Below are 234,478 nucleotides of genomic sequence, written 5' to 3'. Positions count from 1 at the left end.
AAATTCTGAGTGATTTCAAACCTCTGAAAAATGCTCCTCAAAGCGACTGATCCCTCTTTTATACTGCTCGACCACTCGAGTGCAACTGCTAGTTTATGGGAATCAGGCGTGGGTGTTCGTATTGTGCGTTGTTAGTGATATAGGAGCACAAAAGTAAAAATCACGGAATTGAGGCACACACGTCGGACAAAATTTAAATGTGTTACTGTATTAAAACCCAAGGACTTGCAATAAAGAAACTCATTTATATAGCTTTATTAACTATCCCTTGTTCTGTGAATGTGGGTTTCATAATGGGGAAGTTATTTTTTCAAAAGTTATGAAGCAAAAACGAGTAAATTCTGGAAACCGGACACTCCATTTTAGGCCAAATTTCGCCCGTTTTTGAACTTTCGGATTTTTTCAAGGCGAGATGTAAAACCTGGCGGTCTTCTAAATATGCTCTCCATCAAGTCAAGAGTCCTATAAATACGTGTGATTTTTTTCAAATCCGTACTTCAATTTTAAAGGTACTTTTTTCGCCCCAGTAGGTCGATCGGTCGTCCCCGTAGAAATGCCCAGTTGAATCACAGATCATTCAACGCCCTACTCGGACAAAAATTGGCACTTTAAACTTTAACATTTTGACGGAAACGGATCCCTAAATCGAAAAATGGTCTTAGAAACCCCTAAGCCATTTTAAAAGACCTATCCAACGATACCCTACATGATGGGGTAGAAGATAAAAAAAAAATTCATCCCCACTGTAAGGGAGCTACCAAAAATTTTTTTTTTATTTTTGAAAAATTTATTCTACCGTTTTATCGGCGTGATTAATATATATACCTCTACAAAATTACAGCTCCCTAGTGCCACTAGTTTCCAAGCAAAACCTCGGACAGACAGACAGACAGACATATCGAAACTATAAGGGTTCCTTGTCAGGACTACGGAACCCTTAAAACGGAAGGAAATAAAACTGCTTGATGTTTCGCACAGTGACTTCAATGCGCTAAATGTTGGATTCAGGTAGTCTGTACTGTATGTAAATGAAAATCGCTGACTCATTGATTGATTCACTATTCCACCTACTCGTACTTGTACTAAAAAGATTTAATTTTAGTTACTTTGCTCGCGCCGAAATGGAAGCTTAGAGCTTACTCGTAGTTTCATATCTTTTTTGACTACGGCGAAACCAAAAGGGAGAGTTATGATTTTAGCAGTCTATGTATGTGTTTATTTACGTTTCTAAGTAAACGTACTTACACTTAAATTTTGACGAATTTGGGTGAATTTAATCAATTCATTCAGGCGCTGGATGCAGGCCGCCACTAACCGGCCATTGTGGAAATCATTGGGGGAGGCCTATGTTCAGCAGTGGACGTTCCATGGCTGAAATGATGATTTATTTATTTTATTTATTTAATAACAATCTTAGCTCTAGCATTACAGGTTACCCCAGTGCGATAGAGTAGTTTAATTAGTACATATTTAACAATTAAAATTGCTGCTATGGCTATAACATAAAATAAATAATGTAACCTTTGTGAATTCAGTCAAAGAACAGCTGAATATGAATATGTTAATATGTCAAAGATGATGACGAATCGATTCATTACTATGGCTCGTAAACATAAGTTACATTTTAACAATAGAAACAACGTAAAAATTATAGAGAATTTCAACAGAAATAAATAAATATTGTATCAAAAGACTTGTTTTACTCAGACGATTATCATCATCTGATAATCTCAAGCAGCACCTAACTGGTTTCTTTAGTTGTTTTTCCGATCCTGATTAAACCGGGTCCAGACAAATGTAACGCGTAATGTAATGTAACACAGTGTAATAAACGTAATACATGAAATAGTATGGGCAGCATTGTAGTAGTACACACATGTAATGCTCGTAGTGCCGTCCACATGTAGAATTCGTGTTACATTACACGTAATTTTACTATTTTACATTACACGAAATCTTACATTACACGGTCTGGACCCGGCTTTACTCCTAGATTTCTAGTCGTGTTAATGGTAAAATTAGGAGAGGCATTAAACTACATATTATGTCCAGCGATAAATTTACATTTTTACATAAAAAAAGTTAATGCTCTACATTTTAATGCATTTGTGCTGTCATTCGTATAATTATCTTCCCAAGTAATAATGTAATATTAATTATTGTACTTATGTGCCAATCAAGGAGAAAATGAATATTATATTTTTATTGTTTTGTTTAAAAATCTAGTAGGTATGTACCCGGGGCTTAAAATACATGCTTACATCGAGTTGTGTTCGGAGAATGGCCTAGCTATAATTTACCCAAATAATAGATATTAAATATTAAAAAAACGATTTTAACAATGCCTAATAAAATCCCAAAGTAAAATTTCGACACCCATAAATTAAACCTTTCTCTTTATTTGTCGCATTGCCGAATGTACCTGTATGGAGCAAACGCATTACGTATATCGATATTGCACACTGAAATTTGCATAAATGATTTTAATTGCCGATTAATAGAATAAAGATAATATTATTGCCATTAACACGGGTGCAGATATAAAAGTCGAAGTTTTTTAAACATTTGTATCAGTTCACCTTTAGGCTTAACAACAATAACACAACAAAAATGTTCTCTAAGGTACACCTACCTACTCGTGTTTTCATTTTATACATCGGAATTTAAAGTTTAAGTTTTCTATGAACTACATAGACTAAATATTTAGTTATTTAGTTCTAAGATTTTATATAAAGTGATAATTTAGACATTCAAAATATTATACTAGACTTAGCAACTGAAGAATTAACCAAATATTTCTCAAACCAGGTGCTGTGCCTTGCTGCTCTAGTGGCTGTAGTGGCCGCTCAGTCCGACCACGACCACGGCCACCACCACGGTTACTCCTCGCAGCACATCTCGCGCCACGACGGCAAACCAGAAAAAGTCACTGTTCACGTAAAAGACAAACACGGACACGGTCATGAAATTCACGATTACTACGTAAGTAGATAATAAATAGTAAGCCTGTCTGATGAATATTGATATCGTTGTAACAATAATAAAGCAAAGTACCTAACAATTTTTTTTTTGTTAGGTACTTTGCGATGCCCACTTAGTTGTAGCACCTTTTGTAATTCATTGCTTTGTCCACCAGGCCCACCCTAAGTACGAGTTCGAGTACAAAGTGGAGGACAAGCACACTGGCGACCACAAGACCCAGCACGAGCACCGCGAAGGGGACGACGTGAAGGGCTTCTACTCCCTGCACGAGCCTGATGGTTCCGAAAGACACGTCGACTACCACAGCGACAAGCACACTGGGTAAGTATTCAACGAACGCAAAAGTCAACAGTTGATAGTGCAGCGGTGCTATAAATAATATCTCTAACTTCTATCACCGGGAACCAGAGCAGTTTTAGCTTAACATCCCTACATTGACGACATTCCACTCGCACTAGGCGTTTCGATAACTCTTTAATAATGCGAACAGCTAGGGACTGGAATTCTGCCTGCTGCTGTCTTTCTCGAACTCTACAATCCGGGGCATTTTAAGGCGAGAGTGAATAGGCACTTACAGGGCAGTTAAGTACCATGGGTGAATATCCCAAACACGTTTTTTACGCGGCGGAGCTGAGAATCGATGGGAGAAATGTAACTAGAGCGATGATTTTTTTTCTGTATATAGTTTATACAGCGTTTTACACGATAGCAAAGTCTTCAGGACAATAGGTAGTTATTTTATGTACTAAAAAAATTTTCAAAGACCCAAAATCTAATAGCGGTGGCGCGTCCTAACTCTATTTCTACTCATAAATTGTGTTATTCCTTCTTTCTCGGGGATTCTAGTAATTTAAAAATAGTATAGCCATAAAATACATTAAATAAGACTTCCAAATGATATGAAAGAAATGTGATATTTCATATTTTAAGTGTTTTAAATAGCCTTTCAAAACTGTCCCACGAAAAAAAGCAATTACAGTGGCTCAATTTCGACACTCTCTTACTTCTCCAAAGAAGCTTTGAGAGACGTAGAGTTCTTCTTCCCTGCATCACTCAACTGTGTCCTCCTGATCGGGCTATAAAGACTTGCGACTTGTGGTATTGTTTTTCCAGCAGACCCGTAAATATTTGTATCAGCGGCACAGGAATACAAAATTTTTCAATTTCGCTGGCAAGTGTATGAGTGAAAGCTACTTACTTAGATGCTAAACGATTCTTTAACATGATTAAAGTTTGGTGTTTTATTGTATCTGCATACAGAAATTATTGATCAGAATTATAGTTTTCTTTATAATTTGAATTTTGTAACAGTTTTTCAATTCCGGTGGCGCAATTTCGGTGGCTCCGGTGGCGAATCTATTGCCGGAATTGGTCTTATTGGCTCTGGAGCATTGTACCTAGGTCTACTAAGGTCTCAGTCATAACTACAATATCGTCAGTGAATCGAAGTTGTGTGATGTACTCGCCGTATCTTGATACTGAGCTCGGTCTAGCTCAGAAGCTTGAAAACCTCTAAGTGGGAGGTAGTGAAGACTTTAAGAGATTATGGTGTCTCCAACTCTGAACCCTCGCAGCAATCAGATAAGTTTCGAGTTCTGATCTTGGGGGAGGGCTGATATGATGAAGTTTTCATACAAATACTTCAGAAGTTGCATGTATCGACAGTCAATTTGACGCCATTAAAGAGACTGTAGCACAGCCCAGGTATTGACCGAATCGAAGAAGGTACAAAAAGGCCAATAATAATGACTGATTATAGTCCTCAGTCTTCTACATAATTTGACGCAGCATTAAATATGTACGTAGTATTACGAACGTCTTTTCGAAAATGAGGTTGTCTGGGAGACTGGATGTTGGATAGCGAGAGTGTCATGTTTCAGGAAAAAGCTGCCTCAGCTGACTCTGGACCATCGCCAACGTCCATTCCATTCCAGTCTCTAGCACCACCACCATGTCTTATTTTTTTGGTTTATCGACCAATAAACATGGTGGTATTTAAGAGAACTTTAGTACTAGCATTCCATCTGATTTCATAAGCTCAGTTGTGATTTCATTATCTCCTGGTACATACCTTGTTGTTTTTAATAGGGCATTCTAATCTCACTCAAGCTAAAGTCTAGGATATCTTCGCTAAAGTGTCGGAATAATCTCGATCTTCAGCCTAATTACTAGTAGTGCTTCTTAATCTCTCCTAGCAGCTTAGGCATTTACCAAAATGGTTCTGCTATCCTCGTTATTCATGTTGGTATATTCAATTTGGTCCTCGCAAATACATACTTTCGATTTATTACAAAAAATCGTCTCTATAATACACTTTGTATCAGCGTGAGGACTTGGATAGCTATTTATACATCGATACTAAGCAGAATCTTAAAAACAGATGAGAATAGTCCTGAAACAGCTAAAATTTCCCTAGTCTCGTAGGTTGCAATCTATTCTGCCACTCGAGATGAAAATTCGTGGGGCTTTGGAGCTGGATTGGCACTGGTCGTGGCTTAGGCTTCATCAGTCGACAGCTTTTGAGCATCTTTTATTCGGCATTCTTCTATTTCGGTGATGACTTCTTCTTCTTCCTCGGTCCCTCACTGATGAGGATCGCAACCGCAGATAGTGTTCCTTCATAGACTGCGGTCATAAGCTGTGTGGTGATCGGAGAATGCAAATGTGATTAAATTAATTGCCTGTTCGTCTAAAAATGATTACTACATTTTGATTTTTGCAGTACTATTAGGGTGCAGCTCAGTACGCTTTTACAGTTCTGGCATCTTTTGCTAGGCCTTCTCTCTCTATGAGGCTGGCTGGATTTAGTCCTCCGTTTCTTAATTGTACTACTTTCATCTAGCTCATTGTCGCTAGGTTTGCATAGTTTTCCGTTAAATTACCCTGTCACAAATATGTAATGTGTTAGTTCAGTAGCTGGTATAGATCTAGAAATATCTTCATACTTAATCTCCAGTTCGCATGGTCTTTAGCGAATAATTAGTTGCGTAATTCTGAGTATAGGATAGGTATGATACCATCATGAAAACTTGGCTAGCCTGGACCAATATTTTTACTTATGGAAGATAAACCTAACACCAACCTGGGGCAGTTGGTCGCCCTCCCGGGACTAGAGTTGGTTTCTGGGTTTGAGGGTCATGTATGATGTCTTTGTGATGACTCTAGAATAACGGGGCTGTTGGCGGCTAGAGCCAGAAAGTTTTGGATTTGTTCTCTATGGAGGGATTTTGCCGTTATCACCATGCTTAGCAGGCTGGTTGGTAGTTCCAGTATGGTAGTATAATACCCGGAAAGATGCTGCAGCCCACCCTCCAGTATTTTGATTCCTTAGTCGGCTATTACGACTCACGTGGGAAGATTTGATGCTTTTTTAGGGTCACAACACAGGCCTGAATATTGTTTTTAATTATAAACATCTTTACTGGATAATAATACTTAATTGATTACAAATAAATAAGTAATTTGAGACAATCATCCGTAACATTCCGAAGTCCGCTGTATAAATAAATTTCGGTGGATTGGTTCTTAATTCCGGTGGCTCAAATACAATTTCGGTGGCTCTTGATAATTTCAAATTGACATATCTCGAGAAGTATTAATAATATTTTGATCTCTACCATATCATTGAATAATACAAGTTATTTACTATTATTTCTGCCACAAAAAAGTTTTGGAAAGTGGAAATTAAAATTCGGCACCGGAATTAGGCAAAAAACGAGTTTGTTGATATTCACCCCCATCCTAGACTGCATCTCACCTAACATCGATGCGTTTGCGGTCAAATACCTGCCTTGTTCTAAAAAACCTTTTAAGTAACTCTCCGTTCAGCTTACGTTATTTCTAATGTGTTGCCTCATTCATTTCAGCTTCCACGCTACTGTAAAGCACAGCACTCACCACCTTGTTCCTGAGCACCACCATCATCACCATTGAGCCGTACCCGTACCCACCTATCAAAATGTTATTGTGTTACTTATTTATAAGATTCTGTTTGTGTGATAAATAAATGTTATTAATTGTAATTTAGGTACGTGTCATTTTTTCGTCAATCCTTGAACTTGGCCAACCATGGTCTAAATTAGGTAGTTGGGTAATGTACAAGTCCACCACCACCTATACCACAACTACATTTACATTTGTAACACAAAAATTTGAAACAATTGTAGACTAAATTCTTATTTTCATGATAATTAGCCACATATTGCTTAGGAAACAATCCATTCGAAAAGTTAAAAATAGATTCCTGGAAATTATTTATTTATTTCAAATCAAATATCAAATAATTTATTGTACTTATTCAGGTACTTAAATAGAATACCACCTAGTATTCATAGAAAATATAATATTAACATATGTACGTGAAGACCATTGTAGGCTTTACACATTCTGTAAACAGGATGATTTACTGATACGTTATTTGTAGCGAAGTTATTTTTTAACCACACTTTATGATCTTACACCTAATTTTAAATTAAAATATCACATGGGCATATAATGATTTGGGTAACTTATTGTGGAACCCCACTCTCGGGGGAAAACCAAAGGCATTAGATAGTAATATCTTAATAATAAATCCTACTACCACGATTACGAGCGATTAACGAGGACCAAGACAATTAATTATGAGAAAAACTCTTTTCTGTACGACATAGAAACTCGTAGTTCAATACTGGTAGCCAAACAAGATACTTTTTTTTATCCACAACGAGGAAGCTCTTGGTCTGCATCTCCCCTGATGGAAAGTAATGATCAGGCTGAAGGTGGAAGCGAGCTTCACAAAGAATCTTCAACCATAATATAAAGACTCTAGCTGTCTTACCTTACCCCCAACTGCCAGAACACAACAATACTGATATTGCACTGTTATGGTGACAGACTTAAATTAGAAAAGATGGTGGTAACTAGCCAGGCGGACTTAGAACAAGCCCTACCACCAACTAAACCGCTCTGAAAAATCTGCCCCCACTGAGAATCGAACCCCGAAACTCTGGGTCTGAAGCAGGTGGTCTAACCACTAGACCACAGATGCGGTTAGGTAGTAGTTACAAAAACATAACCCTCCTTCTGGCGCAGTCGCGAGTCGGGTAAAAATTAAACCGTATAATGGTGCCCTATTCTATTGACCCTATAGCAGCTTAGCAGTCGAGAATTTAATTAGAGTCCCAAGAATTTTATCAAGTTGATTGTACAGCAGGGGGCGTAGTGTGAGTTTACGTTTACTACGTTTACGTTACTTTACGTTTATTAGTCAAACGACGTTTTCGATGTCGACTGCGTAAAAAAGTGACATTAAGGCTGGGTTGCACCATTTTACTTTTACTTTGACAAACGTCAAAAATCTGTCAAACTCCATACAAAAAACACCGGTTATCGTCATAGTTAGGGCCAAAGTTAGGTAGTGCAAGTCAGCCTAAATGTATGACGGATTTTACAGCACCCCTAGCGGAAACTTTCGAGAACTAAAATCTTCTATATTTTTTAACGCGCTCGCTAGACGACGTTTGATGTAAACTCACACTAAGCCCTCAGGCCTACTCAATAACCCCGTTCACTTAGTTTCAGGCCTATCTGTCACTGTCAGTTAAATGCTGGCAACGCGCTTCGCTTAAGAGGGATGGAAACATTTTTTGAAACTTTGATTCGTCGTTTTGGGAATATGCTGGCAGAAACGGGTATGCCAACCCTTATAATATGGGCATAGTCTTATTCAACAAACCTACACAGTGTCAGCCCAAACTCCGCTACAAGAGTGACATAGTTTTAGTAGTACCTACCTACTCTCATTTTCATGGCAATATTTACTCGATTTGACTAGCTGCATAATAATATATCGAACACCAAAGCGCTTCAAAATATATTTATCAAACAAAAAATATATGTTCTGTAAGGTAACCTTCTAAGCTAAACGACTCACTTTCTAGGGTCTTTGAACAATCCAAATTAGTTAATAGGAAATGATTTTATTTATTTCGATTTTAACAAAAGAAGCACCTACCTAGGGGAAGAAGAATATTGCTACATGAACTGGACATCTTGATACTGTACCTATTGCAAGAAAGTTCCTACAACTTCAACTAAGCCCATAATTTTTTTGTTAAATAAAATATCTAAATGTTACCTAACAATCCAAATGAAATAATAATAAAATTATCAATTTTTAATTAACTTTACATTATAAATTTTTACACTGATTAAGAAAAATTGTCTTTATTTGTGTTATTGTCGAGTTTACATAAAGCACACTGGAGCAAACACCTTTGCAAAATTATTGCAGTGTCGCATATCCAAATTAGTAAGTGCATGCTTTCGATTGCAAATCACTATGATATTATATCGATAATGACCCCGATAGTGATATAAAAGTCGGAGACATTTAATTATTTTGTATCAGTCAACTACTGGGTTTGACAACAGTAACACAAGCAAAAAATGATCTCAAAGGTAAATATTACTGATTTTTTTATTTGTCAATGTCAAATTCAAACATTCTTGAGTCTCATAACTGTCACATAATGTTTTCTAATAGAGTTAATTACAGTAAACCTGCATTTTATACCATCTTTTTTTCAAATAGGTGCTTTGCTTAGCCGTTCTGGTGGCCGCAGTGGCCGCCCAGTCCGACCATGGCCACCACGAGCACCACCACGGCTACTCCTCGCAGCACATCTCGCGCCACGACGGCAAACCAGAGAAAGTCACTGTTCAAGTAAAAGACAAACACGGACACACGCATGAAATTCACGATTACTACGTAAGTAGATACGCTGTGACATAGAGTATCATTTGGAATGTGACTTACCGTAGCAACTATTGTTTTAAAACCTCTTTGGTTTGTCCACCAGGCCCACCCTAAGTACGAGTTCGAGTACAAAGTGGAGGATAAGCACACCGGCGATCTCAAGACCCAGCACGAGCACCGCGATGGAGACGCCGTGAAGGGCTTCTACTCCCTGCACGAGCCTGATGGTTCCGTCAGGGATGTCCACTACCACAGCGACAAGCACACCGGGTAAGTTTTTGAGTCAAAATGCTAAACTATCATTTGACTGTAAAGAAGGTATCAATAGATCAAACCAAAATTATGTCTATGTGTAGTCAATTAGTCATGTTTTATATTTATATTTTTTTCACAGTTTCCACGCCACTGTTAAGCACAACACCCACCACGTCGTCCCAGAGCATCACCATCATCACCACTAAATTGTTCGTTTTAGGTTATTTCGTTACTACGCTTCACTGTTATTTCGTTGAATAATAAATAAATGTTTGTTTAATATTGATTGTGTGATTTTATTGGTTAACTCAAGAATATAATTTATCGAATAATATTCTTATTATAGTCTCTCATACCCATTTTTAACAGTTCATCAAGCATTTTCCATTGGCTTGTGTGAACAAAGAGAGAATCGAATCTTTAGTTAGGTTAACTTTCAGAATGAAAAAAATATAACTAATTAACTATTGAGGTTCCTTACAATTCCAAAAAATTTGATGTAAGATGTACATTATTGTATTGTTTATAACAATACAATAGAGTAGGTACACTGGAGTCTCAGATCATAGAATTATATGATCTGAGACAGAGATGATACAGAGATGATACAGAGATTATTGCCGATGGCAGTTGAGTTTTTCATTTAAAGACTCAAGATTTCTTAATTTCAGGATAAGGGCAAAATAATATTCTACGCTTTAAGATCTTATTAGCATCTGTGGTCGTAGCTTTGCCTGCGCAGGCTTCAGTTTATTCAGTTAAATTCAATATTCTCAACATGAGGCATGATACAGCCCGTTACAACTTCTTATCACCTATTTTGCGATAAGAGACAGCCTATAATCCTTTTCCTATGTGAAATCCATCATTATTCATGACAGAGAGAAGAAGCAGTTTAGATGTTATATTTCTAAAATTATGTCTAAATTCATATTGGGTACATTTTGTACTTCTTTTACCAATATAATTTTAGATTTGTTCTGCTTCGAAATCATTCATGATTTAAAGGGGTGCGGTCTAGTTTTACGAAACCTGTCGAAGTTTTACGAAGTTCTGTCTCTAAATCAATAAGCAAAACTAACACATAATATCTACTGATTAGGGAAAGATTTTTGTCATCATTTCATCCTTAAAGACTTTAGACTTTTATTATTAGTGTACATGTTACAGGAAATGTATGAAATCCGTCATTGTATACAATTCCTAGGAATTGTGTATAAGTCCTAAAATCACCCGGAAATGTGTGATGTAAATTATATTAGACACATTTTCTAGGAAAATTACACATTTCCTAAACAGCAATCGGAAATGTAATTAAGATTTCAATGAATACGCGTGGACATGCGGTGCGAGGGGAGGATATTGCATCATCCGATACGCGGGGTCCCTATCGAATCGCCAAATTTTTTGTATGCCTAGTTGTCTATGGCACACATTTTTAATACGCTACTTTATTTTTCTCCGTAACTTTAATGGCGCTGCCGCGCCGCGGCAGCTGTGTATGTGTTAGGTCGCAAGTCTAACCTAAACTAACCGAGACATTGTTATCCAGCTACAGGAGTAGGTACTAAAACCTTCATGCCAATAATAGTTTAATAAAAGAGATGTTAAAATTAGGGATTTTCAATACTTCAGCGTAATATGCGTGATGCCGAAAGAAAGGTATGCCAATAAATTTTAGGCAAATATTTTTTTCGGCCAAAGTATAATAGTGCGAAAACAACTGTCATAATTGTGAGTTAAAAATATCTATCGGCCAATGTGGTTTGGCTAAATGAAATTTTAGGCGTACCGAGGGGCACCCGATCACGCGAACGTGCTTGTGCCGCTTAGTTTTATACATCTATCTATACTTATAATAAATCTGTAGAGAGGTCAATTCTGTACATGAAATATATTTTCAAAATAACTATCAGGGGGTCATTAGTGATCGATACTGATGCCAAAAATGCAATCAGTAAAATTTTTGTCTGTCTGTCTGTCTGTCTGTCTGTCTGTATGTTCCTTATAGAAACAAAAACTACTCGACGGATTTTAACGAAGCTTGGTACAATTATTCTTCATACTCCTGGGCAGGTTATAGGATACTTAGGAATTCCCACGGGAACGGGCATTAGCGGGAAAATCCTTTTGTATGAAAAATCTAAACCGCTTAAGTTAGACGCTTGAAATTTGTCATGTAGGTACCTTAGTAAACTTAGAGTTTAGTTACAAAAAGGAATTCCCGAAATTCTCACGGAAACGGGAATAAGAGGGAAAATCCTTTTGTATGAAAAATCTAAACCGCTTAAATTAGACGCTTGAAATTGAGCATGCAGGTACCTTAGTAAATTTAAAGCTTAGTTATAACAGGATATTGCAAAATTCCTACGGGAACGGGAGTTAGTGGGAAAAAACATTTGTATGCAAAAATCTAAGCCACGTAAGATAGATGAAGGGGGTAAAACGGGATCCACGCGTACGAAGTCGCGGGCGGCCGCTAGTTTCCTAATACAATATTGGAATTCTATAAAATTCCTAGGAAAAGTATACATTTCCTAGGATATGTGTGTATTAAAAAATCTCTGAAGCAATATTTTATACATTTCCTAAATAGCTTCGGAATTGTATACATTTCCTAGGAATAGTATACAATTCCTGGAATTCATACATTTCCTGTAACATACACAATAGAAAGGAAAAGAAGTACACATTATTTGACTAAGGTCAAGCTGGCAAGATATGTGTGCCTTTTTACTTTTTGATTATAGTGGCAGTAAAGATTAACAGATTTTCGTATTCTTATTGACTCGACCAAACTTTGAGCCTACTGAAAACAACACTGCAAGTCGTAATTTCGAGGCAGAACAAGTCTAAGAGAATAGAGGTCACAAGAGAAAAGAGGACAAAAGGGAATGAAATATAGTTTTTTAAACTTTCATGGTCATTATCATTGTCAGTAATAAAAATTAAGGAATAAAATATTTCCTCTTTGTAATATTAGTGTCGATGGTCATGATGAAATATTTAATTTCTTTAATCAAAGATGTAGATTTAAGGTATTTCTTGTCACAAAATAGGACATTAATTAATTATAACTAACTATACGATGAAAATCTTCGGTTGACTTCCTTCTCTTGTCTCATTCTTACCATTATGCTATGAAAATTTAAATTTATTTGTACCTACAGCTAGCTAGCTAGGATTTCGACACGAAGCCTAGGCGCAGACCACCGACTTTTAGGAGGCCGATCAAGGGTCCGATTCTAATTTGTATGAAGAATCGGCCGATACCAAATCGGTGTAATGTGCGCACTTCCATACATCTCCATACTGATCAACAGCCCGACCCAATTAACGGCCAACTAAAAATCGGTGATTTGCGCCTAGGCTAAATATTTTCTTTAAACAGACCGAAATCTGTGCACGAAAATCTACTGACAGGAACTCGTAAAAATATTATGATTTGGTCCTTTGTGTGTCAATGTTAGGACAATCTTCATCTTCTTCTTGTCGTGTCGACAACAAACCTACATGATAAGGGCAATTACTTTTAATATTTTGAAATCGATCTTCAGTGTTTCAACGAAATATTGCACAGTCGTTGCAATGATCTCTTTAGTTTATTCCATTTATTCAATAATCATAAAATCACAGCCTTTTACTATTTTAGTTCATAGATAAGTATTTTCTTTATGTCTGAAAAACTAGTATTCCGAAAGCTCTATCGTAATGGAGGTACATTACGATACTTTCTCATTTTGAATGAATTATTTATTTATACATTATGAACTGTTTCTTTATTTTATAACAAGTAACTAGGAAATACTTCTATTGATGAAATAAATACACTTGTCTATGGTAGTGGTAGTGTATCGAAGGGAAATGATAAATATTTATGAGTTGACAAATGAAATCACACAAATTATTAAAGTACAAATAACATTTATTTATTCAACGACATAACATTCAAGCGTAATAACGAAATAACCTAAAAGTAATGCTCGTAATAGTTTAGTGGTGATGATGGTGATGCTCTGGGACGACGTGATGGGTGTTGTGCTTAACAGTAGCGTGGAACCTGTGAAAAAAAAATAGAACATGACCAATTTGACCACACATAGATTTCATTTTAGTTTGATTTATCAGGACTTTCGTTACAGTGTAAACTTGCATTTTCAACCGACTTCAAAAAAGGAGGAGGTTCTCAATTCGACCCGTATGTTTTTTTTTTTCTATGTTTGTTACGCGATAACTCCGCCAATTATGAACCGATTTGAACAAATCTTTTTTCGGCGTATAGGTAATACCTCAAGGGTGGTCCCATTTAAATTTAATAATAGAAAAAACAACCCCCAAGGGTGGAAAATTGGGGATAAACTTTTTTATACGCAATATCTCCGCCGATTATAAATCAATTTGAACGATTATTTTTTTGTTGAATAGGTATTATCAAAAGGGTGGTTTCATGCGAATTTGAAGAAAATATTTCACCCCCAAGGGTGGAAAATTGGGGATGAACTTTTTTATACGCAATATTTTTAATTTTTAGTTTTTTTTTGTGTTCACGCATTTGAAGTCGGTTTTATTTTTAAAAAAAGTTAATTATGACTCAAAAACTTACCCAGTGTGCTTGTCGCTGTGGTAGTGGACGTCCCTGACGGAACCATCAGGCTCGTGCAGGGAGTAGAAGCCCTTCACGGCGTCTCCTTCGCGGTGCTCGTGCTGGGTCTTGTGGTCGCCGGTGTGCTTGTCCTCCACCTTGTACTCGAACTCGTACTTAGGGTGTGCCTGGTGGACAAACCAAACAGTTAGAATAGGTGCTACAAGTTAGTTGGCATCAAAAAGTAACTTCAATAGTTACAACGATATTAATTTCATCGGACAGAGACTTACAGTCTTCTTTATGGATAAAGCAAATTTTATACTAATGAGGATATTTTATTGATACTCTAAGTTATATCGTCTCTACTTACGTAGTAATCGTGAATTTCATGCGCGTGTCCGTGTTTGTCCTTTACTTGAACAGTGACTTTCTCTGGTTTGCCGTCGTGGCGCGAGATGTGCTGCGAGGAGTAGCCGTGGTGGTGCTCGTGGTGGCCGTGGCTGGACTGGGCGGCCACTGCGGCTACCAGAACGGCTAAGCAAAACACCTGATAAAAGTCAAAAGCGATTAAAATGATATTAAAACCCGTAAAAGGATTTAGTCATAGATTCTTTTTGCTATTTGAGAAACGTGAACGAGAAACTCTTTGTATTTTGTACCTTTGAGATCATTTTTGTTTTTGCTTGTGTTGTTGTTTTTAATTCCAGTGGTTAACTGATGTCAATTACTTTAAATCTGCGACTTTTATATCTGTATTGGAGTGTCGTGCTGTAATACTGATCCAATATCAATATTATATCAAATGATTGGCAATTAAAAGTATAAACGTATAAAAGTATTACGAGTTTGTAGGTCTCAATTTGGGTAATCAATACTGAAACAAATCTTGAAAACAGGTTTACCTACAGAATGTTTTACGCACATTTGCCGATGCAACAAATAATTATATTTATGTTCTTGTTATCTAAATTGGGGCCAAAATTCTGCTATATTTACGATAACAATAATGTAATTTTGGATTAGTGTGAAATGTACTCGTATCTTCGCTGGATTGAAAGTGCCTCTTTTTGTAAGAATTTAATGATTCATCATCGGCTTGAGTGAAGGATGTCTCTTTTTGTAAGAATTTAATTCAGAAAATGATACAGCTTCAGACGGAACGATGCTGTTCCGTTTGTCCTAAACCCTGAGTCATTAGCGGCTGTCCTAGTTCGATTAAGTCCTAGTATCCAGTAAGTATTAATCTATTTATCGTCGCTTTATTACAGTTCGCCTCCGATTCCTGTTCTACATCATTAGATGGTTCAGTATCTTTTGCTACCACGTATTTAAGTTGGGACTTCTTTGACTAAAATGAATGAGGGTTTTCGCGAATGAAAGATCCGCTAGATGGCGGGACGTGGATGTAGGGTCTGACTGCTGCGTGATTGGTGGATTTTGACATATCTGTCAATGTCATGTCAAAAATAACCAATCATGCAGCATTTGGACCTCGCGTCTACGTATTGCCATCTGGCGGATTTTTCATTCGCGAAAACCCTCATTAGATAAGTTCTAATAAATTAACAAAAACATAAAACAAACATTAATTAATCTATCATTAGGTATTTTTTGTGTAGCCAAATGTGCATAAAAGAGTCGAAGTAAACCTGTTCAAGATTGTTTCAGTATTGCATACCCAAATTGGAACCTACTTAACTGTGCCTATACTTTTAATTGCCTACATAATACTGGTACTGTACAAGTATTACAGCATGTTAATCCGATTCTGATATAAAAGTCTCAGATGCAAAGTTATTGGTATCAGTTGATCAGTGGATTTGAGAACAATAACACAAAAAAAACAAAATGTTCACAAAGGTACACAATAAAGCGTTTTGTTCATTCAGAATCGTCAGTGACTAAATCCTTTCAGTATTTGTATTTTTACAAGGATTAATAACAATATTTTTTAATCTGAATGTGTGTAATTAATTGCAACTAGCATGCAGCATAGTTTTAATAGATTTTGACTTCTTATCAGGTGTTGTGCTTCGCCGCTCTAGTGGCCGCAGTGGCCGCCCAGTCCGACCACGGCCACCACGGCCACCACCACGGCTACTCCTCGCAGCACATCTCGCGCCACGACGGCAAACCTGAGAAAGTCACTGTTCAAGTAAAAGACAAACACGGACACGCTCATGAAATTCACGATTACTACGTAAGTAGATAATAATATGCTCTAGAGAGTACCAATAAAATATCCTCATTTGTATAAAAAATAGCCTCATCCATTTAAAGAAGACTGTAAATCCCTGTCTAATGAATATTGCTATCATTGTATCAATAATAAAATTTACATCTCTTTCGGTACTTTGCGATCCCAACTTATTCTAGCACCTATTGTACCTCTTTGCTTTGTCCATCAGGCCCACCCTAAGTACGAGTTCGAGTACAAGGTGGAGGACAAGCACACCGGCGACCACAAGACCCAGCACGAGCACCGCGAAGGAGACGCCGTGAAGGGCTTCTACTCCCTGCACGAGCCTGATGGCTCTGAAAGACACGTCGACTACCACAGCGACAAGCACACTGGGTGAGTTCAAAACTTTATGAATGAATGTTTATATCAATGAAACTTAGTTCCACTTTGAATATTCCTTTATTAACTTTACCCCAATATTGAATCTTTTCCTTGGTAAGAGGCATCTGTTTACAAGTAATAAGACTAAAAATAGAAGATTACAGAATTTAATACCAATTTTTCTATTTTCTAACAGGTTCCACGCCACCGTGAAGCACAACACCCACCACCTCGTCCCAGAGCACCACCATCACCACTAAACTAGGACTTAGTTACTGTTAAAATGTTATTTTGTGATACTTTATATTTGTCTAGGAAATAAATGTTACTATTTTAATATTTGTGCCATTTGATTTCATTGTACGAGTATACACGATTATAACATACCATGGTGACTGATCACTCTCTTGATGATTTCACAGTCACATAATGAAGTGATCAAGATAAGTGATCATTATTATTCCAAAGTAAGTCCATCACATAAACATCATGTACCTACCTCCTTTTACTTATCATATATTATGATATCAATCCATATTCACATCTTTATCATTATGTGGGGTTTTGATATCATAATAATTGTATAAAAAATTGGCCAAGTGCCACGTGCAGTGTAGGGTTCCGTAGTTGTCCGTCGATAGTACAATATTATATTTCAGAAGCAAGCAATTACTTCGTCTAAAGTCACTTTTAATATTTTCTTATAAATATTTTTTACTAGTTTAGATATAATACATGAGTTAAATTACTATCTATTACTCTTAAACTAACTGATGTATCTTAACCGTTATAGTTTTCCTTGAAAGTTCATGAAAAGCAGTATTATTACGAATTTTTCCATATTTTTCAAGCCAACAGTTTAGTTTTTAGAGGGGGGGGGGGGACAACTCTACAAAATTACAGCTCTCTGGTGCCAATAGTTTACAAGCAAAACCTCGGACAGACAGACAGACAGACAGACATATCGAAACTATAAGGGTTCCTCGTCAGGACTACAGAACCCTAAAAAGGAAAACTGGTTAAAAACATTGCTCATTTCAGTTAAGTTGCTGACTGCAGTTTGCCCTTTTAGTAGGTATAAAACTTAATTTTCATAAATGTAATTCGTGTAGGTTTTTAGGGTTCCGTACCTCAAAAGGAAAAAACGGAACCCTTATAGGATCACTTTGTTGTCCGTCCGTCCGTCTGTCAAGACCCTTTATCTCAAGAACGCGTGAACGTATCAAGCTGAAATTCACATGAAATACTCAGGTCTATTGTCCCTTTAAGCTGTGAAAATATCAAACTTCTAAGCCAAGCCAATCAAAAGATACAGCCGATTATGTCGATATTTTCAACAAATTTTCGACACTCGCAAAGGAATCAAAACCTACAGGATACTTCCCGTAAACTCAGAATCTTGAAATTTGGCATAAAGCATTGTCATATAATGCAAATATAGGAAAAATTGCGAAAATTACATTTTTTTAGTTATATAATATAATAAAAATATTTTAATAAAATGAAACTTACTACCTTATTTCTCACGAACGAATAAAGGTATCAAATTGAAATTTATACCAAATACCTAGATCTATTGTCCCTTTAAGAAGTAAAAAAATCAAACTTCTAAGTTAACGCGATCAAAAGATACAGCAGTTTATACCGACACCTTAGACGAATTTCCGTCACACGCTAGGGAATCAAAACCTACAAGGTATGCCTGACCAGGAACATAAAAACCCTGGCATAGAGGCGCGTCAATTGCATTTGATAGTGCAACACTGGGTACAGTCGTACCTGTATTAAATTAATAGGCTAACTTTATGTATCAGGATTCAGGATTATAAGGCTAATTTAATATTTTCATAAATTAACAAAAAAATATTATATTATAGGTAAACTGGTTTAAATAAATTAAATGAAACCATCAATCGAGCAAGTAGGATTTTATTATTATTCATCAATAATCAAATTCTGAACTACAATGTCTGCTCATGAACGCTTCAAACTCGGTACTTCTTTCCCAATTCCATAAAATTCAATACTTACAAAGTGACAAAAAACTTTAAAATAGGTAGTTGAAACAAACCACAGCTAATTTTCATAGTTGACTGTACTATACGATAAACATGTCAGTCAATTTGACAACCTTTGTCGGAAACATTATTCAATGAAAATATTGTCCGAACCCTTAGTATTTCTCTTTGACAAATACTTTAACACATTGTGAACCACTTTTCTTTCACGACTATAAAAATATTTTAGCAATTTAATTCACAAAATCAATTGCGCACATTTAAAATAAAGTTTGTTTACACTTTGACAGCAATAGACTGACATTCAAGGTGACATGTCAATGAAGTTTTCAGTTACTGTTGCCATTAAAAGAAATTAGTACCATTAATTTTCCGCAACATGGCGAGGGTTTTTATGTTCCTGCCCCCCTAGACAAAACGCACTTTTTGATCGAATCGAAAATCGAATCCGTCAAATTCCATACAAAAAAGGGGCTTTTCGACCACTTTTCGACTGGTTTGCGATTATAATGGCACTTTGTCTAGACCCACTGGTCAGGCTATACTTCCTGTGAACTCAGAATCTTGAAATTCGGCACGAAGCAACGTTATATAGTACAGTGTACCTACCATGAGTTTACGTTAGGTGTGCTCGCTAGCGAAAACGTCAAAAATCTCTATGGAGATTTTGTTTCTTGAAAGTAGCCGCTAGGGGCGCTGCACAATATGTCATACAATTAATGTCATTTTTTTACGCAGTCGCTAGCGAGCACACGTAACGTAAACTCATGGTAAGCACACAGATAAAGGAAAAATTGCGAAAATGATAAATTTGAAGTTATATAAAATTTAAAACATTATTTTTGCTTACATGACATAAAATATTTTTTTAATAATTATTAACTTACTACCTACCCTTTTTCACATGAACGCGTAGAGATATTAAAGTTGAAATTCATATCAAACACTTCTTAAATCTAATTGCCTCTAAACTGTGAGAAATTCTAAATCAACGCAAAAATTCAAAACGCTGAGGTAGGTACCTACCTATAATGCAAATATAGGAAAAATAAATAAATAAAAAATAATCATACCGCATATTTTGAAATTCGCCACTACTCGCAACGGAATCAAGTAAGTAATTTGATTTAATACGTCATAAATTGTAAACCGCTACGTTTGTACGGCGGAACCCTCGGTGTGCGAGCCCGACTCGCACTTGGCCGGTTTTTTTGTATATTTTATATCTGAATTATTATCAGCCGCCTGCACCACAGAGACAAAACGATAGGAAAGTACCTTAGTTATTTTAAAAAAATATTAGGATAGTACCTTGAATCTTGATGGGTACAATCAATTTATATTACGATAAATGATCAATAAATATAATTTGTCCACAAGACGTTTACTTAATCTGGCCAAGTCAATAAGATGTGCATTGTGCATGTATGAATATGTTTTTAGTTTCATGAAATGGCTACAATAATTTCATGAATTGCATTGTCGGCCACATCATGAAGTGATCAATTTCAATAAGTATCTGGCCATGAGATAATATTAGGCTGTTTCATAAATACCAGATCAATGAATAGGCCAAAGTGTGACCATTCATAATCTTCAAAGGGCTATGATACTAAATGTATGAGAACATCGAAACTAATTTAAACTAGGACTGGGAGCACGGATATCAACATTAAAAGATATCATTCTGCTGGCCTATTTCCAACATACGTTTACTCGTAAATAGGTACTATGTCTAGTTTATATGGGAAATTTATGTTAGACAAAGTTTATGCACACCACAAGGTTTCCAAAGGCTAATTATACAGGGTTTATGAAGCACAGATAGGTGAATCAATCAACGCCCCGAACTCTAAAGTAATTATTGGTCTTTAATCATGCAAATTATCGATTGTTATTTATAAATTTGATTAAATAACATGTGATACTTTTACACTGACAGTTGAAACTGCAATCCAACTACGACAAGCAATCTTTTATTATACGACTAGTAGGTACTTCCAACAATTACTACATTTTATATTTTCTGAATAATACTAAATATTTATTAGTAACTCATTCCTTTAATCGTTGATTAATGTGCAAGACGTTGTGTCATCAAACGTTTTAACGAATGGCCAATGGGTTTAACTGACCATTAGAGATGAAATGCATTAGTGAACACTGAACAATTCCTAGATCTGGTCACAATAATAATAATATGTTAGAAAATGAAATCAAATGCCTCAAATATAGAAAAAGTAGTTAACATTTATTTACTACACCAACAACAACAAAACAAGCAAAATCAAAACAGAATATCACAAAATAGCATTTTAACAATGACTATGTCCTAGTTTAGTGGTGATGATGATGTTCTGGGACGATATGGTGGGTGTTGTGCTTCACGGTGGCGTGGAACCTGTTGGAAAAAGAAAAATAAGTTGGTATAATGTAATTGTATACCCACAGACTAGCATCATAGGCCTACATTCTTTCATTTATCAATATCAACATAAGTTATATTCTATTTTGAAACTTTCCACTACCTGAAATTTGAGGACAGTTGCTTCTTACTGTGTCATATAAAATTTTAGATACTTACAACTGATTCACGAATTAAAGACAGTATAAATAAACTATGCTAAGACTAGAATATTTTTTATAGAAGCTATATTTCCTAAGTATAATTAAGTAGCATGAAATTATAAATCAGGAGATTTTGAACTCACCCAGTGTGCTTGTCGCTATGGTAGTCGACTTTCCTTTCGGAACCATCAGGTTCGTGCAGGGAGTAGAAGCCCTTCACGACGTCTCCATCGCGGTGCTCGTGCTGGGTCTTGTGGTCGCCGGTGTGCTTGTCCTACACTTTGTACTCGAACTCATATTTAGGGTAGGCCTAGTGGACAAGTGATAGATTGATAGATAAATTAAAATTAAAGCTAAATATTTTCGGGATGACTGTGTTGTGGTATACACACACATAAATTAGTGGCTCCAGCTATACAACATTTGTAAAGGGATCGAGCTAATGAATTTGTAGAGTCAAGATTATAAGATGACTCAGATAGTTATCACGTTCATGATCATCGTGTCCCTTACAAAGGATTATTTATTGATACTCTATGTAAAAGCGTATCTACTTACTTTGTAGTCGTGAATTTCATGCACGTGTCCGTGTTTGTCTTTTACGTGAACAGTGACTTTCTCAGCTTTGCCGTCGTGGCGCGAGATGTGCTGTGAGGAGTAGCCGTGGTGGTGCTCATGGTGGCCGTGGTCGGACTGAGCAGCCACTAGGGCTACTAGAGCCGCGAAACACAGCACCTAACAAAGATTATAATTAGTATAAATCAAAAGTGATGCTGAGTTTCAAATGCTGAAAAATCTTGGTTTCACTTGAACTTTACACAAAATTGGACTGAATGATTTGAAATACTTAAAGAATCGTTTAATATTTTTACCTTTGAGAACATTTTTATTTTTTGTTGTTATTCTACTCGACTTCAGTAATCAACTGATGCCAATTACTTTTAATTTCCAACTTTTATATCAGCGTGGAGTGTAATGTTGTAATCCTGGCACAATATCAGTATTAAATGTATCAAATCATTGATAATAATTAAAAGTATATAGAGGTCCCAATTTGGGTATGCAATACTGAAAAAATTTTAAACAGGTTTGCTTCAGGTGTTTTACGATCATTGGGCCACGCAAAAAAATTTGTTTAGTAAATGTTTTGGTAGATGATAATAATACTGATATAAGCCACATGATAGACTGAAGCAAATAAAATAATAATAATAGCCATAAAGAAACTACTCGTACATACAAGTAGAACATAAAGTAAAGTAAGACTAGGTTAATTTATTTTTTCTTGCATTAATTCAAACACAGCTATGTATGTACTTAAATTATTAATTAAATTAAATAATACATTTTTGGTATTATTTCTAATGTGAAATCCTACATACAACATTAGAAAACACCTGTTTAAAATAAATTGTTGCAGTGTTGCATTTAATTGAAACTTGTAGTTGGTACTTTTCAATACAAGTATCTGTAATACTGCATGTGTGTAACTACGATTCAGATACCTATAAAAGACAGACAGACAGACAGACAGACATGACGAATCTATAAGGGTTCCGTTTACATTGACCCTGTGATTGTTCTTAATAGTCTTTTTGAAATAAGGCGTCTCAAAGTGTCTGCTTATAATTGTAACTAAGTTTAGGATTATAAATCTAGTTTAGAGCGTTGTTTCGTAATATGGGCCTTAATCTGTCATTTAACGGTATCACTGAAACCAAAAATAAAATTTTGACCGCAATAAATTGAGCCTTTCGCTACATTTTTTGCATTGCCAAACGTTCGTTAAGCAGCTTTTATTTGCCAATCATTTAGATAAACCGAACGAGTTAATTATAAAAGTCGCGAACTTTTTATCAGTTGTATCAGTTAACCACTGGACTCCACAACAATAACAATGTTCTCCAAGGTGATAATTACTCGAATTAAATGAAAAATACTTAATAACAGATTAGGGTTTACCAGGTAGACCATTTTGAGGCCTTACATAATTATAAAATAGTACAATTTATAGCTTATTCTTCAACAGGTGCTGTGCTTCGCCGCTCTGGTGGCTATAGTAGCCGCTCAGTCTGACCATGGTCACCATGAGCACCACCACGGCTACTCCTCGCAGCACATCTCGCGCCACGATGGCAAAGCTGAGAAAGTCAGCGTTAAAGGACACGATGGACATGAACACCACTATGATTACTATGTGAGTACACGACTACACGTACATCAACAACTTATCCCGTTCTTAGAAAGCAGATTGCGCAAAATTTCGTTCAAATAATACAGCGATTGGTTCAACTTTGTATTTTAATAAGGTTCTTGTTTTGTCCACCAGGCCTATCCTAAATACGATTTCGAATACAAAGTAGAGGACAAACACACCGGCGACCTCAAGACCCAGCACGAGACCCGCGACGGAGACGTCGTGAAGGGCTACTACTCCCTGCACGAGCCTGATGGTTCCGTCAGAGACGTCCACTACCACAGCGACAAGCACACCGGGTCAGTATTAGCTTCTAGCCTTAGCTACGTTTTTAACCGTAAAGATTTACTTTACATTATGAAAATTTTAAAATTATGAAAACATGGCTGTGGCTAAACAAGATAAGTTTAGTCTCCTGTCTCGTTCGTTCGTTCGTTTCAGCTGAATGACGTCCACTGCTGGACAAAGGCCTCCTGTCTCACTCATGGATCATCAGTGATAACAAACGTGCAAATGATTATCAGCAGATAAAACGATATCTTTTTAACTTTTTATTTTTCTCTCCAGTGGGCTAATTCAAATGCATTTGTCGAGAGTAGAAATCGTCTGTCAAATAATTTTCTAGTAATCAATTTTGAACTGATTGTCAAGGTAATACAGTTGAAAATTGAATATCAAAGCCAGACTACGCCTAATGTCAGATCAGCCGATGGTAGATGCCAAATTTCCAATATCGCGTACGAAGACGGAGAACTTTGTCAATATAGTGGTACATAAGGGTCATAATTAGTGGATGCCGACGATTTTCGCGCTGTCATCTCAACGACTGCCCACCCTTGTCGTTAGAGCAGTCGACTGGATAGAAAGCATGGAATTAACATGGTGATTGATTAACTAGGTGCAAATAAGCATAGGTATTTTATAACCACAGAATGCTTTTTGCTTAAATTTGAAAATAAAGGATATTGTTCTGCGTCCATACATCGTTCGCCCCAAGACCCCCAAGCAATGAAATAATGATTTTTATATGTGAAATTACTTAACGATTGGCACCTTATACTCCACTAGCTTTTCGCTCGCGGCTTCGCGCGCGTGGCCTACATTAGGTACCTACATATTTTACGGAACCCTATTATTTTCCAAAATAAAATTTAGCCTGTTACTCGTGGATAATGTAGCTTTCGAATGGTGAAAGAATTTAATAAAAACGGTCCAATAGTTTTTGAGTCTATTCATTACAACCAAACAAACAAAGTTTTCCTCTTTATAATATTAGTGTAGATACTTAAAGCACGGATAAGCGGAAGATTCGTTACAATAGGAAAAATGCTTCAGATTTCGAGGTTATTAGCATAACAGAAGTACATTTCCATTTTCTATCTTCTATAGGTACTTATAATAAATCTGTAGAGAGGTCAACTCTGTACATGAAATATATTTTCAAAATAACTATCAGGGGGTGATACTGATGCCAAAAATGCAATCAGTAAAATTTTTGTCTGTGTGTCTGTCTGTATGTTCCTTATAGAAACAAAAACTACTCGACGGATTTTAACGAAACTTGGTACAATTATTCTTCATACTCCTGGGCAGGTTATAGTATACTTAGGAATTCCCACGGGAACAGGAATTAGCGGGAAAATCCTTTTGTATGAAAAATCTAAACCGCTTAAGTTAGACGCTTTAAATTTCGCACGTAGGTACTTTAGTAAACTAATTCCCACGGGAACTGGAATTCGTGGGAAAATCCCTTTGTATGAAAAATCTAAACCGCTTTAGTTAGACGCTTGAAATTTGACATGTAGGTATCTTAATAAACTTAAAGCTTAGTTACAACAGGATATTGCAAAATTCCCACGTGAACGGGAAAAAACATTTGAACGAAAAAATCTAAACCGCGTAAGATAGATGAAGTAAAACGGGATCCACGCGTACGAAGTCGCGGGCGGCCGCTAGTTGCTAATAAAACTATTTATTGTCAAGAATTATATGTATAATAATGCGAATTCCCGTTCCCGTGGGAATTAGTTTACTAAAGTACCTACGTGCGAAATTTAAAGCGTCTAACTTAAGCGGTTTAGATTTTTCATACAAAAGGATTTTCCCGCTAATTCCTGTTCCCGTGAGAATTCCTAAGTATACTATAACCTGCCCAGGAGTATGAAGAATAATTGTACCAAGTTTCGTTAAAATCCGTCGAGTAGTTTTTGTTTCTATAAGGAACATACAGACGGACAGACAGACAGACAAAAATTTTACTGATTGCATTTTTGGCATCAGTATCACCCCCTGATAGTTATTTTGAAAATTATATTTCACTAGCTGACCCGGCGAACTTCGTACCGCCTTAGCGTAGAGATTTTCTTTATATTTTTTTCCGTAAAAACCTTGTACAGAGTATTAGAAAACTACAAAAAAAAAATCAGCCAAATCGGTCAAGCCGTTTTCATGTTATGTCGTGACAACGGAAAACGGGTTTCATTTTTATATATATAGATGTACAGAATTGACCTCTCTACAGATTTATTATAAGTAGGTATAGATATGTAGGAGAGACGTCTTAATTACACTTTAAATCGTAGATCGATAAAGAACCCCTTTGTCAAACCGTATGAATAGCAGCAAATAGAACTTTGCGTATTGGAAAAATAGGAATGCCTACGGAAAAGCCAAACATTTTTTAAAAAGAAGTTAATATATTTTACTTACATTTAAATCCAAAAATATCTTTATTCCGACCCAAGGGTAAGTAGGCAGTTATGTAGGTATAAATGAAAATACGTATGTAGGTACTTATTATTTATTAATGGTCATGTTCTACATTTTCTATTAAATATGGGCCCAATACATCAATGATGTCGCCATCACAACAAAGTACCATAAATGGTTTAACGAGATTCCGATATTTGTATAGGGAATAAGTTTTTTTTTTGGTATGCATAATTGCTACTTTTTTGCACATAAATGTATGTATGTACCATCCATGATGACAATAGCCTTTCTTTGTGGTAAATCGTTTCCTGGCTTCCCGAAAAGAGACTGGAACATAAAGGTTTCTTTGGGCTACTTCCTCTCTACTAATATGTTGTAACCCTAAATGTGCTGGTACGAAATGTTCCTCCATCATACTGCGTGCTTTCATTACATATTTTGTAAGAGTACTCCTTGAAATGCCAAGTAATGTAGCTATTCTGTCATCTGAATCACCGGTCCTCAGCTTCATTAAATAAGCACCAACTGTAGTAATTCGTGCTCTCTGATAGTATCTATGGCAAAGAAGATCTGAAGGACGAATCTGAAAATAAAATAAAACATCAGATTCACAGTTCAACAATAAGAAGAGCAATATTTATATAGGATTAACGACTTTTGTGTGTAACGGAATAGTAAGATGAGTGATGAAAGATAATTTATGATTTGAACGCTGAATGATGAGGAATGATTGGTCTATGGAGGAAACGAAAGGGATGAATGAGGAACGAGGATTGAGAGTGAGAATAGTGGTAGTTTAAAAGAGTAGTCTGTTGTTATGCAGGAAGTATAAATAAAACTTTACTGAGTTTATTTGGCTCAGGGAATTTTTAACTGGCTTTATAATAGTAAAAATTATGTTTAATATTATGTAAGTAATAATATTGCAATATTTTAATAATATAAGTCTATTTGTATTATACAGGGTGGAAACGATAAGTGATCTATAACACTTTTAATATTGTGTGGCTGGCATACATTTAGTATGGAGGCTGAAAACATTGAATTTTCGGATAGATCCAGTTAATTCTGTAACTATTTACTGATACCGTTAGAAAGAGCTCGTGAAGCACTTTCAGGATGAGTAACCAGTTTTTCGATATCTTGTGTAGTTTAGAAATAATCGAGTGAGATCACTTATCGTTTCCACCCTGTATAACCTGTATGGATGAGAGTAGTGGCAGATTGAAAGCAATGGAAGGAGTTGAAGGATGGGAAGGCTGATTCGGAAAAAACCTTTTTTATTATTATAATAAACCGGCATAATTATTTTTATGTATTATAAAACTGGCAGGGCTCTTACCTCTCTGGGTTGAATCCAATTTCGAACAATGTTTAATATATCTTGATTATTCTCTGTATCCAAACAATGACTTCAAGTTCGCAATAATGAACAACCACATCCAACACAAACTTGTTGGTGACCTACCGGGGCACCGGTTGGCATATCTGGAGAGTCTTGTGAAGTAGGTGTGGTATCTCTTTGCAATAATGAGTGACAAGCCCCACAGATGTAGTCATTTGCAGTAACCTGTTTAAAAATAATAATAATTAGAAATAAGTTTAAAAAAATTATCAGTTTTTTAATGTCCCGCACTTAAATTATTTTATTTTAGTATTAATTTACAGAAACCAATAACTTTACAAGAATTAGACTTATTGTATAGCCAATAACATTTTATTAAATAAGGACTTTAGCGTGCATTACCTCTAATGGAGTTAGTCGTTCCACAATTATGTTCCTGATGTTAATATGATGTTGAGTGTTAGTTCTCAGGGACATGAGCTGATGTGAACGTGTTCTAGGCTCTAGTGTTCTACTGCAAAGCACACATTTTCTGCTAAGATTTGAAGTAGATGCATTTGTGTTGTATCTTGGGCTTGGGTCCAACATGTTGTGCATATAAGATCATGAGCTGTAACCTGTAAAAATAAATAGATTCATTGCATGCCATGCCACACATACTCCTGTGCGTTGAATAAATTGAGCCGCAAACCATAAAAAAAATGATAATTCAATATTATGTGCTGTTAGTAGAATTTTGGGTCAGAGGGTAGGGTTAAACAGCTTTAGTAAATAAGCATTGTTGTTATAATAATTAATTATGACGTGTTACAAACTTAGTTACAAAAAATAATAATCTAGTAGTCTTAGTTCCAAAAAACAAAACAAAACAAGCTTTCATTGAGAGCAGGGAGATAGTGTCAAAGTAAATAATTCCTTAGATTTACACCAAAACCAGCTGGATTGTCAACATAATTGTTGTTTCGCTCATGCCTCCATTGCGCTGTACCATCGACTAGTTTCTTACAATCGAATCGGGCCTGGCTGTCCACACTGTCCAGGGTTGAACCACAGATAATAGCGGAACATTCATTTCAAGACAACCCGCCATGAGAATGGCAATTCAGAAGTTTGGCAAGGCTAGTACTTATTCATAAGATTGCAGAGCAAAATGTAGGTACTTACCGATCGAGGTGCTGCCCATTATTGTGTATAATTAAGTTGCTCATTTTCTAACACCATAGAACCACCAGCCGAGCCTTGGCCGAGCCACACAAAAACAGTAAATCCCAGGCTGAGTATGTCGTTATTGCAATCAATCAGAGTCCGTTTGAATAGCCAAGTTTGTAGTTAATAAAGTTCCGAAAATAAAAGCTAAAACACAAACGAATCACAAAGAAGGATCAAGCAAGACAGCAAGCAACACAGCAAGAGTGAGTGAGAGAGAAAAGGTGATGCGAGTGAATGACAATTTGACTAACAAATAGGGATGTCCATTTAGAATAGACATAATCGATTAAATTGATCGTTTTTGAAAAATTTTATTTTTAAACATTGTGTTGCTATAAATATTTATTTTATTTATTTAATAGGACAACCAACAAGACATACACTGGAAGACAATCAATATTTACAACGTATTTAACTTAATCTAAGTGCTGCCTTAATTATAGGTTGCCACGGCATGCAATAGTGGACTTATACATAAACAGTGTCTACACTTAAAGAAAAGAGTAAATATGTAAATGTAGGTAAATAAATGTGATTAAATATACATAAAATGCAATAATCCACTGAAGCGCTGCGGGCGCGGCGGATCTGCGCCCGTCTAAAGGTCTAATGATTAGACTCTAGTCTAATCGATCATACCATTATTTACTTAAATCGAATTAAAAAAGCGCATCTCTGTCTCTGCTCTGTCAATATGTCGGTGACTTTGATTTCGTTTAAATACTTTTAAAATATTTTTTCGAACTGCAACTTGTCCGATAGGTTTGGACACTTGCAAGTAAATAAATAAAATATACATAAAATTATGGTACATACTAAGTCTTTGAAAATCTTAGGGCGATTTTTATCAATGTCCTTTGTCTGCTCGATTGCATTGATGGTAAGGAGCAATGGTATTATCTATAATATCATTGGTAAGGAGGGACTGTTCTAAATACATATTATGATAGTTGAGATGGTTGAGAATATTTCCGGGTCGATCGCTTCCACCTTCGGCCTAGATAGTACCTACCTACCTACTTATACGCCAAACTATCTTATGATTGTTATGCATTGTTAAGTAGGGTTATAATACCTAATTATGATTGTTATGCATTGTAAGTAGGGTTATAAATAATTATAATTTACATAAGCAGCAGGTCGGTTATTTTTATTTAGGCAAATGTAATATTTTAAAAGACAATACGTACGATCAGATATTAAGATCAAAGATAAAGATTTCTGCTGTGAAAAAAAATATAAAACAGCTAACTTCTATATCAAGTTCCAACGTCGCTATACGTACCTACCTACTTAATGCTACTGGATTATACGTTCATAGCTCAGAAGTTTAGTCCTTTTTCAGCAGTGTTTAGTAAGAATATTATTACAAATGGGCTTTTAGGGATTTTGTTCACATGGAATAAACGACAAAGTTCTTAGTTACTTATCCAATAGGTAGTAGTAACATATATGTAGAAAACAGGAACTTAGATGCCAACGAAAGAAAATAGGCTATCAAATGTTGTTTTGGGGACTTACCTTTATAAAAATATCACATTTAAAAATTCATACCATTTGTTGTTATTTAAAAAACAATGTCAATTTTGACGATTAACTGAAAGTCTATTATCTATGAATATAGTAGCGATATATGGTATCCAGCGGCAATGGCAGTGCAAAATTTTGACAATGACTGTAGTTATCATACTTCGAGTTTGTCCATGGAGACGGCAAAAGTCCTTTAGTTGGCCATAAAGTAAACTTAACGGAAAATGTTACTTAATTGATACCGAGGCGCAACCTGGAAGCATTGCTAAGTGTGCTCCTCGTTACTGGTTCATCGTTCGTCATCGTCATTGTTCGTAAAAACCGGGTCGCGGCAGGCAAATAATAAAATTAGTCTTATGTCTTCTCCCTTATTAACTTCGATGGATAAATAGCTAAACCTCCTTGCGCGTAATTGACGTTTGTTGGAAAACCGATTTTTTCAGGCCATCGGATTTTAATTTCAAAAGTCATTGACCAATCCCAGTTCATATAATAACTATTATGACGTTTTCTATTGGCCAAAAGATTTAACTCTCTAAAAATCCGCGTGCAACCATATCCTGCTTAAATATTGTGCACTTTATTCAGCACAGATTAAACAAGCTAAATGACAAATAGAATATGTAGATTGAAATGACAGATTGCACTTGAATTACCCTAGGTTCCACGCCACCGTGAAGCACAACACCCACCACGTCGTCCCAGAGCATCACCATCACCATTAAACTGAGACCTAGTCATTAAATCGTTATTTTGTGATACTTTGTTTTGCCTGCTCGTTTGTTGTGTGTTTGAATAAGAAATAAATGTTATTTTATATTTACTTTTGGTATTTAATTTTATAATCCTTGAAAGCACTTGTTTGTATATATATATATATTTAGAATTTTTAGTAGAGCAGTTACTGTTAATGCTTGTGGATTGTTTTTAAGGAAAAAAAAATTGTAATACGATTGCTAAAAATCATCTGCTCTGTCGTGGGGATATTAAGTTAGTATTTTAAATAAATAAACAACTTAAAAAATTAAATCTATACTAATATTATTAAGCTGAAGAGTTTGTTTGTTTGTTTGTTTAGTTGAACGCGCTAATCTCAAGAACTACTGGTCCGATTTGAAAAATTATTTCAATGTTAGATATCCCACTTATTGAGGAAGGCTATAGGCTATACAACATCACGCTACGATCAATAGGAGCAGAGCAATAATGAAAAATGTTGCGAGAACGGGTTTTCACGCGGACGAAGTCGCGGGCACAGCTAGTTAAAACATACACGTGATACTGAAAACATGGGCGACTTAAGTAGCATAGAGTCGTAGCATTTCAGGAATGCCACGACCCTGGTCTTCCGTAGACTATACAATTTTCGACACATATTAATAGTATTATGTTAATAATACGTCATAATCTTAACCCTTTCAGCGCCAGAATATTTTGATGTTTGTTTATGCTGTATGCCGTACATATAAGCAGCTATACGAGATAAATCGTACTTGGCATAGTAGAAACATAAATTCATTCGACTATGCGGACTACGAGTATAGCCGTATGCAAATGGAAAGACAAACGCGATGTTCTAACCATTTCAAATATGCACAATTCTGAAATGATAAGTACTAGAAATCGCAGGAATCAACCTAAACTAAAACCTAATAACTGTTGTTGACTACAATAACGGAATGGGAGGAGTAGACCACTCTGACCAAATGATTTCCTATTAAACGTTCAAAATCCCACCTGACCTGTAACAGTAGTGCCAATAAATATTTTTTGTGTAAAAAAATCTACGAATATATTCGTAGTCGGCACCATGCCGAAATCCCGTACTACGAGTTATCTCGTAGCTGGCACGCAAAGGGTTAATTTGTGTAGGTTTTGACATTAAGACGTTCCCACTCCTTATGATTTGATGCTGCTGCTTTGAACGCTGCAACCTATGATTTGATGTTCATGTCAAAACCTCCTTAATCGTTTAGTGTCCTTAGAACTTAAAGACGACACACTTGGGCGATACTTGGGCTTTTACTAGTATTTACACAATCCTTGAAAGTAAACCTAATACAGGGACAGTCACAGGATAGACAAAGGTTACATCTAATATTTTTTATAATGCAAAACATGTAGGTATAATGGCAAATTTAAAAAAAAAACTAAAAAATCGTCGAGCTTTCATCCATGCATGCGTCTTTACATATTTTTCTTTATAAGGAGGAATACCTATAATTTGTTTCCTGCTTATGAATTACTTACATTATTAAGTATTTTCTCGAGCAATTTCTATGTAAAATAAAATAACGTGACGTTCTTACATTTTCGTAAGAACCATTTATTTTCGTTGTAAGTTTAAAGCACGTTTGGTTCGTGAAAGGGTGATTACTCTAGAACATGTCATAGAGCGGTTAAAAATTATGTAAGATGATATGAAAAAAAAAACACACAAACAGGCAAGTCCTAAGCACACACACCGGACGATATTGAAACAAGGGAGACCTACTTACTCTCAGTGTGTTTGGGATAGGGCTAACGATAATTTAAGGCGATGTTGTGATGTCAATTTTATCGACAAAAATGCCCCCATATGTGGGGGCCTCCTTTTGGAATGGGGGGGCTTAATTGTTTAAATTTATTTTTTATGTGACTACATAAAAAATATTTGTATTTCTTATGTGCCCGTCAAAACTGACTTGCTCGAAAAATAAATTGAAAATTGGACATCCCGATTACGCTACATTTGAGCCAACCGTGGCACCCTTAGGCCCGAAATCATTTTGAAGCATAAATGACATAAGAATATATTTTAAACAAAACAAATACCATGTCAATAAAATATATTTATACGTAGGTATTACATTTCAGTTTAAAGTAGTATACCTCTAAAAAAATATAAAATATTAGACGACTTCTTAGTACAGTGTCTAGTTTTCATACATTGTTGACTGAAAACCCCTATAGCAAAGACTTAAATTAATGATTTCAACGAGAGGTTAAACCGTCGGTCGACGGTCGAAGCAAGTCATATTAGATCTTTCAATTATTTCCTTCCAATTATTAAAACTGATCTGATGTTCATCATCATCATCATTTCAGCCACAAGAGGTCCACTGCTGAACATAGGCCTCCCCCAATGACTTCCACATCGCACGGTTGGTAGCGGCCTGCATCCAGCGCCTTCCTGCTACCTTTATCAGGTCGTCGGTCCACCTTGTGGGTGGACGTCACACGCTGCGTTTTCCGGTACGTGGCCTCCATTCCAGAACCTTGCTGCCCCATCGGCCGTCAGTTCTGCGTACTATGTGCCCTGCCCACTGCCACTTCAGCTTGCTGATCCGTCGGGCTGTCAGCGACTTTAGTTCGTTTACGGATCTCCTCATTGCGCGTGCTATGGAGAGGGCTATGCTCGGTGTCTCTTTACGAGTACGATCTGATGTTACATTTCGAAAAACACGACTTGGACTCCTGGGGTCACATTTTCCTCGCCCGTATTTTGTACATACTTAGATATTAGTATTGGTTACTTATGATTTTGATTACAAATTATTAATTAAAGTTATTCATGCAACAGGTTAAAAATGTATTTAGACATAGGTACAGTTACACACATGCTAAAAATAAAACTTTGCCGCCCAGTTACTGAACCTTTCGCCAAATTGTCACATTGCAAAATTTTGAAAAGCAGCTTTTTGTTTGCCAATCATTTAGATAAGCCGAATGCAGTTAATTATAAAAGCCGTGTACTTTCAATAATTTGTATCAGTTTGCCACTGGGATTGATAAGAATAACATAACAATTAAAATGTTTACCAAGGTATTAAGATGTGAATTAAAATTACTACTTATTTACTTTAACGCCGTTATTGATAAAAGTTACCCCCTAGTTGAACCAATTTAAGAAATAATTTGTCATTTAGTATGGAAACGTCATTGTGGTGGACAGCCGCTCGGGCGGGCAAAAGTAACTAAAAATTACCTTCGGTTAAAATAGAGGTTTATTTTTGCATAAAATGCCCATCTGGCTATCAAAAACAAACTTCAAACTCAAAAAACAAAAGGTATCAAAAATAATAAAAAAGTATAAAAACAGACAATAGTTATATCAAAAAAAGGTTGGTCGACTTATCGGTTTCCAACAGTCATTTAAATCCAGAGTTTATCCTAGGTATAACTTTTTCTTAATAAGTGGGTAAAAGTTAAGATTGCAAATTGAGCAAGTATTCATTGTAACTATGAGATAAGGATAAAACGCGTAATATTTCTTGCTCATCAATCGCAGTCTTTTTAAAGTTCTCCCATATATTTGATGTAACTTACACTTACCCATGATTTCAGGTTCTGTGCCTCGCTGCTCTACTGGCCGCAGTGGCCGCCCAGTCCGACCACGGCCACCACGGCCACCACCACGGCTACTCCTCGCAGCACATCTCGCGCCACGACGGCAAACCTGAGAAAGTCACTGTTCAAGTAAAAGACAAACACGGACATCATGAACTTCACTACGATTATTATGTAAGTACGCTTAAGTATACTCAAAGTATAATAAAATACCTAAAAAAGTATTTTTTGGTGAGTTTGCGATGCCGAGTTACTTGTAGCACCAATTTTACCTTTTTGGTTTGTCCACCAGGCCCACCCTAAGTACGAGTTCGAGTACAAAGTGGAGGACAAGCACACCGGAGACCTCAAGAGCCAGCACGAGACCCGCGACGGAGATGCTGTGAAGGGCTACTACGCCCTGCACGAGCCTGATGGTTCCGAAAGACACGTCGACTACCACAGCGACAAGCACACTGGGTAAGTTCAAAAATAAGCCCAACCCAACATCATATTTTTAAAAGTCCACGCAATCTTATACTTACCGAGTACCTAAATACCAGGTGAACTTCAAACACTGCTTAAAGAAATGCAAATATTTTTTAACCGAATACTTATTCTAATCTTTAAATCTAATTATTGTTAACAGGTTCCACGCCACCGTGAAGCACAACACCCACCACATCGTCCCAGAGCACCACCATCACCACTAAACAATGATATAATTTGTATTAGGTACTTACTAAGATACTGTTTTTGATGTGTTTGTAAATAAATTTGTTATTATTTGTCTACATTTTTGTATCATTTCATATCTGAACCAACTTAACGAATACATCACTGCACACGATAAGAGACTGATTAAAAATTCATAAGAACCTTAGCTTTGATTGCAATAATGGAAATAGGTATAAATAATTAAAGTTTATCATATTACGTCAAAGTTTTTGTTTTGCATCTTGCTCGAAAATAATTAGGAAAAACAATAGATAAAGAACGCTAATTAAAAAAAAGTTTCTTGCTGGCCAGACGCGCGGTCAAGAAATTTGGTCGTATGCGACCTTCACAATTTATTTCTCATTTATTAGGTCACAACCAAACCTCTTTGCAAAAAAATACTTCTTCTTATATTAGGGGCAGGCAGGCACAGTGCAACAATACATAATGCCATGCCCTTAAAATAGTCGCACCGCATACCTAGTTAGTAATTTTTATTTTTAATATAAACAGACACTTCAATTTCAACAACCGGCAATTTGAATCGAAAACAACATTTTTCAATGTATTCAAAATAATTGGGTATTATTTAACTGCAAGTCAAAAAATCTTCCTTTTTCATACTAAAAAAATTCGAATTCTAAGCAAAAATACTGATTGCACAGCAAAATAATTACCTGAAAATATTAAAATCTTAGCATCAATTAAGTTCGTGACGCATTGATATTTATTTAAAAAGTGAAGCTATTTTATGAATGCATAGCTAATAATATTAATAACTTGCGCATAGTAAATGTATTACATCATTTATTTAAAAAAATACTCTCAATTTTTATATCGTGCACTGCAGTTTATCTAAATGAAATATCATTTTATTTGTCATAATAATCGAACGTCCATGCTTGGGTTTTTGGCCAATAGGTATATTTTTGGCTTCTGCAGGCGATGTGACATACCTACTTGAGTCGAATCGCAAGCCCTATAAATGCTTGCATAATATACCTTATTTTAAATAACCTCCTCCTTTTTTGAAGTCGTTTAAAAAAGGTGACAGTTAGGTACATTTAACATTCATCCTGCATTTTTTTTTAATCCATCTCACTTATAGACAATACACCAAGTCCGGCGACTTGGTGTCGGCGGCCTTATTTCAGACGAATCTTGTCACCGTTTTTGTTTGTCGGCGAAAAGTCGCCGACTCATGTCGGTGGATCGTCAGGACTGCATTATTGAACGGCATAAAGTCTTAGTGTTAGAAAAGACGCAAAATAGAATTTCAGTTTAACTTTAAGAAATAATGCTATACAAAGAACATTATTTTGATTTTATTATTATTAAATTTACCGAACAAGTTCTCTGTAATTTTGAGACATTATTGTTGAGCATCTTTAAAAATGCATATTAGAAAACATGTTGCAAGAATAATTATATTAATATGAGTATGAGTATTACTGATGTACGTTCGGGTAAATTTGCTGTGCAATTAGTATATTTCATGAGAAAATAATATTTTTGCGCATCAAACAACATTTTTGTTGCGCGTTTGAGAAAAAATATAGTATACTTTTGATGGGTATTTTCGTATTATTTCTAGTACTAGTTTTGTTAAAAAAATTATTTATTTGCAATGAAATAATGTATTTGATGTAAAAGTTATTTAAATTGATGAAAATAAATTGATGTATGATAAGTATATAAGTTATTTGATGTGCGATTAATAATATCCCAAAATAATTCCACCTAGATGGATGGGAAAAAATCCGTATTAAATATTATATTGGCTAGGAAAAAAACGAACTGCTCAAATAAACCCTCAAAATGTTGTCGGCATATTAACATAGGTAATAAAATTTCATGTAATTTACATAACTCAGGTAGTACAGTTTTCATAAAGATTCCGAAATGAAAAAAATTTACACCTAGGCCCAGTTTTTTTTATTCTTAGTTAAAATAACTAAGTAATTGTTAAATTTTGCTACTAATGTTAAATATTAACAAAATGTAAACAAATAGTTAAAAAACATCTAAAATTCAAGCTAATCATTGTTCGAAAAACATTTTTTTCTGATATTTAACCACTTGTCATTTGACATCTATCAAGACCATTGGTTATTTTAACTACGAATCAAAAAACCGGGCCTAAATAGTTTCCAATTTTACTTTTATTTCATTAAGTCTGTATAGCGCATGGAATTTATTTCTCTTTTTTTCTGTTTGCGCTACAAGCTTTCGAAATTCTTTGAACCTAGCATACAATTATTTTTTTCGTTTTAGTACAACTGCATTTCAGGATAAAGCTTGTTTTAAAAAAGTTTTTTTTATTATAATTTTATTTTACACTTTTTAGTTGTGTCTCAATCTCTGGGCCCTGGTCATCATTTAGCACCAAAGTGCTCGGGAACGGGACTATTCCCACCTCTCGTTCCCACCACTGCAACTCCTGTGTAGCCAGCATCTACAGCTTGACCGCCACAAAAACCCAACCAATGAAGGTCAAGTTTGTCCCGGGGGAAAGTTAAACTGTTATTGGACCCGCAACGAAATTCATCAGAAGAACATAGGAGGAGTTCGAAAGTGCTCGGGAAGTAGAATCCAACGGACCCAAATTCGATAAGTTTCCGCCGTTTCGTTTAAGAGTTCCTATGGCCACCTTCTGACTCCATCATCAGGACCCTGGAAATCATCTAGCACTAAACTACTCGAAAAGACAAATCCAACGAACCCAAACTCGATGAGTTTCTGCCGTTTCGTTTAGGAGTTTCTATGGCCACGTCCCGAATCCATCATCAGGACCCTGGGCATCATTTAGCACTAAAGTGCTCAAAAAGACACATCCAAGGAACCCAAATTCGATAATATGCGATTCCGCCGTTTCGTTTAGGAGTTGCTATGGCCACCTCCTGACTCCATCATCAGACCAGCTTAATGGTACCATACCATTGCATTGTCATCGTACATAAGCATACCGAATTAATTTCAGCTCAATCGGTTGGGGAGAAGTGGTCTTAAATTCATTTGCAAGATTTGTCCCACACATACTAACAAGTGAAGTCAATATAAAGCTTGTAATAATAATAAAGCTTCTAAAAAGCTTGTAATAATAATAAAAAGAACTGTATTATTCATTAATAAAAAAAATCGATTAAATATTTTTCCTTCAAAATATTTAGTTAATCTTTTTTTTGCCATTGGAAACTTTTTGTTCTATTCAAGGAGCTTAATATGTTGAATAATACAAAGAAATACTAGAGAATATTCATTTATTATACTTATCAACATTCAACACTTAAACTAAGATGCAACATACAAAATAATCGTAACATTTGATACACATTAGTGGTGATGGTGGTGGGTGATGTGCTTGACGGCGGCTTCGAATCTGTAAAAAGAAAAACATGTTAGTATGTATTTGAATTCATTTTTTTTAGGTAATGCATAAAACAAGTCAAGAAATATAATTTTATATATAGCTAGCTAATTTTATATATAACAAGTCAAGAAATATAATTTTATATAGCACCGATACCAGAGAGTGCATTTTTAATCGAAAATCTAAATCTACGAACGGTTATTTTGACTTATCTAAGATCTAATTGATTAAGTTTGTTATAATTTGTAAACTCACCCGGTGTGCTTGTCGCTGTGGTAGTGCACGTCCCTGACGGAACCATCAGGCTCGTGCAGAGAGTAGTAGCCCTTCACGACATCTCCGTCGCGGGTCTCGTGCTGGCTCTTGAGGTCGCCGGTGTGCTTGTCCTCTACTTTGTACTCGAACTCGTACTTAGGGTGAGCCTGGTAGACCAAAAATATCAATCATTGTGTTGGATCGAAAAAATTACTCCGTAAAACATTGTTTTTCTTTTGCAAAGTTAACGTGTACGATTTTTGGCAGGGTGAGTAACATGCTCACATAATAATCATAGTGGTGTTCATGTTTCTCCTCTTGCATCTCCGTCAGCAGTAACCCTGCTGACGGAGATGCAAGACCGCCGTGACAACAGAGAGCCCCCGCTGAAAATCAGTTTCAAGACAAGCCCTGGCGGTCTTAATGTACGCTGAGCGGGTGCCTTTTTGTCAGAGGGGCACAAGCAGTTAATTGTCCACTTGTTTATTTATCTCTCTTTTAATCTATGTCTTGCCTGCTTGTATACCTTTCTTGCAAATAAAAAGTTTTCTATTCTATTATATTCATGTCCGCCGTGTCCTGTAACGTTGACTTTTTATTTTATACAAATAATAATATTTTATTGATACTCTATGTAAGGGCGTACTTACATAGTAATCGTAGTGAAGTTCATGATGCCCGTGTTTGTCTTTTACTTCAACAGTGACTTTCTCTGGTTTGCCGTCGTGGCGCGAGATGTGCTGGGCGGAGTATGCGTGGTAGTGCTCGTGGTGGCCGTGGTCGGACTGAGCAGCTACTGCGGCTACCAGAGCGGCGATGCAGAATAGCTGATAGAATAAAAAGCATTATTTTACCAGTGTCCAGTGGTAACAGATCTTGATGTCTCTGAACTAAAAATTGTTGGTTCGATTTCCATTTGGGACACACATGATAGTTAATGTAAAAACACTTGGTGTAGTTCCTTAGATTTATTTAATTATTTATTTATGGCTTACAAAACAAGTAACAGTCATATTTAGGCACAGATAATAATCCATAGATTAATCTAAACCGCAACTCTTAACATTATTAGTAGATTGATTAGTAGGATATCTATTTTTTTTTTTATAAATTAAGAACCTCTCCTCTTTTTTTTAAATCTGATAATAAAATAATTCCAATCTATTCGCTTACCTTAAAGAACATTGTTACTGTTATCCTTGTGAAGTACAGTGGTAAACTGATACTGATAATTAAAATTCGGCGATTTTTATAATCGCCTGAATTCGAGTTATCAAACCGTTTTGCAATAAAGAAATGCACTCGTATGTCGCTTCGCAGTGAAATGTGTTCACTATGTGCTGTACTTTTATTTGGCAAACCGGTATTAAGTTCAACATCTCAATATTGCTTATCGTTAATCATATTTTATCAATACAACCTTTTGCATCCCAAAACTGAACTTTGTTGGAATTTGTAGTTGTTGAGCATAATAACAACTGTAAAACTGGAAAATACAATACATCTATATCGCTCGCAGTAATACATAATACTACGACCCCATTAAACTAAAACAGCCTCACAACAAACAAAAACTCTTCAAGAGCTAAATTTAAGAAAATGTGTTTGAAATTACATGAAAATACTTACACCTATTGCTGTAACTTTCAAGTACCTACCTATCATCATAATAATTTTGGACAAAATGCTGCAAAAAGTGTCTCCTGCCAAGGATTTCTACAACGATCAGACCTGCGCTGTCTGCATCTGAATGCTTCTCGTGACCACCACCAGAAGATTCTATCAGAGGAATATTCTACAGCTATAGTTTTTGAAAACGTTAAAAACTTACCACAAACGTAACCCTAGTTAAGGCCACAACATGCAAATAAGGACTCGCGCGCACTGGTGACTTTTGTCACCGTGATAGGATGTTTTAGAACTCCATAGACAAAAATAATTACTAGGTACGTTGTCTCTCTTTTTTTCTTTATAAAAGTTTAAAATAGAAAGATAATTTGTCACTGTGACAAGAGTCATCCACGCGCACTGCGTGAGCCCTAAAAGATAATCACGTTATATCCACAGTAATCGACGACAGTTTACAGAACATAACTCAGAGATTATAACGCAAGCTCGCTTCAGTCAAAATACATCCATAAGTTTAAGTATTTAGGCGCCTTCATAACTTTGCCCGTGTCAAGGACACGTTTACACTCACGCACTTAATGAAACGGGTTTTACTACTGTTACGACTACTTTCTTAAGAAAACTGAACAGGTGCAAATTTTGTTATGGAGTATTTAAGAGATATGAATTAAATCAGCATTATCATTCAACTTACAACATTTGTAGGGTCAACAGCACCAAAAAATTAAACATGTACTCTAAGGTAACCAAAAAGTTATTGCCACTTAGAATTGACTTACTACTTTCTTAAGCTGTAATAATTATTCATTCTTTATTCAATATTAGTTGTCCAAAAAGTTGCAAAATAAAATAAAATATTAGTTTGTAGTTCTGATAAAGTACGTATTTCGTTTAGATCGTCATCGTTGCGGTAGCTCTTGCCGTGGCTGCGGCGCGGCCTCAGGGCGGGCACGAGCACGGGCACGCGTACTCGTCGCAGAGCATCGTGCTGCACCAGAGCCACGGCCACGAGGCGCAGAGCCACGGCCACCAGGTGCAGAGCCACGGCCACCAGGAACAGAGCCACGGCCACCAGGCACAGCAGAGCCACGGCCACGAGGAGCACCATCACACTGACTACTACGTAAGAGCTTGTCTAGATTATGATCGTAAGATACTAGAGAACTATACATCCACATGCATTTTCTCGTAAATCGCGTGCTAGTCGCGAGACCCCCGACTCGCGCGTTCTCAGTGTTTCAGTTCAGTCCAGTTATTAGGGACACAGTGGTTGAGTCCAGCCCGTGATATTAGAAAAAGAAGCGTGCAATGAGAGCTAGCGGGAGCGTCTGAGCTGTGTAAAATGTAATATTTTCTGTTACAGGCGGAGCCTCATTACTCGTACGAGTACAAAGTGCAGGACCCGCACACGCACGACAACAAGTACCACCACGAGTCCCGCAAAGGTGACCAGGTGAAGGGCGTTTACAGCCTGCATGAAGCTGACGGCTCCGTACGCATCGTTGAGTACACCGCCGACAAACACAATGGGTAAATTAAAAGTTTTGTTTTATTTCAATCGCAGTATTAGGTAATGGTCTACTCTCGGCTACTTACACTAGCACTTACCTAAATCCTGCAAATAATATTATTACATGACGTGATAATTTAATAAAATCGTTATTCTCTTACAGGTTCAACGCCATCGTGAAGCACGAAGGCCACGTCCAGCACATCGTCCCCGAGCACCACCACTCGCACCATTAAATAACTACCTCTAAGCTGTGATACTATCTGTTGACTCTTGATAATGTTATGTTAAGTTTTGTAAATATAGTAAATCCATTTCTAAAAACGATTCGTACTTTTAAATTCCCTGAACCTAACCACTCTGAGGCTGAGTTGCACCATCTACTTTAACTTTGACAAACGATAAGAATCTGATAAACTCCATAAAAAAAGCACCGGTTAAGCCTATGTTTGCAGAAACGAAGCTCATGCAAACAAACAATAAAATCTTTCTTCTTGGAAAGACACTAACAGTGGCTTATTTAAAATGAAGTTTTAAGGTTAAATCTAAAGTAGTAGAACAAACTGTCCCTGTCTCTTTTAATTTACATTGTTTGGGCATGATCATTTTTAGTTTTAATAACTTTTTTAGCCCATAGTTTATTTAGACTACGAGTTTATTATGGCACCCAAACCCAAATAAATTATGCTCTTATTATTACCTTTTTCAACTAAAAGTATAAAATCAATCACCTTTCACATTCATAAGCAAGCACCAGTTATTTATAAGTAATATCTTCTTTATTTATATACAATAAAAGTGAGACCGCTAGCCCATCGATTAGTATCACCATGTCTAATGAAAACAAAAGACAGTCAATAAAGAATTGTCAGTTTTGGGCAAAAATGTTTGTCGAAATTTTTGTGCCGCGCCCTGGTTCCTATACACTCGTCTGTTGGTCCTACGGGGGTGACTTACATTACCTTTTCGCCTTGGTTCGACATCCTCTAGCTAGATGATGGCAGTACCTATTATTTCGAAAATTTTAACATTTTTGTAAATCGTAAAATTTAAATCGCTTCTAGAGGCCAGAAGGTAGGTCCTAAGGGGATGAACTATGTAACTTTTTTTTCTCGGTTTGAGGTGTCCTACATGCAAGCATCAAAAGAGTTGTCAGTTTTGGGCAAAAATTTATTGTCGAAATTATTGTGCCGCGCTCCGATTCTTATACAGGCACGCTTTAGAACTTCACTCGTCTCTTAACGGGAGGGGGTTGGTCCTACGGGAATGGGCTACATGAACTTTTCGCCTTGGTTCGACATCCTCTAGGTAAGTTAGTTGAGTTCAGTAAAAAATAATCCCATAACACTCCATAATATTACGTTACGAAATTTTTTGTTTTGATTAATTTTACGGCAATTATCCCGTAAAGTACTATTAAGTACTTACCTATAATATTTTATGTAAAGAATTGTATTCCGTAAAAAATCGTTTTCATTTTCAACCGACTTCAAAAAAGGAGGAGGTTCTCAATTCGACCCGTATGTTTTTTTTCTATGTTTGTTACGCGATAACTCCGCCAATTATGAACCGATTTGAACAAATCTTTTTTCGGCGTATAGGTAATACCTCAAGGGTGGTTCCATTTAAATTTAATAATAGAAAAAACAACCCCCAAGTGTGGAAAATTGGGGATGAACTTTTTTATACGCAATATCTCCGCCGATTATAAATCAATTTGAACGATTATTTTTTTGTTGAACAGGTATTATCAAAAGGGTGGTTTCATGCGAATTTGAAGAAAATATTTCACCCCCAAGGGTGGAAAATTGGGGATGAACTTTTTTATACGCAATATTTTTAATTTTTAGTTTTTTTTTGTGTTCACGCATTTGAAGTCGGTTTTATTTTTTTTAAAAGTTAATTACGGAATTAAGTCAAGAAAAAAAATACAGCATAACTCGAATACCTCATAACTCGGGGATAAGAAGAGGCAAATAAAAACAACTCAAAATACAATAGCAGTGCATTTAATAAAATAAAAACGACTGAGCACAACGAAGCGGACGAGACGCGCGCTACGTACGACTGGCAGGTGACTGACGGACGACCGACGGGCGACCGACTGGCGACTGCCAGGCGACCGCGGCGACGCGTGATGTGATCACATCTTATAATAGTCCTAGTGGTTGAAAAGATATTTGACAAAAACACTTCCTGTAAAATTTACTTTATTAATTTAGGTTTAAAAATAGGTTGAGCTAGGAATGTTTTTGGGGTGAATGAGGAACTTATAACGAAATAATTGTTGTGGGTAAAGTAAGGAAAAAGTAATGAGTGGGTTGAGACGTCATAGGTTAAATACAGAATAACCCAATAAAAGAAATGAGATTTTTCTTATTTCACAATCAATTTATTATTCTTAAAATAAATAAACATTTAACAAGAATATCGGCGGCAGATAACAATGGGGTTGGTATTTTAATGGTGCTTGTGTTCCTCAACGTGCTTGGTGGTGTGCTTCACCTCGGCGTTGAATCTGAAATAAAACAAATGAGCATCAGATCAGGTAGAAGTAATGGGATCCAGTCAATTATTGCAAGCAGTTGCAATAGAAAGATACTGGCAGGTAACGCCTATGAGAAAGAAAGATGTTCTATTTACCCGGTTTTCTTGTCAGCGTGGTACTTGACGGTGCGGATGGAACCATCGTGCTCGTGCAGGCTGTAGACGCCCTCCACCTTGTAACCATCGCGGGACTCGTGGTGCTTCTTGATGTCGCCGGTGTGGGAGTCATGCACCTGGTACTCGAACTCGTACTTGGCAGGGCCCTAATTAACAGAAAATACATTTTTACTTATTCATCCAAATCGCGTTGAAAGCTTTTTCTGGTAAATTATTCTCAAGTCGTCATGAATAGGTGTATTTTTAAACAGCAAGATATTTAGATCTCATCAGAGGTGCAGGCTCGCAGAGTGATTTTCTACTATTTTCTGTTGTAAGTAATTGAGACTAGCATATTCAAAAAAAAAGTTGTGGGTGATAAAGTAAGTATACTTAGGGGCACGATACTCACGTCATACTTGTGGAAGTCCTTAGGGGGAGGAGCGGGCACGTCGTGGCGCTCGATGTGGTATGAGGAGATGGCGGGCTTGTGTTCCTTATGTTTATGTTCTTCATGCTTGTGTTCTACGTGCTTGTGTTCTTCGTGCTTGTGCTCCTCATGCTTGTGGCTCTCGACGTAGTGAGCGACGGGCACCACCTTCTCCACGACTTGCTTCTCCACCTTGACCTCGACCTTGGGCTCGTGGTGCTCGTGGTGCACGTGATGGTGCACGATGCTCTGCGATGAGTACGCGTGCTCCTCAGCCAAGCAGACGGCTGCGAGGGCCAACACTGCGACCACCTGGAGAAGAGACAAGCAATTAACACCCCTATACCTACATATTCATTCAGCTTTATGTAAAGTGAGAAATCAATATTAATTAATTATATTTTAATGCATAAATTATATTTCCTTACTTTAATAAACATATTGATAGGATATTACTGTCAGATTCTTGTGAATCAACTGATGCAGTTTCATAATTTACGGCCAATTTATATGGAAAGCTTTTGCTTTTGGATAGTGAGCTTAAAGCGATAAAAAGGCCAAGTATCAAAAAATATTTCGGTAAAGAAGGTCAGTGACTTTCATCGTGTCGTCAGGCAGATTTTGGATATTTTTAGCAGCCAAATGTGTTATATCATAATGCACAACATTTTTAAGAGCAACGGTGTTATTGTCTGTGTCAATTATTAGGCTTTCATTCACATCTTTCAAATAGCTTTTAGCTGAAAAATACTAGATTGTTGCAATAATCTAAATACTATTTGCAGTTTGCAATCTTACTTACAGAGAATTATTCAAATTAGATTTAGGGAAACAGACAGATTGGTGTCAATGTTAACAGGCCTTATGCGGATTATATGACATGCATTGAGGACAAGTTGCCCAAAACTTAAATAGTGCACCTAAAACATTGTCCTGAAACTGATATTATCATTTGTTTTCGAATAAATGCCGAAAATTCCTATGTTAACCCTCGATGTGCACTCATGCATGTTGTAACATAATATCAACTTAGTTATTGTTTCTGGCGTACCAATTCTACATATAAAAGATTACTAAACAAATTAGTACAAAATTACAGACCTTATTATTTTTTCTAATTTTAAATTTCACATAGAATTCATGACTGTTTGAAGCTACTAAAAAAATTTAAAACACTGTGGCGGTACCGGAAGCGTTCCGGCCGTGGAGGCGTGTCAGTGCATTCAGTAAATTCCTGCAGGGCCATTACTTGATCGCTTACGGCCTCAGTTTGTGTCAGCTTTAAAATGTAGGGAAAATCTTAATTTATCTGTAAAGAAATGCGCACTTTTTGTTTATGTTGCTATCGTCAACATAACATGTCAAAAGACACCTTTGGTATCTTTTGTCAATGCAATCAACCGATTCATTACGATTAACTTTTAGAATATTTTTAGGCAACAATACTTATTGCTTATCAATAGGTACTTACTCGTACCATTTACAAGCAAGGAAACGGTTTCAAATAGTTATGATAATTTTGTATGTCCACAATTTATAGTTTATTGTAGAGACGGATGATAAGTAAGAAACAGTTGTTTAAATCATCATAATTTATTAAAACTGTACATTATAAACTAAGCTTACATACAGTTTTCAAATATACTACTTTCTCATTTTTCAACATGGTGGGTGTGGACTTTCGTGTCACGATCGGATCGAGTTCAGAACTTGCGCAAATGATAAAGATACTGGTATAAAAGTTAATTTGCAATTCTGACATTAACATTAAACCACAAACTGTCTCACTGTGCGGTGGAAAAAGTTCACTAAACAAACAATAATAATGATCTCAAAAGTAAGTGAAATGCTCGTTAGTAAAAAAATTTAAAGGTGATCAAATAGGTGTGAGTGATCGAATATTAAAGTGTTATGCAGGAGTTTAGCACATTTAAACTATTTCACAGGCCACCTGCCTCGCCCTCGTCTTCGCCGTGGCTGCGACGCGGCCTCAGGGCGGGCACGAGCACGGGCACGCGTACTCGTCGCAGAGCATCGTGCTGCACCAGAGCCACGGCCACGAGGCGCAGAGCCACGGCCACCAGGTGCAGAGCCACGGCCACCAGGAGCAGAGCCACGGCCACCAGGCGCAGCAGAGCCACGGCCACGAGGAGCACCATCACACTGACTACTACGTAAGAGCTTATCCAGATGATGTTACGCGCGTAAATCGAGTACTAGGGAATAGTTGCCATGTATTGAAAAATAAGCATACACAGTACACACTACACACCCTTGCAAACTAGCAGGAATGTTTGTGGAGCGAAGTACAATATGACGTGTTCTTTCATAGGCGGAGCCCCATTACTCGTACGAGTACAAGGTGCAGGACCCGCACACGCACGACAACAAGTACCACCACGAGACCCGCAAGGGCGACCAGGTGAAGGGCGTCTACAGCCTGCACGAAGCCGACGGCTCCGTGCGCATCGTCGAGTACACCGCTGACAAACACAATGGGTAAGTTCAGAAGCTAACTTGGAATTGACTGTTTAATTTTCATATTTTGTAAATTTTTTCCAACTGAATAACACAATTTATTCTTTGTTTAACAGATTCAACGCTGTGGTGAAACACGAAGGTCACGTTAAGCACATCGTCCCCGAACACCACCACTCGCAACATTAAATCTGTGATCATAGCTGTTGAATATTGATATGTTTTTGTTAAGAGCCATTTCACAAAAATATTCCGCGCGAATTTAGGTAAAAGCTGTCAACGCAACGTCAAAAGAGTAAAAAGAACGCTGAAATGGACAAAAAAATCTTGAGCCGTGACCGTATTAAGACTTGATTTAAGTTATTAATTTTAAGGTAGAATGAGGTATTCAAACTTGATAAATTAATTTAAATTTTTAATAGAGTTTATTAAGTCTTTTATATTTCGATTCATAATGAAACACGAATAGGTATAATATGTAAAATATATATTAAGTACAAAATAAAGACAGTCACATAGTGAAAAAAAAAATCTGCCCCCTTACAGCTCCATCATCGGACCCTGGATACGAAATATTCGTCAAGGCGAATCACACAAGCCCAAACTCCATAGGGTTCTATTGTTTTGTTACGAAGGTGGCCATTGCATCTCCTCCAGATCCATTATCAGACAGAGCTAAGAAATAAATAAATAAATAAATATTATTATAAGTAAACAAATAACTAAAATAATTCATCTTACTATCTTACTTCTTACTAGTCTTACTAATATTATAAATACGAAAGTTTGTGTGGATGTCTGGATGTTTGTTACACTTTCACGCAAAAACTACTAAACAGATTTTGATGAAACTTTACAGTACAGTACAGCAGTACTAGGCAGTCTGTGTTCAACTATCACTTGGGTCGGACGTTCCTATCGCAAGACCTTTGGTTCACTCAGTTCCGATACGACACTAGTTCAGTGTATAATCATTTTCGTGAATACACTGAGTTTATTAATTTCTACGAGTGGATTTCATTTTGCCTGAGACCTACGCCATGAACCCTGAACCAGAAGACCCTGTCGCCAGCGACAGCGACGCTCATCCATCCCTGGCGTCGACCAGAATAACAATGTATAGGCTATAATTTATGACGATCTTTGACAAACTAAATTTCAAGCGGGTGAAGCCGCGGGAATTATACATATTTCATACTAGCTTTTTGCCCGCGACTTCTTCTGCGATTAAGTGGAAAATGGTTCTAATAGAATTAAAACATTCTAAGAAAATTAATTTTGTTAAATGATTATATTTTTTGATATAATTAAAATCTACAAATTATTATGTTTAAATATTTGAATACTTACAAAATTATGAGATCTTTCTAAAACAAAATTAAAACACCACACCTGCCGCAGATTTCTTTGTAAACAATGTTTTTTTGTTTTTCCTTCAGGTGCTAAAATCACCAGGCTATTGTGTGCGCATACTCTGGAGTATTCCACATACAACTGGTCGTCGGAGAAGCATAGATTTCCATTAAGTCTACTCCCGCTACCATATGGAACTCCGCTAAAACTCGTGAGGGCGCCAACACTTGCTTTTGTATCGAAAATTAGTATGAGCAGCTGCGCACGCGGTTGCCCGTTGCAGGCTCTATGCAACCACACTATTTTAAACCGTGGTCCCTAAGCATGAGATGGGAAACTGCACTCTCTTGAATTCTCTTGAATTTGATGGTGTTAGGGGAATCCTAGGAATGAATACAGACTTTCCAATGGAATCTCCTCATCAATATTGCGAAATTGAGAGTTGCAATGCAATGTTACGTTTTCACTTGTTATTTTATTGTAATCTGACCTTGATTTTTCAAACACGTGTCAAAATAAAAAATATAATTTAAATCAAAAGTACTAAGGAATATTTCATTGATATCAACTTAGAAACAAGCACAGATCACAGAAACTAAAGGGAAATGTGACAAGGGACAAATTGGAACATATTGCTTGTGAAAGCAATGATGACAGTAGCGACGTCATTATGTAAACAGTTTATATTGCTTGCATAGTACTAAAGATTATTCGAACGTTGAATACTGATACCGCAGTGGATAATGAGCACATAATTTGATTTCTTTGTGTGTGTGAATTTCTAATACGACACTGAGTTTCGAACTCAGCGCATTACTTAGCATCTCTCTATATTTCTATGGAACCAAGTTATCTCCAAAATAACATTCCACACCTTTTTAACCTAGTCAGGTAATAATTTTAATAAAATACGAAGCACGTCATATATTAATAGGATATATGTATATTTTAGAAGTTAATAAATTATGCATAAAATATAAACACCTTAGAAGTTTAGTTAAATCGTAGAATTTCTGAAAAACAAGTACTAAAATCGTACTGAAAAAAAAAGTATTAATAATATGTTATCTAATTTATTTATTAAACGTCGAATTTTATCAAAGATTTTGGACTAAAGTTTTTGAAAATATTTTATAGCCTACATAGAAAAAAAAATTAGGATTCTAAATGGTGAAAGAATTTTTTTTCGGAGCCTATTGCCTCCAAACAAACAAACAAACAATTAAATCTTTCCTCTTTTATTAGTATAGATTTAACAACAAAGCTTCCCTCTCGAAACAAAACGCTTCTTTTTCTTCTTCACGAAACAAAACTCAAAGCGGATAAATAAATAAACAAATCTTTGGACAATTTCACAGCGCCCATCTAGTCCAAAAGTAGGCAACCAATATGCTTGTGTTAAGGGTGCTAGCATAATGGATTATACTTTTTTATAATTTATTTATTAAATTAAATACATGGTACCTACATATTATACATAGTTACACCGAGATCCGGCAAAGAAATTAAAATTCATCATTTCAATTTCTGCTCGGCCGGCCGACTCGAAACAGCCTCTCGGCATAGTATCAAATGTATTTGGTCGCCGTACAAATCACCACTTCACGACACGAACGCACGTAAACGTCACGGCGGGAAAAATGACACAGGTCCTGCCTTGACGGGCGCTCGCGCCATACTAATCGATGTCGGCTTGCGCATTGTAATTTATACTGATATTCACATCAATATTTTGACAAAGTGGTTACTAATATTTAAACAATAACTGTAGAAATCAATTCTACAATGAATATTCTTTATTTTGGGATACTTTTATTGCAGTTATTGCTGTGTTTTTAAACCAAAAACCACGATCAAAATGTGACGTTAATCTTCAAATTTGCCTAATTATTTTTAGATTTTACTCAATAATGGTAATGAAATTCAAGAATCTATTTCATTAATGGACTACAAGAATATATGTCCGATGATTACTATATATTTTTAAGCTTATTATATGAGCATAAATAATAGATACAGGACTTTGAAAATGAGTCTGCGGCAATTTTTCCGTAAAATGGTTGTGGGAGATGGGGCACTGTGAATTAAGCAAAAGAGTTTTAGTAAATCCGTTTCATTAATGGTCAACACCAAGGATTGACCTATCTTTCGCAGTTATTAAATAATCTCTGGGTGTTGCTTAAGATAGTAATTCATGCTTCCAAAATCTTAGAAATTCGCACGAAAATGTAAAATGGCTCTTAAGTTTGTAAATATAGCAAATATCTCAATCTACTTTTTCTGTTTTACTTATTCCTCTAATGAATCTGTCAACGTGAAATTGTGAACTCTGTCAGTTTATAATATAACGCGTTAGATTGTAAACTAACAGTGGGTTAGGTTAGGTTAGATTGTAATTTAACTACGTCAGATTATAATCTGATGATATTCACAATTTTACGGTGACATATCCAAAGCAAGGAAACGCAAATAGGTACACGTCATTGTGAATATTCGTATTAGTGCGTATGATGTACGACAAATTAAGGACGATGTCTTATTACTTGATATCAAACATTAATAACAACAGAATTTCTTAGAACAATAATATGAGAGGTTATTCTATCGTAGCAAAGTTTTATCGTAATAATTTTCAAACTATCAAATCTCCCTACATGTATCATAGGCCAGGCTATAGGCACAATCTGATAGGACATCTTGAAAAACATTACATAAAAAGAGTACCTACAACTACATACTCGTAGTAACTGTAGTAAAGATTTAAAAACCAATATCCCAAAACTTAAAGACATTAACTCCATGAAAACCATTTCAACCAAGATGTATTCGAAGCTTACTTAAAAATAGCCTAGTCCAAATCAACAAGTTAACTATCTAAAATCGCAAAGCTTCGTTTGTTGTCTGTATGACTAGTTGGGGCTTTCTTACCCTATGCAACTTCAAAAACTTGTGCTCGCTAAGGACCTCTCGAAAATTTCGGGACTTTTTAGGGTTCTGTAGTCCTGACAAGGAGCCCTTATTTTATTTATTTTTGCTCCAATTCTCCCAAACTATGCATTTTTAGACAAATTAATTCAGAGGGCTTAGTGTGCGTTTACATCAAACAAATATTATTAAGTAAACAGTTCTTGACTAGGGGGTTGACTAGGCTAGGGGCGCTGTACAATCCGTCATATATTTTAATGTCACTTTTTTACGCAGTCGACATCGTTTGACGTAAATTCACACTACACCCACACTCCACAGTACCTATATACTTACCTATTTCTTTAAAGTACATCTTTGTAACAATTTGTAAACTTAGTGCAGCAGCCGCTAGATAAACAGACTGTAAATTTTTTGCTGGCAAATAAAATACTTTTACTTTTTTTTTTTTACTTTTTTTTTTATGGGGGGGTTCCTTCCTTTGGTACGTATGGTACTTTGAAGATGATTATTTTTTATAGAAGTACCTAAGATATAATAACTGTTCAGTCAGGATTTGTTGCCGACATAGTCGTCGTCGTTTCAGCTGAAAGACGTCCACTGCTGGAGAAAGAAGGCCTCCCCCAAGGATTTCCATAAAGACCGGTCCTGCGCCGCTCGCATCCAGGCAGGCCGACATAGTACCTCTAAGAATATCCATGCTACATGGGCAATGAGTCGATCGAAGTACCTACGTACGTAATGACAATTATTTAATAACTCAAAAATATTGTTTCGCGCTTATGTCGTTCGCACATATTAATATGAACCCACTCACAAGCATATTCAGCTTACCACGAGGGGTTAACGGGATTATGTTCGTCGATTCGTATTTACAAATTGCTAATATTCTTCAATGGGGCAGCAAGGTTCTGGAATGGAGGCCACGTACCGGAAAACGCAGCGTGGGACGTCCACCCACAAGGTGGACCGATGACCTGATAAAGGTAGCGGGAAGGATCTTTTTTAAGCACTCGCATTTTACTTTATTCTTAAAAAAAATAATTAAAAAGTTCAAGTTTTTCAATAAATTGTTAGGGTTACATTAAAGTGTTTGCGTAGATTATATAAGTATTCGTAAACCAGTGTTAAATAGGGTTTTCCTAAATGATGGAAGGAGTACTTGAAATAAGTACCATGATATAAAAACAATTAACATAAATTTTATTGCACCATAACTTAGTAACAAAACTTAATAGGCAGTGATCTAATATAACAATCGTAAGTAACAAAATCAGTGGTGGTGGTGGTGTTCAGGGATGACGTGCTTGGCGTGGCCCTCACGCCTCACAATAGCGTTGAATCTGTAATAAGGAAAAACATACTTATTACACAGTTTCAGGATAAGTAATATGACGCCAAAGGTTTTTCAATTCTTCCTATCATACTTAATTATCTTCTCATGAAAATTCCTCAAGAGTGGAAAGGGATAGAAAACTGAATAATTCTAATTCTCTATAGTCGAAAATGTAGAGTAAAATCAGTGTTTATTTACCCATTGTGTTTGTCGGCGGTGTACTCGACGATGCGCACGGTGCCGTCGGCTTCGTGCAGGCTGTAGACGCCCTTCACCTGGTCGCCCTTGCGGGTCTCGTGGTGGTACTTGTTGTCGTGCGTGTGCGGGTCCTGCACCTTGTACTCGTACGCGTAATGGGGCTCCGCCTGCAACAGAACACACATTAGACTTGACGCACGCTCCCGCTAGCTCGCGGCAACTGTAGGGCACGTATTAGACGTAACAAAGGTGTTCCTTACAAAACTTGGAACGTAACGAAATCAGGATAAGCTCTTACGTAGTAGTCAGTGTGGTGCTCCTCGTGGCCGTGGCTCTGCTGTGCCTGGTGGCCGTGGCTCTGTTCCTGGTGGCCGTGGCTCTGCACCTGGTGGCCGTGGCTCTGCGCCTCGTGGCCGTGACTCTGGTGCAGCACGATGCTCTGCGACGAGTACGCGTGCCCGTGCTCGTGGCCGCCCTGAGGCCGCGCCGCAGCCACGGCAAAGACGAGGGCGAGGCAGGTGGCCTGTGAAATAGTTTCAATGCTTAAGCTCCTGTATGTCACTTTGATATTCGATCACTGACACTTATTTGTTCACTGCAACTACTAAGAACATAGTTGGTAGGTACTTCACTTACTTTTGAGATCATTATTATTGTTTGTTTAGTGAACTTTTTACACCACACTGTGAGACTGTCTGTAGTTTTATGTTAATGTCAGATTTGCAAATTAACTTTTATACCAATATCTTTATCATTTGCGCAAGTTCTGAACTTGATCCGATCGTGACACGAAAGTCCACACCCACAATGTTGAAAAATGAGAAAGTAGTATTTTCTACAACTACATGAGCTGCATAGTAATAATAAATGACTTAAGATAGTTTAAAAGATTTATTCTCAATAAATTATGTACATTGTTCACTTAAAATGAGATAAATGTTACATAATTTGTCATTTTAGCGCAGCGCATTCTTGTTAATTTCAGGTTTATCAATGGGCGGGCAGACTCACTGCACGAAAACCGTGGTTGCTCGTGTGCGTTTCGCTCATAGTGTAATGTTACAGTACATAACCTACATGTGGAATGAAAACTAAGACTGAATATATTATTTGATATACAGGGTAGCCAAAACAGTGAGGTCTAAAAGAAAAATTTAGATTTCTTACATCAAGGTGTATCTAAATCACCCCCATGTATGTTCTACGATTTTGCTTAGTTTAGGAGATAGAGTTAATTTTGTCCTATTTTGAAATTTTATTACCTAGTAGGCTTTACATTTTTTTACACCTTGATGTAAGGAATCTAAATTTTTCTTTTAGACCTCACTGTTTTGGCCACCCTGTATTTGCACCATCACTGAACACCTCGGTTAACATTAAGTACCTATGATTTATGTAGCTTTTACTCTTAAAGTAAAAACAACTTTGGTCTACGAATACCGTAACACATTGAGGTTGATCTGTGACAACTAATACGGTGAAATAATTTAGAAATGAAAAAACTTTATTAAATCTGGGACTAGTTAGTGACATCATTCAGAACTTCACAAGGCTATCAAGGATGAATCTTATTGATGAAGATGTTAAAGTCTCTAGAGGTAGACATGGATTATACTTTAAAGTAATTTCATAAGGTACTACAGATTTTGCTGCTAAAAATAACCAAAATCTGCCTGACTACACAATGAAAGTCACTGACCTTCGTTACCGAAATACATTTTTGACAGATGGCCTTTTTGTCGCTTTAAGCTTACTGTCCAAAAGCAAAAGCTTTCCATATAAATTGGCCGTAAATTATGAAACTGCATCAGTTGATTCACAAGAATCTGACAGTAGTATCCTATCAATATGTTTATTAAAGTAAGGAAACATAATTTATGGATTAAAATATAATTAATTAATAGCGACGTTTTACCTGAAAATAAAACGTTTATTAAACATACTTACCTTATTCGAAGCCTTTATAATGAGAGTAGTGTCTGTCTTTTCCTGTTTGAGTACTAGTTTTGACGTATAATCTGCCCACGTGACTTCCGCTCCGGTCCCCCACCGCCTAAGCACGCCTCAATTAGCGACACTAGCGCCACCAACGGTAGCTCGAAACTAGGTTTCGATATTCTCGCCATTGTGTTTTATGACACCAGGTAGATTTAAAAAGTAGGCTTCGAATAAGGTAAGTATGTTTAATAAACGTTTTATTTTCAGGTAAAACGTCGCTATTAAACAGTACTGTACCGTTATTCGAAGCCTTTATAATGAGAGACGTGTCTATTATCTCCTGGTGGCGCTGTGTAATCGCCAATGTGATCAATTGAAGAATAAGACATTGATCAGTGAGAAATGTTATGAATTAGTTAGAACTTTAGCTTATCTGTCTACTGAGTGGTAATGTACTGTGTGTAGGTACATTATAATATTTTACAGAACGCAACCTGCATCTGCATCTCCGTAAATTCACGTCTAATGCATCGTTTATTAACAACTATGTAATAATGAACTATCGGTTACTTTACGTCATGTAAAAGGCGCAAAAGCTACGTCCACCCTCACTCACAGTATCAGACCGTTGGATGAATTTAATAAGCTTCGGTAGGAGTGAATAATTATTAGGTATGGATAAGAATATTCACTGGTACAGTTAAGGTCGCTTGCCGATAGCGGGCGTTTGATGATCTCCAACATTTCCCACATTTAGGTATCAGCTCAGATTTTAATATTTATAAACCTTTACAGGACCGTAGCCTAGGTGGACGGTGTAATGAATAGGTGACAATAGCTAGCCGGCTATGTATAGGTACGATACTTTTGTATTGCCTGAGTATTCCGCGTTATCGCTGTTCGCTAGGGATAGCGAAGTTTGAGTCGGAATTGATAAAATTTATAATAATACAGACTTTCCTAGTACAAACTTAGTAAACTTTGCGGTTTACAAACGTCGGTGCTGTGGTAAGACTGTGCGACCATTATCTTTAGGGCTAACAGTGATAACTTGTCAGCTAGATCAGCTTATTGACGGTTAGTCAACCAGCTTAATTCAGAAAAATCTTAATATGTAATTATGTATTATTGTAATTACAATTATGATAATAATGTTATAGGGCTGAACAAGAGTTTGTTTGCATCAACACAAAAACTATCTTTGTGTTGGAGTCCTTTAACCACGAATTCTATGTATAAAATCATAATAACATCATTCTACCACCAATAGTAGCGGAGCATCAATAAGAATGTTGCGAAAGCGAGAAAAGTTATGCAAACGAAGTCGCAAGCACAGCTAGAATTAAGTGATAGTTTCGTAGCCGATCTAAACCTTATCAGGTTTCATCAAGGCCCTTAGGGTGGGCATCGGATTTAATTTCGAATGATTTATTTTCATCACCCTGAATGCCGTTGGACGATCGCTCATTTGCACGATGTAATAATATTTATGTAAAAATATTTATGTAATGATGTTTGTGTAACACTAAGTTTTATATCATCGCCAATGTCACTCATGATTCATTGAAGTGTACATACCTAAGTTGCCAGTAGGTAGGTAAGTACTAATTTTTGTGACAATAGTCAGCAGAGACAAATTACTTTATTGACTTAGCGAGTCGGGTAGGTATTAGAATATTTCACGAGGCTGTTGTACTTAAAACAAGTTAACTCGTAAACAGTTGTGTGTGCCACAACATTTTGCTTGTGACTACCTTCGTTACAGTATAATAATTGATGGATTTAAATCACATCAAATACGAATTTTCAACCGACTTCAAAAAAGGAGGAGGTTCTCAATTCGACCCGTATGTTTTTTTTTTTTTTTTTTTCTATGTTTGTTACGCGATAACTCCGCCAATTATGAACCGATTTGAACAAATCTTTTTTCGGCGTATAGGTAATACCTCAAGGGTGGTCCCATTTAAATTTAATAATAAAAAAAGCAACCCCCAAGGGTGGAAAATTGGGGATGAACTTTTTTATACGCAATATCTCCGCCGATTATAAACCAATTTGAACGATTATTTTTTTGTTGAATAGGTATTATCAAAAGGGTGGTTTCATGCGAATTTGAAGAAAATATTTCACCCCCAAGGGTGGAAAATTGGGGATGAACTTTTTTATACGCAATATCTCCGCCGATTATGAACCAATTTTATTTGGTCTCAGTGTACTGCCTACCTTCAGTGGTAACATCAAGGTAATAATTAGTTAACTAAAAAGCAAGAAATAAGTAAAATTTTATAAAAAAAAATAAAACCGACTCCAAAAAACCTACACTAAAACGTAGAAAAATAATTACTAATTACCTACTTATTTATTAGGACGAATTATTAATATTTATGTAGGTATACCATGATTGATACTTTTGGAGTCGGTGCAGGCAAACTTTACATGTTTCATAATCTTGGCACCGACTCCAGAAGTATCAATCATGGTATACCTACATAAATATTAATAATTCGTCCTAATAAATAAGTAGGTAATTAGTAATTATTTTTCTACGTTTTAGTGTAGGTTTTTTGGAGTCGGTTTTATTTTTTTTTATAAAATTTTACTTATGTAAATTGTACTATGTAGGTAGGCGAAGGACTTTCGGCCCCAAGCAAAGAGCTTAAGAGTGCGGCACATTATCCAAAATTAATTCCAACCATGTTTATGTACTTCTGTGTGACCCTAAGGTCACAGTGATAATTGGAAAAATATAATTGGAAAAATCAGAGTTAAATTACTTTCTTGGACTGAAGGTTTTGATTTATTCCCTTTAACTCCTCGTAAAAGTCGTTCATATTCATACGACAATTTTTATTGAACCACAGAGGTGCACAAAAGGTCGAATTAACAATATGACATGGTGTCATATGACATTAATAATAAATTATATTTATTTACTTAAATTAAGTAGACAAGACGTAGTCATTGACACTATAATAGGGCACACGGAAAGTTCAGTTAAGAGACTGAAGACTTGTGTGACTTTTGGTATGCAATCTTTTCTCCAACGAATGTAATGGCTTGTATAAATGAGAAAATAACAAATTGTAGTATGTAAACCTACGCGGTTTAATATATATTTAGTAAGTACGGTTTACTAAAGTCACTGTTTTCGTTGTACAGTGAAATTCAATTGCGAAATGCGTTACCATGCAGCGTGCCCAATTTGTTTTAAGCTCAGATAAGCTTTATACTTTTGGTTATTGTGGATCATAAGTATTTGGTATTGGGTGCCATGAGCGCCTCAAGTTGGCGGTTAAAATGCTCTTTGCCTCACGCAAATCATGAATTGTAGTGTTATAACATGAGAAGAGCCAATGCTTTAGGATTTGTAACGTTACGTGACTTGATCTGTATGTTTTTGGTAACCGAGACTCGGTTAGGCCATTTTGTATTTATGGAGTTCACCTTTTACTGTTACTAGTTTGTAAGACTGTTATTATTTTGTTTATTTATTTTATACAGGTAAGGACCGACTTCATTGTGTTTATTATCCAGACTTGTGTGCTTTTATTACAATAGGGGCATGGGTTATATCTGACCCCGAAGCAAGGATGGGTCCTGAGTTACCCCAGAATGAAGTCGTCCAATAGGTAAGGGCGCGAATGTCGCGACTCTTTCTGTGCGAATCAATTGCCGTCAGAACATTTGCATGAGTCTGTCGGTGTACTATAGGTATGTATAGCAGACAAATACTTATTTTAGTATTCAGTACTTTGTGGTACCCGCCAAGCGTCTATGAATGTATACCTTATTTAAAAGACTATCAGGTCAATAGTTGTAACTTTACTATGCAGAGGCTGCATAAAGGCTTAAGTTTATTTAATTTCTCCAGGCGTTAACTGTTCGGTACCAAAAATTCAGGGCGCATAGCTGCGGCCCCGATTAATTAACATCCTTCAAGATTCTGAAGGTTTAGGGCGATGCCCTCGTATCATCTCGGCAGTAATGAAATAAGCCAAACTGACACGAATCGAGTAATTTTTGCGTAATCTCATGATCTCTGTCTCCACCTTTTACCCATGGCAGGTCTTAAATAGCTTACTTTTGTCATGAAATAAAGCATTTTAATTAGGGTTCCATAACCCTTGAAAATTATGAGGATTTGGGGCGATGCCCTTATGTCCTCCCGGCAACATTACTTTAATTTTGCCGTGCTAAATAGAATTTCAGACCCTTTTATAGTTATGCGGATTTAGGGCGAAGCCCTCATGTCTACTCGGCAACTTTACTTATTTTCGTTTGCCGTGGAATAAGGCGTTTGGGTTCTATAACTCTTCAAAAATTATGAGGATTTAGGACGATGCCCTCATGTCTTTGAACCGCAAATACAAACGAGCGAGGTTGCTTGGCTCGAAATGTAATGATTTGAGTCCGATTCTCCTTGGGTAATCTCCTATCCCAGAGGGATGAGGGATAACATGAGAGTTTAGAGCGATGCCCTAAGATCTCTCGACGTAAATAAAAATGAGCGAGGTTGCTCGGCTCGAAATGTAGTGATTTGAGTCCGGTTATCTTTGGGTAATCTCCTATCCCAGTGGGATGAGGGATAACATGAGGGTTTAGAGCGATGCCCTAAGACCTCTCGACGTAAATAAAAATGAGCGAGGTTGCTCGGCTCGAAATGTAATGATTTGAGTCCGGTTCTCTTTGGGTAATCTCCTATCCCAGTGGGATGAGGGATAACATGAGAGTTTAGAGCGATGCCCTAAAACTTCTCGACGTAAATAAAAATGAGCGAGGTTGCTCGGCTCGAAATGTAATGATTTGAGTCCGGTTCTCTTTGGGTAATCTCCTATCCCAGTGGGATGAGGGATAACAAGAGGGTTTGGACCAATGCCTTACTAAGACCTCTCGACGTAAATAAAAATGAGCGGCGTTGCCTGGCTCAATATGAGACTCCTTGAGTGTTTGAGTTTTCTCCTATCCCGGTGGGATGAGGGAGAAAATGTTCTGGCTCCTGGTTTTTCCCTGTTTGCTCCAAGAGAACTTACCCTCGCTACAGGATTATGCTGCTGCGTTTTGGTTACACTGCCATCTAGCTTGCCGAGTAGCCAGTTTGAGTTTTCCACTGTAGGTATTTAGTATAAGGCGAAATCTCAGATCGATCTGCGGAGCAGAGTTGCGATCGTATTGCTGCCGAAAAATTTTCCAGACGCCGCTAGCATCAAATAAACTGCGTATCAGGCTGAATAGACGATGTTCATCCTTCACCGTTTATTACACAGACTCACTGTTTATCTACACAGTAACAGCATAGCGTTTTCCTGAAATCATAGTTTAAGAAAACCACAAAGGTATTATTATACCTACGTACCGTATCCTAATAGGACAAACTGCACACTTCACTCTTGGGTTATAAGCCATGAGTTAGACTTCCATAATGGCGGTAGAATAGGTACGTCGGTACGCTACCCTACCTAGTGGAAGTTTTCATACTTTCCCCGGATGCATATTGATAAAGGTAGTTTACCGTTTATTTATTTTGTTGATTTATAAATCAACACAATCCGTCCGATGGAATTCGTATGTCTGAAATGGTATTGGTAAGTTGGTACTTACAGCTTATTGTAGCAAGCAATCACATCTTGCGACTATCACATTACACCACACCATCCTTTGATTTGACCTCTACGCCAACTCTTGCTCCTCTTCTGCACGTGGACATAATATTTCCTTTTGAAAATAAAGACATCTAACGGAAAACCCTTAGGAACAAACACAGCTAAAAAGGAGTGTTATACCGTTAGGAATGAACATTGCTAAAAAGGAATATTAGTTTTAAAACACATCTAACGAAAACCGTTAGGCACAAACATTGCTAAAAAGGAATGTTAGTTTTAAAACACATCTAACGGAACACGCCGTCAGGTACGAACATTGCTAAGAAGAAAAGTTAGCTTAAAAACATATCTAACGAAAAACCGTTAGAAACAAACATTGCTAAAAAGTAATGTTACTTTTGAAACACGTCTAACGGAATACCGTTAGGTACAAGTATTACTAGAGAAGAAAGAAAATTATTTAAAATTACACTGAGTTAGATTGAATGCAATCTACCCCCGAACGGTAACACCGTTGTAAAAATAAATTACACTGCGAAATAAGTAATCACAGTAATTTTTATAAGTTTTCAGCCAGTACATAATAATTTAAAGTACTTACATTATGATGGTAATATTTTACCTGAATCACGTCACGACTAGTACCCGTGAGATGGGTCGCGAACTAGCGGAGCTAATTCTACGACCGTCTCGAACGGGAACTAAAACACCAATGGCGAGAATATCGAAACCTAGTTTCGAGCTACCGTTGGTGGCGCTAGTGTCGCTAATTGAGGCGTGCTTAGGCGGTGGGGGACCGGAGCGGAAGTCACGTGGGCAGATTATACGTCAAAACTAGTACTCAAACAGGAAAAGACAGACACTACTCTCATTATAAAGGCTTCGAATAACGGTACAGTACTGTTTAATATTGATTTCTCACTTTACATATGAATATGTATAGGGGTGTTAATTGCTTGTCTCTTCTCCAGGTGGTCGCAGTGTTGGCCCTAGCAGCCGTCTGCTTGGCTGAGGAGCACGCGTACTCGTCGCAGAGCATCGTGCACCATCACGTGCACCACGAGCACCACGAGCCCAAGGTCGAGGTCAAGGTGGAGAAGCAAGTCGTGGAGAAGGTGGTGCCCGTCGCTCACTACGTCGAGAGCCACAAGCATGAGGAGCACAAGCACGAAGAACACAAGCACGTAGAACACAAGCATGAAGAACATAAACATGAGGAACACAAGCCCGCCATCTCCTCATACCACATCGAGCGCCACGACGTGCCCGCGCCTCCCCCTAAGGACTTCCACAAGTATGACGTAAGTATCGCGCCCGGTAATCTATTACCTTCAATTGTTTAAGAGAAGAATATCTTACCTTCAAATTGTTTTAGTTTTGTGTTGAAGGCATGCAGTTTAATAATCGTAAGGGCTTGAGACGAGTCTATCGAACGATAAATACAGCGCGTCGGATAAAATATAATATCGATGGGTGCCTGGAATAAAGCCGCAATAGCCATAGCAGCAGTTTTCCGATTAAGCGATTTTCGTAATCTGGGGGTCCCTATACACCTTGTGATTTTTTTTCAGAATTTTATCTTTGAAACTGGCTGATTTACCAAAAGCACTATGGATATTGAATCGTTATTCCCGGAAATTTGTTTACCAGAATAATCGTGGCATGTTCAATGTTAAAAGTTTTATCTCAAACTTCTACAAGTAACGGCCATTGCGGCTTTGTTCCCCGAAACAAACTATGTGTACCAAGTCACAATAAACATTACCTACTTGTACAATTTCTTTAAACTTTCTTAAGTAATAATACTTCATGGTGTTCTTCTATGCAATAAAAATATGTTGATTGGATTTACATTAAGCAATGCTGTGTACCTACCTGACAACTGCTGGAACACAGTAATGCTGTCAACATTATTGTTATGGCGACAGACTTAGGAAGATAATGGGGACTTAGGAAGAGAAGAAGGAGGGATATTTGGTTTATGTTCATTAAAGCTTATTTATAATAACAATATGTTTCGGCATTGGAGGTAGGAAGCCATAGTTTCTCTGTAGTTGAAGTTTCCTTCTACCTTGAGCCTGATCACAGTTTCCACCAGGTGTGATAAAGGGCAAAAGCTTCCTTGCTGAGAATAAAAACATGTTCTGTTCAGTTATTGTCTCTAAATCTGTTCTACGTAATGTAAACTTAGAAGATTGCCCATATTAATTCACTTTAAGAAAGTCAAAAACATTTAGCGACTTACCACTTTAGTGGAGCGATTACAAAAATAGTGGCCTATTAAGTACATGTTTTTTTTGTATTATTATGAATTTCCAGAAAACTGCGCAGTTTTTAAAATTATTTTAGACCTATGAAAGTTCTCATTTTTTATTATTTAAACATTTAAGTTGAAATTTTGAGAATGTTCTGCTAAAAGCATTTTTTTTATGTTTCTAGCAAAAATTTTGAATCTTGCATCAAAGATAGGAAGGTGAATATTTTTTTCAAACATTTGCAATTAATAGCGATATTGTCAAAATAAAGAAATCTGAGATAAGTCAACCCGAAATAAAGATAAGTTTTTTTAAAACCTACTAGGTCATGAAATTGAAAAAAAGTTACAAAATTATTGATAACTTCTAAACTACGAAAAAGCCGCGGGCAAAAGCGTGTAATATTATAATATTATCATTATGTACTAATGAATTCCACTACTTTATATGTATAAAGATATTAACGAAACACTCTAGATATTCAACTTTGTACTCATTTCGATACGGACCATATGAACATAATAGTACACAGCATTCACCAGTACATTTTCCAAGTCGATCATTAAATTCAAGCAAACCGCTATTACTGTATTCGCCATACATCCTTCAGATCAGCGCACAACGCTGCAATGCACTATTGCTGTATGATTACTTTTGCACTTTTTACCGGAATAAAACCACAATGGACTCTTACGGAACCGACTTTCAATGTATGAAGCGGCAATATGTATTTCTACCTTTTTTAAGGTATATTCTAAGCACTATAACCTTATGCACATTATATGTTACTCCAGAAAAAATAACGCATCGTTTGATATACAAACCATTTGGATACGCCTCGTAGTTTAGTTATTATTCAAAAATTTCACTAAATCTCTTCTCCTGTAAAATTGTGTTTTGTCGATTGCGGCTTTATTCCAGGCACCCATCGATATGTACTTTTTATTTCTTAGGGCCCTGCCAAGTACGAGTTCGAGTACCAGGTGCATGACGCACACACCGGCGACATCAAGAAGCACCACGAGTCCCGCGATGGTTACAAAGTGGAGGGCGTCTACAGCCTGCACGAGCACGATGGTTCCATCCGCACTGTCAAGTACCACGCTGACAAGAAATCCGGGTGAATAAAACTTCTTTCTCTCATTAGGCATGAATTCGACGTTACTCTCGACTAGTTAGATAAATGGTGTTCTATTTATCTGCTTAAAAGAATGAAATGACTCCCGGCACTTCTATCTGATTAACTAACCGATGTTCATTTGTTTTATTCCAGATTCAACGCCGAGGTGAAGCACACTACCAAGCACGTTGAGGAACACAAGCACCATTAAAATACCCAACCCCATTGTTATCTGCCGCCGAAGTTCTTGTTAAATGTTTATTTATTTTAGGAATAATAAATTGATTGTGTAGTAAAAATTACGTGTCATCTTATTCCTATCTACCTTGTGTGTGATACTCACATAAAAACTTTAAAATTATTCGAAAAATATTTATTGTCCTTAATTTAATTTTACTACCTACCCATAAATATACGATAGTTCTGGTTGCATCAGTCGTTTAATAACATTTTAAATTAATACTATGTCATTATTACATAGTAGCTTTTAGGATCGACTACTGAAATGTAACAACATCCACAAAGGAGAAGTTGCAACTATCATTGAAAATTGTGGGATAATTCGTCCGACAAATGAGAAAATATTTCAAAATAATATACAAAATAATATAGATTGGGTTTTAATAAATTTTATCCGATTATCATCCTTACATTAGGTACCTACTTCCTTTCATACTTAGAAATTGCTCCAAATATTCATTCAAACGTAGTAAAAGTATCAAAGAAAAACAAAATAAAATGGCTAGACAATCAAGTCTAGTCCAAGTATGGGTGCAAACAGCAGTAGTAATCAATGAGTAGACCAGACATTAACACCCATAATATTCACAAACGACACTTGCTTAAGTGAAGTATAAAATCGAACGCACAGCTTTGAATAGAGCTCTGTGATTGGTTCGTATGTGACCCTGTGCGTCCACGCACACTGTGAGACCTCATAGTAATGTTTATGAATACAGGCGTAAGTTACGCACTACACAGCAGGCTTGAGGACAAAAATAATTTGTTGCATAGACCTTCTAACTTCCAGCGAGTTCAAACCAATAAGGCACCCTGAATAAGAGTGACCTTTCGTTTATATTCACTACAGACTCAGTGGTGTCTCCTGAAATAAATAAAAGCGATGGCAGTGTCGAGCATCCTTTGCAAATTGTCAAATTCGCAAATTGTCAAGCGATCGCAATCTGCCAAATTCGCAAATTGTAAAATTCGCATATTCGCATAATGTCAAATGCGCAAATTGTCAACTTCGCTAAATGTCAAGTTTTCAAAATGTCCAGTTGTTTAGGTTTAATAATAAAAGTCAAGTAATTAATTGGCAGAACCTTTAATCATTAAAATGTTAAGTTTTTTTTAATATGAAACCATTATTGGACTGGATATTGCGGAAATGCGTTGCAAGAAGACAAGCCCGTCTGTTGCTGAGCAAATATTACAGCTGTGGACATCTTGATGTTGAAAATCTAATATAGTATAGTTGTTGCAATACACAAAGACGAGTGGGCTTTACATGTGTAGTGGCCCGCTACTGTTAGTTTTAATAGACATCACACTATCGTTATGTGCATGTACACGTACACACCACAACACACACAAGTAAAGCTCACTCGCCTTCGTGAGTTGCAAGAAGTATACTATTGACGTGGATAGGTTTGGTTGCATTCATACACAATAGTTCTATTTATTTTGTCATGTCTTCGAGGGATATCACTTAAATAGTTGCTGTATGACGGTATAATATTTCTCGTTTCCAAAGATGATGACAATGTAAATACCTAGATAAGGATAATTTTACTTAAGTAAACAAACTAAAGTTATCAGTGCAAGGGATAATAAGAAACAAGGGATATCCTGTTTAGCCTAAAGCAGCTTTAGGCTTTAGCTTCTTTCTTTAATCATTGGGTATTCTCTACCAGTTAAGCTGCTTAACTGGCAGAGAATACTCAATGATCCTACTTAATAATAATAATTATTATAAATGCGAAAGTTTGGATGTCAGGATGTCTGGATGTTTGTTACTCTTTCACGCAAAAACTACTGAACGGATTTTGTTGAAATTTTACAGTATTATTGTTTGTAACCCAGATTAACATAAAGGCTATAGATAATTTATGCCGATCTGTGACACTAAATTTCACGCGGATGAAGCCGCGGGCAAATGCTATTAAAGAATAAATAAATCACAATAGTTCCTAAGTGTTGAGCTTTTCTGAAATAAGTTATCATTTATTCTTAGGAAAATAGACAACGACACTTACATTTTCTTTTCAATTACATTTACACCTGAGTCACCGTTTCTGATTAATCATCTCTTATTGTTTGGATTCATCTTTGTAACTATCGAGAATGAATTCACAGGACTTAGGTTTGGACCTCTGCCATCTAGCTTGCCTATCTCTTCTAAGAATAGGTACGACACTCACTATCTGCTAGGTACGAAGTTCGCGGGGTCAACTAGTATTTCAATAAACTCAAATTATGCGCCGATGAAGCAATTAATTAAAACTTAGGCTTAGGATTTTCGATAACGGCCATTTTGCAATGGCTATAACTTGGTCGCATGGTTCAGTCAAGCTTTGCTAATTGATAATTTCATAAAAGCAAATATCGACTTTCATGAAACTTATATGCATAACTTAAAATTATGGTCGAACGAAAGTAAGTGACCTTCGTGTCCAAAATTTTGGGTAAAAGTAAATAATACCGGCTCCATAATATATTATTTTTACTTGACACTTTGGGATTAAGTTCTATAAATTGGGGACAAATCGCTTTGACAGTATCAGTTTAGGTACACTGTTCAGTCCAACAACTACTGCAAAAATGTATTTCGTTAAGGTACTAAATTATTTTATATTAATTTAGTTCAGATCACCATAAATAACCATTGTTTTCATTGTAGATTTATTAATGGTGCTTTATACGTTTCTAAACATCTTCCAGCTTTTCAGTTTTCAATAAATCTTCATTTCCATTGCAGGTCATTGCCGTGATCGCCTTTGTAGGTGTTTGCAACGCTGCCCACCATTACTCCACCCAAATAAAGCATGAAGTCAAGCACGAGTACAAACATGAAGCGCCCAAGCATGAAGAGCACAAACATGAAGAGTACAAGCATGAAGAACCCAAGCATGTGGAACACAAACACGAAGTGAAACACGAGGTGAAGCACGCAGTGAAGCACGAGGAACACAAACACGAAGCCGAACACAAGCACTCTCATAAACCAGCTGTCTCCTACACCCACATTGAGCGCCACGACGTGCCCTCTCATCCTCCTAAGGACTTCCACAAATATGATGTAAGTACCATACATAGCACAAACAGCCAATTGAAAAAAATATATTATACCTACTATCACGCGTAATTATTACCGTATTGGGAGATTATTAACAATATTATTTTACTATCACAGGGCCCCGCAAAGTACGAGTTCGACTACAAAGTGCACGACGCCCACACCGGCGACATCAAGCAGCACCACGAGTCCCGCGACGGGCACAAGGTGGAGGGCGCCTACAGCCTGCACGAGCACGACGGCTCCGTGCGCACCGTCAAATACCACGCCGACAAGAAGACCGGGTAAGACGACAATTCATCAATTTCAGGCGAACGCTTAAAAACAATGAAGCACTTTGAATATAATTCTTGTATTGATTGAATTTAAGGAAGTTGTCGAATCCTACCTATAACACACTAGACCTTGCCTACAATATTCAGATTAAGCAGTAAAAAGTTAGCCTAATCAATATTTCTTTTAATTCCAGATTCAACGCTGAAGTGAAGCACACCACCAAACACGTTGAAGAGAAACACCACCACTAAATTGAAAACAATGACGAGCATTTAAAATGATGTTGATGTTATTTGTAATATTTATTTTCGTTATTTAGTTTTGATGATAATAAAAAATATGACACTAATACACGCTTATTTTTATTAAAAGATAATACCATCATAGAAATTACAAAGAACCTGTCAGATCAGGATGAAAGTACTCTATAATTATAATCTAGTTCTTACAAATAAAAGACGAACGTTCTCTATGGTTATGGTTATGGTATGAAAAATGGTTAAATAGTCTTTATGAACTTATTTTACATACCTATCTTGTATTTAAAATAACTGTAGAATGCATAAGAAAAATCTGGTGTCAGACTTGATGAGATGGCTTACCCAAACGTTAATGTAGTTTCGTTTTCATTCGCATAGGGTTAATTTGAATCAAATGCGATAATGATACGTTGACTGACAACATTATCATATTTTTAATTTTATCAATTTAAATAACAATATTTTTTTAACTTAACGGATTAACGGATATACTACTTAATATACTTTTTTTAAATACATACATAAACATAGTTAACACCCAGTTACAGAAGAATTAAAATTCATCATTTCAATTCCTGCCCGGCCGGGAATCGAACCCGGGACCTCTCGGCATAGTAGTCCGTTCTGAACCACTACACCAAACGGCCGACAAACTAGTTAGGTAATTACAATACTTTGACTTACTTGACTTATGGTCCTATGTCCCCTAGATGGGGCAGAGGGCGTCCACAACAATATAATACTTTACGGATTGTATTTACGTATCTATGTAGCTAAGTAAACATGTGGGTCGCTCAAGTCTTAGTATAGAGCCTTACTTGATTTATTTGCAGTCATTAAAAGTTTTGATATCAACGTTTCACTAAGGGCTTGTTCCCACGGATCATTCCGTTTTTGCAAGAACTGTTTTTTGCAGGATCCCGTTTGACGTTCACTCGAACACCGGGATGTTCGAGTGAACGTCATTAACTCACTTGAATCGGTTTAGCGCTCACCAGTTAGAGCCACTGTAGAGTAAGGTCCTGTCACTTGCTAGTAACGAAGACAGTGGCGGCACCAACTTGTGAGCGCTAAAATGGTAGGAGGACTATCGCATTTGCACTCATCAAGATGGCACCACTGTAGAGTAAGGTCCTGTCAATCGCCAAGGGTGCCAACTGTTAAGTATAAAACGATAGCCTCATTGAATATGATTCGAATTTGAAACACAAAATGTGTTCACACAACAATCAAAGCAAAACTGAATCTCCGTGGGAACAAGCCCTTATATTATACCAATAAATTGTACTCGAAATAACGTAATTTATATTTTTTTTACTACACGTTATCTAATACAATTAATAGCTATACAATTTATAATTCTGTAGACGCCACTGTTTTGTTTTTACATTTGTAGTTCATTTTAAAATTGAGGTCTTTTAATTTCAAATACTTAATTATTTTGTAGTTATACTTAGTTTGTAATAATGTTTTATAATTTATCAAACTTTACAAATTAATTTTCATGAAACCGAGATAGATTTCGCTGACATTTAAGCATAGCAAGAATTCATTGATTCTGAGTCAAATTAGAATAGTACATAACACAGTTAACAAATAGTGGACACTATTAACTGAGAGATGATAAAGGGTAAGTTAAATTATGACGAAGTCAATTTCTTTAAGCCTACGACAGTTTATAGAGCTGACCACTTCCCGAATCCGTTGCTCTGTGGCTCTACACAATGCATAAAGTGGTCAGCTTACTAACTGTCAGTCATAAGTGCAGATAAATAGGCTTACTTCTATTACAACTCCTCTTTGTAACAGTTTTATTCTTATCCGTTGGATTGGAGATGATTTTGAGTACCTATTTTGAATAAATAATTAGTAGGAACATATTCATTTAAAACTTTTTATTGTCATTAGTAAAGACTACATAACAAAAATAAATAAGTTAAAACTACATCGACGTCCATCTAGGTAATTTTGTTCGATTTAGTGATGGTGCTTCTTCTCTTCAACGTGTTTGGTGGAGTGCTTCACTTCGGCGTTGAATCTGAAATTATAACAAAATCGTATTAGATTAATTACTAATACTAATTTTATTGAAGACTACAATATTTACTGTCTTTATGTCAGTGTAATCTTTTGAGGATGCTAGGTTAAATATACAGGATAAAAAAAAAATTCATTGTCATCAAAACATCCCACTACTAAAAAATCTAGTACAGTTACGAGAATACAATATTGTTTTCTTTCAGCTTTCGCCTGAGAGTCATGATTATTAGCTTATCGTCTTACCCGGTCTTCTTGTCGGCGTGGTACTTGACGGTGCGCACGGAGCCGTCGTGCTCGTGCAGGCTGTAGGCGCCCTCCACCTTGTGCCCGTCGCGGGACTCGTGGTGCTGCTTGATGTCGCCGGTGTGGGCGTCGTGCACCTTGTACTCGAACTCGTACTTCGCAGGGCCCTGTAATAGTAAAACATTGTTAATAATCTCCCATTTGACACCCAATATTATTATGGTATTTGAGCCATGATTGTATGTAATTTTTAATCATTCGGTTGTTTGTATTATTTAACAGAACTTACATCGTGTTTGTGGAAGTCCTTAGGGGGATGAGAGGGCACGTCGTGGCGCTCAATGTGGGTGTAAGAGATAGCTGGCTTATGAGAGTGCTTGTGCTCGGTTTCGTGTTTATGTTCCTCGTGCTTCACTGCGTGTTTCACTTCGTGCTTCACCTCGTGTTTCACTTCGTGTTTGTGTTCCACATGCTTGGGTTCTTCATACTTGTACTCTTCATGCTTGTGCTCTTCATGCTTGGGCGCTTCATGTTTGTACTCGTGCTTTACTTCGTGCTTGATCTGGGTGGAGTAATGATGAGCAGCATTGCAAACGCCTACAAAGGCGATCACGGCAAGGACCTGCATTGGAAAGGAAAACTTATAACAGGCATATTATTATTTTTTGTTTCTCAAAAGATAAAAATGACACTTGGTTAATTTTAATCGTGCTAAGTTCATAATGTAATAAACAATATTTTTTTAAATAATACCTCTAATTTGAAAATAATTTTTAATTACCTTAGTGAGATACATTTTAATTTTTTGTGTTGTTGGATTGAACAGCGTTCTTTAACTGATGCTGAAAATGAAATTTGTCCCCAATTTATACATCAGTGTCAATTAAAAATTAAATGTAAGTATAGTACGGAGCTGGTAAATACTTTTACCCAAAACTTTCAAGACGAAGGCCGCACACTCCCTTATTGGGCATGTGGTTGAAGTTTACATTAGATAGTAAAATATTATATTTTTTACTGCATTAGATGCCGTTTTTTCAACTAAAAGATGTTCAATAAGTACAGTTCTATGATGGCATTTGCGATTGTTAGCAAATATTTTAGATGTTTTATTTTATTATTTAACGTAAATGCGCCTATTACCGCCAGTTTAAGCTGACTTCGGATAAACGTTACAAAATTAGATATAAGACGTGGTGATAGAAAAGACACTTTAATTTATTTATAACAATGATGAAATAATCTTTGAATTCAAGTAGTAACAATGAGTATTCAATCACACAATAATTAATGAATAGCAATTTAATCTGAAAAAGCAGTTGTTTCTATTACCGACCTATAGACGAGGTGTGTTTCTATTAACGTTTTTTCTGTTTCTATTACCGACCGCTAAGAATATTGCTCTTCAATTGGGTATATTCCAAGAGGCACGGGTTCGATTCCCGCTCAGAGGCTCGGGAACCACTTGATTTTTTCAAGTTAAATTTGTTTTGTTATTAGTTTTAGTTAAATTTGTTTTTTTTTTTCAAGTTATTTTTTTTATATTTATTTTTTTATTATTAAAAGAGACAAGGCACCCTTCTCGAAAATAAATAAATAATCAAGAAGAAATAGTAGAATAATAAATTCCTCTATTATACTTGATTACACGGTACCCGGTGTTCTAGTGAGTAGTGGGTGTCATTATAATTTAAACTATATTTAAGTTTTAATAAAAAATAATTTTCATTTAATATTTTATTTTTAATTTGACTATAATTTTTAATTAGTTTTTGATTTTAATTGTGTGTATAGCCTGACCAGGAACATAAAAACCCTCGCCATGTTGCGGAAAACTAATGGTACTAATTTCTTTTAATGGCAACAGTAACTGAAAACTTCATTGACATGTCACCTTGCATGTCAGTCTATTGTTGTCAAAGTGTAAACAAACTTTATTTTAAATGTGTGCAATTGATTTTGTGAATTAAATTGCTAAAATATGTTTATAGTCGTGAAAGAAAAGTGGTTCACGGTGTGTTAATGTATTTGTCGAAGAGAAATACTAAGGGTTCGGACAATATTTTCATTGAATAATGTTTCCGACAATGGTTGTCAAATTGACTGACATGTTTATCGTATAGTACAGTCCACTATGAAAATTAGCTGTAGTCTGTTTCAACTACCCATTTTAAAGTTTTTTGTTACTTTCTAAGTTTTGAATTTTATGGAATTGGGAAAGAAGTACCGAGTTTGAAGCGTTCATGAGCAGACATTGCAGTTGAATATTCAAGTTCTGAATTTGATTATTGATGAATAATAAAATAAATCCTACTAGCTCGATTGATGGTTTCATTTAATTTATTTAAACCAGGTTACCTTTAATAATATTTTTCGTTCATTTATGAAAATATCAAATTAGCCCGTAATCCTGAATCCTGATACATAAATTTAGCCTATTAATTTAACACATGTACGACTGTACTCAGTGTTGCACTATCAAATGCAATTGAAGCGCCTCTATGCCAGGGTTTTTATGTTCCTGGTCAGGCTATAATTGTGTATTTTAATTTAAACTATGGACAATTGGACACTGTCTGTATAATTATTTTAAATTATTTATTTATTATTCAAAAGATCTTAAAAAGTTACATAGTAGTTGTGATAACGCATGATTGGTTTGGTGTCATGTCATAAATGTTAGTTATATCCAAAATACAGGCATAAAAGTCATTACAGGTGGCGTTATAGTTATGAGGCGGTAATAGAATTAACTATGAATATTACTTTATTCTATTACCGACCGTAAAAAAAAAACAGTAACCAGCTAAAATATATACTTTAATGAAGACGTGATCAGTGAAGTATCATTTTTATTAGGTTTTATTTTATATCAAATAGGTACTAATTAGAATATAACAGGTTTTTACAAAATCTATTGTCATACATTATTAGAGATATTCTTTAATGTTCATTGCAGATTTATGCCAAACCTATGACAATTAACGTATGGCGTTAATTGATTTACTTATGTGAAATATTCTTATGAATCGATTAAGACAACAAAATGGAGGTTAAATGCGTAATTAAACATATAAACACTAAAATAAAATACTTTATCAAAATTCTAACAACGCCATGGGTCGTTATTAGGAACCAAATTATGAAAAGTGTTTCTATTACCGCCCTTATTTAAAATTGTATTTAAGCCACAAAAATACAGCGAGAGGGCTATATTGAGGGTTTATTAAGGAAACTAAAGTACTGATTAATATTGTTATGCAAAAACATGTTGGTATACTTATTTTAAATGTGTTAAAATCGCTAATTAATAACAAGGTGCACCTTAAGTAGCTGGGAGCGTGTCAGTATGAAAAGTGCGTCCGTTGCGGGCACGTCGCATTTAATGTCAAATAACTCCGTTTACTGATTATTTACGAACACAAAGTTTAATCGTTTTGATAGTCAATAAACATATCTAGATATTTTTTAGGTAACGTGTTTTCGGCAACCTGTTATTATGTCTTTTATGAAAGAAAGAAAAATAGGGCGGTAATAGAATACAAATTTTGGGGGGTCGTTAATAGGCGCACTTACGTTATTTAGGTACAGCAACAGAATACAAATCAGTTTTCACAAATAATTTACATTACAAAAAGGTTCATCAAATAAAATTTTTGATCCAAGCTAAGCAAGATTAATCTAAGACCTAATGAAAAGCACTGAAATCAGTGGTCATCTTATCATGATTTCACGATTAGAAATGAGCAGACGCTCTTTCAATACTTTCCTATTGGTCAATTTTATTGTTATTCAATGTATCGTGTTGTACTTTTAATTTTCATTTTGGAGGGAAATATTATTACGAATTTAATTCACAGAATAAAGAATTGGTTTTCTGTTTGAAATAATTTATTGCATTAAATAAGTAAGATAACATTCAACAGTTGTACGCTTATAACATTGTCTAAAATTAGTCCTCCTTCATGGCCAAGCTTAGTGATGTTTGTGTTCTTCAATGTGGTGGTTGGTAGTGTGTTTCACTTCAGCGTTGAATCTGTAAACGAGAAAATCATTGCAAATCACCTTTTTAAAATAAAGATTTAAAGTATGGACTATGGAGATAAGATTTGAAAAATGCTTGACAAATTACATTTTTATGTGCTTAATGATTCCGTGCCGTTATAAACAACTCGATTATAACGGCACGGAATCATTACTTACAGTTATTATGTAATTAACACTTCTATGGCTACTATCTACAGGTGAAAGGTGCGAACTGTGGACAATGTGGACATAGTGTATACTTTTATCCGCCCGCGGCTTCACCCGCGTGGAATTTTTCGGTTTTTTTTATATAACCTATGACACTCAGCAATTTTGTGGCTTTCTATTGGTGAAATAACTTTTAAAATCGGTTCAGTAGATCCCGAGATTGCCCCTTGCAATTTAATAAATATACAAACACGCAAACTTTACCTCTTTATAATATTAGTATAGATTGTTTGTTTACTTATATGTCTATTTAATTCTACTTCTCACTTAAAACGCTAACTCAAGTAACATATTTAAGTAACATTTAACGTCATTTCAACGAGTCTGTTTTCATTGTTGTATTTAGACAGAGCGGTCTGATCCTAACACAAGTTGATAAAACTTAAAAGGATTAGATCCAAAACTTTGTTATGTGACTTGTTTTTATGAATAAAATATTTTGTATTTTTTTGTATTGTATTTTTTTTTGTATCGTCATAAGGTCATTTATTTAGTCTGTGATTCTCTACATAATATTTTGTAATATTAAGAAGAGAGCAAAATGAAAAACCGTATTTTTCTGCGTTTGTTTGGAAGGTGACGTCTTTATTCTTTTTTCTAATTTACTTTTAAATTCTGTCCTTGACAGTCTGAAAGAGCTCAACCTTTCTTATTCATCAGAGGCAAAAGGATGATTTAGAATAAAGGGTACTTTTCACGCTGGCCAGATGAGTCAAGTGGTGATGAGTCAAGATGGCCAAGTGAGATGAGTCTCGAGTTAGTGAAATAGTAGTTTTCAGTGAGCTTACATGAAATATTTTTACTGTTAATGATTTAATGACTATCTCCTTCTATGGTGTAGGTTTAACAATTGAAGGTTTCAAATGGTGTACTTGTACCATTTTTTCTTTCTTTCTTTCTTTTAATATTTGAGGACTAAATAAGGTTACCACATACCCAGCCTTCTTGTCGGCGTGGTACGTCACAGTGCGCACGGAGCCGTCGTGCTCGTGCAGGCTGTAGACGCCCTTAACCTCGTGCCCATCGCTGGTCTCGTGCTGTTCCTTGTAGTCGCCGGTATGGGGGTCGTGGACCTGGTACGCGAACTCGTACTTGGAGGGAGACTGTGAAGAAAATAATTGATGAGTTTTAAGTCGTGTCGCCCTCTATCGGTTCGAGGGATATTATAATATCAAATAGTACATAACTGGAACCTCTATTCGGCTACTTTCTTCAGTTTAATTAGTTTTATTTTGAATTCATTTTTGTTTCTGAAAATATGTGCAAGGTATAGTTTTGAAAAGCTAATTTGAAACTGGATAATGACGCTTCAATATTATCAAACCCTGGGTTTTGCTAAATCGGGTTATTTTAATTAATTTAATTTATTTAATAAACAGTCTTAATTTTCCATGACTGCTACAAGTACATATCCAAATTAATATTCTGCCACGACACCACTCTAGTTTTCCTAAAAATCACGACAGCATGAGCTATCTGATGTTTTGCGGTGACGACTCTTTAATTCAATAGGATTATTATTACTGTGCCGATACTTACGTCGTACTTATGGAAGTCCTTAGGGGGTTCCGCGGGCACATCATGTCGCTCGATGTGGTACGAAGAGAAGGCTGGCTTGTGCTCATCGTGCTTATGTTCTTCATGCTTGTACTCCACAATCTGAGGCTGTTCATGTTTGTATTCTACAATTTGGGGTTCTTCATGTTTGTATTCAACAATATGGGGTTCTTCGTGGTGTTCATCATGGTGGCTCTGTACCACGTAGTGAGCGACTGGAACCACTTTAGTGATCACGTGTTCTTCTTTGGTCTGAGGCTCGTGGTGCTCGTGGTGGATGTCGTGGCGCACGATGCTTTGGGAGGAGTATGCGTGATGCTCTTCAGCCAGGCAAGCGCCCAGGACCGCAAGGAGGGCTATGGTCTGTGCAAAAGAAGATTATTAGTTTTAACAGATTCTCTTCTCTATATCTAACAGCTTTTTGAAACTATGATATTGCTTTGTTAAGCAACTTAGTAATCGGGATACTTAGATGGTACTGAATGCCATATTATGCCACTGTCGCATACACAGTGTCTAGCTGTTTTCAGGGTGCACTTTTACATAGAAACACAATAATTGTAGATAAAACAATATTTACTCTATTTACCTTGACGGACATCTTTGTTGGTTCCAGATGTATGTGGATGAATGAATTGAACACATAAAGTGATACCATTGTAGAGCAAAAGCTCGGTTTTATACCCTTTAGCCCTGGCAATTTGTGATGATTAGTCATCTTTATTACCGGTTTGTTTTAACTTTACCCCAGTTTTCCCTAAAGGTCAGAAAAATCAGGGCATTTTTGCCAGTCTTACGACTTAATTAGCACTTAATGTACCTTTATTATGTCATTTTGCTTACATTGAGTGCATTTTTGTTTCTACTTTATGAATTGCATTAAAGGTACGTAATTTCTTAACTACTTGATTTATAGACTGCTAGATTTACTATAGTCTAGTAAAATAATTACTCTTTTGATTTTCTAATAACTAATTTAGTTAACATTAAATAAAACATGGAAGGTTTCTTACTTAAATTTCGATTTATTATACTGGCAAAAATGTTGAACATAAAAAAAAAACAAATCAATAAGAGTAAAAGTGTCGTAAAATTAAAACCGAAGAAACGTGGGTAAACTGGTACAACACCTGTTCCATGCAAGGTCGTACTTTCGTTCACGCAAAAAGTATATCACACATAAATTATAACCAGTTTCGGTTGTTTTACATTGTTATTGCAAAAATTTGGATTTCGAAGTTTTTACTGTATTCGTATAAAAAACAGCTAACGCATTGTAAAGGTATTAGTTTGATTCGAACATTGAAGTGGTCAATAATCAATTAAGAATTACTTTAGAGACCATTTTTAAACTCTGCCACAATGCTTTTCAAGGTAAGCGTTTTTAACTTGAATTGAAGTCATTTTCTCTTGATTATAGGTGCTTTTCAAATAGTGTTTTTTTATAATTAAAAACTTAAATCAATAGAATGTCTTTCTGCAAGTATTTCATTTAGATTAAATCGTAAGTGAAAGTTTACATTAAACTGTCTCAAACAAAATAATTTTACAATTCCAGTATTGGGAAATTACGAGACTATCTAACGCCGGTATTTACAAACGATGCTTGCATAAGTGAAGCAGCAAATCAAACGCACAGTGTTGAATAATATTGTATTCTGCTGACATTTTCTGTATGACTTAATTAACTTATAATTATTAATAATTGACTTGTATTTGAATTGTATCATTTATTGTGTCATAGATTTACTACCTATCAATTGTATCTTACCATTATTGTATGCCCATGCGGCGGAACACAGCTGATCTATCATACAAATTTAATGACCTGACTTATGTACCTGTGATTTCACAATAAACACAATTTGAATTTGAATAGAGCTCTGTGATTGGTTCGTGTGTCACCCTGTGCGCACTGTAAGACCTCATAGTAATGTTTGTGAATACGGGCGTCAGATAGAATGTAATCTTTACATTCTGTATCCAATTCTTTAATAATCTTGTAGATCTTCCTTGCCGCATCTCTCGCTGTCGCGATGGCGCGCCCACAAGAAGGCCACGGCCACGAACACGAGCACGGACACGACCACCACGTTGGCCATTATGTAAGAATCTCGTTTATTATTTTTATCTAATAAATCCATCGGTTTGTGTTAAAAGAAGAGACAACAATTAGCTAGTATGCAGAGTGAGGTATATACTTAAATCGATGAAATAAAAAAAAGACTCCAACTATTTCTGTGTAGCGTAAAGCAACAAGAGTTGTTTGTACCACTGAGAGTTAAAAAGTTACAGTGTAGATATTTTTTTAAGTTGGGGTCGTACGTTCATTTCTTAGTATTTACAGATTATAATTTGGTGTCACATTTATAAGTAACGGCAAAACTTTGCGAATAAAATTTTCAACGAAAAAAACATTTTCAGCTGCTCCATTAAGAACGCAGGAAATTAGATTAAACTTTTCCATCTTTTTGCTTTGTACCTTGCTCTATCAGTGTCTTACGTAGTTCTTTCCTTCACAGACGCATCCCAAGTACACATACGAGTACAAAGTGGTGGACCCTCACACGGGAGACAGCAAGTTCCAGCACGAGACCCGCGACGGAGACACCGTGAGTGGCGTCTACTACCTCCACGACGCCGACGGCAAAACTCGTATCGTTGAGTACACCGCCGACCCTCACAATGGGTAAGTATTAAAATGGTGCGTCCAGACGGGGCGCACCGCATGCGCACGCGCTCGTGTAAAAAAAATGTTGAATATGGTGTCTTACAAATAGGACAGTGGGGAGGAATGGGATAAAAGAGACTTAAAATGGAAAAGGAATAAAGGATTATATTCTACTTAAGTAATATTGACGGTTCTATGGAAGGTCAAAGGTTAAAGGTTCTACATTGGTGTCAGAAACTCTATCACTTTTCTTTATTTTTAATTTTTCTTTTCTTTTTACAGATTCAACGCCGTGGTCAAACGCGAAGAAGATCACCACTAGCCTAGTATTAGAACTATTGAATTGTGATTAAAATTAAGTATTTGTTAAGTTTGTAAATATACTAGTACCTAGCTAATATCTGTGTTATAATTGTATTTAATTTATATAAATAAATCATAAGAAAATACAAGCACTCATCGTTATTATTTAATATTAAAGGTAAAACACTCCTACGACATCCCAACTTAATATTTAAAATATAATTAGGTACCTAAAACGGTGCAGCTTTGTTCGAAGTAGGAATGTCACTATCATTACTATGATCTGATAAATACGAGTATAATTTGCTGAATTACTTTATATTCATCTAACGTCGACCATTACGAGTGTGTTTATTTATTTAAAAAATAAATAATAATAATTTCAAACACAAATACATAATCTAAATAAGGCACTATGCTTTATTTAATAATAAGTAATTATTCTTTTATGATTTTCTGCAGCACCGGTGTCTCAAATGAATAAAAAGGTTTTACAACACAATCGACGTGAACTGTAATTTTGCCCAACTTAGGTCACGCGAGCAGTTAACTTCGAAAGGGAACTTTACGAATGCCGCAGCTTCAGCCTTGCTATTGATCTCGCCGCCAAGGCCTCAAGTTTTTGATGAACGTTTTCAGCACAGCTATGTATTTCGTGACCAGAGGTGTAACTAAGTAGGTAAGTAAAACGACAGTAAAAATATTATGTCGTCATAAAATATAATTTTAGTGAAAAAAAAACTGATTTCTTACACAACTTTAGTTTTACCGAACCTTTAACAAACATCAAAAATCTGTCAAACCCCATACAAAAATCGCCGGCTATGGTTAGTTACTGTTCAAGTAAGATGATGCAACTCACCCTAGAATGTACTGGCAACCTTTAGTGGTAACAATAAAGTCTACTAAAATCAAGAAAAAATTATATTAAGATAAAATAAAACCAACTAAAATAAAGTTCAACTGAAGAGTTCGAGTCTTCAAAATGTTACAAATTGTTTTTTTAAAACCACATCTAAATCTGTTTAGCCAAACTTAGGTATAATAGACTAATAAATAGGCGTCAAACTGAGAACCTCCTTCTGTTCAAAAACTCTGGGGAATCAGCGAAAACAAATTAACCTTTTGTACTTCTTACATGCGAAAGTGAATGCGTCTTGTTTAGTTTTTTTGTATGGTTTTCTTTTTAAATTAGGTAGGTATATCAAGAGTTCTGCGTGAGGTTTCTGCATAGTGCCACATTTTTACTAAAACTCAAGGGTAGTGCGAAGATATGATCATCAATAAAGCTAAAGTTACTAGATAAGTAGGTACTTACAACAACAGATACTCTGGATTTAAGCGGCTTTTTATTTGTCAACCTTAAGGTCTACAATTATAAAGGTATTGAAAAGATGGCATCGAGTTATTAAATTTTTAGCGTTAAGAGTCGCATCTCATACTAATTTGAAAATTATAAATAACTTGAAAACTTCGACGGGTTCATCCAGTGTCTAAGTAGCTCAGTTGGAAGAGCAGTCGCCCGGCAAGCGGAAGGTCGTGGGTTCAATTCCCGCCTTAGGCAGTTCGATTTTTTCAAGTTATTTATAATTTTCAAAAAAGATGGCACCGACTCAGTCAGCTTTATTCAGTTACCCATTTTAACAAGGTTTAGATAATCGGCTACACTTTTAAGCACTCCTTGAAATCACGGGCCTCTTCTTCTGAACTTTGGCGCCCTTTACCTATCTCTTTCAATTTTCATTATTTTGAAAAAGTTGAAATACGAGTCGAGTATTTTTTGATATAACTTATCTGATGGACTAAGTCAAACTCTTGCTTTTTTTACCCAGGAAACATCCCTATTGCATTGGTAAAATGAAATTGTTAATTTAACCTTTTTTGAGACAAATAAATACTCTCTATCTATCTAAAGTGAAACGGGTAAAAGGATGTTTATCATAGCCGGGTCGTTGATTATTAGGCCAGTAGTATAAATTTTCAGGGTAACTTTGAACAGTAAAAAATTAATGCATAACGTAGGTAGGTACATTTAAAAATTTCAAAGTTACCCAAAGTTAACGTTATGATAATGATGTTTGTAAGGTAATACTTAAGTCAAAAGAGAGCTTACACTTGCAGCGATTAAGTATGTAACTTGATTTTCAAGGACATATTCACACTTACATGTCCACAAATCAGTCCATAAAACCGGTTTAACCTCTGTCAAACCACTTTCTTGTCTTAACAAATTTATTGGTAACGAATTTCGTTTTCGAACTTATAAAAGAAACGCAAATAAACAAATCATAATCATTTAGCTTACAGCTTTTGTTGAGTTAACAACACAAAGAAAAAAAACATGTACTCCAAGGTAATTAGCAATTAATAAGTGTATCTTTCTCAATTAGTTTAACTTACAAACTTACTGTACGGTTCTTTGTTTAAAAAATATAAACTAAACAGTTAACTTTCACGGAAAAATATCAGTTTTCAGCTTTTGACTCTTTAATAGGTACTTAAATATTGTAGATTTTAAAAAAGAAGTTTCAGCTAAAAATAAATGTAAGAACCTAGTGGCCTCAAAATTATGCTCTCAATCTGACAAGAAAAATATGTTTGTCGTAGATCGTCATCGTTGCGGCAGCCCTCGCCATCGCTGCGGCGCGGCCTCAGGGCGGGCACGAGCACGGGCACGCGTACTCCTCGCAGAGCATCGTGCTGCACCAGAGTCACGGCCACGAGGCGCAGAGCCATGGCCACCAGGTGCAGAGCCACGGCCACCAGGCGCAGAGCCACGGCCACCAGCAGCCCGCGCACCACGCTCACCAGGAAGAACACCACGCCGACTACTATGTAAGAGCTTGTCCAGATTTACACGCGTAGCTACACATACCTAGATACCTAAAGGCACATAAGTACTATACGTGCCATAATTTCCGCGAGTATAAGCAGTATAACGTATGTCCTGTTGCAGGCGGAGCCATGGCCACGAGGAGCACCACGTCGACTACTACGTAAGAGCTTTTCCAGATAAACACGCGATTGTCAAATACTAGAATCTCATACATTCCGTCCATATGGACATGCGCACTTTGCGATTCATGTGTAAAACGCTTGCTACTTTCGCCTCGACTCGCGCATTCGCTATTGCGTCCAGTATAACGTATGTCCTGTTGCAGGCGGAGCCCCACTACTCCTACGAGTACAAGGTGCAGGACCCGCACACGCACGACAACAAGTACCACCACGAGACCCGCAAGGGCGACCAGGTGAAGGGCGTCTACAGCCTGCACGAAGCCGACGGCACCGTGCGCATCGTCGAGTACACCGCTGACAAACACAATGGGTAAGTCTTTTACTCTGGAAGAGTTTTGTCATATCTGCAGGTATGAAGTCAGTTCTGTTAATGGATATTCTATGACCCTCTAAAATGCCAGTGTGATCTAATATTGTCGTTCCTTTACAGATTCAACGCCATCGTGAAGCACGAAGGCCACGCCCAACACATCGTCCCCGAGCACCACCACTCGCACCATTAAATAACTACCTCTAAGCTGTGATACTACCTGTTGACTCTTGATAATGTTATGTTAAGTTTTGTAAATATAGTAAATCAATTTCCATAACTGATAACTTTTAATTTCCTATCATTACCTCCATTAATCCTGTAAAATACTTAATAACAAGCCTACCTTCCAGTCTGTTCGATGGAATCTTAATGAGTGGAAGCTGCTAAAGACTGTTCTTTCTGAAAGCCAACACTTAAATTCATATCGTCAACGGTTACATTAATTCGTCTACCTTTATCCTGAAAATACAATGTTTCAATACGTAAAGTAGTTAATTAACTAACGAAATCGAAGTAAAGAGATTTGTAAACAAAGAAACGTTGTTAATGGCGATGGCATATTATAGCTCTTAGAACTGATGGCAGAAAGGCAGAAATATTTTCAAAAAGGGCCACGTAGGGGGGAATCGAAGTAAGTAGGATCGAAAGGGGCCAAGGCCACGTTCAACCACAAGGTGGACCGATAATCTCTTAAAAGTTGCAGAGGTTCGAACCCGCGTCAATCTGAAACTGAAAACTGAAAATAATGTTGACACATTTTTAATAAAAGTTATTGAATCCATCCGAGGAACGCGGGTTCGAACCCCGCTGCCGCTTGACTATTGTAGTGAAACCACTCGTTACGTAACACATGCATAATGTTTAGCTTAACACCATGGTGTTGTTCTTAATAAAAAAGGCTTTTATGAGTACCTACTTAGGCTCCGTCCCTCTCTTTTAAATTGAGATGTAGGGTAAACCGTATAGCTATTGCCCACTTAAGAATTTCAAACACATTGAGATGAAAAATTAAAGAAAGTATTTTAATTATCGACCATTTATGACTTTTTTCTTATAACTCAATAAACTGTTAAACAGAATATTAACAGTTTTTAGTTAAAACTTACGTAACTTAGAAAATATTGAAATAAATTTAAAATCCTCCAAAAAGTACAGTCATTGCCCATTACTTACACTAATTGCCCACATCAAAGCACAGTAATTGCCCAGTATCTTAAAACAAAATAATAAATTTTAAAATGACAAAATAGGCTTTAAATAAACAAAATAAACAAAACATTAAACTTAAATTCTAGTAGTACCTACCTACAGTCTTCAAAATTTCAAAATAAATTGCGTTTGGCCTTATTAACTATAATATCAAATATTTCTTGAGCTGATGTTGATGAGTCAGAATCGGTAGAGACAGAATCATCTACTTCAAAACATAGATGACGCAAAAATTTGAATTTTATATGTAAATTTTATATGTGTTTATTTTTTTATCTTTGATATCAGTTCAAATGGTTGCTCAGAATGTTCAATTAGCTGTTGGTTATTCTTCCCTAAAGTTGTATCTATTTCCTTACAATTAACATTTTCACTAGTAGATTTAGGATTTTCATTTTTTGTATTTGCGTTTGGATTTTTATCAATTTTTTCAAGCCAAACCATATTTATCAGCAATTTATCTTGTAAATAAATTGTTGGATACATCTTGTACAGCTTCGATCGCTTTTTGCAAATTTTCTATGCTATATTGAACTTTTGGATTCTTTGGGCCACTGAAAATGAAACATTAAAAGCCATTTCAATATTTATATGCCTGTAAATTGCAAAACAAGTCTAGCAATGAGCAACTTAAACACTGCTACTGCATGGTGGCAACACTCTAATAATAATTCCCCTGGGCAATAACTATACATTAACATATGGCAATAACTGAAATGATGGTGGGCAATAACTAAAAATATACAGATTTACGTGCAGTGATTACCCACCGTTAAAATGACCGTTAGAAATGAAATTTTATCAGTTATTTTCATTGATAATGGAGAAAACACTTATAATTTCATCATGACTATACACCATTAGTTGAATATTAAATAACTTGCAAAAAAAATTTAACCTCTAAGCAAGTAATTTCTTAGTAAAATTGTTAAAGTCTTTACCTGTTTGAATAACATTTTCACCCGTCTTGACAAAATCCGCCGTAACTGTTTTTATTTAGTGTTTCCTATTGTAAATTTTAAATCTACTGTACATTGATCTCGGAGCCATCTACTTAGTAAATTCAAATCTAACTAGAGTGATTCAAAGTCAGCACCTGACAATATTATTCTTAAAGCGGGCAATCACTACCAGTGGGCAATCACTCTCTGGTTTACCCTATCTAAATATAATGGAAATCTTTGCATTTAACGAACCTATTTAGACAGAAATTATAATTATAACGATTAGGTACCTAAGTAGGTAAATAAAGCACATAGCTCGCCGTTGGGGTAGAATTGTTTCAAGTGGGGACCAGACACTGAAAGACGATAAGTAGGTAGGACTACCTCTCGATGGACGACGAAATGATGAAGATGATTGCTGCAGTGAAGGACCCCATTGTGAATACGAATGAAAATAACTGCAACGCATGACTTATGAAAACTTATAAGATATTATCGACCTACTTCAGATTTACGTGGATGTTATGTATAATAAACCTTCCTCCTGAATCACTCTATCTATTGCTGAAAACTGCGATAAAATCTTTGCGAAGTTTAAAAGATCTAAGCAAAAAATCAGCGGAAAAATATGTGTAGGTACCTACGCTGTAAGAGCTACTTACCTAGACTACTTTAAAACTGCGGATTATCAAGACGCTTCTAACAATGACTTAATTTTACAAATTATGATTATTATAGTAGTTTAGATTAGAAGTAGAAGTGGGCATTGCGTGATTTATCGAGGGTTTTTTAAAACATAAATGTGAAAGGTTGTTAACTTCGCCGACCATAGAATTAGGATCTACCTACATGGGTGTCGAGATCAAGATTTCACTTGGCTATTTTTACGTACTCCTAAATGGGTAAAAAAGAATTGAAATCAGAAAGCCGAGTTTAAAAAAATGATTTTCTGAGATTATTCAGCTAAAAAGATGACTAAAAGAAGCCGTAATTAATCGACGCTTCATATTGAACTATTTTCTCAGTCTATCTCAGTGTTTCAGAACCAAACTATTATGCTCGAATTCGCAGATTCAATCCAACAATTGCGTTGTGTGTTATAATAACATTAGATGGATGTTTATAGTCTTAAGTCATGGTGACCATTTGTGCCTAGCACTGGATCATAAATATCGCATGTCGCGAAGGGACGACCCCAAATAAAATGGGAATGGGCCAGGCTAAGAAGACTGGATCATAAATATATAAATTTTGAAATTAAAACAATCGAACTGCCTAAGGCGGGAATCGAACCCACGATCTTTCGATAATCTAATATCTAATCCATGCAAGTAGAATAACAGAAATGTTACTTTGTTACAAATTACATAAACGAATTTTTAAATCCGTGTCAAGGACGCCGTTCGCAGCCACATACTCGAAACAGGTTTAACCACTGTCATGACCACTTTCTTATGAAAGCATATCAGTGGCAAATAATGTGTTTGTAGTATAAAAGAACATGAATTAAATCAGCATTATCATTCAACTTACAACTTCTGTTGTGTCAACAGCAAAAACTAAAGAAAACATGTACTCAAAGGTAGTTAGCAAAAAGTATTATAATTTAAAATAACTGAACTTTGAGAAGTTGAATTTGCGATTCTAATCAAATATGCGTTTTCTTTAGATCGTCATCGTAGCAGCAGCTCTTGCCGTGGCTGCGGCGCGGCCTCAGGGCGGGCACGAGCACGGGCACGCGTACTCCTCGCAGAGCATCGTGCTGCACCAGAGCCACGGCCACGAGGCGCAGAGCCACGGCCACCAGGTGCAGAGCCACGGCCACCAGGCGCAGAGCCACGGCCACCAGCAGCCCGCGCACCACGCTCACCAGGAAGAACACCACGCCGACTACTATGTAAGAGCTTGTCCAGATTTACACGCGTAGCTACACATACCTAGATACCTAAAGGCACATAAGTACTATACGTGCCATAATTTCCGCGAGTATAAGCAGTATAACGTATGTCCTGTTGCAGGCGGAGCCCCATTACTCTTACGAGTACAAAGTGCAGGACCCGCACACGCACGACAACAAGTACCACCACGAGACCCGCAAGGGCGACCAGGTGAAGGGCGTCTACAGCCTGCACGAAGCCGACGGCTCCGTGCGCATCGTCGAGTACACCGCCGACAAACACAATGGGTAAGTCTTTTACTCTGGAAGAGTTTTGTCATATCTGCAGGTGTGAAGTCAGTTCTGTTAATGGATATTTTATGACCCTCTAAAATGCCAGTGTGATCTAATATTGTCGTTCCTTTACAGATTCAACGCCATCGTAAAGCATGAAGGCCACGTCCAGCACATCGTCCCCGAGCACCACCACTCGCACCATTAAATAACTACCTCTTTGCTGTGATACTAGCTGTTGACTCTTGATAATGTTTTGTTAAGTTTTGTAAATATAGTAAAACAAATTCTATAAAATAATTATCCATACTTTTAATTTTCCTGACCCACAACTTCCTAACTATATGCACTCATTGCGTTTTGAACTTTAAACCTACATTTTTTAATTATCTCGTAACCTTACTTATTTTTGAAGAAAAGTTAAATAAATACGATTTTCCATTTTTCTGGACGAGTACGGGTTAAGATGCAGCATGAGGCAGAGGGATCTGACTTTACCGAAGGTTTTCAACTTGTACTAGAACAATATGATCACATCGTTGCCCTCTGCATCACGTGTGTCAGCTGAGTACGTTTGGTTTTTATCAACATCCTCTTTTGAGACAACATGGTGTTGGAGTGGGTATTGTCTCCAACGATGAGGGAACTCAGAAAAGTGAGGTGCCAAACTGCGGAAAATGGCGGAGGAAATACATGATTATGCATGAATTATATTTTGTGTTTCTATTATTATTCAGGCAGTTATAGTACTGCACAGTATTAATTGCACCACCGTTATATTATACATAGTTTATTGTCTTTACAATGCAAATGGGTGAAGAATACACACACATGCGTGCGTCAATGCTCGCTCGTGATTGTCCTGTCGATTAGATATCTCAAGAGTATAGTCGAGCGTGTTTTGTTTTCGATGCAAACTCGCGGAGATGAACAGTCCTGCTACAGGCAAATGTCTAGGTGAAGTACGCGAGCATCGTTCGAACTGAACCTTAACAAGAATATTGTACTATTTTTTTTGTCCCTAAAAAGGGTGCTTTCCTGTTGTGGGTGTCGACTTAAAAACATCAATTTTGATTCGTTTGATGTTTTCAGGACGATTTTTAGGGTTCCGTAGCCAAATGGCAAAAAACGGAACCCTTATAGATTCGTCATGTCTGTCTGTCCATTTGTCCGTCTGTCCGTCCGTATGTCACAGCCATTTTTTTCCGAAACTATAAGAGCTATACTGTTGAAACTTGGTAGGTAGATGTATTCTGTGACCCGCATTAAGATGTAGATGCAAAAATAAAAAATAATAATAAATATTGGGGGCTCCCCATACTTAGAAATGAAACTCAAAAAATTTTTTTTCATCAAACACATACAACATCTATGGATAGGTCTTCAAAAATGATAACGAGGTTTCTAAATTTTTTTTTTTCTGAACCGAATAGTTTGCGTGACAGAAGCTTCCAAATTGGAAAAAGTTGGTCCCCCCCCCCCCTCTAACTTCTAAAATAAGAAAATAAAAAATCTAAAAAAAACATGTGATGTACATAAGAACATTACTATAAAAACTACCAACGAAAATTGTTTTGAACGAGATCTAGTAAGTATTTTTTATTTAATACCTCGTAAATCGTAAACCGCTTATTACCGCGTAATCTTTCATACAAATAACTTAAATTAAAAAATAATAATTTCATAAATCAATGGTATGGAACCCTTTGTGCGTGAGTCCGACACGCACTTGGCCGGTTTTTTATTTTGGTAGAACGAAAAAATCTACTTTTAGTCAATTGTTGCGATTTAGATTTAGATAAAATTTGAATAAATAATTATTGAAATTCGTTTGTTTTAAATACATAATCTACAGCCCACGCATTCATTATTCTACATTTAAACTCTCTCTTCTCTTTAAGACTTGGAACCGTTAATTAAAGGTGTTAAAGGTTGGAGATATTGAAGCTTTAGAGCTTTTACATAATAACTAACTTTAAACAAATCTATCATATTTTATCCGTGGAAATATAACTAAATAAATCAAAATCTATAAAAAATTCTCCACTATTGGTCCACTTTAGCAAAACAGGAATTTTGTAATTTTATTTTTGAATAAAATCGCTGCAATCAATTTCTTGCAAGATCCTTCATCAAAAATACAATTTAGTAACCCTATTCGATAGTAAAATCTATTTTGTTTGATTGCTATTTTACATAAATTGAAGAACATAGACTAGGGTGGTTCGGGTCAGGGAAAAGAATGGATCAGTTATAGAATTTTATTTGCTATATCTACAAAACTTAACAAAAACATTATCAAGAGTCAACAGCTAGTATCACAGCTTAGAGGTAGTTATTTAATGGTGCGAGTGGTGGTGCTCGGGGACGATGTGCTGGACGTGGCCTTCGTGCTTCACGATGGCGTTGAATCTGTAAAGGAAGGACAATATTAGATCACACTGGCATTCTAGAGGGTCATAGAATATCCACTAACAGAACTGACTACACATCCACAAGTATAACAAAGCGAGCTTTGTTATATCTGTGTTATATCTTTTACTGTGGAAGACCACAGTAAAAGACTTACCCATTGTGCTTGTCGGCGGTGTACTCGACGATGCGCACGGAGCCGTCGGCTTCGTGCAGGCTGTAGACGCCCTTCACCTGGTCGCCCTTGCGGGTCTCGTGGTGGTACTTGTTGTCGTGCGTGTGTGGGTCCTGCACCTTGTACTCGTAGGAGTAGTGGGGCTCCGCCTGTAACAGGACATACGTTATACTCGCTAGCTCGCGGTGGCATGCGCGTTTTTTTTTTGTAGCTAATAGCTAATATCCTGAATGTTAATCCTGTTGTTCGAGTTCATGTGGACGAAATTAATGAGATTCTACTCGTAGTATCTCATAATCGCGTATTTTGACGTGTATTGTTCATCTAGATAAGCTCTTACGTAGTAGTCGACGTGGTGCTCCTCGTGGCCATGGCTCTGCTGCGCCTGGTGGCCGTGGCTCTGTGCCTGGTGGCCGTGGCTCTGCACCTGGTGGCCGTGGCTCTGCGCCTCGTGGCCGTGGCTCTGGTGCAGCACGATGCTCTGCGAGGAGTACGCGTGCCCGTGCTCGTGCCCGCCCTGAGGCCGCGCCGCAGCGATGGCGAGGGCTGCCGCAACGATGACGATCTACGACAAATATTTTATTTATATTGAGGACATAATAATAAGGCCACAAATTCATAGTTACGGTTTCTTGGACAAAACTTCTTTTTTAAAACAATTGTGTATAAAAACGTCAAAGGTGCAAACCCTTGCTGTCTAGTTTCCCAGGGAAAGTGAATTATTTAGTTAACTTTATTTAGTAAGTGAGAAACTAATGACAAAAGCCGTTCAAAGTTAGGTCTAAACAATTTATTTGCAATTCTACTCTATTTTCTAATTAATGAATAATTACCTTGGAAATCATTATTTACTAATTAAATAAATGTATTTTCCTATTGAATCAATAAGACACAGTGGTCACCGGTGGTATGATAAATTCCGAATTCAATATCAACTTTTATACAGAACTCGAAATGGTTTTCGCAAGATTTAAACCTGATTTTTAGTGCATGTGGAAGGTGACCTGTCACACCTACATACTCTCACTTGACTTGAGTTATTAAGCAGTAAGTAAATAAACAGTACCTACCTATCTACTTACCCAAAATATTTTTCATGATGATGCAGGTAAGTAGGTACTAATTCCAAATATGTAGTTTGAAAATGGTAACTTTCAGTCAGTGCAGTGCTTCTGCTGCATCTGCAAAACGTTATTTTTTGGAATTAATCCTACTAGTCCTACTATAATAGTATAAATGCGAAAGTTTGGATATCTGGATGTCTGAATGTCTGGATGTTTGTTACTCTTTCACGCAAAACTGCTGAACGGATTTTGATGAAACTTTACAGTATTATTGTTTATAACCCATATTAACATAAAGGCTATAATTTATGACGATCGGTGACAAACTAAATTTCACGCGGGTGAAGCCGCGGGCTAAAGCTAGTAATCTAAATATATAACAACGAATGACTGACTGACCGACATAGTTATCTATCAACGCACAGCCCAAACCACTGGACGGATCGGGCTGAAATTTGGCATGCAGGTAGGTAGATGTTATGAAAGATATTACGTACTCCACCCCTAAGGGGGTAAAACGGGATCTACGCGTACGAATCGCGGGCGGCCTATAATTTGATAAATAATATGTACTACTTTCAAAAAACTAATACATAGTAATTAATAATATTTCCATACATCACTTAGGTTTGCGAAATCTTATGTTTGCAATACACAAACGTGCAAGTAGAAAGTGACCGACCTTTTAATACCATATTTTGGGGTAAAAGTAAATACAGCTGGTTTCAATAAACTATGCAATGATAAAGATTATGTTTTTAAGAGTATAAATTCGGCAGCCAATTATAATAATTATCAGTTAGCTTCAGCACACTATACTAACTTGTAATCCAAGAAAACTCAAAAATGTTCATCAAAGTAAGATTTGAAAAAAAACTTAAATTAAAAAAGCTATCGCTATTAAATCAATTTTGAAAAAATGCTAAGCAACCGGATTGGATTATTACAAAATGCCAGCCACAAGCACTTTGTTATGCACTTTCTTTACAGAATCGCTATTAACATTTTAAAGACTAGGTACCTACTAGTCATTCTTGTACAAGTAAATTACCTACCTACCTACTACTAACCATGTTTAGTTTACCCCTCCAAGTAAGATAAACTAAAATAGAATGCTTAGTGGACGGGTAAAAATTGGTTGTCGGGAATCGAACTACCGTTGCTCGAATCTAAATTGAACAGTTTAATGCCGACACTGTTGGGCCTTGTTTAAATGGACTTAAGTATTTCTTCTTTTCAGATTGTAACCATGATCGCTGTCGTGGCAGTAGTGTGCCAGGCCGCTGAACACCACCACAAAGTGGCCATCTCGTCGCAGCACATCGAGCGCCACGATGTGCCCGCGCATCCCCCTAAGGACTTCCACCAATACGATGTATGTAATGTTTTAGTGTTGTTTTTTTCACTTGTTTCCATTTTGAACAGAAAATTACGATTTGTTGTTCACCTACTAGAGGACAATTAAAGTAGGTCACGTACGAGTATTTTAAAGCACTCTTAATTAGGTACTTAAATATTTTTTATTTAAATGACCAAACCTTATAACCAAATCAATAATCATCATAAATCAGCTCATTAATTCAAATGCAAGTTTTATTCTAAACAAATTCACTTAAGGTCAGAATTAAATGCTGTGGGAATCTGTAACGTATATAATGTGATCAACATTAGAAACCCATAAAGCTCCAAAACTTGTATGCTCCAATAATGTTAGTGTCAATTCTCGCCTAGCTGATTCTTGGCTATTTAAAACAATTTCCTACATATAATTAATACAAACATGTATATTTATTATGTTGATCCAATTAACCTTTTTGACTCAGGGTCACGCGAAGTACGAGTTCGAGTACAAGGTGCACGACGCCCACACCGGCGACATCAAGCAGCACCACGAGTCCCGCGACGGGCACAAGGTGGAGGGCGCCTACAGCCTGCACGAGCACGACGGCTCCGTGCGCACCGTCAAGTACCACGCCGACAAGAAGACCGGGTAAGAGATGATGCTCGTTTAGACTGAAATCAGAATTTGTGTATTTAGTTCTGAAAAGCTTGCAGCAGAATTAGACTAACGGGATCTTAGGGCCCTCGCCCACGGCGATTCGTAAACGCGCGACAACATCGCTACTAACGCGCGTTAGTCGCATTTGCAACGCACTACAGAAGTGATGCCAATGCGCTACTAACGCACTACAACAGCGCGACTACATCGCTACAAAAAGTCGCCGTGGGCGAGGGCCCTTAATAATGTCAAACAAAATATTGGCATTGCTATTGCGACCAAAGCAAGGGCTCTGCATCTAAGTAAAGAAGTCTCTAATTACATAAAATTTATATTAGAAAAGATCGTTACTAAACTTGATGATAATGTTGGCCTAAAATTTCCTAGACTACCGTAATAAAGTGTGTTCTCCACGCTAGACGTAGAACTCTACCAGTCAGTCAGGCAGTCCACAAACCAGATTCATCTTGTTACAGTATGGTGGGATCTCATTTATTTAGTTCCTAGCTTTCTGCCCGCGGCTTCGCCAGTGAAAAAAGAGCTTTTTTTAGGGTTTTCCCTAAAATTAATTCTTTTTCTCGCCGTAAAATCCATCCTTGAACTTCAACGAACATTTAAAAAAGAATTGTTAAAATTGGTTGAGGTGTTGAGTTATGCGCTACAAATACATTTTGCGATTCATTTTTATATTTATAGATTTATTGTCCTTTCCAGATTCCAAGCTGAAGTGAAACACACCACCAAGCACGTCGAGGAACACAAGCACCATTAAGAAATTCGTTGTTGAATCTACTTTTAAGGCGCCACAGTTTGTTGTTAAATTATGTTTTAATTAATATCGATAGAGACAAATAAAGTTAAATAGTCAAAGCTAAATCAAAGTTGTTTTCTTTTTCCACCTTATTTTAACCGTAACTATAACGATAACCAGTGTTTTTTGTATGGTGTTTCACAAATTTTAGACGTTTTTCAAAATTAAAGAAAAATGGTGCAGCTCAGCCTTAAACTTACAATTTTTTTCATGCTCTACTGTGTATACAGTTTAAGTATACAATGTTGTTGAATGATAGTATTATCATTCAACAATATTGTATACTTAAAAATCAATGTTACAAAATAGCACCTAAGTAGGTATTATAATACGAGATAATCACGATGTCACAGAGAGCTTTAGAAGCCTCAATTTTGATACGTATCTCTGATGCTCAAAAAAAACATTCGTAATCATGAACAACAAAAACAAAATAATTATAGGCTGGCTTCAATACCACTTTCGTTATTAAAAACAAAAGCATTCAATACCAAATTATAAGGTCAACCATCACTGCTTCCAAGTAATATTTCAATGTCAACACATGTTACCAAGGGGCTACTCTTACAGCGAGGTAAACGGATTACCTATTAATGTTAATGAATGACATATCGTTTTTTAATACAATCGACCAGATTTACTAATCTAAACTTATAATATAAATCCAGTTTTATCTAAGGTAGAAATTTTATAGGGACCCTGAGAGTCTAAATAAAGACTCCGTTAATTGAATAGGAAATCGATGACCAATACAATTTGAGTAAAATATTTTATAGAAAAGCATAGTAAATGACAGATTTACACATCGTAGAAAAAGATTGACATAGTTTTAATGCAAATTATACTTATTAAATGGCCTGACTCGTCGACCTTGTCACACCCAAAATTCACCTAGTATAAAAGCGCTTGTTACCGTACGTAATGCATCAGTTGTATCATAGTCATTACAACAATGTTCTCCAAAGTGAGTGTCTATCATTGGAATACAAATGTGGATTAATAAGTGAAGTGTGTGCAGGACTTTTATTGAAAGTGTGGTTTTATTCACAGATCGTAGCTTTGAGCGCCATCTTGGCCGTCTCCGCGGCTGGTCTCCTGCCGGAGCCGCACTACTCCTCCGCCGCGGCCGTGTCCTCCCAGAGCATCGTGCGCCACGACCAGCCCCAGACCTACGCCACCAAGCTGGTGGCCGCGCCCGTCGCCAAAGTGGCCGTAGCCGCCCCCGTGTACCACGCCGCCCCCGCCGTCGCCTACCACGCCGCCCCCGCCCACTACTCGTCCGCCGACGCCGTGTCCTCCCAGAGCATCGTGCGTCATGACCAGCAGCCCTCGGCCAAGCTCGTAGCCGCCGCCCCCGTGTACCACGCGCCCGCCCAGGTCGCCTACCACGCGCCCGCCCAGGTCGCCTACCACGCCGCCCCCGCCGCCGTGACCTACCACGCAGCCCCCGCCCCAGTCGCTTACCACGCTGCCCCCGCTGCCGTCGCCTACCACGCCGCCCCTGTCGCCAAGGTGATCGCCCCCGCCGCTAAGGTCCTGGTCGCCCACCACGAGGAGGAATACGTAAGTATACTGTCAACACAGAACACATGACTGCAATCTGTAAAGAGTGAAGTGCGTTCTAATCGTAGCTTTGTTTCCCAGGCTCACCCCAAATACGAGTACTCGTACTCCGTCGCCGACGGCCACTCCGGCGACAACAAGTCCCAGCACGAGAGCCGCGACGGCGACGCCGTGCACGGCGAGTACTCCCTGGTGGAGGCTGACGGCTCCATCCGCAAGGTCGAGTACTCCGCCGACGACCACAACGGCTTCAACGCGGTGGTCAGCCACTCCGCGCCCGCCCACCACGCCGCCCAAGCCCACGCGCCCGTCCTCCTCGCTCACCACTAAGTCAATTTAAACGAACGAAACATAGATGTAGCTGATAAGAAATGCATTGTAAATAGTGCTTATTTATTACACAAAATAAAGAGATCAAACTCTTAGTTTCGATTTTCATTTTGGTTAGTTTTACAATTCGTATTCTTAATTATTCTCGAAACAGTCCTCCTATTTATGAAGCAAATACCTTACTGCATTTGCTTTGCTGCCAAGCCTTATCTTGTAACAAGACAACATCTCAATTTCAATAGAAAATAAGTCTGTCTTTGTATGATGATTTGTTTTTTTTAAATGCCAGACTCAGTAGGTGTTCTATAAATTATCAAAATATCCTACTAATATCCGGTACCTACTTCAAGAAGACTCCCGTACTTACTGCATGAAAAATAATGAGAGCGTAATCGTTTAATCGTAGGTAATAGTCATGACAACGGATTGTTAAAAGCTTACGAAAAGCTCGAAAACGGTGATCATTAACAGTTTATTCGTGTAAATCAAGCGAGATAATATGCGTGACGATTCTCTCAATGTGTCATATTTTTTAAAATTTAAATAAGTAGCAGGACCTTACAATTTGAAATTTACTTATTTTGTGAAGAAATGAAATGTTAATAAAGTTGGTGAATACGCTTATCTCATGAACTTTTAGTATAATTATAGCCTATTTATATCATCACGCTAAGGGTGGATTAATAAGTAAGATAAGTGGCGGGCCACATGGAAAGCATTGGGGAGGCCTATGTTCAGCAGTGGACGTCCTATAATTGAGATGATAATAATGATGATGATAAGGGTGGATTCGACCAAACAAGAAAAAATATTAATCTCAGAATAAATCGTCAGTTATTCGACATTTTGACATATTTCCCATACTGAAACTGTCAATGTGCCAGTTATACCAGGAGTTATTCTCGGATAAAAGTTTGGTCGAATCGGGCCTAAATCAAGTAACTATTCCACGCGGACGAAGTCGTGAGCAGAAGCTAATCGGATTAATAAGCTCATTGCTAGCGAACTTGTTGCACCTGTATTTTTAACCGACTTCAAAAAAGGAGGAGGTTCTGAATTCGAGTGTATATTTTTTTTAATATTATTATTTTTTGAATTGTTATTTTATGTATGCTATACCCTACCCTACCAGCGCTTCGAGACCAACATTTGGCAAGTGCTGAGAAGAAGCGCCGCAATAAACTCAGTCGCCACTCGCCACTGTGTGCCGGTTCATCATCATCATCATTTCAGCCATAGGACGTCCACTGCTGAACATAGGCCTCCCCCAATGCTTTCCATGTTGATCGATTGGTAGCGGCCTGCGTCCAGCGCTTCCCTGCTACCTTTACGATGTCGTCGGTCCACCTTGTAGGTGGACGTCCCGTTGTGTGTGCCGGTTGATATGAATAAATAGAAATAGCAGTAGTAGGTACCTACATTATTGATTCAGGAGCAGTTCTCTGTATTTACCAGGCATTTTTGTATGTTGTATCTTACAAGATCTTATATAACTTAGTAATTTAAAAATAATAAGTTACATATTGGATAAATTAGGTATTAATATAAAATCCACGTTATGAAATTCAGTCTAATATGGTGATACTATTTTCAACCGACTTCAAAAAAAGAGGAGGTTCTCAATTCGACCCGTATGTTTTGTTTTTTTTTTTTTCTATGTTTGTTACGCGATAACTCCGCCATTTATGAACCGATTTGAACAAATCTTTTTTCAGCGTATAGGTAATACCTCAAGGGTGGTCCCATTTAAATTTAATAATAAAAAAAACAACCCCCAAGGGTGGAAAATTGGGGATGAACTTTTTATACGCAATATCTCCGCCGATTATAAACCAATTAGAACGATTACTTTTTTGTTGAATAGGTATTATCAAAAGGGTGGTTTCATGCGAATTTGAAGAAAATATTTCACCCCCAAGGGTGGAAAATTGGGGATGAACTTTTTTATAATATACATTAAGAATATGGTCTCAATGTACTGCCTACCTTCAGTGGTAACATCAAGGTAATAATTAGTTAACTAAAAAGCAAGAAATAAGTAAAATTTTATAAAAAAAAAAAAAAAAACCGACTCCAAAAAACCTACACTAAAAAGTAGAAAAATAATTACTAGTTACCTACTTATTTATTAGGACGAATTATTAATATTTATGTAGGTATACCATGATTGATACTTTTGGAGTCGGTGCAGGCAAACTTTACATGTTTCATAATCTTGGCACCGACTCCAGAAGTATCAATCATGGTATACCTACATAAATATTAATAATTCGTCCTAATAAATAAGTAGGTAACTAGTAATTATTTTTCTACTTTTTAGTGTAGGTTTTTTGGAGTCGGTTTTCCCATTCATTCTCACCACTGCGATTCGTGTTCAGTAAATAGACTACTTTACCGTCCCTGAATACTCAATCGACGAAGGTTTTTAAGCCATCGTTGCAGCTTCAGCAAAAAAATAATAGATGGTATTCGTAGCTAAGGTGGTATTATGCTTCAGTTCAAAGATGATGACAGAATGACTCTATAGTCATTCTGCTTGCGTGCGTCTCATACAGTCCGTGTCTATACACGGTATGAGACCCACACAAGTAGTTAGCTGATAGCTACCTATCAATAATATTTTTGGTATAAAAGTTGTAACGCAAAAAAAATTATCGCGGAAAAAACGGTAGGTATAATATAGCAGAACCATCAATCCCTAATTTTTAAATGACCCCTATGGTAACACATAACAGGAATTTTGTTTTCATAGGGGTCACTTAAAAATTAGGGATCGATGGTGAAAACGGGCATAAGTAGATTGAATTCACCTATTTTATCGGGCTTTAAATACAAATGTGTACCTATAATGTAATGTAGGTTTTTTTTAATTTTAGTAGATTTGCTGTGAAGACGTCTATTAATTATGAGAGTTTATTATGTAAGTATATTTAAATTTTAATACCAATAACAGTTTTTTTATGAAAAGGAAATTGGTGATTGATTAAAAATAGTGTAAATTTATATCACATTTGCTGTTTTATTTAATTAATAAATAATTACTATTAACACGTTTTGGTTCATAACACTATTTTTTGACTAGTGTTTTATTAGTGGTGAGCGAGGAGGACGGGCGCGTGGGCTTGGGCGGCGTGGTGGGCGGGCGCGGAGTGGCTGACCACCGCGTTGAAGCCGTTGTGGTCGTCGGCGGAGTACTCGACCTTGCGGATGGAGCCGTCAGCCTCCACCAGGGAGTACTCGCCGTGCACGGCGTCGCCGTCGCGGCTCTCGTGCTGGGACTTGTTGTCGCCGGAGTGGCCGTCGGCGACGGAGTACGAGTACTCGTATTTGGGGTGAGCCTGGGAAACAAAGCTACGATTAGAACGCACGTCACTCTTTACAGATTGCAGTTATGTGTTCTGTATTGACAGTATACTTACGTATTCCTCCTCGTGGTGGGCGACGAGGACCTTAGCGGCGGGGGCAGCGTGGTAGGCGACGGCAGCGGGGGCTGCGTGGTAAGCGACGGGGGCGGGAGCAGCGTGGTAGGTCACGGCAGCAGGAGCGGCGTGGTAGGCGACCTGGGCGGGCGCGTGGTAGGCGACCTGGGCGGGCGCGTGGTACACGGGGGCGGCGGCTACGAGCTTGGCCGAGGGCTGCTGGTCATGACGCACGATGCTCTGGGAGGACACGGCGTCGGCGGACGAGTAGTGGGCGGGGGCGGCGTGGTAGGCGACGGCGGGGGCGGCGTGGTACACGGGGGCGGCTACGGCCACTTTGGCGACGGGCGCGGCCACCAGCTTGGTGGCGTAGGTCTGGGGCTGGTCGTGGCGCACGATGCTCTGGGAGGACACGGCCGCGGCGGAGGAGTAGTGCGGCTCCGGCAGGAGACCTGCCGCGGAGACGGCCAAGATGGCGCTCAAAGCTACGATCTGAAATTTTTAAGTATTTATTAGTTATCTGTATTATAATAAAAAATATGTATCCTTATATTAATATACTTTTGCTTACTTTGGTGAACATTGTTGTGCTTGTCTGATACACGACTGATGCATTGAATGAGTAGAGGCGCGCTTTTATACTACATGATGTGTTTCGGGTGTCACAAGGTCAACGGGTCACAGAGCTGCTGCCTGTGTTTCAGACAGCTTTCTTTATAGATCACCTTAATAGATACTAGATTGTACTTTAACTCCATTTAATATGTTGTTAAAGGTAAATAAATAAAAAAGTTATTGATAGGTTACAGATTCAGAATACTTAAACGACCTTTACGAAATACATGTACACATAACATACTTGCCCCTTACATAGATATATAATAAAAGCTAAATAATTTCCTCAATTTTAGAAGCTCCTAGCTACAAGCGTTTACTCGTTTCAACAAAGAAGATGCGCATTAACGCGAGCTTTGACCTTACAACTTACGTTAATACAATTTTGCAGCTGTGATTCATCCATTCATAAAGTAAACACAGTGATTTTACTATATCCATTATGTCACGTCACGTTTAATGTTTTTCAAGCTTTTATTTGGCTCCCAGTAGGCCTAAGATGCGCGCCGTGATAACTTTTATCGACGTCAATTTGTATGGGCAAAATCGATAAAATAGCGTGATAACGGCCTATCACGGCGCGCATCTTAGGCCTACTGGTGTCTGTTAGTTTCAGATTAAATATAAGTTTTGAGCTCAAATTAATTTACAGTAAAGCCTATTAAAAACATATCGAACGACGATGCAATATTTTGGGTTCATACACGTGTTTGAATGATGAAAATGTTAACTGAATGGCTTTTTAATAATATTAAAATTAATGAAAAGCTATATCAAACTGCTTTTTTATTTTCGTGAAACTTATGTTTGTACCAAAGAAAGTTGTGTACGTTATTCTTATCTAACTTTAGTAACTTTAGTAGAACTCATTTCATAGGCAACTACTTCAATAATAATTTGTATAACAAGCAAAATCAATTTAGTAAACCAATAATTATGTGGTTGATTTTTCAGTATGAATATTGCATCCCATGAAAAGCTTCTCTACATGAAACGGAGTTTTCAAAAGGCTTTGAATTCAGCTTTGTCAAACGGTAAAGCCCCGCTGAAACCTGTTCAAAACGAAGCAGCTCCTGCACAATTTTTCGTTATTACGTAGCGCAGGGAAACTTGGAGGAGGCAATCATTAGGTGAGGTCGTTGATTGGATGTTACAATTCTACATAGTCGTGATGGTTACCTACATGTACATTTATAACGGTCTCAAATGAAATGATTTATCATTATTTTTCATTTTCGCATTTCTGTAGTATTCGTCTTAAGAAGAATACGTTGCTTGTTGCGTACTTAAATATAACTTTAATTATCATATTATGTAAAATAATTCAATAAGGCAAACATTCTGTTTTCTTTAGGACGAACTTTCTTTTTTCACTACACTACCCTCGATCCTTATTCCTTTGCGAGGTCATGGCAGGTCATTTTTAGGGTTCCGTAGCCAAATGGCAAAAAACGGAACCCTTATAGATTCGTCATGTCTGTCTGTCCGTCCGTCCGTCTGTAAGTAAGTAGATGTATTCTGTGAACCGCATTAAGATTTTGATGCAAAAATAAAAAAATTATAATAAATATTGGGGCTCCCCATACTTAGAACTGAAACTCAAAATTTTTTTTTTCATCAAACATGTACGTGTGGGGTATCTATGGATATGGATTCATGAGTCCTATGTTTGTTCGAAAGTTGTGTATGTTTAGATTTTACATAAGTAAGTAGTGTAAAAGTTTCATTACGAGTAATTTCTTAGGCAACTAACTACTTCAATAAGCATAATTCATAATCGTGCAGTAGGTATAATAGGTCAAAAATATCCTACGGAAATAATAAGTCCACATTTTTAATACATAAGTATCGAGTAAAAATTAAAATGTAAAGCAAGGTCAATGACAAAATAATACATAATTATACACGTGTGGCATTTAGGTACAAAAAGACTAAAGTTTTGGCCTAGTTTTAAGGTCATGGATAGCAAGCATGTACGATCACGTCAGAAGGCATTACGCACTTCATGTGTTACACATTAATACATTTAAAAAAAAAAGTTCAAAATTGTGAGACTCAAATGATAAGATAAACTTAAAAGAACAGTCGTTTTACCAATTAAAGGAAGTGGTTTACTATGTAATAAATTCTGTGTCGTTTCGGATCCTTTATAAGTGATAATTTCCGCTCCAATAGCGATTAATGCCGTTTTCACCATCAATCCCTAATTTTTAAGTGACCCCAGCACAGTGGGATCACATAACAAGAATTTTGTTTTCATAGGGGTCACTTAAAAATTAAGGATTAATGGTCAAAACGGGCATAAGTCTCCCAGCTGACTTGGATATTGTTTTATGTACGTACTTATCATTTCTCGACAAAATCTATTACAGAAGCCCAACACCATAATATTATTGAAGTCTCGCACTACGAGTAGGTACGACCGTCCTGATTCCTTGAAAATAGTCAGGTACGGTGTAGTCTTAGAAATATTTGTATGCTAGTTTTCGCACTATGTAGACCCGATTTCCGTCATTTAATTTCTCTAATTAGTTTTCTAGATCCATAATTATTATCCATATTATTAGGATAATCATAATGAACTCGAAACCTTCTGTGATTATAATTTTGTAGACTGACAACCAAACTACGTGTATATTTTCCCTTGGAGAGTTACGGATAACGTCAAATATGTACAGTAACGTATTGAAATATATTATTTTTCAAATTCCAAAAGATGGGAAAAGATATTCAGATTAACTGTACATTATCAGTATTTACATTTATTGCGCAGATGCATACGTAATCAAGCCGCATGCATCTGCGCCGAAATATCGAACATTCATCAATAGCAATATCTACCTACAAGGTCTAAATATCATTGTTTTGGTTATCACGTTCATTATGACATTTTTGTTATTCTACTGCCCCTTAAATTCCTAAGCTGCATCTATTGGTTGGTTATACTTATTTGCATGCATGCATACATTCTCAATGCTTTCCTTTCTCTCTCAAATCAATGAGGGAGTAACTTTCAGCATTAATGTATTGTGCAGTGGTGGTTTAGTAAAAATACATACGTTTTAACAATCGTTTTTTATTTATAAATAATTGACTATTTACAACATTTACTCTTTCTCAGAGTAATAATAATCACATTCTGTCAGTCAGTATTGCTTAGTGGTCCAACGTTTAGTGGTGAGCGAGGAGGACGGGCGCGTGGGCTTGGGCGGCGTGGTGGGCGGGCGCGGAGTGGCTGACCACCGCGTTGAAGCCGTTGTGGTCGTCGGCGGAGTACTCGACCTTGCGGATGGAGCCGTCAGCCTCCACCAGGGAGTACTCGCCGTGCACGGCGTCGCCGTCGCGGCTCTCGTGCTGGGACTTGTTGTCGCCGGAGTGGCCGTCGGCGACGGAGTACGAGTACTCGTATTTGGGGTGAGCCTGGGAAACAAAGCTACGATTAGAACGCACTTCACTCTTTACAGATTGCAGTTATGTGGTTGTGTATTGACAGTATACTTACGTATTCCTCCTCGTGGTGGGCGACCAGGACCTTAGCGGCGGGAGCGATCACCTTGGCGACAGGGGCGGCGTGGTAGGCGACGGCAGCGGGGGCAGCATGGTAAGCGACTGGGGCGGGGGCAGCGTGGTAGGTCACGGCGGCGGGGGCGGCGTGGTAGGCGACATGGGCGGGGGCGGCGTGGTAGGCGACTTGAGCGGGGGCGGCGTGGTAGACAGGGGCGGCTACGGCCAGCTTGGCAGACGGCTGGTCATGACGCACGATGCTCTGGGAGGACACGGCCGCGGCGGAGGAGTAGTGTGGCTCAGGCAGAAGGCCAGCCGCGGAGACGGCCAAGATGGCGCTCAAAGCTACGATCTGAAATTTAAAAATATTTATTAGTTAAATGAATAGCTAATTAAATTAATGAATTATTATTTTAATTTTCTCTTAACTTACTTTGGAGAACATTGTTGTGCTTGTCTGATACACGACTGATGCATTGAATGAGTAGAGGAGCGCTTTTATACTACAAGATGTATTTCGGGCGTGACAAGGTCGACGGGTCACGAAGCTGCTGCTAGTGTTTCGGACCAGAGCTTTCTTTGGAGATCATATAGATAAAAACTAGATTTAAAATAGACTCTCTGAAGCTGCAAGTATGAATTCATAACTAAAATACTTTGAAAAATCCCTAATTTGGCTATTGATGAATAAGTAGATAATGTTATTAGTATTATCTTAACAACCTGTCACAAAAAAATGTACATCCAATCCAATCTAAATTAATAACAAATTCATTTGCAAGCTGCATTAATTGATGATGCGCATGCTTAACGCGAGCTTTGACCTCAAAGATTATGTAGGTAATTGAATGGTGATGATTCATCCATTCACAAGTCGTTGATAAATAAAACGAAGATGATCTTGTAATACTACAGACGAGACGAGACCGGTCTGTCTGCCGAGTCACATTTGCCATTTAAATGTGAATTTCACTGGCATTGTATGCTCATAAATAGATAAGTTACTTATTTACTGCCTAGTCATTTGATTCGATTTGTATTTTTGTTGAACTTTAAACATGATTTTTTTTTTACTCAGAAAAGTTTTTGAACAAGATGAGAATCGTTTCAGCCAAATGACGTCCACTGTTGGACAAAGGCCTTCCCCAAGGCTTTCCATAAGATGAACCATGATTCCAAGGCTTTTCTTAAACATAAGAATATGGTAAAGAAATGGAAGCGAATTCCCGACCTTGCGCTTGGCAAGTGACTACTCGAATTACCGACCTTCATTGACCAAAAAGTAAAACATTGGTATCAAAATTTTGAAGCCATTTTATGCCGCGAATATTATCTGTATTTTATTACTTTGCTCGCATTTCCAACGGAAATAAAAATCACATTACCGTATACCGGTTAAAAAGTAGAGTATAAAGCAAAGTTCAATAACAATATCAGTTAATTATTACAGTATGGCATTTCGGTACAGAGTTACAGGCACAAAGTTAAAGTTCTGACCTAGTTTTAAGGTCATGGATAACCACATAGCCGGTGAGTTCGCGTCAAAAAGTATTACACACTGCATGCATTATATTTTATTCATAACAAAGATCATGTGTGAGGCCCAAGCGTTAAAATACAGCGGTGAAAACTTTTTCCTGTTTCGTATTATCTGGTTTACATGTTTTTTCACTTTTAGGTGGTGATTTCGTTCAGTAATATTATGTCATTTGTTAAGTATTCCTAATGGACTGAGATAAATAAGTCTCATTGAACATAAATGATAAATTCTTACTTTTAAGTAACCTAAATTATAAATAATGAACTGCCTAAAACGGGAATCGAACCCACGCACCTTTCGCTTGCCGGGCGACTGCACTTCCATCTGAGCTACTTAGAACCTTGACGATAACGATTCCTTGACGATAGCGGTTCGATTTTTTTCAAGTCACTCTGAGTAGCAACTCTAAATACTAAGAAATTTTGATAACTACTTTTACTAAGAAAGGGATTTTGTTTTTCGCTTAGATTGTAAAAATGACACGACTCTTTTAACTTGCACCAAACACGAAATGCCTGAGGCAATGGCCCACACTCAATCATGTGTCAACAACTTATCTTCCATTTGTAGATAAACTATACACAAATACTTGAACCACTTATTTAGAATAGATTTCTTACTTAATTCCAATCAATTTGAATGACATGTTTTTTTAAATACATTGTCCTACTATTTATCGAGCTTCTACGAGTAGACTCAATGTTACATTTTTAAAATGTCAACATTCGTTTTTGTAAGAGATTTTTGAAAATATACCAGTCAGTTTAGTTAGAATTTACATTATCTTTTGTTTACAAGTAGATCAGTCAACCACAACCTATTATTATCAAAATTATTATTTTGATGATGTAAAAGATGATCAAAATATTCTGTGTAGTTAGACTCAACTGACCTAGAAAAAAATATGCCGTTCTCGTGTGTATATTTGATCCAGTTCCGTTAGGCTAGGGAAAACATCTCTATTGTTATTAACGTGAGCTGATAATGCCTATACGATGACACAATCCTGTTCTTCATACACCAGCAAACAATAGTCCTAAAGCGATATAATAGTTCAACGTTGACATCACAGCTTAGCAAATGAAAACATCTTTTTACACAAGGGCTCTGCCCGTGTACAGACACGGTCGCCATTCAAGCATAGAAACGTTTAAAATAGAGCATCAGAAACAAGAAAAAAAGGTGAAAGGTCTGACCAATAGGCTTTGTTAAGGACCCACGTGCCGGAAGCCAACAAACAATAATTACTCTACATACTTTGTAGCTATCATAATATTTGTTATATAACAAGTGATTTCTCTTTATGATTAGTCTTCATATATAAGTGAAGCAATTTGCATCCGAGCTCAAATACTTCCGACGTTCGACAGCCATCGATACTTCGGGAAAATGTTACTCAAAGTGAGATGTTTTTTCTGTGAAGTGTGTGCTAAAAACGTGGTTTAAAGACAAAATTAAAGTGTGTGTTTGTGTTGCAGGTCATAACAGTGATATCACTTCTAAAAGTGTGCACCGGAGATGTCCCAGAGCATCATCAACCACAATCGAACCAAGCGATCTCATCTCAGAGTTTCGTGCGGCATGATGTACCGTTATCCTACAAGTTTAGTTCGGTTCATATCTATACTTCACCAAAGCCAGATCAATACAGACACAAGCCAGTCGTCCCAGCACAATTTGTGATCAGAGAGCCACCTCAAATACAGTACGCACCAATTCATAATGGTCAGAATCAATACCAATCAATACCTAGCCCTAGCCATATCAATTTAGCGCCTGAACGTAATTTGGAACCCAAACCATCTGATGATTTACCAAGTATAATCGGTCAGCCAGAACATTTGTCGTATGTGCCGGGGTATAATGTCGAGGTTCTTCAGTCTGTCAACAGGTATCCTGGGCATAATGCTGTGTACAGGAGCTATCCTAACATGTCTCCTAGCGACAAGCTAAACAAGGTAAAACATTAACTTATCGTAAGAACTGAGTAGAGCGACTACACTATAACGCTTTTGTAATGATTACAATCTTTTTTCCAGATTAATTTCCTAAATCAATATGTTCTTTATCAAAAGCAAAACGAGGAGTTTATAACATCAACTCAGGCACCAAAGCAGCATGAAGTCACTATCACAGCGCCGACGCCTGCGCGTCCGAAACAGACAATAGCGTTTGTGAAAAAAGAATACAACAAACAAAAACCACAACCGTAAGTAAATATTTTTGATGACACATACAAAATGTATAGTTTATTTGTACATCTACATCCTTATATTTCTCTGATACACCAATGTTGCCTATTTAAGAGTTCTGTTGGTATAAATAACTTTGCACAAGAAATTACCTAAAAATGATGACTAAAATCTACTGAGTTTTATTGATTGACTGAGTTGCACCATCTTACTTTAACTTTTGTTATAGTTACGGTCAATTTGATGCAACTCAGCCTAAGAATTAGATCTTCTCCCATCATATTACACTATAATGTGTAATCTATAAATGTAGAGTTTTCATAACAATCAGTTGTTATCCTATTGCAGTTGAATGTCTATTATATCTTCAATTGTCACATTCCAGGTTCCACGGCGGCAATCCACTGAGTGTACAAGCTCTACCTCGACTGAATGTACAAGCTATACCTGTATCTCAAGCAATTATGAGCGTGGAAGAGTATTTGCCGCACCCCAAAGCCCACAGAATGCTTTTGAACATAGCGCGCACGTACAACATTGCTCGCGGACAACTGAAGGCGCAACACGCTGGACTCACTTTCAACAACCCTACACACACCCAAGCATTTATTCAAATAAAAAACCCTTTAGAAGCTGACAAAAGCACCTTGCTCTCAGTCCAGAACAAAAACTTGTATTCGCCGGTGCATAAAAACCCGTAAATAGCTATGTAATTGTCATAACGAAGGTTTATTCCTTAGTGGTTATTTATGCAATGATATACACATCAACATAATGAAATGTTAGTAGGCACAAAATAAAACCAATGATTTATGATACACTGTTATGATATTGGAATAAACATCCTGAAATTGTTTGTAAATAGGGCGTAGAGTGAATATTTGTAGTTATATTTTTGTAAAAGCTATTAACACTTTAAATTCTTAAATAAATTATGTAATTTAATTTCTATTTGTTATCATATTTTTAAGTATAATTTATTAGGAACTGTTAATTTATTACATCTTACAAACTTTTACACGTGTTTTATTACAAGAAAACATCGATCTAACTACTTGTTGCATTGACCTATGATAGTCAACTATACTTAGTACTAAGCATGCCACTGGGGTTAGGTAATATTTTTGACACATAAAATTATGATAAGATCTAAGGACGAAATTCTCAATTGTGAAAGTTATCTTGTGACTGGGTACTAGATTTGTCAAAACATAACCCGAGGCAAGGTTGTTTGGTTTAGTTGTGAGTTGCCTTAAGCCTACTATGCCGAAAGAGTTACTATAAAATAGGCGGTCGAATACTATAGGCTATAGTCATTTGTTACTCATAACAAAATACAAACATGTTCTCCAAAGTGAGTAAAAGTTTTTATTTAAAAAATGCCCGTGAAATGAAAGTGATGGTGATAAATGAAAGTGATTTAAGTAGTGTTCAAGTGATGTTAATGGATTATTTTGTATTATAGGTGGTAGCTCTCTGCGCCTTCGTGGCTGTGGCCCAGGCTGGCCTCCTGGCCGCGCCCGCCCACTACTCCTCTGCCGCGGCGGTCTCTTCCCAGAGCATCGTGCGCCACGACCAGCCCGCCCCCGTCGCCAAGCTCGCCGTGGCCGCCCCCGTGTACCACGCCGCCCCCGCCCCCGTCGCCTACCACGCCGCCCCCGCCGCCGTCACCTACCACGCCGCCCCCGCCCCCGTGGCCTACCACGCCGCCCCTGCCGTCGCCTACCACGCCGCTCCCGTCGCCAAGGTTCTGGCTCACGAGGAAATCGTACGTACCGTTTTATTATTAACTGCAATATTTTAAATCAATTCTTGCTATAAAGTTATAAACACTGGATAGGATTCTTAAACAGATATTTTTCTTTCTTCCAGGCGCACCCCAAATACGAGTACACCTACTCCGTCGCTGACGGCCACACCGGCGACAACAAGTCCCAGCAAGAGTCCCGCGACGGCGATGTGGTGAAGGGCTCTTACTCCTTCCACGAGGCTGACGGCTCCATCAGGACCGTGGAGTACACCGCCGACGACCACAACGGCTTCAACGCGGTCGTGCACAACACCGCCCCCACCGCCGCCCCTGTCGTGGTTAAGGCCGCCCCTGTTGTGTACAAGGCCGCCCCCGTTGTGTACAAAGCCGCCCCCGCTCTCCAGTACTACCACCACTAATTTCTTAGGCACCATTCTTTAAGAAATGGACTGATCAATTATTTATTGAAATACACGAATAAGTTCGAATAAATCAATTTCCGTTTTAATTACCTTTAGCTTTATGAATATAGTAAGTAGGTACGTTCCAAACCCAAAAGCAAGATTTTTCTCACAGTCAATATTGTAGGCTCCAACCAACTTAATTTTCCATGCATGTCGGCCCTTAGTTCAACAAGCTATTGACTTCTTATGAAGGGTTATAAAGAAGTCTCGTCCTCGTTTGTTACTACAAGTGTCGTCAAAGGGAAGACCCCAAACCCAATATCAGCAACCGGGGCTATGGAATTATGGTGCCTATAGCATCTCTAATTTCAAAGCATACAAACTGATAATTTATTAACTGAACTAGCCTATCCTAGACAATTATTCGAATCAAGTTCTTTAAGTAGTAGTTTTAAAAAAAAACATAATATGAAAAATAATGGTTTCTGTAAAGAAATGCTGATTTCATTTTTTTCTTGGCTTTTGCAGTTTGCGTTTAGCCACAACGGTATTTAGATGTTTGTTTTACACAAATATTCATAGCTCCCTCTTCATGCTTGCAGCTCCGAGTTTTTCCAACAATTTTTTCCTGATGTCAACCGGAGGAGGGAAAACTGTGGGGGACAACGGGAATACACTGGTACTGGTAGTGAGGCCCAATGAGCACTATAAATAAATATCGTAACTGGTAGTTGAGCAAAACTAATTTGTTTATAAATACCTACACGAAGTTTGGTCGCTCAGATATGGTAGATACAGAAAAGTTGCAAAGTAAAATTGATGTAACTTTTGGATACAAAAAAGTAATTAAGATACCTGTAGTTATCTGGTAAACAAATGAATCTATTTATTTTACATACAGGAATATAGATAGATGCATTTAGTGCAAAAAGAAATAAAAATCTACGAAGAAAAGTAAAAAAAAAATACCTTTATTTACATTGGACTGTGTGCCTCGCGCGACTGGATCGTGGTTGATTATCCCAGCTTTTATCATAATATTTTTGAATAAACAATTTAAAAAATATCGAATCGTAATTTATTTCCCTTTTTCCTCATTGCGTAATCATTATAGGAGAGGCATAACTAGCATGCTTTTACATGGATGACTTGTAAATGACGACGGCATCGGCAGCATAGAGCAGCAGACAGTTCAAGAATTGGCTAGACACGAGCTAGTTAGGCTAGTTTCAAGCGTCACACGTAATGCAAAACTTCATCAAAATTTAAAAGTCAATAATAAGCAAAAGCATGCACATGATGTCGTGCCCTGTGTACCCAAACAACTGCACGCAGGAAGATTTACCTAATGAAGGCTACTGACAACGCCACTCTTGTGGCGGAGTTTTGGGCTGAAACTCTGTAAGGTTTGTTGTCGACACGACAAGAAGAAGAATACCCAAAAGATGTTTTTAGGAGGCTTTTGCTTGGGTATTGTTGGCTCCGTAACCCAGCATGCAGCTCGTGACAGTTCGCCGGGAAATCGTAATCAATACTAGGCTGAAGAACAGCAATAAGTATAGTAGGCGGCTTCTGCAAAAATTACCTGTTGCACCAGTAAACCGCGAGAACATAAGAACGATCTAAGTAACAGTTGATGTATCAGAAGGGGCGACTACATGAACGCCTCCTCGATGATGGAGCGTAGAGGCGCCCTCTCCTTCAATATGGCAATATGTTACAAAAAAATATAAAAAATATACCAAACATAAGTTCATAACATGCCCTTATATTATCACGCCAAGCGCCATCTACAACGATGTCTACAGTAAGGTAGATATTTTTACTCTCTCTGTGATGCCACGTAATCCCTCGCCAAGTTTAATTTTTAAGCAGGAACAGAACCAGCCCACTCAGAAACATACACGTATAAATACACAATTTCTTTTGCATACCTAGCAACGGCTAGGTATGCAAAGTAGTCAAGAAAGTAACGACTTTCTTGATAAAACAAATAAATAAAAAAATACATAACCTGCAAAGATAATAATCTTTCCCAGACAAAAAATAATTAAAGAAAGAAGAATTAATTCTACCAATACCGGTAAAAAATGTTGCTTATTGATTAAAAATCAATTATTTTAATTCGACATCTTATAACTTACATTATAAAGCTTCTTTGAGTGAATATGATTAATCGACTGAAGATTACAATCTTAAATCCAATGAATGAAAATAATCGTGACAGTGCCCCACAGCCTGTAGCAAGGTCACTATCTCGATTGACAACTTCTCCTAACAGCACTACGTTCAATGATATTCGAATTGCCTATGCAAATTTTTATGCAGTATATAAACGAGTTCACTCAAAAAAGTTATCAGTATTCGCTTAGTATTCACTCCAATAACAATGTTCTCTAAAGTAAGTTTGAGTTTAGGGATAATGATATAATATCTATTGTCATTTTCTCCTGAACTTCCTTAATTTTCTTATAAATTAATTAACAGGTCGTAGCTCTCTGCGCCTTCGTGGCTGTGGCCCAGGCTGGCCTCCTGGCCGCGCCCGCCCACTACTCCTCCGCCGCGGCGGTCTCTTCCCAGAGCATCGTGCGCCACGACCAGCCCGCCCCCGTCGCCAAGCTCGCCGTGGCCGCCCCCGTGTACCACGCCGCCCCCGCCCCCGTCGCCTACCACGCCGCCCCCGCCGCCGTCACCTACCACGCCGCCCCCGCCCCCGTGGCCTACCACGCCGCCCCTGCCGTCGCCTACCACGCCGCTCCCGTCGCCAAGGTCCTGGCTCACGAAGAAATCGTACGTACCGTTTTATTATTTACTGCAATATAATAAATCATTCCTTGCTATAAAGTTATAAACATTGGATAGGATTCTTAAACATATATTTTTAATTCTTTCAGGCTCACCCCAAATACGAGTACACCTACTCCGTCGCTGACGGCCACACCGGCGACAACAAGTCCCAGCAGGAGTCCCGCGATGGCGATGTGGTGAAGGGCTCTTACTCCTTCCACGAGGCTGACGGCTCCATCAGGACCGTGGAGTACACCGCCGACGACCACAACGGCTTCAACGCGGTCGTGCACAACACCGCCCCCACCGCCGCCCCTGTCGTGGTTAAGGCCGCTCCTGTTGTGTACAAGGCCGCCCCTGTTGTATACAAAGCCGCCCCCGCCCTCCAGTACTACCACCACTAATGTAGAATGAATTCGGAACTATTTATTTATTAAAATATTGTTTTAGAAAGAAATGTGTTATATTTTATTGTCCAGTTTTTGTTGAGAAACCTTATGAAATATGATTTTAGTTCTATAGATGAATATTAAACCTATTGAAAAAAATGTTGAATATAGGTAATATACGATTTTATCATCAATCACCATTCATACAAACAAGAAAAGTTAACGCCAACGCTACTAAATAAGTAAAACACAGTCGTTAAAATATGTATATCCGATTTAAATTAATAATTTACATCAATCTAATCTCAGACAAATAAGAAAACTGGCTTCAGTCCGCTATACTCTCACAAGAATAGAAAAATTAACGCCCGTGTTTCCCACTCAGTTCAATCCAGGATAAAAACAGCCTATATTTTATCTGGATCTCAAACTATGTCTATAGATTCTTTCATCAGAATACGCCGAGTGGTTTAGGCAAGAAAAGGTAATATGGAGACAGACGAGATTACTCTCGCATTAAAACATTATGTCCGGATTAGTTATTTTATTTTGTTGTTAGGAAAACAAACAGCAATTTATAACACACATAGAATTACTAAACAAACTTTTTAATAAAATTCTTGATAACATGTTACAAGTTCTCTAAAGTTGTCTAATTGTTTGATACGACAGTATGAAAATTAAACAATTATTAACATTTACGGAACATCAGCATCTTGAAATAAATAAATTTAATTTAATTAGGGAATCATTGTAACAAACGCGTTTGTGGCTGCTTGTTAAGTACTCCATTCGCATGGATTTCAAAAAATATCAACAACAAAGGGAAACAACAACAAATAACATCTATCCTCAAAAACTTGCGTTCATGTCCATGGGGGAGTGGAGTATTGTACTCCATTCCATACTTAGTCTTGATAGACAGGCAAAGTGTATAGGTACCGGTCAAATAAACTAACCTTACTATTAAAAACAACTAACCAAATTGTTCAATGTGATAATATTATTTTTCCGCCACAATGCCACATGCGAAGGCGTAGGTATGTGCCCTGAAAAGGGCATGGGACAACAATACCGATAAACAATTTGAATAATAACAATATGCGCCCACTTTGGTCCTTTGGCCTCTGACATCTAAACTGTTAATTAAAGATTGAACCATTTTAACTTTTTTATTATTTTCGAATAATTCCGTCAGTATAAAAAGGTTGGAAGGCGCTGAATGCAGGCCGCTACCAACCGGCCATTATGGAGATCATTGGGGGAGGCATTATGTTCAGCAGTGGATGTCCTATTTCTGAAATTATGATGATGATGATAGTGATGATTTATTTCCGAAGCACAAAGATATTTATGATAAACTCTACTTTATCTGCTCAGAATGGTTATGGCGTATAAATGCGTGAGTAGGTGCCGGCTTTCATACGTTTCAAAATCTTGGCACCGACTCCAAAGGTATCAATCATGGCATATTATTAATTCGTCCTAATAAATAAATAATTAGTAATTTATTTTTCAATTTTTTACTGCACGTTTTTCGGAGTCGGTTTTATTTTTAATAGAATTGTACATCAAGTATGGCATTGTAGACAATGTATTTCTGTTTCTAATATCATAGATTATTTTTTGTGTCAGGTAGTACCTAACATTTATTTTAGTAATTTTATGTCTACTGTACAACATAATGAAATTAATTAAGAAGAGTAAATTTTCATAAAGTATTCCTAATTTAAGCTTTATTAGTATACTCGTACTACGAGTACTACATGAAGCAAAAAATTGAACTATAAAAATATATACCTATGTATGAGTTAATAATTAAATAAATTATGTTAAAATTAGTTGTTTAGTAATTAGTTGCCGTGGCTGGGAGGAGCAGCGCCGTGTCCTCACTGCGGTCGTGGGCCAGGACCTTTCGCTTCCGAGCCTGGTCAACGCCTTTCTGGGAAGTGAAAGATGCTGGAAAGCGGTCGCCTCCTTCTGCGAGAAGGTCATCCTTCAGAAGGAGGCAGCGGAGCGCGAGCGGGAGAACGATCCTCTCGCCACATCGCTCCGCAGGCGGAGACGGAGGTGGAGACGGCGGTTGTACGACCGTTCTACTTTCCCCCTAGGTGGCGGCCAGCAGGCCGGGGGTGCGGGGGCACCCTTGTCACCTCCGTCTGACGGAAATGGCTTGGCGTTTCGGGCCATTCCCGTGGGCCCCCCACAATAGGGTCCGCCGTGTAGGCGGGCTGTCGCCGGGGGTGTCGCGGAAGTCTAAGGCTACGGCCGGATACTCGCGACACCCCCACTCGGGCGATGACGGAACGCCGCGGAGGTTTTAGTGGGTATACCTCGTCCTTTTCAAGACGAAGCAGCGCCCTTCACAGGGCACCGGGAGTCCCACTCACCACCCTGTCCCCCGGCAGTGGTGACGGTGCGCAAAGCATTTCCTCCGCGACAAAAAAAAATATTAGTTGCTGTAAATAGGTATTATCTTAATATTGTTACGGTACCTATATTTTTTGTTATGTGAGTATTTAATCATTAAAAAAATATTCAGACTTAATTTATTTTTTTAATTTTATTTAAACAATAAAATTTATCGTTAAGAACAAAAATCATTTATCATGAAGAATTTCTAATTTTATAATGTATGAAAATTATCGAAAGAGTGCTCAAAAGCCTGTAGCAAGGTCAAGATCTTGTTTTACAACTTGTCTTATCACTCTGTACGGTACTTGAACTGTCTTTGCCTGTGCTGTGATGCAGTATATAAACGAGTTCACTTGCAAAAGTAATCAGTATACATTTGCTAATCACCCATTTAACAATGTTCACTAAAGTAAGTGTGGGCACAAAAAAATGTCGATGATAAAATAATATTATGATACATTAGTGATTAATAAAAGTGACGTTGAAAATAAAAGTGATTCAAGTAGTGTTCAAGTGATGTTAAAAGTTTTTTTTTTTTTTATTATTATAGGTAGTAGCTCTCTGCGCCTTCGTGGCTGTGGCCCAGGCTGGCCTCCTGGCCGCGCCCGCCCACTACTCCTCCGCCGCGGCGGTCTCTTCCCAGAGCATCGTGCGCCACGACCAGCCCGCCCCCGTCGCCAAGCTCGCCGTGGCCGCCCCCGTGTACCACGCCGCCCCCGCCCCCGTCGCCTACCACGCCGCCCCCGCCGCCGTCACCTACCACGCCGCCCCCGCCCCCGTGGCCTACCACGCCGCCCCTGCCGTCGCCTACCACGCCGCTCCCGTCGCCAAGGTCCTGGCTCACGAAGAAATCGTACGTACCGTTTTATTATTTACTGCAATATAATAAATAATTTCTTGCTATAAAGTTATAAACATTGGATAGGATTCTTAAACATATATTTTTAATTCTTTCAGGCTCACCCCAAATACGAGTACACCTACTCCGTCGCTGACGGCCACACCGGCGACAACAAGTCCCAGCAGGAGTCCCGCGACGGCGATGTGGTGAAGGGCTCTTACTCCTTCCACGAGGCTGACGGCTCCATCAGGACCGTGGAGTACACCGCCGACGACCACAACGGCTTCAACGCGGTCGTGCACAACACCGCCCCCACCGCCGCCCCTGTCGTGGTTAAGGCCGCTCCTGTTGTGTACAAGGCCGCCCCCGCCCTCCAATACTACCACCACTAAATAATGAACATAACCAAAATTAGGACTGATAAATTATTTATTGCAAGATAGAAGAATAAATGTTGAAATAAACATTTACTTAAAAAAATTATACCTACTATATTATTTCCTTTTTACCCTATTTTAAGTGAAACAATAGTATAAACTTTTTAAAATACACAGAGCTCAGGCTAACGTTTTATGGAACATTAATTAAAAATACTTTATAGGTCTCATGAAAGATCTATTGTTATTTTCTTTTACCGATTGAAATAGAGCGAAGTAAAATTATGTTCAATACAATAATTAGGGTCTCGGCAAATGCACATGCGATGCTGCAAGTCATAAAAATTTTCATTATAAGTATCACAATTTTATTCATCTTAATAAATTCAAATTTTACGTATAAGTTGCAGGTTGATTAACTCATGGTATTTAATGTGCTTTACATATTTATTTTTTGAAACTACACACTACTTATTTAATGGGCTTCTGGCTGTGTGGCTTATGTATCGAACTACAATGCAAATAGGATTGGGGATTCGAACCTCGTAATGTTACGTGATGTGATGAATATGATTGGCAAGTACTACTGCGTCCCAAAAGAACCCGGGATAAAATACAAGGAGTAATTTCAATTATCAGTTCCCTTGACAGTAACTTCTATTAGAGGCAAAACACTTACGACAGCGCTTCTACCATTCCTCGAAACACTTTTCATACGCCTAAATTGGAATGTCTTTCAACGCCTTCGTCGTATTTTCTTTTGCCACCTCTATTGTCTACATGTGTATATTGTAGGTATACCCAGAGTCTTTTACGTATAACATTTTCCAGTAGGCCTAAGATGCGCGCATCGACAATGACATGATATGATAAGACAATTTTCGATCACGTAGATAATTTTATCATTTTCCCTAACATGGGACCATCGATAGAAAAGTCTATCGACCGCTATCGCGTGATAACCGAATTGTTGCCATATTAAGAAAAAATTGCGTTATTATGTTGGCCAACCTTGAAATATTTTAGCTCATTCGTTCAATCTCGTTCATTTCTGCTACTAATTCGGCTAAAAACACATATCTTAAAGCAGTGAGAACGTCATTAAAAAAAAGTTATGTCAATTTTGTTGACATTACATGACTGCTTGATTGTATTTGTTTGTGTTTTTAAAATTGTATTTTTATGTTTCCAGTCTTATTTTTAATATTTCTAAAGTACGGAAAATATCAAACGAAGAGATAACCAAGTTAAAGAAAAACAATGAAGAATTCCTAATCATACCGATAGTATTAAAGAATGAAGTCTTCAAAATTAACAGAATAACCGAACTCCACTACCTACCCCATAATGCGAGGTTTACAGTAATTATTCAACTTACATGAAGCAGTCAGAAAGTTTATTGAGATTTGAGAAATAAAGTTACACTCATAAGTAGCAAAGTAAGTACCTAAAGTCTAAAATATTAGCTATACTCCGCAGATCTTGATTTTCATAAGTAACAGCACCGGAGAAAAGGAAAAATATCTTTATTCCTACAAATAAGCTTTCACCTTCTTTCCTATATTTATTTCACATAGTTCTTTCACCGTGTAATAATACTGTGATCAATATTTTGTATGTAAACTTAAAATACAAATAGGATTAAGTAAATGTTTCTATTTATGAACTGTTTATGTAATTGTAATATTTATAATTGTGTTTAAATAATATTCTTTCTTTTTTTCAGACAGTGGATGAAGAAGTGTGGGATTATGAGTGATTATTTCATTCTAAAGCAGACATAATCAAGTCTTGCTCACTATCATGAAAATTTACAATAACAATCAGCAAGAAAAACTTCAAGGGTACTGGCTAGGCTAACCAATTCATGGAATTCTGTTTGTATTTGAAATTATAAATAGCTATTGTAAAACAAAAGTTTTCCAAATAAAGATTTTGTAAATAATGGTTGAATTATTTTGAAATTACACTGCAATAATGAATTTATTGCCTGCGTCCAGCGCCTTTCTGCTACCATTATGATGTCGTCCGTCCACCTTGTGGGTGGACGTCCCACGCTGCGTATTCCGGTACCCGGCCTCCACCCCAGAACCTTGCTGCCCCATCGGGCAACATGGAAAGCATTGGGGGAGGCCTAAGTTCAGCAGTGGACGTCCTATGGCTGAGATGATGATGAATTTATTATAATGGAATAAATTGTACAAGATTATCATCCTGTCACATTAAAGCCCTTAAAAAAGACCACATGGAGGAATTAGATTGATAGTAATGTAGAATGTATGTATGGTATCACCATCAAGTTATAAAATTAGTAAAATTCATTTATTCTCATTGTTATTATAGCAAGTTTGATTACACATCCCACCCAATGCTAATTTCTGACAATGACCAGCTCGGTCACCACATTCCGCCCCATTTTCAATAATTTTACAAGATTATGTACAGATGACAGTAGGTACTTAAATCAAGCTAAACACTGTGGGGTATCTCACGACATTAGCAACTTAATATGTATTGTCTGATGTACTGTTGACTGCCTACCTAAGTAGGTAAGTAATGGTTATTTTACAAGGTAGGTAATGTAATAATTAATATGTGGGTGGGACTGTGGGAGCACTAAGATTTTGCAGCTAGCGATTATAAACTGTCGCAAGATTCGCCTCACACTGATAAACTCTTGAACTAGAACTCAATCTAAGCCTAGAAGTAAAAGTATCACAAAGGTGCTAGATTCCTTTCTTTGAATTTTACTAGCCTCAAATTAGTCGTAAAATGTCATTTACCATTATAAATGATAAATAAATAGAGTTAAAGTAGCTTGCAAAAAAGTTAATCTCCTATCGTCTTGCTATCGTGGGCAAGGATCGAGGACGATAAAAACACCACATCCTATCCTATCGTGATGTCAAAATATGATATAGTTAGCGCTTCATGTTAGGGCTTGCCAGGTTTATCACAAAAAAAAAAACCAAATCTATCACTATCACATTTTGACAGATGACATGATAATTTTCGGGGTGCCATGTTAGCGCCGGTAGATAAAACGATATAGTGACGTCAAAATCGATATAACGCCGCGATAGCAGTTTATCACGGCGCGCATCTTAGCCCTGCAGACATCTTAAATGTGACAAATAAATTAAAGTAAAGCGTGCATTTCTTTCTACTAGGTAATTCGTATAATAATTGGATCTTTATAAGGCCGGCAACGCACCTGTAACGCCCCTGGGTCTGCGGGTGTCTATGGGCGACGGTAATCACTTACCATCAGGTGATCCGTCTGCTCGTTTGCCTCCTATCACATTAAAAAAAAAAAAATACCTAATCATTATTTTCAAAATGTAGGAATTTATGTTTTTATTTATAAGATCAAGATTCATAATAAAAAATGATCATTAGAAATCTAATTAACGATACCTTAGAAAATAAAACTACACCCGTTTTTCTACTAATCAAATTCGTGAGCTTATGATGTGACGTGAGGCATGAACTAAGTTAAATAAAAAGGTAATCGATAAACTAATACTAATACTTACATGAACAGGCGTAATGAGGTTGCGAAAATTCATTTAATACTAGCGGCCGCCCTCGACTTTGTACGCGTGGACCCCGTTTTACCCCCTTAGGAGTTGAATTTTGGAAATCTCGCCGTAAAAACCACCCTTGGACTTCAACGAACATTAAAAAAAGAATTGGTAAAATTGGTCCAGGCGTTGTTGAGCTATGTCCTTACCAATACATGTTTTTGGAGTCGGTTTTAATTTTTGTTAAAATTATGAAATAACAATTTTACACTAGTAGTCAAATATTGGCAAGCTTTTGTTCATATTCCTGAAGGAAATTACATGGTTTAAGGATAGGGCTGAGTTACACCGCCTAACTTTAACAGTAACTAAAGTCTATAACGATAACCCCTGCTTTTTGTATGGAGTTTGACAGATTTTTGACGTTTGTTAATGCTAAAGTAAGATGGTGCAATTCAACCTAGGTAGACAGTGTTTACTTACCGTGTATGATTATCATGACTTAAGTTCATCGATCATGCTTGGTGAACGTATAAAAACTTGCGATAATGGATAAAATTATGAATTTTACAATACAAGATAAAAAAAACGTTCCGTTTTAATTTTCAGTCCTGTTGTAGTTGCACGATTAGGGCAGTCTTATCGCTAAGAAATTAACCCATTTCTTGATTCCAGGCAACTATTATTTTATCTCTTTAACGATCTTTACTTCAGTATTACCATTCATGGTTAACAGTATAAAATAATAACGGATGTTAAGATCGAATTGATTTTAATATTGATTTAGTTTGTTCTTCTTATAAAAACGCATAAAAAGAATGTAAACCGTTTAAAAACCGTAGTTAAGTTTTTAAAGTTAATCTCAATAATTGGCCGTATCTTATTACTCTCATTATAATGAATGAAAATAATCGTGACACTGTCCCATAGCCAGAAGCAAGGTCACTATCTCGATTTACAACTTCACCTATTACTATCACGTTCTTCAATATTAATACCGTTAATACAAAATGTATGCAGTAGGTATATAAACGAGTTCACTTGATAAAACTTATCAGTATCAATTTGTTAATCACTCCTGTAACAATGTTTTCTAAAGTAAGTCCGAACGTAAATTAATAAAATATCGGACCAATGAAGATATTATATTTAAAACAAATTTTAATATTATAATTTTGTTTTACAGGTGGTAGCTCTCTGCGCCTTCGTGGCTGTGGCCCAGGCTGGCCTCCTGGCCGCGCCCGCCCACTACTCCTCTGCCGCGGCGGTCTCTTCCCAGAGCATCGTGCGCCACGACCAGCCCGCCCCCGTCGCCAAGCTCGCCGTGGCCGCCCCCGTGTACCACGCCGCCCCCGCCCCCGTCGCCTACCACGCCGCCCCCGCCGCCGTCACCTACCACGCCGCCCCCGCCCCCGTGGCCTACCACGCCGCCCCTGCCGTCGCCTACCACGCCGCTGCCGTCGCCTACCACGCCGCTCCCGTCGCCAAGGTCCTGGCTCACGAAGAAATCGTATGTACCGTTTTATTATTTACTGCAATATAATAAATCATTTCTTACTATAAAGTTATAAACATTGGATAGGATTCTTAAACATATGTTTTTCATTCTTTCAGGCTCACCCCAAATACGAGTACACCTACTCCGTCGCTGACGGCCACACTGGCGACAACAAGTCCCAGCAGGAGTCCCGCGACGGCGATGTGGTGAAGGGCTCTTACTCCTTCCACGAGGCTGACGGCTCCATCAGGACCGTGGAGTACACCGCCGACGACCACAACGGCTTCAACGCGGTCGTGCACAACACCGCCCCCACCGCCGCCCCTGTCGTGGTTAAGGCCGCCCCTGTTGTGTACAAGGCCGCCCCTGTTGTATACAAAGCCGCCCCCGCCTTCCAGTACTACCACCACTAATGTAGAATGAAATCGGAACTATTTATTTATTAAAATATTGTTTTAGAAAGAATTGTGTTATATTTTATTGTCCAGTTTTTGTTGAGAAACCTTATGAAATATGATTTTAGTTAGATGAATATTAAACCTATTGAAATAAAACGTAAAAAAAATGTTGAATATAGGTAATATACGATTTTATCATCAATCACCATTCATACAAACAAGAAAAGTTAACGCCAACGCTACTAAATAAGTAAAACACAGTCGTTAAAATATATCCGATTTAAATTAATAATTTACATCAATCTAATCTAAGACAAATAAGAAAACTGGCTTCAGTCCGCTATACTCTCACAAGAATAGAAAAATTAACGCCCGTGTTTCCCACTCAGTTCAATCCAGGATAAAAACAGCCTATATTTTATCTGGATCTCAAACTGTGTCTATAGATTCTTTCATCAGAATACGCCGAGTGGTTTAGGCAAGAAAAGGTAATATGGAGACAGACGAGATTACTCTCGCATTAAAACATTATGTCCTGATTAGTTATTTTATTTTGTTGTTAGGAAAACAAACAGCAATTTATAACACACATAGAATTACTAAATAAACTTTTTAATAAATTTCTGGATAACATGTTACAAGTTCTCGAAAGTTGTCTAATTGTTTGAGTAGGATACGACAGTATGAAAATTAAACAATTATTAACATTTACGGAACAACAGCATCTTGAAATAAATAAATAAAAAAAAAAAAAAAAAAAAAATGCTTTATTTCCTCACCACAACAATCATTACAATATTTTTAACCTTTAACCGACGACGTGATTTTTTTGTCACGCCGTCTGCGACGTGCGGTCTGTGGGACCGCTATACTGTTTACTCAAAAAGTAATAATTTTTTGCATAAAAGTGTATTGTTTTCATATTTTTTGAGAACATTATAGTATTACAAATAAACATACGTATAATTTGCGAGGAATCAATGTATATTTTTATTTAAATATGGCTAAAACTTTTTTGACCCTTAATTTCATTGAAATTACACTAGAGCTCAATAATACCTATATAACTTGTAAATTTTAATAAAAGCAAGAACAACTACACTGCTTCCTAAATAAAGTGAACATAATGAATAAAATAAAAATAAATGACACGTACATTACATGCATAAAAAAAAATTGACGTAGGGTAAACATTAGGCACAATCAGGACATTTTTTTTACCGCATGCCAAGCATTTTCGGTATGCATAGGTAACACCTGTAAGATAATTTCGTTTTCAATTTAGGTGGACTAAAATGTACGTCTTTTTTGCAGCTGGTGCAATAACATCAGGCTGATTTGGCATGTCAGAGCCTAGAATACATGTCACTGTTTGCGTTTCGCGGTATTTTTTTACAGACTACCATCTTTTACATAATATTATGTTCAAATATCAATATAATTAGGAAATGTCTTTTCCTAGGTTGTGGTGGCCCAGGATCCATCATTTTTACGAAAAATGTGTGGTTTAAAACAAAAACGCAATTTTCAGTATGGTACAAAAATGTCACGTAGTCTGCGACGTGCGGTCCCACAGACCGCTGTTGAACTTTAAATCGAATTATCTTATTAAAACTGCCCTCGTCGATGTATCCACTACCTGTAATGGCGTTTGGGCAACTAAACTCGAAGGTACTGAGACGCTCGGGACACGGGAGTAAGTAGAACATTGCAATCCAGAAATTACAAAAACCGGAGCGGTCTGTGAGACCGCACGTCGTCGGTTAAAGGTTAATACAATTTAGACTTATAGTAGAATTCGAATATTGTGGGAGACTGATGCCTAAACTAAGCTAAAAGAAGCTTGTATTTCAGGTAATAAATTTAATTTAATTAGGGAATCATTGTAACAAACGCGTTTGTGGCTGCTTGTTAAGTACTCCATTCGCATGGATTTAAAAAAATATCAACAACAAAGGGAAACAACAACAAATAACATCTATCCTCAAAAACTTGCGTTCATGTCCATGGGGGGAGTGGAGTATTATACTCCATTCCATACTTAGTCTTGATAGACAGGCAAAGTGTATAGGTACCGGTCAAATAAACTAACCTTACTATTAAAAACAACTAACCAAACTGTTCAATGTGATAAAATTATTTTTCCGCCACAATGCCACATGCGAAGGCGTAGGTATGTGCCCTGAAAAGGGCATGGGACAACAATACCGATAAACAATTTGAATAATAACAATATGCGCCCACTTTGGTCCTTTGGCCTCTGACATCTAAACTGTTAATTAAAGATTGAACCATTTTAACTTTTTTATTATTTTCGAATAATTCCGTCACTATAAAAAGGTTGGAAGGCGCTGAATGCAGGCCGCTACCAACCGGCCATTATGGAGATCATTGGGGGAGGCATTATGTTCAGCAGTGGATGTCCTATTTCTGAAATTATGATGATGATGATAGTGATGATTTATTTCCGAAGCACAAAGATATTTGTGATAAACTCTACTTTATCTGCTCAGAATGGTTATGGCTTATAAATGCGTGAGTAGGTGCCGGCTTTCATACGTTTCAAAATCTTGGCACCGACTCCAAAGGTATCAATCATGGCATATTATTAATTCGTCCTAATAAATAAATAATTAGTTATTTATTTTTCAATTTTTTACTGCACGTTTTTCGGAGTCGGTTTTACCTATCTATACTAATATTATAAAGCTGAAGAGTTTGTTTGTTTGTTTGTTTGTTTGTTTGTTTGTTTGTTTGGTTGAACGCGCTAATCTCAGGAACTACTGGACCGATTTGAAAAATTCTTTTTGTGTTGGATAGCCCGTTAGTTCCTGAAGGCTTTAGGCTATTTATCATCACGCTAAGACCAATAGGAGCGGAGCACCAATCAAGAATATTTCAAATCAGTGAATTTTTTCCTTTTGAGAGCTAACGCTGCGTAAACGGTTAAAGTTTCGCAAAAATCATGTATGACAGGATTGTTCCCCTTTAAAAGTTCTTTAAAAAAGTCCGCGGTAGCATATGTCTATCTTTTAAGGTTGGCTCATAGTAACCATTTTTATGCAAAAAAAATCTGTTTTAAAATAATGCATTATTTGCGAAGGTGTTTTTATAAACATGATATTAATCCTTATCCAAATAAATAAATTATTCACCACAAGTATTTAATTTTAAACATTCTTGCCCTTTACACCATTCGATTTCAATAAATATCTTAGGAGATATCGCAGTTTTAAAATCACATCGCAGCAAAATAATGATCAAGTACTACGCGCGCTACTGATGGATCAATGCACAGCCTAAACCGCTGATCGTAAAGACCTGAAACTTGGACGGTGTGTTCTTTGTATGACGTAAGCATCTGATAAGAAAGGATTTTCCAAAATTCTACCCCTAAGGAGGTAAAAAGGGGGGGCAAAGTTTGTATGAAATAACGAGATTCCTTTGTCCAATCTACTTAAAATTTTGCATAAGCATTCTATAACAGAATTAATGGAAGACGTGTTTCGTATTTTAGTGAAATGCACCCCCTAACTATGTTAAAAAGGGGTAGAAAGTTATTTTAGTGGTGATTTGCTTCAAAGTTGATATTAATTACTCATTAGTGCATTTTTTTACAATCATGACGTCATGTTAACGACTACCATACTCTAGGGGCCTCCACTTAACCTCGGAGTGGGTGCCCGCTGCGTGCGCTCGCCCAACAATGCATAGTAATGCATGAAAGTCATGCCGCGGGCACCTGCTTGCGCTGTATACATAAACTCATTTTCGCGCGAGAGTTTTGGCGGAGGCCCTTGAGGTAGTGGGAGTAGTCTTGAGGAAAAGCTCCTTCTCCCACGGCCAGTGGCATGCTGGAAGCTTGGTGATTCTAGCACCCGTAGGAAAATATAAAAAAATGTTTACCAATAATACTGCGGTAGGTGTAGTTTTCGATTTCGTTGTAAAAAAATAATACCACCGAGTAACTTTCACCGGATCAAAGGCCGAGCTGCATATTCATAAAATATAAGAAAAAAATATTTTCATGTTTATTTAACCTGATTTTTATATTTTAAAAGTATTCAAACATTTAGATAATAACGTTAAAACATTTAAAAATAATCGTATGAGAACGTTTTCGACTTCTCCACGGACGAAGTCGCGGGCAAAAGCTATTTGTAAAATAATTAGACTAAATTATTAAAAGTGCCTACCCAAAGTCATTATTCCACGCGGACGAAGTCGCGGGCACAGCTAGTTTTTAATAGAATTGTACATCAAGTATGGCATTGTAGACAATGTATTTCTGTTTCTAATATTATAGATTATTTGTGTCAGGTAGTACCTAACATTTATTTTATAAATTTTATGTCTACTGTACAACATAATGAAATAATAAAGAAGAGTAAATTTTCGTAAAGTATTCCTAATTTAAGCTTTATTAGTATACTCGTACTACGAGTACTACATGAAGCAAAAAATTGAACTATAAAAATTTATACCTATGTATGAGTTAATAATTAAATAAATTATGTTAAAATTAGTTGTTTAGTAATTAGTTGCCGTGGCTGGGAGGAGCAGCGCCGTGTCCTCACTGCGGTCGTGGGCCAGGACCTTTCGCTTCCGAGCCTGGTCAACGCCTTTCTGGGAAGTGAAAGATGCTGGAAAGCGGTCGCCTCCTTCTGCGAGAAGGTCATCCTTCAGAAGGAGGCAGCGGAGCGCGAGCAGGAGAACGATCCTCTCGCCACATCGCTCCGCAGGCGAAGACGGGGGTGGAGACGGCGGTTGTACGACCGTTCTACTTTCCCCCTAGGTGGTGGCCAGCAGGTCGGGGGTGCGGGGGCACCCTTGCCACCTCCGTCTGACGGGAATGGCTTGGCGTTTCGGGCCATTCCCGTGGGCCCTCCACAATAGGGTCCGCCGTGTAGGCGGGCTGTCGCCGGGGGTGTCGCGGAAGTCTAAGGCTACGGCCGGATACTCGCGACACCCCCACTCGGGCGATGACGGAACGCCGCGGAGGTTTTAGTGGGTATACCTCGTCCTTTTCAGGACGAAGCAGCGCCCTTCACAGGGCACCGGGAGTCCCACACACCACCCTGTCCCCCGGCAGTGGTGACGGTGCGCAAAGCATTTCCTCCGCGACAAAAAAAAGTTATTAGTTGCTGTAAATAGGTATTATCTTAATATTGTTACGGTACCTATAATTTTTGTTATGTGAGTATTTAATCATTAAAAAAATATTCAGACTTAATTTATTTTTTTAATTTTATTTAAACAATAAAATTTATCGTTAAGAACAAAAATCATTTATCATGAAGAATTTCTAATTTTATAGGGGAGAGTTCGGTATATTGTACCGCCGGGTAAATTGTGCCACCCTCATATTTCGTAAAGTATTTATTGAATGTCAATAATTGCAACACTCAGCGATACACAACAAAATTCAATTAATATCGGCCATATGGGTTTTGCCGAAACAATTAACACGTGTGTTTTATTTTGAAAAGTTTTTTTTCATTGTTTTCAAGTAACTTTTGACAATGCATGTTTAGTTTGTAATTTTGTTAAATTTAGTCACACAGTGTTTCTAATTTATTATTTAGAAGCGTAAATTAGTGTGGATTACAATTATTTGAAACATTTTTCGGTATTTATAAGCTATATTTTTTATCGATTTTTTAAACGCACTATCACCTAGTCGGCTAAATTGTACCACATCAAGTTGTATGGAATTTTACCAAAGGATTTTGAAAAAGTTTTAGTAAATCATATTTTGAAGTTATAATAGCATAGTTATGTTTGACTTAACAATAAATGAAAGCAAAAGACTGGCAAAGTAGCTTAGGTACAAGTGTGCGTTACGATAATTGGAATTACAAGACTTGTACTCAAAATCGTGATAACGTGTAAAACAATATCGGTTGTCTATATTATTAACTACTGTTCCTTTTCGTTACCTAATTTGTTAAGAATATACCGTATAATATTTTGCCATAGTTTTTTTATAGGCTTGAAATTTATTGAAATCCAATTTAGTAACCCTGTGGTACAAATTATCGAACCGGTTGGCTAAATTGGACCGATGCTCTGAACTCGCATTTTGTTGATTTGTGCTAAATATACAACAATCATGTTGATTAATACCTATGAAATAGTAAATTGAATAATTTCTCTTTTATTATATACCATGGCCATTAGCAAAAACAAAACAAAACTATGTGTAAAATGGGATTGAAAAAAACTGGTCCAAATTACCGGACTCTCCCTTAATGTATGAAAATTATCGAAAGAGTGCTCAAAAGCCTGTAGCAAGGTCAAGATCTTGTTTTACAACTTGTCTTATCACTCTGTACGGTACTTGAACTGTCTTTGCCTGTGCTGTACTGCTGTGATGCAGTATATAAACGAGTTCACTTGCAAAAGTAATCAGTATACATTTGCTAATCACCCATTTAACAATGTTCACTAAAGTAAGTGTGAGCACAAAAAAATGTCGATGATAAAATAATATTATGATACATTAGTGATTAATAAAAGTGACGTTGAAAATAAAAGTGATTCAAGTAGTGTTCAAGTGATGTTAAAAGTTTTTTTTTTTTATTATAGGTAGTAGCTCTCTGCGCCTTCGTGGCTGTGGCCCAGGCTGGCCTCCTGGCCGCGCCCGCCCACTACTCCTCCGCCGCGGCGGTCTCTTCCCAGAGCATCGTGCGCCACGACCAGCCCGCCCCCGTCGCCAAGCTCGCCGTGGCCGCCCCCGTGTACCACGCCGCCCCCGCCCCCGTCGCCTACCACGCCGCCCCCGCCGCCGTCACCTACCACGCCGCCCCCGCCCCCGTGGCCTACCACGCCGCCCCTGCCGTCGCCTACCACGCCGCTCCCGTCGCCAAGGTCCTGGCTCACGAGGAAATCGTACGTACCGTTTTATTATTAACTGCAATATTTTAAATCAATTCTTGCTATAAAGTTATAAACACTGGATAGGATTCTTAAACAGATATTTTTCATTCTTCCAGGCGCATCCCAAATACGAGTACACCTACTCCGTCGCTGACGGCCACACCGGAGACAACAAGTCCCAGCAGGAGTCCCGCGACGGCGATGTGGTGAAGGGCTCTTACTCCTTCCACGAGGCTGACGGCTCCATCAGGACCGTGGAGTACACCGCCGACGACCACAACGGCTTCAACGCGGTCGTGCACAACACCGCCCCCACCGCCGCCCCTGTCGTGGTTAAGGCCGCCCCTGTTGTGTACAAGGCCGCCCCCGCCCTCCAGTACTACCACCACTAAATGATATTAAAACTATTTAATTTATTAAAGCATAGTATCTAAATTATGTATGCATTTTCTATTTTTTCCTGAAATAAGTTCTTGGGGTTCTTAAAACTTTAGATATTCCTTGACTGTCTACGTTTTTAATGAAAAATAATTTGTAATGTTACCTTATTTCTAAAGCACGAATTCAAAGTACATATTTATCTTTTACATTGTTCATTTGTGACTGTCATCATCTCATCTCGTTCTGATGAAGAAATACCATCGGTAGATAATATAAATCATCATATAACATCCCCAAATGTGAAATCGATCAGCCAAGTAGTTTTTTTGTAGACTCAAAAAACCGGTTCCAAAACTTCAAAACGCTCTCCTGGAAACTTAACATTTTGCAGATGCGTCGTTGTTTGACGACGCCGACGACCTGTTTCGAGACAAAGATATTTAGAAAATTCTAAATAATATGTAAATAAATATTCTATTCAAAACCATTTGTCATACCGATAATGTAGGACAAAATTAGTTACAACTACTGTTGCACAATATGCATATTGCAGACTACTTAGTAACAGAAATTATACTTAGTCTGATGTGCTGGCGACTTTACATACAAGTGTTCAGCCAAAGGTCATCTTACTTAATATTATAAATGCGAAATTTTGTATGGATGTCTGGATGTTTGTTACTCCTTCACGCAAAAACTACTGAACGGATTTTGATGAAACTTTACATTATTATTGTTTATAACTCAGAATAACATATAGGCTATAATTTATGACGATCTGTGACAAACTAAATTTCACGCGGGTGAAGCCGCGGGAAAAAGCTAGTAAATAATGAAATCAACGACAAAATTATTTACTTCTTTCCAATTCCCTCGAAGTTGGACAAGTGCATCTACTGCACTGGACGCGTTATATAATGTTGAAAGTAGACCTTTTCCAAGTTTTTACTTACTGAACTTTTACGTCTATCATTCAGAATATGAATGTCATAAAAGGTTAACAATAACACCGGTAAGAGTGGAAGTATCGCAATGAGAAGTTCTCTCTTGTTTGCTTTTTTATAGTTACTTTTGTGAAGCCTCAATGTAACCTTGTTGGTGTTCAAATAAATAAATAAATAAATAAATGAGGAAAACTTACGGAAAGCTCTATAACAAACTTAACTAAAACTGCTTATTTTTTTGGCGGGTAAAAAAGAAATTATGAAAAGTTTATGCCCAAAGGGCCGAGTAGAGTACCTACTTAAAGTTAATAAGCACTATGATGGATACATCAGCGGTATAAATATAACTCTCACACAAATTTTATTGATCTCCCAGTACCCCAGAGCAATGACACTAGTCACTTTAGAAGGGTAGAGTTAAATAAATCCGCCGAAGAATCTAATCTGGGAACATCCAACACTCATTAGGTTCCTTAATCCACTGAAACTAATTAGGTATTCCGCCTACACTCTTTGTTGTGATTGCAAAATTTCTATTTGTTGACCCAATTTTCGACTGGTAAAAATATGTTATTAACTTTACTTTGTCATGATTATTTAAAATATTAAATAAATATGTATAATATGATAACCAGTGCTAAGCATCAGCCACGTTTACCGTTATTTACTTGCAAAACCAGCAATCAATCAATGGTCAATCGTCACACAGGGTGACTTTGCAATCAGTGTCCAAATTAGGAGCGACTCAGTACTTCACTTCGTTCATAGAAATATACTTACAGATAGTTAACTTCAAAGCTCAATAGACATAATGGTGCGCTAAAATAAACCTCATCTTTTAAAACTTAAGATATGGGAGACCCGCATATTTTTTTTTTTTTTTTGCGACAACTACCACGATTAAAAATAATTAAGACAAAGTTGTATTATTAATTGTTCTATAGAGCTTATTAAAAAAATTCAGATACTGATTGCAAATTCACCCTGTATATTATCGTGTCTTCATGAGAACGAAAATGGCTGTCGGAAATAACGAAGACGCAACATCCGACCCGAAACCAATACAATAAATCTTGATGCTTTAGTAATACCTACCTTGATTACAATTACTAACCAAATAGGTAATTTATTGAAATTTTATAATGTACTTCCATATAATCTTAAAATACCTTTGATACGAGTATAATGTCATATTCTCTAATATGTATAACATTCGAATAACTGCACCACCCAGTCTGTAAGTGTAAGCTGATAAAGGATACCTTGACGTTACGTAATAGTATTGTTTCATAAGATTTTTTGAGACATATTCAGTGAATGGATCGCCTGCGACACTATCTTGACCCAGAGCAAGGTCGGGGCATAAAGCTAGTTTGACAGCTTCCACTACCTGTGATCGGGCTAATCTTGCTTAAAGTTTCGAGTATAAAACTGGACCCTTGGTTATGTAGGCATCATTATCAGTCCGACTTCGGATAAAAACACAATATGTTCTCAAAAGTAAGTGCAGTGATATCGATGTGAATTGAATTGGAAAACAGTGAATTGTGAGTGAACAGCGATATTAACCAGTGATGTATTTTCAGTTGGTAGCCCTGTGCGCGTTGGTGGCGGTATCCCAGGCCGGTCTCCTGCCTGCGGCGCCCGTGCACTACTCTCCTGCTGAAGCTGTGTCTTCGCAGAGCATCGTCCGCCACGAACAACCCCAGGCCTACTCCACCAAGCTCGTGGCTGCTCCCGTCGCCTACCACTCAGCCCCTGTTGCCTACCACTCCGCCCCCGCCCACTACTCGTCTGCTGAATCCGTCAGCTCCCAAAGCATTGTTCGCCACGAGCAGCCCGCTAAGCTGGTAGCCGCCCCCGTGTACCACGCTGCGCCCGCCCCTGTCGCCTACCACGCCGCCCCCGCCCCTGTCACCTACCACGCCGCTGCCGCCCCGGTGTACCACGCCGCTCCCGTCACCAAAGTTGTAGCTGAGGAAAGCGTAAGTGTTTGTCGTAATATCTGTTAAAAATAAATCGTTTAATATGATAACTTTAAAACTAACTAACGCATTGTTATCTTCAACAGCACTACCCTAAATACGAGTACACTTACTCCATCGCTGATGGCCACACCGGCGACAACAAGTCCCACCAGGAGATCCGCGATGGTGACGCTGTGAAGGGATCTTACTCCTTCCACGAGGCTGACGGCTCCATCAGGACCGTGGAGTACACCGCCGACGACCACAACGGCTTCAACGCGGTCGTGCACAACACCGCCCCCACCGCCGCCCCTGTCGTGGTTAAGGCTGCCCCCGTCCAATACTACCACCACTAAGTGTTCATGTGCCATCCCCAAAAAAAGGACTGATTAATTATTTATTGACTGTTTTAATGAATAAGCTCGAATAAATCTTTACTGAAAAATATTTATTTACTTTTATTGAAACCTTGTAGCCAACCCAAATATTTTAAGAAACTAACAGTAACACACAGAATTAGGAAAACCCATATATGCCCAGAGGTACATAAATGAACTCTTGAACATTTATATCATTGGGTCGTTTTCGCAAGAGCGATGCCTATAAAAAAACTTTAAATTATTCCAAATTAGATACATAAAAATCTGAGACCTAAATAGTTCTGGGCATATTATTGTATGGTTTAAAGAAAATACAAAAGGGAAAAGTAATTCAATAGGAGGTAGTACGTTCGTAGTACTATATCGGTTAGATCCTGAAAAAAGTAATTAATAAATGCTACGTAGAGTCACTGATAAATGGTATGGTAGCTTTACCAAAATTAAACTTTAATCTGAAAACATTGATTCTTCTTGGGTATGCAATATCTGCATTTAACCAAAAATAACATGATCCTATGACTTCCATGAATGTGCTAGGCTACAAGTACCTTATACACATACTCGTACATAATTATACAAGTCAACTCAAGAGGTTTCTATCTATTTATTTTATTTATTTATTTCTATTCTATCTACTACATATTTTTCGCTTAATTACGTTCAAATACGTTTTTGGGTAAGAAAAGAAAAGAGGACTATTAATTAAGGCAGACACCAGTGTATGGAGTTAAATGTTTAGGTTGATGATTATTTTACATTGAGTAGCATTAAACAGTTTTAAAATCAAAGACATAATGTTATTATAGAACATCTATCACGCTCACTGGACATGTATAGAGAGATAAAAGAAGACTGAAATTTTAAAGCAAATTAGTTGAAAGGCGCTTGTTTAACAATGATTTGTGAACAAAAACTTTAATAAAATGTATATCCTTATTTAATCACTCACATACTACACTGTCTGATAACTACAAGTTATTATGTAGATTTAAAAATAAAAAATACAAGAATAATTTTAACTTATCGCGACACTCATTAGTAATTGTTTGTTGTATCTTGCATTGGTGCCTTTTACTAGTACTTATTATTAAAAAAATAAAAACCTACCAACCTCCTATTGATCATTTTAAAATATAACAAACAGTAAATCCAAAGACTGGAAAATCACTTTTGTTGACTGTATAAAAGGATAGTTTCTCTCGTACTAACGTATCTAAGCACTTTTTATTTCACAGAACAATACCACATAAAACTTTTTCATAACTAGCAAATGCCATCCGTTCTGTTGAACAATGAATTCATCGAGTCTATTAAATTTTACCGATGCCTTACATGATAACAAGGCGAATCCACTCTCTTTTGTGAAATTAACAAAACCGAGAAGGATGTTGGGGAACAGTGGACATAACATCACACAATCATGAATTTCACTAAGTTTCTATCTTGTCTTGAATAATTTTACGACCTAGAGCTTGTTTAAATAATTGCAAAATTATGGTTACAGGCTTTTATATAGGTACAATTATTTTACATTTATATTCATGACAGTAATATTAGCGTATTTTATTAGTTTTGGTAAGTTAACAAAAATACACACATGTTATAGAAACTCGCTGCCATGGAAAACGTGTTAATACAAATTAGTTAATGCAAACACAATTATGATAATACAAGATAAGGACACGATATTAACATGATTGTAAGATTACTTTATACTTCTCAGCACTGGCCCATTTATTGTCCTGAAGCAGTGGTAGGGTTAATACTGGGACGTGTAAAAGTGCTTTTTATAAGCCTACTTGCATAAATAAATGAGTTTTATGAGTTTTTTATAAAAATGTTTACTATAGTATGTATCTTATTGTTGAAAGATCCCCATCTTCCCCATATCTATATCTTTAACAGAAAAATTGACTCAATGCCTCCATTGAGTTTTAGATGGTGGCGATCCGATAAGAGATCGCAGTTCCGGGCTAGGCTAATGTGGATAAGATATTGTATCCATATTCTAACAATATAAAACTACGCTAAATATTACTGGATTGGACCCTTATTATTGGCGTGGGTCCAATAAACAAATGTGTGCTCATAAATATCATGAAGTATGCATGAACATTATCTGTTTCTCCTGTTCTCTGTTCGGGTATTAAATTCATAAATGTATTGGTTTGGAAACTTGATTTATATCTGGTGTTAAGTACCATAGCTTTACTTAATTTGGACCACATTAAGGGACTGAGTAGAATATCCAAAGATGTATTTCTGTATCAATATAATTTAATTTGATGCCTAATTACCTAACTGACATGAAACATAACATTGGGTACATAACATAATCGCAATAAATGAATATTAGATACTAATCTCGCGTATAAAAGGTAAATGGGAGTAAAAATGAAAATACTAAATCATAAAATTTAAGATATCAATACGAATAAATGTACTATCAATAACAAGATCAACCATTCATTACATCGATGTTATGATGACCGAGTTAGGCTCACAAATCCTTCCTATTCTTTCGTATTACCTGCAAAATTACCAGAATATAAGATATTTAACAATTTTATATAATACAAAATCGAAAAGTATAAAACGGTTTAAAGTGAATCATTTCATCAACAGTCCGCTAGTTCGTTTGTTTGGCGACGGTTCCCCTAAGTAAACCATGATGTCTAGAAACGTAAGTAAAATTAATTTACTCATAAATAACCTTAATAATTATTTAAGGTTTATTACAAACTTAAAAATAATATTGATAGTGTTTTAATTACTAAGAAAAGTCTAAATCGAAGGACTCTTATTCCAAATGTTAGTCTTTTAAGTACATACTTAAATTTTGTTTTACTGATATCAGTAAAACAAAATTTAATATGAGTTTGAAGAAATTCACACAGGAAATCTAGCTTCCTGTTTATATTATTAAATTCACACTCTTAAAATCATTCTTTTACAGATTTTACTTCTTATTTGCTCCGTGGCAGTCAGTCAAGCAGTCGTAATAGAGACAAGTTCAAAGAATGACGATGAGAACTCAAGTAGATGGCAAATGGTAAAAATGTTCCATTCATCGAGTCCTCGGCTGTTCCACCATTATGACTACTATGTAAGTAATTTCAATTGAAGTTTATACAGTGCTAATACAGGTCTATATAAGTCCATATGACTTAACCCTGCATTTTTAACTAAACATATTGAAACCAATTAATACGAAAGCTTTAATAAAATCATGAAAAATGTGCCACCCAAGTAAAATGCTGTGGTAATGAGTCCATCCATGGACTTCAGTCTCACTGGAATGTCCACTAATAATCAAAACAATGTTAAGAATAACATCTTTACTTGACGATTTTGTAAGAAACCTTGACTAATTTTGGAACTGGTTCATCAATGGCATATCAATGGTAGAGGACACAGTTCCGTTATTGCTTAAGTCTATTTATAAACACATTAAACCACTGCATACATTACAGGCTTACCCTAAATACGAGTTTGAATACGCTGTGTCGGACAAGAAAACTGGAGACCACAAGCGCCACCATGAGACCAGAGATGGGGACAAGGTGCGAGGAGAGTACAGTCTGGTGGAACCTGATGGATCCATGAGGAAAGTGCAGTACGACGCTGATGACCATAATGGGTATGAATTCTTTTTGGATATTCCTAAAAAAGTTGTCTTTTCAGTTATTGTAAACTCCTCCCGGATTTGTCGTGGTATTTTTTTCATATGACACGTAATCGAATGTCCATCTTTAATTAAGCTAATTGGGTCACTGAAAATCCAAAGTATTACTTGCAGCCTTCTCACTTTTTATCGCTAGTAAGCTCTAACGCATGTCTAATATGCAAAGCACGAGATAATGTGCATTGATTAGAGCGCATCTTTTTAAATATTCCTTTTCAGTATGTGCAATACGTATTTTTCCTACAGCTAAAACTTGAAAACAAACCTTTAAACTTTCGTCACCAAACATCGCACAACCGAATACCGAACTGTTACACAAAAAATATTAAACATGTTTATAATTGCGTTGCAGGTTCAATGCCGTTGTCAGCAAGACCGTCAACAAGCATGGCGATCATGCCTACTCAGTATTTGGTGAAACGAAACATTTTGGTCAAGGCGTCAAAATTAACCACTACTTCCCCGGCAAGGACTATTATTACCAAGAACAAGTGACAACCGAAAGTGCGCCGATCGAAATGGAAAACAAACCAGTTCAGCCTAAACCTGTTAAAGAGGTCGGGACGGAATCTAATGATAGTGAAAACAAAATGATACTGATTGAAGCTGGGAACAAAATGATGTTATTAAAGCCCGTTGAAATTGTCACTCAGCCACCAGTTGCAAAACCTGAATCAGTACCTGAACCAGTTGTCAAAGTTGAAGCGGTAGAGGCTGCTACAGTCAAAAGCATGCCTGAAGTAGTTTCAATGATGATAGCCAATTCGGGATCTTTGGATACAATTAATACCGTAGTGGCTGAGAAGACTGAACAAACTGCTCCTGAAACTGAAAATAAAGAACCAAAGGAGACTCCAAAACAAATAAAAGAAGAAACGGCATCAGATTCCGACGTTGCATCATCATACTATCGCCACTCAAGGATTTACTACGTAGGATTTTAAGAGCAAGAACCTATTTTTATTACTATTTTCTGTTATGTAGTTTTAAAATTTAAAGTCATAGAGGTAAACAATGTGAGCAGTAGCAAGTATTATTGAATATTATTCAAGGTTTAGAACGGCTAGACTGACTACATGAATTAAATAAAAAATTAAAACATAATGTTTTATTAATCTTATTTTTTAGAACCCTTCTACTCCCAAAATTAATATTGATCTTACTTTTTAGTGCGTTCTTAAAACGTAAGATGGCAGTTTTGGTCACTTTCACTGAAACTTAATAGTTCAAGTTATTTCAAGTAGGTGGCGCTAAACGATTTTTCCATCTACGCTGTTTCGACTGAGAGAAAATTCAGCAAAATTAGTAATTTCCTTTTTAAAACTAAACGAACTCTATGTATACAACCAATTCATAGACAAATGTGTAATTTAAGAAATTTTATTTTATTACAACATATATTTTGTGGTAGATACCTATCTACTGATTGTAATAAAACACTACTAACTCCATGTTACTAGAAACAACAGTTCTCAGCTTAGAGTTTCGACTCTATTGCATTGCTTTAGAACAAGTTAAGTCTGAAATGATTAGGTATTATAAGAAATCGTGACTGTACTTTATTGTATGTCCCTCACATCGCACCGCGTGATTATCGCGGTTATTAACCGTAATTAATAATTACTGTGAATTTAATCGATCACGTGTGTCCGAAATTTTAATTGAACCCTTAATTGATGCTTAACCTTCACCCAAAATAATTAAAATAACAATGCACACCTTAAAACTATTGGGATAAGTGTTAAATTGTCGCTTTTAAGGATACTGAAATTACTGCGGCAGTCAACCGCTTAAATATTAATTAATATTTCAAATATTTAATAATATAAATTGATAAGTTTAAGTAAAGCTAAGTTTTTGCTTCAAAAACGCGTTAGTTTATACCTCTTTTATAACAAACGAAGAGGCAAAATGAGATACTAATTAAGCTATACATTTATTAAGGTGACTGATGAAATTTATTACAATTTTAAATGCTTATTAAGCTAGGTGCACTTGTAGTAATGATAATTGTGCAAATAAAAGCAATTTGAAATACGCAATGGTCTACGTAACCGGCTGTAACGTTTCATACTATTTTCATTATCGTTTAGCTTCTGTTTTACTGCAAAATAATCAACGATTTAATAGAAATACAATTAGGTGTAAAAGTTATGAAGGTGATATCTAATAGTTTTGAAGATGCAATCCCATAATGACCAGGGTTTGATAAAAAAGTATCTTTTTGGATTACTCTAAAAAGTTTAATGTAGGATGACTACCTGCTCTATAGCAGGTCGAGCAGATCCAGCCTTCTGTCTCAATATTTATATTCTTTTTTTATGCTGAACGATTCGAAAATATACTCCTAATTGTATATTAACTTGGACATCACTCGCTCGATTGAACACAATAATCTTAATTATAATTATTACTAACATCATTAACGAGTCAAAGCACCCAAATCGATTTGCAAATCACTATCACTTCATAGAATAGGTAAATAGCTTACGATCTGAAGACTATTCTACTAACCTAATTGTCAGTATTATGCAGCTCCCTGCGCTCGTAAAAACAGCCGTTCCAAATATGTCAAATGCTGAGCGTAATGTATATTTGAATAACTCGCTTTATCTTACCATAATTAATAGGTAAAATGAAACCGGAGCGCTACAAGGAACAGCACTTTCGCTCGCACTAGTAGCCCTTAGCCTGCATAATGGATACTTTACACATTACACCAACAAACTAAACCTAAGCTTATTTTATTTAAGCTTGACCTAATTTCAAAGATGTGACATTGAACTAGATTGAGGTTGCAAAATGAAATAAGACAATAGAAGACAATCAGCGTCAAATTCTTTTGCTGGTTAATGAACTTTGGTTTGTGTGGTGATAAAACTAACTTTTGAGAGTCATTTATAGAATCTTTAAAAAAAAACGAATTTGTATTGTCTTTAACATACCCTATTAATGTAGATGTATTGATATGAGTGATTTAATGTGTAATTTACTCTTTGCTCTCCCTACAAAGTTAATTAAATAACTAGATAAAACAATGAAAGAACTGAAACATCACTTCATCATAAATAATATTGACAGCGATTAATATAACCTAACATTGTTATTGGACGACAAAATTTACAAGTGTATGTCAATAATGTGCTTTAGATTACTCTCGTTTTATTCACGAAAAACGTTACCGACGCAGCTCTGCGCTGAACGAATTGCTAGACTTATTGCATGCGCTCCAACTCAAGTATTACACTAGATATGACATAGATAATTTAATACACTTATTAATCTACGCGAATGTCGGAGGTACGCGAACGAGCATAAAAACTCTGATTGGATCTACGTTGCCGACGCCTGCACAGCGAAATTACTGGCATGATCAAATTTTAATGCTTCTTAGATTACACTTTTGCAATTATCTTGTAATCTAAGTCCTGTTGCAATACATGAACCATCTTGAAGAACTTTAAATATGTGGTCAAATCATGCATGAAAAAATGTTTTCTTCGAAATATCGTGTAAAGGCCCCGTAATAGAACAAGGTAATAAATTCCGATTGCTCTCATAACATAGCTGTTAAAAGCACGGTAGTGTCAATATCGGAGAGGATGAGGACCAGCGCATGTAACAGTTAAGAAGGAAGTTTGTAACATGCGAGAATATCTTGCATATCCTTCAACAATTCTGTAGATCTTGTCGATGTGTAATGGTTTCCTTCCTTCACAACCAGCTTTACGCAAAACTAGAAGACTAAAAAACATTAAATCCATTGAAGAGATTCTATTAAATATCAATATAAAAGATGAGTATTAGTACAGTTACATGTCATGGTCATTAATAGAAAATCCATTTGTCTGTTCTGTTCATGGAAGGCATGTAATGGGAAATGACTCGAAAATAGAGCTGAGGGAAAATGCTTCTAACCTAACGGTACTTATTGAAAATATTTTTCAAAAAAGCGTAACGACCTATTTGATAGGATATTTACGAGTAGGTACTTACTGTAAAGAAACCATTTTATAACTTTATAGAAACCATGAGATAAGATTTGTGTAAAAAGTTTAATCTTCGCGTCCTGAATTCGATTGAAGATAACAATAACAAAATTGTATTGTCTCAATTGCATAGGTAGCTCGGCCTTGTGGAGCGATCCCATAAAAGATGAGACGAACCGTTTACAAAAACTGTAACAATATCGACCTCTCACTTTAAAATGGTCAATTTTCTCTACACATTGTAGCCATATCGGGTTGCGACACCCGATAAAGTGAGCAGATTGCCAATGCGGCAATTACCTACTGTGATCCGATCGGATATCGTCTGGAATAGACTCCCCTCCACAAACAGCGCTTATGTTTTGTTTGTTATATAAAAAGAGTGCACTATCACAGCGATACCAGTCGTCAAGGCATTTGTCTGCAAAGCAAAATGTTCTCCAAAGTAAGCCTACGTTTGAATTATAAAAATTACGCAACAAACAAGAGTAGGACAATTGCAGCGTAATCTAAATTACTTAGTCGAAATTAGCTTTGAGCTTTTGTAATGAGAGTACTGCAACTGTAAACAGTGGCCTTGTGATGAGGTCAACGATTCCAGGATCTAAAAATAGTTTTTTTTTACAGATTTTAGTGGCTTGCGCTATGGTGGCCGCGTGCCAAGCAGGTCTCCTGCATCACGCTCCGGCGGTGTCATCTCAGAACATCGTCCGCCACGACCAGACCGTGCACCACGAGGTGCCGGTGCACTACGAGGCCCATGCTGCCCAGGTGTCCCACGCCGCCCCGGCTCACGAGTACCACACCGTTCACGCCGCCCCAGTCCAAATCGCCCACGCCGCCCCAGTCGTCCATGCTGCCCCCATCCATGCTGCCCCCGTCCACGCTATCCATGCTGCCCCCGTCCACGCCATCCACGCCGCTCCCGCCCATCATGAAGACCACTACGTCGATGAATACGTAAGTAGATACTATTTTAATTTTTAGTTTATAGATGGATCCTGTGAACTTAGAGCTTTGGAAGACCTTTAAGCTACGTTGATAGAAGAGCTAAGGAATGCCATCCCTGAAAAATTAAAACAAGGGTTGAAAAAAGTTTTTAGGAACCCGAAATTGCCAGTTTGGAATCAGTTTGGATTTATGGCCTAAATTAATCGCATACTTTATTGCTCCTTCTTCCAGGCTCATCCCAAATACGGCTACTCCTACTCCGTTGAGGACCCCCACACCGGCGACCACAAGTCCCAGCACGAGGAGCGCGACGGCGATGTGGTGAAGGGCGAGTACTCCCTGCTGCAGCCTGATGGCTCCTTCCGCAAGGTCACCTACACCGCTGACCACCACAATGGGTAAGATATAAAAACCAGGCATAGAGTTCAAAATGTGAAGATTAGATTTGATTTCAATATTCTTTTTCTAAGCTCGTTAACCCCTCGTGACAAAATTATGCTTGTGTTACGAGTGGTATCACCACAATAGCTCAGCGAAGATGTGCTTCGAACCCGAATTCCTCGGATCTCGAATAAGTCAGTCCTTCCCTAAGCGTTGGACTATTGTCGTTTCATTAGACTTTAACATTAAAAAAATAATTTGTGATTTGTACACGACTCTACATGTTTCGGTCTCTCATTTGAAAAATATTCAAACAATAGCCTTCCAATCAAAATACGCTTTCCAGCAACAATGAAAGCGTTAAGTGTGTGGACAAACTATTTGAATAACTTGTATCGCGAATTCACACACATGTCGCCACACAAATCCGTGGTGAATTGTAAAATGGACGCTGAAATCTTAGTTTCTTTATTGCAGTGTAATGTTCATTGTCTCGTATGCAGCTTAGGAACGAGTATTTCGTTTTAGTCTCACGTGCATTATGTATTGTTTCCCCACAGATTCAACGCCGTGGTTCACAACTCGCCGCCCGTCATCCATCATCATTAGAAGTTTGCCCAATCTGTGATATTAGCCGTAGAATTCTAGCCAACAAATGGAGAACAATGTTACCATTGCCTTAAGTGCATGAAATACCTGTTGTACATATTAGACAATTAAATCATTTCTATGTACACGACTATTTAGTGAATAAAGTAGATAAAATTATTACATGGATGAATATTATTTTTCCTACTCCCTACAAAAATGTTGAGAATTAAAACAATACTATTCTTAAAAGACATGACCTTCCTGCCACATTATAAATTAGGTAAATAAATATTAATAAAAAATGTACTGGTACATCAAACGAGACGTTTCTGATGCATTACTGCACCCTGTTCCATATTATTTTCCTTTTGCTTTGCCCTACTGCCTGCATTGCCTTCTCTATAAAGGTCATCAATATACTTTTAAGTTTTTATAATGTTTATATTGAGACTTCTTGATCCAATCTAATATAACTTATGAGAAGCAATCTCATTTGCGCAATTCCACATTAACACTGGGTAGATTTTAGACTATTGTTTGTTTAATTTGTTATACAAATGTAACTATGTAGGTATTTGGTCGGTTACAAAAGCACGCATGCTAACTGAAGTCCATTCATGCGTCTAATTAGGCAGTAGGTAGTTGCAATATCTTTACAATTAGAGCTCGCGGGTTAATTGTTGGGATTCTGGAACGTGGGACCACTATCCTGTGCCGAATTGCACAGTGTGTACAATGTGCCAAAATATAGAGCTTTGTAACTCAATTCATGTACGAGCCATAATTAACCCTTAACGAACCTTTCGTACACTTTATTTATTACACTACACACACTTTATTAATTACACACACTTTATTAATTAATCAAAGATTCTACATTCTGATTGTAAACGAAAAATTAGATTGAAGTAAAATATAGGTAATAGCTCCTTTTGTAAGAATAAAAATAACGAATATTAAAATTTGTTTGCAACTATTTAAATCCGACCAATAAATAATCCCGATTATGTCAATTGCATGTACTTATTTTTAAGTTTTATACCTATTTATTTTATAGTAATCAATAAAATCCTTCAAAATGATTCATTATTTAAATGCGGTTACTAGTTAATAGTGTTAAATACAATACATGTAACGGACAACAAGCGTACTTCAAAATTGAACAAAAATTATAATCAGTAATATCAAAGTGGGTACGATAAGACACAATTCTTCATCGAACGGGTTGAGTGAAATCCTTAGATATTTAATATTCAATTTAGCAATAGAGATCAGCGATACCGCGACATGACTTCACAAGACGCGGTCCAGGCTGCGGTACTAATAAGTGAGATACAGTTACATTGAAACCTTACACAGGAATTGGCAACACGCAAATGAGATTCGGTTGCGTCCGCGCCGGACGGGGACTAGTGATATTAATGATGCGAGTAAGCGTTGTGATCATAGGGTGCTAACCAACTAACTGTCAATATCCGCTGTAGACGCCGGTGTAAGCTAGTGGCTACTTTGTAATTAGAATACCTAATTCTGGAAATGCATTCAGGGACTGGGTAGTCAATGCGAAAAAACGCTCAACGGTTGGAATGCGCAGGTGTCAAAATGTCCATACGGACCGGTTGTTAGTGTGGCAGAAAGTATGAACGTCAAAAAGTCCCAGTGCCAAAATGTACATTGTTACCATGGTTACAATGGTTTAGTGACAAATGGTACACATCACAAAATACAAGTACAACAAAAGGTGTGATAGATAAAATGATCAACTGATATATTGTGCTCATGAATAAATTAATAAAATTAAATGTCAAAATGTTCAATGTTCTCATGGACTTGTTGTTGTGGACGCCCTCTGCCCCATCTAGGGGACATAGGACCATAAGTCAAGTCAATGTTCTTGTAGTCTAGTCAACAAAGTTTTTTGGACATTTTTACCTTGATGCATTTAAACACGTGTTCACGTTAGCTATTATACAATAAGACGCTTGTTCAAATAAACCCGAAGACATTTTAACTTCAGATCATTTTAACCATTGCTCATTTCGACGTTCATACTTTTTGCCACACTAACAGCCGGTCCGTATGGACATTTTGACACCTGCACATTCCAACCGTTGAGCGTTTTTTCGCATTGACTACCCAGTCCCAGAATGTGGAAATGCAACTGGGTTAAATCTTCACAATGCTAGTAGAGACTAAATAGAAACTTCTACTTCCTTCTTCTTCTTTCATATGGGCTGTAAAAAGTTAAGGCCAAGACCTCATTTATTTTCAAGTGATTTAATAAATAACTATTTGTGTTCGATCTAGGAATCGGACCTCGATTACTGATCCTCAAAATCTGGGCTTCCAACTCTCATTATAACGTTATAGGATTACAGTTTTTGGTTTTGCAAAGCCGTTTTGCTATTAGTGATGGGTTAACGTTTGATTTCTGTCGCAGATTCTTGGTTTAGCTTTTTCCCACCAACATATTACAATATCGAAACACTAATCAGGGTATTAGTGGGTCATATTGGTAACACAGTTAATAACGATTTAATGTCAAAGGTCTAAGTATCATCGGAAAAAGTGACATAAAACGCTGATGCGATCAAACGCATCTGGCAAGTTTGTCACCCTAATTACGTATCATTTTTCAATTACCATTAATTGATGGTGATCCTCAAAATGAAATATTGTCTCTCAGCATCGGACTGGTCATAAATTTTAATAACATTTTGATTAAAACTTGTTGCGCAACTGCGACCTTTTTATTCTCAATGCATCAAGGCGGTGTTGCAAGCCCCATGCATTTATGCATCCTTTTCGGGCGCTGCGTGAACTTTAGCAGATCCATATGACTGAAGACTTGTCAATAAAGTTATGAACGCAACATTTTCAGAATGTTTAAGATTTTGGACAACATCATAAAGTTGAAATATCTCATTTTAAAATGTTTATATTTCAGTCGGCGCGTCTTTTATGCGAAGTTTGAATTATGTCTTTTACCAAGGCAATGTTAAATTATTGTAATTTACATAATAATATCTTTACCACGAACTTTTTCTTGTAGTATTAATGTGCCAATAGTAGGTACACGCTTGTGGATAATATCACTCATATCTCGCTTTCAATAAGAAGCTTAATTTTGTCTTTGTCAAGAGTCACTTCTGTAAGACTTTACTAGCTGCCATAACCGTCCGTCAACCACATTGCTCATGTACTACCAGAAGCAGTCACCAGGATCGACGATTAAACGCCTACTCTCTGTATTACGGATTCATATTTCTTGAAGCCTTATAATTTCTTAATAGACATGGAGCTAAAAATATAATCATTACTTGAGAAGTTGACTAAATATCAGCACTCGACCAAAAAATAGTTATAAAACCATTAAATAATTTACTTGGCATTGTGAAGCTTTTGATTTTAAAGCTTTGCCTTGATAGAGTGCTAAAACAATTGCCAGCTAATCGTAGCAACACACGAAGTGACATTGGGACGAGATAGTGTTGCAACGTCATCGATAGATTGTCCAATGAAGAATGTTCACTAATTTTGTTTTTTAGCTTTCTGTATTCTCTGTTAAAAATAAAAAATACACGTGAAAGAATTATTTCGATACGTCAATTAGTTTCCAAGATATTGAATTTTAAAAGTGCGGGCGGAGGCCGGCCCGCCATTTTATGCGCGTGACGTCATATTACAGTGACTGGCTCATATTTGTATGGGTGGAATCTTGCAAGCTGAATTAAGACCCACTTCCAGGCAACCGATTAAGCTGAAATTTCGCAAACACATGTGATTTGGATGACCATGCAATATTATGATGACATGGAGCTGATCTGATGATGGAGTTGGAAGGTGGCCATAGGAACTCTATAATAAAACGACTTAAATCCATCGAGTTTGGGCTCGTTCGTTTTGTATTGATGAGTACTTTAATTCTATATAGTAATCAGGGTCTAATGATGGAGCTGGAAGGTAATTCGCAATAAAACGACACAATCGCATCAAGTTTGGGTTTGGTTCAATTTTAATTTCTGTGATGGGTCTGGGTGTTAATATGTATAATAAGTTTGTATTTACAAAAAAAAAAATGTATTTAAGTATGTTTATATCCGTTTTCTAGTGAGCGGACACTGTGAATGTACGTCACGCGGGGGTCACGTGACCGTCGGCGGGACTCAATATTTATGCGAACTTTGAATGCCTATAAAATCATAACTACTGGGTATTTTTGAATGAAATAAAAACTAATGTATTTGTAAATGTAAAAGCCTAACTGTAACATAGGTTTCAAGTGATTTTGCATACCTAGTAACATTCTCAATTGTTAAAAAAGATATTGTACAGACAACGGCACATCAAGATAAACATTGCGGTATCTTACGTGGTTGTGATAGGGGTGAGTTTGCAACAAAAATGTGTAGTCTGATGTGCTATCGTCTGTACAAAAATAGTCACGTTAGTAATATAAACACATTAGCAATAGTGAAATAATAAAGTGACCAATTATAATGAAACTTAAAGTGCTAATGAAATTCTTGTCGGTATGTAGGTACTAGTTTAGTATTGTTAGTTAGATTTCTAGAACATGCTAAGTTTGTTCAATCAGTTTGCAATCTCATAGTAGAGGTAACTCAATAGACTCGCTGATGCGTCTTTCCGTTCTATACATGGCCAGAACGCACCCATAGGAAACTGCTCGTGTATATTTTGGAGTGTCTCTTTGTAAGTCGGTCACTACAAACTATACACGAATTTTGCGTACTGATCGTGTATAGTTTGTGTCGTGGATGGATTCCGTCTTCGCTCCAAACTATACTACACCACTTACAGTTGACTAGAGTGTGTTTAGTTTATTTGATTTAATAAAATATGGAATTATATTTAAAATTATTACATTTATTAGATATTATGCTCGTGCTTTGTCCTCGAGATTAGAAATAAGAACTACCTATGTAGATCACGTACGGTGATGCCATTTTTAAATTCATTAATTTTTACATAAAATATTATTATTTTACTGAATCTACATATTATTATAATAAATCTAGATTTATAACACTAATGTAAGTGGTTTCTGAAATTAAATTGATTAGGTAGATTTCAAATTAAATAACAATTATTTATTAGTGAGAGTGAATGAAGAAAGTTAAACGTGCATTATTAACTAAAATTGTCGACCGTTCGGTGTAGTGGTTCGAAACAGATAACTGTTCCGGAGGTAGCGGGTTCGATTCCCGCACAGTACAAACATTAATTTGTGTGCATGAACATATTTTGATATTTGTTTGTATTGGACTGGGTGTCTTCTATGTATAATAAGTATGTATTTACAAAAAAAGTATTTAAGTATGTTTATATCCGTTATCTAGTACCCATAGTACAAGCTTTGCTTAGTTTGGGACTAGAAGCGCAGTGTAAAATGTCCAGGGATATTCATTTTTATTTATAAGCTTTTATCTCAAGAACAAAAATCATTTTCACATACATAATTCTTAATTTCAGAGTTATTCAGCCCCAAAACAAATATATTTTCTATGGCAGAATATGAAACACCAAAAAGCTCTTTATCAAAACAATGGCACGTGTCGAAATTGATTCAATGTTTAAAGTAGACACGCAGTTATGAATATTAATATGTAATAGAAAGAGAGGTAAATAAGTCAAAATGACGAGCATGCAACTAAGTACTCGCGTATACATTATAATCGCGAACTTATTACAATACATACATGATTAGTCCGTATGCGTACTGACGATGTATATTTTGGAGTAAGATAATTGACCTAAGTCACTACAAAGTATACGCGAGCAGTACGCAGCGTATGCGTACTGGTCGTGTATAGTTTGGAGGAGCTTAGTAAAAAAAGTCACATCCAAACTATACTCGATTAGTTTCACACCCTTGCGTTCTGGCTATGTATAGAATGGAAAGACGCCTCGCTGATATGTCGAATTTTCTTCTTTTTTTTTCAAAACATTCTAAAATATACTCGAACCATTAAATAAACTCTATCATTTTTCATTTTAGTTAATTTATTTCTTCTCTTAAAACATCAAATCAGGGACACACTTATAAACAATAAAAGTTATGTAGGTATTTAAAATATTTTCCCTCGATATCAGCCTCATCGATATTGCAATAAACACCACTAAGCTTGCATGACTGCGTGCGCGTGCGCCTGCTTGGAAGCATTGATAATATTTGATACCAATCCGTTACGGTGATCTGAGCCAAGGTCATTGCTCTCTGTTTGTGAAGTTCAACAATCAGTTACTATTTGATACAGTTTATTAATAAATTAATTGTTTAGTAAAAAATACTGCTTAACAATTCATCAGTGAATAAGTTTGACAAATAATTATTATTTTTATTAAAAGTATAATAAACTTTTATTTTTTATAAAGAGGAAAAATAAAACAATCATTTATCCAATACACAAAATCTCAACGGAAAAATACTGATACCCATAACTTAACCCCTTGCTAAAATAAAGTTTAAAAGCGCCGTGCCTACGTTAAATACGATGACGTTTTAATCGTTTTATCGCGCTTTAAGTTAACATTTATTAATCCGTGTTCACCCGATAAAATTATACAGACACATTGATGATTTTAAAGCCCAAAATCCCGTGTTTCCGAACGCTTTCCCCGTCACACCTAGATACTCCGATATGCCGAATGCGATGACGCCGAATTAAAGTAATTATACGAATGTGTACCTTTTGCAACGATGCCGTGATGATTCTCGAAAAATTTACGATTACCACTACCAAAATAAATGAGGATAAACGGCGGCTGTCATTGAGGGAATTCATTAAAGGCCGGTTTCCCAACGTGACCTTCGCGGAAGCGCATGCGAAGATATTGAGGCATGCGCTCGCGACCGACGACCGGAGGAAGTGTATGTGGCCAGCTGCAGTGGGGTAAGTATGTGAGTACACTGGGTGCACGCGATCGAGTTTAAAGTCTTGAATTTAATTTGAATAATCTTTTGAAACCCTTTTTCAAAGAGTTCTATGGATTTTAATAGTGAAACGGGATATTAGGTATAGTATGTAAAAAAAACCTCCGATTTGATATTAAATTCGTTCTGGGTCTTAATAAATAGTTAGGTATCCTTACAATAAGACATGGATGATTGGTCAAAATGATTCTGGAAAATTCATATATTTTTTAAACTTTTTTGCTAATCCAATACAACTAGTAGGTATAAGCAGGCCTGTTCATCTCCGCGAGTTTACATCGAAAACAAAACACGCACGATGGCCCACCTACAGGATACTATTCGACAAGGCCTCACATACGAGCGAACATTGACTCACGCACGCGTATTCTTGTGTAGGTATGATGGAAGAAAATAAAGAAAATGGTGTACTAAATACTGTGCAGTATTTAACTGCCTAAATAATAATAAAAACGCAGAATGTACTTTTTTAAGTTGCCTTAAGACACTGAAAGAAAGAAAGAAAGAAAGAAAAATATTTATTCGATGCAAGTAGGTACACAGCAAGATAATAACTAAAACTAGACAACAGAACGTCTACAAGCACCAAAATGGCATCAGCTCAGTATACGCCGTGACGGCAGAGAGCGCATCACGACCACTGGTATTCTGCGGATGCCAGTTGAGGTAAAGGGCGCAGCTCGCCCAGGAACAATCGGTTAACGTAACAAGTAATTTTAAACATAGATAGCCTAGACAGATTATTTAATTACATTACTTATGTATAGCTAAGATTCTAATAATAATAAATATAAATTAATAACTACAACCATGAACAAACAACTCATGCACAGAAATTAGTTCTTACGATTTTCTTTTTATGATATGAATGGTATTTCTATAATGCTATTATGTGTGCTTTTGAAGGTTTAAAAGATACTTTTTGTAATTTAATTTAAAAGAATTTAACGTGTGACAATTTTTAAAAGGCGGTGGTATATTATTCCAGCATTTCGTGGCAGAGTAACGGAAACTACCACGAAATGCTGCGGTACTGTGGCTTGGACATCCAAGGCGTGAAGCAAGCCTCACACTCCGATGGGAAAATAAAAGTTTCTCATATAAATATGGCGGACTTTTAGTACGCACAACCCCAAACAGTAAACACGCGTAATGGAGTGCACGCCTAGATTTCATGTTAAGCAGGTTTCCTTGATTGAGAAACGGCGAGACATGGGCTCTACGCGGGATATTGAAACAGAATCGGGCGCAGGAATTCTGCACCCGCTGTATGACCTTTTTAGTGTAACCATAGATACAGTCGCCTATGACGGTATCGGCGTAGTTAAGCTTGGACAGAACTAAAGATTCACAGAGCTTAACTCTCAAGTCCACATCTAAGTAATTTCGTACATGGTATAGTACTTTGAGCCTATAATAGCAGTTCTTAACCGTCTCCAATACGTGACTGTGAAACTTAAGCCTGTCGTCCATAAGGACTCCAAGGTTACGAGCTTCAGTTACCTGTTGGATAACCTCATTATTAATTGAGATATTAGGGTTGAAGTTGTTAATATTATTTATTTGTATGTTGGAACCAAGAACAAGAAATTTGGATTTTAGTGGATTCAAAACTAAACAATTTTTATTAGCCCAAGCACTAATCCTATGAAGGTCTTCATTGATTTTCCCCACCGCGCCGAGAGTTTCATGAGGCTTGAAAGACAAATAAATTTGCAAATCGTCTGCGTAGATGTGATAATTACAATGTATGATATTACTAGTCAAGTCAGCACTATACAAAATAAAAAGAATTGGACCTAATATGGAACCCTGCGGTACACCTCGCCTCAATAAGGTAGATTGTGAAAGTGATGGTATTCCACTTTCATCACTGACCTCCACGCGCTGTGATCTACAATGAAGGTAACTATAGAACCACCTTAATGCACCAGAATCAAAACCGTAGTAGGACATTTTAGATAGCAGAAGGTTATGGTTTAATGTGTCAAATGCACGAGAGAAGTCGAGAAGAGCAAGAATAGACCCACATCCCACATCCTGCCCCGCCAGTATATCGTCAACCACATCCAAAAGAGCAGTGGCTGTGCTGCGACCAGTTCGAAATCCAGATTGCTTTTGTGGTAAAATATTGTTAGCAGTAAGAAACTCTGTTAGTTGTTGAGAAATAGCTTTTTCTATGATTTTCGACAAGAAAGGCAGAATGCTAATGGGTCTGAGGTCGTTTAGCTCGTTAGGATTGCCTTTTTTTGGGATTGGTTTAACAAGAGCCTCCTTCCAGACATCGGGGAAGATGCCAGACTGGATTGAGATATTGACAATTGCCGTTATTACTTTGAGTGTTCGTGGTAAAGTTAACATAATCATGTCACGGGAGATTCCGTCTACACCTATGGCATTGGACGTAAAATTCATAATGATTTTCAAAATGGAATCTTCATCGACAGTTTTGAGACCAAATGTTGATGAATTGAAACGGTTGTATTCATAATACGTGAGGTCTGAAATAGTAACACTATTGCTTCCGGGAAGGCTAAGAAAATGATTATTAATGAGATCTGGGTTATTAATATGAGGGGGAACTGGATTATGCTTACTTTTAAAATCAACTACGTTTCTTTTGATATTTTTCCACAATTCCTTAGAGTTTTTACTATTCTTATTAATATTTTGCTGAAAAAATGCTGCTTTTTCAGCATACATTGCTTTGTTTACTATTGACTTTAATTCTTTGTAATAATTCTTATCTGAATCCTGTTTTGTAAGACGACTTTTGGCATGGGCTTTATCCCGTAGCTTCATCATTTCCCTAACTGTCGGTGTTATCCAGGGGTAACTTTGATGTTTAACACAGGAGCGTATGTATGGAGCGTGAATGTTATAGATATGTGTTATGTAGGCATTGAAAGATGACACAGCTTCATTTACATCATTACTAAGCAACTTTTCCCAGGGGATTGCATCTACAAAAGTGTTAAATTCTATTGGGTTAATGTCTTTAATTGGTCTGTAATGTATCCACTTAGGAGATATTTTAGGTTTAGTATGTCGTAATCTACATGAAATAAAAGCATGATTAGATAGATCAGGGATGGACTCAACAGAAACATCAATAATTTTAGAAGAACTACAAATAAGGTCTATCAAAGTTTCGGAATGATCTGTAAAATGTGTCGGTTGCGTAACGAATTGCTCAAGGTTAGAATACTGAAGGAAAGCTGTCAATTTCTTTGTATTGGAGTCGTGAGGAGCAAGTAGGTTTATATTGAAATCCCCCATAAGAATAACGTGATCAAACATGGAAAAAGAGCTAACTGACTCAGTGAGTGCATCAATAAAAGTATCAACGTTAAGCCACGGGGGTCGGTATGCAGTTCCGATCGCAAACTTGAGGCCGCTTAGAGTAACACTCAGCCACATTTGTTCTACTGAATTAATATTTGGTGGTTTGATTTGTCGGGCATAGACACCTTTACGAATGTAGAAACCAACGCCCCCGCCGCGCGCTCGAACGCTAGGCGGGCGCGGGATGTGCCGGAGCCTGTAGCCTGGTGGTGCAGGAGCCCGCTTCTCCTCACCGTCCCTGAGCCAAGTCTCATTTATGGCCATGATGTCAACCGAATGTCTCTCCAGTGCAACTAAAAAATTCCTCGTGTCGAGTACCAAGAGATCCAGGATTAAGAAACCCCAATGTCAAGAATTTATTTTTGATGAATTGGAAAACAAAAGAACAAGAAATCAGTATTAATTTTGAGTTATTAAGATATTTCTTAACCATTGTTAGATGACGTATATTAAGAAAGACGAACAAAATTAAAAGACATTTATGGCGAGTCATTGAACACGGGTATAAACAACACTCTTGGAAATATATAAGTTTATCACGGTTCATAATAGGACTAAAGAGTTGCATGTTCATGGCAGTATCCATATGAGGTAGAACCAAAAATAGTACATTTAAGGTAAGAAAACGTAATGTCTTACACACAACGTAAATAACACATCCAGTAGAGTATGTGTAACACATAGCAACAGCGTCATTAATTATGTAATAAACACACAAATACTTTTCACGAATAAAAGTTATAACCATGCATACATTTTGAAAAAATAATAATAATAGTAATCGGCTTAATACAACGGAGGTAAACCACCTCTTATCACACCTATTATACATTCCAACACACAAGGCAGGTATGACTCTAATAGTATTCTTACATATAGAAACCAGCACATACATATAAACAACACATAGCATAATTAACTTAAATAAAATATATAATTGCAACCAAAATAAACAACTCTCTAAAAATAAACTTATTTCAAACAAGAAACAATGAAAATATAAAGTATTTCTCCATGTTAGAATAATAATTTTAAAAAACAAAATAAAATGAAATGCAGAAACATAATAAAATGTTGTCCTATATTTGTTTAAAAACAATGTGAAGCGTGTAACAGGCCGCAAAATTGGGCTATTAGCATTATTATTATTGCATGTTAGACTGAGCATCACTAACAGCGTTAGCCCCAAAAACACGGGGGAGGTCAGCCTCAGTGCGAAGTCGATGACGCGCCTTCCCATTTTCCTGGCGGGCAAATATTTTGCCATCTCGCGTCCACACGTATTTCCATTGCAATCGTTTCGCAACTTCTCTAGATTTCAGGAACAGCAGTCTATGATTACGGGTGAGCCGCTCGTTGACAAAGAAAGGACGAGGGGTATTGGGGGCTCCCGAGATGTCTAAGTCGGCAGTGGTAAGACGGCGGCGAACTCGCGCGGCATGCAGAAGCGCATCGCGCTGCGAGCGGCGCGCCAAGCGCACGGCAATAGGCCGCGGTCGCGCTGCGACGCCGTCGCCGGCCGTCGGGACCCGCGGGCCCCCCACACGCTGCGCACTCACCACGTCGCTCTCCTCAAGCTCCACGCCCAGTTTTTTCGCTACTGTGAGCATGACATGGATGGAGTTTTCGTTTTGGGTCTCTGGGAAGCTGGCAATCTCGATGTCATTGGCCAACGACTCCTGCTCTCTTTCTTCGATGTCTAGTTTAAGTTGCGTAATTGTTTGTTCTAACTTAGCAACTACTGAGTTATCATGCTCCTCGGCCTGTCTGACTTCGAGAACATCCACTCTGCTTTCAAGAGAATCCAGGCGCGAGTTTAGGGATTTGATTGTCGACGTTAGATCTGAGATCGCCGAACGAAACATGCTCATTTCAGTACGCATTGCTCGCATTTCTTTTACGAACATCTTCATATCCGATGGAGATACAACCTCGTCCGTCAGCTCGTCCGATTCCTCGTTCATATCGCCAGTACAGTCCTCCGTGGTTGTTGACTTCGCCCGTCGAAGGGTAATATTACAAGCTGGCTCAGGTGATTTGATAGGTCGCGCTGGGGTAAGGGGGATGTTTTTAGTAACTTTGTCACATTTGGGGCATTTCCAACTATCGCGTCGCTTCTTATCCAGCTTGTAGAACGAATAGTAGCGTTGAGTACTTAGATTAATACAGTCAAGGTCATAACCAGCTTTACATATAGAGCATCGCATGAATTCACTCTTAGGTAGCGACTTTCCACAGCTGGCGCAGTCGGAGGAAGCAGACGTTGGTTTAGACATTTTTTGTGTAGTAATTTATTTCCAAATATTAATATATACAGGGCAGATCCCTCTGTTGCAAGTTATCAAAACTATAACAAGTCCAACCGAAAGCAGTCAAAAAGGTGCACAAGTTAGTTTAGGGAAACGCTCATAGATGGCGCTGCTTCATATAATAGCAGAATGAAGATGTTAATATTATTTTGATTAAGGTTATGTAGTTTTCAAGATGACTTATTTCAACACAATCACTTTCCCAATGTCACAGAGGTAGTTCCCTTGTCTTATCTTCAGTTCACGTACTTTAACAACACCAGATGGAACGTCTTTCATCACTTTCGACCGGAGGCCATGAGTTACTTATTTGCCGGTTTAAAGCTTATAATATCGAGTTTCTATCAGAAATAACACTGTCACAGTTAGTTCACATAAATCACTGTTTGTAAACAACCAACATTAATTGATTCACACTCATTTTGTATTTTTACTAATAAAATAACACGGGTCCGATGTTAACCTGCCGGGCAGCGCCCTCTACTTTTACTCACTGAGAGGTAAATAAGTAGTTAATATTATTCATGATAATTCATGCTAAATCATGTATTTCCTCCGCCATTTTCCGTAGTTTGGCACCCCACGTCACATCATTTTACCGAAGTCAGCCCTATACCTTCGGCGCAGTGCCGATCACTGACGTTTGTCAACAAAATGGTGCTTGACTCTTGAGACAGGCTAAATTACACCATAGTGTTAATGACATTGAGCATATTTTTTTTTAAATACCTTCGCGAAGTAAAACTTCTGTACGTAGTACTTATTATTATTCTGTGGTATAAGTTACAAGCAGAACACCAAATACAAACGCATGTTTTACATCAGTAAATCAATTAATAATACAAAACAGTCATCTACTTGACAGAATTAGTTCGTACTCTACTCATTATGTCATGATTATTCAACGAAATGTATGAAGGTACTTCGAGCTACTATAAATTTAATTATAAAACCTTACATCAGATTATTTAATTAGATTTAATAGATGATAACGAAGAACAACAATTAGGTGCTATTACACCTTACATGAGTTTGTTATAGTCTCGTTATGTAACATTACATAAAATATACATTTATTATAACAAAGGGCATCGTAAATGTTTGCGTCGTTACGCTTTCATTGTGGCATTAGGCCTATTAATATTTTAATTAAAATGGTTCTCTCAGTGTGGCCAGGGACTAATCTTGCATCATAGTTTAGTGGAGCACTGAGTGCAACCCAAAGCGCTACTTTCTTGGCAACGACTCGTTCACACTGGAAACTCCAGTTTTACTACGGAACCGTATGAAACTAGCTTTGTTGTATGTTATAATAGGCGTTTGTTATGCAAACTCGGCCGATGTTTACGTTTTAATCATGTCATTTGTCATGCGTGATGCTGAATTTATGGGTCAGCCCTTAGATATTTATGGGAGCTGATTTCTTGATTCTTAATTATTATTATAGGAAGGATCAAACACATTGCATTATTCGTAAAAAATATTGATAGACGTAACATGACGTCTAAGATATTTTATACTTCCGCTATATTTATCTCCAAAAGTTTTCACACCTTCAATAAACAGTATTTTGCCATCACGACAACCATGGCGATATTATAGTCTAAGATCATGTTATGGTATGCTTGAGTTAAAGCCAAACTGTGTTATGCTTCCTTGTTGCCTTTAAAGGTAAGAACCTAAAAGCGAATGTCGAGATAGATCTGAATCATTGAACTGGTGTTACCTTATTCACTTATTTACATCTCTTGCCACCTTGCGGTCGAATCCGAACACTTACACTTGTTTGTGGCTTACCGGTATTTAGGCCGTTTGAATTATTTACACTTTGGAGTCAGATATATCAAATTTCGGTTTAGAAGATGCTTTATTCTGATGGTTACAAAAACATGAATGACGGTTAGAATAAGTAAGTAGGATGTAGGTAGAGCTGAAGACTGTTGAACATTAATTCTTTAGATTTGACCAATAAGGACCTTAACAAAGTATTTTACTGAAAAGATACCATAAGAAAGTATCGTAGTAAGAGGGTACCGTACGATGTTAAAGTAATAATTTTGTTTATCTGTGGAAAATCTTACTACTTACAAAGTTAGTAATATATTTTAGTGCCTACTCTACATACTCGAATCCAGCGTAAATTATCTAGAAAAACTGTAACCTTATAAAGACGGATGCATCTTCTGAAGAAGCCCTAAACTTAACCTTGAATTGGAAATTTAAAAAATTGTAAATGCAGTTACATCAGGCTAAAGGCGATCATGTGAGGCGGTGTCCGATGTCGGCCCTACACCGGTTTTGCGGTATCGGATGACATATGTTGCGGCGTCCCCCAAGTATAAAAACTACCACCTTATTGGAAGTCCAGCACATTTGGTCTGCCATCCAATGAACTGCAACATGTACTCCAAAGTAAGATTTCGGATTAATAAAAAGTAGTATTCGTAAAATATATTTTTTCGGAAATTTCTCCTTTTCGGAAACCAGTTCAAGTAAATCATCGGGCCATTAATGGAACATCGTGTTGTGTGATAACATTAATCACACCTTTCTTTCGAGTGACCTTTTGCAAATTGATGTTTCTGGTTCTTTAAAGATTTATCGGAAAGTTTAAGTTTTTACATAGTCATGGAGAAACTTTATGGGTTAAGTGCGTTTGTACTAATGATTTGACATATTCCCAGATCGTCATCCTGAGCGTTTTGGTGGCGGTCTGCCATGCCGGCATCATCGTTGACGACGGCAGAACGCACGCCATCTCTTCCCAGAGCCTTCACCAACACGACCAGCCGACCCACCACGTGACCGCGCACTTCACCCCCGTCGTTCAACACCAGAACATCTTGGAGCATGCCCCTACGCTGCTTCATCAGACCTCGTTCTTAGATCACGGGCCAGTGGTGCATGCGACGCCTCTGGTCCACCACGTGACTCCAGTCGTGCAACACGTTGCCCAGCCTGTTGTTCAACATGTGGCGCCGGCTGTCCACGCTCCGTTGGTGCAACATGTGTCTCCAGTCGCCGTCGCTGTCGGCCGCGCTGATCAGGAGGAGCATGTAAGTTTTGAATTTAATCCTTAATCTTCTCGCTTCTTCTTCTAACATGTGTAACAAGCCAATCGTCATAACATAAGAGCTCGCTTATTGATAGTAGGTAAACCACAGGTTTTCTAAAATTAAAACGATATAGGCAGTCAAACATCGATAAGAGAAATTTTGACAGTCTTAGGTTGGGTTGCAATATCTTACTTTATCTTTAACAAACGTCAAAAATCTATCAAACTCCACACAAAAAACATCGTTAAAGTTACGGTCAATATTAGGTGGTGCAACTCAAACTTACAATGTAAACGTATATAATAACTTCAAGTAGGTATTGTTAAAAAATACAGAGAGAAATGTAAAATTACGTTTATGCTAACTCGACCGGTCCATTAAATAATGCAAACCATTACGACGATAATCCCTTGCAGCACACCACAGTCCACATTAAATTACTGAGCATTGATATTAAATGTAACAAGCTATACTTCTTGGTTCATATAAAATTGATCCGAAAATTGCGGAACGAGCGGACCTATTTGTCTCACATTATGATATCGTCAGTTGCAGGTTCACTTGGGGTAACTGACAAAATACAGTTTTTCAGTAGAGCCGTTTAAAGTTTTTTTTCGTCTTAAATCGGACATAACTTTTTTCCTATTTAACCTTTTTTGGATCTGTTTTTACAGAAATGCTTAGAATTCTACGCGGTTTTAGATTAAATAAAAAGAATTATCTAATATGTCTTAGTTAAGGAAATAAATTGCAGTTACACCAATGTATTTTTGTACTTTTGACAGTTACACTAATTTTACACCATACTTTTGGAAAAAACATAGGTCAAATTGGTGTAAGTACTGCCCAAATTAAAATAATTTGATGTTTTTTCTGGGTTTTGTTTACTTAGTTGCTGTATAATTTATGTAAAAGTATTAAAAAATAAGAGAATTCATGAAAAAAATAACATTTTGTCGTTTTCTTTGCTTTTTTTTTAATTTTATTAGAAGTAACTTTTATTTTATTCATTAAAAAATGTTAAAAAAGCCATGGGAATCAAGAAAATATGTGTATTTAATTTTTTTAAGACAGAAATATTTAAATAACCAAAGTATTACTGTGAAACTAAGTAATTTCAATATTTTTTTAAGCTTTGACTTACCAATACCGTATTTAGCTCTACGGGGCAACTTAAACTGAAAACCAAATGGATTTAATTTCCCACCTCTTTATAGCAATGTTGAATTAAGGTCATGAGTACTACAACAGTAAAAGTAACAGAGTAACAACAGGTTAATGTTAGCAACGCGCAGTGACGCCTAGTTGGCTGGATAGTTGCTCAATTTGATTTTTTTTTTGTTGAGCTAACTTTAACTTCTTTAACTGATACTGCTGGTATAATAATAATGTAATATGCCTTAAAACTTTCTAAATTCCTGTTTTATTTCATGTTATAAACCTTAGCAAATCAGTGTAATTGCAAAGTTTTGTAGCAAAATTTTTACATTATTACAGATACACCAATTCAACCTGGTAAAATTATTACAATGTCAGTTACACCAAAATTGTGAAGGAAATCTGAAAAGTTCATACCTGAAAATGTCCGTGTAATTGTAATTTTTTTAAAGCTAGAATTTTTTTACGTATACCATTCGAAAGAGCAGAAAAAACTAAGAAAAACTGTATATTTAACTCAAAAACCGTATTTTGTCAGTTACCCCAAGTGAACCTGCAACTGACGATATTACATACATAATTTAGTAACTATTTCAACTACTTGCGCATGCGGCTACACGCACACAGCAAACAAAGAAAGTGAAAGGCTATCAGTACTATTATGATTAAAAATGGGATCAGTTAATATAACCTAATTAAATGTTTATTGTGTAAGCACCCTGTCGTTAGTTCGCGGCGTGTCGCAAGGCGGAGTAGGCGGCGATCTATCACGCAGCGATTTAGATTATCGACTATTTATCATAGGAATCATCAAACGATAGCACCGTTTACACGCAAGATGATGTAGCACTGTGAGCCCAAACCGAAATCACTCGTCATCACTTCAAATTAATTATGAAAATATTCTAAAATTCGAAAACTAGTCTAACACCAACTAACGATACGAAATAATGTAGAGTGTCATGCATACTGCACTCTATTTTTATTTTATTTTTGCTCTATTAACATACAGTCAATTTTCTGTCAGTTTATTCTACATACATGCCGAATATACATACAATAGTACGAAATAAATTAATGTTAGACAATAAATCAAACTTCTTTATACCAGTCATTAAACTAGTAGCATTATTATTCAAATTACCCTATAATACATTTTAAAAATCTATTGACATGATAAGTTATCAATGTTTAGCTTCAGACTAAAATAAAACTGCGATAGCTCATCAAATTCTCGCGAATAAATTACCACCTCTGCTCTCAAATAAATCAAGAAGTGATATAACATTAATTAAGTGAGTAATTTGAACTGCACTCTAGTAATGTCAAACATAAAATAAGGCAATTTCCTCTAATATTAACTATTTACTAGCAAATAAACAAATATTTTAGATATTATGAAACTTTTACTCAAACCATTATAATAGATACTTACTCGTAATAGCATATTTATTCTCGTAATAGGAATTCCCAGCTATTGAAGTATATGATAAAATCAATCAAGAGCCAAAGAAACTTGTTTAGGAAAACGCATATCCAAATGAAAATCTTCTGTGGATTTTCTGATACCCAAGACGACTTTTCATTCACATCAACATTTTCCTTTTGTACACACAAATATCAGCCGTAAAATGAGAAACGCAAGTTTCAATATCGATAGCCTTCTTTTCTTCAGATCGTGTATTTAATTCTTACAAAATTCCAGGCCCCCGTAAAGTATGAGTTCTCATACTCCGTGGAGGACCCTACCACCGGCGACCACAAGTCACACCGCGAGAGCCGCGACGGTGACCTAGTGAGAGGCGAGTACTCTCTTCTGCAGCCTGATGGCTCCATCCGCAAGGTCGAATACACTGCTGACGATCACTCTGGGTAAGATATACTACTTCTAATATCATGTAGGTACCTAAGGTAATTTAGCTCATATACCTACAACTACATACATACGATAGATACCATAATAAAGTTTTTAAAATAATTAATTTAAGAAGAAAGTCATGCCACCAAAACATTTTCATATAAAATGCTGGTTGTTGTTCTTGTTGATCTCATGTAGAGCCAAGTTTAGCCCTTACTTCACAAACTCTACACCTTATTAAAAATAAGTATGTCATGTATGACATGGCCGTTTTTAGTTTATCGCATTTACAATCAAACGAAAGTTTGTATCGTACGATTTAACCATGTCTTTGAAAAGGTTAGCATTACTCAAGTCAGTAATAAGGTTACTTATCACAATATTATAATCTTCTTACTCAACCTTTGTATTTATGCCATTAAAGGGTCGATAATGTCGTTATAAAAATAGCTATTAAAATTTGCCCAATAACAACAGTCAGATTTTGAGCAACATCTCGTTAAATCCATAAATTATAATAATTAAAACTGTAAAAACAACTGCACTAAATCGGCAATGAGGAAACGCGTAAAATTAAAAGTCATGACTCACACTTGATCTTGGAGCGTTCAATCAACGCGAAAGTGGATCATTTTCATTCATACTCACTTGTTCATCAGTTGCGTAATTACAATATCCATCGATGTTAAGGCCGACCCACGCGTTGCCTCAGATCTGGCGAGACTAATAGCTTTTGTGGTACTGCAATGATCCAAAGTTTTATCTTAGCGTAGTGTTGTTCCAGACGATAACGTAGATAAGATCGCCGCTCGTATATCCAGTAAGGTAACGAACGAGGTCTATCCTCTCTCGTAACGCTCGTTATACAACGGAAAATTGCATGTCAACAATAATTGTTTGAACCGGGCGACCGCAATGCGATACACATCCACGCAAGGCGAATAACTGTGTTCATGCTTGTTTCCTTTGAAAACTACTTCCATATAATGTCAAATTAGTTGCTTCTTCTTTGTTACTAACAACTACATATTATATGTCATTGATGATTAAAAAATAATAATGGAAACCAAAGTTTGAGACTCGAATTAGATAAATTAAATGAATGCAGATAATTTCGTCAATCTTAAAATTATTATTATTTTTAATTTTCAATCCCCCGTAAAAGGAATTATTTTAACATATGCACTAAAAATGTATCTTCAATTGTAACGTATTTGGGTATTACGTAAATGCGAATCCACACAAAATACACCATATAAAGATGTTAACGAAAGCACGAAACGGAAAAGTTACGCACGATTGCAACATTCGCGAAACGCATATCTTAATCTTCGTCAGAAGTGGTAACAATGAAGTCATAATTTAAACCTTTAAAGAGCTCTGCATTACCATCATAATTTAAGCTTTTTTCACTTATAATAAGGTCGAAAAGTAATAAAAATGTTAACTTTTTTGCAGCTTCAACGCCGTCGTGAGCAACTCTGCGCCCACGCACGCTGCGCAGGAGGCGCACGCGCCGGTTCACGCAACGCCATACCACCATTAAAAACCCCATGTAGAGCCATAGATAACCATACGACCATTGCATTTTAGTGTATTATAATTATATTGTTATTATTTATAGCTATCTTGTCGTTTCAATCACTGCCCTGATTATTACGTACCTAAATTACGAAAAGCTAAGCTTAACTAAATTTTCCCAGAAGCCCCTAAATGGAAGCTCCTCGCTTGTCTTTTATTATTTTCGTTATACGTATTTTATTCTTATTCTATCCTATCAACAACAACAGGTAGGTAGGTAAAAATAGAAAATAATTACTTACAAAAAAACTAGTGCTAGAGTCCAAGAAGACAGCAAGTCAAAACACAGTGTTGCGGCAACTGCTATTAATAAAGTTAAATAATTATTTAACAATTTTTTCGCTCTATTAACTTAGACCTGCATATTCTTTAATATGCTTAATGCAATATTTTTAAAACAGGTTCTAGAAAAAATAATAATTATTTATATCTTTTTACTAATAATAATCGCAAAGTACCTATCTAACAAACAGTTTTTAGTCAATAAAGGCTTTTAGTATGACTTGATACAAAATGTGATCATAACAACACACGTAAAATATGTAAACTCGTAGAGAGACTTACACAACAAAAACACTACTTGAACTGTGGGAAAAATTACTACAACAAAGTAAAGTTATTATTCATTAGTCCAAATCGACTATTTTCTACGCACAGTTGAATAGAGTTAATAAAAAATGGACTCGCTCAGTCACCTTCTAGGAAACAGCTCTTCGGAAGGTGTTTGAAGTTAAACCACAGGTTTCCAATCTAGTGGATATAACTTCATGTCTTTATTAATTTGAACAATGGTACATTCGCAGTACACAAGGCTGCAATTTAGTTGTAAAATAGCACTTTTACAGCTGTATAAGATGGTACAGTTTAGAGGAAGTGTCATTGTCTGTACCTAAATGTGCCTTTTTAAGTTATCTGAGAATTATATCAGTAAATAATACAGAGTTTCATGTCAAGAATCAATGTTTAATAACTTCAAGTGGACCACTTTTCATGCATTTGTCAATTAGCACTTCCACCTATTCTCTCATAAATGGTTTTCTGTCATAATCACACCCAACCAGTACCTGCTATGGTGAATATTTGACTAAAATCCAACATTCGAAGTTTGGGAACAGCTGATCTTCATTATCGTATGATTCATGCAATCAAATGTGTAAGTTAAGTAACCGCTAATTGTTCCACATAACAGCGAAAAACTGAATATAATCAAACCGGCCCTTGCTCGTAACAGCTATTGGGGCTGATGAAAATCTTTACTTACCTAATTTAAACGCTTACGTGATAACTCAATATTGAATTATACTTTATTATTAACCTCCTGGGGCCCGGGAATTATTTTTATCGTGAATTCATAAGAAAACTATCCAAATAGTATTAATAATTGATATAATTATCTTAAAAAATAAAATAAAAAAATTTATCTGGAAAACGGCAATTTTCTCAATGTCATATATTTACGACATCGGTTCCCAATGTCAACGACTTTTTTATTTCATGTATAGGATGTCCCGTAATAAATTGCACAAAAGTAATTCCTAGTTAAGTTTCTTGACTATCTACAACGAATTTGAATCGATTTTTGAAATATATTGAGATGCCAAAATTTTTTTTCACATATTTTAAATTTTTTTCTGCCTGTACTTACTTTTTTCTATGCAGTGGATGCAAATACTGATATTTTTTAAGTACCTTTTCGTTAAAATGTAGCTAGATAGATTCTTTATCAAGTTTTATGTCATTTTTGGGCAATAACATTGCATCTCTATTTTTTTTTTAATAGTATTTCAAAATTTTATTGCATTTCATATGGATGACTCAAATTAAAAAATCCTCGTGATAAAAAAATGCATCACACCAATGTGTAATTAATATTAAGTGATGTAGATAAGGTCAAAAGCAATAAAAAAAATTATAAAACAATTTGATTAAGTGCTTAATGAAATTATTTTAATTTCATAAAAAAAATCAAAGTGACTTGAGGTGTTGATAATACTTCTGGGCAGACTTTACCAGTAAAATCGAGTTTTGAGTGTTCTAATATGTTATATTCGCATATATCTACCTAAACAAATAAGAAAATAATATCAGATTGTATGCTATTTAATAGAAAATGTATAATGTCATACAGGTATTACACTGGGCTCTGTCAGTTTACACTAGTAATTGGGACCTCATGTAATACCTGTATGACATTCAGATTTCACCATGGTTTTCGTAGTTTTCATACATATTTCCACAATCAGTGATACTCAGATAATAAAACAGTTCAAATCCCAAAACGAATAATAACAAAGGCTTATAGAAATCGTTCATATTTTAGTAAAAATTTCATTATTACTAACCACTTGTTCCCGGTTGCGGCGCCGTCGCTAGTTCAATTAAAGATAAAAAAATATAAATGTCACTTCACTAGCCAATTACTGCTAAGAATGATGGACAGATGCACCATCTAACTAACTAACGTAAAAGTTCTGGTAAATTTCAACAGATAGTGTTGATTTATATTTTGTTGTTTTATGTAATAAATATATGACGCCAGGCCCCAGGAGGATAAAGCTTATTATGTAGATAAATCAACAAAAATATCGATTATGTTGTAGTTATTGCAGCTAATAACGTATTATATGTCTAGCTTGTTTATGAAAATGCAACAAATTTATTCATTAAATTTATAAACCATTATCGTAGTTTAAATAACTTAATTGATTGACTAAAGTTATCATAGTACTGTTATTTCTGTGGTATATATGTATATGTTACCTACATCTTATATTATGTAGTTTTATAGGTTTATTTACAAAGATTTTAACACGTTGTATACTCAATTTCCTCCATGCTAATTAATAGAGGTAATTGTATGTTTCGTCACCAGTTTAATTCCCTACACTTATACTAACACAGAAACAGTAAAACAATAGAAATTCACCGTTAGTTCCCTAGTTTATTATAAAGGCAATTCCATAAACATATCGCACGCCTTTAAAGACTTAAACAAAGCGGTGAATATTTCGAGAAATTTTCGCTTTATGAAACTGTCTTACGTCAAAACGTTTATCTCATGACGGAAGCTGCAAGGTACAACGTAACTTACGATTTACCCGTGATAAGTTAAGGTTACCTATATAATCACACCACGGAAAATCTATGTCACGAATATATAAAGAGATGGCTGCAATAAATTGGCGGTACAATTTGGTAACTGCTCGATGATGTTGCCGAGCGATTATCACGTGGGCAGAATGTAGAGCAAAGATTAAATATTATTTTTTAATTTACACTGCACTACTGGTCGGTTATATTTTAGACCATTAATAGTACTGTTCCTACCTGTTGACAAGGCTTTATTCTTCCACGTAAAAATTAGGAATGACGCCGAAAAATGTGTCTTAAAACTTATGGTAATGTAATCTTAAGTATGCTTAAAAAGTATAGGTATGTATAAGTCACATCTATTGCACTGAAATAATCCTAGATATCCATAGTTAAATATGGTTCTCGGAAATAAATATCTTTCAAACCAATTGAATGTGGTCGTCCAGCACGCGTTACTTTATCGTGGTCTGTTTTAAGTGCATGCGCATTCATTTTAACGCACTAGCATTGGTCAAAATGAGCGTTAGAAGAGAACACTAGTGACGAAATCTCATTATTGTCTTTAATAATCACGAATGACAAGGTCGTGGCGCAATTATTTTGTCTTTTGGATTACTCGCGATCTTTGAAATGCTCTACTTCTCCACGCATGCGTAACTGCATACTCATGCTAACAACTACGTCGAGAGGTGATAAATCCACTCGTAATTATTGTGCTCAAATATAAAGACAGGCTCATTAATTAAAATGCAATCACTATGAAACTTCTAGCCCCATGCTACTCGGTCGAGTAGATCAGTTTACAAGTCAATCAACTTTTTGCTGATTCTTTAGTTTGTTTTTCAGCTGAAACAATGTATTATATTGATTTGAAACATACATTCAGTAATTTACGTTAAGTAGGTACGGAAGAAAGAAATACTATTTATTTTAACTAATTTAATTAACTAAACATAAATTAGGAACGCAATTAAAATAAAAAGTACAAGTGTGGACGCATTGTTTGTTTAAAATTATGTATTCAAGAGCTGTTAAAAAGCAAAGTCGTAGCTTCATAGCAAAAAATCGTAGCTTTTGCAACATATTTTAATCATCAGTTTTTTCATTTAGGAGTGCACCATAATTTTGTAGCACAAAAATCATGAAGATATTCTTAGTAAATACAGACCAGACACCTTCCTGTTACAAATCTAATCGATACTCAGTATTTATGAAGCAGTAGCAATATCAATTAAATAACAGCCTATTAGTCGAGAATTGTAAGTAATAGTACTAAATGCGATTTCTGAGTAACTTCTCTCTAAAAAGCACACGCAATAATCCCTATTTAGTACTTGCGAGCATTAAATAGAAGTACAGAGAAAGTGTATTTGCTACAGAGTAATAGATAATACTGTACTGAATACTGCGTAATCCCAACGATACTGTTTCGCTATAAATAAATCACCGGCTTTTAACATAATCAATTTTGTTCAGTGGATCACTTTCTGTCGATAATATTATGCAGATTAAAGCTGTGATATAATACTTACAAGGGTAAATGATCTTGTATAACAAGGACGTAAACGACGCTTAATAGTGCAGTTTAATTTCAAATATAACTTAATAAATAAATACAATTAAATTCAAAAGCTAAAATACTAAATTGTAACGTTAATAACCGACTATTAATAAAATAAAACAAAAATTAGGCATTTGAGTCAAGATGCGATCTAAGATAAATCGAATAATCAAGTTGGTACCTATGTATATTATAGTTAAGTTCACTAGCAAAAATTTCCTCTATGGTGACGGTTACCTACGTGAGTGCGACAAACGTTACATCGAATTTTGTTTCTTAGAAAACCTTTCTGCGAAGTTACTATACTGCGACGCCTTGTTATATCGATGCCTTGTTACTGCGATGTTACGTTACATCGAAAAACTTTACTGCGAACGATTTTATAGTCGTATTTTAAAATTTATTTATATTTATGTTTCTATTCTTATGTTATTTAATCAAAGATGTAACTGTTAAATATATGTAATAAGTAAATAAAATGTAATGTATTTATAATCTTATTTCATCTATAATTTTGTATCGCCCACTTTATTCTATGTATGTATGTATGTAATTTCATTTTTTTATCTATCTGCTAAGTCAAATAAAGAAGGCTTCGCAGTAAAATCGTTCGCAGTAAAGTTTTTCAATGTAACGTAACATCGCAGTAACAAGGCATCGATATAACAAGGCGTCGCAGTATAATAACTTCGCAGAAAGGTTTTCGAAGAAACAAAATTCGATGTAACGTTTGTCGCACTCACGTAGGTAACCCATGGTTATAGTTACCAAGATAAATGGCATTTCGATTTTAGGTTCACAAGTCGCAAAATTGGGTCAAACATAAAAAAATCGTAAAAAATACTGAAGAAAGGTTAAACTTGCCGTGTAAAATAAAAGCAAAAAACACGCTATCAATAGGTATTCGATACGCGAACCGAACAACACGCGCTCTTAGTAACTTTACAGCTCACAAGACCTTTACAAAATAATGATACGGCATTTTTTCTCGTTTATTCATATTAATGGATGCATCTGCAAAGAGCAACATAAGCATAATATTACGAAATGTTCAACCTTGAGTGCTTAAAAATTACCTAAAAGTGGTTTAATTAATTTTATTACTCATTTAACTCGTTACGGTCTTATTTTAAGTAGGTATTTTAATTTGCAATAGAGATAGTCAATCTTCTCATTTAGCTAGCAGACAGAGCTATAGCGGGCTGTCCTAATCACATTGCAACAATTAACGCCGACACTAATGTCCGGTGTCTGAATGAAGTTTTTTAGCTTATACTATAACTCGTACATGCTCATAATATCATTCACAAGCAAGTAGTTACGTATTTTTATATAAGTTATACCTACTTAGCTTAAATCTACTCAGGGTGGATTCGACCAAACAAGAGTAAATATAATCTCAGAATAAATCATCAGTTATTCGACATTTTGACATATTTCCCATATTTATACTGTCAATGTGCCAGTTATACCAGGAATTATTCTGGGATAAAAGTTTGGTCGAATCGGGCCTGAGTAGTTTAAACCGTAAACCACAGTCTCCTAGCTCATACTAAGCGTGTTCAAACTCTACTAGCCTAAATAAAAAAAACACACACTATTTTATATCAATGCACACACGAAAGTCTCCTATGAAGACATTCAAATAATACACAGGTTTTGTTCAAATCTAATCTTAAATTAAACTAACAAATCAAATGTTTCCCAATAGTGTCTCAGATTAATTACATACCTACTCGTATTCACTAATGAAATATTTTCTCACGACAGATCATTACGGATATTAAATAGCACCTGCCTGGTCTAAATTTAATGAGGTCAACTGAAAAGCAATCCTTGCATATTTTCATACCGAGATAGTGTTTTATTGGGGAAATTATCTTATCAAATTATCAATTGATAGGCCCGATGACAATTCATCAATCTATCATACTTTTTGATCTATAAAATTTTCGATTTCTTTTTAGTGCTCTAATGTAGACTTCGTCATATGTTGTATAACATAAATGTTATAAAAATTGGATGTTGAAACACGATGACATACTCATACTCATCTACCAGTCCGTAATATTTAATTTTAGATACATCCTTTAATTAAACCGTATCAATCCTGAAATTGACAATGGTGCAATTTATAGATCAAGCAACAATTTAACAAGGAGTCTTTCTATTTTTGATAAGCACCTTTTTCGCTGATGATTTAATTCTTTTAGCACAAAGCTTGTTCACACCATTACGAGTATTGTGTAGAAAACCGACTGTAAAACCATGTCCCAGCACGTAAGCGGTGAATTACTTCCTCACGAAGCAAAACATCTCAATGATCTACTTTCTTCACACCAATTGTCATTTCAATTTCTCACCTTGAACCAGGCAAAACACTACATAATTTTACGTAATTGCTAAATCATTATCAAACTACCGTATTCTTGCGTACACTGCGCGTACGCGTCGCATCTCGCCGGTTAACTAATATAAAAGTCGAGTGCTTCGCTCTTCGGCAACAGTTGTGTGTGGTCGGTGGGACGAAGCAAACCTTATTCAAACACAAAATGATCGCCAAAGTAAGTGGATTCCGCGACTCGCAATCCCGTTGCGAAGTAGTGAAAGGACCAAAATAGCAGTGATATGGATCGAAACGCAAGGACCTACCAAACGCGGCGTGCTCCAAATTCAAATTTCTCACAAGCGGGAACTTACATTGGATTTTTTTGGGAATTTTGCAGGAATACTCAATTTTCCTGATAGCTCAACTTTACTGTTTTTCTGACAAACGACTTGAACCTGCGTGTTCCTTGTCACGATCGCACAGCGCACGCTAAGTGGATTGCTTAACAATTTAGATCTTATCTTCTTTATTGTACATGCACTTTCCATCATTAGAAAAGTCTGAATGTAGATTTTCTCTTTGTGATTATATTTCAAGTTTGTATGTTGCACTTTAACCCTACTTCTAAACAAATACACCGACTAACTTTACACCTAATTAAAAACAGACATTTCAGACAAATGCACGCAGTTTTCGTGGTAAAAGAAAAACACTTCTCAAAAGAAAATAATAACCTCTTTATCCCAACACACGCATGTCAACTAACATCGTATTATTTTTAAAGTTTACTTTAACTCTCTTCTTTTGTATTTCTCACAACCCCATTTCATATTCATTCATCTTCGGATTTCTGCTTTTGATTAAACCGTTCCTAGGATTTGGTCCTTCGAAAACTCTATCTAACAATAGTTTCATCCCCAGGCCGCAGTTATCCTGTCCGTAGTGGCGCTAGCGTCCGCCGGCGTGCTTCAGCTGGGCGGCTACCACGGCGGCGAGGCGTACGGCCACGAAGCGGTTGCGTACGCGCCGGTCGCGCACTACGGCGGGCATGAGGACACACATGTCGACTATCACGTGAGTAACATAGCTTAGACTTCTGTAAATCTTGCTGAGATCTATTCGGTACACGTGTACCTGTTAGATCGACTACTTCATGAAAGAATAAGCTTGCGTCGAAAAAAGACTCTTTCACACCACTGCAACTCTTGTATAGCCAAGATGAACAATTAGGACCCAACAAGAGTAGGTTCAATAGTCTCGGGGCATAGTTACTTATTGTAATGGAACATTTAAAATATTTTGTCCAATTCCATCCATTGCAATACTGAAGGTATTGAACCTTTTTATGATGTTTCCATCATTTTTTCCATCTAGATATCTCTATCACTTATTATTATTGATATGATATTGGATAACTTACATTTGATACAGAATAAATAAAATATGCAATGATTTTTTTCTAGTTCAAGTGTATAATCACTGTAGCGTGTAACTCGAGTAATTCTTAAAGAAAAATAGTCCTAAAGCACGTAAAGTATTAAATACTAGGCTGTAAAATTATAACATTTCAAATAAATTACAATAAATATATCAATCATACGAATATTTGCAGTCAATTAATTAGCACTTGAAATCTAATTGAATAAAAACAAACCATTTCCTTATTTTTAAATAAACATTACGATATCAAAATCAATCGTGTTTATAATTCAAGTTGCAATATATTAAAAGCGCATTCGTCCATTACAAAATTATAATTCGCTGATGAACGCAGCACGTAACTGAAGCCGTTTGTCGTGGTTATGTATAACAAAGATATTATTAACGCTTTACATTTTGAGTAGCCTTCAACGTAAGTAATAAGAACATACATCTGCGGTAATAGTCGCAAAACTCATTATTACAACACTGTCGCACGAAATGTTCACACACTAAAAATTATAAAGAATTTGGTCAAGGACGAATCAAAAATCCACCCAAATCAAAGTTACATATCGCAATTTTCTTCTAATTAACAGTTACGTTTAGCAAATACTCGTCATATCTCAAACTAGAGTAGTCGAGCTTGCTTTGTTACCCTAGCTAAGTGTAATGACGTAATACAATAGCAAGTAACTAATTGATAGCTTGCATAAACTCGCGTGTACGATACAACACAATCAAAGCTGTTTCCGGGATACGATACCTATCTGTAGGCTCACAATCCCTCGTTGCCAGTGTTACGTCACCGTTCTCTATTGTTGAGACCTAAGATGTATTCGCTGGTAATTATTCTTTATGTCTGCTAATTTTGTCGTCATTAAAGATACGTCGTGAATCAATGGAGAGCAAAATAAAGGCAGTGCAAATAAACATATCAACAAAATTAGTGTTAGGTGCTAACTTATAAAATTACTGTTTTGTATGGAGAATTAGAAGAAATATAACTTAGAGCTAGTAACATTATGACTGTCTTATCAGCTATCAATAAACGTAGGAAATATTTAGAAGACCAATTTTCAAAAGATTCAATAAATAGAAAAAGTTTCAACAAAGAAAAACATAGAAATGAAATAAATACAAGTAGGTTCACAGGAACTATGAACTCATGAATCTGCAAGAAATTTTCGATTTCATAGGTAATCTAACTAATGGATGGGTTTTGACCGTTTCGGTACAATGAAAACCTAGCAATCTATTCGGCAAACCTACGATCAAGTTATGCGACCACTCGGCACGTCTATTGCTGCATACAAGGAATTATTGTCCGACCAATAGTCAGACATTTGTCGAAGGACTTAAATCGCCCACAAATCGTCCTACTTCGAAAATTAAAGAGCGAGCCGTGTAATTTATGAGACCGTTGTCTTTATGATTTTGTCATAAATCGAGCCGCCAGCGATTCGGACCGATTGCATAACGTGATCCTAGTCGTGACTGTGCGGCGATAACACGAGTTCCCAGGGTGTTGCGCCACGCCAGGGACATAATGACTGTCATGAAACCTGGCAAAACGAACTGTTTGCATAAACCAGCATGCACTCACGACCGCTTTAATAGTAGATGTGTATTAGCGATGTCGACCCAAATGCAGAAGGTTTGCGCAATACTATTGACAGATTTAAATAATCCAAAGTGGAGCGATTCGAAAGTGCTGGAATGTTGGACCTTCACTCTGATTGATGGGATCGCAATTGCCTATTCGATATTCAAACTGTTTTGGTTTGACTGAATTCAAATTCAGTGTTACCTAATCTGACTGAGATTCATAATCCGGCGGCAGTGCTTCAATTATTACCGTATTTATCTTTAAGTTATTTCAAAATCTGCTACATGTGTGTCAGTGGTTGCAATTGTTTTCTTTTTTTATATTAGCACAATAGCGATTGTTATCGTTCGTAATTATTGCAATGTTACCAAAATGATTTACTTGTGAGATTCAAAATACTTTTATTTGTTTCAAAACAACCTAATAACTTCATTAGTACGTCATTTACTTTTCTTTATCAAATACGCAATTAAAACACAATTTATCTAGCTGAATTAGCATTTTTATTTATGAGTAGGTACCACAATTTCATACTGAACATCAAAAATACCATGTCGACTTATAGCTAAAACTAATCAGTAATGCGCAATTTAATTTGTAATACCTTTGACATTAAAATCGTAACATGTGTCTCGTCCCTCTCAAAAGCCATTTCAACGTCTTCCGAATTCAAAACTCATGTATCATCATGTTGATTCCAGGCACACCCCAAATATGACTACTCATACTCCGTGTCGGACCCTCACACCGGAGACCACAAGACCCAGCACGAGGCCAGAGACGGCGACGTGGTGAAGGGCGAGTACTCCCTGCTGCAGCCTGATGGCTCCTTCCGCAAGGTCACCTACACCGCTGATGATCACAATGGGTAAGCACGTCATCCCTCTATGAAATTTTAAGACGACTAGGTATTACTCATAGCGGTCACAGGTCAGTAACCCTGCTCTTCGATCTTTTGTTCTCTTCTAATGCGAAGAACTTAACTACTATGCAAGCTAACTCTGTCCCTTCCACATCCACTATCACAGTCACTCTCAATTCTTAGTGTACACAATAAGCTTAAAATGACGTCTTGTACTCAATCTCATATTGTTTGATGCAGATTTTCTTACATGTGATTGTAGAAATAATATAATGGATGCAGGTCTTGCCATGCATTCATTAGATGTATTTAACAGAAATGTAGGTATGACTTTTTTAAATGGCACAGTTGCACTTGATCATTGTGAACCTTTAATCGTGACATTTTGAATGAATAGAATTCGATGTGTGCGTATTGAATGGTAGAGCAAATGTAAAGTTCAGCACATTATCGCATTGTGCTTCCAATGTGACCTATATCGTATGCATTATGTCTCATATCCACGTTTGAAGATTTAGTTGAATGATTTAATCGAGTGACTGGCGCTCGTAACTATTAACCCCTGAAGCAAATGCCATACGCGAACATTTACGTTGGGTCACGAATGTTCATACTATGTATTTTACTAACATACTAAATGTATTGTGTGGTGTGTAGTGTCCATACTGTTCCCTTGGATATGGTAAGAGAATATGCGAACATGACTAGCGTGTGTTAGGATATTTATATGTACATACCTGATTTATATTAATATTCCATGGTAAATATGTATAATTGGTACACTATTTAACTTGTTAAACACTACACACACAAAACATTGCACAGCCGCCATTTTAACTGACAGATTATTAATATAAATCAACAGTACATATAAATATCCTAACACGTGCAAGTGTGCTAAATACTCTATTTGCCTCTAATAGATCGGTGAGGATCTGACCTGCAGTGAAGACTAACGCCCGTATTCACAAATATGCTTGCTTAAGTAAAGCAGCAAATCGAATGCACAGCGTTGATTCTTCGAGCTCTGTGATTGGTTTGTGTGTGACCCTCTGCGTTCACGCGCACTGTAAGACCTCATAGTAGGATGTTCGTTAATATGGGCGTAAAAGACCTTTAGATAAATAGTAAGAATGTAATGAAAATGGATAGTAAGGAAATTAACTGAATATAATGTTTCTTGTTCACAGATTCAACGCGGTAGTCCACAACACCGCGCCCCAGCACCCCGAGTACCACTAAGCCCTAGTGCGGGCTCTTGCCACTGCCAACCATGTGATATTATTCCTTTAAAACTTATGTATAGATAGTCTTTAGTCGACATCCATTTTTTATAAGACTGCGGCGAAATAAACTGTTCGAAAAACATTTATTTTGTAATTTATTTTCTATTTTCTGACTTCCTTCTCTACCTTCCTTTCAATTGCAGTACCTACCATCAAACTAACAATCGCTTCAATATTTTTAAAAATATAATACCTTAAACTAAATAAGAAATCTCTATTTGGATAACACAAATATACTACCTACCTATTCACTGAGAATGAGAAAAAAATTAAGAAAAAATATTTTTAACCGCACGTAACAAATGGTTTTACATTATGCTGCATTTTAAAGACCATAAAGAACGTACTCACCAAGTGGAACCCTTAGCATAGTTATAAAGATTGTTTGTTTAAGCTGCGTATCAACGACACGGTTAGCAGCCTTTGTGTTAACTCGCACACCGTACTTACCTAAAGATTGTTATGAAATACATAGTTTCTTTGCTTTCGGTAACTTTAATGTAAGTAGATCAAAATATGGATCAGATTAAATCTGTTACTTGCCTGTAGATATACCTAGTTTCAAACATCCTATCTCTCATCTAGAAGAAGAAAGAGGCAGAACATATAGCGATTTTATTAATCAAAGAAAAATATTGAATTAATTTAATAATACTACATTTATTGGTTGAAAGAGCATGTAACATAACCAGCCGACTATAAAAGATACATATGTCCGTACTTGATAATCATCATCATCATCTCAGCCATAGGACGACCACTGCTGAAAGTAGGCCTCCCCCAATGTTACCCGGTTGGTAGCGGCCTGCGTCCAGCGCTTTCCTACTACCTTTATGATGTCGTCGGTCCACCTTGTGGGTGGACGTCCTACGCTGCGTTTTCCGGTACGCGGCCTCCACTCCAGAACCTTATTGCTGCCCCTTCGGCCGTCACGGCTCAGTACTTGCTAATACATATGTAATATAAATGCGAAAGAAACTTTCCGTTTAACTGTTACCTTTTCAAGCTTAAACCAATGAACCGATTTAGATGAAATTGGTAGAGAGATAGTTCAGGACCCAGGGGAAAACATACGATAGTTTTGTCCCGTTTTTTTCGGTGTCAGACCGGCGACGCTGCAAGAAAAAACTAGTAATTGCGTCACAAACCAAAATTAAGCTTTTTCATGCCCAAATGCCATTACTTAATTCAAACGAGGTCCAATGTTGTTCAAAAAGTAATAAGAATGGGATATTTATAGCCATTACAAAAATCTGAAAAAAATTGGGTAGGCAGGTAGCTTAATTCTTCACTAATGAAACTGGTAAAAAAATCACTTAAGTTCACCGTAGCGTTAAAAAACTACATTCACCTGAACACGACCAGCAGCCATAGGTCCACTGCTGAATATAGGAATCCCTCGATTATTTTCAGATTAACACTATCTTTACTATACTTATAGTCCAGTCAAATTAGACATGACCCCTGCATTAATTCGCATACAGCTGAAAATTGGTACGAATGTTCGGAGCACCATTATGAATTAACTGTGAAAAGTCCCCATCGATCCGACATGTGCTAAAAAAAAAATTCAAGGTCAAACTTAAAAAATACGGGTTTTTGATATTTTCAGCTAAACGGTAAGTTTTATCACAAAAATATGTATGACAAGGTTTAAGACCATACAATTATCTATCAAAATTGTCTATACACTTTCTCCTAAGAGTCAGCGTTTCTGAGATTCGATGATCCAAAGAGTCAAAAAAGTGTTTTTTTCATAACGGTCTTACACATAAATCCAATGTGATATCGCCTCGTGTCACGACTCAGCATTGTATCATGATGTGTTGTCGACGTCAAATATAAAATGATCAACCTCAATGTCGTCTGTCATCTTTAATTATCGAAAAATGGGTGCAACTTTGACGAAGGACTGCGCCATGAGTTTCTAAGATACGAAGTTTTCGTGTTTATTATGTTTAAGAGCTCTTATATGCACACGTTACTACTCTACTTGTAACTCTATGGTCACTCTTTTAGCCCGACCAAGTTAGACAGTCCAGGTTATAATAATTCGCATAGAGCTGAAAATTTGTGTGAAAGTTGAGAACACCATCATAAATGAAATGTCAAAAGTCCCCGACGATCCGTCATTTTAAAAAAAAGTTTTCGACGTCCCAAGTTTTTTGCATTTTTTGGCCAAGTAGTAAACTTATCATAAAAATAGATAAAAAATAATAGTAGATCATAAAATTATCTATTAAAATTGTCTTTGCCCCTTTTTCCTAAGAGTCACCGATTATGAGGTAGAACGAATCAAAAAGTTAGTAAAGATGTTCTCGTTAAATGCACATGTTTCCACAACACCTATGATGGTTATTTGGCGCATTTTTTTACCAGGTTTCCCCAGTAGGCCTTTTTTAGGATGTATTTGTTATCCTGTTCAATTCAAAACTATTTTAATAGAGTTGAAGTTGTGGACTTGTGGAGTAGTTAACAGAATGCGAATTCTTCAACTTTTTGCATCGTTACCACATTAACGGTGACTCTTAGGAAAAAGGGGCAAAGACAATTTTAATAGATAATTTTATGATCTACTACTATTTCTTGTCATTTCTTATGATAAGTTTACTGTTTGGCGGAAAAATGCAAAAAACTTGGACTTCGTAAATTTTTTTTTCAAATGACGGATCGTTGGGGACTTTTGACATTTCATTAAGGATGGTGTTCTCAACATTCACACAAATTTTCAGCTCTATGCAAATTATTATAACCTGGATTTTCTGACTTGACTGGGCTAAAAGAGTGACCATAGAGTTACAAGTAGAGTAGTGACGTGTGCATATAAGAGCTCTTAAACGTAATAGACACGAAAACTTCGTATCTTAGAAACTCACGGTGCAGTCCTTCGTCAAAGTTGCACCCATTTTTCGATAATTAAAGATGACAGACGACATTGAGGTTGATCATTTTATATTTGACGTTGACAACACATCATGATACAATGCTGAGTCGTGACACGAGGCGATATCACATTGGATTTATGTGTAAGACCGTTATGAAGAAAACACTTTTTTGACTCTTCGGATCATCGAATCTCAGAAACGCTGACACTTAGGAGAAAGTGTATAGACAATTTTGATAGATAATTGTATGGTCTTAAACCTTGTCATACATATTTTTGTGATAAAACTTACCGTTTGGCTGAAAATCTCAAAAACCCGTATTTTTTAACTTTGACATAGAATTTTTTTTTTAGCACATGTCGGATCGATGGGGACTTTTCACAGTTAATTCATAATGGTGCTCCGAACATTCGTACCAATTTTCAGCTGTATGCGAATTAATGCAGGGGTCACGTCTAATTTGACTGGACTATTAAGTTTGTCACGATAAATAAAAGTCTCATAAAAAATAGCGTCACATAATTAACAATTAATGTACCTAATTTATACGATACAAATAAGAAGCTTAGTGCAATTTAAAACAACAAGCAGAAAAAAAGATTAACAGTATCTTCATTAGGTAATCGTTACAGTAAGTAATTAGTAATAACACTCACAACAGTCTTGAGACAGCATCGGAGAAATATTGCAGGAAGTAAGTATATTTCAAGGATGCCAACACCTCATCTAAGATAATTTAAATTTGAAAGAGACACCTTGTCACGTAGCTCTTGTTTATTTTACATACCTACTCTGAAAAAATAATAATTGCGTAAAATCTTGTCGCTCAAAAAGTATTTTATTATAATTATACTAGCGACCCGCCCTGACTTCGGACGGGTGCTAAGTATACTTAAAAAAACCTTTCTCTTGAATCACTTTTCCTATTGGAAAAAAACGCTAACAAATTATTGTAGAAAAAATATGCTTGTTTGTAAGTAATTACATAAATACTTTCCACACCTACTGAACCAATCCAAATATCAATATTAATTCACAATTATTTAATACCTTCTACCTAGTACACAAAGTGAGAATTATACACCTATCTGCTCGATGGATGGTATATAGAGATCTTCCTAGTCTAGCTAACAGCAGCTGGGTAAAAAAGCGGAAAGCGAGCTTTGTGAAACTTCGTAGATATGTACGTCTAGCAGTGCCATTGCCTGAAAGAATACTCATACTAGTCGAAACATTTAACAAAGTTCACTCCATGGTGAATAGGTATAAAGTATTGTAAGTAGAGTTACGGTAAAATACTAAGTTTGTTGCATGTTTTAAAAAACAAAGCAAAATTCTCGTGCGATATTAAACTTCGTACTTCGTCTTCGTAACTTCACTTGAATCGAATGAATTAATGGATAACAATGACATTATGAATTTTGTACATTAAAAGTACTATACTAAAGTATTAAATTTTTATTTTTCCTCATAGTAGTACAAAACACTGAACTGAACAATAGCTTATTATTTTTTTCGCAGCACAATCAGTAAAACGAAAGTCGTTGCTAACAGATTTTGTGTAGGCATCCCCCAAAATTAATTTACCAAAAACTGAAGCGAATAAATAGGCACTTTATTGATTGTAAGTTAATAGCATGAAAAACTTACAATATAGGTCGGTACATAATAATTCAATACAAATCCTATATGTCCGTAAATTTTGTAACAAATAGTATCTACCTAAATAGGAAATTTACACCTCATTTATTTAGCGTAAGTTAAGTAAAGCGTAAGGTAAGCATAGAATAAGTTTCTATGTACAGTAGCTTAAAGGTCTATTATATTACTCGTGTTTACTGTGAACACCTACTCAGAATCGCACAGGCACAATAAAGTAAAACGATTACGTCAAAGATTTCCTGGTAGACCAACCGCGTCTCACTCACTGCAAAGGATAAAGGAATAGATAAATATTTCCCAGTGTCGTTGCACAAGTTACGCACTGAGCGGACTACTGAAACAAAACCTAATGTCACACCGAATTAACAGCTTTTTGTAACAACCGAGTTCTGAATAGGATAGAGAAACGGAGCCTGTGTTAAATCTTCATTAACATTTTAATTGTTCACCTCTATTCATCTACTCAACGACATTGGTGGTTTGTTTCGGTATTACCGAACAGCATATTTTAAGATAAACAAAGCACCTTTTATAAGAGGGGACATTCACAAAAATATCAGTAATCTTCCACAGATCACCAGGAAAGATGATCCTCAAAGTAAGTAGGCATCCTAACCCAATAAAACTTGTGAGAGTTCATAATTTCAATGTAAATATTTTTCTTTCAGATCGCAGCCATCGGGTTGGTCACGGCTCTTGTATGGTTACAAGGTGCTAATGGAGCTTCCTACTCGAAAGTTTACGTCCAGTCTGGTGGCCCAGATGTAGTTCCATTGGAATATTATAATTATGGTGCTCCGCCCGTGATCTCAGATCCCCAAATAGCTCGCTTATCAGCAGCGCCTATTGGATCAATCGTACCTGTTCAAACGGTATCCAATGTAATACCGCCTTGCGTCTCGCCGTGTGTGGTCTCTGGTCCTAGCATTGCCCCAGTTGCTCCAGTCCCCAGTGCTAAGATTGTTTCCTACAACTCTCCACAAATTCCTGTTGTGGTTGCGGCAAACAAGGACGTATGTATTATTTTGTATTTAATTACTTTAAATACATAAAAGGATATTAATGCATTATTCATTCTCATTTCAGCATGGTTATGAATATTCTTACGTAGTATACGATGAAAATACTGGCGATAGAAAAGCCCAACGTGAACTAAGTGATGGCGCTGTAGTCCGTGGAGAGTACTCATTTTTGCAACCCGACGGGTACGTTCGGGAAGTGCAATATACAGCTGACGATTTGACGGGGTAATGTCTTAAATATTAATGTATGGAAGCTCATGCAATTATACAAATAAATCGCCAGTAATACATTTCTTACCTATGTTTTTTTTATAGATTCAATGTCGTCGTGAAAAGCATTTTGCCCGAGACTGTTAAAAAACCCGAAAAAGGTGAGCAAGCTCCGTGTCCTATTGTGAAACATGAAGATTTAAAAGTAAACGTATCAACTGATGCTCCATCTCATGATGATCATGGGCATGAAGGGCATGACCATGGACCTGAAGGTCACGACCATGGACACGAAGGTCATGACCATGGGCCTGAAGGACACGACCACGGGCACGAAGGTCATGATCATGGACCTGAAGGACACGACCACGGACACGAAGGCCATGACCATGGACCTGAGGGACACGATCATGGACACGAAGGTCATGACCACGGACCCGAAGGTCATGACCACGTGCACGTTGAATTAGTAGAAGTCAAGGAACCCACACATGAAGCAGTCGTTGTAGAGCACACAGAGCCTGAACATGAAGCTGTTCAAGAACACGAGCTTGTTCACGAGCCAGAACCTGAACAAGCGCATGTTGAACAAATCCCCATAACAGAGCATGCTCCCGAACCAGAGCACGAGCATCCCCATGCTCCTGTGCCAGCCGTGGAACAAGTTGAAGTACATTCCGAAATCCCAGCGGTCACGCACGAAGCAGTGGTAGAAGTAGTTGACGTGCCACACCAGGATCCATCCCCCAATGTGTTAGTACCTTATGATGAGGTACTCCGATGCTTACAAGCCAAATCTCAATCACAAAAGGGATTGAGCTTTTCTCCACTAACTTACATTATTTTGCCAGCTTCTCAACGCCCATGTTAAATAAATCTCACAGATCTAGTCTCTATTACCAATTATTTTGTCACAACTATGAGTTTGATTCGATGCATTAATTTCAATGGCTGTTTTGTTTAAGTTTATGAATAAAATGTATGTTAAATTTTTGTTTCTTTTTTTAATGTACTTAAAAATCACGCACACATCCCAATCTCATTTAAATGCATTTTAATCAAAAATATTACACACAATGAAAATAACGCTGTATAAAAAAATTCGTTAAAGAAGTGAGTTTATTATTTCACTGGCTACTTACTATATCTATTACTAAACATAATAGAGTAGCGCCAAAATAGAAATATAATTGACAACACTACCACTTTGATAGCCTATCGATCAAAATCAACCTTGGAACTTTTAACTCGGCCTAATGTTGATCGATAAAGTCCTCTCATTATAATTTGTTTACGAATATATTCTAGCATTGTAATAAGTATCGATTGATGAAAAAAACTTAATATCGTTTTTAAATATGAAGTATCAATTAATATTAAGTCATTAGTGGTCACATGATTTAAAAAAAAGTAGAGTTATTAGGGCGATGTCCGTATTTTATTTTCATCTGAGAGCATGAATCTAATAAAGCAAGAAATACATATCTCTATAATAAAATAACTTATTTCAGTACATTACGTTAATAAGCTGTCTACGTACATAGACAAGTAGCGGTTGCTTAAAAAAATAACATGCATAAATTTAGTTTCTAAACAACTTATTAAAAAATTTAATAACGTTTTCGCAGTCTTAAAAAATTAGGGCAGGCAATACTTAACTTCCACGTCCAAACTAACGCAAGAAACTAAATAGTTAACACTCACGACCAAGGTAAGCAGAATAGTTTAGAGTTTCAAAACTACTATATTTTCTCAAGCGAAAACATTAAAAACAACGTTTAGGCGTGTTAAGTCCGTAATAAATAAACAACCATTTGCAATATTTCTAATACTACGAATTAGGTACTTAAGAAACTGCGTCGACATTAAACAAAATAAATAGTTTATTGCGACTCTTTTTGGCCATCTTACTCAATACTAAGGGTCATGCTATGATCATTATCCATTATCTAGTATGACACACTTACATTAACTTTCTGGAACATTCCAGAATGCCTTTATACACGCTACTTGACATACCTTCTCTACTATACTTTCAACGCCTCTACAATGTATTCATTATTAGTTGGGCAAAGTCTTTTCGTACAGCCTATGAGCAAAGGATTTATGCAACTTACTAGTGTAGAGCAAGCTATACGACATTCACTCGAGCGAGTTAAATGTTCAATTTGCTAATTAAATACCTAACGTAAAGGAAGTAAAAATGCGATTTACTTAGATATTTTTGAAACCTTAATCTTTAAATCATAGTATGAATCACAAGGTATACTACCAAAATGTTAATGATTCGAAATGCAGCAAGCACATAAAAAACTTTGCTGTTGCCATATTAAAATTTATCAATTCTAAAAGGGAATAATTTTTAAATCAAGTAAGATCTATATTAAATAAATGTATACCCTATAGATAACGCACAATTGGTTATTATAGTGTCACCTGGACTTAATTAAACACATTTGCATGCTAATTAAACTTCAATCTTGTTTTTTGTACATTAACCTAAATCAATTAATGTAGGGTTTATTTTAAGAGCCAGTAAGGCCAGCAAGGCAAATAACCTACGGATACAAACATAACATTCTTTTCTTTCAATGCTAATTTGTCGCCACGCTAATTTTACTTCGAATGCTTGCCCCTGAACGCCTATAAAAAGTCACTTCAAATAACTATCGGAATCAACAACCAAAAATAAACCGCGCAGCTTAAAACGGTCAATGTCCCGTTTCCATTATTGGTACCTTTAGTAAGGATCTTTAATTGTATTCTCATCATCATTTCAGGATAAGGTCGACGGTCCACCAGGTGGACGTCACACGCTGCGTTTTCCGGTACGTGGCCTCCACTCCAGAACCTTGTTGCCCATCGGCCGTCAGTTCTGCGTACCTACTATGTGCCCTGCCCATAATTGTAGCTTCCATTCATATTAACTAGATCCTGTTAACGTCAATAAAATATTACGGATAATCAATATCCGCATTATGTTTTCCGCCTGCACAGTCATTCTCGTATCCGACCCCTAGGGTTACAGCTATAACAATGGTAATTACACTATCTCAAAAACGATATCGCATAACGCGAGCTCGCGTGAACCGTCGAATAGACAGTGATTAACGGGTCCGTATTAATATCGGAACAATGTGCGACCTTGGAGGTGTCAAAGTTAAGTCAAGGCGCCGCGCATTTCTCCGCCCCACCGGCCGCGCACGCGTCGGCTGCGTTCTATAAAACCATTCTGCAGGACCGTTGACATCAATCAACTCTAGGTTGTTATACACTAAACACAAAATGTTCAGCAAAGTAAGTTAATAATAATATTAAAATTATTAATAATATAAAAATATATTTGATAAAAAGTATAATTAAAATTAAAACAAATCGAATTTTCTATTATTGGAATTTGATCAAAATCAAAATAAGATCTACATGGTTTGGAATAGGCCCAATTATATCAAAATAAAGCTGATATTCATAAATTACCTTTACTTCCAGATCGTAGCTTTCAGCGCCCTCTTGGCCGCGGCCAACGCTGGTCTCTTCGGGCACGCCACCTCGCACCAGAGCATCGTCCGCCACGACGAGCACCACGCGCCGGCCCACTACGCCGCGCCTGTGGTCCACGCCGCCCCAGTGGCTCACTACGCCGCCCCAGTCGTCCACGCCGCCCCAGTCGCTCACTACGCCCCGGTCGCTTACGCCGCCCCTGCTGCTCACTACGCGCATGACGAATACGTAAGTACTAGTACACATAATGTACCAAACTTCTAGATATTAATATTCATCGTGAATTCATTCATTTACAGCTCTATTACCCATTTGTTAAGCGAAATGAGCCTTTAACATTATTTTATTTATCACGCTTCACCACTCTGATTTTCCTGATTAAGACCAAGTTCTGAATTATATCGCGTACTTATTATCTATTTATTATTATTTTAGTAATTCAGATGCTTCAGTAATTTTCAATTTTTTAAACACTTTTCTGACTGGCCTCACACGAAACAAAACTTGAACAATGGCATACATTGTGAACACGCATAATTTGCTCATTACCTACACTAATATTTGCCTCCCAGCATTGATTATGCTACAATATCTATGAAATTGCTATCCAACTGATGGCCACCGATTGCTTTCACAGGCTCACCCTAAATACGACTACGAATACTCAGTGGCCGACCCCCACACCGGCGACCACAAGTCCCAGCACGAGTCCCGCGACGGCGACTCCGTCCATGGTTACTACTCCCTGGTCCAGCCTGACGGCTCCGTCCGCAAGGTCGAGTACACCGCTGACGCACACAACGGGTAAGATATCAAAACTTAAAAAGACTCAACAATCTTCATAATTCAATTTTAAAAAATATACCTACATAAAGCTGCATACAAAGTTGTAGTTTCAACAAAAAGACAAACACAAACGATAAACATCAAGCTATTGAAGACCATAAAAAACTAAGCCTGACGAAAAAATCAATTTTCTTTTTTATAGAGAGAGCTTTGTCTTCAGACTTTGTGAAAACATACTCACTCAGACATAAACATCTGACCTACCAGTGACGTGATAACTTTTATCGGCGTCAAAATGTATGGGCAAAATCGATAAAATGACGCGATATCGCTTATCGCGGCGCGCATCCTAGGCCTACTAACTTTGACACCACATTTTTGTATCTCAAATTAAGCGCCATGAAAATGCGACAAATATACAATTTATTAGTAAAATAAAATTAACCTACACCACATTTTATTTACGACTTTTAACCCAATCTTTTCTTGTTTCAGTTTCAACGCCGTAGTCCACAACACCGCCCCCATCGTCCACGCCGCCCCTGCGCACGACTACCACCATTACTAAGCTAAATAATTACATTTTGCCCTGATTCATGTGTGACTGAGCGATCTATTTATACTTTTGTATACTGTGTGCTAGGAAAAGCTGATTGTTCTGTAAATAAAGTATGGTTGAGCTTTTTTCATAAAACATTATTTTTATTATAACCCATCCTATACAAGAGTTATGTCATTCGTTTATCCCAACATTATATTATACAGCTTTATTAAAAAAACATTACACATATTTAGTTAACTGACAGTTTTCTCATTTTCTGACATAGCTTAAAAGCAAGATATCGATATTCCAAAGACTATGAGAGCTATATGCGATTTTCCTGATACATCTGAATAAATCTGTAGATTTATTACATAAACATAAGTTTAGTTAGATGATAAGTGGAGACCATAACTAAACCAAAAAAAAAATGTTTACTCAAACCTAGAAGAGCTCTTAATTCTGAAAACAAAGGTTTTTGTCAATCTTTGTTACGAGAAAAAGATCCTACATCGAACTGTACTTCTACTCCACCATAAAAACCAATGATACAGAGTAGGTACAGAGTAAAATATATTTAGGAGAAAGAAATGAAAACAAAACATTGATCACATCAGTTTTTCAGTTGGCAAAACGAGCTTTAATTTTACTCTATCATGTGGGATGCAACCACTGAGGCCATTATCCGGGTATCGACATTAAAAACTGCCATAGGCTGCTTATTGCATAGCTTAATTTGACCACAGAATAATAATAAGTTGATTTGACCAACAGCTTAACATTTAATCACAGAGTAGTTATTTCCCGACAATTAGGTTGATTACAATCTGCAGTCTCCTGACCAATGCGATACGATTACTTACCTAATTTTTCAAATCAAATCAAATCATTTATTCAATTTTTATTTCCGCTTTTGGATACTATATCTAACGACCCCCGGATTAGGTCAAATTCCAGAAATACTATAACAACTTATATCTTAATAACAAAATATTAAATAAAGGCTAATATTGTGAAATATTATAAGAGCAAACCTGAGAAAAATCTCTCTCTAAGCGACTTCATACCTTAGTAACTTCAAAGAATTCGTAACACTTTACAGCATACAGAAGTTTGTAATAAACAATGACTTATTCCTTGTCGTCGAATTCTTAAAATTATAATTATAGAACAATGCTGAACCAAAAATTATCAGACTGTAACAATAAACACGTTTTCAATGACTAACTATTATACAATTCTTTATCTCCCTTTTTGTAAAGAAGCTTTTATATTCAGTGTGATTTTACAGATTTGTAAACTGTTATTATAATTTAACATATTTATGTATTCAATAAGTTGATTATTGAAGCGTTGATGTCTGATCTAGGAAAAGTTACACAGTTATCTAGTTCCATAAGTAAAATATATTTTTTACTTAAAATCATCATCATCATCTCAACCATAGGACATCCACTGCTGAACATAGGCTTCCCCCAATGCTTTCCATGTTGCCCGGTTGGTAGCGGCCTGCGTCCAGCGCCTTCCTGCTACCTTTAAGATGTCGTCGATCCACCTTGTGGGTGGACGTCCCACGCTGCGTTACTTAAAATCACCTAGCATTAATTTTAGGTTCAAATCATAATATCGAAACAAAACCGATGACACACTAAGGCGAGGTTGCACCTCGTAAGACCGAAGAGCAAATTTTGTCGACTTCTAAGTATCGCCGAATGTGCTTTCAGAAGAACGAACAATTTGAAGTCGTAAACGCCGAGCACTTCGAGTAAAAAATTTTCTATGTTAGAGATTTTCTTTTGCACCCATATTTTCAGGGACCCTATATAATAGTGCATAGAGCTTATTTTAGGTAAAAAATAATAAAAAAATGTTTTCTCTTAAAAGAACATTCGGTATTACAGACTTTAAAAAGAAAAAGTAAATAAATTGTATTTTATACTTTAAATTAAGACATAAATGTAACCTCCTTAATAAATTAATACTACATAAAGATACAATAATGATATAAATAAATGTAACTGAAAAGGCACAAGTATTTTAATTTTATTTAATGTTTCATTATTAGTACTTTTAAAAGTACTATCGGCTTTATAACATACAATAATGATAGGTTAGAATGTATAAGAAGTAAAGTGAATATTCATGTTAATTATAATATTTATTAAACTAAAAATCAGAACGTTCTCATTGTAAATTTTCTCAATCATATCATAATTTTAATAGTCCAATATTCAATCCATCTCAATAGAAAAAATATACAAAAATAAAACTTTCACCATCAAGACCGAATGTTCCTTGCAAAGAACTATTATTTTCAAACGAAAAAAAAATCTTACAAAACTTCTTCGAATTGGTAAAAATATTTTTTTTGCTTGTTAAGCAGTATTTTAACTTAAATTATACTGGTTAGTTTTTCAATTAAACTACGTTTACGTGAAGAAAAAAAATTAATCGTACATCACGTCCTCTCGGAAGAACCACCTTGTCAAAGAAAAATGATAATTTGACAGTGACATTTTGTTTTTTTTACATTAATAAGTTCGGATACCTGATTTTGAATACTTTAAGCCATAGACTATCACTCTTTTTATTCAATAGGCTCGAATTTTTTAACTTAAAATTATCGCTAAAGTTTTAGTTCCTCTGAGGGCACATCCGGCGATACTTACAATTCACCTCCGAAAATGTCTCGGCGTTACTGACTACAAAGTTTCAGTTCCTTCTGAGGCACATCCGGGCTTACGAGGTTAACCACAGCATACATAATAGTAGCTCTTTAACTTTGACAAACGACAAAAATCTGTCAAACTCCATACAAAAACACCGGTTATCGTTATAGTTACGGTCCAAGTTAGGTGGTGCAACTCAGCCTTAAATTAATTACTAAACTGTTAATTAGCTTAGGTTCAACTAATTAATAGTTCTAGTACTCGTATATTAGGTGTTGAAATGGGTAAATGTTTAGATTGAATGATAACGAAATATCATGTAGGTATTTTATTTCCTAAGCGTGAGGGTTACAGTAAGTGCTGCGAAATATTTGACATTATTAGCACTTTAACCGGAACAGTATATTGCTGGAAAGAGTTTGAAATCATTAGAAACATTTTCATAGTAACATACGTTCGTTCGTTAGTTCGTTTCGGCCGAAAGACGTCCACAGCTGGACAAAGGCCTCCTCCAAGGATTTCCACAAACACCGGTCCTGCGCCGCTCGCATCCAGGCACCTCCCGCGACCTTCACCAGACCTTCGGTCCACCTAGTGGGAGGCCTGCCCACGCCAAGTCTTCCGGTTCGTGGTCGCCACTCAAGAACTTTCCTGCCCCAGCAGCCATCAGCTCTACGAACTATGTGTAAAAATTTGACACTATTAACACTTAAACCGGAACAGTATATTGCTGGAAAGAGTTTGAAATCATTAGAAACATGTGCCTAGTAACAAAATACAAATATTATAAAATAACGTAGTTTGTATAGATGATTAACTTAATGAATGGTGATCAAGAGATTATATTAACACATTTTTACAGTTTTAGAATGTTTATAAATTAAATGCTGTTGAAAGATTCTATCGATTCATGAAGGACTCTCAGATTGGTCTGTTTTTCAGGATGTTAGATTTATACCACACTTTAATAATATTGCTGAAATTTTGACTCATAATTTTATGTTATTATAGTTCTTGCAACTCACGAAGGCGAGTGAGCTTTACTTGTGTACATAACGATAGTGTAATGTCTATCAAAACTTTTGAAAAACTAACAATAGCGAGCCACCACACATGTAAAGCTCACTCGCCTTCGTGAATTTCAACAACTATACTATAGACATACTATAGTTTGAGTCATTTATTGTTTATTTTGTATAAAGGTTTTAATGAGGGCTATCGTTTTTATACTTATCAGTTGGCACCCCTGGCGATTGACAGGACCTTACTCTACAGTGGCGCCATCTTGATGAGTGCAAATGCGATAGTCCTTCTACCACTTTAGCGCTCACCAGTTGGTGCCACTGTCTTCGCTACTAGCAAGTGACAGGACCTTACTCTACAGTGGCGCTAACTGGTGAGCGCTAAAACGATAGCCCTCATTGTATCATTTGACACGGCCCAATTGCACCGATTTAAGACGCCCTTCAAAATACGAAATACTAATGTCTATATTACAGTGGGCAGCACACTAAGCTTTACAGTTTTGTTGCAAAATATCACTTATTACAACGAACTAAGACTTCATAATCATTAGCTTGATGTGCTCTCATCTGTATACGCAAACGCCATTCACGTAGTAATCTATTCTGAACGGACCTCCGTCAACTAACTTAAAATTATCGCCGAGATCCGCAAGCCGCATTATGTTCATATTCGTCACGACCCATTTACGTAGGCTGGCGCGTGGACAATGGGGGCAATTGGTAATGCTAATCGGTAATCGGTAAAACACTGTATTATTGAGAACAAACGCAAATAGATGGACTTTAATAAGGCTCAGAAAATTAGATGTTAGATATTTCTTCACTGCAAACAATAATAAATAATTAATTAGCTATTAAGTTTTGTTGTTGTCAAAGTGTAGGAATTAGTTTGTGCACTCGTACAATTATTTACTAAGGCTGAGTTGCACCATCTAACTTTAAGCGTAACTGCATATAACGATAACCGGTGTTTTTGTATGGAGTTTGACAGATTTTTGACGTTTGTTAATGTAAAAGTAAGGTGCAACCCATCCAAAAAAATATAGTTTGGATTAACAAAATTAGCGTGGGAAATTATAAGTAGAGGTATAAAATGAAAACGTAATAATGCTCTTGTTTGCAAGCCTATCATTTATAATGATTTAATGATACTTATTACTGGAACTACGCTAAACCTACGCATTTTTTACGCGCTAACTACTCCAGCGTGACCGTCCACGCACAATTTGAGCGCTTTGCATGGCTACCAGCAATCGATATCGATACCATGACACATATTTGCGCCAATTATATGATCGGTTTTTAGTTCGACCTTATGCTATTGTCATTGTCGCCCGAGGTCCGCATGCTGCCTGTAACCCCACTTGTTCTTGTTATAGCATATAAAAAGCAGTGGGCGGTGGCTGTTGACATCAATCACAAGCCGACTTTGAAACTACAAGCAAAATGTTCAGCAAAGTGAGGAAACTTAATTGTGTATTTTGGTGCTTTTGAGTGAATTTTTAAAAATAAAATATGTGGTCCTTTAAGTGTGAAAAGGATATGTGTGATAATCATCATCAGGTCATTTAGACTCCACTACAGGAGCACATTGTGATCAGGAGATCATTGTGGAAAACCTTGGGGGAGGCCTTTGTCCAGCAGTGGACGTCATTTGGCTGAAACGAACGAACAGGAGCACAACCTTCTCTATGGCATGAAGGATTTGGCCTACACTCCCTACTCAGGCCAAACGGATTGGGGTCTGATTTTCGAGTCCATTAGTTGCCTTTTGTGATTTCTGCGAAAAGAGTGGGAGTGACCCTATTCTACTCTTCTGGGAACCAAACGTAATAGGCCGGCAGTAAAATAGTGTTTAAAGTAACAAGTGTTTAAAAATAAACGTTGTTCCAGATTGTAGCCTTCGGTGCCCTCTTGGCTGCGGCCAACGCAGGCTACCACGGTCACGCGGTGTCTTCCCAGAGCATCGTCCGCCACGACGAGGGTGGCCACGCTCCGTTGGGCTATTACGCTGCGCCCGCGCACTACGCCGCTCCCTTGGTGCACGCCGCTCCCCTGGCCCATTATGGCGCTCCCCTGGCCCATTATGGCGCTCCCCTGGCCTACGCTGGCCACTACGAAGGTCATGATGACTATGTAAGTACCTGGAATATTCTCTGGACACTGACCACCTACGGTAGATGTTATTGTTTTTGGTATATGCTCGAGAATCTATGTAAGCAGTTTCTAAGACTACAAATTATTAAACTAATAGAAATGCTTCAATTGAAACTGAATATTAAAGTATGAAAAATCTGTTTAAAGTGATCAGTTTGGTTAACATACTTTGGTTAAGGTACTGTCTTTGATTTAAATTGGTGATAGCATATAACTACGAAGCCGTTGGTCACTGCTCCTGTTCTACAGTTAGACTGACTCTCACCATCTGTATTCCTCCTGATTTAAAACAAATTCTGAAACGTTAATAAAGGTTGACATTGGCTGTTGATCATGATTGTATAATACCTCAATTTTACTTTCAGGCCCATGCTCACCCCAAATACGACTTCGCGTACTCCGTGGCTGACCCGCACACCGGCGACCACAAGTCCCAGCACGAGTCCCGCGACGGTGACGCTGTCCACGGCTACTACTCCCTGGTCCAGCCTGACGGCTCCGTCCGCAAGGTCGAGTACACCGCTGATGACCACAATGGGTAAATACTACTTATTTATTTCTCATGAGCTCCTTAAACACTAATCTAATATCACTTAATGGCATCTTATTAATTACAAAGCAGTGCAGACACTGCAGATGCTACCTACTCGTACAATATGGTCGAGCTTCAAAAGCTTAACTATACCTGACTATTCTCATAAAATACCTACTTTTAAGGGCTTTTTCCGCCTGAGTATTAAGTCATTACTTGTCGCCAATCTTGCTAGCATCAAGTAATGAATAATTACAAGCCATAGTTATGCACGTCAATCTTAATTAAATAAATTGATGGAAATACCTAGGACAAAAATGATTCTATTATAATTTCTGATGAATAATCTATTTTACTAATTGAACTGTTGCTGTCGTCAATCTTACTTTACCTTACCTATATGTTATTTATTCGATTTTTTTTTTTAATTCTTTCATTTAATCTTTCAGCTTCAACGCGGTGGTCCACAACTCCGCCCCGTCCATCCACCCCGAGCCCGCCTACCACCACTACTGAACAAAGACTTGTATTCTTGAAGCCATGAACCAAACTTTGTACTTAATTTATTAAAATTTTAAATATTTAATTCTATGTTTTATTTTACTTACTAATGTTAATGTTACAAATGTTTTGTATACCTACCTAATAAAATAAATTAAATTAAATAATAGGTTTATATGACGAAAAAGTTATTGTTTAGGTATTGTGTGGGTTGAGTCAGTTAAACGACCATAAAAATGGAACCAATACTTACTTAATTACAATAACTTACTTAAAATAAATCTAACTCGAACCAATCAAATCAACATAGACAGTCTAGTATAATAAGCTGTCAAATAACATAACAATATAACAACTTTGAACTTGATATTTTTTCGCAGAGGAATGTGTCTATTGTTTTTCATCAACCTTTATGAGAAAACGATTTTATTTGACACTATTGCATCAAACTTGGCCCTCAAAGAGGGTCATACTAAATTATAGAGCAACGCTGCCATAGCCGACAATTATCGCATAGAACCTTTACCTGCAATCCATTTTCGGTGTGCCCCCGAGTGTCAATTGAGTATTATCTAAATCACTTGTCACCGAAACTAATAATAAAGGTGGAGTGCGTAGATAAATGACTGTTATCCTACAAAATATCTAAACTGCAGTGAAATAATTCGGCTTTGTTGGCTGTTTTACAAGGTGTCTAATAGGCCATTTAAGTCCGAGCAATAAAGACATCAAGCGCTGTATTTTCGTGTAACCGCACCACGCGGGCGTGACTGAATGAACTTGATTTATACACCTTTATTACGAGGTGTGTATTTCGGTGCTACTAGATTTAATATGACACTTCGTAATTCTGTAATTTACAAATAATAGCTGTAAACAATGGCTAAATAGAACAATGCATTATAGGTACTAGGACGTAATTTCACGCGTCAATTCACATTATTGAACTTATTGAACGAACTTGTATTCCCAGATGCTCATGGTAAGCGAAGTAATGCTTCCTTAAATCCAGGCTGATTTCAAATCGTATTATAACTTGTAATAGTAAAGCAGTTTCATTTTCGTTTTAAGTCCACGTCCATCCTCTTCTGAACTTAGGCATCTCATAGTGAGTCCATTTCACGAAATGTTCAAATCAAATGTTTGTTTTCGGGCTTACGAAAGCAGTGTACCTATTACAAAAAGTAAAACCACGAAAATGTTATTTTGATAATTGAAATAAAATCCGCAACAAAATTAACATACCGCGCATGTATTACCCGAACACACGTAGGCGTAAAACAGTTAAGTAAAATCACCGAGTAATCTTTGTTTGGCAAGAATAGCTCGGTAATAAGACGCACAACGGATACCGGATTCAGTAAGCTCATTTTCCCGTTACTACAATAACACAAAGCAATATTTGAGCATTCTGAAAAGCTCCCATTCCCATTCTGATAAGCTACCTATGTGATTTTTATCTTAGTTTCATTCTATAATGTCTCATCTAAAATAGTTACGGTATATTAACGGCCTCTTTAATTGACTTCAACTTATAACGCATCTAAAATTTCACCAGAACGAGTCGTGTACTGATTAGGCCAGACGTCATCCTACGCTTGGGCGGGACCGTTTTGACTGTATACTGCGTGGTACATAGTGAAGCTACTGTATACATTTCTGTTACCATCAACTGCTGACCGGCGATGGCGCTCTGATTACCGCCTGCACAACCTGCCCTTGATGGTTCGTGCTTGTTAAACCACACAATGTCTTTAGAGACAAATTATCAGTTAGCTACTGCAATTTCAAAAATTTAATCAAACTCTAGTTATCTTTGAAGAAAATCGATGAATTCAAGAAGAAAAAAGGAAAAATTTACGTCTAGCTGTAAACTGCCATTGACATAATGATGATAATATGAAATAAAGTAAACCATTATATATGAGAAATCTCCGCATAAAAACAACTGTAGGTAAGCTGAAAATTTCAAAAAATCCTTTTCTAAATTGGTGACAGCTGGATTAGAGCTTTAAATATAAACCTCTTCCATGGCATACCTTCGCTGCTTAATTGTGTAAGCACAGATTTAAAATTGAAAAGGCATTCTAGCCCGATAGTTTAAAATTGAAAATACATATCTGGAAATTAACAATAATAGGTACCCATTTAAATTATATTAGGTCTGAGATATTAATTGAACAAGTAAGTTTCTTTTATCAATGTACTGAATAGGAAATCATGTCTAAATCTACCGAATCGGTTTTTTAAAAAGATTATAAAGACAGTTGATTGTCAGTTATTAAATACTTATAAAAATAATTGGTAGGTAGGTACAATAACAGCTTTAAATGCTTATATGTACACAATCAGATATTTCAATTAAAATATTAAAATAACAAATTCATAGAAGGAATTAAGAAATCCTCTCATTCCTTTTATTTCGTTTTCTGAAAACAATAGTTACAGTAGACCGTATTTTAAGTATCGATCCGTACTTCCCGAATCTATATTAAGATATGAAATACCAGTTACATGAATTGATTGTACGCATATAACCCAGTTGCGTATTATGTAATTGCTAAGTGTCAAAATAATATTGATTTACGTATCCCTCGCCCATATATTGTCATTATTATGAGCAAGACTTCCCGATAGGACTGCTATTAACAATAACGGGATTTCATAATATATTTCAATGAGCTTTGCATTTCAAAATTGTGAATGAAGCTAGCATGAATAACCAAATAGGTAAATAACGTTCCTCATAGTTTAACATTATTTTGATGAAAAACACATCTGGACGAAAGGAAGAACGTTAGTGGTATGGAAAAATGATATTTTTTCGTAATAAAAACATTTAATGGATTCAAAGTAAGAGACAAACGCAAACAGTACAAAAAATCTTTTCAGAGCATCCAGCTAGGCTCAAAACACAATTTTTCCTTTTCTGCCTTTCTCTGTAGTGCATTGTTGTATGCCTATTTTGTGTAGCATGGTTCCTATCATACAACTTGCTTCATTCGACTTGCTTCTATCTCTACTCTACTCGTACATAAGTACCAAGGTAGGTAGTACCTATATCTCGCAACTGACAAAGTTTTTGTTGCAGGAAAACAAAAGCTAGAGCTCGTTTCTTGTTTTACGTTCGTTTTGTTGTACTCGAATCGTAGATATCACACACGGAACATGAGAAACGATTATCGCTTTAATCGTTATTTATATTTTAGCCATACAATAAAATATTTGCCATACTTTACGTAACATACCTAGTTAAGTGATTGAACTAAGCATTTTTACTACCCGATTTAGAAACATTCCGCTGCAAACCTAATTGCAGACACCCACTACAGTTACGCCTTACAAGTTCATTAAAACTTTATTTATAGTTCATTTAATTTGATTATTGGCTATTTCACTGAAATTGTTATTCTTGTTAATTTAACTAATAAAATCAGCGTTAACTTAAAATAGTTTTAAATGCTACACAATCGAAATATTAATAAATGATTCCGAAATTTATTTCAAATTAGAGAACTCCTCATAAGAAATAAAGTTTATTTGAATAAGCCAAAATTAGGTAACACGATTTTCCATTAAAACATGAATTGACTACTTTTATTGTTTTGGTTACAAAATAAAATCTAAATAACACAAACAAAAGTTAATGCAAAATACTCAAAGCTCACATTTACTCACGACAAGACAACATAATGGCGGAGTACCTACGTTAATTCATAAGTTTTTCTCATACAAACGTGCGCAGTAAAACGTACACAAACACAATCTTATCACGGCCCACGCTGGCCTAGTATCATGTGTATAATATAAGGTTCACATAGTATTTTTGTTAAGTAACGATCATTTGGCCGTAATGAACACAATGTAATAAGTTTCAGTGGGCGAGTTATGCCGATAAAATTGTATGTGTGAGTGTCCTAAGGTTCGTATGGAAAAGCCTGATGTGAGAAGTTGTCTACATTTTTGCCAGTCCACAAAATCAGTGGCCCTCGTAAGTGATTCGTATGAGTATTTGGCATCATTGCGTTGCGTGGCGCGCTGTACATTGCGGGCTGCGGAATATTGTATTTTTTTTAATCATAAAAATAAAAAATATTTCCCACCAATAATATTTTGTAATATTACTTGGTTGGGTGTACAGAATGCGTAGTTTCAGTCTTCGTGATAGGTTTTTTTACACCCTGTATTTTGCTAAGTTTGTAACTGTAGCGTTTATTTTATGCATTTGCTAGCACCAAAAAGTTACAACCCAAAAATATATATAGCTTTCATGGGGATAAATAAGTCATATGATAAAGAAACCTCGACTACATTGTAGAGAGCAGTTGCTTTTTATAATAGCTTGCAAATGGTTCTACAGGAGGAATTTACTTCTACCTGTTTCTCATCATCACTCATACTTCGCTTACTTTGTATACCCATGAGAGCTTCATGTGAAGGGGTATTTGCACACCTCTCTGCACTGTGTCGAGAATGTGCAAGACAAAGCAACGCGACCTTGCAGGCGCGGGGACGACCGCGGAGCCCGCGCCCCACCGGACAACTCCAATTCTTATAAAACCCACCGCGGGATACCAGATGTATGTCAGTCACGCACTACGATCCCACACAAAAAATGTTTGCCAAAGTAAGTGAGAAAGTGAAGTGATAAAGATATCCAGGATAACAACAGCTTTAGATTGCTCTATTTTGATCATCACACCAAGATCTCTAAAAAGTTTTTTTGAGAATCTCCAACACAGGAGCAAAAACCCTTCACAGGATTTTCAGCTCTCTTTCGAAGTATAAACACCAACTAAAGTCTCATTTTCTATGCAGATTCTTGCCCTCGGAGCCGTAGTGGCTGCTGCCCAGGCTGGTCTGCTCGGCCATGGCCACGGATACTCCGTGTCTTCGCAGCACAACGTAGTGCACCACGACACCCACTACGACAACCATTACGCCCCTGTGGTCCACGCTGCCCCTCTTGTCCACGCCGCCCCTGTGGCCCACCTCGGATACGCTGACCATGGTCATGAGGACTACTACGTACGTAGCTTCCTATGTAGAATATGCTTAAATATTTACCAGTTTAATACTCGAACAGGAATCTATTCTAATTATATCTATTGATTTCAAATAATCTAACCGCTTTTGATTAGAGACTGAAAGGCGTTTCAATGCCTATTAAAATGACATAATTTCTGATGGCTGATAGCTAAACAAATATTGGCCAACTTGATTAATTTGTAAGGTTTTGCAAATAAATCAATATTGACTAGGAAGTCGATCTAGTATTTTGTCAGACCTATAATTATAGTTGTGGCAACTAGACGAGCGCCTCTTATTTTATCAACAATTATCAGCGAAAGGAAAACTGGATATCCCAGATATGCAAACTAGAGTTGTCCTAAGTAGGGCAGTTGGTGTCGTAACTGTTTCTACTTTCATTCATGTAAATGGTTTTCCGCAGTCTCACCCCAAATACCACTACTCGTACTCCGTGGAGGACCCTCACACCGGCGACCACAAGTCCCAGCACGAGAGCCGCGACGGAGACGTCGTGAAGGGCGAATACTCTCTGCTCCAGCCCGATGGCTCCTTCCGCAAGGTCGAGTACTCCGCTGATGACCACAATGGGTAAGCAAACTCCAATAAAATTTTCTTCGAATATTATCTACTCGTAGTTAAAAGAAACTTTGAGAGACTTCTCAAATAAACAAAACACTGCCAAAGCGTTTATTTATCTCAGGATTTAGCAACAATCTTCAATATATTTTCTGGACCTTTCGCACTGTCACGCACGTTATGTGCTTATGTTCTTAACTTAAAATAACACGCTGTACGGCCTGTGTACTAAGAAATTAAATTGAACCACCGCGTACAAGTTATTGCAAGAACGTTTACAAATCTCAGATTAAGGTGTCGAGTTACGCACTTTTTCACGAGGATCTTTAAGTTTTCCACACTTTTTGCCTTATCACGCTACTTATCTACTTAACATAAAAATTACATAAATTAGAGAGCATTTATTTAACGTGCGATGTAATACCTACCTTGCTGATGATTTGCAACTTTCCCCGAATTGTGCAAAACAGGCCCGAATACTGCACATATTTGCTTTAAGGAAATATGCGCGTAACCATGTGACTTAGAATCAATGTTTACATCCAATCATATGGTCGTCAAACCGGTACCGGGCATATATGCAGGTAATGACCTCTCTCGACCCGCGCTTGCTACTGTCTGTCAACGAACGGGCAGGTGGCAAAGCAAGTGTCGACAAACAAGTTTCAAAACGGGGTCTCTTGTCATGTTTACGTTTTGAACAATAGTTCTAATCTGATCGACGTCAGTTCCTGCAACATTTCCGCTATCGCTCTCTAATTGGAAATAAAAAACAAGGAAAGCAAGTGACGCATGTGAAAGACAGGATTTCTAAACATTTGTTTGTTTACAGCTTCAACGCCGTCGTCCACAACTCCGGCCCCAGCCACCATGTGTACCACTCCCAGCACCACCATTACTAGATCTCTAAAAGCATTAGCTGTATCAACCATGTCTATTTATTCTCGCTGTGATCTTCATGTACATAATGTACTATCGATTTAATTAGTCATTAAAATAGTACAAACAACGCTGTTTCTTATTTTACAACACCTAGACTGTAATTAAGTGATTTCACGAAACCAAATGTTTAAATGATATGCTCTAATAACTACACAATTACAAGCAGAAATAAAATGTACCCTTGTTAAACTAACATTACAAATTATAAACATAGAAAACTGGTTCATCCACAACAATTTATCATGTTACGAAAATAATTATCTCAAATATGCGTCAGTCTGTTGAAAGCACTTCAAACGTTCAACATTTATCACCTACTACAGGTCGTTAGAGTGATCTGCATAGTAATTGTGGCAGGTTACTCAAATAGCCAACAAGTTCTGCAATAAAACCAATACTTTCTTGAAATATTGGTAAGCAAAGATATTAGCTACTTTTTAGAGGTCTTCTGGAGTAATTTTTGGTAATAATAGAGCCTCTACATTCAGTAGTGACCTTAAATTGTAACTTACCCACGCTTTCAAGGGCAAAAATAAAAAACCGCAACGAAACACACTCGTAACGTAGATGGTGTGATATTTGTTTGACGAAATAATGCAACGTAGAAGTAACGACACCTGTACATTCAGATTTTATCAAATACTATGAAGTAATTTAGAACTGGAACGATATCCTGGTATAGACAACTTACTGCTTACTGTAATTCACATAATAAGCTCACTCAGTACCTCTAGTAGGAAAAACTTTCGAGTTCGTTTCGTTGCGTATTCAAAGTGTCATCGAAAAATTTTGTATGAAAAATTAAACAGCGCCCCCTAGGGCGGCTATAATATAGGGGGCGCTGTTTAATTTTTCATACAAAATTTTTCGATGACACTTTGAATACGCAACGAAACGAACTCGAAAGTTTTTCCTACTAGAGGTACAGAAGCTGATTAAACGCAAATTCGAATAAATATTTCTAATAATATTGTAACATAATTTATATCAAATACCTCAATCATTTCTGGCGCTGTATGCAATAGCTTATTAGTCTATCTAGCAAGCTTTTGAACTACACCGCAAGTAATCAGATGCAAAATAATAATATAGAAATTACTTTAGTTGAAGTTAAGTCAGTTGTATAACAGTCTTATTGCAGTTCACAATCCCATCTATGGGTGGATCTGAAATTACTCCACCACAGCCACAACGATTAGTGGAAGGGTGTGATACCCTTAAGTAGACCACCTTACAATCAGATGGTATTAAACCTTCCTAGAACCTCTGACCAGGCTTAACCACTATTGAGTATTGAATATTGAGTATTGAATAACCTCTGAAGCCAAGCATCTCTCACAAAATATGATGATGATTTACTTTACATAACATGGCATCAGAGGAAAAACGTAATCAATTTCGAATTAAGTTTTTGCTGTATTTGATACTACATACTTATTTACTTCAGGTTACTCCAGTATTACTCATAATTTACAAAACCTAGCAAAAAGTGGTTAATTACTTTCAAGTGTAATTACCGACGCAATTAACGATTCAAACGTGTATCAAGTTACACGATAGTAATAAACATGTAAAATACATTTTTTGTTTAAGATATACATGAAAGCACAAAGGAAGGAGGATTATATTCTGAAAGTACCTACTGATCAGAGTATTTATGTTTCTTTTTTCACTGTAGTCTCATGTGTATAGAGGAGTATGAAAGAACATTATCAGTTTCCAGTGGATCCACAAACTAAGATACATGCAAGTGGATCCACGCGAAAAGTCTACATAAGTAAAATCAACCAGTTCGCACTTTCCTTTTGATATACTTCAGTGATAATTGTGAACTAAAAACCTTATTCCTAGATTTTTTTCAAGTTGCATCTACCTTATTATACGCACGAATGCGCAGGTTTTTGACAGGAAAAATAATAATAACAAATATTTTATGTATTGATGGGGCTGCAGCGGAGTCGGCTGAGTTAGCCAAACGAAATATGAGTCACTTTCTAATAATTACATATTTGCGCCTTTTGGTGTCGAGACCTTCGGACCTTGGGGACCGAATGCCAAATAACTGTTTCGGACTATTTCCCCTAAATTAATTAAAATTTCGGAAAATTTAAATGCTGGCTCTTTCCTTGCACGAAGGCTTAGTATGCTATTCAGCGAGGAAATGCAGCCAGCATCCTCGCCTCTTTGCCTCACGGACACACTTTTATTTTTGAGTAATTTTTATTTTGTTTAGAGTTAAGTTTGCCTTAGTTATAAAAATAAAGTTCTACTTATTTGTAGAAGTATTTTTTGTAAATAACTTAAACGAAGCCTAATTTTATTATTTTTGAAACCAGGTGTTTTCAGAAGAAACCGTAGGACAAGACTAACTTTAGAATAACAATATTTTCTAATAGTACTTTTTAAAAGGTTATTACAGAAAAACAATATTGTATAGAAAATTTTATAATTTCAGACTACTCACGTACGCGTATAAAGTCGAGGGCACAATTTGTTAATAATAAACATAAGGTGTGTGCATTAATGTAGGTAAGTAGTTATACTTACCTACATTAATGCACACACCTTATGTTTGTTAACAGAATAATAAGCCAAACTGATAGAGTGATTACGACGACGGGCTTTTAGTAAATATACGAAGATAAAATCAAAAACGTCATATAAAAATAATAATTTGTCACGTTTATCAACAGAATTTATCTTCGAGTGTCCATTTGTCCAAGCCTCGGCGTAATTCACCTTGACTTAGCTGTCATTTCGAAGCAAACTTACCATTTCACAATGCACATTTAGATAAAATTCCTAGGCCTGCGATAAAATTAAGATTTAATTAGGTTAATCAGTAAGGTCACTTATCTTATAATGTAAGTATCCTCCAGATCATTGCTTTGTGAGGCAACTACTCTGTAGTTGGACAGGATTTCAATTTAAAATTATTATTCAATTCTCTGTTGACAAAATAACATCTAACAGAGTACAGTAACGTGGGGAAGCCCCTCCACTCAAAAGGTTAGGGTTCTATTCCTGTTTGGAATCTGCACCTGCGTCTTTCTAACCAACCAAACGGAATTTCAGCACCTAACAAAAAACATTTTGAGTAACTTGTTAGTCACTTAGAACTTATTATGTAAATATAGTCCTGTTTCTTTTAGACTGAATAAACAATAAGATACGTGATACAATATTAATCAAAATATAATAGGCGTTGCTGATAAACACATTTATTTCAATCAAAGCAATGACAAGGTTAGCACCATACATTTTTCACCGCAACGAAAACAATTAGCTAACGCCACATATCGTGTGCTCAATGAACAGGCTTTATGCTATAACGATATGCTCTAATAACAAAATCAAGGAGCTGTCAACACTTGATGAATTGGTGGAGTCACGGTCAGCGCGGGTGAGTGACCTCTGAACCGCAGAATTACACCTTTCAATCAAAGTGCGCCCGCGCCTGACCTTGTAAACAACAAAGCTCGCGTTTTCCGATCAGAAAAGGTAAGGCTTCCGTAAGCACAATTTTTATGCTGCAGCCAGAAATACATTTTGACTTTTTGTTACGATACGTAAGTTAGGTATGTCAATATAAGTGCAGGTGGAACGTATAGCATTCCATGCATTTCGCCCGCGTTCCTAAGCTGTCGCATACTACTTTTATGACTGAAAATTCCTATACAATTGTGCTTTAAGAATATAGTGATGCAGCGCATTTTCTATCTGAAATTTATTTAACACTAACTACTAAATAACAATCACGATTTACGATAAATGATAAACATCATGATCTATTTAGTAGTCAAGTATTCGTATTTAGTTGTGTTCTTAAAGTTTACAACTTTATTCAATCATACAATTCTTACCTGTCGAATAGAGAAAACATATTTTCAGCAAGTAATTTGCTTGAACGATTGAAAAACTGTAAGTCGTTCTGAAAATAACCTAATTTCAACCAGATACTGCGGCAATTAAACCTATCTTGGCCGGCTCTACATCGAATAAAGCGCAGCGCCGTGGGCGTGTAAACACAATCGCCAGAAAATCGATTTAACGTAATCGATATGCAATAATCGTACATAATTAAAGTCTTAGGTGCTCTTGAAGAGTATTATTTTTATTGGGCATTGCAAGAGTTTCGGATTGATTGAAATTATTTCCTTTGTTTCATATATTCATTACGACTCATTGCAAATTCTTATGAAACTATGTTGTTATCATCTAAGTATGAGGATTGTAAACAAGAAAAAAATATTTGTGTTAACAGAAAACTAAGTTACTAGGGACTATTAAAGAACTTATTACTTCAGTTCATTTTCCTTATTTGACTCAATTTGTTATTAGCCAGTTTCAAAAACTACAATTACCTAAACTTGAAAGATTTGGCGGGATTAATAACGGTTTTTGTCTACTTTATTGATCTTTAAGAACAAAGTTGTTGCTAAATGCTCAAGATTTAATTAGTTTTATAGCTTAAACTTAACTTTTATTAGGGCCTTAATGAATGCAATGATCGTGCGAAACCTCGCCCGTTAAGCTAAACAATTGTGACAAATGTATACCGATTTCATTAACAAATTCGTGCTTCGATCGTAGATATGAATCTCAATTTCTTATCGTTAATGGCTAAGGGCTAACTGTTATTATAGTAATTTGATTCAGCGTGCAATCTATTGCGCCTTTAAATATCACTGGTCTTTGTCCATGGCTTTGCTCGTGTTAATTTGGATCTGACGCAGATCTTAACTTCAGTCTCATAATTTAGGGAATGTACTATGTATCATGAGTAGAGTCTTAGTTTTAAAGGATGCCAACGATTTCAATGTCACCCTGTATATCCCATTACCTAGTTTGACCTTTACAAACTGTTTTTACGATGAAAGATAAAGTTTGTTTGACATAGGTACCAGCTTATTTTAATCTCCAAAAATCAAAATTAGTTTTAATGAAAATGCAACAAACAAACAGTGTAGAATATTAGTGGGTACAATTTAGTGCTACAGGTCATTCTTATGTTTAATTCATTAATTTCAGTTCTATATTCATAACGACCGATCACTGTAAAACCACGTACCAAAAATATTTTTTAATTTTTCTTTCACAACAACTAAGGTTTGTAAACTTAGTAGAACTGCTAGTTTATGACAAACAGATAAGGTAGGTAGTACATCTTATTTTAATAATTTATTTCTTATTCATATTCTTCTTATTATCATTTCATTTTAGGGTTATTCTATCCACATTTTGTTACAGTATTTAAATACAAACTTGCACTTCTGATTTCTGTACCTCAATTTTATCGACTGTCTATCAACCAACCCAGTTACAGACATCGGCTACTTTGATAATTGCAGTAAAGGTACGAACGCCTTGGGCGATATTGGTACTTAAATTATCGATAATAAACAATGAAATTTCGTTAGGCACTCATGTGTAAGGTTGTCTTTTGCAACAATTAATTTATGATACCAAACCGTTGTGATCGCGTTACATCGCGTAGCACAAAAAGAAGCGCTTACACAATTTTCCTGAAACACCAAAACTGAATTTCTTTTTCTTTAGTACTTATTGTTAGTTAGGTAAATGAGTAAGATACATCATGTAGAGTTAGTTTATGGAGATGTCATCATTACACAACAAAATACATTTACTATATAAAAGGACATTGTCAGAAACGGCCTTAGATTCCTGGACACAGCAGTAAAGTATCAAAATTAATCTCTTACTTTTTGAATACATAAATATTAATTAGATTGTAACGGACACTTGAGGATTAGAAAATGAAATAATAAAAGTATTTTATATGTATTCCATAATACTATGACGACATCCGGACATTTTAGGGCGTGGCCTGCTCCATATCCTATGAAGTTCCATAATTTGTGTCGATAAAATCTATGTAAAATCGGCACAAGGCAATGCCCTACTTCATTGTTAGGAATCCACGTAATAGTGATGTTGACTGCGGTCATCATAGACAATAAGATACAGATCTTGTAAATAAAATAAATCGTCCAAATTGCTACAGTATGACTAGATTTTAATTAAAAGTTAAAAATGTATTGCACGATACTACAAGAAGCTATCTAATGTGTCCAACTGGTTATGAATAAAATAAAAAGAATTGTGATCATAACACTGATATTGACAATGACAACAATATGGGATCATCTTTAATATATCTGTAACAGTTTCAAAATCCGATGAAAAATCCAATGCCGCTTAAAGTGAGAGAAATGTCTAAAGTTCTAATAGAATTGAAAGTTTTATTCGCTCAAAATGCTTATAACAATAATTGGTAATACATTTCAAATATTAAGCACCTTTATAATGTATCGATAGAGCCAAAATGATGTCCTCTCAGCTTGGAAAGGAAATACCCAGGATTGGGGGAGCGCTCCAGGCAATTTTCAGAACATTTCATAGGTGGTAGTAAATAATATTTATTTTATTATTAAAATTGAATATTTTGATATTGATAAAATTGAATATACCTTTCGATTCAAATACTGAATATTTTTCAATCGATAATAATTATCGAGAATTGTTAATAATATTCAATTAAAAGTTGTTCAATACCTAGTCATGCATAGACTAAGACGGTAACCATGGAGATAGTTTGGCAAGTCACGTGTTAAATGTCAAGAGTGGAAAGTAAACATAGGATTCATGTTATTTATTTACGTGCAAAATGTAAGTAAGTAAATCATAAAAGTGGAACGCCGAGCTATTTCCAAAACCCGTCCAATATTATAATACAATTTGGCTGCGACAACTACAGTACAGTACATCACATACATCCCAAATCGATGTGCATACAATAATATAATACAATACTAGTAAGTAAGAGGTTATGATAATAATATTGCTATCAATAAGTTTATAGAATTGGTCCGCCAGGAATAATTGTTCTTACATAAAGATTTGTGTCATTTAGAACCTAGAAAGTATTTTTTCGGCACTGTTGCTCTAAAGGCGAACAATGTATGGAGATCGAACATTGTCCTTTTCGTGTCACAGTGTTTGACAAAACTCCTCCGTAACGGCTTCGCCGATTCTTATGAGTAAGTTTGAGAAGAGGACGTAAGACTATTTTTCATGACCCTACGTGCAAAACGACGTTTGTTGGGTTAGCTAATATTATTTAAGTATTCTTATACGATTTTGAACTTCTGGTTCATATACCATGCCCTTCACCTAATTTTTGCACATGGGCTGGCTGTCCAACTTTAGCTTCGAAAGAAATTGAATACTATCAAGCATAGGCTTTATACGCAAGTGACCACTGCGGTTTGAGTCGGAGTGCATTTGATATAACTTTTGCAATCCCAATAATGTATGGCGATGTATTTCGCGAGCGTTCACACGTCAATTGTCATGTTTAAGGCCGGGTAGCAGAGAAAATGGCGAAAATGAGGTTTTCATTTTTCATTTTTGAGGTACTAAACAGTAAAATTAAAGGCTAAGATTTTTATTGGGCATAGTTGAGGATATTTTCTAGGGCTATTAACGGATGGAAACACGATTTGATGAAGTTGACTCGATAGAATAAATTCCCAAAGTTACCTCTATTCGTTTTCTATTTATGGTTTTATTTTTAAAATAAGCGATTTGAGATTCTAAATCTTTTACTAAACTAAAGTTCAGAAATAACTTGAGGGCTTTTAACGGATGAATTTTTTATATTGCGTCTTATTTTGTTACTATGTTTAAAAATGTGGAAAAAATCGTCCATGACGGCTTGGACAATCTCAATCAGTCGCGCGGTGGCGCTTACGGAGGACGGACGCGTGTCAGTTTTTTGGCCGTGACAGTTCGCGATTTGTCAATATTTTTGACAATGATGACTTTGATGAGTCACAGCATAATAATATCAGTGTTACTGGAGAGAGCTTAAATTTTTGATAATTAAAAATTATCAATTTTGTCTACCTATTGAAATTTAAATCCTTCGCATCCTTTTAAACGAAGACTCTACTCATGATACACAGTACATTCCTCAAATATGAGACAAAACCAATGAGTTAAAATAACATTTTCATAGTACCTACATACAATCGTCTTACACTCTTTAGAAGAGCACACTGACACAAATAAATAACAAAAAATACTGTCTAAGGTCTGTAGCTAAAGGTCTAAGCTGTAAGATAGAAGAATCTTCTAGCCAAAAAGATGGCAGATGCAGCAGATGTCAACGGATTTAAAACTGGAGTTCATATGACTTCTTGTAGACTTGAGTCTCCAGAGCGTCCCTTCCTCCACCATGCGTAAGAATTTTCACAAAAATACTGTCTTAAGGTCTGTAGCTAAAGGGCTAAGCTGCAAGATAGAAGAATCTTATAGCCAAAAACATGGCAGATGCAGCAGATATCAACGGATTTAAAACTGGAGTTCATGTGTATCCTTGTCGTTTTGAGTTTCTAGAGCAGCGGTTCTTAACCTTCAAGTCATGAGGGACCATTTTACCAAATTTCTGTCTTGTCAGGGACCACCTCATAATCGGTCAAAACCAGTTTGACTGCAAAAATCAGTTAAAAGTGGTTTTGACCAAGGTGTGCAAGTGCACATCGTGGACCACTTGGAATGCCTCCAGGGACCACCAGTGGTCCGCGGACCACCGGTTAAGAACCACTGCTCTAGAGCGTCCCTTCCTCCACCATGCGTAAGAATGTTTCAAAAATACTGTCTAAGGTCTGTAGCTAAAGGTCTAAGCTGCAAGACAGAAGAATCTTCTAGCCAAAAAGATGGCAGATGCAGCAGACGTCAACGGATTTAAAACTTGGAGTTCATGTGACTCCTTCTAGACTTGAGTCTCTAGAGCGTCCCTTCCTCCACCATGCGTAAAAGTTTTCCAAAAATACTGTCTGAGGTCTGTAATAAAAGTCTAAACTGCAAGATAGAAGAATCTTTTAGCCAAAAACATGGCAGATGCAGCATATATCAACGGATTTAAGACTGGACTGGCACCACCTTGCAATGTCATCCTCTCATTGTTATCTGTAATGTAAATTATTTTTAAAATGTATTTAAAAAATAAAATGTTCGTTTTATTATTTCAATAATCGGACCTTTCAACTCAACTACACTACACAAACACCTTTGTTCGCAACTGTACTGACGAAACCTCGATATTATACCGTTCATTTAAGATGGCAAGCTTTTTGCTGCGGTAATGCACTCCAGGTAACCGTGTGTGATGCTTATTGCTCATAGTGATTTTCGATACAGAGCCCCGTACATACGTTATACATAAATTATGGAAAGAAAACACCCAGACCAATACAAACAAATATGTATGCAATTTTAGTATGATATTTTTATTTATTAATAAACAAAAAGACTGAACAAAATTGATGCGTGTACTGATTAATGTAATTAACCACATGCAAAGCTTTGTGAATTGCAACAACTATAATTTATTATCCAAGCTCTAAATAATCGCTACTACGAGTAACTGATCATAAAATGTTTTTCCAATCGCTCAAGCTCCCGAGGATCTACCGATAGGTCGGGTGACGTAATCTTGAAATAAATAAATAAATAAATAATAAATAAATCTTTGGACAATTTCACACAGCGCCAGCTAGCCCCAAAGTAAGCAACTTAATGCTTGTGTTATGGGTGCTAGCTTAACGGATATACTACTTATATACTTTTTTTTTAAATACATAAATATTATACATAGTCACACCCAGACCCGTCACAGAAATTAAAATTCATCATTTCAATTTCTGCCCGGCCGGGAATCGAACCCGGGACCTCTCAGCATAGTAGTCCGTTCTGAACCACTACACCAAACGGCCGACAAAATTCTATTAGCCGGCGCGGAACTTCCGGAAGGTCGGGTGACGCCACGCCTCTTTGAACCGTGTTTACTTTGGCAGTTATATTCTATATTTATTCGATTCTAAAATATATTCCCAAAAATTTTGAAAGTTGTTTTAATTTGTACCACTTGGATATGATTTGTATTAGAAAGTGCTGTGAATGTGATACTTGAACGGAAGGAAGTCAACCTAACCTAACCAACTGCGTATTTCTATACTGTGTAGCCGCGAGAGCTCTTTGGCGCGCTGTCTTCGGCGAAGTATTGCGCGCGCAGATTTTGACAGCGCGAAATACCTACTTTAGCAGAAATACCAAGCCTTAATTAAAATTAGCAAGTGACCAACAAACAAACACTGACCTCATTCTGACAAATGTGACACGATTTGAAGCAAATTAGTTATTGTATCTTTAAATAGCATAACTATTATACTAAATAGGTTCATTCACACATTGCCTAAACAAATTAATAACAAACAGTCATTTGTTTTTTTATTTGTTATAGTATACTCGTACCTACGAGTAAGTTCATTGTAAAATGATTTCGACATTTTACCCACATTATTAATTTGGTCCTCATGAGAATAGCTCTTTAATTTTGATTGAATTGAGCAATTGCTTAAGTATGTGATTGAATGCAAAAAAAAAAACTTTTTTTTCTTTGTTCATTCCTTTAATAAAACACGTCCCGAATGTAGCTTGCTCTACCATCACTTCGGTACAACATACATAAAAGCTACATAATATTTGGATTTCGACTGATTTTTTTTCATATTCTGGACATTTTATCATAACGGGCATAAGGTGAGCAATAACTATTAATGAATCAAGCAAATATTGTTACTAAACCTGCTAATTTCCTGGGCAATTCATTTTCAATCTAAATGAATGGGGTACAATCAACTAACCACATGGAACTCAAAATCAATTAAACTAGTGCCTAGAGCTGATACTGAGCTGTGGTTAGAGTTACTGTAGAAATAAGAAAAAACTAGTTAACCAGCAAGTAAAAATTTTACGCAAGCTGCAAAGGTTTATTGGGAAAAATTCCAGTTTATTTTCTTTACCGAATTTCTAAGCTTTTATCATTATTTACTCAAAAATGTGCCTGTTCTAAATAAAATGCTTATTTAGTAGGAAAATCAACATCAAAATGTGATGATTGTGTCACCCAAACCATTTCTCTAGTCCAAAATCTGTTTTAATTAAAACAATTATTATGAATCCTTCATTCGCCTAAAACAGCTCTAGTTTAGGTTGTAACATACTGCATGCAACTAAACGTAAAAAAACTTGATACGATGAAAAATTTATGTATTCCGATTTTTAATATTATCTTTCCTAGATCGCAATTATTTGAAGTGCTGGAGGGTGTAGTACATTGGAGAAGGGCAGGGACCTGTCGTGAGTTACGGCTAGGGTTGCCAGGTCCAAAAATACAGAAGCCGGACTCGGTGCTTAATTTGGCCGGACATTTTACCCTAAAAGCCGGACACGCCTTTTTTTGCCATGTCATGGGGGGTGCAATTATTAGTATCATAGCTCATGAGTGAATACTATCAACTATCATCTTCGAATCGGTAGCCCAACATCCTGATACGCGCTTGTGTGCTTTCGACTGGCGCGATAAAAAGCCTAACAAAAGCCGGACAGGCCGGACAAGAGAATTTTTGGCCGGACAAGTCCCTAAAAAGCCAAACATGTCCGGCTAAAGCCGGACACCTGGCAACCCTAATTACGGCGCAGTTATGCGCGACCTCGTGGTGTCAAACTTACGGAACTGCGGTGACCGCCCCACCACGCTGCCAGGACTACGAGTCCGTTTTGCTTTTCATATAAAAGTCACACCAGCCCGATAATAGTATCAGTCACCTGCTCTGATTAACAACAAAATGTTCACTAAAGTAAGTTCGCTGTCGTCCTGACAGCGATTGATTGGTCAGTTCGGAATAGTTGCTCACTGTTGATATACGCTGGAAAAACAACGAAAAATTAGTCGGATACAGTAAAATAAATTCAGATTTAATTTAACGCCCTATTCGAGCATTTCCCGAGAATAATAATTTATTATATTTTCTATGATTTCGTTATAATATCTTTCCCCAAATTACCTACTAATCCTATTCAAACCAAACACGGTAATGGATACCGCTCTATTTGAGTCAGTCCCCAAAATATTCCTATTTTCAATAATTTTAATTATATTCCACTACCTACATATTTAAGCAGATCCGATTCAGTTGTAGCAATTCATTCAATTTGGATATGAAAAAATGACAACCACGAAGTTTCGCATATTTTAGTTCATAACTCCTTATTTTCCAGGTGTTCGCCATCAGCGCTGTCCTAGCGGCCGCCAACGCGGGTCTGCTGCCAGTGCACCACGCCGCGGTGTCCTCCCAGAGCATAGTGCGCCATGACGCTCCCGTGCACTACGCCGCGCACTACGCGCCGGCGCACATCGCCACCGCGCACTACGTCCACGCCGCGCCCGTCGTCCACGCCGCCCCCCTCGTCCATGCTGCCCCCATCGCTCATGAATACGTAAGTAATAAAAAAACTTAATAATTGTGAGATATTATGTACTTTGTACAATTTGTTTCGCTTCAGAAAACTTGTCAGTTAAAAATCTAGAAATGAGTACCGTATTTGCGGGGTACTTTAGCTCTAGCTAGGGGACAACTAAAGTTATAGTATCAAAGGATAACTTTGACTGAAATCGTGCGGGAAATGATGTCTACGATTTAAGTACATTGCTTTCGAGCAACTTAGTACATCGAAAATAACTTATATCGTTTGAAATAAACTTAAACTTTGGAGCAACCTTTATGAATGAGTAGGTAAAAATGGTAGAATTAAAGTCGCTTATTCTCATGGTTACAAACATGTTTGTGTGTATTGTGGACTTTAAGTAGCTACAAAACTGAACAGCTCTACCGGGCACTACGCAACTTGCCGTAGTTCCACGCCCCTAATGACTTAGTTTCCCCCCACACATTGATTAAATGTTACGTAAATACTCTGTTGTAAGACAGGTCACAACGACATAGTATGAATTATTGCATTCCTATAACCCTACGTTTGTCACTCTTTCAAACTAGATGCCGAAAGTGATTCATACCGGTCAAATTGGGTATCCTAAACCGAGAATTCTAAGGCACAAATTATCTAAAGAACATTGCTATAGTCCTGAAAACACTTTACTTCTCAAGTTAGTTTTAAATTAGATTTTAAGTTGCTTTTATAACCCTAGTTCATCAATTTCAAAGTTCATATGACAAAATTGATCTGTTGTATCATACCCAGGTCTAGTGCTTAACTCAGTCTTTATCTGAGGTACTCGTTTGGGAGCGGCATGGGAGAGGTGATTTTGACATATTATGACGTGACCGAGAGAGCATACTTGAAGTCACGCTGACATTTGACGTAACAAAAAACAAAAGGACTTATGAACAGATACTTATAACTTAAAGAAAATCCGTATTCTAAAAGCTTCCTTTCTCCACAGTCCCACCCCAAATACGACTACTCGTACTCCGTGGCTGACCCGCACACCGGCGACCACAAGTCCCAGCACGAGTCCCGCGACGGCGGCGCCGTGCATGGCAGCTACTCCCTCGTCGAGCCCGACGGCTCCGTCCGCAAGGTCGAGTACACCGCTGACGACCACCATGGGTAAATATTAACTGATTATTATCCTTTTATTAGAAAGATAGAAAGGAAATAAATGTTTGATTGACACAAAAACAAAAAGGCTAAGTTGCACCGGCAGTAGTTTAACTATATCAAACGTCAAAAGTCTGGCAAACTCCATACAAATAACACCGGCTGTGGTTATAGTTACTGTTAAAGTAAGATGGCAACTCAGCCTAACATTAGCAAAACCAATATGAAACTGAAAAGACGTGAGTCAACAACATCCACTCAACATCTTGACGAGGTGTCGCAAAATACACTAACATAGTGGTCTTACCAAGAGCTAGAGGTATTTCATTAATGCTGTGTGCGATTTATGTATGACATTTGGGATCAAATTAACCTGCAACATATTTCGCTACGAAAAAGCAAAGCAATTCGCACAGCAAATTAATTCCAAAGCGACCTTTTGCTTGCCAGGCCAATGCTCTTGTATAAAATTAGTTTTTCAACTACCTACTGAGCTTCTGATGTTGACATCTCTCAAAGTACATTGCTTTACTTCATCAACCATTGCAAAAACTATTAACTTTAACTTATAGTCTATTCACCATAACAGCTAGGCATTTGACCTGTAAGTTGTCACTCAACAATCGACTTTTGCATTATCTACATACCACTCAACAATCGACCTTCACTAATTAGCAACTCGGTTTATATTCCAGTTTCAACGCCGTAGTCCACAAGACCGCCGGCCACCACCCCGCGCCCGTTGCGCACGCGGCGCACTACGTCGCGCTCGCGCCCGCCCATGGGCATCATGGCCTCCACTACTAGACTATAATGCGCGCGTGCTATGACTGATGAATGTGATATTTAAGTGTACATATGATGATGAATATACTCATGTAAATAAATACTCAGCTGCTGAATATTTCTGTATTTTATTAAATCCTATACTAATCTCAAACATCGAATGAAAATTCTTGTCACCCTAGCTAGGTACAAATGTAAATCTTGTATAGACCAAGTTTAAATGGCATTTTCCTACAAAAAGTAATAGATTTATATGTGCTTTAGTTTTTTACTGTATTAAATAAATCTTACTTGTTAATGTTTTCAGCAAATCAAACACTTTCAAAACAACATAACAACCAGAGTAATAAATATGACAAAGTTTAGACAAACTTAGACCATATTAACTAGCTAATAAACATGTTATGTATTTACATTATAATGCGAATACAATAACTCAAAAAGAGTTATTAGCCAGTTTCAGCACGTTATTATTTGCTACGCGACTCACCGATGTACCTACACCGAACAATAAAATGTCTATTGAGTCTAGAGTCTAGGCAGTTAACGACTTATTTATTTATCAAACTTTATAGTAATGTATCTGTTATACGATATAAAGAATAGATTCCCAGGAATCTTGGTCAATTTGTCAATATCCAAGGAGTCAGTCAATCAATACTCATACACGAGCAATTCATTTAACTCTACCCTTGAGTGGTGAGGTTAGTAGACAGTAGCCAGAACTAATTAAAGTCGGTTTACACCTGACGATACGTTGCGAGAATAGCACTTATAAAACATTAAGAATTAGATAGTACCATAATATTGTATTTGGACAAAATAAAGTTCTGGAAGTGTAAAATAAGATTGTTACAAAAATTATGTTTTAAGTTTCTTTTGTCCAAGTCACTGTAAGTTTTCTAAAAAATGTTAAGGTATGTACAAACAAATGCATTAATTAATGCAATTAGGTAAAAGTTATGTAGAGTTAAAACTCTAAAGCCAAGTTGCACCATCTTACTTTAACTTTGATAAACGTCAAAAATCTGTCAAACTCCATACAAAAAACACCGGTTATCGTTACACTCGTAGTTTCGGTCAAAGTTAGGTGGTGCAACTCAGCCTAAACGTAGCTAAGCTTCTCGCTCTCTAAGCGTAAAGCTCGCATACACCATCGAACTGATCATCACGTGTGATACAAGACAACTTCTCCGTAGCAGTTCAAAAAATTTGTAGTTTTTACATCAAATTTTTGGGCTGTTTTTTATCACTTTTCGTTTAATATATCTATGTAATACATATTTTAAGTTTTACCTACCTACCAAATTTTTCTTGCACGTCGTATTACTCAGCAGATATAAATCGTCCCTAAGGTGCGTAGACGCGTGGTTGCGTGCGTACAAGGCGCCCGCGCATACCGCAGCCATTTCGGCGGTAATTACCCGCATTGTATGAGGAATTACGCAAATTATTGTTACCTACGACGCGACGGCCTAGAAAAACTGACAATAAATAGACTGACATCGCACCAGTGAGTTTAATCGTGTCTTCGAAATTAATTAAGTAGTACTTCAAAGAGACGCAACTACAGTATATCGATCGGATTCGATCGTACGAGTTTAAGTTTACACTACACGTAACTCTACATTTTCTGACAGTTCCAGATCATTTTATTTTCTACTAAGCCCAATGGCCGATTTGTAAAGAATTTCATACTTACTTCTTAATACCTACATGTAATTACGAATTCATAATAATATGTTATGTACATACGTACGCACATATTTTATGCATAAGTGAAGTTTTTACATTCAGTAAAAAATTAACATGGTTAACTATTACATATATTTAGATGCACCTACATCCTAGATTATTCCTGATCCTTGACAGATATCAATGCTCGCGCCAAAAAATTGTTGCAAATAAAATAATTATAGGTAGTTAAGATTCAACATAATCCATAATAATATATTTTCATAAAAATAAGCTGTCTTTGACTGTGCTATGAAAACGCACAATTACCAGTAGATAAAGTAGGCCTACTTGTAAGTACATAGCAATCACCTTATTTGTCTCCATTCACACTTCCTTTGTATTAGTGTAATTTGTACAATAAACAACGTCAATTTAAACGCAATCACTGTAACGACTTGGAATTGCGAGCTTACAAACAAATAGGGACATTATGTGTAAATAGGTACATTATAAATTACACCATTGCCATATGGTAGCATGTAGCGATTGCCAAACCTCATTGTCCGGTGATCGATCACGATAATGTTATATTGTCTAATGCAAAAACTAACAGAATATCATTATGTATCATCGATAATTTACGATATGCCGATCAACTCTTTTTGTTTACCAATTGGCCCATAACTTACCGCTTACTTACATGATAAACATTAAACACAGTCAATGATAATAAAATCCCAATTAAATTAAAAATTAATAATACAGTCAGGGTCAGATAACAAAATAATAAACTTAAGTAGTTTGACCATATCGATATCATTTATTACTCTTGTATTTCTATATTTTAACTAAATTCGTTCGGCGCAACCTTTATCAAGGTGTTTGGAACTTGCCAAGGCCCATCAGGCTCTACAAATGGCAATAAATGCATAACACTAAAAACAATAAAAAGCATGTCAAGTGGAGTTTAAGAAGTCTTTAAGAATAAAAGAAAACCGTTGCTTGAAAGTTTATATGAAAAATAATAACTTAACACAATACAGTGTGAGTCACGTTAAAGTGTACATATGAAAATAAATGAAACTAGACCTATTTTTATCGACAAAAAAGAGGTCAAAAATTTTTTGAGATTTTTTTTAAATTTTTTATAGAATTTTTTTTCTTCCAATTACTTATTGTAAAGAAAACGTAATAACTTTTAAACTAAGCGGTATATCCTGATAAAATAAAAACAGTAATAATGCTAACTAACAGGCAATACTAAAAAAATACATAAAATACACAAAAAGGCCAAAAAATAATAAAAAAATTATACTTTAAACTATTATGTTGCATTTTTTACTATAAAATTATCACTTCACGGACTGACTGTACCACTGACGAAAATATTGTGCAAATGCGGGTGGGTGAAGAAAACTCATCGCGCCGGAGCAGACGACGCCGCATCTCTTCAGTCTGCCCGCGACCATGACTCGTGCAACCGAGCCGAAACGTCGGGAGGGTAAATATTATTTACCGTTAAAATAGATATTGTTGCAATAAATCCCGTGAAGTGATAATTTTAAAAATTATACTTTTTGAAAAAAATCTGCTTTTAAATTCGTGTTTTTTTTTGGTTATTTGATAAATTTCTTCAAAAAATGCCCCTATAACAGGTGGTTATTATTACTATGCATTATTCTCTATCGTATTATCTTTGTAAAACCAAAAATCGCATGTCTCTATCCCTATCACAACATTTGCTATGATCGTTTGAACAAAGGCCTACCACAACATTATTCTCCGCTACAGGTAGAGACAATTTTAATTTTAACTAAAATGCTTATTTTACTTCGAAATCTTTTGTTTTTATTGGAAATCTAACTTTTCTTTATCAAAATTACAAATCTAGAGCCATTTTCAGTTTCGTTGTTAACGAAGCGTTGAATGGCGCGGCCGGAGAGGCTTAGTTCAAACGATCATTGCAAACGTTGTGATAGGGATAGAGACATGCGATTTTTGGTTTTACGAAGGTAATACGATAGAGAATAATACAAAGTAATAAAAACTACCGGTTATAGGGACATTTTTTGGAGAAATTTATCAAATAACCAAAAAAAACACGAATTTAAAAGCAGATTTTTTCCAAAAAGTATCATTTTTTATTATTTGTTGGCCTTTTTTGTGTATTTTATGTATTTGTTTAGTATCGCCTGTTATTTAGCATTATTATTGTTTTTATTTTATCTGGATATACCGCTTAGTTTAAAAGTTATTACGTTTTCTTTACAATAAGTAATTGGGAGAAAAAAAAATCTATAATTTTTTTTTAAAAAATCTCTAAATTTTTTTGACCTCATTTTTGTCGATAAAAATAGGTCTAGTTTCATTTATTTTCATATGTACACTTTAACGTGACTCACACTGTATATAACTCTACATAACAAATAAAGATTTGACACATAAGGTTCTAAAATGCTATAAGGAAGTTATCAGTAAGTCTTCAAAAAATTAAAACGCTTTTGAAAACACGTTCCTTCAATTTGGTTTTATTAATTCAACAGTGACTGTTTATCGTAAGTATTGGTACGACGTTGTGATCCTTCGCCCTAAATAATTATAAAAAAGTCTCAAGATTCTTTAAAAGAAGTAAGTTAACAAATAATGTAGAGCAGTTCCCAACGAAATGCAGGTCATTTCGGAAACGCGAGAAGAGTCGGCGGAATTCGATCGCTTGCGAGCGACCTTGCACCCGCCGATACTATCACGCCACTACTTGTGTTATTAGGACGTAGCCACATGGACGTATATGATTGGGCCAAGAGCCCAAGATTGATCAAAAGACACCATGCCAAAGCAAATGTCATTAAAATGTTTGTCTTTCAGTCATTTAAGAAATAACGCTTTAAATCACTACTTTGAATCACTCCTAAAACACATTTTTCAAAATTACACTTTACCAATGACCATGCCTTTATAGCAGTCTTGCACAAAAGCTTGGTCCAAGTACATTCATAGCGCCAATCAGGGCAGCGTATTTGCGTTCTCCGCGAGCTTTTATGTCAAACACCCACTGCATTGCTTCATTGAATCAACAAAGATTTATAAGTTACCTTACACAACATACGATCTCATAACATTATCATTCGTAGTATGACCACGCCTTTAGAGCAATCGTGCACAAAAGCTTTGTGCCATGCGCACAATTTTCAAAAACTCACTGCATTGCTTCATTGAATCAACGATTTATAACTTACTGAAAACGATTTTTTTTACAGCATACTTAGTAGTATGATCACGCCTTTAGAGCAATCGTGCGCAAAAGCGTGGTGCAAAAGCTTTGTCCAAGCTCATTCATGTCGCCGCTCCGGCAATCACGGCAACGCATTGCATTCTCCGCGAGCTTTCATGTCAAACACTGCATTGCTTCACTGCGTTAGTATATTGTTGCCTTGAACGACTATTACTTATCGAAACTTCGCCTTTTTTATTAATAACGCCATGAAATGTTACAATCAGATTAACCATTAGATGTCCTTTGAATAAAATAGATTACTTAAGTTGAAGAAATGAAATGTTTATTTATTGGATTAATTGTATCTTGTAAACCTATGAAATAGGTAGATGTCAACAATCATAACCTCCAAACGACTAATGTGCATTAATACATGTAATAGATTTTCAGATGTTTTCAGTGTCTATTTATTCATTATTTTGGGTGATAAACATACACTTGTCGTGAAATCCAAAATCAATACATAATTTATACATTTAACACGCACAGTGGACGGACTGTCTCGTCGACTTATTTTCATAAATCATTGATGGTATATTATTCGAAGGATGCGCGAATTGTTATTTCGGCGTATCGAAAGGACTAGAACGTTCTAAGACCGTTTCTAACGCGACCATTGTTGTATAGAAGAGACACACAATCTATGTGTACTGTACAATTGTCTATTTATACAAATAGCACCAGATTCTACTAAATGCAGTTTTCAAGCTGAGAGTGGGTGAACTACTTTCACTCAACTCTACTATAGGAAAATAAAAGTAAAGTCTATTTGAGAAAAAACTTTGAGAAGGATTTACTTAACATTACAATCAATTAATTATTTATAGCTAAGGATATTCTACATAGTATATTATGAATTTAATGAACGTTAATCGTTATTATTAGAGATGAAACGGATATCCGGTAACTATCCGGTAGGCCGGATATCCGGCCTTAATTTACTATCCGGCCGGATACCGGATAGTAACTCACTATCCGGCCGGATACCGGATATTAAAAAACTACGACAATTTCCTATTAATAAAATGAAATACATTAATCTTAGAGGTAAACATCAATAAAATGGCTTATAATAATGACGGCTTTTATTTAAAGTCCAAAATTTACAAAAAGCCATATTAAGGCCTTTAAAAAAACTAATTTCTTTATTCTTGGCTATTCACTCTAAAGACGAATACATAAATAGTAAATATCTGTTAAGTCGAAATATTGCCAATAAAATAGGCGATCTTTTTTTCACTGATGGTTTTTTCAAATCAATCTAATCAAATCAAAAAATATTTATTCAGTTTAGACCACAAGTGGCACTTATGAACATCAAAATATTATTATAGAAAATAATAAACAAAGAAAAGGCAGCCCTTATGGGGCACATGTCTCCTTATCTTTTGGGCCCTACCAGCGCTTCGAGACAAACATATGGCAAGTGCTGAGAAGAAATGCCGGAACAAACTCAGTTTGATGTCATGATGCAGTTCAGTAGATTACGCAGCAAGTAAACTAATTTAATTTTCACTATTCAATCACACACTCACGATGGCAACCGAAATCGCCCGAATCCATCTGCCCCCTAGACAAGTGATAAAATCTGACATTCTATTCGGACTGATTCGATTTTCGAAAAGTGTGACTAGTCTAGTCTACTAATAGACCCACTGATCGCGTTCGAAGCACCTGTGCGGCGCTAAACTCGTTACGACATGCAACGAGACAATGGGCCAACTATCCGGCCGCCGGATATCCGGCTATCCGGCCTAGCAGCTGGCCGGATATCCGGTATCCGGTATCCGGCCAAACAACTATCCGTTTCATCTCTAGTTATTATGCATTAACCGTAATCGTAATGCATGTCTGATAAATAGTGATGTCTGGAAATAAAACTGTAAGGTCGATCGATATCGACAACAACACGTTACTATTACTAAATACACTTACAGTTCTACTGTAAATACTACATATCAACTGCCAATTCTAATCTGAACACTGAATAGAGCACATCTAAAAACTGGATCAAAGTAGTTTAGTTACAATTCGATTACAATTGGAATACTTATAATATGAAAAACGTCAAACAATGATTACTAAATGCATTAAAAAAAACGAATACGAACATAATAATATATCTATATCTAATGTTAACTTTTTAACTGAAAGTTTATCTCCCGCTATCAAATCACATTCGTCAAGATCTATCGATAACATTTTCAAGGTCACCCGTCGATACTGATATCATCACTATTTACTAATAAAAATATTGCGCTCTCGAGTGCAAGCGCAACAAAAGGCATTGTAAAGTAGGTTACCGTGTTTTTCTCGTCCGAAAACGTTCGATTACGTATTAAATTCAATGTCGCGGCCACGATTCGTCTCGCCACCACATCCGTCTACGTGAGCACGCGGCTAGAATATTGAACTTGAAATGGAAATTGGGAAATCTCTTTGTTTCTTGTGGTAGTCACGGAAACTTATAGGAAATATTTTAAGTTTAATTGTCATGTATACCTACGTACGTATTCGTCGTTTAATCAAATTACTAACAGTTAGAGTGCCTGTTCTCTAGTAGCCCATGCAATCGTTTAACTATTTCAGTCGTTTAATTCTTATATTCTATTAAAGTTTGAAACTTCTCTTTGGTCTAGATTTAGAGGTTAAGATCTTCAGTTCAATCCCTGGGAATAATTACTTTTTGCAACTATTAGTTAGTACACACTTAACGATAGTGTAATGTCTATCAAAACTTTTGAAAAACGAACAGTAGCGAGCCACCACACATGTTAAGCTCGCTCGCCTTCGTGAATCGCAACAACTATAATGTAGGCCACTCCTATATGATTCCACATCTAGTACTACCTACTACATTTTAATTAGAAACAAAACGCGATCGCCACCTAATACGAACCCGAATCAAAGGCTATCATTACTCCATACACGCCCGTTTTATTTCTACGAATCGTACTCGTACCTTGAGCGTATCCTGCCAAAACGAAACCCAAACTTAATCGTCCGTAAAAACCAATGTTGCCTCGATTAGACAGAATTAGACAGAATTATTCGCAGCTAATAGCGTGTAGGATACGACTAAGCTGAATGGGAAATCAGTGATCGCTATCATTACACGCAATTATATACACAGATATACTACATATTACACCACAATGCGCATTGTTCTGTAGTCAAGAACGCGGCGCATATAAAGTCGGAGATTTATTCGCCTTTTATGGTACCACAATATTGAAGTAAAATTGTTTATAAGAACCAAATTGCACAAGAATTGCATTACACGTAAACATTTACAACGCAATATATTTTTTTAAATTAGCATAAAATTATTCAAAATGAACTAAATAATGTAGAAAAATATGTAGCATAAACTCTGTCCCTGATACAACAAACTTTATTCTGAATAAACTTATCTTCTAATCTGCACTGGATCAAGTTCAGAATCGTAGTAGGACTTACACTGAGATATAAACTCTTTTCATTTTATTTTTATCTACGGAAGCATAGTTCTTAACCTCACTATTAATGTCACTTTTAATTTACAAGAACTGAGAGAGGTTCAAAGGAAAAACGATTATAATGCAACTCCCCATGCTAAGCATACACTTTAAGCAAAAACTTGCCCAACACGAAGCATTGCGTCTACCAGTCATATACTGGTACCGACTATTTCACAGGATTAATGCAATTAAACGAAAAAACGCGAAAACTGTTGACATGTTCGTAAGTAGTTACCACCTCCAAGTGATTTAGGTATCAAAACAATTATCGGTGGACTGTAGAGTAACAAAAATATTTGTAAGGTTTTAATGCCTAAGGCTCGGTTTTGGATTGAGATTTTTAGCTTGAGCGTACTCATTCTCTACTTAATTGTGAACTTCGCGTATTAAATTCATAAATAGTAGAGGACGAGCACGCTCAAGCTTTCTTCTTTCTCAAGCCTTCGACAATAGAAACTTGATTCAATCTAGGATCAAGCATGAAGTCAAATCAAGCATGGAATTTCTTGAGTCAAATTTGTTATTGGTCGAAAGATTGGAATTAAATCAATCACAAGCTTGATTTTGAGTTAAGTTTTGAGTTTCATATGATAATACGGACCTAAGTAACAAGCATTCGCTTAACTACGGTTGTGGTCTGTTTTTATTATCGCAAGCAATTCTTAATGTCGTACGCCGTTCTTTTTCGTTCTTGCTTAGACATTGACCTGGAAACAATATCTGTTACAGTTATTACCATAGTACCTACTATGTTTGCTAGCATTGAGCAACACTCGTTATTTTAATGACTTCTTGTCAAAATACAGCCCCAATATGCAGAGACTAAATTAAAATTAAAAACATAATAATGGTACTGCATTTTTTAAAATTGTCTCATATGGATAAAAAAAACAATTACAAAGACAAACTGATGAACAGTTGCATTTACATATTTAGTGTTATACGTAATGTTTAATAAACTTGAATCAACAAAGTTAAAACTCCATCATAAATTGCATTAACGCAACGTGTACTAATACGTAAACAACAACGTAAAGCTGCTCTATATTTTTAAGTGTGGACATTTTGATTGTATCTTATATGTAATGAGTAAATGTGTCTGCGATTACTGAGCACAAATCCTTATAAAGTAAAAACAAGGGCAAGTTTAACACCATCTTAAGATAAATAATATTTTCACACGCTGTCAGAAACAGTTATAATTTTTAAACAGCCTGCCAACTTTATTTGTACATTTTCTACCGTTTACACAAACTGTAAACTTACGCCACTTTACTCTAACTACCTATACAGGGTGTTGTCCTGCTGACTTTATATTCGCAATAGTTTCTTTAGCAATTGCGTACCTATGCTGCGATAAAAATTGCGTCAGTCTTAAATCAGGCAATGCGTCTTCGGAAAGCTAGCTAAACGTTGTTTGACACTTGGACTATGCAAGTTAGTTCACAAATTAACAGCGCAGCAAGATCTACACTCGTGTGTACCATGTCATATCATTTCATCTAAAGGACATCCACTGGTGAAAATATACCTCCCCCAATGATTTGTCGGTTTATAACTTATCTATTGTCTTTCTGATGTCGTCTATGGGGAAACTAAATTACTATTTCAATATTTTCTGTAGTCGAAATTGCTCAGTCTACTTTAAACAACACCCTGTATGTCTGACAGACGATTAACGAAAACGTACTAACTACAGTGAATTGTCAGAGAACGTTTAATTTCTCATGTAAATTGAGCTCGTTTGAATATTTGATTGAGTGGGATCGTAAAAAACTGGGTCGAATTCTAATTGAAGATTAATCGATCCGTTGAATGATTTAATTTCAATTGTAATAAATAGTACTGTAATAGATTCTTATGCCCAATTAGGCTTCATTTCATGAATACACGCGTTTGTTAACTGTGATTGCAATGAGTCAATGTTAACGTTTACCGTTTCCCTTTGTACCAGCTAAATAGAGTGTCTAGCGTTAAACTGAGTCAGTGCCTGAGGTATGAGAGCGGCACGGGAACCCTGTTTTTGAGACGTCAAACGTCACCGAGACTTCAGTGGGTCTACTCAAAACGCACTTTAAAATCGCAAACCCATCGCAAACCAGTCGCAAACAAATAAACAAATCGCAAAAGAGGTCGATAACAAAAAAGGCTTAGCCAAACGGCAAAAAATCGAATCGCAAAGCCCTACCTATCGATAATCGAAAGACTGGATTGAAATTTCCCATACAAAGGCTTAGCCAACATGCATTTAAGACTCAATCAAAATCGAATCGAATCGCAACACCCGCCATTTTCATTGCGATTACTTAAACCCCGGTGATAAGCTTCGATTATATCGAAAACCAATAGGGTGAGTTGCACCACCTAACTTTGACCGTAACTATGACGTTAACCGGTGTTTTTTGTATGGAGTTTGACAGATTTTAGACGTTTGTCAAAGTTAAACTAAGATGGTGCAACCCACCCTAAGGCTGTTTTGACAAATCCGTATCGCGATGTCGTTTTGACAGCTAGTTTGACAGCGAAGCATAGACGTAGGTAAACAGAGAGCAGAAAGAAGGAAGAAACTAATTTAAAAAAAAAAAAGCTAAAAAAGTAAAAACAATCGCAAAGTCATAGACATTTTTTAACTTTTATTCGATTTTGAATGAACTTTTAAATCGCCGCGTCGTTGGTGGTTCAATGTGCATTTTGGTTGCCATTTTCCGATCGAATCGAATTACTGGTGACGCGGCGACTGACATTAGTGAAAACTTCCTATTGGTTTGCGATGGCATTTTGACTAGACCCACAGATATGCTTCAGTGGGGTCTATGACTGCGATTGTTTTTACTTTTTTCAGCTTTTTTTTCTTAAATTAGTTTCTTCCTTCTTTCTGCTCTCTGTTTACGTCTACTATGCTTCGCTGTCAAACTAGCTGTCAAAACGACATCGCGATACGGATTTGTCAAAACAGCCTTAGGGTGGGTTGCACCATCTTAGTTTAACTTTGACAAACGTCTAAAATCTGTCAAACTCCATACAAAAAACACCGGTTAACGTCATAGTTACGGTCAAAGTTAGGTGGTGCAACTCACCCTACTGGTTTTCGATCGAATCGAAGCTTCACCGGGTTTTAGTAATCGCAATGAAAATGGCGGGTGTTGCGATTCGATTCGATTTTGATTGAGTCTTAAATGCATGTTGGCTAAGCCTTTGTATGGGAAATTTCAATCCAGTCTTTCGATTATCGATAAGTAGGGCTTTGCGATTCGATTTTTTGCCGTTTGACTAAGCCTTTTTTGTTATCGACCTCTTTTGCGATTTGTTTATTTGTTTCCGACTGGTTTGCGATGGGTTTGCGATTTTAAAGTGCGTTTTGACTAGACCCACAGATTTGTATACTCTGTCACGACATAAATGTCAATGTCACCCCTCTCGTGCCACTCTTTTATCTTACGCACTGACTGAGTTAAGCGCTAGACCTGTAGCTACACACCAGTAAGTTTGTCACAAACATCTGATTTTACACTGTGCAACAGTTGATACGCAACTTATAGTACTAATGTGTCTTAATAGTTCCACAGACCAGCAACAAAATAGTTCCCTCGCTACAACATGCATTTGTGCCATTGTCGCAGTTTTTGCGAGCCTCAATTCTGAACGCATTCTCACACTGGCAATAGAACAGAGTGCCTGAATAGTCCTCTTGACTAATCTTACCTTCCTTGTTAAACAATTGGCAACTTTTTATACGAATAGGTTCAGTAGATCGATATCCGGACTAGGGGTGGGGTGAGCTTTTTAGTCAAAAAATTATGGGGTCAAGTGAAAGCTTCCTAAACTGGATAGACTGGATCTCTGTGGTATCAATATGATAGATATAGGATTACTCAATGACTAATAGAAATCATGTTCGAATCTTATCAATCAAAATTTACTAATTAAACCATATCCTCAGTAAATTTGCAATTATTTCCTTTAACGATCAAAATAACCTTAAAAAATCAGTGCGTTTCTTAAATTATTTAGTCCATTTTTATCTTGCAACCTCGAATGTGCTTTATGGCATGAATTTTAGAATAATTGGTAAATAAATAGCAAGTTAACTTCAATGAATAAATGTTGCGTATAACATTAATACTTAGGCTCAGTTACACCACCTAATTTTGACAGTAACTATGACGCTAACCGGTGCTTTTTGTATGGGATTTGACAAATTTCTGACGTTTGTCAAAGTTAAAGTAAGATGGTGTAACCCAGCCTTACTGTGGTATAACAATAGAGGTAGGTACAACAATAAATTTTTCATCATATTTTTTTTTACTCAGCCTGAACTGCCAGACTGCAGATACCGTTCTTTTCTAGAGTTACTTTTCTCGGGGAGATAAAGTAGCCAAGGTTCGAGGCATTGTCATTACTAACATAGTTATTTCAAACAAATACCTACATTCGACAAGTGTTGACGTAAGATTTTCACACTTAATTAGGTTTTTTCAAGGACTGACAGTCGATACAGTTAATTCTAGTGCGACTTATTGACCAAACAGGCTCTACGGTATGATGCACTTTGATACGAACACCGAAGGAATTCGACGCATTCATAAAAAGCTAAGCGCCAAGTCACTAATTATGTACGTCCCTAACATAGTCGCAATGTTGCCGAGGCAATGTTACGATAGAGTTGGCAAACCCTGAGAAATTGATTTTTGCTCTAATAATTCCCACAATTATAACCTCTATATAAACTAATGAACCAGAGATACATGTACACTATTGGTGTAGATCACAACTGGGAAGCCGTTGAGTCCCTAAATTAATTTGTCAACATGTTGTTCAAAGTAAGTTTAACAATTGAACAGTAAATATTTTCAAAAGTGTGAATTAGTGAGTGCCCCTTAACATTTTATTGTTAACTGACATCGTTTAACCTAAATTGCCTAATTACTAATTTATTTGAACACTTTGAAGCCTATTATATCTGTTCAGTGAAGTGTGTGAAATGTTGTAACTTCGTGTTATTAAAGTTTTTGTTCATATTTAAGTGACGTTATTGGGATATTCTTTGAATTTACGTGAGAATAATCTTTAATTGATGCCTCGCATGATCAAACTTTGCATAATATGATGCAAAAATATACTTACGTAGTGCGTTGTTTTAATACCTATTTCTATCTGCCCTGAAATTTTAAATTTGAAATCCTGAAAATTGGAATAACTAGTATTTTATCTCGGTAATTTGTCTTCAAGTATTTACTGTGGCTTTTATATTAACAGTGTTACTAATCTGATGCTTCATTTTCTTTTATAAGATAGGCTAGACCCAAGGCTACCTTCATATGGGAAGTCCATTAAGATTGGTTGAAGATGATGAATGACATTAAAGACAGCTTTTAAATCAGCGACGATGATTCATGAAACCAGCCAAACTTCATCTCAAAACTGATAAGCAACACAATCGATAATAATAATTATACCCTATTATGTTTGTGGCAGGTGTTAACAGTCCTGGCCTTGGCTTCGGCGTGTCAGGCGATATTCCCATTCCACCACCACCACCACCCGGCGGTGTCCCACCAGGACTTCCAGAAGCACGATGGGCCTCACCACCCTGTCCACGTGCCAATCCACCACGTGCCGATCCACCACCATGTGCCGATCCACCACCACCTGCCGCTGCTGCACCACCACATCCCTCATGTGCCACACGTGCCAATCCACCATGTGCCGCACCATGACCATTATGTGAGTATTAGGTACTATAATAGCGTATAGCTGAGTAGATTCCTGAAGAAGTGGCGTGGTGTGGGGGAAGTAACGTGACGTAGGAGTGCTTTCACGGTAGAAAAGATTAAAGTTTTTCAGCATTTGACGTAGCAAAAACATATTCGAAGTACATACATACTCATCAGTTATCAGCTTTGCCTGTCAGGATGGGTATTCTTACTCCTAAATAATACTTCTACATATTCTGGAGGTACTACTTATACATTATCAAAAACTACTTATACAAGTTAACTATTTTATTTTCATTTTATAATGAGCTCTATTTATTTATTTATTTATTTTTATTTTATTTATTTATTTATTTATTTACAACATTATTAAACAAAACAGTTACAACAACAATAATAATTAAACATGATTGTTATTTGCAACTACTGTAAATATAGACGTTATTTATTGACGTTCAAGTCATGAAAATGTTAGATAAAGATATGAACCAAAAAGTGAAAATTATATGTAGAAAAAGTACATAACATTACATTTGCATTAGTTTAGCGTTAATGTCATAACAGTCACAAATGATACGATGCAGTGGATCTTTATTACGATAGATTAGTATTCAAATACGAATTGAGTGATTTAAATACATTCTATGACAGCTAATTGGTTACATGGTACCTATATTTATGAAGCTATAAAGACAAATTATACGCGTGGGCTGATTATGGAAATAGCATGGAAATCGTTAATTTATTTTTCTAATTTACAAATCGAGTACGTTAAGTTTAAGTAACTTGTCCAACTAATCTGCAAAACCTTAGTAATAATTGCATAAAAGCGCAACTTAGAGGAAATAACTAGGAATTGCATGTCAATTTTACAACCTGTCGTGCTGATTTTGTTAAGCCGACGTTTATACTATACTAACCCATTTAGAGGCAATCATAAACACAGTTTAAGAAATTTTAACCAATAACTAAACTACATGAAACATAGCCGGTATATAACTATGTTTCTTAACTCATTAATTACAAATTAATTAGAAGCAACGCTCTAGATAGTATCTAAAACTTACGACTAGTAGGTATGCAACCGGCATTTTTCCTATCCTGAGGTACTTTTTCCTACAGTCTCAATCTTTCACTAAATTATTAATACAAATGATGATTTCGCTCAATTTTATTGCCAATGTCTATCAATTTTTGTATCTGTTGCAGGCCTTCCCAGAATACAAGTTCGCGTACTCTGTGCACGACCACCATACTGGTGACGTGAAGTCCCAGCACGAGCTGCGCCACGGGGACGTCGTGAAGGGCGGGTACGAGCTCGTCGAGCCCGACGGCAGGTTCAGGAAGGTCGAGTACAAGGCTGACGACCACACCGGGTAAGATACTGAAAGTATTCTAGGAATACAAGTACCACCACACTGGTGACGTGAAGTCCCAGCACGAGCTCCGCCACGGGGACGTCGTCAAGGGCGGGTACGAGCTCGTCGAGCCCGACGGCAGGTTCAGGAAGGTCGAGTACAAGGCTGACGACCACACCGGGTAAGATACTGAAAATATTTGGCAAGTATCGATCTATATCAGTATTTCTGCGAAACCCCGGACTTTGTCAATTTACTTCTGAAGAAATCCTAAATAAAAGTCTCTATTACTCCGCTTCTTAAGTTTATAATTGGTTCTCTGTCGGATAACTTCTCCCTTTCTAACATAGACACACCAACTTGTACCACTTAATGTACCTAAATAAAAATGAATTTCAATTAGAAACAACCAAAATCGATAGCATTTTGTAAAATCTGGGGGCACGGCAGTGCCCCCGCCAAGTCGAGCGCGAAGCAAACACTGCCGTACCATCCTTTACTGGAACCATTTCGCCGCATTTTCAGGCCCCTATTTGAGAACCTCTGGATAAGACCAGAACGCAGAAATTTTCGTCATCTAGTAAGCTATAATCACGTACTTAAAATCCAAAATTTCAAGTCTGTTGGTCATTTAGTTCCGAAGTTAAGCGAAAGCAAAGTTTCGCATTTACGACACTCACTCACTGATAATCATCAAAATAGAACTAGTACTTCCCATAAACTCAGAGAGCTGAAATTTGGTACAGAGTTAGGGTTTAATGGCCACATAAAGGGAAAACTATAAAAACTAGGAAAATCGAAGATCTGGAGTAACACCACATTCATAATAAATACTACTCTGGCACCGTGGTATTCGCCTGTATCGCTCACCGCTAGATGGCGCTAGCACTAGCAAGCGGTGTCCAGATTTTTTTCCTTTCTAGAGCCCCCCGTCGATTAAGTTGAATGTTGTGTAATTTGCATTTCGTTGATTTCGTTTATTATATTGTAAGGTTCGCTAAGGTTATGTTATTAAAACAATTCTGATTCGTTGTCCATTTTAAAGGTCGTTGAGTTTATTTGTGTTTAATATCGTAAAAAATTTCGATAAAACGACGACGTTAAATAATTTTGCCACTTTCTACAAAAAGAAGTGAAATCCCACAAAAAACATTCTGTAAAAAACTAGCCAAGTCTCGATGGAGCTGCTTGTTTATCTCTAAAAAGTAATGAAATCTAGACAAAGTCGCGCCAAGTCTATGGTTCCTTACTGCGATTTCTTTATTATTATAGTTAATGTTGTGTGACTTGGCCGTTGAAGGGTACAAAACCAGGTAGGTAATCCATGACACCATTGCACCAATCTGTCGCCAGAACCGCTACCCATTGGCGATGGAAAATTGCCACTTGGAAAACGTTGATTCAATAACCAGTCAATTGTAGGCTTAATAAAGCTGCGTATTTCAATAATACTTATTGTATGATTATCTTAATAAAGATTGTTCAACGGCCAAGTCACACAACATTAACTATAATAATAAAGAAATCGCAGTAAGGAACCATAGACTTGGCGCGACTTTGTCTAGATTTCATTACTTTTTAGAGATAAACAAGCAGCTCCATCGAGACTTGGCTAGTTTTTTACAGAATGTTTTTTGTGGGATAATACTTTAATTGCAACGTTTTCAAACGCCTACAAAGTGTTAGATTCCGGCTGGTAATACAGGAAGGTCGAAATCGAGGCCTTTGAATACGTTAATCCGGTGCAACTAACCAAAGAATAATCTACACGTTTCGCACTTGGATTTGGTCCCACTACTTGTCAAGAAAATCCGCCACGTATTGTGTAGTCCCAAAATAGTAATAGCAAATACAATTTTGTATGACTCTCTACTGATTCATTTTGTATTTTACTGGTACGAAAGTTCTACAGATGATTGATGATTTATTATCTCTTTATCTTTTCAGATTCAACGCCATCGTGCACCACTCCTCGCCTCATCATCATATTCATCTTGCCCAACATCATCACCACCTCTAAACTAAGAAGATCCATCTCCAATAAGACTGATTCACACCAATCAATTCTCATTTTTGTAAATAAAGATAACATGCAAAATAAAATATTAGCGCTAATATGTAAAATAAAGTGTTTTTTTTCTTTCGCAATCAGTAAAGAATACTGTGATTCGTAACATAAGGCTGCATCTGATGTAGAGCTATAATTCGCTATATTTATTTATGTGGCAGCATCAGAATACGGAATCTTCATCAACATCAGTGCATAGTCTCCACTGCAGGATCACGACTCTCTACGAATTACCAAGCAAATGGAGGATTTGACCTACTCTCCTCACACAGTGAGAGAGGACGGGGAGGCAGAATACAAAATAAACTCTTGTTAATCCATAATATGAGCTGATGTACAGCCTTACTTCCTCTTCGATGGATCGTTATGGCATGAAGTTTTCCTTTTGTGGTTACTATAATATTGTATGCAAAGAAGTTTAAATAAATAAATAGTTTAGGTGATAATCATAGTCATAACCCTAGTGTCAGACTATGAAGAACCTAAATTGTAATAATAATTACCTATGTTTCATCTAGGAATTGATACCAAATCTCTAAGTAGAGACTGTTTTGAGAGAGTTCAAGTATGTAAGAGACGTAGCACACTGGACAAACGAATACGTCAAGTTTTTATAAGGCGCGAACGTTTTATTCCGAAAAGCTTTTTCAGACATTGGCCCCAATATAATATGAAGCAATACCTTCGATAAAATTTATTGTATTCATCAATTGTAACTGTCACTTCTACCCTGAATTTCACGTAATGTAGGTTAGTTTAGATTAGTTAAGTAAAATAAATCATAAGAAATTTCTCTAAGGAAGCTGTCAGTTTTAATGAGTTTTATAAGGCTTAAATTAAACTGGATTAGCTGCCATTAAAGATACTTCCTCATTTCGCGTAAATCAGGAATCTAAAGACACTAAAATTACAAAGGTAAATAAATATCTTATTTTAAAACGCCTTACTCATACTTCCGTCGTCAAAATTATATTTTAATGAGCAACCAAACTTTGCTGTATCGCGTCTCTAGGCGTTGCATTCGTTCTACGAGGTCTATTTTCCTTGTCGTAGCATATTTTTCGTAGCACTTAGAAAATCCTGAAATATTTTTGCAACGTAAAATCGAGCTATAGTTTGCAAGACCTGACACATTATTTATGTATTTATAAATGTCGTTTGAGAAATAACTTTAGTAAACTTATTTTTACAGAATTAGTATTTAGTAGGTATCTGTTGAATAATTGTTGAGAGATTAGGTATTCTACAACACCTAAAAGAAGAAATAAAATAAACACATTGTGTTATAATTCTAGAAGTTACCTGATTACGTAATTTCATAATCATCTCATCGTTTAATTGAATCAGACAATTTATGAAGAGTCCAATGAGTTCTAAACTGCACAAAAGTCCAAAATGATAACAAAGATCCACCATCGTGTTGTATTATTTCACAATATTTTAATCTTTTACGTGTAAGCCGATACGGATATGATTACCCTGATCCGGTTAACGCCTGGAACAATTAGGCGCTGATACAGAGTGTGAATAGGCTGCTATGATATCCTGCAATAATTCTGATAAATACACGCCCATCAGCAAGTCTAGAAACTGGCTGAAAAAATAATAATTGCCAACTACGTGTTGCAGGAAACGGATGATTTAAAACCAATATTTTCTGTATAAATACTTGACGAGATCATCCATGATATCATTCGAGTATAGTAAATCAATAGAATCTGTACAAGTAAACAAGATGTTTTTGAAGGTGATTATTAGTTTCATTTTGTGAATTGAAAAGTTTAAAGTGATTTTGTGTTTGAAGCTTCAATAAGGTCAATAAGTGAATAGTTTCAAAAAGCTTGGAGTCCAATTGAAATATAAATACTTAAATTTTAAAACGTTTTCTTGAATATAACAAGGAAGAAATAAATACTTTTGAATAAATAAATAAATGAACTCATACTCCCTTATTAATAAAAAATTATACCTGGGATGAACACTGGATTATAATGACATTTCTATACTAAATGATAATAATTTAAGCCAAAGTCCAACTAGGGTGTAACTTTAATAAGGGGGTTATGATTTAATATTTTATCAAAAACAAAAACAAGTGTTTTTAAATAACAATAAGTACCATAACCAAAACCTGTGGAAAAGAAAGATTTTCTGTTTTCAACAACAAAATGTTTGTGCTCTCTTATTTATGAATAGTATAATAAAGAAGTGTTTTGCCTCCAGGCTGCAACCCTGTTGAGTCTGGCGCTGTGCGTCCTAGGCGACGGCCACGCAATCTCAGAGCAGAAGATAGTGAAGCACTATGGCGAGATCTCCCACATCGGTTCCAAGGAGCCGGAGCATCATGAAGAATACGTGAGTACTTAATGGTTTATGGAGCAAACAATAACTAGGTACCTTACTTGATACTTAAAGCAGGATGCATTTGTTTTTAGTATTTAATTTTCGCTTTATTTCCAAACACGGCGAAAACTGTACTTTTTATTTTTTTCAAAATAGTACCTACCTACCTATTTCAATTAGATATCAATATTTTGCATTACAAGAGTTTCTGTAAATACTGGACTGCTATGTTTTTATCCCATCCAATTTTGAATTGTCGGATTGCATTCCCTTGTTCTGACAGCCTAATTACCGTACGAATATAAGTAACTTTCAGTAAATTCATTTCATCAGATGATTTGTGTGCAGTACAGTGTACAGTACAGCAATCATAAGGTAGACCCATGCATTCATAAGGCACTAAACCTATTCTGTTCCAGGCTTGGTCGTATCCATCATACGAATTCTCGTACAAGGTGGATGATCCGCACACGCACGACAAGAAAGGTCAGTCGGAGACCAGACACGGGGACGAGGTGAAGGGCGAGTACTGGCTGTACGAGCCTGATGGCCGCAAGCGCACCGTCAAGTACCACGCTGACAAGAAGTCTGGGTTAGTACAGATGTCATCTTAGTCCTTAATAAGGCAGAGGGAATAGGATTTTAAAACTTTATTCCTTAGTCTTAAAGTTCAAAAACAACAATGCTCTGCCCCATTACCTAAGTTAAGTTTTAATAATACAATTGGCAAAGAGTTGGAACCAGTCTAAAAATAACGGGACTAATTCCACCTTTCTTTCCCACCACTACAACTGCTGTAGGAGATACAGTTTGACCTCCAATTATACCCAACCAGTAAAACAAGTCCAGTTAAAAGACTACTGTTAGGCTGTTAGGGAAATATCACACTCTGTAGAAACTTACAGGAAAGTTGGCCATATCGCACATTGTTTCCCTGGTCCATGCTCACCATTTACGAGAATTAAATATGGAGATCTTTAAACTGCACATATTACTATGTATTTATTTTGTTAGACTAACCAAACTTTCTTTCTATCCCACAGATTCAAAGCCATAGTCGAATATTCAGCGCCGCACCATCATGTTTACTACAAGACCAAAGACCACGAAGAGGTGAAAGAGCACAAAGATCACAAGCCCGTAGTCGAGCACGTAGAAGAAGTCCACATCCAAGAAGAGCACAAGGAAGACAAGCACGCCCAGCACAACATCCCGATGCTGTCCATCCACGCCCCCAGGGTCTACAAGTTCCAGGAAGACGGCTACTACCACCCAAGGAACCTCAAGTACAACCGAGGCTATCATCATTAAGAAACACCTAACAGACCTCCTCCCTAGACTGATTGATAAGACTGGCGACCGTGGACATCGTGAACTTGTGATCTCCAAAGATATTATTTATGCAAATTATACTGTTCGATGAGCGCTCAATAATCGTTTTATTATACCCTTAATAAGTAGTATCTAAAATATAGGTAGAATAACAGGGTACAATTAATAATGATAAAAACCCATTTGTTAAACTCTTAGCCTAATTTTAGTATACAGACAGACAACAAAATAATTCAAAATTCCCAGTAACACAATCCATGTTAAATATCATGCAGTTCTATTTAATATTAATAAATGTGAAAATAGAAAAGAAGAAATACTACGTACTTATTTACATAAAAAATAATATTTAAGTTGTACGCCACTATTGAAAATATGCAAATTAGAGACGTCGGAAAACACTTTTGAATAGTTATTATTTCACATTGGATCGCTTTTAAGAATTGTAATGACTATACCAAAGCCAGTGGCGGCGTAAGGCGTAGGCGACGTGGGCCACCGCCTACGGCCTCGCGGAACAAGGGGCCTCGCGCATCAAAAATTTTGCTCACATGTCAAATTCAACTTTTAAATACTATTAAATACTAGCTTTTGCCCGCGGTTTCACCCGCGTGAAATTTAGTAGGTATGTCACAGATCGTCATAAATTATAGCCTATATGTTAATCTGGGTTATAAACCGTAATACTGTAAAGTTTCAACAAAATCCGTTCAGTAGTTTTTGCGTGAAAAAGTAACAAACATCCAGACATCCAAACATCCAGACATCATGACATCCAAACTTTCGCATTTATAATATTAGTAGGATAAATTATTGATAGCTAAACAATGCAGTTAAAAAATATTTTTTTTCAAACAAATTCAGCCATAATCAGACACAAAATTAAGCAACAACACGGTTTTAAGTGACTAACATTATTTATTTACTTTGGCGCAAAATTCCTTTAAAAATAATCACTGAATCAAGAAATCAGAAACTGTCAATGAATAGACCATTGA

General features: G+C 36.7%; 35 protein-coding genes, 3 long non-coding RNA genes and 1 pseudogene across 39 annotated transcripts; 28 read left to right on the top strand and 11 right to left on the bottom strand.

The window, feature by feature from the left end:
- Positions 1-2,558: 2,558 nt before the first annotated feature.
- LOC135071171 (adult-specific cuticular protein ACP-20-like) lies at positions 2,559-7,004 on the top strand. Its single transcript, XM_063964940.1, has 4 exons — positions 2,559-2,622; positions 2,809-2,982; positions 3,137-3,303; positions 6,849-7,004. The coding sequence occupies exons 1-4, from the start codon at positions 2,611-2,613 to the stop codon at positions 6,913-6,915; spliced, it is 420 nt and encodes a 139-aa protein (XP_063821010.1). The 5' UTR covers positions 2,559-2,610; the 3' UTR covers positions 6,916-7,004.
- A 2,367-nt stretch (positions 7,005-9,371) lies between these two features.
- Positions 9,372-17,463, top strand: LOC135071180 (histidine-rich glycoprotein-like). Its single transcript, XM_063964947.1, has 7 exons — positions 9,372-9,423; positions 9,557-9,733; positions 9,825-9,991; positions 10,116-10,152; positions 16,585-16,761; positions 16,970-17,136; positions 17,321-17,463. Exons 1-7 carry the CDS (start codon positions 9,412-9,414, stop codon positions 17,382-17,384), a joined length of 801 nt encoding a protein of 266 aa, XP_063821017.1. The 5' UTR covers positions 9,372-9,411; the 3' UTR covers positions 17,385-17,463.
- On the bottom strand, positions 13,881-15,263 carry LOC135071169 (cuticle protein 19-like). The gene is made up of 4 exons (XM_063964939.1): positions 15,221-15,263; positions 14,932-15,108; positions 14,580-14,746; positions 13,881-14,036 (listed from the first exon to the last, which is right to left on the bottom strand). The coding sequence occupies exons 1-4, from the start codon at positions 15,230-15,232 to the stop codon at positions 13,970-13,972; spliced, it is 423 nt and encodes a 140-aa protein (XP_063821009.1). The 5' UTR covers positions 15,233-15,263; the 3' UTR covers positions 13,881-13,969.
- Positions 17,464-21,849: 4,386 nt separating the features above from the next.
- On the bottom strand, positions 21,850-22,669 carry LOC135071176 (cuticle protein-like; annotated as a pseudogene).
- Positions 22,670-23,518: 849 nt separating this feature from the next.
- LOC135071377 (histidine-rich glycoprotein-like) lies at positions 23,519-35,805 on the top strand. The gene is made up of 7 exons (XM_063965168.1): positions 23,519-23,619; positions 23,740-23,907; positions 24,040-24,210; positions 34,458-34,508; positions 35,030-35,206; positions 35,325-35,491; positions 35,661-35,805. Exons 1-7 carry the CDS (start codon positions 23,608-23,610, stop codon positions 35,722-35,724), a joined length of 810 nt encoding a protein of 269 aa, XP_063821238.1. The 5' UTR covers positions 23,519-23,607; the 3' UTR covers positions 35,725-35,805.
- On the bottom strand, positions 26,694-29,388 carry LOC135071522 (uncharacterized). Its single transcript, XR_010257268.1, has 4 exons — positions 29,129-29,388; positions 28,367-28,581; positions 27,962-28,189; positions 26,694-27,202 (listed from the first exon to the last, which is right to left on the bottom strand). It is a non-coding gene; the product is annotated as an uncharacterized LOC135071522 (long non-coding RNA).
- Positions 35,806-38,971: 3,166 nt separating the features above from the next.
- Positions 38,972-40,538, bottom strand: LOC135071376 (cuticle protein 8-like). The gene is made up of 4 exons (XM_063965167.1): positions 40,527-40,538; positions 40,004-40,180; positions 39,354-39,520; positions 38,972-39,107 (listed from the first exon to the last, which is right to left on the bottom strand). Exons 1-4 carry the CDS (start codon positions 40,536-40,538, stop codon positions 39,062-39,064), a joined length of 402 nt encoding a protein of 133 aa, XP_063821237.1. The 3' UTR covers positions 38,972-39,061.
- Positions 40,539-41,681: 1,143 nt separating this feature from the next.
- LOC135071165 (histidine-rich glycoprotein-like) lies at positions 41,682-42,819 on the top strand. Its single transcript, XM_063964935.1, has 4 exons — positions 41,682-41,724; positions 41,878-42,105; positions 42,346-42,512; positions 42,656-42,819. Exons 1-4 carry the CDS (start codon positions 41,713-41,715, stop codon positions 42,726-42,728), a joined length of 480 nt encoding a protein of 159 aa, XP_063821005.1. The 5' UTR covers positions 41,682-41,712; the 3' UTR covers positions 42,729-42,819.
- A 2,043-nt stretch (positions 42,820-44,862) lies between these two features.
- LOC135071156 (histidine-rich glycoprotein-like) lies at positions 44,863-46,081 on the bottom strand. Its single transcript, XM_063964926.1, has 4 exons — positions 45,994-46,081; positions 45,548-45,877; positions 45,136-45,302; positions 44,863-45,010 (listed from the first exon to the last, which is right to left on the bottom strand). The coding sequence occupies exons 1-4, from the start codon at positions 46,003-46,005 to the stop codon at positions 44,953-44,955; spliced, it is 567 nt and encodes a 188-aa protein (XP_063820996.1). The 5' UTR covers positions 46,006-46,081; the 3' UTR covers positions 44,863-44,952.
- Positions 46,082-47,336: 1,255 nt separating this feature from the next.
- On the top strand, positions 47,337-48,269 carry LOC135071163 (histidine-rich glycoprotein-like). Its single transcript, XM_063964933.1, has 4 exons — positions 47,337-47,402; positions 47,512-47,739; positions 47,898-48,064; positions 48,160-48,269. The coding sequence occupies exons 1-4, from the start codon at positions 47,391-47,393 to the stop codon at positions 48,230-48,232; spliced, it is 480 nt and encodes a 159-aa protein (XP_063821003.1). The 5' UTR covers positions 47,337-47,390; the 3' UTR covers positions 48,233-48,269.
- A 5,258-nt stretch (positions 48,270-53,527) lies between these two features.
- On the bottom strand, positions 53,528-54,549 carry LOC135071521 (histidine-rich glycoprotein-like). The gene is made up of 4 exons (XM_063965304.1): positions 54,492-54,549; positions 54,154-54,378; positions 53,856-54,022; positions 53,528-53,664 (listed from the first exon to the last, which is right to left on the bottom strand). Exons 1-4 carry the CDS (start codon positions 54,501-54,503, stop codon positions 53,595-53,597), a joined length of 474 nt encoding a protein of 157 aa, XP_063821374.1. The 5' UTR covers positions 54,504-54,549; the 3' UTR covers positions 53,528-53,594.
- A 1,120-nt stretch (positions 54,550-55,669) lies between these two features.
- On the top strand, positions 55,670-65,070 carry LOC135071520 (histidine-rich glycoprotein-like). Its single transcript, XM_063965303.1, has 4 exons — positions 55,670-55,715; positions 62,365-62,694; positions 64,602-64,768; positions 64,922-65,070. The coding sequence occupies exons 1-4, from the start codon at positions 55,704-55,706 to the stop codon at positions 64,977-64,979; spliced, it is 567 nt and encodes a 188-aa protein (XP_063821373.1). The 5' UTR covers positions 55,670-55,703; the 3' UTR covers positions 64,980-65,070.
- A 2,460-nt stretch (positions 65,071-67,530) lies between these two features.
- Positions 67,531-68,691, top strand: LOC135071519 (histidine-rich glycoprotein-like). The gene is made up of 4 exons (XM_063965302.1): positions 67,531-67,606; positions 67,749-68,069; positions 68,184-68,350; positions 68,536-68,691. Exons 1-4 carry the CDS (start codon positions 67,592-67,594, stop codon positions 68,591-68,593), a joined length of 561 nt encoding a protein of 186 aa, XP_063821372.1. The 5' UTR covers positions 67,531-67,591; the 3' UTR covers positions 68,594-68,691.
- A 1,791-nt stretch (positions 68,692-70,482) lies between these two features.
- Positions 70,483-71,744, bottom strand: LOC135071155 (histidine-rich glycoprotein-like). Its single transcript, XM_063964925.1, has 4 exons — positions 71,667-71,744; positions 71,175-71,507; positions 70,886-71,052; positions 70,483-70,640 (listed from the first exon to the last, which is right to left on the bottom strand). Exons 1-4 carry the CDS (start codon positions 71,679-71,681, stop codon positions 70,580-70,582), a joined length of 576 nt encoding a protein of 191 aa, XP_063820995.1. The 5' UTR covers positions 71,682-71,744; the 3' UTR covers positions 70,483-70,579.
- A 3,052-nt stretch (positions 71,745-74,796) lies between these two features.
- On the bottom strand, positions 74,797-77,354 carry LOC135071375 (histidine-rich glycoprotein-like). Its single transcript, XM_063965166.1, has 4 exons — positions 77,286-77,354; positions 76,679-77,059; positions 76,076-76,242; positions 74,797-74,921 (listed from the first exon to the last, which is right to left on the bottom strand). The coding sequence occupies exons 1-4, from the start codon at positions 77,352-77,354 to the stop codon at positions 74,861-74,863; spliced, it is 678 nt and encodes a 225-aa protein (XP_063821236.1). The 3' UTR covers positions 74,797-74,860.
- Positions 77,355-77,990: 636 nt separating this feature from the next.
- LOC135071178 (cuticle protein 7-like) lies at positions 77,991-79,767 on the top strand. The gene is made up of 4 exons (XM_063964945.1): positions 77,991-78,070; positions 78,703-78,801; positions 79,219-79,385; positions 79,650-79,767. The coding sequence occupies exons 1-4, from the start codon at positions 78,059-78,061 to the stop codon at positions 79,687-79,689; spliced, it is 318 nt and encodes a 105-aa protein (XP_063821015.1). The 5' UTR covers positions 77,991-78,058; the 3' UTR covers positions 79,690-79,767.
- A 2,178-nt stretch (positions 79,768-81,945) lies between these two features.
- On the top strand, positions 81,946-83,278 carry LOC135071162 (cuticle protein 21-like). Its single transcript, XM_063964931.1, has 4 exons — positions 81,946-82,023; positions 82,278-82,505; positions 82,832-82,998; positions 83,119-83,278. Exons 1-4 carry the CDS (start codon positions 82,012-82,014, stop codon positions 83,189-83,191), a joined length of 480 nt encoding a protein of 159 aa, XP_063821001.1. The 5' UTR covers positions 81,946-82,011; the 3' UTR covers positions 83,192-83,278.
- A 3,410-nt stretch (positions 83,279-86,688) lies between these two features.
- On the top strand, positions 86,689-87,624 carry LOC135071164 (histidine-rich glycoprotein-like). Its single transcript, XM_063964934.1, has 4 exons — positions 86,689-86,736; positions 86,824-87,051; positions 87,173-87,339; positions 87,460-87,624. The coding sequence occupies exons 1-4, from the start codon at positions 86,725-86,727 to the stop codon at positions 87,530-87,532; spliced, it is 480 nt and encodes a 159-aa protein (XP_063821004.1). The 5' UTR covers positions 86,689-86,724; the 3' UTR covers positions 87,533-87,624.
- A 1,947-nt stretch (positions 87,625-89,571) lies between these two features.
- LOC135071166 (histidine-rich glycoprotein-like) lies at positions 89,572-90,817 on the bottom strand. The gene is made up of 4 exons (XM_063964936.1): positions 90,745-90,817; positions 90,252-90,476; positions 89,894-90,060; positions 89,572-89,736 (listed from the first exon to the last, which is right to left on the bottom strand). The coding sequence occupies exons 1-4, from the start codon at positions 90,754-90,756 to the stop codon at positions 89,664-89,666; spliced, it is 477 nt and encodes a 158-aa protein (XP_063821006.1). The 5' UTR covers positions 90,757-90,817; the 3' UTR covers positions 89,572-89,663.
- A 936-nt stretch (positions 90,818-91,753) lies between these two features.
- On the top strand, positions 91,754-93,840 carry LOC135071175 (cuticle protein 8-like). The gene is made up of 4 exons (XM_063964944.1): positions 91,754-91,833; positions 92,216-92,350; positions 92,799-92,965; positions 93,689-93,840. The coding sequence occupies exons 1-4, from the start codon at positions 91,822-91,824 to the stop codon at positions 93,744-93,746; spliced, it is 372 nt and encodes a 123-aa protein (XP_063821014.1). The 5' UTR covers positions 91,754-91,821; the 3' UTR covers positions 93,747-93,840.
- Positions 93,841-94,720: 880 nt separating this feature from the next.
- On the top strand, positions 94,721-95,773 carry LOC135071144 (cuticle protein 18.6-like). The gene is made up of 3 exons (XM_063964914.1): positions 94,721-94,749; positions 94,836-95,348; positions 95,430-95,773. Exons 1-3 carry the CDS (start codon positions 94,738-94,740, stop codon positions 95,676-95,678), a joined length of 774 nt encoding a protein of 257 aa, XP_063820984.1. The 5' UTR covers positions 94,721-94,737; the 3' UTR covers positions 95,679-95,773.
- A 2,904-nt stretch (positions 95,774-98,677) lies between these two features.
- Positions 98,678-99,698, bottom strand: LOC135071145 (cuticle protein 8-like). The gene is made up of 3 exons (XM_063964915.1): positions 99,669-99,698; positions 99,098-99,589; positions 98,678-99,016 (listed from the first exon to the last, which is right to left on the bottom strand). Exons 1-3 carry the CDS (start codon positions 99,678-99,680, stop codon positions 98,768-98,770), a joined length of 753 nt encoding a protein of 250 aa, XP_063820985.1. The 5' UTR covers positions 99,681-99,698; the 3' UTR covers positions 98,678-98,767.
- A 3,074-nt stretch (positions 99,699-102,772) lies between these two features.
- On the bottom strand, positions 102,773-103,695 carry LOC135071153 (cuticle protein 8-like). Its single transcript, XM_063964923.1, has 3 exons — positions 103,650-103,695; positions 103,215-103,568; positions 102,773-103,132 (listed from the first exon to the last, which is right to left on the bottom strand). The coding sequence occupies exons 1-3, from the start codon at positions 103,659-103,661 to the stop codon at positions 102,884-102,886; spliced, it is 615 nt and encodes a 204-aa protein (XP_063820993.1). The 5' UTR covers positions 103,662-103,695; the 3' UTR covers positions 102,773-102,883.
- Positions 103,696-106,118: 2,423 nt separating this feature from the next.
- Positions 106,119-107,964, top strand: LOC135071140 (uncharacterized). Its single transcript, XM_063964908.1, has 4 exons — positions 106,119-106,157; positions 106,235-106,714; positions 106,796-106,965; positions 107,334-107,964. The coding sequence occupies exons 1-4, from the start codon at positions 106,146-106,148 to the stop codon at positions 107,647-107,649; spliced, it is 978 nt and encodes a 325-aa protein (XP_063820978.1). The 5' UTR covers positions 106,119-106,145; the 3' UTR covers positions 107,650-107,964.
- Positions 107,965-108,248: 284 nt separating this feature from the next.
- On the top strand, positions 108,249-115,931 carry LOC135071373 (uncharacterized). The gene is made up of 10 exons (XM_063965163.1): positions 108,249-108,302; positions 108,414-108,716; positions 108,821-109,115; positions 111,457-111,503; positions 111,590-111,892; positions 111,997-112,292; positions 114,121-114,348; positions 115,042-115,102; positions 115,244-115,546; positions 115,651-115,931. The coding sequence occupies exons 1-10, from the start codon at positions 108,291-108,293 to the stop codon at positions 115,924-115,926; spliced, it is 2,124 nt and encodes a 707-aa protein (XP_063821233.1). The 5' UTR covers positions 108,249-108,290; the 3' UTR covers positions 115,927-115,931.
- Positions 115,932-116,741: 810 nt separating this feature from the next.
- On the top strand, positions 116,742-117,858 carry LOC135071518 (uncharacterized). The gene is made up of 2 exons (XR_010257267.1): positions 116,742-117,350; positions 117,638-117,858. It is a non-coding gene; the product is annotated as an uncharacterized LOC135071518 (long non-coding RNA).
- Positions 117,859-120,521: 2,663 nt separating this feature from the next.
- LOC135071372 (uncharacterized) lies at positions 120,522-128,648 on the top strand. Its single transcript, XM_063965162.1, has 7 exons — positions 120,522-120,533; positions 120,622-120,945; positions 121,050-121,343; positions 126,127-126,338; positions 127,723-127,783; positions 127,920-128,222; positions 128,327-128,648. The coding sequence occupies exons 1-7, from the start codon at positions 120,522-120,524 to the stop codon at positions 128,600-128,602; spliced, it is 1,482 nt and encodes a 493-aa protein (XP_063821232.1). The 3' UTR covers positions 128,603-128,648.
- A 2,312-nt stretch (positions 128,649-130,960) lies between these two features.
- On the top strand, positions 130,961-131,949 carry LOC135071146 (cuticle protein 8-like). 2 transcript variants are annotated; one of them, XM_063964916.1, is made up of 3 exons: positions 130,961-131,035; positions 131,122-131,520; positions 131,607-131,949. In XM_063964916.1, exons 1-3 carry the CDS (start codon positions 131,024-131,026, stop codon positions 131,856-131,858), a joined length of 663 nt encoding a protein of 220 aa, XP_063820986.1. In that variant the 5' UTR covers positions 130,961-131,023; the 3' UTR covers positions 131,859-131,949. The 2 variants fall into 2 exon arrangements, with proteins under 2 accessions (XP_063820986.1, XP_063820987.1); XM_063964917.1 differs by lacking the exon at positions 130,961-131,035 and having other exon boundaries at positions 131,110-131,520.
- Positions 131,950-134,480: 2,531 nt separating this feature from the next.
- Positions 134,481-136,669, top strand: LOC135071141 (uncharacterized). The gene is made up of 4 exons (XM_063964910.1): positions 134,481-134,565; positions 134,839-134,988; positions 135,356-135,522; positions 135,920-136,669. The coding sequence occupies exons 1-4, from the start codon at positions 134,551-134,553 to the stop codon at positions 136,509-136,511; spliced, it is 924 nt and encodes a 307-aa protein (XP_063820980.1). The 5' UTR covers positions 134,481-134,550; the 3' UTR covers positions 136,512-136,669.
- A 3,261-nt stretch (positions 136,670-139,930) lies between these two features.
- LOC135071157 (cuticle protein 19-like) lies at positions 139,931-141,659 on the top strand. The gene is made up of 4 exons (XM_063964927.1): positions 139,931-140,001; positions 140,184-140,516; positions 140,739-140,905; positions 141,449-141,659. Exons 1-4 carry the CDS (start codon positions 139,990-139,992, stop codon positions 141,495-141,497), a joined length of 561 nt encoding a protein of 186 aa, XP_063820997.1. The 5' UTR covers positions 139,931-139,989; the 3' UTR covers positions 141,498-141,659.
- Positions 141,660-156,458: 14,799 nt separating this feature from the next.
- On the top strand, positions 156,459-161,706 carry LOC135071371 (cuticle protein 19-like). Its single transcript, XM_063965161.1, has 4 exons — positions 156,459-156,500; positions 156,773-157,144; positions 160,008-160,174; positions 161,619-161,706. Exons 1-4 carry the CDS (start codon positions 156,477-156,479, stop codon positions 161,704-161,706), a joined length of 651 nt encoding a protein of 216 aa, XP_063821231.1. The 5' UTR covers positions 156,459-156,476.
- Positions 161,707-168,859: 7,153 nt separating this feature from the next.
- Positions 168,860-173,982, top strand: LOC135071174 (cuticle protein 7-like). Its single transcript, XM_063964943.1, has 4 exons — positions 168,860-168,959; positions 169,646-169,798; positions 172,454-172,620; positions 173,805-173,982. The coding sequence occupies exons 1-4, from the start codon at positions 168,948-168,950 to the stop codon at positions 173,854-173,856; spliced, it is 384 nt and encodes a 127-aa protein (XP_063821013.1). The 5' UTR covers positions 168,860-168,947; the 3' UTR covers positions 173,857-173,982.
- Positions 173,983-178,955: 4,973 nt separating this feature from the next.
- LOC135071139 (uncharacterized histidine-rich protein DDB_G0274557-like) lies at positions 178,956-180,672 on the top strand. Its single transcript, XM_063964907.1, has 4 exons — positions 178,956-179,045; positions 179,116-179,460; positions 179,534-179,694; positions 179,785-180,672. Exons 1-4 carry the CDS (start codon positions 179,034-179,036, stop codon positions 180,548-180,550), a joined length of 1,284 nt encoding a protein of 427 aa, XP_063820977.1. The 5' UTR covers positions 178,956-179,033; the 3' UTR covers positions 180,551-180,672.
- Positions 180,673-182,894: 2,222 nt separating this feature from the next.
- On the top strand, positions 182,895-184,660 carry LOC135071160 (cuticle protein 7-like). The gene is made up of 4 exons (XM_063964929.1): positions 182,895-182,976; positions 183,169-183,408; positions 183,818-183,984; positions 184,462-184,660. The coding sequence occupies exons 1-4, from the start codon at positions 182,965-182,967 to the stop codon at positions 184,532-184,534; spliced, it is 492 nt and encodes a 163-aa protein (XP_063820999.1). The 5' UTR covers positions 182,895-182,964; the 3' UTR covers positions 184,535-184,660.
- A 4,955-nt stretch (positions 184,661-189,615) lies between these two features.
- Positions 189,616-212,332, top strand: LOC135071370 (cuticle protein-like). The gene is made up of 8 exons (XM_063965160.1): positions 189,616-189,659; positions 190,095-190,337; positions 190,724-190,896; positions 191,340-191,403; positions 209,625-209,666; positions 210,088-210,306; positions 211,271-211,437; positions 212,124-212,332. Exons 1-8 carry the CDS (start codon positions 189,648-189,650, stop codon positions 212,233-212,235), a joined length of 1,032 nt encoding a protein of 343 aa, XP_063821230.1. The 5' UTR covers positions 189,616-189,647; the 3' UTR covers positions 212,236-212,332.
- Positions 195,982-198,007, top strand: LOC135071167 (cuticle protein 7-like). Its single transcript, XM_063964937.1, has 4 exons — positions 195,982-196,018; positions 196,210-196,419; positions 196,844-197,010; positions 197,831-198,007. Exons 1-4 carry the CDS (start codon positions 196,007-196,009, stop codon positions 197,898-197,900), a joined length of 459 nt encoding a protein of 152 aa, XP_063821007.1. The 5' UTR covers positions 195,982-196,006; the 3' UTR covers positions 197,901-198,007.
- Positions 212,333-225,375: 13,043 nt separating the features above from the next.
- LOC135071168 (uncharacterized histidine-rich protein DDB_G0274557-like) lies at positions 225,376-227,784 on the top strand. Its single transcript, XM_063964938.1, has 3 exons — positions 225,376-225,485; positions 226,141-226,389; positions 227,589-227,784. The coding sequence occupies exons 1-3, from the start codon at positions 225,474-225,476 to the stop codon at positions 227,757-227,759; spliced, it is 432 nt and encodes a 143-aa protein (XP_063821008.1). The 5' UTR covers positions 225,376-225,473; the 3' UTR covers positions 227,760-227,784.
- A 10-nt stretch (positions 227,785-227,794) lies between these two features.
- Positions 227,795-229,865, top strand: LOC135071182 (uncharacterized). Its single transcript, XR_010257218.1, has 2 exons — positions 227,795-227,918; positions 229,685-229,865. It is a non-coding gene; the product is annotated as an uncharacterized LOC135071182 (long non-coding RNA).
- Positions 229,866-231,482: 1,617 nt separating this feature from the next.
- On the top strand, positions 231,483-233,582 carry LOC135071149 (pupal cuticle protein Edg-84A-like). Its single transcript, XM_063964919.1, has 4 exons — positions 231,483-231,552; positions 232,029-232,160; positions 232,568-232,740; positions 233,192-233,582. Exons 1-4 carry the CDS (start codon positions 231,490-231,492, stop codon positions 233,457-233,459), a joined length of 636 nt encoding a protein of 211 aa, XP_063820989.1. The 5' UTR covers positions 231,483-231,489; the 3' UTR covers positions 233,460-233,582.
- The last annotated feature ends 896 nt before the right edge of the window (positions 233,583-234,478 follow it).

The sequence above is a fragment of the Ostrinia nubilalis genome, chromosome 4 (assembly GCF_963855985.1).
Source record: "Ostrinia nubilalis chromosome 4, ilOstNubi1.1, whole genome shotgun sequence".
NCBI classification, from domain to species: domain Eukaryota; kingdom Metazoa; phylum Arthropoda; class Insecta; order Lepidoptera; family Crambidae; genus Ostrinia; species Ostrinia nubilalis.
This window is presented reverse-complemented; position numbering and strand designations above follow the sequence as displayed.

What these genes read in the sequence shown, in the direction of transcription:
- LOC135071171 (XM_063964940.1), top strand. An exon ending in ATGAAATTCACGATTACTAC is followed by an intron (nt 2,983 to 3,136) that starts GTAAGTAGATAA and finishes TTTGTCCACCAG; the next exon opens with GCCCACCCTAAGTACGAGTT. An exon ending in CACAGCGACAAGCACACTGG is followed by an intron (nt 3,304 to 6,848) that starts GTAAGTATTCAA and finishes CATTCATTTCAG; the next exon opens with CTTCCACGCTACTGTAAAGC.
- LOC135071180 (XM_063964947.1), top strand. An exon ending in ATGAAATTCACGATTACTAC is followed by an intron (nt 9,734 to 9,824) that starts GTAAGTAGATAC and finishes TTTGTCCACCAG; the next exon opens with GCCCACCCTAAGTACGAGTT. An exon ending in CACAGCGACAAGCACACCGG is followed by an intron (nt 9,992 to 10,115) that starts GTAAGTTTTTGA and finishes TTTTTTTCACAG; the next exon opens with TTTCCACGCCACTGTTAAGC.
- LOC135071169 (XM_063964939.1), bottom strand. An exon ending in ATGAAATTCACGATTACTAC is followed by an intron (nt 14,747 to 14,931) that starts GTAAGTAGAGAC and finishes TTTGTCCACCAG; the next exon opens with GCACACCCTAAGTACGAGTT. An exon ending in CACAGCGACAAGCACACTGG is followed by an intron (nt 14,037 to 14,579) that starts GTAAGTTTTTGA and finishes TTTTTTTCACAG; the next exon opens with GTTCCACGCTACTGTTAAGC.
- LOC135071377 (XM_063965168.1), top strand. An exon ending in GCGACAAGCACACCGGGTCA is followed by an intron (nt 24,211 to 34,457) that starts GTATTAGCTTCT and finishes AATTTGTATCAG; the next exon opens with TTTGCCACTGGGATTGATAA. An exon ending in CAATTAAAATGTTTACCAAG is followed by an intron (nt 34,509 to 35,029) that starts GTATTAAGATGT and finishes CCATGATTTCAG; the next exon opens with GTTCTGTGCCTCGCTGCTCT.
- LOC135071376 (XM_063965167.1), bottom strand. An exon ending in AACTTCACTACGATTACTAT is followed by an intron (nt 39,521 to 40,003) that starts GTAAGTACGCCC and finishes TTGGTCTACCAG; the next exon opens with GCTCACCCTAAGTACGAGTT. An exon ending in CACAGCGACAAGCACACCGG is followed by an intron (nt 39,108 to 39,353) that starts GTGAGTTTACAA and finishes TTCTTTTTACAG; the next exon opens with ATTCGAAGCCGCCGTCAAGC.
- LOC135071165 (XM_063964935.1), top strand. An exon ending in ACCATCACACTGACTACTAC is followed by an intron (nt 42,106 to 42,345) that starts GTAAGAGCTTGT and finishes TTTCTGTTACAG; the next exon opens with GCGGAGCCTCATTACTCGTA. An exon ending in ACCGCCGACAAACACAATGG is followed by an intron (nt 42,513 to 42,655) that starts GTAAATTAAAAG and finishes ATTCTCTTACAG; the next exon opens with GTTCAACGCCATCGTGAAGC.
- LOC135071156 (XM_063964926.1), bottom strand. An exon ending in AGGACTTCCACAAGTATGAC is followed by an intron (nt 45,303 to 45,547) that starts GTGAGTATCGTG and finishes TCTGTTAATTAG; the next exon opens with GGCCCTGCCAAGTACGAGTT. An exon ending in CACGCTGACAAGAAAACCGG is followed by an intron (nt 45,011 to 45,135) that starts GTAAATAGAACA and finishes GTTTTATTTCAG; the next exon opens with ATTCAACGCCGAGGTGAAGC.
- LOC135071163 (XM_063964933.1), top strand. An exon ending in ACCATCACACTGACTACTAC is followed by an intron (nt 47,740 to 47,897) that starts GTAAGAGCTTAT and finishes GTTCTTTCATAG; the next exon opens with GCGGAGCCCCATTACTCGTA. An exon ending in ACCGCTGACAAACACAATGG is followed by an intron (nt 48,065 to 48,159) that starts GTAAGTTCAGAA and finishes TTTGTTTAACAG; the next exon opens with ATTCAACGCTGTGGTGAAAC.
- LOC135071521 (XM_063965304.1), bottom strand. An exon ending in AGCACCACACTGACTACTAC is followed by an intron (nt 54,023 to 54,153) that starts GTAAGAGCTTAT and finishes GTTCTGTTGCAG; the next exon opens with GCGGAGCCCCATTACGCGTA. An exon ending in ACCGCCGACAAACACAATGG is followed by an intron (nt 53,665 to 53,855) that starts GTAAATAAACAC and finishes TCCTTATTACAG; the next exon opens with ATTCAACGCTATTGTGAGGC.
- LOC135071520 (XM_063965303.1), top strand. An exon ending in AGGACTTCCACAAGTATGAC is followed by an intron (nt 62,695 to 64,601) that starts GTAAGTATCGCG and finishes TTTATTTCTTAG; the next exon opens with GGCCCTGCCAAGTACGAGTT. An exon ending in CACGCTGACAAGAAATCCGG is followed by an intron (nt 64,769 to 64,921) that starts GTGAATAAAACT and finishes GTTTTATTCCAG; the next exon opens with ATTCAACGCCGAGGTGAAGC.
- LOC135071519 (XM_063965302.1), top strand. An exon ending in AGGACTTCCACAAATATGAT is followed by an intron (nt 68,070 to 68,183) that starts GTAAGTACCATA and finishes TTACTATCACAG; the next exon opens with GGCCCCGCAAAGTACGAGTT. An exon ending in CACGCCGACAAGAAGACCGG is followed by an intron (nt 68,351 to 68,535) that starts GTAAGACGACAA and finishes TTTTAATTCCAG; the next exon opens with ATTCAACGCTGAAGTGAAGC.
- LOC135071155 (XM_063964925.1), bottom strand. An exon ending in AGGACTTCCACAAACACGAT is followed by an intron (nt 71,053 to 71,174) that starts GTAAGTTCTGTT and finishes TTACTATTACAG; the next exon opens with GGCCCTGCGAAGTACGAGTT. An exon ending in CACGCCGACAAGAAGACCGG is followed by an intron (nt 70,641 to 70,885) that starts GTAAGACGATAA and finishes TTATAATTTCAG; the next exon opens with ATTCAACGCCGAAGTGAAGC.
- LOC135071375 (XM_063965166.1), bottom strand. Translation starts at nt 77,354, where the DNA reads ATGGTATCACTTTATGTGTTCAATTCATTCATCCACATACATCTGGAA. An exon ending in CAACAAAGATGTCCGTCAAG is followed by an intron (nt 77,060 to 77,285) that starts GTAAATAGAGTA and finishes TCTTTTGCACAG; the next exon opens with ACCATAGCCCTCCTTGCGGT. An exon ending in CACGCCGACAAGAAGGCTGG is followed by an intron (nt 74,922 to 76,075) that starts GTATGTGGTAAC and finishes TCTCGTTTACAG; the next exon opens with ATTCAACGCTGAAGTGAAAC.
- LOC135071178 (XM_063964945.1), top strand. An exon ending in ACCACCACGTTGGCCATTAT is followed by an intron (nt 78,802 to 79,218) that starts GTAAGAATCTCG and finishes TTTCCTTCACAG; the next exon opens with ACGCATCCCAAGTACACATA. An exon ending in ACCGCCGACCCTCACAATGG is followed by an intron (nt 79,386 to 79,649) that starts GTAAGTATTAAA and finishes TTCTTTTTACAG; the next exon opens with ATTCAACGCCGTGGTCAAAC.
- LOC135071162 (XM_063964931.1), top strand. An exon ending in AACACCACGCCGACTACTAT is followed by an intron (nt 82,506 to 82,831) that starts GTAAGAGCTTGT and finishes GTCCTGTTGCAG; the next exon opens with GCGGAGCCCCACTACTCCTA. An exon ending in ACCGCTGACAAACACAATGG is followed by an intron (nt 82,999 to 83,118) that starts GTAAGTCTTTTA and finishes GTTCCTTTACAG; the next exon opens with ATTCAACGCCATCGTGAAGC.
- LOC135071164 (XM_063964934.1), top strand. An exon ending in AACACCACGCCGACTACTAT is followed by an intron (nt 87,052 to 87,172) that starts GTAAGAGCTTGT and finishes GTCCTGTTGCAG; the next exon opens with GCGGAGCCCCATTACTCTTA. An exon ending in ACCGCCGACAAACACAATGG is followed by an intron (nt 87,340 to 87,459) that starts GTAAGTCTTTTA and finishes GTTCCTTTACAG; the next exon opens with ATTCAACGCCATCGTAAAGC.
- LOC135071166 (XM_063964936.1), bottom strand. An exon ending in AGCACCACGTCGACTACTAC is followed by an intron (nt 90,061 to 90,251) that starts GTAAGAGCTTAT and finishes GTCCTGTTACAG; the next exon opens with GCGGAGCCCCACTACTCCTA. An exon ending in ACCGCCGACAAGCACAATGG is followed by an intron (nt 89,737 to 89,893) that starts GTAAGTCTTTTA and finishes CTTCCTTTACAG; the next exon opens with ATTCAACGCCATCGTGAAGC.
- LOC135071175 (XM_063964944.1), top strand. An exon ending in AGGACTTCCACCAATACGAT is followed by an intron (nt 92,351 to 92,798) that starts GTATGTAATGTT and finishes TTTTTGACTCAG; the next exon opens with GGTCACGCGAAGTACGAGTT. An exon ending in CACGCCGACAAGAAGACCGG is followed by an intron (nt 92,966 to 93,688) that starts GTAAGAGATGAT and finishes TGTCCTTTCCAG; the next exon opens with ATTCCAAGCTGAAGTGAAAC.
- LOC135071144 (XM_063964914.1), top strand. An exon ending in CCCACCACGAGGAGGAATAC is followed by an intron (nt 95,349 to 95,429) that starts GTAAGTATACTG and finishes TTTGTTTCCCAG; the next exon opens with GCTCACCCCAAATACGAGTA.
- LOC135071145 (XM_063964915.1), bottom strand. An exon ending in CCCACCACGAGGAGGAATAC is followed by an intron (nt 99,017 to 99,097) that starts GTAAGTATACTG and finishes TTTGTTTCCCAG; the next exon opens with GCTCACCCCAAATACGAGTA.
- LOC135071153 (XM_063964923.1), bottom strand. An exon ending in CCCACCACGAGGAGGAATAC is followed by an intron (nt 103,133 to 103,214) that starts GTAAGTATACTG and finishes TTTGTTTCCCAG; the next exon opens with GCTCACCCCAAATACGAGTA.
- LOC135071140 (XM_063964908.1), top strand. An exon ending in CTAGCGACAAGCTAAACAAG is followed by an intron (nt 106,715 to 106,795) that starts GTAAAACATTAA and finishes TCTTTTTTCCAG; the next exon opens with ATTAATTTCCTAAATCAATA. An exon ending in AACAAACAAAAACCACAACC is followed by an intron (nt 106,966 to 107,333) that starts GTAAGTAAATAT and finishes GTCACATTCCAG; the next exon opens with GTTCCACGGCGGCAATCCAC.
- LOC135071373 (XM_063965163.1), top strand. An exon ending in TCCTGGCTCACGAAGAAATC is followed by an intron (nt 111,893 to 111,996) that starts GTACGTACCGTT and finishes TAATTCTTTCAG; the next exon opens with GCTCACCCCAAATACGAGTA. An exon ending in CTCCGCAGGCGGAGACGGAG is followed by an intron (nt 114,349 to 115,041) that starts GTGGAGACGGCG and finishes TATATAAACGAG; the next exon opens with TTCACTTGCAAAAGTAATCA.
- LOC135071372 (XM_063965162.1), top strand. An exon ending in TCCTGGCTCACGAAGAAATC is followed by an intron (nt 120,946 to 121,049) that starts GTATGTACCGTT and finishes TCATTCTTTCAG; the next exon opens with GCTCACCCCAAATACGAGTA. An exon ending in TCCTGGCTCACGAGGAAATC is followed by an intron (nt 128,223 to 128,326) that starts GTACGTACCGTT and finishes TCATTCTTCCAG; the next exon opens with GCGCATCCCAAATACGAGTA.
- LOC135071146 (XM_063964916.1), top strand. An exon ending in AAGTTGTAGCTGAGGAAAGC is followed by an intron (nt 131,521 to 131,606) that starts GTAAGTGTTTGT and finishes TATCTTCAACAG; the next exon opens with CACTACCCTAAATACGAGTA.
- LOC135071141 (XM_063964910.1), top strand. An exon ending in TCCACCATTATGACTACTAT is followed by an intron (nt 134,989 to 135,355) that starts GTAAGTAATTTC and finishes CATACATTACAG; the next exon opens with GCTTACCCTAAATACGAGTT. An exon ending in GACGCTGATGACCATAATGG is followed by an intron (nt 135,523 to 135,919) that starts GTATGAATTCTT and finishes ATTGCGTTGCAG; the next exon opens with GTTCAATGCCGTTGTCAGCA.
- LOC135071157 (XM_063964927.1), top strand. An exon ending in ACCACTACGTCGATGAATAC is followed by an intron (nt 140,517 to 140,738) that starts GTAAGTAGATAC and finishes TCCTTCTTCCAG; the next exon opens with GCTCATCCCAAATACGGCTA. An exon ending in ACCGCTGACCACCACAATGG is followed by an intron (nt 140,906 to 141,448) that starts GTAAGATATAAA and finishes GTTTCCCCACAG; the next exon opens with ATTCAACGCCGTGGTTCACA.
- LOC135071371 (XM_063965161.1), top strand. Translation starts at nt 156,477, where the DNA reads ATGAACTGCAACATGTACTCCAAA. An exon ending in ACTGCAACATGTACTCCAAA is followed by an intron (nt 156,501 to 156,772) that starts GTAAGATTTCGG and finishes ACATATTCCCAG; the next exon opens with ATCGTCATCCTGAGCGTTTT. An exon ending in GCGCTGATCAGGAGGAGCAT is followed by an intron (nt 157,145 to 160,007) that starts GTAAGTTTTGAA and finishes ACAAAATTCCAG; the next exon opens with GCCCCCGTAAAGTATGAGTT.
- LOC135071174 (XM_063964943.1), top strand. An exon ending in ACACACATGTCGACTATCAC is followed by an intron (nt 169,799 to 172,453) that starts GTGAGTAACATA and finishes TGTTGATTCCAG; the next exon opens with GCACACCCCAAATATGACTA. An exon ending in ACCGCTGATGATCACAATGG is followed by an intron (nt 172,621 to 173,804) that starts GTAAGCACGTCA and finishes TCTTGTTCACAG; the next exon opens with ATTCAACGCGGTAGTCCACA.
- LOC135071139 (XM_063964907.1), top strand. An exon ending in TGGTTGCGGCAAACAAGGAC is followed by an intron (nt 179,461 to 179,533) that starts GTATGTATTATT and finishes TTCTCATTTCAG; the next exon opens with CATGGTTATGAATATTCTTA. An exon ending in ACAGCTGACGATTTGACGGG is followed by an intron (nt 179,695 to 179,784) that starts GTAATGTCTTAA and finishes TTTTTTTTATAG; the next exon opens with ATTCAATGTCGTCGTGAAAA.
- LOC135071160 (XM_063964929.1), top strand. An exon ending in ACTACGCGCATGACGAATAC is followed by an intron (nt 183,409 to 183,817) that starts GTAAGTACTAGT and finishes TTGCTTTCACAG; the next exon opens with GCTCACCCTAAATACGACTA. An exon ending in ACCGCTGACGCACACAACGG is followed by an intron (nt 183,985 to 184,461) that starts GTAAGATATCAA and finishes TTCTTGTTTCAG; the next exon opens with TTTCAACGCCGTAGTCCACA.
- LOC135071370 (XM_063965160.1), top strand. An exon ending in ACGAAGGTCATGATGACTAT is followed by an intron (nt 190,338 to 190,723) that starts GTAAGTACCTGG and finishes TTTTACTTTCAG; the next exon opens with GCCCATGCTCACCCCAAATA. An exon ending in ACCGCTGATGACCACAATGG is followed by an intron (nt 190,897 to 191,339) that starts GTAAATACTACT and finishes TTAATCTTTCAG; the next exon opens with CTTCAACGCGGTGGTCCACA.
- LOC135071167 (XM_063964937.1), top strand. An exon ending in ATGGTCATGAGGACTACTAC is followed by an intron (nt 196,420 to 196,843) that starts GTACGTAGCTTC and finishes GGTTTTCCGCAG; the next exon opens with TCTCACCCCAAATACCACTA. An exon ending in TCCGCTGATGACCACAATGG is followed by an intron (nt 197,011 to 197,830) that starts GTAAGCAAACTC and finishes GTTTGTTTACAG; the next exon opens with CTTCAACGCCGTCGTCCACA.
- LOC135071168 (XM_063964938.1), top strand. An exon ending in TGCCGCACCATGACCATTAT is followed by an intron (nt 226,390 to 227,588) that starts GTGAGTATTAGG and finishes TATCTGTTGCAG; the next exon opens with GCCTTCCCAGAATACAAGTT.
- LOC135071149 (XM_063964919.1), top strand. Translation starts at nt 231,490, where the DNA reads ATGATATCATTCGAGTATAGTAAATCAATAGAATCTGTACAAGTAAAC. An exon ending in TAAACAAGATGTTTTTGAAG is followed by an intron (nt 231,553 to 232,028) that starts GTGATTATTAGT and finishes TTTTGCCTCCAG; the next exon opens with GCTGCAACCCTGTTGAGTCT. An exon ending in CGGAGCATCATGAAGAATAC is followed by an intron (nt 232,161 to 232,567) that starts GTGAGTACTTAA and finishes ATTCTGTTCCAG; the next exon opens with GCTTGGTCGTATCCATCATA.